Consider the following 288,358-nt stretch of genomic DNA (forward strand, 5'->3'; position numbering starts at 1 on the left):
ATGGTTAGACTCTCAATTCCAGATATTCATTGAATTCAAATTCCACCATCTGCTGTGGTGAGATTTGAACCCATGTCCCCAGAACATTACCTGGGCTTCTGGGTTAACAGTTCAGTGATAACACCACTAATCTATTGCCTCCCCATCTGTATTAACTCAAGGGCAAGTTGTGAAACAGGTTCTGTTGCGGACAATCCAGTTCCTCTTCCAAGCTATTGAGGTCAAAGTCAGTCTCCAAGTAGATTTTCAGGGTATCCACTGGCTGCTTATCAACTGCCTAATGTAGATATTTCCCTCCCACATAGCCCCCTTTCACTTTTTCTTTTCTACCTTTTACCTCATTTTCCTTACAGCCTCTCTAATTACAATTCAAAATGCCAAATATATAGATGAAAATTAAACAAAAAGGATGGACACATTGCCTTAACCTTGAGGAAGTGAACTATTCAGCCAAATGATTAGCAAAGTAATGACACATATTTCAGGAAATTAGTGCTTCATAAAATACCGGTGCCATTTGGTTAAGAATAATTTTAAGGAAAATAACATTTAATTATAGTTTTTTTTTATTTCTTGCTCCGTGACCAACAAGTTCAGTAAACCTTTCAAAAAGCTTTTAAAAATAAAAAGTACAAAGTTGAATGTATAAAATTAAGCTTCTCAATTTAAATAACTACAAATGAACATATTATCTACCAACAGTGTTTATATATTTGCGACTGTTGAATAGACATCTCTGTAGCACATTCTTACACAGTTCAATTTTTCTCAGACTATATACATTTCTGCTTAATAGTAATTCTAGTTCTTCAGATTCTCATCTATGGAGATATATTACCCTATGTGAAGCTTAAGAAAATTCTTTTTGTAAAGCAAGAGTTTAGTAACCAAATTTCACAGAGGAAAATATACCCACAAAACATCTACATTTGTTCTAACTCTTCTGTCCAATGACAAAGAACTTCCATTTGTTCTAAGCCTTTCTTTTCCGTGACAAAGTACTTCCATTTGTGTCCATTCCAGATCCTGAAGGTGGCTGCTGTGATTTTTTCAAAGGTATTGAAACCCACTCTTCGGCACTGTTACAAAGGAAAGATAATAGTTTCATTACTCTATTGCTATTTCATTAGAAAATGAAACTACCAAAGATTTATTCATACCTAAAAGCAATAAATCGTTAGCATTTGTCAGAAAATGGCTTTGATAACATACCTATATGTTTTCTTCGCAATCTCTCTTCTCATTTTTTTGCTTGGAGCCTGTCCATCAGATAAATCTAACGCCAATGCTTTGGGACTGTTGTCAGAAGTTGCTCTTGTTGGAGTCATACCTGTAAACAGGTAAAACATAGCAATTAGTATAATTGTGATTTTTTTTTAAACCTGAAGAATAATACGAACTTTGTATTGGGTAATCTAAACTAGTTACAGAACTACATGTTCTTTTGTACTGTACTGAAAAAACAAACACGACCAGAGGGTCAGATTCATTCTTTTTAAAAAAAATTAATTCACAGAATGTGGGCATCGCTGGCTAGGCTGCCATTTATTGCCCACCTCAATTTGCCCAGATGGAGTTAAGAGTCAATGACGTTTTTGTAGGTCTGGAGTCAGAGAGACAAGGGAAGAATGGCAGTTTCCTTCTTAAAAGGACATTAGTGAATTAGATGTCATTTTTAAAGACAATCAACAATGGTTTAATGATAATTAAACTCTCAATTCCAGATTTCTACTAATTCAACTTCCATCATTTGCAATGGCAGGATTTAAACCCAGGTCCATAGAAGATTACCTGGGCCTTTGAATTAATAGTCTAGTGATAATACTACGAGGCTATCACCTGTATAATGGACTTCCAACATATTATTGCTTGCTAGCACTTAAACATAATCGAAGATATATGGAAATAGTATTTTTAGTTTGCAAAAACATTTCAAACCTAGTTATAACTTATTGTTTGGCAGACTTAGCCAGGGAATAATTAAACAACGATGACATTTCAATAAAATCTCAATCTTCAAGCAACATAATATTGGGTAAAACCATATAGCTGTGGGGCATCTTGCATGTGAATCAAGACATTTTCTTTCAGCTCGAATATACTTTATGTTGTAATGCACTGAAGGTGTAAGGTGTTCTGTACTGCTGGCAAAAATGACAATTGGATGAACAAGGGGATCAACAATCTATCTCTTTAAATAAAATGCATGGATTCAGAAAGGAAGAGGACTGATGCAAGAGGTTGGATGGAAGTGGGCAAATTACAGTCAAAACAGCAACAAAAACTAATAGAAATACTAAACTGAGCCAGAAAAAAAAACTCAAAGGTCAAATCTAAAAGTCTGAAACGTGGCAAACGTCTTACCACATGCAAGAATCATATCCATTAACTTAGAGTTCCTTTCCTCAGGTGCACAAATTGATTGGTTTTGCAATAATCAAGTACATCCTGTTGAAAAGCTTTACTATGAACTCCATATTTCTACAGCACTTTTGCTAGACAATTAATGCACACATCTAGCTCATTCCTGAAAAGTTACTGGAAAGAAAAGGGTTGATGTAGTTTGTTTAAAAAAAGTTTCAGAGTGATGTAAATCAGCCAACAATCTCCAGAAATTTGAAACTCATGGCGGATCATCTTCCTCTGAGCATGCTGATCAATTTGGACACGGTGTGCATTGAGTGTTCACAGTTATTTTTCCATGAAGGTTTGCATTATTGTGTGTTTAAGGCACTGATAACTTGCCTAGCTGTTGCTCTATTTGCTTGAGTTGGTTCTCTTGTTCATTAAGCTCTTTGTGCTTCAGGGTCATTTCTGGAGAACCAAGATATTTCAGCTGCAGATCCAGTTCCTGGTTGACGTTATTAAGCTTGATCAGAGCAGAGCGATATTGCTGGATAAGATCTACAAAAGAAATAAAGCTCCTAAAAATATGCAGTATACAAAGCACCATTTAAAAAGAAAAGATCCAGTACATTTCTGTTAGGTAAATTAACAAAATCAAACTGCAGTGGAAAAAAAGCTTCCAAGTTTGAAGTTTTAGAGTATCTTTCAGCAAAATGTATTTTTGCCTTACTTTTATTTGTACACATGCTGAGTTTCTGATCATGGCTGGATCACCAGGCACCCAAGTATTTACTTATAAAAATTAACAAAGCAGAAGACCAGTAAATACAGACCAGTCTCTCAGTAGGCAAAGTGGCACATGGCCAAAGTGTAAAAACTGGACACATGTTTATCCTGGTTTGAGGGGTTGACTATGGAATAGAACGATTCTCTATCATTGTAACACATCTCTTTTAAGGGAGAGGATAAAATCACCTGTAATATTTGGCAGGATTTATTTTCAAATTTTTAAGTATAGAGAATAATCACCATATTAATGTGTTATCCAAAGTAAAACTTTGAAGTTAAAGTGCCAGCAGTTAATTATTGCATTGCCCCGACTAGTTTTTAAATATTTCAAAGAATCAAGATCCCTGTGTTCAAAGTCTGGAGAAATGTTGAATCAGAATAAAAAGGAAATGAAAATTAATTAGATATTGTTCAAAACAACAAAATGCTCTCAGTAGAAACAGATCAAAAGACAGAGGTATTTTATGTTTACGAAAATGTCCACCATACTACTGGGACGGTCCATGTGGTGAATAGTGGGAGTCGACAAGCATGACGCTGGAAAAGTGCAGGTAAGGCAGCATCCACGGAGGAGAGTTGATATTTTGGGCATAAGCCCTTCATCAGGAATGGCCCTCACTTTCTCCTATGTAGTGAACAGGTGGCAGGTCTGATTGATGAGACTGTTGCTAAATACCGTCCAAACTGCAAACATGAGAACTTGACTTAAGCACCCTTAGGTTTGGATGGTGAAAATTAGACAAGATCACCACTGACCCCTGCTGGTGCATAACATATTCTTTCAGATAAATATACTTTTGCAACAGGAACTAAGTAAATCACATTCTGCATGGTTTATTTGTATAACGTGGCCAATTATTACTTTACCCAATGTAAAGAGTTTATACAGTAAAAGAGAAACTTTACAGGCCAGAAAGGTGATTGGTTTGATTGCTATTATTAATATCACAATCCAGAGTGGTGATGAGATCATTAAAATATCTGAGAAAATATTGATTTTAACAGATTTCCTCCTTGAGCATCTGTAACAATTCTCCAATGACACACCATCAAGTGTCTTTGTAAAATCTATATGTGCACTACATTACATAATAAAAAGTTATTTGTTTGAAAACTCTATTTATCAACTATGAGCTGCCTCTAACATCTTAATCTCCAAACGTTCAATCAAATCTGGTTATTTGGATTTTGGGAATCAGCTCAAAACTGATAAATGAATGAATGTTACTTGTCCAGGAATGTTGTAACCACAAACATCAGCAGCAAAATGCCCTGGCTAATTATTATCTTCACTGCATCCTAGTCCTCACTAAAGCGAGCCAACTTATCCTAAATGAAATTAGGAAGCCAGTATTATCAACTAAACTTCTGAACTTGAGGCAACAGATGCAGCCAAGGAGGGGTTCTAATGCAAGATGCAAATCTCTGGAATGGCATGATAGATACAATAGAAGTAGGAAGCTTAAACTCCTAGAGTCCTTTTCCTGTTGAAATGTCTAGAGTATAACCCTGTCACGGCCAACTTCCTATTCTGCCAGCCAAAGACAACACCTCATGACACCAGCTGTTACGCAAACACAGGCACTAAACAGCATAATTGCTCAAAAAATGAACTGCAGAGATGTATACATCACCCACATTTATCAATAACCGCTGAAACAATCACTGCCTTATTCAGTCTACCATTGCCATCAGCCAGGTCCCCAAACAACAGAGGAAGTAGAAGCAATGTCACAAGGAAAATGAAGACATCACCAAGGTGACCCTTCTCAGTCAGAACTTCAACGCCAACCTCTCACCCTCCAGCCACCAAGAGCTAGTGCACCATTTGCACTTTGTGAACTCATAAGTAGCTGAAGAAAAGGTCTTTGGTTTTTCTACCAGGGAGCATTGTGACAGTTTGGCAAAAATGACAGAGATGCAGGATATAACTGACCACAAGTATAAAGCTTTCACAAACTAGAAGCTTCAAGTCTCAAGAGTAAAGCATAAACCTAGCATAAAAACACAACAAAGATGATATGGTGGGTAGAAAGTGCTTGAGAGATCAACAACGTTTAGAAATGAACAATTGGGCATTGCTTCTTCAATATAGTCAAAATGAGCTATAGTTCAAGCAGCTGAGGGACCTATTCTGCCAAGATCCAAACATGGAAGACAGTTCAAACAAAGGGAGACATCAGGGCTCACTACAGAAAATACTTTGAAATAATCCTCAACTGAAACAATCCTCAGCTTGGATGTCTTCCAATTCCATTCCTTCATATGCCACCAAGCTCAGATTCAGTGTTGTCCCAGTTTGTAATGAAGGTGGTAAAAGCATTAAACCTCTGAAAATCACACTGCCTCTGGAACAGATGAATCCTAGCCCTAATTCTGAAACACAGTAGGAATGTACTCCAGCAATGGCTATACAACCTCATATCTCTCACCTAGGAGAGGAAATACATGCCAGGGGATTGCAGGGATGCTAGTTGTGATTTTATGCAAGAAGGGAGCAATCCATGTGCAGTAGCTACACACCAGTCTTCCTACTGTCTGCCTGGGGAAAACAAACATTGCAATATCCTCTTCAATCCCAAACTCAGAAGGTGAAGTGATCCTTCCAGAGTTGCAGATCGGTTTCATCAAGAGACAGCAGATATGGGTCTTCATTGGCTGGCAAAGTCAAAAGCTCAGGAAAGGCTCAAAGTCTTGTACATGGCCTTTTCAACCTCACAAAAGCCTGTAACAGTCAAACAAAAAGGCTTAAGAAAAATCTTCTTCAAACTCGCCCTCAAATTTGTCACCATTCTGTTTTACACCAGGATGACATGCTAGTCACACATTAATAGAACCACCATTAAACTTGTGAAGAATAGAATCAAACAAGGCTGTGTCATTGCACCAATACACTTCTTCATTTTTCTCACTTCAGCAAATTATCTACATTATCTACATGCTGGTAGAAAATGTACAGTTCGATAAATCACTCAACACAAGCTGCCATCAATCCAAAGCAAAAATCATCCCGACTTTAGTCAGAGCTTCAGTAAGCAGAAGATACTTGTCTGCACTCACCCAAATTGTGCTCCAGGTTACTGTTGTCATTATCATAGAGCTCTCTTTCATGTGAAAAAAGCTGCCTTTAATAGCACCTGGAAAACTAAAGTTCTCTTCCAATTGATTCCCACAACAAACATCACATCCAATGTGACATTGAGATCCAGGAAATATGGATATTTCCCTGTATCTTGACAAGTGTACTCCTGACAAAGGCAGTCAGGGATGAAGAACTTCATCTAAAATGTACTGACCCAACCTTCAGCAGACTAAGGAAGAGAAATTTAGGATAAAGGATCTCAAAACCCAAGACAGAGGGGATAGCTTATTGGGTATCAGTGAGGAGAAAGCATGCCCGAAGTGTCGATTCTCCTGCTCCTTGGGTGCTGCCTGACCTGCTGCGTTTTTCCAGCAACACATTTTCAGCTCTAGGTATCAGTGACCCTTATATTCCAATATGCTATGGAGAAGTGAACAATCTATAGCAGGCAAAGTACCTTTGCAAGATCCTCTAAATTCGGTGGGATGAAAGGCAGTCGAACAGCCACCAATATGCCCAGTATCAAAGCGTTATTCACCCAAAACCACTTCTGTTGGGCTACACATGTTTGTTGGTCTAAAATCCAACCACCCAAAGTAACAGCTCTACCTAGAGCAGTCATCATCACAAAGGACTCCAAAGAGGTCAACAGAACAACTTCAGAATGTCATCAAAGTTTCCAAGAGATCAAACAGCCGCACTCAACTCATGGCACTCCTGGTTTGTGGAACAAAGTGGAGGAGGTTTGTTCAGGTAGGCACTGAATAAATCTGAAGACTTTGTTGGGAACGGTCAGAGATAAAACTGAGATGTCAGAGGGCACACAGCTACCAAGGATCAATTACGTTTCTTGGGGATTTGAAGCACAAGAAAGATGACCGAAGAAAGATTATCTTCAACCAATAGAACAGAATAAGACACCTGTGCCCAGTCAACCAGGATCATAAACTAGTGTCACAAATTAGTTCAAATGAAAAATACTGTTTTTGAACATTATCCTTTTGCACTTGTTCTAAATATAATAAATTCTGTGAAGTACTGAAAACATTTTCTTTTACATAGAATGGCTCTTTTTACTACTTAGGACCAGTAAACTCATAGAATGGTTTTCTCAAACTTGGTCCACAATTGTAACTGAATCAGGTTCTGTATTTAAAGTTGAAGTGAATCCCAATATCTTCCAGGAGAAAATGAGTACTGCAGATGCTGGAGATCAGAGTCAAGAGTGTGGTGTTGGAGAAGTACAGCAGGTCAGGCAGCATCCGAAGAGCAGGAGAATCGATGTTTTGGGCAAAAGCCCTTCATCAGGAACAAGGCTTGAGAGTCAAGGGGGTGGAGAGATAAATGGGAGGGGGTTGGTGGGGAAGGTAGCTGAGAATGCAGTAGGTACCTTCCCCCCCACACCCCCATTTATCTCTCCAGCCCCTTGGCTCACAAGCCTCATTCCTGATGAAGGGCTTTTGCCTAAAATATCGACTCTCCTGCTCCGCGGATGCTGCTTAACCTGCTGTGCTTTTCCTGCACCACACTCTCAAAACATAATATCTTCCACTCATAAAATACAATCTCCAAGAAACGTTAACCTTGTTTCCCTCTCTAGACACTGTCTAGACCTGTTGAGCATCTCCAGCATGTTGTTTTTGTTTTAGATTTCCAGCATCTGCATTATATTGCTTTTGACAGTTACCCATTCATTTCCCATAATTACTCAAGTGAAAATCCTGACTTATTTACGAGAATAATATTCAATGCAATCTGAAACATACCAATTTGAGAATTCAGTGTATGATAAGCTTTTGGTAGAGGAGCTCCAAACACCAGTCCTCGAAGTTTATCAATTTGTGGAGCTTTGTTTTGAAGGCCTCCAAACTTCCCATTGCTTCGAATTCTGTCCCCATCTCTGGTCAGCAAGGTAGGGCAATGGGTGATTTTCACAACCTAAAAATGGTATATTAAAGTGAAATTAAGCAAAATTTCAGAATCACAGCTCACTTAAAAATGTAGAACAGTATTTCTAGCAAACTTCATTGAAAAATATCTACAACTTAATTCTTAAGCAATGATCAATTTTATTACATAGCCTACTGTATTACACAGCACATTTTCACATGCCATGCAAAGGTAATAACTAGGTCTCATGCACATTATGACTAGGTGCTGGAGTTGATCAGCTCCACTCTTTCACTGTCCCTTGGTCGATTACAACAAATATTTTTGATTTTTTTTAAAAGCATGCAACGACAGTAATTCAATTAAAACATGATTAAGTAGATCAAAAATCAAGGAACAAATTCATTACATTTGTTCTTAAGTGAAAGGAAGAGGAGTTCTATTACCTGATACGCTGAAAAGAAACAAAAATGCAACAAACACAATAAATATTTTGAAGGAATAACACACGCTTGGAATAAAAATGAAACAGATGTACTGTATTAGGACTTCTTTTGCAGCTGGTTTGCTAGTGCTGTTGGGAAAGAAGTTTAAACTAGTCCAGCAGTGGGTGGGGAGACTACACATTATATAGTAAAGGAACCAAAAACAGAGTTAGGCAAGCCTTGATTGCTTCTAATCCTCATCGTATTTATAAGTAAAACAGATGAGTTAAGAATGTGGAATAACACATGGAATGTGATATGGTTGTCATCACATATGGTTGTAGTTGAGGGAGAGGCAGGACTGGCAACTCAACATTAAGGTATAGGATCTTCAAGACAATTAAGCATGTGTGTAAAATAGGAGATGGTTTTGCATTATTAATTAAGGAGTCAATTACCGCAGTAAGGAGAGATGATATCTTGGAAGGGTCACCAATGAGACTTTGTGGTTTGGGTTTGAAAATAAGAGGTCAGTCACATTGCTGGGAAAGTATTACAGGTCCCCAAACAATCAACAGGTAAGAGCTGCAGAGATAGGTAATTGGCTGAGGTATGAGATTAGAATATTAGGAATTATGCAATGCTGGACCTAATTTTGGGGAACAAAGGAAACACAAGGTGTTTGAGGTGGTAGTAAGGCAGCATTTTAGTGATAACGACCACACACAGTACAACCAATTTTATTATGGGAAAGGAAAAATGATGCTCTGCAAAAATCAGGGTTTTCAATTGGGAAAAGGCAGGATCTGGCCAAAAACGACTGGGAACAGCTACTTCGAGGTAAATGAACAGCAAAAAAGAGTAGGCAGGGGGGTAGGAGTGTTCAAAAAGAAAATGGGGAAAGCACGTGACCAACATGTTCAATTAGGGTGTCATATAGGAGCAACAAGCTCAGAGAACCCTGGATGTCTAGGAATATTCAGGACTGCATGGGGGGGGTGGCGGCGGGGAGGAGAGTGGGGGGGGGGGGGGGGGGGGAGAAAGAGAGTGGGGGGGGTGGGTGGGGGGGAAACGCGAGAGAGCGCAAGACCGTTAGTAGCTGCAAAGGAAGCAAATCAATAGAGGCTCTACTTGAGTATATAAAGTGCAGGAAGAAACTTAAAGCCATTAGGAGATCGAAAAAGAGGTATGAATAAACACTGGTGACAAAATCAGGGAGAATCCCAAGACATCCTGTTAATACATTAAAGGGAAAGAGTATAACCAGGGAACTAATACAATTCATTACAAAGGGAGCATTGTGTGTGTGGAAGGAGGGGGTAAAGTGTGAACTTCACTTCAGTCTTCACTCAGGAGGAGAATGATGATGATGATGTAGGTACAGAATTTGAAGACTGGGACAGAGGTTCTTGATTACATTGACATAGGGAGTAAGGCAGCATTGGAGGCTTGAACAGGCTTAAAAGTGGAATCCCCAATTCCAGATAAGTTAGATTCCAATCTGCTATGGGGGAGGGCGTCAAGGGAGGAAATTGGGGGTTTTCACCCAAATTTTTAATTCCTCTTTGGGGGAGATACCAGAGGACTGCAGTATAGCTAATATAGTTTTACACTTAAAGAGGGATGACAGGGATAAACAGAGAATTATAGACCAGTGAGCCACACAACAGTGGGAGGGAAACTACTGGAAAAAATTCCAAATCAGCACAGTTTGATCAAGGATAGTCAGCAAGGCTTTGAAGAGGGACTCCTTGCCTAACAAATTTGATAGATTTGATAGATTTTTGATAACAAATTTGATAGATGTTTTTTTGAGGTGTGTGTAGATGAGGGCAGTGCATTTGATAGACTGTGTTTTTCTGACAAGGTCCCACTTTGGAGACTGATCAAGGTAAAAACATACAGAATTCAGAACAACTTGGCAAGATGAATCCAAAACTGACTTAGTGGCAGGAGACAGAGGGTGATGGCGGAAGGCTATTTGAGAGATCAGAAGCCAATGTCCAATGAAGGACTACAGATTCCCATGATTAGATGAGAATGTGGAAGGGGAGAGGGTTGCTTATCCACAGATCCCTGAAACCAGTAAGACACTGGTTAATAAAGGTGGCATAAGGGACACTTGATTTCGACTTTGCAGGACTTTGGATTGGACACAGTTGAAGAACTCTCCGCAGTTCTGGTTGCCACAATATAGGAAGCACGCAGTTTCACTAGAGGGGGCAAAGAGGAAATTAACCAGGCTGCTGCCAAGATTGAAATACTTTAGCTATGAAGAGAGGCTGGATAGTGTCAGCTTATTTTCTTCAGAGCAGAAAAGTCTGAGGCTGAACTGAGGTGCATAAGATTAAGAGGGGCATGGATAGAATGCACAGGAAATAGCCGTTCCCCTTAGCTCAAGGACTAATAAAAAGGCAAGTACAATTCTAAGGTGAAGGGCAGGAGGTTCAGAGGGGATTTGAGAAAACATTTTTCTCCATAGGGTACACTTTTTATGGGGTGGTAGAAATGGGAAACCTCAACTTTTAAAAAAGTACATGGATGAGTACTTAAAATGTCATAACATCCAAGGCTATAGGCAAAGCGCTAGAAAGTGAGAATGAGTGTAGACAGGTTGGTGCAGAGCCGATGGGCCTTTTCTGCATTATATAACTGAGATGTTTGATAACGTGTCACGCTGGGGCGGCACAGGGGCTCAGTGGTTGCCTCACAGACCTGTGTTCAATTCCAGCCTCGGATAACTATCCGTGTGGAGTTTGCAAGTTCTCCCACTGTCTGCATGGATTTCCTCTGGGTGCTCCAGTTTCCTCCCACTGTCCAAAGATGTGCAGTTTAGGTGAATTGGCCATGCTAAATTGCCCATAGTGTTCAGGGATGAGTAGGCTAGGTGCATTAGCCAAGGGAAATGTAGAGCAATAGGGTAGGGGAATGGGTCTGGGTGGGATACTCTTTGGAGAGCTGGAGTGGACTTGTTGGGCCAAATGGCCTGTTTCCACACTGTAGGGATTCTATGAAATTTTGTGAAATAAAAGTTCACTGTGCAAAAAAGGAGACAATAATGCAGGGCTAACATATTAGAAGATAGAAAATTGGCTGGCTGGTAGAAAACAGCATAAACATGATCAGAAATTAAAATAACTAATCACAAATTGGTTTTTCTCCAATTATAAGGATGTGTCAAATGGAGTGCTATAGTGACAAGATTTGGGGCCCTTTTCAATTTATAACAATAACTTCAATGAGGGGAGTGAAGGCATGGTAGCCAATTTTGCAGTTGCTTCAAAGATAGGTAGAAAAATATGGCGTAAACAGGAAATAAGGAGATTGCAGACATATACATAGACTGTTGTAGTTCTGTTCGCCGAGCTGGGAATTTGTGTTGCAGACGTTTCGTCCCCTGTCTAGGTGACATCCTCAGTGCTTGGGAGCCTCCTGTGAAGCGCTTCTATGATCTTTCCTCCAGCATTTGTAGGGGTTTGAATCTTTCGCTTCCGGTTGTCAGTTCCAGCTGTCCGCTGCAGTGGTCGGTATATTGGGTCCAGGTCAATGTGCTTATTGATTGAATCTGTGGATGAGTGCCATGCCTCAAGGGGTTCCCTGGCTGTTCTCTGTTTGGCTTGTCCTATAATAGTAGTGTTATCCCAGTCGAATTCAACTGGGACAACACTACTATTATAGGACAAGCCAAACAGAGAACAGCCAGGGAACCCCTTGAGGCATGGCACTCATCCACAGATTCAATCAATAAGCACATCGACCTGGACCCAATATACCGACCATTGCAGCGGACAGCTGGAACTGACAACCGGAAGCGAAAGATTCAAACCACTACAAATGCCGGAGGAAAGATCACAGAAGCGCTTCACAGGAGGCTCCCAAGCACTGAGGATGTTACCTAGACAGGGAACGAAACGTCTGCAACACAAATTCCCAGCTCGGCAAACAGAACCACAACAACAAGTATCCGAGCTACAAATCTTCTCTCAAACTTTGGGCAAAAAATCTGACATATGAAATACAGTGGAACCTCAATTATCCAGAATTCGATAATCCAAACGTCGAATTATCCAACAAGATTGCAAGGTGCTTGGCTAAACTACATTATCCGGAATTTGATTAACCAAACTAACTACTTCCCGCCTGTGTCTTTTGGATAATCGAGGATCCTCTGTATTATGTGAAGTTGTTCACTTTGGAAGGAGAAATGCAAAAGTGAGTATAATTTCAGACAAGTTGAGAAAACTCCAAGGTGCAGAGGCACCTAGGCATTATACAGTGAATTAAAATTAGTATGCAATTACACCAAGTGATTAAGGTGGTCGAATGAAATGTTATCTGCATTGCAAGACTAATTTAATATAAAAATAAGGATGCTATGCGTCATTTATACAGGGCACTTGGTGAGACCACATCCCATATATTGTGTGTAATTTTGTTCTCCACATTAAAGAAAAGATGCAAATGCACTGAAGGCAATTCATAATATGTATCGAAGAACATCCTGGATTAATCAAGTTGTCTTATAAAAATAGGTTTTGCAGACTGATTTATTTCCACTGGAGTTAAGAGAAAAGAGGGGTCACTTGATTGAATTATATAACATCCTGAACAGTATTAACAAGGCGGCTGTGGAAAGAATATTTCTTTTTTTGGTTAAATCCAGAATTAGGAGAAGCCATTTAAAAACTGGCAGTTGCCTTTCAGGACTTTAGAACTCGATACTTCACAAGCCTTTGAAGCTAGGATCACTGGATATTTTTAGGATGAAGGTAGTTAGGTTTTTGTTAGGCAAGGGGCTCCAAGTAGAGATAGATGGGAATGTGGAGTTCACAACTCAAACAAATCAGTCATTACCCTACTGAATGGCAGAGGGATTTTGAGGGGCTGAATGGCCTACATTCGCTTCCAATTCATATATGTTTGTATGTATACAAAAAAACATAGGAAATAAAGCTAAAAATATGGTGGGGGAGGTCTGTTCAGAACGAACAAGAACGAAAGAATGAAAAGGCAATTGCCGTTTATAGCTCCTAGAGACCTCAAATTGCAGGAATAACTCAAGTCCTAACTGGTCAGCTGCTTTTTCTTGACATGACAATTTTACAGATCTTGCGAGGTCTCAACAAACAGTGGTTGTTCCAAACTGCTTTTGCACCATTCACTAACTTTTAAAAAGAGGGACGCAGAGAAGAACTATCAATATCCTTGCTGTTATCCGCCAGTTTTGCTTTTTGCTGCTCAAAGGCAGCTATTGTTACACAGTTTCTTTGCAGATTCTGATGCCAATATCATTAAGCAATTTGGAATTGAGCAGTTGTAGGCAACCTTTCATCTCTCAATATATGAAGTTATCACACAAGTGTGAATTAATAGGAGACAAGGATCGTAGTTTCCTGATGTGTCAACAAGTTTCAGTGACTCTGGATAAAAACGTTAATTTTGAAACAGCCAGTTGTGTATTCTGTATGGGCTCCCTAGACTTGGCTCGATCTGTGGACAGGTGATCATCGCAAAATTTAATATTTGTCCTTTTTAAAACCATTTATCTTTTCCATGAAAGGTCTCAGGTATAATAATCAGAAGATGGACATTGATAGTCTTTTTCTTTAAACTAGAATTATAAAAATAGAGAATAATCAAAAAACAAGAATGTACCTCTTTTCTATACTGATTGGCAGCCTTTAAGTCATCTAGAATAATTGTATCTCCAAGAAGCATTCCAAACACTGAAATATAAAAATTCCATTCTAAGAAAATACTCTTGCCCACAAATTAAAAAGCTTACATGCTACATAATTCAATATAACAAATTTACAGGTTAAACTGGAAAGGTGGGTTTTCCCATGGTATGATCACTATTAAAAAATGCATTGCAACAACTTTTCAAAACCTGATCCTCTTATAAAATCTCATTATATGTTGACTAACGTCCTCCACAGTAAGAAAGTTGTTAGTAGCTTCTTGTTCAAAAGTAACATTAGAAACATTTGTCTCTTAAATTAAGTCCTTAAGAGTCTACTCAATTTCTCAGTCTGAAAATCAACCTTGGAAAATGCAGTTTATTATAACCAGCTTTGATTATCTTATATACAGGACACAAATTTCTACTTGCAAAATTCCATGTGTCTACATATGGTGACAAAGATCTGTGCACTCTGAGGTTTACCAAATATAACATTCAGATATAATGAAAGGAGGTTGAGAAAAACTATTTCAATGAAAGTGATCTGTCAGAAACAATGTACAATACACTAAAACAGATTACTAATTATCACCTTTATAAACAATATCAAAGGACATTAGAAAGATTGCAACACAGCTCATTTACACTTGCTAAAAGCCACAGATGTTCATATCCAGGGAGCCTGAAGGGTGTAGGGTGAATAGGCAGGGGGAACTGTCGGGCTAAGTCAACAGGGTAGATAGATGATGGTGCTGCAGGATGGATGAATTTAGTTATCATGCATCACGGTACAAGAGGCCATTCAAGTGGAGTTGTGAGAAGGAATACAGTTGTAGAGGTGGACAGCACAGCATGGGGATCGAAATTCGCAGCAAAGAGCACAAGTCCATGTGTCTGAGTTGCGTGTCAGGGTTCAGGACACCTGCTCAGAACTGGACAGTAACTATAGTAGTAGGGAGTGAATTAGCCATTTAGTTTAAGGAATAGGTCAATAGAGATGTAATGGCAGACAGTTAAGGAGGCATTTCAGAAGACAGAGATAGATTCCCACGATCCATATTTAACCAGAAAGGTTAAAGATAACATCAAACTAAAAGAAAAACAGAATTGTGAAAAGACAGTTGTAAGGTTAGAAGACTGGGTAGAAAATAAAAAAAAGCAAAGAAGAATGACCAAATTTGTCTTGCAAACGTTTCGTCCCCTGTCTAGGTGACATCCTCAGTGCTTGGGAGCCTCCTGTGAAGCGCTTCTGTGCTGTTTCCTCCAGCATTTATAGTGGCCTGTCTCTGCCGCTTCCAGTTGTCAGTTCCAGCTGTCCGCTGTAGTGGCCGGTATATTGGGTCCAGGTCGATGTGTTTGTTGATATCAGGGGACGAAACGTTTGCAAGATAAATTCCCAGCTCGGCGAACAGAACCACAACAACGAGCACCCGAGCTACAAATCTTCTCCCAAACTTTGAAAAATGACCAAAAATTAAAGACCTTAAATTTAGAGAGCAAGAAATGGTTAGCCAGAAATATAAAAACAAATAGAGAGTCATAGAGATGTACAGCATGGAAACAGACACTTTGGTCCAACCTGTCCATGCCGACCAGATATCCCAACCCAATCTAGTCCCACCTGCCAGAGTTTCTAGAAATATTTGAAGGAAATCAGGCTAGACAATAACAGAAAATAGGGAAACATCTGATGCACTGACCAGCTTTCATTACAAGAGAGAAAAGTAACATCCTAGAAGCAGGAATAAATCAGGAAATGCAAAGGAGGGAGGTACTTGGGGAAATCAGAATCACCAGAGAAGTGTCACTGAGTAGAATGTTGCAGTAAAATCTTGGAATATTTTTCAGGGGGAGGAAGAATGATTCTTGTTAAACAAGTAGGTGAAAAGGTTATCATGGGCAGGCAGGAACACATGAAGTCCCAGGCAGACCAGCCGTTATCTTATTGAGCAGGCAAAGGAGGTTTGAGTGACTGAATGTCCGAGTACTGCTCCTAATTTACACTTGGAAGTTTGCAGCACCCTTTTTAATATAGTAGGAATTATTGTTTAGAAATTTGACCTGATAAGTTAATAATTAAAAATTCTCTCTATTTTCAAAGTTCGAGCTCTGTATCACCAAGAAACGATTTTAACAAATACATTCTTTATCGTTTTAGACATGGTTATGATCAAGACTTTACCTGTGTGACACTGCTCCACATTTTCAGAAAAAATAAGCAGTTCCCGGACAAATATTGGATTCCCCTCAGGCTTGAAATGACATTTTCCATTTCGCATGTGAGGTAAAGGCCTATAATTTAAAACAGATCATGAGCCCCTTGATCTCTAAACAAAATTTAGAAAACATTCACAAAGGTCATATTCAAAATCAATTTAAAAAACCTTGATGCACACAGTGTTTCTTTTCACATTTCTTCTCATGGTAGGAGCTAATGCTGGCTTATATTGGCTCTGAGAATTTTTAAATACTGTACCTTGTCTTCAAGCATTTATAACTCCTTTAATATTGCCAACCATATTGGAAAGTATGCATATTGAATTACATAGAAAATACATTGTACAAAAACAGATCATTCAGCCTAACCAGTCATAGCTGACATTTGTGTTCCTCTTTTATTCTCCTTCAGTCCTTCGTGTCCTAAATATCAGCACAACCTCTATTCCCTTTCCACAGGCTTGTTTGAGGGGAGGGTAAATATTATTCACCTCAAACTCCTCGTTCATGACAGCAATTTGTACACTTCCACCACTCTCTAGGTCTCTTGTGAACTTTGCATTTAGTTTCTTTTACAATTCGGTTAATTGATCAGAACTGGCTAAGTGGCAGGACGGATGATGGTCGAGGGATGATTGTGAGACTGGAAGCCTGTATCCAATGGAGGTCCATGGGAATCAGTATTGGGAGCTTTATTGCCTATATACGATTTAGACTTCAATGTCAGAAAGTTGGTCAGTAAGTTCATAGATGAGAGAGATTGGTGGGGTGGTAAATAGTGAGGAGGACTGCCTTCGATTACAGTAGGATATAGATGGACTGATCAGTAGCAAATGGAATTAGATTCAGATAAGCACAAGATGATGGATTTAGCAAGTGAAACAAAGTGAAGGAATACATGATGAATGCATTCCCCATCCTTAACCCTATCACTGGACGCTAAGAAACAGGGAGGATCACAGGGACCTTGGTGTGAGTGACTACTAGTTCCTTAGGGTAGTGGGACAGTTGGATAATTGTTTTTATTAGTTGAGGCAGAGTGTTTGTGCTGGAACTGTACATGACATTGGCTAGACCACAGATTGCATGCAGTTCTGGAATTCACACTTTAGGATGTGAATGCTGTTTGACCTTCTATGCTTTTCCAGTGCCACACCTTTTGACGCTGATCTTCAGCAACTACAGTTCTCACTTTGTTTTGATGTTTGTTTCAGTTCTCCTCAGTACAGACTAACTACCCCAAACTTGGGTTAATAAGTGGCAAGTAACATCTGCAGTTTGCCAAGTGCTGCACATAACCATCTCTATTAAGATGAAATCTGAACACTGCCCCGTGGCATTCAATGGTATTACCATTGCTGAATTCCCACCACTGAGAAGAATCATCACTGGGGAGGGCTGGTAAATACCTTTGTTTAGATCAAAGTGGTGATGGAAAAGCACAGCAGGTCAGGCAGCATCCGAGGAGCAGGAAAATCGACGTTTTGGGCAAAAGCCCTTCATCAGGAATGGAAATACCTTGGCTACACAAGGAAGTCAGAAACTCAGAATTCTGTGCCAACTAGCTCACCTTCTGACTCCCAAAAGCCTTCTACTACTTACAAGGTAGAAGTCAGGCTTGTGATGGAACATTCACCATTTGCTTGGATGAATTCAGCTCCACAAAAATAACAAAAATAAACTTGACACCAACCAAACAAGGAAGCCTTCTTGATTAGCATTCCATCCACTACTATTCAATCTTTTCCACCAAAGGAAAACAGCAATGCCCAACAGTCACAAAATACACTGCAACTTGCCAAGTCTTCTGCGGCAGCATTTTCTAAAGCCTCAGAGTCCAGTTCTTAAACAATCAAACACAGCAGATGCATGAGAGTAGAACTATCTTCAAGTTCCCTTCTAAGGAGTACATTCCTGACTTGGAACTGTATTGCTGACTGGCATTGGGCCAAACTCCTGCAGCTCCCTTCTGAGCAGTACCACACTACATCAACTGCACCAGGTCACCGTCACTTCTCAAAAGCAATAAATTAAGTATCGGCAATAATGATTACTTTCCTAGAATGAATAAAGTAAACAACTAGTCTCATATGTAAACTTAAAGGTTGCGCTGTTGTTCAAAGCCTAATCTTGTTAATACATTAACAATGAAATGACCACTGATAATTGTGGGATTCCACTTTCCACTGTTCTTCACCACATTATGGACAAGCTGTACTGTATTCATAAGCAGTTCTACTCGCAGTTCATTAATATTTGCAGCCAACTGACAGGAACTTCAAAATTTTGTAAATGCAAAATGATTTCGGAAAGGTTTAGGAAATATTCAGTAGGACAGACAGACGGTTTGTGGGTTGGAACAGTTAACATTTTAGGTGGATGACCTTTCAATAGATTGGCATGATATTCAGGATACCACGCAATGCTTTAAGCTCCTTATTTTTGTGACTGTTTCTAAAAGGAGTGATAAGAAGCCAAATTTAAAAAAAATTCAGAGACAAAGTGAATATTGCTACAAGTGTCACTCCTTGACATTTGTCCTGATTTTAGTTTGGGTACTTGCAAGTGACTGTCTTTTAAGTTAGGTTTAGTCAGAGTGGAACTTTAAATGGTTTTGTACCTTTTAGCATCTGGAAGATTTTTTCTGTATATGGAATCTAGCGGTAGTACTTGTTGGCGCCCCTGACTTTCATCGAAGATACGGCGAGCAGCATCGGTGGTTAAAGTAACCACGCAGTCCATATCGCTAGCCATATGCCAAGAGATTACCCTGGCCACCTCATCATCCTCTATCATTGCCAAGTGCGCAATCTGTAATCAAGACAAATATTTGTTTTGAGTTGAGAACTTCCTGCATCACAAACTGAAAGAAAACAAATAACGGGAGAAAAATATGGGTGTTATAAACGGAAATATCATATTGAAAAATAAGTTTTTGCGAGAGAAGTATAAATAAGAATGAGAACAGCAAAGAACTGGAATAACAATGAGTAACCAAAATTATACTCTTTAGTTGGATGATTAATACAGCATGCTAATCTGCATTCTGTCATTCTAAACTGGCTTTAACTTTGATGCTGAATGTCATAGATCAATAATCCCTAAATTAAATATTTAATAAACAGGAAATAATCAGAAATTGGAGAAACTTTGCAGGTCTGGTGGCATCTGTGGAAGAAAGCAGAGTTAATGTTTCCAGTCTGGTGACTTTTCAGACGTTCTCAAAAAATATTTCTGCTTTCTCTCCACAGATGTTGCGAGACCAATTGACCTTCTGCAGCATTTCATTTGTTTCAAAATTTGTTTCCAGCATCCAAAAGTTCTTTGTTTTATAAGTTAAAAACAAGAAATATAATTTTGTTTAGCTTTACGTACTACTGGAACAGTCGCAACTTGATTATCAAATGGCTATGAGCAGGGAGACTGTGGAATAAGATGAGAAGTAGTACAAATTAGAACTTATGGCATTTTCACAAGAATACATCAAGCAGATTGAATTAATACTAAAATTGAAATTGAAATGTTTCAGGTCTGGTGATATGGGCAAAGTCTCAATAGTGTAGAGAAAAATGACAGTACAAAATTATTAGTACAGGTTAGCTTCCAATGAACTTATTTACATTAACCATACCTTTCCTAAAACGTCAGCACTGTTTCTGGTGTAATTAGACAGAGAACATGTTCTTCTGGGTAGTTTTAATATCCTGTCTCTTTCGAGTTTCATCTGCTTCAAAACAGTATCAATGCCTTGGATCTATATTATAGAACAAAAAGTGGTAATATTCAAAGAACTTCTGTGGTTGGAGATCAAGTTGCAAGGAAAATTGACATACTTAAAAGCAAATTACTGTCAAATAAGTATGTTTGTAAATAAATATGTACACTAAAGAACATTACACAACCTAAAATGTTCTTAGAACAAATGGAAACAATTCAAATGTAAATAAAATATTTAATTCCAAAAATTCTTGAGAAATACTAACTTCTGAAAAGATTTTAACCAGGATGCTGCTGGGAGTGGAGGGTTTGAGTTATAAGAATAGGCTAGGACCTTTTTCCATTTGAGGGTAGGAGGTTGAGGAGTGACCCGAGAAATTAATAAAATCACGAGGGACATAAAGGTGAGTAGCAAAGGTCTTTTCCCTATGTTGTGTGTTTGGGGGTGGGGAGGGGAGGGAAAAACAAAACAAGGTGGGCATACTTTTAAGGCGAGGGAAATATAGATTTAGAGGGTCTTGAGGGGCAACTTTTTCACTTCAGAGTATGGTTCATATGTGGAATGAACTGCCAGAAGAAGTGGTAGATGCAAGTAGTTATAAACATTTAAAAGATGTTTGGATAGGTACATGAATAGGAAAAGTTGACGAGGATATGGGCCAAATATAGGCAAGTGCGACTAATTTAGTTTGGGAAACTTGGTCAGCATGGGCGAGTTGGACTGGAGGGTTTGTTTCTATGTGTATGACTCCATAAGAGTTATACAAAGTTTATACATCATAATTGTTAACCACCTTTAAAATTAGTATTTTTGCTAATTTAAAATCACAATCCCTGCAGTGCAGAAAGCTGATCAGCCCTGATCCTCCAAAGAACATCCCCCACACACGCAACCCTCTATCACTATAACCCCACATTTACCCTGGTTAATCCACCTGGCCTGCACATCCCGAAACACTACAGACAATTCTGCATTGCCAATACACTATTCTACACATCGTTGGCCTGTGGAAATGAACCAGAGCAGAGTGGTGGAATCTCACGCAAAACATGAGGAGAACCTCCACACAGTCACCCAAAGCTGGAATTGAACCTGGGTCCCCAGCACTGTGCAGCAGTATTGACCACTGAGCCACTGTGATGCCCTTAACGAAAGTGTAGAATGTGAGTATTCTCCAAATGTAAGGCATTGCCAGAATGTTGAGACAATAAATAAATTAGTTGGAAAAAAATCACTTAATTATTTTAAACCTTATTAAAATACAGCAACATAAGATCCAAATGAAGTAAAATCTAACAACTAGCATGTTATAAGCATCATCTATAAGCTCATTAATCAGTAATTTCCATCTGCAAGACAGATTCCCCATACTCTTTAAATTGTAAGTGAAACTTACTTACATTAACTTTTTATTAATGACTTAGATGAGGGAGTCGAAGGGTGGGTCAGTAAATTTGCAGATGATACAAAGATAGGTGGAGTTGTGGACAGTGAGGAGGGCTGTTGTCGGCTGCAGAGGGACTTAGATATGATGCAGAGCTGGGCTGAGGAGTGGCAGATGGAGTTCAACCCTGCCAAGTGTGAAGTTGTCCATTTTGGAAGAACAAATAAGAATGCGGAATACAGGGTTAATGGTAGGGTTCTTGGTCAGGTGGAGGAACAGAGGGATCTTGGGGTCTATGTACATAGATCTTTGAAGGTTGCCACTCAGGTGGATAGAGTTTGTAAGAAGGCCTATGGAGTATTATCGTTCATTAGCAGAGGGATTGAATTCAAGAGTCGTGAGGTGATGTTGCAGCTGTACAGGACTTTGGTTAAGCCACATTTGGAGTACTGTGTGCAGTTCTGGTCGCCTCACTTTAGGAAAGATGTGGAAGCTTTGGAGAGGGTGCAGAGAAGATTTACCAGGATGTTGCCTGGAATGGAGAGTAGGTCGTACGAGGATAGGCTGAGAGTTCTCGGCCTTTTCTCGTTGGAACGGCGAAGGATGAGGGGTGACTTGATAGAGGTTTATAAGATGATCAGAGGAATAGATAGAGTAGACAGTCAGAAACTTTTTCCCCGGGTACAACAGAGTGTTACAAGGGGACATAAATTTAAGGTGAAGGGTGGAAGGTATAGGGGAGATGTCAGGGGTGGGTTCTTCACCCAGAGAGTGGTGGGGGCATGGAATGCGCTGCCCGTGGGAGTGGTAGAGTCAGATTCATTGGCGACCTTTAAGCGGCATTTGGATAGGTACATGGATGGGTGCTTAATCTAGGATAGAAGTTCGGCACAACATCGTGGGCCGAAGGGCCTGTTCTGTGCTGTATTGTTCTATGTTCTATGTTCTATGAAACTGAATAACTATATTTTGTTGCTGTGGCTCTTATGATTACAAAGGTGAGGCAATCAAGTTGTTGAAAAACATGCAAGTGAATGGTTATAAATTTACTTTTCACGGTGAATACTTTTGATTTTATACTTTTTGTCAGTCTTTCACAGAAAAGCCCAGTCTTTGGGAGATAAACACAATTGTTTCTGCACATCATGCTTGCACCAGCTCTTCAAACAAGTATCATTATCTAGTGCCAACCTCTGCTTTTTCTCCATATACGACATGACAATTATTATTTTAGCAATTGGTTTTGCTCTATACTGGACTAACTATAACAGGTAGATATGTGTTTTAATACTAAGAATAGTCTTCAGAGCAATAGCAAGGTGATGCTTTAGATTTGTGTAAAAACACAAACTACACAATTGTCATTTATTTTCTTGCTGAAAATCCAGAGATCTACACACAGTATTTACATCCAGGGTCTATGAAAAGGTAATGCTGTACATCTCCAAACAATTTTCAGAAGTCAAAGATAATTTTTTTGGGTTCACACTTTTCAATTCAGGAGGAAACTCCTTTGTTGAAAAGGCAGTTCAACAACTCAAAAAATTATCTTGGAATTTCAAAAGGAGGTAAAACTGATCTAAGAACATCCACATCATGCTACTGTATTTTCAACTGTGTAGATCAAAAGAGGAAAAATAAACTTTGGCTAGATAAAGTATTTGGAGATTTGCATTTTGCTTGTAGCTCTTCAGACTTCCAATAGCACTCTATATTTGTAACAGCTATGTGTGGATGCTAGTACTTCCTTTAATATTTACAGATCGAGGATTATCAAACCGCTTCGGGATTGGCCATATGTACACAAAACAAATATGCAAGTCAACTTACAGTTGAAACTTCTGCGATATTTATCTTCTGCTTTTGAAGTTCATTTCTTAGGTGAGCTTCTTTTGCTGTAGCTTCATGTGCCTGACCTAAATATTTGAAATTGCAATTTCAGTACTTGATCTGGTAAACCTTTAGTTGTTCCTTCTCCAAATCACATTTGGAAAGATTATTTGCATTGGTAAACCATTTGAATGATGTCAATGAATGTCTGTCTTCTGTCCAGTATAGTCAAATTACATAATGATCTATTGAAGGAGTCAAATTAACACTCAATGGTTCAACTAAATTTATTGTATTCGAAATAGAGAAGGGAATAGCCAGGACTTTGAGTAAACCTCTAGGCTTACTTATCGCATCACATACTAGTTCTCAGTAAGCTCTAGTCATCAAAACCGTAAATTAACATTAATATTTCTTCAAGTTCCTTCAGGTATTCAGCCTGATAGGATATGTAACTGTCAGGTATTCCATGACGTTCAGTGCCAGTCAACATGATTGGAATAAATGCAGATATTTACACAAATTAAATCTCAAAAACTTTACAATTTGCAATATGTGGTCTATAGATTAACAGACTTCATAAATATGCATTATGTTTTCAGAAGCATACTAGTGCCCAGATATATTTTTTAAAAATGTGTCATTGCTATTGCCCATCCTCAATTGCCTTTGAAAATGACACGATCTAAAAGAAGAGACTGGCCAAGAATTAATGTTATTGTTCAGAATTTGTACAAGAGTGAAAAAGAACGGCAACAATAATCAGATGCTAATTTAACAGACTTAAGTTAAAAGGTCTACTTTAATGGTTGGCTCAGTTAGGAGCTCAAGAATTATCCACCTGCAAGTCATACATTCAATTTTTGTTTAGCAGCAAGAATCAGAGGGACCTTAATGTGCATGTTTATAATATCCCTTAAGGTAGGGCAGGTAGATAAAGTGCTTAAGGAAGCACATGGAATATCTGCCTTTTGAGTTTCAGAACAGGGTGGTTACGCTAGAACTGTATTAAAAAAATTGATTTTACTAGAGTATTGCATTCAGTTCTGGAATCCATATAAGAGGGATGTGACTGCATTGCAGAGGGTGCAGAAATTTACCAGGATGTTGCCTGGACTAGAGCGTGTTGATTATGAGGAAAGGTTGGATTGACTGAGGTTGTTTGCCATGGAGCAGAGGGATATGATTGAGATGAATAAAATTATGAGGGGTATAGATGGGTGGAAGGAACCTCCCCTCTTGGTGGTGGGATCAGTGACCAATCATCGTAGATTTAAGGTAAGGGCAGGAGGTTTACAGGTTACATAGGGGAAAACCTTTCTTCCAGAGGATGGTGGGAATCTGGAACTCGATGCCTGTGAGGATGGTAGAGGCAGAAACTTTCATAACATTGAAGAAGTATTTCAACAAATACTTGTGATGCCAAGACAGACAGGCTAAGTGCTGGAAAATAACATTTGAATAGGTAGGTACTTGTTGTAACTAGCACAGACTTGATAGGCAAAAAGGCCTTTTTCTTTGCTGTAGACTATGACTATAATATTGTGCTACACATCAATTGTTGACTTGCTTCTTTTATACTTCAAATAATCAAAACAAAAAGAAAACAAATAGTTTACAGCGTAGTTTTCTTTAGTAATCTATTATACTTGGCTATATAAGTTTTCCCACTGTTAAGTGTTGTCAGTGCCAAATCATTCCAAGTCATGCAAGAACAGAATATGGGCAAAGCTTCCTCCATTCTGATGTACTATATTCCTTTATGCTTATTTCAGAATAGCTGTACAGAAATGGCATTTGACTTTATACACTCATCATAAACTCGGCTCTTTAGCGATTGTGGATTTGGGAAGTTCTATGCTGCAGTTTAGCACCAAAATTGGATGAAACACCTAAATTTATTTTTAGTGCCAATCTATATACAAAGGGGAAAGTTTACAACTATACAAAAAAATTACAAAAAAATCTGAACATGCACATGTTGGGATGGGGTGTGCACGAAACAGTAACTGATAAGACAATTCCAATTTACTGTGGTAATGATAGCAAAACCATTCAATGTTCTTTACTTCTCAAACTACACTTTAATAACAAACCCCATGGAAAGCTTAAATGAGTCCTAATTTCAACCAAGTAGAAATCGTTAATTAAATGCACTTGTATAAATCTCAAAGAATTTCATGAAAGATTTAAACTTGTCATTCCTGTGGAATATCAAATTTTTCATTGATTATTTTGAAAATATGGGATTTCTTTATGTTCATGGGAATCCCATCTGTAGGTTACAAACTTTACATCTTAGTAAGATATTAACAAGTGAAGGAAAATTTTGCCTTGCTGTCTGAGAATACAACAATATGATTGGCTGCTTGCACTGTTTGATGATATCACCTGCTAGATTTCTGGAGATTCCCCTAGGTACCACATTCAAACCAACAATAGGAAAGAGAAAATACAGAACCAGAGATTCATACATCTTAATGGGCAACTTTCTTTGAGATTGGTGGCCAGTACTACAGCTTTTCCAATATCAGTCAAATCCAGGTCAATCTTTCTAATGAAAGGTTAATATTTTAGATATAACCTAGCTTCAGTTAAGAAGTGATAATATTAGTACAAATTGTTCCATAGGAAGCAATATCATTCAGCCAACACATTTAATATTTTATGTTCATTTTGGAGTACTTGCAGGATACAGGCAGTCACTGTTAGGAAAAGATGTTGAGGTCATTTTAATAAAAAAAGTAATGAAACAGTATGTTACATTTATATCATTAAAATTGATCTCATTTACAAGTGGATTAAATTTGATCTGTTGGAAACATTTCTCATTTTAAGTTGTTACATCTCGCTGCTTTGAAGTAATTCAACTGACCTCCAGTAGCTAGTACACTTCTATATACAATGATTGACACTTGCAGTGCTAATCTTTCAAATAAACAGATCAACTTTCTTCATATGCAAATTTATGAATGACAAATATAAATCTATATATAATGTAGCTTACACTTCATTTCACTGATTAGTTGATTGGTGGTGTCAAATAAACTCCTGTATGCAATAATGGATAGGGAGAGTTGATCCTTCTCTTTCGTCAAAGTTGTCATCTGTTGCTGTTTCTTAAAATCTGTGAAGAAAAATATTGCCACCTATTTCAATATGCCAAATTGAATCTCATTTCAAGGGTGGATTGCATTTTTTAAAAAAACAGAATTATGTTTCTCAATTTTGGATCAAGCTTTTGCTGATTCTGTCAACCAATTAGAAGACATGCATTTCAAGAACAGTTAGAAATGCCACTAATACCATTACTTAGCAGTAAACATTGTTACTTGGACCTTAGTAAAGCCTTTGATGAAGTTGTGCTTGGTAGACTAATTAGTAAAGTTAGATCACATGGGATTTCAGGGTGAGCTTGCCAACTGGATACAAAATTGAATTAACCACAGGAGACAGAGCGATGGTGCAGAGTTGTTTTTCCGACTGCAGGCTTGTGACCAGCAGTGTTCCACGGGGATAGGTGCCGGATCCACTTTTGTTTGTCATTTATATAAATGATTTAGAGGAGAATATAGAAGGCATGGTAAATTAGTTTGCAGATGAGCAAGATTGGTGGTAAAATGGACAATGAAGAAGGTTATCTAAGATTATGAAGGGATCTTGATCAGTTGGGTCAATGAGCTCAAGAGTGATAGATGGCGTTTAATTTGGATAAATGCAAGGTATTGTATTTTGGTAAAACAAACAAAACAGGACTTAAAAAATTAAAAGTAGGGCCCTGGGTAGAGTAGAACAGAGAGATCTAATGATTCAAATACATAACTCCTTGACGTTTGCATTATATATAGGTAGGGTTGTTAAGAACGCATTTAGCACACTTGCCTTTATTGCTCAGACCTTTGAGTATAGGAATTGGAAAATTATTTTAAGGTTGTACAGGAAGCGAGTAAGGTCTCTTCTGGAGTACAGTGTGCAGTTCTAGTTGTCCTATTACAGAAAGGGTATCATTACTCTGGAGAGGGCTCAGAAAAGATTTACCAGGATGTTGCCAGGAATGGAGGGTTTTTGTTATAAGGAAAGGCTGGATAAAAAAACAAAACAGAAGAACAGCACAGGAACAGGCTATTTGGCCCTCCAAGCCTGTGCTGATCATGCCCTAACCTAAACTAAAAAAAATTCTACCCTTATTTGGCCTATATTCCCTCCTTATTCATGTAACCATCCAGATACCTCTTAAATATCGCCTGCTTCCACCTCCTCTTCAAGCAGTATGTTTAGGTTCTTATCATCCACTGCTTGCAAAACTTCTTTTGTACATCTCCCTTAAACTTTCTCTTTCTCACTTTGAACCAGTGCCTCCTTGTAATTGAAACTTCAACCCTGGGGTAAAAGCAGCTGACTGTCCATCCTATCCATTCCTCTCAATGTTGCAAACCTCTGTCAGGTCTCCTCACAGTTGCCTTCTTTCCAGTGAAAACAATCCCAGTCGTTTTAGTCTTTCCTCATAGCCAATGCCTTCGAGACAAGGCAACATCCTGGTGAACCTTCTCTGCACTATCTCAGAAGCTTCCAAGTCCTTCTGATCGTGTGGTGACCAAAACTGTACACAACACTCCAAATGTGGCCTAACAAGGTTTTTACATAGATGCAACATGGGATAGGCTGGGAATTTGACTGGACCATAGGGGTTTGAGGGGTAACTTTACAGAGGTTTATAAAATCGTTATGGGTATAGATAAGGCGAATGGCAGGGGGCATTTTTTTTAAGGTAAGGGGAGAAAGATTTTACAAAGACATGAGGGTCTTTTTTTCTTATATACAGTGAATGGTGAGTGGAATGAACTTCCAGAGAAAGTAATGAATGCAAGTACAGTTATAATGTTTAGAAGACATTTAGATAAGTATATGAATAAGAAATGTTTTGGAGGGATATCGACCAAGCACAGGCAGATAAGACTTGTTTAGTTTGTGATTATAGTTGCCATAGACTGGTTGGACCAAAGGGTCTGTTTCTGTGCTGTATGACTCAAAATTAAATTTTGGATAAATTATACTTTTAACCATTTGCATCGGTAATCATAAGCAACAAGTCTTTTTTAAAAAAGATGCTACATTTCAGATGTGTTACATTTTGTTTTTCTTCAGGAGCTGTGCTTAACTATAAGCAAATTAAGTCTTTCCCTAAAAAATTTGCAAACTTAGAATATTGTACTTTTCCATTCTAGGCGCGTTATATGACAAAGGCTATTTGGTTTTTCAAATAATAAAACAAGATTAACACTGACAAAATCATGACCAAAAACAGATTTTTATTGCTTAAAAAAACTGAAGTTTGAATTAAAAGCTTTCCTTATACCTACCACTACTAAAATCAGCTGGCTTGGAATAAATAAGATAAACTAATCCTGGAACCAGATTGATTTGAACCATAGATCACAACCTGGCATAACCTTTTCATTCATGACTCCTTACTGTTTATTTTTCTCACTGATATGACAAAAGGCCTGAGTCAACCTCAAATATTTGTAATGAGGTAAACAATGAGCTAGCTGGAACATTTTCACGTTAACTAAATAAGCCACAACATTTCAAGTTCTTGGTAAATAAGCAAACTATACAGGCTGCTTTATGCTTACCATTATAAAACATAAATGATAAAATGTATGGAGGTAAAGGATTCCGCTTGACGGGTTTTGAAATAGTCGGTTCAAAAATCAGCATATATTCAGTACTATCCCTACCAGGACAGTTTTCTGCCAGCACCAAGTTCTATTAAAGAGGAATAAAAGTAAACAAAAAAAAAATTAAAGTTCAAAGATTAGTAAACAATTTATGTTCACTGAAATCATAGGATTAGGTACAGGAGAGGGTGGAAAATTATTTTATGCGGATGCAGATTTTTTTTTTGACCAAATAAATTTTGATTGTAAAGGAATTAAAGACACAATGTTTAGGACTACTAGTTGGTTTCAAAAATTAGTAATTCAATTTCTATTAATTTCAATGACTACAGACTGAAGTATTCCCTTCAAAGTTACAGTAAGGCACTCTCATCATAAGCTTCCTTGCACGCTTTCTTGTCCATCTCAAGTTTCATGAATTCCAATGTATAATCTGAAGATGGAAAATCAGGATAGTAAATGCAATGTAGACTAAATGAATGAATAACATACAAGTCTATTTTATAGATTCTGAAGCTTTGCTCTTGAACACTGACTGCAAAATCACTCGCCAGCATTTATAACATGACTGAACAGATTTTGTAAAAAGAAAAACCTGTCAGATCAAATTTCATACTTGAGCTGCATTTGAGGAATGCTCCCATGCAGAAAATAACCAAATTCTTATTACAAAGGAACTTTGCACAGTTTCCTACAAATGGCATAAAATTGTAGAATTGTATAATTTCTTTTTCATTTCCACAGATACAGGATGGGACAAATGTAGACATACACACATCCAGTAAAGGGTGCAAGAGTCACTTCAGTGCACACAGACATACAAATTAATTTAGTTGCAGTGGTGGGATACTAATTGCTTCTTGAAATGCCAGGAAGAGACACACAGCTAAAGGAAATCTGTAAGTAACTTAAAAGCTGCAACATTGAAAACCAAGAACAGGAAATAAAATGAGAAACAAACTTATAAAAAAGCATGGGTTGGTGGATGGGGAAGAGGTTATGAAGAGGACAAGAGAGAGAAAAGGTGGCACTTAAATTTTCTTAAAATAGTCAAGAGTCATTGGGACATGGTTCAAATAAATGTTTCATAAGCACAAATACTTCTTGGGTAAAGGTTCAGAAGAAATGGAAAGAAGCCAAAATCAAGAGGAAATCAGAAAAGCTTTTGGCAAATGAAGCTAAAATGGGAATGAGGTAATATAAACTTTGAAAACAAAATTTTAGAAAAATGCTGGAAATGCTCTTCACATCTGGCAGCAGCAAGATAAGGCTAATATTTCAGCCCTGAAATAATCAAATTAACTACCCCAGTCAGCAGTCTTTTAGTAGATTGGTCAAACCAAGTTAAACTTACAGAAATAACAGAAGATCCTTGGTTGAGCTCAAACTCCAAACTGCTGAGTTTTCCCTGAAACTGAGGAACCTCACTCTCATCTTCAGTTGCACTTCTAATCGTAACCACCAACTTGCCACAAATATCCTCTCCAGTTGGATTGTTATATTCATCCTAATTGAACAAAATGAAGAAAATTTCAATGCACTATATTGGTAAATGTATTAATAAACAAATAATCTCTATATATTCAAATGAATGTAGATGTCTGCCCAGCAAAATGATTCTTTTGTTTAAAAATGATGGCAAGGAAAACAAACTTAGTTCAGAAAAAATCTGACTTTAATTAGTCCTGTCAACGAACAGCTCTATTCTTCTTGCTTCTAAATTTATTCTCCTATCCTCACTCCCCACAAGCCTTCTGATTGACAAGTCATATAGCTCCTCCAAACTTCCTACTGCTGTGATTTTGTGTTTCTTTAAACAACAATCTCTCAAATTAGTCAATAGAAGCAAAATATTGTAGGTGCTGGAGATCAGACATAAAACTGGAGGTGGTAAAGAAACTCAGCTGTCTGGTAACATCAGGAATGGACACAAGTTCCATTTATCTGAAGAAATATTACGTGATTGTTGAATGAGGTGGTTTGTTACAGAAGCTCAACTGCACTCCTTCATATTATTTAATGCAATTTGGACAGGCAATGGCTACAAGGCACATGTTCTACACCAGATACTACTTAAAGGGATATCACAATACCAGTTATGATCTTCAGTTTCACGATCTCAGACAATAATAAAACTTTTAACAACTACTGTGCATTGCACACCATTTACAAATCCCTTTCCTTTTCTCCTTTCATCTGTCACTAGAAAAATATCCTAAAAATCAGTCACAGCTCCACTTCCAAACTCCCAACTATCTACCCTTATAATTTGCATAACTATTTCCCCTGCTTCAACTTTAGTCCCCAAGTCTCCACTGTACCCCTGTCCCAAGCATTACCTTTGTATAGCTGTAAAACCAGGCATCAAACTGGCATTACCACACACAGGTGAGATCTGGCTGGAGCACTTCAAAGCGTCATCTCTTGCTTACCTCTGCTAAAACTACCTACTTCATGGAGTGTAAAGGTAATATTGGAATTTACAAATAATCACCTCTTTAAATTGCTGTCTTTGCCCTGCCCTTCTAGCATATGCAAGCTCATGATTTCTGTACATTGGATACAGACAAGGAGCCATTTAGCCTGTGTTGGTGTCAGTTGTTTGCGAGAGTAATTAAGTTACATCCATTTACCTGCCCTTTCCCTGTAATCTGAAAACTCTCTCTCATCAGGCCATTGTCCAATTTCCTTTCAAAAGCCATGATGGGATTTTCCCCTCACCCAGTCTTGAGCAGTGTATTCCAGATCCTAAAAACTCACTTAGATGAAGAATGCTTTTCCTCATGCTGCCTTTGATTCTTCTACCAATTACTTTAAATCATCATTCTAAGCTTCTCAAGTCTTCCATCAACAGGAACAGTTTCTCCCTATCTACTTTGCTGAGCTCCATTATGATATTGAATGCTTTTATAAAAGCTCCTCTCACTCTTTTCATCTCGGAGTACTGCATTAGTTTCTTTAAACCACACAAAAATCGGAGGACCCTTATCTCTGGGTCTATTTTCTAAATCAGTTCTGTATTGCATACCCTCGAATACCTTCACCTTCTTCCTCAAAAGCAGTGCCAAGAATTGGACAAAATCCTCCAAAGACTCATCACTACTTCCTTACTTTTGCACTCTATGTCACTTGCTGCACTCTCCTTCATGCCATACCTTCTAAATATCTGCTAAGCACTCATGTTGTATCCAGTCAGATTTCTCTCACATCCGTTCTAAGATTAGCACTTCTGCTCTCCCAACCCCTCTAAATGCTGGCTGACACAGCAAACTCCAGATACTCTCTATTACTTTTTCAAAGTGATATCGTAGCTAAAGGAAAACTACACAATGATAATATTGTATAGCTACTTATTAACCAGACCAGACTTTCCATGATGTGGAGGTGCTGTTGTTGGACTGGGGTGGGACAAAGTCAGAAGTTGCACGACACCAGGTTATAGTCCAACAGGCTTATTTGAAATCACAAGCTTTCTGAGCACTACCCCTTCATCAGGTGAGATAATTGGCCAGACTTTTGATAGTTAAATACACCACCCCTTGTCAATGCCTTGCTGTTGTCTAATTCCATCTTTCTGCTCTCTGATTATGGCCAGAAAATCTCTCTCCACACTGGATTGCTCTTTCTTCAAATATTCAAACAACATTTTACAGCAAGAACCAACCATTTGCACAGATTCAAACATTCAGACTTTAGAAGTGGTCCACAGTAGTGCATAATTTACCTGGTTTTACCTTCCTGACAGCAATTTAGTGAACCTTGTCAGGAAAATGTGGACACTGTCATAAGGACATTGGATGAAAGCAGAACCCGGCTCAGCTGTGATAGTCTCTGCAATTAATCTATTGAAAATCACTATATAGGCTCACAAGCAATGGGCAAAATTTAAAGAATTGTTGACATACAAAGAACAATGAAATATGATAGAAAAGGAATGACTATTTGCACTTAATACTGGAACAAAATAATTTTATTACCATGACTTTTAGACACAAGCTTTTGACCAAGGTACGATGAGTCACAGCACGGACATTTGAAACAGTAGGAGTGGCTGGCTGCTCTTCTGGCATTAATTTAACTGGTTCACCTGGTACCACATGGAAAGTGATCTAGAATGAAGCAAATGGCACAGAAGGTAGAATTAGAATGGCTGTAGCACTGGATGCACTGATTAGGGCATACTGTGTCAATTGGTTATACACCACTTTTCCCCAGTAGTTTTCTCCTGAGTAGCTTTCAATTTCCTTTTGAAAGTCAGAATTGAGTGTGCTATCACCACACTTTTCGGCAGTGTGTTACAGATTCTACCCATTCTGTCAAAATAGTGCTCATGCCAATTCTTTTGCCACAGTAAATTTCTATCCTTTTGCTCATGATCCAGAAGTAATTGATGGGAAGAATTTGTCTCATAGCTCATGATCTTTAGCATCTCTATCAAAGCTACTCTCAACTTTTTCTTTTGAAGAAAACAGCCCAACTACCCAATTCTAATTTTCTTTCAATCAATCTGAAGATGTCGTAACACATCTCTGGAACAGGTGGGACTTGAACTTGGGCGCCTGGCTCAAAGGTAGGGTCATTGCACCACAACAGTGCCAATTCTATCTATAGTTGACATCTCTCAAACCTTCTCTGCACCCTCTTGAATTCCATCATATCGTTCCTAAAGTGGTACCAAGAATGGGGCACAATATTTAAGTTCAGACCAAGTCAGCATTTTATGAAAGGTATAAACTTTTTACTTTGAATTATAAAGCTCAAGACCTCATATGCCTTGTTAATTGTTTTTGCAACCTGCCATGCAAACGTCAACAATTTGTGATGGATGATGACCCTCCATTCCTCACCCATTTATTTTCTACTGCTGTTCCTCATTCTTCTTACCAAGATATATTACTTCACACTTATCAGCATTCAGTTAGTTCCCACTCTACCAGACTATATTCAGCCATGTATCTATTTCTCCAGTCAATCACTATTGTCCTTACAAGTCAGAAAGTTTTATGTACTTTGTAAATTTTGAAATTGTGCCCTGTACACCAGAGGTCTAATTAATCAGCTCATATCAAGAAAAGCAGTGGTCCTAAATCCAAAACTTGGGGAACTCCACTTTGTGTATCCTTGGATTTGGAGAGGGTCCAGAGGAGATTCACATGAATGATCCCAGGAATGAATAGCTTACCATATATGAGGAGCAGTTGAACACTCTGGGTCTGTACTTGGGAGTTTAGAAGTACGAGGTGGTGATCTCACTGAAATCTACAGAATACTGACAGGCCTTGATACAGCTGTCATGGAGAAAGTTCTCCCATTCGAAAGAGAGATTAGGAAACAAGGCACAGCCTCAGAGTGAAGGAATTAACCTTGAGAACGGAGGAGGAAAAATTAGCAAGAGGGTGGTGTATCGATGGAATTAATTGTCACAGAAGGCTCTGAAGGCCAAGTCATTGAATATATCTAAGACAGAGATAGATAGGTTCTTTAATAAGAAGGAACTCAAGGGTTACAGGTAGAAGAAAGTGAGGACTGCAGATGCTGGAGATCAGAGCTGAAAAATGTGTTGCTGGAAAAGCGCAGCAGGTCAGGCAGCATCCAAGGAGCAGGAGAATCGATGTTTTGGGCATAAGCCCTTCTTCAGGAATGAGAAAGGTGTGCCAAGCAGGCCAAGATAAAAGGTAGGGAGGAGGGACTTGGGGGAGGGGCGTTGGGAATGCGATAGGTGGAAGGAGGTTAAGGTGAGGGTGATAGGCCAGAGAGGGGCTGGGGACGGAGAGATCGGGAAGAAGATTGCAGGTCAAGAAGGCGGTGCTGAGTCCGAGGGTTGGGACTGAGATAAGGTGGGTGGGAGGGGAAATGAGGAAGCTGGAGAAATCTGCATTCATCCCTTGTGGTTGGAGGGTTCCTAGGCCAGACCAGACCATGGCAACACGACGCCTGGAGGAAGAGCGCCTCATCTTCCTTTAAGAGCTCCCGGATTAATGAGTTCAACACGTGGCGAGACATCGAACAATTCTTCCGCCGCCTTCGCCTCCACGCCTACTTCTTCAACCAGGATTCTCGTCCAACCTCTGACGACTCCTTCTCCCGTCTCCAGCACACCCCATCCACCTGGACACCCTGTGCTGGCCTCTTACCCGCCCTCGATCTCTTCATAGCCAACAGCTGCCGCAACATTGACCGCCTCAACCTGTCCACCCCTCTTACCCACTCCAACCTCTCACCCTCGCAACATGCAGCCCTCCACTCCAACCCCAACCTCACTATCAAACCGGCAGACAAGGGAAACACGGTGGTAGCTTGGCACACCGATCTTTACATTGCTGAGGCTAAACGCCAGCTCGCGGACACCTCCTCCTACTACTCCCTTGACCATGACCCCACCTCCCACCACCAAACCATCATCTCCCAGACCATCCATAACCTCATCACCTCAGGGATCTTCCATCCACTGCCTCCAACCTCATAGTCCCACAACCAATCACACCGCCCGTTTCTACCTCCTACCCAAAATACACAAACCTGACTGCCCCAGCCGACCCATTGTCTCACCCTGCTCCTGCCCCACCGAACTCATCTCTGCATACCTTGACAGTCCTGATCCCCTTAGTCCAAGAACTCCCAACCTACGTTCAGGACACCACCCACGCCCTCCACGATTTTCGCATCCCTGGCCCCCAACGCCTTATCTTCACCATGGACATCACAAAGGCCTCAAAGACCTCCGCTTCTTCCTTTCCCGCCGACTCAACCAATACCCTTCCACTGACACCCTCCTTCGACTGACTGAACTGGTCCTCACCCTGAACAAGTTCTCTTTCCAATTCAAAGTTTGGGAGAAGATTTGTAGCTCGGGTGCTCGTTGTTGTGGTTCTGTTCGCCGAGCTGGGAATTTGTCTTGCAAACGTTTCGTCCCCTGTCTAGGTGACATCCTCAGTGCTTGGGAGCCTCCTGTGAAGCGCTTCTGTGCTGTTTCCTCCGGCATTTATAGTGGCCTGTCTCTTCCGCTTCCGGTTGTCAGTTCGAGCTGTTTGCTGTAGTGGCCGGTATATTGGGTCCAGGTCGATGTGTTTGTTGATAGAGTCTGTGGATGAGTGCCATTTTGTGTGCTGTTATGAGTCCTAGTGGTCGCAGTAGTCTGGCTGTCAGTTCAAAAATGCTCCTGATGTATGGTAGTGTGGCTAGTCCTTTGGGTTGCAGCATGTCTTCGTTCCGTTGTCTCTCCCTTAGGCATCTGTTGATGAAATTGTGAGGGTATCCGTTTTTGGCGAATACTTTGTACAGGTGTTCCTCTTTTTGTAGTTCTGGTGTGCTGCAGTGTGTTGTGACCCTTTTGAATAGTGTCCTGATGCAACTTCGTTTGTGCGTGTTGGGGTGGTTGCTTTCATAGTTTAGGACTTGGTCTGTGTGTGGCTTTCCTGTAAACCTTTGTGGTGAATTCTCCGTTCGGTGTTCTATGTACCATCACGTCTAGGAATGGGAGTTAGTTGTCCTTTTCTTCCTCTCTAGTGAATCGGATTCCTGTGAGTGTGGCGTTGATGATCTGGTGTGTGTTCTCTATTTCTATGTTTTTAATTATTACAAAGGTGTCATCCACGTATCTGACCCAGAGTTTGGGTTGAAGTTGTGGTAAGACTGTTTGTTCTAACCTTTGCATTACTGCTTCTGCTATGAGTCCAGAGATCGGTGAGCCCATGGGTGTTCCGTTAATTTGTTCGTATATTTGGTTGTTGAATGTGAAGTGTGTTGTGAGGCACAAGTCCAGTAGTTTAAGTATGTCGTCTTTGTTGATAGGGTCAACGTCCTGTTGTCTGTTATGTCTGTCCAGCAGGTTGGCTGTTGTTTCTTTGGCTAGTGTTTTGTCGATGGAGGTGAACAGTGCCGTTACATCGAATGAGACCATAGTTTCTTCCTTGTCTATGTGTATATTTCTGATGATGTCCAAGAATTCCTGTGTCGATTGTATAGATTGACTGGATCCGCTCATCAGGTGTTTCAGTTTCTGCTGTGGTTCTTTAGCCAGTTTGTGTGATGGTGTCCCTGGTAGTGATACTATGGGTCTGAGTGGGATGTCTGGTTTGTGCACTTTGGGTAGTCCATAGAATCTGGGGGTGTTGTTGCTTTCAGATTTCATTCTTTGTAGGTCAGACCTGGGTTATCTGTCCGTTTTTTTGTAGATTCCTCAATCCTCCCACTTCCTCCAAACCAAAGGAGTAGCCATGGGCACCCACATGGGCCCCAGCTATGCCTGCCTCATCATCGGATATGTGGAACAGTCCATCTTCCACAGCTACACTGGCACCACCCCCCACCTTTTCCTCTGCTACATCGATGACTGTATCGGCACTACCTCGTGCTCCCACGAGGAGGTTGAACAGTTCATCCACTTTACTAACACCTTCCACCCTGACCTCAAATTAACCTGGACCATCTCAGACTCCTCCTTCCCCTTCCTAGACCTCTGCATTTCTATCTCGGGCAACCGACTCAACACGGACATTTACTATAAACCGACCGATACCCACAGCTACCTAGATTACACCTCCTCCCACACTGCCCCCTGTAAAAGCGCCACCCCATATTCCCAATTCCTTCGCCTCCACCACATCTGCTCCCAGGAGGACCAATTCCAATACCGAACAACCCAGATGGCCTCTTCCTTCAAAGACCGCAATTTCCCCTCAGACGTGGTTGACGATGCTCTCCACCGCATTTCCCGCTCTTGAACCCCACCCCTCCAATTGCCACCAGGACAGAACCCCACTGGTCGTCACCTACCACCCCACCAACCTCTAGATACATCGTACCATCCTTCATCATTTCGGCCACCTCCAATCAGACCCCACCACCAAGGATATATTTCCCTCCCCTCCCCTATCAGTGTTCCGGAAAGACCACTCCCTCCGTGACTCCCTCGTCAGGTCCACACCCCCCACCAACCCAACCTCCACTCCTGGCACCTTCCCTTGCAACCGCAAAACTTGTGCCCACACCTCCCCCCCCCACTTCCCTCCAAGGCCCCTAGGAATCCTTCCATATCCGTCACAAATTCACCTGCACCTCCACATACATCATTTACTGCATCCGCTGCACCCGATGTGGCCGACTACTTGCGGAAAGTTTCAGAGAACACCACTGGGACACCCGCACCAACCAACCCAACCGCCCTGTGGCTGAACACTCGCCAAGGACATGCAGGTCCTTGGCCTCCTCCAAGGTAGCCAAATTCTCTTTCATGATATTAGTCTCCATTTCAAATTATTTTTGTCAAGTGGCTTTCAGTTGATAGCCCTCTTGCCTCTGAATCACAAGGTTCTGGGTTCAAGGTCCACTGACATACAAGGAGGGACTGACAGACTGCTGAGCTAGGAAAAGTGCCATCCTTCAATTGAGATGTCAAACAGAAGACCTAACTGCCTACTTGTTTGAATAGGTTAAAATTTGGAAGCGAGCTTCCTGAAGAAGGGCTCATGCCCAAAACGTCGATTCTCCTGCTCCTTGGATGCTGCCTGACCTGCTGCGCTTTTCCAGCAACACATTTTCAGTACTTGTTTGAATACACAAGTCCCCTAACAATATTTGAAAAGGTGCAAAGAGTTAGCTCCTATTTCTTGACCAATATTGACTCAATCAACATCACAAAACAGATTGTCTTGTTATTATCTCTCAAACCTTCTCTGCAGGTTTGAGAGATATGGGAGCAAATTGCTATATATCTAACATTAAAACAGTGACTATCATTCAAAACAATTTCATTAACTGTAATGCCTGGTGGTCATGAATATAATGTTTTAAAAAAAGCTGGGCTTCAAAATTTGTTCACAAACCTGTTACATTGCATTTTATCAAATGCCTTTTAAAAGTTCATACTTATATGTAAGAAAAAACAAAAGCTAGTTAACCACAATTTACATTGACAAATAATGGTGACTTTGCTTAATTAATGTGTTCAAATTTCTATGACGTAGACGTGCCAGTTTTGGACTGGGGTGGACAAAGTCAGATGTCACACGATGCCAGGTTATAATCCAACAAGTTTATTTGAAATCACTTCATGTGACGAAGGAGCATTGCTCCAAGAGCTTGCGATTTCAAATAAACTTGCTAGATTGTAACATGGTGTCACGTAACTTCTGACTTTGCCCAAATTACTAATTGCGTTTAGCATTAATGCTTCTATAAATTAAACTGACTGGTTATATATTCGACGGAATAACATTACACAATTTTTTGAACAAAGGTAAAACATCTGCAATTCTCTAATCCTCTGACCCCACCTTGCTTACTAAGTTCTGGACTCTAAGATCACTATGAGACCATAAAATTTAGGAGCATCTAGTCTGCTTTGCCATCTGATGAGATTATGAATGATCTGATAATCCTAATTAAAAATCACACCACCAGGTTATAGTCTGGAGCGCTGTTCCTTCATCACAACCAGATATCTTGGAATTCTCTGTCAATTTCCTCATCTTTTCAGAATGTTGAATAACTTAGCATTCCGTTCTGACGAAGAGTTCGACCTGCTTTCAGATTGTGAATATCAGGTATTTCTAAAGCCAAGGGCACAGGTGACAATAGCAAAAATGCTGCATTTATAAAGGACACAAGTTGCTTTTATAACGTCAACAAGCCTAAGTGTCAGAAGTCACATGACATTTGTGGGTGCAAACAAAGTCTGAAAAAAACTTGCGTCAAATTTCTTTCTGAAAACTCACTTTTTTTTTAGTGCAAAAAAAACTAAAACACATCATCACTAATGGAGGACTCTTAAAGAGGTCTAAACCCTTAATGCTGTCTCCATAAAGAGTTCAATCAATCATAAATGGTCAAGGAAGAAACCCCAGTGACAACTTGCGTAGAAAATGTCTTTGGCTACAGCCCCACTTTGGGAAAAAAAATCTAGAAATGCCTTAATTTGTCAGAATTCAACTGTGAAGGGGCAAAGTACTTTTAACACGCTACAGAGTTTTCTCTCACCACCCATCCCCATCCCACCAACACCCTTCCCCCTTACCTCAAGGTAATAGTGTATATTGTTTTTCAAGGAGGATAGCTGGGCATATTTGCATGATTTAAAATAACCTCCACTTGGGCAAGTTCACTTTATTCTGCAATTAACTGGCTATTTGTTAACAAACCTGGCTCATTCATTTCTGTTACTGACCTATATATAATTTTATATATAATTGGCAATATCACCTATCTTTTAAATTCAAACTTTGTTGTGGTCAGTGAAAGAGTGGGATAAAGAAAGAGGTCAGTCCACCCTTCCTAACTTGGCTGGAACAATATCACACCTGTTCACCACAGAGCACTGTCTTGTCCTGTGAATACACAAACTGGATGGTATGTACTCCTGTCCGCTCTGGAAGCATTTTATCCCTGAAATGAAAGTATATATTACAAAATTAAAAAAATAAACAATTTAATAACATTACAATGGGCTACAAAATGATGTAAACTTTTGTAAATGACTTTTTTGCTTCCTCTAGCCTTGTTTTCTAAAGAATTCAACTATTCACCTCAAGGGTATTTAATTTTAAGAAGCCTTAATTAAATATAAACAAGAAAATTTCCAGACAAACCCATACCATTCACAGACCCAATCTAAAATGACACAAACTATATCCTTCTTAATCACAATATAGAAATAAAAATTTTAAAAATTTGAATATGGGTCTCTCTACTTTGAACCAAGTTTCAAAATAACACCACCATATCACAAACTATCTCCACACAGAATGTGATAATTTGAACAGGGGTTGATAGGTCCTCATGTGCTCATGGATTTCATCTTCAAGTCTTTAAAAAAAAGGCTGAGATACTTGGTGCATTAGCTCTAACTATACAAAATTCCCCATAGTATAGCAAGGTAATTGGAAAAGTCCAAGATCATCAGGTACAGTCAACAACAAATTGTAAAATGGAAAACTGTCCTTAATCAATTTATTGAAGTCCTTTCAGGAAGTAACATGTAGTGGATAAGAGCGCCAGTGGATATACGGTACTTAGATTTCCACAAGGCCTGTAATAAAGTGCCTTAAAAGTTGTGTAAAGTAATAGCGCATGGTGTAAATATTTTTATGAACCTATTCAAATATGTTATGACATATCTCTGGAATAGGTGGAACTTCAACCCAGTACTTCTGTCTAAGAGGTAGAGACACCATCATTGTACTACAAGAGCCCTTAAAAGCTGAGGTAGGAAGCTCATTATGTAGTGTGCAACATATTGACATTATATTGGCTAGCTAATAGGAAACAGATGGCAAACTGATTGGTAGGATGTAATGAAAGGTGTGCATAGGGATCAGTGCTGAGGCTTCAATCTCAAGGCAGGGGCATCATGGTAATGCCACTGGACTAGTAATCCAGATACCCAGGCTAACATTCTGAGGTCATGGGTTCGAATCCCAACATTACAGATGGCTGACCTTGAATTTAATTAAAATTTAGAATAAAAAAAGATAATTTAAAAATATATATATGTATGGTTCATTAAAGCCCAGAAGGAAATCTGCCATCTTTCACCAGTATAGCCTATATTCAACTCGACGCCCATAGCAATGTGGTTGACTCTTAACTGTCTTCTAGGCAATTAACACTGGCACAGCTGATGTTTACATCCCATGAACAAATTTTAAAAACCTATTTACAATCGATATAAGTAACGTGGATAAAGGAACCAAAGAGATGATCGCTAAATTTGCTGATATAAAGATAGCTGGCGAAAATAAACTGCGAAGGTGAAATGAGGACACTGCGGAGGGGTACAGTTTGGCCAAGTAGGAAAAGATGGAGAAAATAGAGTATAGTATGGGAAAATGTGAAAATGTGAAATTTGTCATTCCATCTTGGCAGAAGAATAAAGAAGTTTATTACCTAAGTGGTGAAAGATTACACAGCTCAGGTACAGGGAATCTGGATGTCTTCTTGCATGAATCACAAAAGATTAGAATGGAAGAACTGCAATGAAGCTAATAAAATGTTACTGTATATCGCAAAGTGAGTGGAATACAAAAGTAGGAGTTCATGTCTCAGTTATACAAGGCATTGGTGAGACAACAAATGGAGCACTGAATTGGATGGTCTGTCATCAGGAAGATTTAGACAGACAAGACTTTCATGCATTGAAATTTAGAAGACTCGAATATCAACCCTAAATTCTAAGTGCCTTTGAAACTGTGCTACTCAAATGACAGTGGAAGCAGAGTATTTGAATATCTTGAAGGCAAACCTATATAGATTCTTGATAAAGCAAAGGGGTGAAAGTGAATATGGGTGGTCATGGGATCTGGGGTTGGAGATAAGATGTGAAGTAATCAACTCAGCCATGATTTTATTGTATGACAGATCAGGCTAGAGGAGATGAGTAGTCTACTCTTACTCCTAACTGGAGTATCAGAAAATCAGAAAATCCAAACAACATTCCTAAGGTAAAATATGGAATAATCAGCTTTAGATTCTAGACACTGAAAAAGAGTACATTTTAAAAGTTCAAGCATATACAACCAACAAACACCCATAACACTTGAGGATTTTTCTAACATTATAATCAGTGTAAACACATTAAATATACAATTAAACCACAAAAGAATGGTATTGTCATTACCTGAAATAAAAATATCCTTCTCTGTCACCATCTCGTGCTTTATTGCAGTTTAGAATTGTCGGCTGCAGAAATAAAATGCAAATTTGGTGAACATTTTTTAGAAAAAAGAACAGGTTTATTAACATAATTAAATTTGAACAGTATACAAAAATAAATTAAAAATTTCATTAAGGCAATTAAGCATAGCTTTCACTTTTTCCGTTCTGAGTAAACAGCAAATTTCTGCTTAAAAAGACATTTCTATGGTCTTACAAAAAACACTTTGGAAACTTGAAATACTTTTTTGAATTCATTTTTTATGGTTTGGAACGCTTAGTGTTTTATTCCTTTGGGGTTGCTATCATTTACTTTCCATTCCAAATTGACCTTAAGGTGGGGTAACAGGCCTTGAACTGTTGCAGTTCATGACTTGCAGGAATACCCACAGCAGTGACAGGAAGGGAGTTCCAGGATCTGGACTCAATGACAATGAAGGAATGGTAATATAATTTCAAATCAGGATGGCATGTCACCTGGAAATAAACTTTCAAGAAGCAGGTGAGTGTAACATGCTTGCCCTATCCTTCTAGCTCGTACAGGTCATGGGACTGGAAGATGTTATCCAAGGAGATTGATGAGTGACTGCAGCGCAACTTTTGAACAGTACACACTGCCACCACTATGCATGGGTAGTAGAGTGTGAAAATTGAAGGTACAATGCCATTCAAGCAGGCTTCATGTTGAGGTGGTCAAGTCAGGGACATCCCGTTTTTTTTTGACTGGACATGTACATCAATTTTTTTTTCCATATTCACAGATGTATGCCAACGTGGTAACTGTAGTAGAATAGCTTGGCTACGGCACACCTGATTTTTCAGCTTAGTTTTAATATTAGTGCCACAATATAGTCAGGGTTCATGACCTGTACAGTATATGCAGTGCTTTCAATTGTTTATTGATATCACATGGAATAAATCAACTGCCTGGTGATATTTGTGACAGTGGGGAACTGAGGAGAAAGCAAAGATGTCCACTCAACACTTCTGGCTGAAAATATTTGCAAACATTCAGCCTCATCTGATGTGCTGGGCTGCCACTCCATTGAGGATGAGGATTTTTGAGCAACCTCCTCCTGCTGAGTTGCTCAATTGTAAAGCACTATTCCTGACTGGATGTGATAACACTTCAGAGTTGACCCACTGGTTGTGGGATTGCTTAAGTCGGTTATCAGATGCTGCCTGGCATACAACTATTCTTCAGCTGTAGCTTCACTAGGTTGTACACCATTTTAAGTTATGGTTGGTGGTGCTACCTGACCAGCCTTTCAGCATTCTTCACTCAAACTGATCTGAAAATCTTTAATGATTTCATCTTCTTCATACTCATACACAATGATTCGATTGCTTCTGAAAGTTAAATTTCGAAACTATGATTTGACAGTGAGCAAGTTACCAGTTGCTTTGTAGTGATTAGAAAAATGCTCTGGCTAAATAAGATTCTCAAGAAATATATGCATAGTTAACCAACTGGGAGAAAAGCATGCAATTTGGCACTCTCAGGAATTTTGAGCTACTAATTCAAGTAATTGTTAAAGTATTGTCCTGAAGAGTGCAGTAGATACTAGAAGAATTCCGATGATAATGCAGCAGTAACTATTTCTACCTGACATCAGGTATTCGCTTCACTTACATTGGATGATGGGCGTTGACCCCTCCACATTCGCATGGTGAGGTCTGCTGGTTTGATATTCTTCATTGCACTGCCATCTTCAGAAACAACACTAACTGCGAATTCTATGTGACATAAAGATGGGAACACTAATTAGAGAATTTTCTTCACATACTGTATTAAATTATTGCAAATGATCATTTCACAGTAGGTTAATTTCAATTCCAACAATAAGATATGCTGTATCAGTAATTTGTACTTGCTTAGTTTATAGAGTTTAGCTGTGTATCATGACTGTTGGATTCTTTTTTCCAATGCCTCTTTTCTTTTTAATCTGACTACATTCACTGTTCCACTCAACATAAAAGCTAGATCTGTATATTTTACTGGAACATTTGGCTTCAGAGGTCAAAATCAAATTATATTACTGCATCACATCTGATAAATTTCTGGGTCAGAATATTCAAAAGATAGCTTGAACATGCATAACATGGTTAGCAGTTTTATCATTTTGTATTAAGTAACAAAATACTGTAACTCAATTTCATAAGTTGTAAAAAAACTTAATGAAAAGACCTTCTAGATACTTGGCACGTCATATACTCAAAACACCTCATAGCAATGTGCAGACAATTTGTTTTTCAGTCATTGCTGTTATATAGTTCAATGATTATACAAGATTAATTGAACACTTTAGATTCAACACTGGAAAGTTCTTGTTGAGAAGTCAATTTCCGATAAAATTACAAAGAAAGAACTGTAGGCAATGAAAACTAACTCTTTAGTTCTCATGCCTTGCTATTTATTCTCATTAACCTTCAAAGCTCCCATCTCCAAACTTGAACAATCTGTTCTCAGAAAAGGGCCACAGCTTCATTTTTTTATGCACTTCACATCAATTTCAATCCCAGTACAGTGCTGAGCATTTCTTCTCTTTCCTTCGCTCTCCCCCTCATCCCTCCCCCATCAATCCCTTTGGCCAGGAGTCCTTTCCTTGCTGACTCTTGCATTCACGTCCAGGATTCACCCTCCCCATGGACAGCTTCCCTTATCCTTTGACTTTTTGCTGATTTATTTTATCGAAAACTACGAAAATCCAGTCACCTTAATTTCTCTGCTCTCTCTTACTCTTGCCTGTCTCCCTGAGCTGTGGTGCTGCAATGCATATGTTGTCCTCAAACCTGCCAACCAGGGCAGTACTGTTATCATCTGGTAAACTGATGACCCAGCAGAGGGTAAACAAAAGTGTTCCAACACTTCCTCCTTACAGCATATGGACCATTACTGCACCACGACTAAACATCAGGCAAATATTTCCAAGATGTCAACTTTTTTCCCAGATCTTCCAACTTCATATCAACCTCAATCATTGACCTAGGACACTGACTGTGTTTCAATCTCTACAGATGGTGATCTAACTGAACACATCCAGTAGTTTTTGTTCTTATTTCAGATTTTCAGCATTTGCATTATTGGGCTTTTGTATGCAAGAGACATCCTGGGCAACGAACTGAATTTTATCTAAAAATTTTACTCCAGTAAAAGAACCCAGTGGCATTACTCATATGTAATAATATGAGCAATTTAGTTCACTGGAAATGCATTTCTGCTCCTTTCCACCCTACCTCATGTGTTGGCAAAAATTGTTGTCTATTGCATGCAGTTTATATACCTATAATTGCAGAAAAATTAAAAAAACTGTTCCAATCAAATTAAAGATGCATGAGTGATTATAATTCCTTAATGAGGGAGAAAGATGTATTTGTTGGGGCAATTACAGCTGCACTACAACAGGGACCATTTAAATTCATTTATACATGAAATTGGATGAGTTTGAAGTACTGCACTTACTCGTGTAAAATGTAAGTATTGAGACCAAATTTTTTAGTCAGAAAGTAAGGGGTTAACTTACACACGAGTAATGTTTTAGTGGTTGAAATCCATGCCAGTTCTTGAAAACTGCCGATGACATTGTCTCAGCGGTTGCTGGCCATGGTACTGAATTCAGCAGGGAACTGCAGTCCCATGCTATTTATGTCTGGCAATTTAAAGGAGAAAAAAGCAATTGTGAAAATGACTCACTGGACTGCTCCCACCAACCCCACTCAAACTAGCATGAGACATAGAAAAAAAGTAAGTATTACTGGGCCAAAGGTCAGGAGGCATTCATGCGATACTTGAAAAATAAAATATTTTTGGCAAAAAGTTAGGAAAGATCAGCTTTACACTTACAGAAGGTTGACTGTTGAATGTGTGTAAACAAAACCACAATTGGCTAGCCTTTGCTGAAACTGCTTCCATATCTTAACCTTTAGAATAAGGTCACCTCCTACTATTGCACACTCTCAAAAGATCATATGGTTTCAGATAATTTATATACTGGAACAGATAAACTATCACATTAATGCAGGACAGAGTGGATGGAGCTGAAGATTGTTCCAGGAACTTGGATTAAGAGCAGAGATGATATTGTTTTTATTGTGAATGATTGAAAAACTTGTGTGTCATAAATTGTCAGCATTAATGCACGTTTATACTCAATTAAAATAGCTGTTTTAGCATCATTATACTGTATACTTTAAGCAAATAGAATATATTGGTAGAGTAAGATACCCAGGTCAAGACAGTTTTCAAGTCAGTAGAGTACAATAAAATATGTCATGCTACACATAGCTGGAAAGTTGATAAATGAACTAAACTATATAGTGCAAAAAATAATTTCAGAGAAAATATTCAAGGTTAGTTGAGATATTCAAGATGCAAGGTCAGTTACATATGAGTATGCTGGAACTGAACCCTCAGCTGGAAAGATAATAGCTTCAAACAAGAAATGTGGATTAAAAACACAGTTAAAAACACTAAGTTGCTATTCTACACCTAAACACTGCTTGATATACAGAGATAAATACTTTGCCTGTGGAAGCTTTGACTGACTGAGCAGCAATTAGATTATTTAGATAAATACTTGGGTATTACTTATGTAAAGTCAATGTATAATAAAGATTAAAAGAAAATTTAATTCTAAATATAACATTGAAAGATTTTCCAAAAGTATTCTAACAAATAACTATGCTCCAATCACCAAACTTGTCTATCAATACCTATTGCAAACAAAAGTCATGCATACCTGTTAAAAATCCACCAGCAACAAAAGCTGCATTTTTGTTGTAGTCTACATGCAAGCTAACTGGTTTGTCAGGGTCTGGTACTACATTTAGTTTGATCACAGGGCCATCAACTGCACTTTTATTAACGACGGCTTTAGCTTGTATTGTATATTCTCCCCTGAAATACAAAACATACAGTGTAGCCTTTTTAACATGTGACAAACATCACTGAGACCTTAAGGTCAACTGAGTACAATCTGAAAAGTCAACTGCAGTTTCAAAAGGCAATAATTATATAAAAATTTAATCAGAATAAGGTCATTCAACAAACTATTTTGAACAACAGCAATGAAAGACTCCTATGCCATTGCTTTCACTTAATGACAGCTAAAACTTTGATTAAAAAGAAATGTGTTACATAATTTACGGTTTAACAAGCATGTTCATTCTATAAATTCTAGCCACAATACCCAGAGAGAATAATCTATATGTTGAATATTGTTGCAAGCCTCAAAGAGTTTACAGTTACAATATCATTGTAGTGGCCCCTTCTAACCAGACCTGCAATTCCACTTTTGAAATGTTCAATTATAAAAAATGAAAAGATTTTTAAACATTTTTTCATAATTTTCCACATTTAAGGGTAAACTCATATACATATGCAACTGACAAAAGTAAGTAAATAGGAAATATCACAAACACACAAGTGTATCCAGAGTAGATTGGAACAGAGAATTCTTAAGAAATCTGTACTAGAAAAAAAACCGTGGGAGCTGTAAAATGATGCAAAACTCAAAACTACCAACATTATTTTCCTTCTACGATGTATTAAACAGAACACGAGTATGAAGAGATTCAAGAAGCATAACGTGTAGATAGAACGTGCAACAGAAATAAGAATTGGGTAGTCATGAAAACGGCTGTATATATGCAAAAGGAGACAGTTGCCAACTGAAAGAACAATTTAAGAATCACTTTATAAATAGCTTGATGTGAAGTCTCAATTTGTGTCGACGTAGGAGTTGTATTAAGAGACCAACTAATCCTGATAATAGCTTGTCATATGGGTTCAGATGAAAATGTAGTGGACCAGGTGCACAAAAAACATAACAAATGAAGTGATCTAGACAGCGAATGAACAAAATTTACTGAATATAATTAGAAAAGGTGTAAGATAACATATCTTAGGAAATCAGTGAGTAAAACAAAATCAAGGAAAAAGAGGAAGAAAGAGGGAAAGAAAGTTGATGCTGAATGGCTTGAAATTGGAACAAAATTAGAAAATTAAGCTTGGAAGGGACAGAGAAATGAAACAAGATCACCCTTTGAGCAGAGCTGACAATGCATACACACACAAAAGAAGATGCATGCTTTCTCCCATCTGTGTTTTATTCCACTTAATATATAGAGCTTAATGTTCTAGTTAAAGAACTATAATTTTGTAAAATGAATTACCCACTTGGCCGTTAACATCATTAACACAATTTTTTAAAATAATTAAAAAACAATTTTTCAGTATACTCTTGTACCTATTACTGGAGACAGATTCATGAAGATTGAATAAGGAAATAGTATAGCAATAGATTCTGCCAGTAGTTTCAGATCAAATTCATAATTATTGCACAGAAAGGATATTTGGCTATGGCACTGTTCAATGAGACTGAGTTTATCAATAACTTTCCAGTAAAAAGGACCTCTAAGGAAGAGTGAACACAAATGACATGGATCTAGCCAAGTCAGAAATTACAGTTTTATCTGCAGGAACCATAACCTTTTGCTGCAGTATTCAGCCACCACCCATCACACGAAGCAACAGAAATCCCCCTAAATGACCAAGAAAATGTTTCGACAGACAAAAATTACGCAATATTGCTGAGGTGAGGACAGCAGAGAGCTGAAGTAGAATTAAAACTGTTTTAAAATGTCACAGTAGATAAGCCTTGTCAAATATTTAACAAATTCTTTAAGGAATGAGAAATCGTGCAGAAAAGTGGTTCAACCAATACCACAGTTAAAGACAGTCTGAATAAACAAAGATGAATACCATGGTGTCAAAAACAGAAGGAAACTTCTGGAGAGTAAGGATAACCAAGATTACAGAATGAGGGCAAAAGATATGTAACAGATTGCAAATCCTTCTACAGATATGAAAAAAGGTTAACAAAAATAAACAGATCGCTTACAGCCAAATTCAAGAAAAATATGGGGAGATAAGGAAATTGTGGAAATAATATAAGTTTGCTTTGGTAACTGTCTTCTTGGAACCAAGATTCCAGTAAGCACATACAGAAATTAAAGTAAAAGTAATGGAGAAATTAATTAAATGAATAGCTGACCAATCCCATGGACCTGGTGGATTACCTCAAGGATTTAACAAGGGCTGGCTACAGACATAATAGACACATCAGTTTTGATTTTTCTACGTACTCTAGTTGCTGCAACTGGCATGCTAACCAAAGGAGGAGGGAAGGAGAAACTAGGGTAAAAGCTTTCTTAACATGACAGATTCTAATGTTTTGCCTATTATTAATAGACAGAGGGTTCCAGGGCAATTAGATTATAATATGGATCCCATTTTCGAAAGGAAAAATCATGCTGGGCAAATGAGACCATAAGTAAAAGGAACAGAAGTAGTGAGGTCATTTGGCCCCTTGAACTTGTTCTGCCATTCAATAACATAATGGCTGATCATAAATCTGTTGAACTTTTTTTTAAAAAAGCACTAAACTAAAAGTGTAATCTGAAGGAAATCAATGGACAGAGTATTATTTAGGTTTTTAAAAAAAAGCACTCCGTGTGGTGTCACACAATATTATATAAAACTAGGGTTCATGAAATTGGGGATAATGATGGACTGATCAATAGAGAAGACAACAGAAAACAGGAACTGACGGATCATTTTCAGATTGGCAATGCATAACTCAGGATCAATATTTGGGCTCCAGCTATTTATAATTTACATCAACGTCATGGATGTGGAAACTGGGAGTAATGTATTCAAGCTTGTCAAAGTTGCAATAACTGAGATTGATAACCAGCTGTGAAGCTGTGGTCAAAAAAATAGGAAAATAGAAAATAGGATAGGAAAATAGAAAAGTAAAATTTAATAAGGTTGCTTGTATTTATATAGCACCTTTCACAGGACACCCAAAAGCTTTATAGCCAATCTCAAACTTTTGAAGTACAGTCAGTGTTAAGACGAGAGACTGGAAAATGTTGACAGATGGACTTAGAGTCATAGAGAGAGAGATGTACAGCATGGAAATAGACCCTTCGGTCCAAAACATCCATGCCGACCAGATATTCCAACCCAATCTAGTCCCACCTGCCAGAACCCGGCCCATATCTCTCCAAACCCCTCCTGTTCATATACCCATCCAAATGCCTCAAATGTTGTAATTGTACCAGGCTCCACCACTTCCTCTGGCAGCTCATTCCATACCCATACCACCCTGTGTGTGAAAAAGTTGCCCCTTAGGTCTTTTTTATATCTTTCCCCTCTCACCCTAAACTATGCCTCTCGCTCTGGACTCCCCAACCCAAGGGAAAAAAACTGTGTCTATTTACCCTATCTATGCCCCTCATAATTTTGTAAACCTCTATAAGGTCACCCCTCAGCCTCCGATGTTCCAGAGAAAACAGCCCCAGCCTGTTCAGCCTCTCCCTATAGCTCAAATCCTCCAACCCTGGCAACATCCATGTAAATCTTTTCTGAACCCTTTCAAGTTTCACAACATCTTTCTGATAGGAAGGAGACCAGAATGGCATGCAATATTCTAACAATGGCCTAATCAATATCCTGTACAGCCGCAACACGTACTCAATACTCTGACCAATAAAGGAAAGCATACCAAAAGCCGTCTTCACTATCCTATCTCCCTACGACTCCACTTTCAAGGAGCTATGAACCTGCACTCCAAGGTCCCTTTGTTCAGCAACACTCCTTAGGACCTTACCATTAAGTGTATACGTCCTGCTAAGATTTGCTTTCCCAAAATGCAGTACCGCGCATTTATCTGAATTAAACTCCATCTGCCACTTCTCAGCCCACTGGCCCATCTAGTCCAGATCCTGTTGTAATCTGTCCCTCTTTGCTGTCCACCACACCTCCAATTTTGGTATCATCTGCAAACTTACTAACTGTACCTCTTATGCTCGCATCCAAATGTGGCACTCCACTGGTCACAGGCCTCCGGTCTGAAAAACTACCCTCCACCACCACCCTCTGTCTTCTACCTTTGAGACTTGGATATCCTTGTGCATCATAGAAAGTCAGCAAGTAAGTACAGCAAGTAATTAATGGAAGTCATTGTTGGGATAGCCTTTGCGAAAAGGACTAGATTATAGGAGTAAATAAAACAGCACTGGGGAGATAATACCTAGAGTACTTTATCAAGTTCTGGTCTGTATACAGGTATACGTTTATTTTTGAGAAGAGCAATTCAGATTTCCTAAATTAACTCCTGGGATGAGGGGTTCAGCCATGAGAACAGAATGATTTCAAGTTTGTGTTCCCTACTATTTAAAAGAATGACAATTAAAAAAAAATGAAGGAAGACATTTGTGGATAATCCCCCTCATTGGGGAATTTAAATATGAACAAGCAAATATTTCAAAATAAGCTATCAACCATTTAGGGCTGACACGAAGAAAAGTACCTTCATTTCTTGAGAATCAAATTAGAATGACTGGATTCATCATTTTAAATGTTTGGAATTTTTTTTCCAAAGATTGATTGCTTACTCACTCGTGCATAGTCAAGACAGATCAGCAGATTTCTTTGAATATTATCTAGATCATAGGCATGGAGAAAGTATTGGTCAATGTAGCTAAGGTAGAAGATCATGATGTGTTGTGATTTAGTCCGAAAGGACTCTTGCTCTTCCTTGCATTTTTATGACAGAAGTGGAGTGTGCAGGGAAAAGCAGTTCTTCCTTGATGTTTCATCTCTATCCAGAAGGCTTAAAAATATATGTAACTGCACTATAAATAATCCAGACAAGAGCATTTAAAAGAAAAATGCTCAATTAGCAATAAAAGGACCTTATATATTGCATGAAGTACTTCAGGATCACTTGTTTTGAATAAAATTTACTGATGAGCAGCAACCACAACAGTACTTTTTAAAATGTTTTTTTAAAAATAACTACTGATCAACTTCAAACATGATTCCTGGTCATTGCAGAGAACTTTGCATTTTGATTAGAAAAAGGATTCGGTAAAGAAATGCACTATTATTTATACGGACTAGGTACAGTAAGTAAGAATTGGAGATGTTAGCTGATTTGGTGATAAAAATGCCACCAGGACAACTACAGAGTAAATAGAGAAGATTGGTGCTAGCAGGTGCAAGTTGACATGCAACAATAAAGTGTAACGGGAAGGCAAAACAAATAACTGGGATTTGCGCATATATGAAACAGTTATATATCATTTTCGGTATATTCGACTTCCACCCCGAACTACTATATAGGTTACATGGCATTGGAACAATACCTTTAAACCAGATAGTCCAATGTTTCTGCTTAATGTGAGCCTCCCCTCACCGCTCTTCATCTAAATCTTGATTCCCTTATTAAAAGGTTTTAACCATAACATGTAACATGTAACATACGAATTTATACAACATGTGACCAGATGGGCCGCTCAAAATATGGATTTATGAAAATGGACAATAGAAGAGGCATGCTGGGAAACTGGCAAAAGCCTTGACCAAAGTGACTGTGCTAATAAACATGCTGCAGAATCCAGACAAGCTGCAGCTACAGACAGAATGTAATTGATTCGGAGCTGCAGACAAAGATTATAATCCACCAGTAAGGAGAAGAAGAAAGACATTTAAGATAATCGTAGTACAAGTCAAGCAGAGTTAACGTGGTTTACGAAAGAAAATTGAATTTAACAAATTAGAGCTCTTTCAAGATGTAATAAAGAGGGCGGGATAGATGTGTATTTCGATTTACAAGAGTAATTCAATAAGGTGTCAATCATGGTTACTTCACAATAAACTCAGATATGCATAGAGTTCATGTGGAACCTAACACACTTTCAGATGATATCAGGTAGTAGAGGAGATCCTTAGGAGACCCCAGAGATTATAGTGCAGGAGTAAGAGAGAAGCCAACAGATGATTCTCTCAGAATGAATGATGCTGGGCAGTTTCACTTAGTTGGGAAGAGATGATGCGTTGGATGATGATGGTGTGGTTAATAGAGAAAGGCAAATAGGTCTAGAAAGATGAGAAGGGATAGGCTATAACGATAAAGGTATTTAGTGGCTTTGATATCGACATGTGCAACACTATAGATGAGCCAGAAACTTGACAAGAGTTTCAAACGTATAATTGTAGGAAAGATCAGCACCAATTTGGCAAGTTGTGAAGGGTGTGGGAGAAAAAGGAGTTTGGAAATGGACTAGCATCTCACAGTGACACAGCAGTCAAAGTTTGGTCATTTGAAGAAAGGACAATGATTTGAAGGAGGTTGAGCAGTATGAGGAGAGGGAATAGTTAGGGCATCAGCTGGGGGTGAGGAACAGAAGCTCAGCAGTCAGCAAATTGGCAGAATGCATTCAAGGGAGCAGGAGGTGTATTTCAAAGACAAATTCTTAGGATCTATTTTTGCCAAGGGCAGAGAGAGATCTGGGAAAAGATAAGGAAGTCAGGATGGAAATAAGAATTCAGAATTTGCCTGATCAATTATGATTATAATGGGAGCAACAGGGTTACTTCGTTATTGAGATCAATAGGAAACAGAGCTGAAAATGTGTGGCTGGAAAAGCGGAGCAGGTCAGGCAGCACCCAAGGAGCAGCAGAATCAATGTTTCAGGCATGAGCCCTTCTTCAGGAATGAGGAAAGTGTATCCAAGTAGGCTAAGATAAAAGGTAGGCCTACCTTTTATCTTAGCCTACTTGGATACACTTTCCTCATTCCTGAAGAAGGGCTCATGCCTGAAACATCGATTCGCCTGCTCCTTGGATGCCGCCTGACCTGCTGCGCTTTTCCAGCAACACATTTTCAGCTCTGATCTCCAGCATCTGCAGTCCTCACTTTCTCATTAATAGGAAACATACAAGCTGTTAAAATGATTTTACTTAGCTCTACCTTGCTGCAAAAATTTGAAACACACCAAAACTTGCCCTTCCATTTTCATCTGTTTTCTGCAGTTGTGGGGTTGGAGATAGCTGAAGGAAAAGAAAATTATTACTCAAATCCAAGTAACTGCTAATATCCATATGCAGCATCATGACTTATGGACAATACACTCTATAATTATAAGACAACTTTGAAAAAACTGAACTAATTTTTCCGATCTCCTCAGAACTGATACTCAGTTTTTGCAGAATTATGTCCAAAAGGATGATGCAAGTACAGTAAGAAACTGTACTCTGCCTCTAAGAAACTTCAGATTATTTTGTATAACTCGACTCTCAACATATATAATTTGTTACTTTCAAATAAACTTTAGCATTTAGCTTAGTTAATTGAAGAAGAAATAATTTCTCAAAAACATCAAGCAGAAAAAGTAATTTGGGAATCCACTTTGATATTAATGTGAAGTTAGCAAGAAGGTCCACCACTCGCTCTTCAACATTACACAATGAATAGACAACTCAAAATTCTGCAAGAATTTAATTATATATTACTTTCTTCATAAATCAGGAGACAAGCTTAAAAATAAATCAAGACGATTGAGGAGCACTTTTATTTATGCTAATTTCCATTTCCATTAGGTTTTGGTGCTCTGATTCTGGACTTATTCACCAAGGCCCTTTGCAAACATCTAGGTTCAGGAAAGAAACCAAAGGTACGCAAGCAAATATTAGGACTACATTTCTTGGACATCACGAGGCCTCACACTTTAGTACTATCCATATGCATTGTGAAACATGCAACAATATTTAATCAGTACTCGCAGAGAAATCTATTACATTTTCGTTCCTGTGAGCATCATAATCATAGTATTATATATTCTAAATGTTCAAGCCAAAGTGCTACTAATAAATTCCTCACCTTTAGGCCACTTTCTTTTAGTAGAACAACTTTAATCATAGGCTCAGGAGAAGGATTTCCCCAAGCATCACAAAGCTGTACAACCAAAGGCTTATCAATGGTCTTACCATTGACAACCGAGAGGGACTGAAAATAATAAAAGTGCACAGTTAAGGTACATATAGTTCAATACACAAGTACAGTACTCTTTCCTAAATATGAACTTTTGATTAAATTCAGCATTAAATTGAGCTGATAGTCATACTAATCACCTACACCACAGTTAATCACAGCTGAATTTCCAAAAACTTTAATGATTCACCATCCAAATATACACACAGAGATCATTCCCAAGTATGGAACTTAAATACACACCTACAAATGCATTATTGGCAAAAGACTAAACAAATATTTTGTATCTATCTTTATAGTAGAAGGCAATAAAAATATCCTATCAGTAGTAGAAAATCAAGAGACAACTAGGAAGGAACCTAAAACAATTATCACTAAAGAAAAAGTATGGAGGAAAACAAATGGTGAAAGGCTGAAGAGTACTCTGTACCTGATAGCTTGCATCCTTGGTCTTAAAACAAGTGGCTGCAGTTACGGTGGATATTTTGATTGGAACCAGCTTTGCTAAGAAGCTAGCAGATTAAAATACCACAAATGCGATGCTGCTTCTCCAGGAAGGAGAGAAACAGAAAATTACAGGCTAAGTAACCTAGCATCAGTCACTGGAAAAAGTCAAAGAATTTTGCAAGGCCACCATCCTGTGTGAAAAAATTTTTCATCTCTGTTCCAAATGGTTTCTTCCTGACTTCATATCACAAACCTGACATCCCAGTCATCAGCTTGGTGAACTTTCGCTGAACTCTGTATAGCAAGTATGCATATCCTTACTCAAGGAGACCAAAACTCCACACAATACTCAAGTGTCACCAAAGCCCAGAACAGCTGCAGCAAGACTCCTTACTCTTGTACTCCAATCCCCTTACGATGAAAGCCAGCATATCGTTTGCCCTGCTCACTGCCTGTTGCACCTGCATACTTGATTTCAATGACACTTGTTACAAGGATACCCAGGTCCCTCTGTACATCAACATTTCTCAATCTATCACTATTTAAAAGACGTTCTACCATTCTGTTTTTTTCCTTCACACTTATCAATGTCATCTGCATCTGTCTTGTATTTGGCCACTTACTCTGAATCACCTTCAAGCCTCTGTACTTCCTCATCATTCTCAATTCCTCCTAACTGTATCACAGAGAGTTTTATTATATTTGATTTTCTCATCTAAACCATGGATGCATGTATATACATACTGTATTTATACAGGAAATAGCTAGGGCCCAAGCACTAATCCCAGGTACTCATCTAGTTACACTACTCTAAGAAAGCCCCACTTATTCTTATACTCTGTACGCTAACCAAATCTCAGTCCATGCCAGCACATTAAGCATCCATGGAGCAGGAACGTCTATTCTCCTGCTCCTTGGATGGTGCCTGACCTGCTGCGCTTTTCCAGCAACACATTTTCAGCTCTGATCTCCAGCATCTGCATTCCTCACTTTCTCCCAGCACATTAAGCCCCAACCTTGCACACTAACCTCTCATATGGTTTTTAAATGTTCTCTGGGTATCCAAATACATCACACTGATGAATGGATAAAGAAAAGTCCAGTGGAATTCCAAATATCGAGAGATCACCCTATCAAAAATTTTTTTTAAGATAACTTAGCAAAATAGTAGATAGCTCCCCTTGTTGGAAAAATCTGGAACTGGGTGCGGGTGGGGAGAAAGAGAGAGAGAGGGAGAGAGAGAGGGAGGGGGAGGAGACATTCTTAGGAGATAGGTGTGACCCAGGTAAAATTGAGATCAGGAGAAATTTCTTTGCTGAGGTTGTTGTATATTCAAAGCTAACACTAAAATATATAGGAGAATAAGTCAAGAAAAATCAGCCATTATATGACCAAACTTTGGGGTCTTTTGGCCTAATATTTCTATTTCTTGTGCCGATAAATCATATTTCTGAAGGTCTAACATTGGAGGGTCACACTGAGGAAGAAAAACAAGAATGGAATCCTTTACTCAATTCTATAATAAAGATTTGTTGACAAACTCTAAAAGCAAGAGAACATAAAACTGGCCAAGAGACAGAAAGCAGACAGTTATGACGTTTTATGACTGGAGAGGAGCACAATGGCAATGTTTCCCAGGTGGTCAGTATTAGAATCATAGAATCCCTACATTGTGAGAAGAGGCCATTTGGCCATCAAGTCCACACCGACACTCTGAAAAGTATCCCACCCAGAACCATTCCCCTACACTATTACTCTACATTTACCCTGACTAATGCATCTAGCCAACACACCTCTGGACACAATGGGCAATTTAGCATGGCCAATTCACCTAACCTGCACATCTTTGGATTTAGGGAGGAAACTGGAGCACCTGAAGTAAAGCCACACAGACACGGGGAGAATGTGCAATATCCACACAGACAGTCGCCCAAGGCTGGGATCGAACCCAGGTCCCTGGTGCTGTGAGGCAGCAGTGCTAACCACTGAGCTACCATGTTATTATAAAAGATTATTATAAAAGCTCATATCCTCCACTTATTTTTAAATGATAAAATGCATTTTGAAAGATTTGTTTTGACTAGATTTTCAATTACTATTGAATATTGCACAAGGTACATTCTCCTCAGATATTACATATTTAGTGAAATAGGTATCACACTTGCTTAACTCGAAGAAACTCAAGTAAAGGCTAGGAACAGCAAGCTGTTATCAACCACTATGTCTTTTGCCCTGCTAAAACCATGATGCCTTCCAACACAGGCACCAAAATTGTCCAATCAAACATGCCAGGTCAGGGTATTTATTGAATGGTTATTTACAGGCAAGTGAAGGGACAAATTTTCAACAAGTCAATTTTCATCAGTACTTCAGATTAAACAAAATTTAGGTTACAGGGTAAATAAAATAATCCAACACTGGCTAGAAAATTGCCCTACAGTTCACAGTATTTCAGAGTAACTTCAAAAGTAGCAATTTCCTAAAAAGGATTTAAAAGACTTAAAGTATCCTAAGTCATTTAACTATTCAATCTTACCTCTTCTGAATTTCCCCATTCAAGGATGCTAATTTGGGTTGGGGGTCCTGCAGTTAGATGAATTCTTACATAATCCACAAAATCACGCCAAGCAAAACAAAGTTCTTTCTGACCAGTGGCTCCAGGTACAAACTTTATTCCCCGAACAACCATATTCTGAGTATTTTCCTGCAAAGACATGAAAAAAAACTTATTCATATAGCATCTTTAATTTCCATAGTCTCGCATTTTAAAGATTATTTTTCTAGTTTTGCTACTCTCAATTTATGATTTATAACTAGTTTTATGCACACCCATCAGAACCAAACTTTGTCAGGGTATGAGAGCTTTCTCAAAAGCTTGTCAAGAAACCTAGCACACAATCAGTTCACATCATTGATGAGTTGTTAATTATGGATAATGATAAACATGTGCGTTGATTTAAATATTAAAATTATACTATTATTCTTTATTACCCTGACTAATGCATCTAACCAACACATCTCTGGATTATGATCAGCTGTACAAACCTTAAATCAAAACTAAAACTAGCATGCTTTATTTGAATCAAATGTAGTTGTTGGATAAAGTGCCCCAGAAGGGTAATAATACATGGTGATAATGTCACAGGTCTTGTAATCCAGTTAATGCTTGGGGATATGGCAGCTGGAAAACTTTAAATCTAATTAAGTTAGGCAAGTTTCAGCAATGTTACCTTCAACATCAATTGTTGTAAAACCCATCTAGTTCACTCATATCTTTTAGGAAAGGAAATTTGGTTTGGTAATCTAATCTAGGTAAATTCAGACCACAGCTCACATTGGCAGTGGGCATCTCCCTTACAACTCCCCTACCCATGAAATAATTTTAACAACATAGATTTGTTGACAAAATTGAAGAATAATCTGAAATAAAACAGCAGTGCCCGTGCAAACCAGGGCCAAGAGACAGAAAGCAGAGAGTGTGATGGTGACATGTTTTTAAGAATGGAGGGAGGGAGTCAGCAGTACAACTGCTGTTCTTGATACACATTATTGTCCTGGATTTAGGTATAAAGAGAATAATTTCAAAGATTTCAACTAACAGAAAACTTAAAAATGTACTAAACCGTGAGGAGGATAATGACGGATATGAGGAGGACAGCCACTGGAGAAATGGAAGGCAAATGTCAGATGAATTATAATGCGGATAAAAGTGTGAAATTTGCAACAAGAAGCATTTTTAATGAGTTAGAATGTAATGTCTGATAGAGGTAGCAGATAAATTCAATATTAACTTAGAAAAGAAAATTTAATAGGACAGAAATGGATTACCACTTATTGTGGTTTACTTTCAATTATTTTTTACAAAGACTTTGCTGCATACCGTCACAAGAAACATGGCTAACCCAAAAATGGGAAAAAATAACGATCAATCTTTTAAAAAAATTACTCCTAGAACATGGGCATTGCTGGCTAGGCCAGCATTTATCGCCTTTGTTAGTTGCCCTTCAGCTGGTGATGGTGAGCTGTCTTCATTACTTTGTCATCTCAGAGAGCACAGTATTCCAGACAGACTCGAGAAGCAAACTATACTTATATTGCATCTTTAATGTAATAAAATATCTAAGGTGCATAACAGAAGCATCATAAAGCACAGAACTGTCCATAATGGAGATTTTACACCACCTACCAAAATTCTTGATGATTCTAAATAGAGTCTCAAAGGAGGCAATTGAGATGGAGGGACAGAAAAGTGAAGGGAAAGAATGCCACAACAGTGGGCATTGGCAACTGTCAGCATGGCTACCTGCATCACAGCAATCAGGATTAGAAATACATCAGAATTAAAAATTATAGCAGAGTCTCAGCTGAGAATTTTGAAGCAATTAGAAATAACAGATTACAGATGCTACAAGATCAGGTCAGAAGCTAGGAATCTTGCACCAAGAAACTCACTACCGGATTCCCCAAAGCCTGATCACCAGCTACAAGGCCCAAGTTGAAATGTTCGTCACTTGCATGCATGGGTACAACTCTAACAGTGAAGAAGCAATTAGTTTGATCACTTGTGGATGTGGTGCCATTCTGTGTCTCTATCACTGATGTAGCAGTGCATACTATCTACAAAATGCACTGTGAAAATTCATGAAAGATTCTTAGTCAGCATCTTACAAGCCTACAACCACTTCCATTTGGAGATACAATGATACTTGGGAACATCACCATCTGCAAGTTACCCTCCATGCCACTCATCCCTCTGACTCGGAAATACACATCACTGCCCCTTCAGTGTCGCTGAGTCAAAATCCTGGAAGTGCTTCCCACAGCAGATGAACTGCAGCCATTCAAGGAGAAGTTCACTATTACCTCAATAGCAACTAGACACGGGCAATAAATACTGGTTGGCCAATCAGCAACACCCTTACCCCACAAATGAACAATAATTTTTTAAAAACTGTACTAAGCTGAAATAAGAGCAAGTACAAAGGAATGAGGGCAGACCTGAGTGGAGTGAACTGGAAAAGGATTTAACAGCAAAGATGGTGGGAAACACTGGCAGACATTTGAGAAAATAGTTCTTGGATCACAAAGATATATTCCAGTGATGAAGAAGAATTCTAGATAGGGTATTCTAGACATGGTTAACCAGGGAACTTAAGAATAACATAAAATTGAAATTAAAACCACAATGTGGCAAAGCCAGAGGATTACAAAAGTTTTAAAAGCAAAAAGAAAACCAAAATAATAAAAAAAAGCTTTGGGTGTAAACCTGAGTAATATCAAGACTCACAAGAACTTATTTAAGTGAATGAAAAGAGGGAAGGACCAAAGTTAACATGAGTCCCTTAGAGAGAGGCTGAAGGAATAAAAATGGGAAACAAAGAAATGGCATAGCAACTGAATAAATACTTTGTGTGCCTTCACAGTAGAAGATACTATTGACAATCCAAAAATATTAACTTATCATGGGTCAAAAGGAGGAAAGGAAATAAGCAAAACCTATCACTAGAGAAAAGGTACAGGGGCAATGAACGAGGCCAAAGACCAGCAAGTCCCCTGGTGCTGATGGGATATATCCAAGAATATTAAATAGTAGTAGCTACAGATATAATGGATGCACTGGTAGTAATCGTCTAAGAAACTGAAAAGGTCCCAGCAGGATTGCAAAATTGCCAGTGTGATACCTTTATTTAAAAAGAGAGGACAACAAAAACAGGTAGCTATAGCTTAACATCTGTTATTGAGAGAATATTATTATAAAGAATGTAATAGCAGATCAGAAATATGTAATCAAGCAGTCAGTGTGGCTTCACAAAGGAAAATCATGCCTGACAAATGTGTTAGAATTCTTTGAAGTGGTAACAAGCAGGATACATAAAGGGGAAGCAGTGAACATAATATATGGATTTCTAGAAGGCATTTGGTAAAGTACCACACACAATGCTACTTAATTAAAGCCCACGGTGTTGGAAATAGTAGATTGGCTAACTAACAAAAGACAGAGTTTTGATTAAGGGTGGCATTTTCAGTGATCTCATCCTGCAAGTGGTGGAATGCTACAAGGGTCAGTATTGGCTTGAAGGTACAATCACCAGGTTTGCAAAAATATATGGGAAGGCTTGTGCTGGGGATGACAGAGTCTGCAGAGTGATATGAACAGGTTAAATGAATGGGCAAAAACTTAAATGAGAGTTGGAAAACGTGAAAACTTTTGTGCCCTGGATGTCTCTGATAACAAGATGGTGTATGTTAGACTTTATTGATTATCAGTATGCAGGTGCACTATTGGACTTAGAAGACTCAAACTCCATCACAACAAGATACAAAGAGAATCTCACAATATTATCTCTGAAGTTGAATACTCACAGGTTAGGGATACATAATGATGTTGCATTGCGTAGACACATACATCAGGATATATTCAAGACAAACAACTTTAATTCTAATACTCACTGAATAAAACACTAAATAAAACTTTACTGGAATAAAGTGTGGTCCAGATTTACCCCAAGAATTTGATTCAGAAAATAAATTGCTCCACAGTGAAATTCCACTTCAAATTTTAAAGGCCAGGCCAAAATATTGGATATGAAACATATACAAGTACTTGCTCAGAAATTATAGATAAAGTCAAACCGCTAGAGCTTAATGCAAGGATTCTAAATAGACAAGTGAGAAATAACATTTTACGCAAGGACAGTACTGTGAAAATTACTGCCATGTTAACAACAAAGCTAGATCAAACTTAATTACATGTAACAGGAGGTCATATTACAATGATGGCAAACAGTTCTTGTAAAATGTGCACACTCACCACTCCCTCAACCTCTGGTTGAATAACCTTGCCTTTCTTCCTTTGGACTGAACGATGGATGGCTATGGTTTGTGAAAATAATGGCGTATCAACTATACCGTAGAAGAAATTTTACAACGTTCGAAGTGCCAACCTCAATTCAAATGAATAGCAACACCTTCTTGCAAAAGAAAATGCTAAGTTTCTTGAAATTTGACTATTTAATGTACCTGCCAAGTCACTTTCAGTTTACTTTTGTCCAGTCCTTCTCCAGCTACTCCCAATAAGTCTACACAAGATGATGTCAGGGTTTGAATCTGATTGCCATGTCGGTCAGAAAGTGTTGCATCTAAGTAGTGAAAATATTTTACATTAAAGAGGAACTTTAACAAATCATTCTCAATTAGCCACTAAAAAAGATTCATAGTTATAATACAAACACTGAGTAAGGCATTATGCTACAATTAAAATTTGCAAGTTTTCTCTTGCACAGCATCTTTTCCAAAATTGAACAAATATCCACCTGTGTTCCTTCGTTCCAAGAACAGTGATAGAATTCAATTTATTTTATGTTGCGACAATTAAGTAATGGGAAGACATTAAAAATGACAATTTTAATTTAATTTTCATTTTAATTAACTTTAAGTTGTCCATATGCTGAGAATTTCAATAAGGAAATCCAACAATCGCCCTTAAAAATCAGGCAATGTAACATTTCCCAGGATGCTATGAAAGTATACTGTGACCTAAATCATGCAGTGACCTAACTGTAAGAAACAGTACTGAAGCTCGAAGCAACAAATAAAAAAGCACTGAAATTTCATTTTTTAAAAAAATGTAATAACGCAACTTAAAAGAAGAAGTCTAAGGAAGAGCTATTAACAAATAAAAAATATGAAGTGAATTTTACCCTCTTACAGATATGAGGAAGTTTGCAAAAAAGAAAAACAAGCTACAAACAGGTACAGTTCACACCAAAATAAAGAGAGATCATGCTTTGGTCATGGGCAGTAGTAGTTAAAATAAATAAAACTGACAGCCTTCATAGCAAGGACACAAATTGCAAGTTGAAGATGCTTGCGTGCAACCACTATTATAACAAATGAACAAACAAACTACGATGTATGATTTTGAACAAATCTTCACAAACATCAATGGGATGAAATCGCCAAACCAAAGTAAGTTATTTTTGAAAAGGACCAATGCCTTTATTGATTTTGCTTAGTCATTATTTCCTCCCCATATGAGGATGAGTTATAATTTTGCATGCAAAACATGTGTTAAAAGCATAGAAATTCCATCATCTTCAACAATAACTGAACTCTACATCTTGAACACAGATAAATTAAACAGATGACAAGATCCAGCAGATCTCAATACTGATCAGGAAGTCAAAAGTTTGTGTTTAGGCCTGTACACTTGCTATCTTCAATTATGACAATCTGTTATAGTTTTAACTAATAGTTAGTTCCATGGTGCAATCAGAAAAAGTTGAATATTACACTATCTTCGAGGAGAAAGTGAGGACTGCAGATGCTGGAGATCAACCCAACCACCCCGTAGCTCAACACTTCAACTCCCCCTCCCACTCCACCAAGGACATGCAGGTCCTTGGACTCCTCTATCGCCAGACCATAGCAACACGACGGTTGGATGAAGAGCGCCTCATCTTCCGCCTAGGAACCCTCCAACCACAAGGGATGAACTCAGATTTCTCCAGTTTCCTCATTTCCCCTCCCCCCACCTTGTCTAAGTCAAATCCCTCGAACTCAGCACCGCTTTCCTAACCTGCAAACTTCTTCCTGACCTCTCCGCCCCCACCCCACTCTGGCCTATCACCCTCACCTTCACCTCCTTCCACTATCGCATTTCCAACACCCCTCCCCCAAGTCCCTCCTCCTTGCCTTTTATCTTGGCCTCCTGGGCACACTTTCCTCATTCCTGAAGAAGGGCTTATGCCCGAAACATCGATTCTCCTGTTCCTTGGATGCTGCCTGACCTTCTACGCTTTTCCAGCAACACATTTTCAGCTATTACACTGTCTTGTCTAATTTATCATATTAGGAGTCGGGCTTGAAATCATGCTGCTTTTAACCCCAAGGTTTCAGAAGTAGAAATTTTAAAAATTAAATAGCAAACAAAATACTTTGTATAATTATGAAAAATAAAATTAAAAATACAGAACTTACGTATTTCTCCTTGTAGCTCTTCACCCATCTGAACAGTACTTAATCCTTTCAATGAACATTTCAAAAGTCTAGGTTCGTCTGGCTGTGGCCTAAACAAAGTTATAAATTACACTATTAGTTGAAAAGTTAACTTTTCCTTAACTGCATTTCTGCCAAGATTCAGGTTTTTAACCTGCTACGACAAATATTAGGTCACAATGTAACAAATCAACAGTATTCTTCCACTGAAGATTATTTTAAGCACAAGTTTCATAATTCCCGTAAAGATGGTCCAACTAAATCAGTTTGATACCAAATACATTATTCAAAATAAAAATGTCAGTAGAGCTTGGCCGGAAAGTATTTGAAGAATGCCAGTGCTTCCATTTCCATGTTAGTTGTACTATCACTAATTTCTCTTCCTTATTTCTAGTTTTTAAGAATTTGATCTGCTCGTTAATACCTTTCAAACTTTCCTTTTACATTGCTATATCATACTGCAGCAAACTTTGTTTTAAAGAGCATCCTCAGAACCAGTACTCTCAGTAAGCCGGCAAAAAATTATATATCTAAAATACCAAAAGTTTACTGTAATATCACTATCTCTACGATATCCAAGCAGTCAGTTGAGGGTAAGAGTGAAAAAGTTCTCTGCCAATAAGTTTTATTTAAAGCAAAGTTGCATTATCATTTAAGTGATTTATGCTATAAATAAGTGATATGTATACCTTCTGCGTTACATTTTATTATTTCATGTGTGTTTTTACATTTATTACGTGGATCTCTTGATCAACCGGAATATTTAATCAACTGGCACACTCCTGGTTCCAAAGGTGCCGGTTAATTAAAAACTTTGCTATACTTCTGAAAATAAACAATATTCAGAAATCAACTCCAGTATGTGTCATAAAACAAAGGTGACAGTTTTATAAGAAACACCACACAATAGGGTTCATAAGCCAACTTTCCTTAGCACAAAAGAACACCCGCCATGACCTCAAGTTGGAAGTTTTGCTACTATATTATTTTTTTTACAAGCTCTGGATAGCCAAAGTACAACTAAAAATCCTAGTTCAACAGTAGTTTAAACAAGATTTGAGTTTTTGACCTCGAAAATCAGTTTCTCAAGTTTGGTTCAATAATGTTGTCTCAGAGGTTTGAAGGTTCCAGCTGACTCCATGAATGAAGCACAGAAATGCAATGTCAGAGAGAGCTGCCCTGCTGTCCTTCGGACAATGGATTACATCAGGATAAGCCTTTACCTAGTTTATGGATGTAAAATTGATAAAGACTTCATAGCAATAAATAGAAGCCTTCTTAGTGCCCTTGTTGACACTTCTCCCTCCTCAGTCTCAAAAATAAATTGACCTGTGATTCATTTCATTGCACACTATCTCAAAAACATCAAAGTAGCTGTGTTTGGCTGCATAACCACTGCAGTTCATAATAAAATTTCTTTGAAGTTCATGTTTGAGATATGATAGGATGTCATACAAATACAAATTTTTACCTATTATATAATCTATGCTATGCACTGTACAAGGAAATCCATAGTGCACATTGTATAGCTTATTAACTGGTTAAATACAAATTACAGCATGGGAACAGAAAGAAAGTAATTGTTTGTGAAAAATAACTGTTCCATTCATTCTTGCAACTGCTTACAACTGAACTGTACATTCCACTGTTAAACTGTCACTAAGTAGAAATGCCAACTCATGCCACCAAGCCTGCTGAGTATTTGCATTGTTTTAATTATACATTTAAGTGACCTGATGTTTTAAAAATTGAACACAGATACAAAATAAAGAGTTTTTCAGCTTACTTGACCGTAAATGCACTTTCCAATGAAATGTGATCATCTTGATATGAGACCTGACAGTAACGTATATCCTTAATGGAGCATGGTACTTTAACATCAGGCAACAATCCTTGAATTAAGTGCTCTCTATTTACCCGAGGGGTCCAGTTGACCTACAATTAAGATGTTTAAATAAATTATTGAGATCATTTGAGCAAAGAAACAACATGTAGATTGCTGTGATTTTCTGCAATATATTGGAGCTTCAGCTTAGCCATGTTTCTCTGGTTGAAAATACATTAATTTGAAATCTTCACTTTTTTTTCCAACCAGCAAAAGGAAAAAAATTACAAAAGAAGAAATTGAATTAAGTTTTTGAGCAGGAACAATATTAGAAAAAATACAGGAATGAGTTGGAAGACAGCACTTACAGAAAATATACAATGTGTTTCTGACTCTGATTTTGCAAAGGTAATAACGAAACAGGTCTGATACTATAATAGAATGGGCTTAAATCTGCTTGATCAAACAAATAGGTAGAAAACAGTTCTAAATAACTAAGTTTCAGAAGCAAAGGCTATATATTTGAGTGTACATGACAACGTTGCAACTGTGATAGAACAATTTGGTTGGTTCTCCAGGTTACGTCTTTAGCACTAAATGCTAGGATGTTGCCAGGCCAGACAGCCTGTGCAGTATCCAGTAATTTGCCTATTTTAAATCTAAGTATTACTTTCTGAGAAAGTGCTACACTGAGATACAGGCTACTGGACTAGATGGGATTGAGGTGCATAAGGAGGAGGTGTTAGCAATTCTGGAAAGTGTAAAAATAGATAAGCCACCTGGGCCGGATGGGATTTATTTTAGGATTCTCTGGGAAGTTGGGGGGTGGAGTGGGGGATTGCAGAGCCTTTGGCTTTGATCTTTATGTTGTCATTGTCTCCAGGAATAGTGCCAGAAGACTGGAGCATCGCAAACGTTGTTCGTTTGTTCAAGAGGAGGAGTAGAGACAACCCTGGAAATTACAGACCTGTGAGCCTTACTTCAGTTGTCGGTAAAGTGTTGGAAAGGGTTATAAGAAACAGGATTTATAACCATCTAGAAAGGAATAACTTGATTAGGGATAGTCAACACTGTTTTGGAAAGGATAGGTCATGTCTCATAAACCTTGTTGAATTCTTTGAGAAGGTAACCAAACAGGTGGATGAGGGAAAAGCAGTTGATGTGGGGTATTTGGATTTCAGTAAGGCACTTGATAAATTTCCCCACTGTTGGCTATGTCACAAAATACGAAGGCATGGGAATGAGGGTGATTTAGGGGTTTGGATCAGAAATTGGCTAGCTGAAAGACGACAGGGGGTAGTGGTTGATGGGAAATGTTCATCCTGGAGTTCAGTTACTCGTGGGTACCTCAAGGACCTGTTTTGGGGCCATTGTTGTTTGTCATTTTTAGAAATGACCTGGATAGGGCATAGAAGGATGGGTTAGTAAATTTGCGGATGACACTAAGGTTGGTAGAGTTGTGGATAGTGACAAAGGATTTTGTAGGTTACAGAGAATTAGATAAGCTGCAGAGCTGGGCTGAGACGTGGCAAATGGAGCTTAATGTAAAAGGTGTGAGGTGATTCACTTTGGAAGGAGCAACAGGATTGAGGAGTACCGGGCTAATGGTAAGATCCTTGGTAGTGTTGATGAACAGAGATCTCGGTGTCCAAGTACATAAATCCTTGAAAGTTGTTACCCAGGTTGATAGGGTTGTTAAGAAGGCATACGACATACTAGCTTTTATTGGTAGAGGAACTGAGCTTTGGAACCCTGAGATCATGCTGCAGCTGTAGTCACATTTGGAGTATTGCGTACAGTTCTGGCCACCAGATTATAGGAAGGATATGGAAGTTTTGGAAAGGGTTCACAGGAGATTTACTGGGATGTTGCCTGGTATGGAGGGAAAGTCTTACAAGAAAAGGCTGAGGGACTTGAGACTGTTTTTGTTAGAGAGAAGGTGGTTGAGAGGTGACAAATAAGATAGGGTGGATAGTGAGAGCCTTTTTCCTCAGATGGTGATGGCTAGCACGAAGGGACATAGCTTTAAATTGAGGGGTGACAGATATAGGTCAGATGTCAGAGGTAGTTTTGTTACTCAGTAGTAGGGGCGTGGAACGCACTGCCTGCAACAGTACTAGAAATGCCAACTTTAAGGGCACTTAAATCGTCATTGGATAGGCATAGGAACAAGAATGGAATAGTGTAAGTTAGATGGGCTTCAGATTAGTCCCACAGATCGTTGCAACATTAAGGGCCAAAGTACCGGTACTGCGCTGTAATGTTCTATACTGTTAATTTGCTGATATAACACAGATTATCATAACCAAACGTTCCCTGCACAATTTGACAACCCACTTCTGGCCACATACTACCAACGAGTCTATCATTCAGCCACCTACTCTTAAAAACTTACATGAATAGGGTAGCTGATGGGTGAGAAAAATGGTATCCAAGCCCCAAATCTTCACTAATTTTCTAGTGGATTGCTGCCCTCAGTCTGGGATCTGAAGCCCCAGCCGGACGGGCGAAGGATGGTATGCATGCAATGATCACCATAATCAGCAGCAGCATGTACAACAATATTTCTGATCAGTAGCTATGGCCCATTAATTTGCTGGAATTACACAAATGAATTGTCAAGTCCTTTAGATGTCTATGTTCAACTTTAAGAGCTCCCAATGCCATAGGCATAACCACCAAATAGGAGAAAGTGAGAACTGCAGATGCTGGAGATCAGAGTCAAAAAGTGAGGTGCTAGAAATACACAGCCGGTCAAGCAACATCCGAGGAGCAGGAGTGTCAATATTTCGAGCCTAAGCTCATCATCAGGAATGATTCCCAATGAAGAGCTTATGCTCGAAACATTAACTTTCCTGCTCTTTGGACACTGCCTGACCGGCTGTGCTTTTCCAGCGCCACACTTTTTTGACTATGATGACCAAATCGTTTTCTGCAGTGATATTTGTGCAGTTGTATTTTGAATGTAGCATTTTAAACTAAAAATATAAGACAAATATTTGAAAGAGATTTCTAGTAAAGATTAGTACGAATCCTACGTCTACCTTAATTTTCTCAGCGAGAGATGAATTAACAACAATCTGCCGATCGCCTTCATCATACATCCGAAAGATAAGATGGTGAATTACGTCTCCAGCAATCCAGTCAATTTCATCCTGATGTTTAATAGGAATTGCTTTTTGTCCATCTATGCTGAAGATCTGAAGCTTTGTAACTTGAGTGCTAGGTAGCAATTTAATTATCTTCTCCACTGCTGGCACATCTTTACAGCTCTGTACATTGAGAACCAAACATCTTTTATTGAATAAAAATTAGACAAAGTAGTAGTAAACTTAAAGGCAAACTGCTATAAAACATCCTGATATAATTAAATATTTTTCTTGGAGTGTTATAGTATTTAAGGATTTCAGAATGTAAAACGCTAAATAATGGAAACAATGTCAATAAACGTATCCTCAACAATTGCCTATTGGATCATGGAAGTATATGCATTCACAAACTTTCATGCGTGGAATAAAACTGTTAATTAGGACAACGTATGCAACTTCAAATTTCATACAAAATACTTTAACAATTAGTGACGTTAGCCTGATTTCCTAGTTCATCCTTCGCTCCTTTCTTGAGCAGAATCCACATCCATCATTATGAATATCCAAAGGCTAAGTTTTGGGCAATCTTGTGTGTCTTCGTTCAATTGGTAGAACGTATTCTATAAGTGCCCAATTACCATCCAAACGAGGATTATATTGTTATATTTTTCTATGAGATTCAATTCCTTTACTGCTCTCAACATTTACAACAACTATCTTAAATTGCCACACTCTGCTCTAAAAAAAAAGCAATGACTGTTAAACTCAGTGACAGACATTCCAACAGGAACAATGGGGAATTTTGAGAGAAAATCCAAGGCAAAATTGTCACCTCATAAAATAACAATTAATAATAGCAGATTTTTAAACTGCAATGTGTACAGCTAGTATATTCATGGAAGTAATGAAGCAGAGTTAAACGTACTGTATTTCACAATATGCATATGATATCCAAAAAAATCTGAAAAATCTTAATATATTGTAGATATGCTGGCAAAACCAAAACACGTAGGTTTAAAGAGACAGTGGTAGTTCTGATACACAAGGAGTGTATTGATGAGTGATTGGTGAGAGAATGCAAATATATAGTGGTATCATTCAGAATTTCAAATTGGGGCAAGAGGCAATATTATTTCGTTATTCTGACTTTTTTCAGAAATATCAGAAGATCTGCATTTCATTAGACACAGTAGAAAATCATGCTAATATATGGCTTATTCAACTCCAGCTGCTTCTGTGAGCTTCTCTTTATGAGGAAGTTAAACGTGGGAATGTGCGCAGAGTACTTTGCATCATTCAGAAGTGGGAATGTTCGCCAATGTCTGCAAAATGTTCAGCACCAATGATGAGATCTCAGATACTGCAACAGTTCATACCGATATGTAGCAAGACCTGAACAATATCTAGGTTTTGGCCAATAAGTGACAAGTAACATTCATGCAACAGAAGTACCAAACAATGACTGTTAAACAAAATCAAACATACCCATCACTCATGGAGTCAGAGTCATAGAGGTGGACAGCATGGAAACAGATCCTTCAGTCCACTTCATCCATGCTGACCAGATATCCTAACCTAATCTAGTCTCATTTACCAGCACTTGGTCCATATCCCTCTATACCCTTCCTATTCATATACCCATCCAGATGCCTTTTAAATGCTATAATTGTACCAGCCTCCTCCACTTCCTCTGGCAGGTCATTCCATACACGTACCACCCTCTGTGTGAAAAGGTTGCCCCTTAGGTCTCTTTTATGTTTCCCCTCTCACCCTAAAATTATGCCCTCTAGTTCTGGACTTCCCTATGCTAGGGCAAAGACCTTGTCTATTTATCCTATCCATGTCCCTCATGATTTTATTGACCTCTATAAGGTCATCCCTCAACCTCCAACCCTCCAGGGAAAAGAGCTGCAGCCTATTCAGCCTCTTCCTATAGCTCCAATCCTGGCAAATCCTTCCAATAGGAAGGGGACCAGGACTACACGCAATATTCCAAAAGTGGCCGAACCAATGTCCTGTACAGCCTCAATGTAACCTCCCAACTCCTATACTCAATGCTCTGACCAATAAAGGAAAGCATACCAAATGCCTTGTTCATTATCCTATCTACCTCCAACTCTACTTTCAAGGAACTATGAATCTGAACTCCAAGGTCTCTTTATACAGCAACATTCCCTAGGACCTTACCATTAAGTGCGTAATCCCTGCTCCGATCTGTTTTTCTAAAATACAGCACATCACATTTATCTAAATTAAACCCCACCTGTCACTCTTCAGCCCATCTGATCAAGATCCCATTGTTCTCTCAGGTAACCTCCTTCGCTGACCACTACACCTCCAATTTTGGTGTCATCTGAAAACATACTAACTTTACCTCCTATATTCACATCCAAATCATTTATATAAATGACAAAAGGTAGTGGATACAGCATGGATCCTTGTGGCACACCACTGGTCAGAGGCCTCCAGTCTGAAAAGCAACTCTCCACCACCATCCTCGACCTTCGAGTCAGTTCTGTATTCAAACGGCTACAGAATTCCATGAGATCTAACCTTGCTAACCAGTCTCCCATGAGGAAGCATATCTGGCACTTGACAGGCATGAATGTTACTTACCACTTATCAGCCCATGCTTTGATGCTTTCCAAGTCTTGTTGCATATGAATATGAGCTGTTTTAATACCAGAGACATGAGTGGTGCTAAACATTTTGTTGGATTGCATAGATCCAGACTTTTAACCTTATGATGGAGGGAAGGTCATTGATGAAGTAGCTGAAGATAGTTTTGGACATCACACACTGCCTGAGGAACTCCTTCAGCGATGTCCTTTTCGCAAGTCAGAAGGACCAAGTGGAGTGTTGGTCTTCCAGGATTGTGAATTCATGGACATACCATGTGCAAGCCTACGTGAAGTATCACCAACTGCAGGTGACTGAGCTGCAGCTGGAGTAAGCTTTACATGGTAAGGAAGGAGAGATCACATCCAGATTGACACATGGACCACGAGAACATACAGTTCAAAAATTATGGAAGCAACATGGGAATTTGGTACAGAAATTTGGTACAGCTTTTTGCTTGCTTTTTTGGCTCTTCGGCTGTAAGGTATTTTTACAGGCTAAATTGAAGTCCATAATCAGACATCCAGCACAAAACAGTGACATCACAGGAAAACCGTGAAGTTCACTGGTTGGTATTGGCTGCTAACTTGACTATTAGTTATAGATTGTTTTCAGGTGGAAAGTGAACAGGAGAAATATTTGCAGATTCGAAACTAAAGGATCAGTAGGAAGTTTTAAAAAATATATATTAAAGGCCTGCAAGACGTGGAAACTGGTGGACCCCTATGTAATTTATAGTGACCATATCTATTGCATGGTTGCTTAAGAAACTCCAGCTCAATTGAAGAACCAAGAATCTGAGCTTCCAACACTGTAACATGGGGAGGTCATGCCTGACAAATCTGTTAAAATTCTTTGAGGAAGTACCAAGGAAGTTTGAAGGGGGAGAACAAATGGGCATAATCTATTTTGACTTCCTGGAAACCTTCGACAAGTTGCCGTTCTGGAGATTGCTAACTAGGATAAGAGCCAATGGTGTTAGGGACAGGATACTGACGTGAATGGAGGATTGACTGACTAGCAGAAGGCAGAGTGATCATAGAGATGTTTTGGGATGGCATTTGATGACTAGACAGTGTTGGGACCACAATTATTTATGTTATGCATTAACAACCTGGATGAAGAAACAGAGTATTGTTGCTATGTGTGCAGATGTCACAAAGACAGATGGAGAAACAGGTTATGTCAAGGTGGTGGGAAGGCTGCAGAAGGACTTGAATAAGCTAGGAGAGTGAGCAAAGTGCCAGACAGAATGCAACATGGGAACATGTAAGTGATGCACTTTGGTGGGAAGAAGAGGCATAGCCCATTTTCTAAACAAGAAAAGGCTTCAGAAATCTGAAGCACAAGGGTCATAGTTCAGGATTTCCTTAAGGTTGACATGCTGGTTCAGTTGGCATTAAGGAAAATAAATGCAACATCAAATTCAAGAGCGCAAGAATAAAACAGCAGGGACGTACCACTGAGGTTGCAAAAGGCTCTGGTCAGATATTTTGTGGAATATTATGTGCAGTTTGGAAAGTGCTTGCATTAGAAAGTATCCAGTGGAGGTTCCAAGAATGATCCCAGGAATGAAGGGCTTGTCATATGAGAAGTGGAGAAGGACTCTGGATCTGTACTCAATGGATGAGGAGGGATCTCACTGAAACTTACAAAATACTGAGACACCTGGATAGAAAGGATATGTAGATGGTGGCTCCACTGGTATGAGACTCTAGGACCAGAAGTCACAGCCTCAGAGTGAAGGGACATCCCTTACAACTGAGATGAGGGGGGATTTCTTCAATCAGAGAGTGGTGAAACGGTAGAACTCATTGCAACTGAAGGATGTGGAGACCAAGCGAAGTATTTAAGACAGAGATAAGTTCTTGATAGTAAGATGATCAAACGTTACAGGAAGGTGACAAGAGAATGGGGTTGAGAAGCATATCAGCCATCATTAAACAGAAGAGCAGACTCAATGGACCTTATAGCCTAACTGTACCAGAACAGCTTTTTTAGTTCACAGATAATCCTGGAGCACAAACCTACCACTATTGCTGGAATATTGTTAGGGTACACAGTCTGTGCAGTATCCAGTGCCTTCAGCTATTACTTTGCATGAGTGAGTAGAATTGACTATTGTGCAAACATGAAATGAAATTTTCAATACTATCTAAATAATCCACATCATATACATAACCTATTTCATTTCACATATTTAACTATTTTCCAATACAGGCTTAATTAAAATCAAAGACAAACTTGTGAAGAAACTCAGTTCTATTTAGGTCAAACTTTGCTTCAGTACAGACCACAAACAAAGTTTAACTCAAAACTTCCCTGGTTTTCACATTAGTTTCTCTGCAAAACCTCGCTCTCCAGTAAGTCCAAACTAATAATCCAAATGTAACATGATAGCAACAGGTGGATGTAATAATTCAAAGTAGCTCCAAGAAGATACCAAACTTTTAAATAGCTCTTTGTTGACTTATTAATAATTAGAAAATTAAATCAAGAATAAATTCTTACTGATATCTCAATTCTTGCTTTCAGCGTTTGGTCTTTCTTAATATTCTGTACATGTATCACAGGGCCAGTTAAAATTCCAGTACCAGTGTTACTACAATCCACTGTATACACAGGCAAATTTGGGGCACCAAGAAACTGAAAAGAAAGTATACAAATAATTAAAGCACTTAGTAATATAGGCAAATAATGATGAGATATCAAAATAATTGGTAAAATAGTATGTATAGTCCGTAAACTCAAAGAACTGAAGAGACAGTAATTATAACCATCTCTCTTTTTGCTTTAGTTCCAAAAAAGTCCAGAATGATGGAATCTTTTGTTGTGTACTAAAGTAAAATGACTCAAATCAGTATCTGAAACAAAAGGCTTTTGTCAGCTTTTCACGCACGGGACGAGGGTATCAGGGGCTGGATCTGATAAAGAACAGCACTGTCCCCATGACTTGTCCGGACTTGTCCTACCTGCCTATCTCCTTTTTCACCTATCCACTCCACCCTCTCCTCCCTGACCTATCACCTTCATCCCCTCCCCCCCTCACCCATTGTACTCTATGCTACTTTCTCCCCACCCCCACCCTCCTCTAGCTTATCTCTCCACGCTTCAGGCTCACTGCCTTTATTCCTGATGAAGGGCTTTTGCCTGAAACGTCGATTTCGAAGCTCCTTGGATGCTGCCTGAACTGCTGTGCTCGTCCAGCACCACTAATCCATTAATCAACAACAGTCAGCCTAGTTTTATGGGGAGTTTACATCTATCCAACTTGACTGAATTTTTCAAGGAGGAAACTGGGTGTGCACATGAGGGTAAGGCATTTGATGTAGTCTACTTGGACTTCAGCAAGGCTTTTGATAAGGTCCCACATGGGAGACTGATGACAAAGGTAAGAGCCTAAGGTTAACATGTATAAAATTATGAGGACAATAGACAGGACTAAATTTTCCCTTTGACGGAGGGACGAAAAGCTAAGGGCATAATTTAAAGGGAAGGGGCAAAAGGTTTAGATGAGATGAGGAACAGTTTTTCACTCAGAATCCGGAACACACTGCTTATAAAAATGGTAGAAGCAGAAACTCTCAATACATTTTAGTAGTATTTAGATGTGCACTTGCAATGCCAAGATAAAGAAGTGCTGGAAAATGGGTTTAGAAAAGTTAGGTGGTTGTTTTTGACCAACACAGCCTCAATGGGCTGAAGGGCATTTTTCTGTGATGTCGATTTCTTATTATACTAATTACTTGATACAGTTGCATTACAAAATACTGGACAGGAAGACAGATTAGGCGAATAGGTAATGGTGACATTAAAAACAAAAAGAAATCAAGATCACGAGTTCAACCGAAGATTTCACTAACCTTGCAATGTACCACCAATTTGGGCTGCGCTGTAATATTTCCTGCTTCATCCAGCACTTCAGCTTGGAAAGGGAAGGTGGTTCCATTTTCAATAACCACTTTATTAGAATCTGGCTTAATTCTAAGCTCACGAGGTGGACCTACAATAAAAACAGTATTAGAGGTTCTGCATTGCAAGAATTTTCATTTTTTTCATCCCCTTAAATGTTCTTCCATCCTGTTCTCCAGTGTTGAGCTGTAAACCACAGGCAACAAAACCTCTCCAGGATCTTCACACCTGAATAGGAACAGAATCTTGACAGTTCATTGTTTTGCTAAATTCAATCACTTAAGCCGCATTTTGTTGCGGACATTACTTGAATGTATTTTTAGCAAAGCTCATCAAATAGCAAGTTGTGATAAATTTCACTGTTTATCTTATCTTGCCAAAGGCACTGTGGTTCAATGCAACATATTGTTGCGTTTTGCAGAACTAATTTACAAGATGAATAACCAAAATAGTTGCTCCGACTCATCATTACATTGGGTCACTCACTCACCCACAGATCAACAAAAAAAAAAGTACTTTCAGCATGAAATATCAAACAGAAAATTCAAACATAGGAGGGAGCTATCTGACCAGAATTTTCAGGTTTGTAAATAAATTACATACTTCTACATTTAATACTGTTCCAAAATGTTTTAGAATATTTCTTAAATTAAGTATTGCTGAAAAATAAAGTTTGCTGGAGTTTTTCTCCTGCATTCATCATTATATTGCGTAGTACAAATTCAATAGGAAACCAACATTTGTACTGCATGATAGGACAATGCTGATTGATTGGCAAGTGGACTCTGATTGACACACGAGTCAACATGGAGAATGGACCCACTAATGCCAAAAGTTAGGAGCTGGGCTTTGTAAACTTTTAAGCCAGGTAGATTTACTCTGATTGGTCACAGCAATACCCTGAGATGTGAACTAGTGAATAGTTGTTACCTATTTTGTTGTATTAAGACAATCACACTGCATATACATGTTACTGTCTGCAAAGAATAGAGCCATGCATATTAACATGTCACTTCCAGTTCACTCAAATCTGCCACCTTGTGAGCCAGAGTTAATCTTAAATTGGATGTCAGCACAATTCTTATACATAATTCAGGATTATCGAGCAAACACCATCCAATTGCAGAATCATATCTGATTTTAGACATAGTGTTGTGAGTTTTGCAAGCATAGGTTGATTGGGTATTGCCAGTACCTTAATTGCTGAGAGCAGCTGAAGGAGCACACTGTTTGATATGACCGGTTAATTTTTTTGGTATGCAGGGTAGACATTGGGCATCACACTAGCACTGAAATTCAGATACTCATATCTAGGTTTGGCTTGATAGCAGCATCCTGCTCAGAGCAAACATCACTTGTATTACTAATACAGAGTAGCAGTGTGAAACAGTTGACTTCACCTATTTCTCAAACCTTTAAGGTAAATTATGCATTTTTGAGCATCAAGAGTGACCACCTTAAGGTTTTCCATGAGTTTGTATTATATACAGAGAGAAAGGTCAATCTTATGGCATTTGGAACTGTAGGAATACCAACAACTATACTGATCAGGAAAGGTAAATTGCAGCAGACAGTAGTACAGAATTGAGAGAATTTGTGGCCCTTGCTAAAGAGGAGTGTCCCATTGACTGCTTCAGCGACATCCTAAAATATGGCAGGTAGGCTATGCAATCAGCTTCTTGACTACACCATATATGGCAACCAACCAATCCAGAATAATTAAATTACAAATGTATATAAATGCCATCACTTGTAAATGCACAAACGAAATTTCATAGACATGAAAGATTCATATACCTTGATCAATCTGAGAAATTTAGAAACTTACCAGGCAACAGTCTAATTTTTAATGTTTGCGAATCTTCCTTCAATCCAGGGAGGATTACTTTCAGAGTGAAGTTCTACAGAGAAATAATACAATGATAAAGAAAAACACGCAATCAGCTATTTGGTCCCGATAGCCTGGAGGGCTATTCAGTCTCATGGCTGATCTGACTATGGCCTTAACTGTATTATCTTGCCTGGCTCATACTTCTGTCACTTCTAGATCAAAAATCTATCTAACCTAGTCTCCAATGCACTCTCAAGTAGATAATGCCAAAGATGAAGAATCTCATTATCACATCCAATTTAAATCAAATAATTTTACTTTAAAATGCCATCCCTTACGTCTACATTCTAGCCACCACTTCCCTTAAGAAGACCATCCCCTCAACATCGATCCTGTTAAAACCCGTCAGAATCAAAAGACTATTCCAAATTAAAAAAGCAATACAAAAGTTTATTCACTTGCAGAGAATTCTAATCATGGTGCCAAAATTACTACGCGATAATCAGAAATAAAAAGTAAAATCAGGAATAAATCTAGATATTGGCATCATACAATTAGTATTACATGTTAAGACAATTATGTACAACAGTACACAACATGAAAAGGATTAAAATTTAGAATGAAGATTTAGAGATGTTATTCTAATTAAACATACCTTGCCTTGGCAAGTGGTCACAGAGCCCCGAGCTGTTACACCCTTAATGATGAAACTTGTTCCTTTTGCCACAAAGGCTTCATAATGTAGGTCCAACCCACTGCAAGGCACACTTAAATTAGAAAGAGTTATATGCCATACGATATCATTAACATAAATTAGTTTATAGTTATTGAATGAACATTAACATTTTCATAGGCAGTATCAACAGCAATGATGCATGGGTCCGATTAAAATCAATAAGTTGGAAAGGTTTCACCATTTTTCTATTCCTCAGCCAATTGTGACAGAAGGGTCCCCTTGCACTCAATCAAATCATGGCTGGATCTGTGACCTAGTCCCATTAACTGTTTTTGTCTCATAGCTCTTCATTCCTTGATTAATAAAAATTTACTCACCTTAGATTTTAAAAGTAATAAATTTAGATACTTAGGAGCAGGAATAGGCCATTCAGCCCTTTGAACAAGTTCTGCCATTCTACATCATGGCTGATCAAAATAAACTTTCCTAGCCTCTTAAAGCTTGCTTTAAACATTTACAACATTAATTTTATTTCTGTGTTGACAAAGATCACTAACTTGAAATGTTAACACTTTTTCTCCCGGCAGATTATACCTGAATTACTGAGCATTTCCAACATTTTCTACTCCATTTCAGATTTTCTGTATTTGCAATCTTTTGCAAAAAGGTTTTAACTTTTAGACTAGGTCTCTAATTCCTAGCCTACCTAATTCACTGGTTCCCCTAATATTTTGTAAACTTCCATCAAATAACGCCATAACCTTCTAAATTTCAACAAAGTGCGCTATTTTCATTATGTAACATCTGAAGGTTATTTTGGTAAATGCAAAGAATGGAAGTTACAGCTGTACCTGTACTGATTCTGGTTTGACTCTATTTGGAGTTCAACACTGAGCCTGCGTATCATGTGTCTGAAATTGACATGATCTTAGAAGGGATTTAGTGGAGCACAGGTTCACCAGAATGATACTAAGTTTAATCTTTTCAGCTCTAAAGGACTGGTTGAAAACCCTAAGTTTGCATTCCCTGAATACAGAAAACAAAATAGTGATAATGATGGTGAATGGATTTGTTGTGGGGAGAAAGAGAGGGAGATGAACCTCTCTCATTTGATGCAAGAATTCAAGCTGAGAGGTCGGAGTTTCAAAATAAAAGTTTACTATTTAGGGGAGGTGTCAAAACTTTTTTTTCCACATAAATGGGAATAGGACTCTGGAACTCTTCTTCAAGCTGCTGTTGTGGCTAGAAAAACAAATTTTAAACTGGAGAATGGCGATAGATTTTGTTTGCTAAATGTTATGGAAGCAAGGCAAGCAGATGGTATTCACAAACAGCTCAGCCATGATCCAACTAAATGGCAGAACTGCTTAAGGGGCTATATGGCTTATGCCTGTCCCTATGTTCTTGCTTTTCCATACAAATGTTTTAATTTTGTGCAAACCTGTTTGGTTCACACACAACTATGTAAAGTTATTCACTAAACAGAATTTTTTTTTGAGATTCCAGTGACGTGGCTATCAGTTTTAAGCTCAGAGCTTTCTTTATCAAGTTACTTAGTCATTTTCAATAGGCCCCAATCAAGCAGGTTTTTCAGAGTTGTTTTCTAATTGAACTACTTAGGCAGTGCTTCATTACTGATCATCTTAGTTTTATGATTGTTTCTTATCCTGAGGATATAGGTTTTCCAAGGAGTTAGATTATACACTATACAGGGCACCGCTGAGGTCACCCCTGGAGTACTGTGTAGTTTTAGTCTCCGCGTTTCAGGATGCTTAGTGACCTTTCTCTGGAAGTAGTGCCTAGAAGGTTCACTAGAAAGATTACTAGGATGAAGAGGTTTTCTCAGTAGGAAAGATTCAGTGGGTTGGTTCTTTTTCATTGAATTTAGAAGAAAGAGAGGTGAATTTACTGAAGCATGCAAAACTCCCGAGGGAGTCTGACAGTGCAGATGCTGAGATTTTGTTTCCACTTGCAGAAGAATCTAGAACTAGGGAATACAGTTTTAAAATAAAGAAACACCTATGTAAGACAGATGTAAGAAGCAATTGCTTCTTTTTGAGGGTGCCTAATACTCGTAATTATTTTTCCCAGACAGTAGTGGAGGCCAAACATGTTCAAGGCTGAATTAGAATTTTGCAGAAAAATGTGTTGCTGGAAAAGGAGAATCGACGTTGCGGGCATAAGCCCTTCTTCAGGAAGAAGGGCTTATGCCCGAAACGTCGATTCTCCTGCTCCTTAGATGCTGCCTGACCTGCTGCGCTTTTCCAGCAACACATTTTTCAGCTCTGATCTCCAGCATCTGCAGTCCTCACTTTCTCCTGAATTAGAATTTTGATCTATAAGGGAATCAAGGGTTATGGGACTACAGAGGAAAGTGAAGCCTAAGTCACAATCAGATCAGCAATGGTCTTACTAAATGGTGGAACAGGCTTGAAGGATCAAACAGTCTAATGTTACTATGCTTTAATGTTCAACATATCTACTTTCTCCACCCCACCAGAGTTCTATAACAGCAAAGTTCAGGAACGTCATATCTCAGCACAATTTGCTTTTCAGTTCTCAGTTCCTTTAATCTGTACGAAACGACAACTTTTGAAATTTAACTTGCATCGTTCTTCTCAAATATACATGAACAAAGTTCAATTTATCAGCGAAATTAATCAGATTGCAAGGTGAAAACCTCACCCAAAAATGGCAAATCTCATTGGCTCATACAATTAAAGCACTAGAGAGCATAATCTGATCAATCATATTCATGCTGGCTCTCCCCGACAGCAATTCATCTAGTGCCACTCAACCAGCCTTTTTCTATAACCCTGCAAATTCTCCTTAAGACAAACATCTAATTTCTTTTGAAAACCACAACTGAATCTGCCTTAACTGACACACAGTAATTCAGGTCTCAACTGTGCAAGCGACTTAACATTGAAACAAATTAACTGGAGAAGTTTTTTTTTAAATTGTGCAGGTATATTAGTGACCATAATTTTAATTTATTTCAACATCGTATTTTAAATTGTTCCACAGATGCTCTAAGACTAGCGATGTGATCAAATTTCTTCAATACTTGTCTTAAATCATGAAAGTTGATCATCACAATGAGGATCAACCATTTAATCAAGACTATGTTTATACTGTTTAGATATGAGGGGGGAAGCAGGAAAGGAGAAATGGGAGAGAGAATTTAAAGAAGAACAGCAAATATTGAGTTATAATACATTACAAAGTTATATACATGATACCTTGCCTCCACAATTGGCTTGATAACAGAGGTTGGTTGTGTAGAATGCCCAAATTCATCTTGCAAATCTAGAGGAATGTTGAAAGGCACAGCAATGCGAAATGGAGGATCCAACAATCCAACTGTAAATTTATACGGTTTTCCCTCTGAACAGAAAAAACAGATTAATCTCAAATTTAATATCTTAGTTGAAGGCTATATGAGCCTTGAAAAACTGTAGTAGAAAACAGAAAATTTCCAAGTAAGCAAGTCTCCAAATTTCAACTCAAGCGATTAGGATTTGAATAATTAAAATTAATGTTGAAATTCCTGAAGAGCACAAGCATGCAAGTGCAAGAGTACAGTGATGTAACAGTTATGTAGCAATTGTGTTACTAAACCAATAATCCATTGGACTGAACCAGTAATTCACAGAAGTTCAACCCCATGCAATTATGATTAATGGCAACTAACAATAAAATCTGGAATTAAGGATCTTGAAACTAGTGAATTCAGTAAAAACCCAACTAATTCATGAGGAAGCAAAACTATGGGCGTTCCATGGTGAGACTTGGGAGAGACTCCAGCCCATCCTAATATGACTGGTAACTGCTCTCATGCCAAGATCCTGGGCAAGAGGAGTTGCTTCACTAATTATATAATGCTGTCTTGAAACATTTTTGCATAATAACGTTACAAACTGAATGTAAAAATATTTCAAACTATTCAATATATCTTTATGCAATAGATTCACAAATGGATTATTAAAACAGGATGCAAACAATGCTTCATAAATTCTTTAATATATCATTTAGGCATGCGCCAAGTTCAACCATTAATAAAAAAACTGAGTGGATCATAGACCCTTGCATTACCCAACTTACCTTTGCATTCTCGGATAGAATTATCAGCTGATTGACATTAAATATGAACTAAGAATTCATAAAGTAACATTAAAATTCCATCAAATTCAGATGATCAAGTACCACACTGAGCTACCAGAAAAGATTTTCCCCAGAAACAGGAAAGCTAAACTAGGAAGCTGATCACCAAATCCTCCAAACAGTATCTAAAGCAAACATTGCAACCAGACAGTCATAAATTTTCCCCAATAATCTAATGGTTTCAGAATAAGTAATACTAGCTCTTTACTTCCGGTATAATTAAATTCAAATGCCTCAGCTTTGGCAGGATACCTCTCATTCATACATTGATGCCTCAGAATTTCTGGTCCTGTTACATTAAGCAAGGTAGTACAATATACCTCACTTCTACAGCTTTGTACATATCCCTATATGGAATATCCTCAGTGGAATGCAAAGCACAAACAGAGCATGGCCAAACAAAGAGACTAACATTCTACTGCAGGAATTGCTTTGCTTTGGTAACATTCCCAAATCTCCTTAGATTCAGGAAAGGTCCTAATAGATTAAAAAATATTTAAGTGTACTCCCTTTATTCAAAAGGGGAAGGCAAAAAGCCAGAAAGTTAGCCTGACATAGGGAAAACATTAGAAGTTATTATTAAAGTAGTTATAAAGGGGCACTAGCTCTATGTTCCAGATAATCAAGCAAAGTCATCATGTTTACTGAAAACAAAATTCTTGTTTAACCAATCTACTGGAACTCTTTGAGAAAGTAACATTTGCGGTGGATAAAGGTGAAACAATTGGCATACTGTGCTTAGATTTCCCAAAGACATTTGATACAGTGCCAAAACGGTTTTTACAGAAAATAAAAGTTTTTGTGGCTAACATGTTGGTTATCAACAAGAAACAGACAGAAGGCACAATGTGTCCTTGACAAGTTGGCAAAACCATTAGTGGCATGCGCCAGATATCACAGCTGCAACCTCAACTGTCTAGCATGTTATCTAAATGGTGAGGGACTGCAGAGCTGAGATTCAAAGGAATCTGGGTGTCCTACAGAATGAATTACAAAGTATTTTAGGTATAGCAAGTAATTAAGAAAGCTAATAAAATGTTACCATTAGTTGGGTAATGCATCAGTCATATAGGGCACAGGTGAGACAAATTTTGGAGAACCGTATACAATATGGATCCCTTTATATAAGGAAGGATGTGTGTGTGTGTGTTGAGGCAACCTCCTCAGATGATGCCAAACCAGAGTTTCAGCCAGCATTTTGTTTTTTCAAATTTCCAGTATCAGAGAATTTTGCCTTTATTCACCAAATTACAACCTGGAATGGGAGGACTGTCCTGAGGGAAGGTTAGACAGGCTTGATCACAAGTACTATATTCTTCCACGTGAAGGATGTTCCTTCATGTGGGAGAATATAGAACTAGTGATCAACTGATTAAAAATCAAGGTGCACCCATTTAAAATACAGATGAGTCAAAAAGTTTCTTCATAGAAGGTCAAGTGTAGTTGAAACACTCTTTCAAAAGGCAGTGTAAGTTCAGTCTTGAATAGAGGTGAATAGACACTTGGTAAGCAAAGGAAAATGTTTTCAGGAGTACAGAAGGAGACAGATTTTGGGTCACAATCAGATCAGATATGATCCTATTAGAAGAAGAAGGTACGAGGGACTGATGAAGTTCTGCCATACCTGGTTCACATTTAGAAAACTGGTGAATAAGTATTTCAGAGCAATCAAAGGTTTATGCAATAAAATATTTCACCAACAATTGCACAAATCATAAGGATTATAGAAAATTAAAAGTAAATGTTATGAAGTGCATTTGAAGCTAATGGTGAATGCTTCAAATGGCCATATTGTAATTTCATTGCTAACATTTTGCTTATTTAAAACAAAAATATTCCCACAACTACAAAGAAAATGACAAAGTACAAAAAGAAGAAAATACAAGTTACTGAACACTCGCCCGGTACAATTAGTTCTGCTATAATGTGGTAACTCCGTTCTCGTACAATCCCATGTTATGAAAAATTCGTGTAATGGCAGCACCATTTAAACCAATTGGGTCAGAATCGCATTATAACCAATACATGCTTAAAACTTCGTACTTTAGAAACAGTGTCCCCAATTTGCCAATCATGTTTTAGCGAATTTGAGTTAATGAAACATGCATTATAGCAGAATGACCTGTATGCGCATACGTTAAAAATATGGAAAATAAGACAATAATCGTATTATTGATTCTTTACCTGTAACAGTGAATTTGAAGATTCTGCTCGGAAGAGACCTCCCTGCATATGTGTCCGCATTACTTTCATTCAATACCACTTGTAATTTTAATGTGTAGTTTCCAAGTTTATTAATATTTTCTAGATTAAAGTGAAATTCAAATATATCAAATTGATACTGTGGATCCATGAAATTCTGGACTGTGCCAGGCTCTTTTTACTTTCAAATACTGACTTCAGTTTCTCTAACAGCAAACGAAGCACATACTGAGGCACAGGAAGCTATTAAACTGAGTAGTTTTGTTTCACAGAAAGGTGAACATATAGAATACATTTTCTAAGTAAAATCTCAGACAAATCCATAATTATACCAGTAACAATTTTAAATAAATCACATTTACCATCCATCAACAGCTTCTCTGGTTAACCATAACAGAAGTCCTTGTAATGTTCTTCCTAACAAACCTAACTATCCACTAGGTATTTTAAAAACATTATATGCTCAGAGACAGATGGGGATCAAAGAACTTCCCATTATTTTTTCATTATTTTTAATATGTCTAGGTAATAAAGTGGTAATTAGGAAGAATTAAATGACTAAGGGGATGAGGCAAGGTAAAGGAGATTCAGACTGATTATTTAAATTTCATTTGCATGCCATTGCCTTTTAACATCATTCCTTTTGTTTTTAAAATCCCCTGCCAACCGTCATCAGAAAATCTTTTGATTTTTGTGCCACCCCATCTAAGTTTCCTACCTTCACACAAAAAACATGTTACATTGTCAACTTTTCTGTTCTGACACCTGAAACACAACTGCTTCTCATTCCATAAAAGTTGCCTACCCTGCTAAGCATTTCCAACATTTTCTGTTTTTTTTATTTGAGATTGCTAGCATCCAAAGTATTTAGCTTTAGCCATAAATATTTATGGTATTGCCATTGAAAAAAAAATTCTGTTGCATATTTTAAGCATCTTGTGCAAATGCATTTTAAAGAAAATATTATTGCTTTTATCCCACGTCCTTTGTGAAAAGGCAACATTTCAAGACAGATTATTTCCTTTTTGAAAGACTCACCCATCTTTTTGAACCAATAGGGCCACTTGCCACCATGTTGACTGATATGAGAAACTATTTCTTTGTCACCACCAGAAGCTGTAATAAAACAAACATATCTCAACTTGTCATGACCAATGCAACCACTACCATTTAAAATTTAGTAACAACTTCAGGCAATAAAGATAAATCTTCTTTTAATATAATCGTGCTCATGGTTAAATGCTTATGTGCACAAAATGTAATTTATTCACACATTTGAGGTAAGGCCCAATTCAATTATTTGGATGTTGGGAACAAAAAAGGAAGAAATCTGAATTTTTAAAAATCTAGTTTCAGCCGATAGCATTAACAGACAAGTCAGATTGCAGATTGAAAACTGACTGCATCGGATCTTTGACTTAGTTTATATCATGGTTGTCATCCACTGAAAGACAGATAAATTCTATTACCTCATGTCAACATGCTACTGAAGTTCATTACACAAAGAGTAAAACAAAGATATACCAAGCTATTTGGATATAGAACGCAGTTCAAAAATCTTAAAACATCCAGATCTATTACCCAGCACTGTACAGCAATTCAAATCTACAGAAATTATAATACCATTTTAAATTAAGTTTACTTAACTGATTCACACAGTTTCTGACCTGTAAACTGTGGAATCATCTTGCATGAGTACTTGCAGAACTGAGAACTTCAGTTTTATCAGCTTCTAATAACCTGCAAATTTCTTACCAAACACTTGTCTGGAAGTTGTGCAATCTAAACTTTTCTACTGTTACAACCTATGCCCTTAACAGCTCTCTCCAGGAGAAAGACATGCTTCTGACTTCAAGCGGCTGCCTCTGTTTAGCCTAGAAGAATGTACAAAGTTAACTCAAAAGTTGAGGTTCTCAAGCTTCCATTGACCTTCATTAGGCTAGGGAATGGAAAGTCAGAATCGATGCAAAATCGAAAATTGGAATGAAATATTTCAAATCTCAAAGTTATATTAGCAGACTGAATGAAGTGATCAGACAGCCTGCACTTGGTATCCCCCAAGATAGAGACCCCATCATAAATAGGAAGCATGGCATACTCAATTTTTGTAAAAAAAAGTACATATTAAATCACCTGTTTCATTTGGATAGATGTGGTGTGCCCCGAACTTAAATAAGATGCCACAGAAAAGGAGGGGGACTTCAGTGACTGGAAATCTCTCTTGGCCGTTTTATTGCTGAAACAACTTTCTATGTTTCCTCAGTTCTAATGAAGTTTCAGCAAGCCTGAAATATGCCTGATGTGATCATTTCCAACATTCTCTGTTTACATTCCCCCACTCCTGGTGGTGTTTTGCTTTTGTCATGTGAGAATGCCCACTGGTGGAAATGAAGATTTCCAATAACCATCCAATCACTCCTAGCAGGTCTGTAACTTTTGAAGGTAGGATGGGTAGGAGGAATTGCAAGAATTGTACCGATCACTAATTGCTGGAGCTGTGTACGGTCAGGCTCAGGTTATGTTGGACAGGCATTCTCCACCAGGCTTCCCAAATTGTGATTCAAATTCAGGACCTCAGGGAAATTGCTAACAGCTTTCAGGTTGCTTTAAATTTTTGCATTAGTGATGGATATTGCCTATTCGGTTGAACATTGAGGCCTGAATAACTGCATTCTTGGAACAGAAATATGTAGGTCATTTTTACTGAAAATCACCGGTCTCTAACACTCCTCTTCCTTCCCCAAAAGTCCTTCAAACCCTTTCCCACTAAGCTTGCCATCCTGGCCTGTAAATTTTCCAGCTCCTCTTCCACAATTCAATGAAACTAGCAATTTCAAACCTCAGAATGGAAACAAAATGGAAAAATGCTGGAAAGCACTGATGACAACAGAAAACAACACTTTGCTATCAATAAGATTAAAATTGGAGACCATTTGCAACTTGCCATAAGATAGAAGTCCATGAAAACATTCAATTTACCACCATTAATATGAAAGTCAAATCTACATATTCATTATTTTAATGTTACATAAACTCAAGCCTCAATAGTAATAGGTAAACTGTCCAGCACTAGGACCAAATCTCTCAGCATTCTTTAATCGGGTTCAAATGATTTTCATAAGTATAATTAATACTGTCACCAACAGCAAGTAAGCAACTGCCCGATAATGTGGTTACCTTAGTTAGATAACTAATTTTAAGATAGACAAACCACCATAAGTTTTGTAAGCTTGCACAATGCGAAGCTTCCAAAGTGCAGTTCTTTCCTCTTCACAAGCTAGTTATCTCAAATATCATGCCATTTATTTAAAGCTCCATGTTGTGGTTCTGTTCGCCGAGCTGGGAATTTGTCTTGCAAACATTTCGTCCCCTGTCTAGGTGACATCCTCAGTGCTTGGGAGCCTCCTGTGAAACGCTTCTGTGCTGTTTCCTCCGGCATTTATAGTGCCACTATAAATGCCGGAGGAAACAGCACAGAAGCGTTTCACAGGAGGCTCCCAAGCACTGAGGATGTCACCTAGACAGGGGACGAAATGTTTGCAAGACAAATTCCCAGCTCGGCGAACAGAACCACAACAACGAGCACCCGAGCTACAAATCTTCTCCCAAACTTTGAATTTAAAGGTCCAAATCACATCGTCAGAGCTGGTTTGTATAGCATAACATCACAAAAGAGCAAGTGATAAGTCTGTGGTGAAATCCACTTCTGAACAAACAGGACACTTTCTCCCTTAGCCCTTATGGATGATCTTGACTACAAATAAACTGAAATTTTGGGATTTGTATATAGATGAAAGCTGTCTTACTTTCTGGATATGGTAAATATACAAAGTCTCTTCCCTGGGATGCGGGAGTCCAGAACTAGAGGGCATAGGTTTAGGGTGAGAGGGGAAAGATATAAAAGAGACCTATAGGGCAACTTTTTCATGCAAAGGGTGGAATGTGTATGGAGCAAACTGCCAGAGGAAGTGGTGGAGGCTAATACAATTGCAGCATTTAAAAGGAATCTAGATGGGTATATGAATAGGAAGTATTTGGAGGGATATGGGCCAGGTGCTGGCAGGTGGGACTAGATTGGGTTGGGGATATTTGGTCGGCATGGGTGAGTTGGACCAAAAGGGTCTGTTTCCGTGCTGTACATCTCTATGATAACATTTGGGCAACTCTTTTGGATAAATGGCATGAGATCTAATGCTATGTTGTTCCATTTCTCAAATTAAAGCTATTTTGGCATGAAAGTTTACACAGAATTATCAGTAGCCTGTTGTTGTGTAAGGTATAATTTGCAGATCTTATGGGAGAATTACATTTTAGTGAAGCCCACAATTCAATGGAAACCTGATGGAAGTAAAATTATCAATCTTTAGATTTGTCTGTACTGCTGCATTCAGATATAAGTCACTGGTTTGAAAACTGTTGAAGTAATCCATAGAATATTTTTAGTACCAAGAAATGAAAGACTTCAACACAGTTATTTTACAGTTAATTTAGTATTTTTGAGTAGTGTTACAATCTAGTGATCACAGTAATTCATGCAAAGCCTTTCAAATAGATGCCATTAAGTATACACCTTAGTACTATATTTGTGTAATATTGTGAAACACTTTCAAGAGGTAGTTCCTCAGCTTTTCTGAGCTAACAGCAAACAGATTCTTAAATTAAAAATGAGTGTAAACACTAAATGGAAAAGGCAAATAAGTTACAGAAATCTGACTCACATCTCAATCGAACACTGCAATAACAACAGCACTCATTTCCATACATTCCTCTGCAGAACATTCATCTCAACAAGCAACGAGCTCAGAAAATAAATTACCTAGATTTCCAGAACTTCTGTGGGCAGAGTTGGGCCTGCACCAACAGCAGACAGTAGTCTAATGCAAACAAGACATGAGGAACTGTACCCAACCTCTTGCTATTTTCATGAAGGCACACTGGCTGTGCAACTCATCAAAAGAGCATGCGGTGAAATAGACATTATAGTTCGGCTACAAAACTGCTGAGTGCATGCTATTCTTAACCAGTGTTAATATAGACAGGAAAATTTACTTCAACCATACATTCTAATGTGTCATTTAATATAATTGTAATAAATTAAAAATGGGCAATAGTAATACATTTTAAACATAAATTATTAATGCTCACAACCATGTTTAACCGCTAGCCAACTGGTAGAAATTTTGGCTGATTTCAAGATTGAAAGTTAAAAATCTACGTAAATATTTCAACACAAAAATCAAGGCTGACACTCCAATGTCTCACCAAGTGGTATTACAACGTAAGAACTAGAGAAGATGCTGGAGATTAGAGTCAAAAAGTGTGGTGCTAGCAAAGCACAGCAGGTCAGGTAGCATCCAAAGAGCAGGAGGGTCAATGTTTAAGTATAAGCACTTCACCAGGAATGGGAGGAGTGGGGGGGTTCCACAAGTTGTGCACATCCAAACACTTCATCTACTGTGTCCAATGCCTTCAATCTCTTCTAACTGGGGAGACAGGACACCAACTCATGGAACATTTCAGGGAACATCTTGGGGTCACATGCACCAAACAATTCCACAGCCTTGTGGACAGCCACTTAATTGCCCCTCCCACCAAGGATATGCAAGTCCTGGGCTTCCTCGACTGCCAAATCCAAGCCACTCTTCCGCTTTGGGACTCTTCAAGCATAGCATCAACATCAACTTCACCAGTTTCCTCATCGCCTCTTCCCCCACCTCATCCCAGACCCAAGCCTCCAACTTGGCACCGCCCTCTTGAACTGCCCAATCTATCTACTCCACCCTCCCCTCCGACCTAACACTATCACCCCCAACCTGCAGCGACCTACTGCCTTCCCAGCTACCTTACCTCCATCCTCCTACTTATTTCACATCCACACCCACACCCAACCCCCCACCCCACACATTCCTGATGAAGGGCTTACTCCCAAAATGCCGACTCTCCTGCTTCTCATACTACTTCACGCTGTCAAGGGTGCTATTATTTGGATGAGAGGTTAAAACAAGGAGAATGTAAAAAAATCCTAGTATTTCAATCAAGGTCAGGGCACCATCTCCAATATCTTGGTCAATGACTATCCCTCAATCAACATTATAAAAACAGATTTTCTGGGCATTACTGCTTGTTTGCACACAAACTGGCTACATTATTTCTACATGACAGTAGTGACAATTTTGGAAAGTACTCAAGTGGCTGTAAAGCACCTTGGAACATCTAATGATTGTGAAAAGCAATGTATAAATGCAAGTATTTTCTTACTGTAAAGCAGTTGAAAAGCTTAACTAATTACATAATATGCTTCATAATTATTTTAGAAATTGAAAAAGGCAAGCCATCATTAACCTTATGGTGCACTTACAATGCCAAATAACTTTCAGCTCAACCAACAGTTTTTTTGATCCACCATGGCTTGTTCCTGGAAGTTTCTGCATAGTTTCGCCTTTTTTATTGAGAATTTCTATTCTTAAAGCACCTGGAAACAGAACCAATACCTTACTTGACAGGAAGATATATTTATTCAAGCTCTTCAAGAAGTTACAAACATTCAATTACAAAATAAAATTTGATATAACCCTCCTGCTCTGCTCTGTGTTGCCAGCTGTTAAAATGAACTATGCATTGAATCACCTTGCTTCACAGAATGCAGGGCACCATGAGAAGGGGGAGAAACAGCTTATATTTTGGAGAAGTTTAAATCATACAATAGACAGTAAATTGAGAGATCAATGCTACAGCTTGGTTTTCTTGTTAATTTTTTTCAGAAAATTAAATGCTTGCTCCATTGTATTAATGGCTCTAAATGTAAAATTTCAATTTTAATAGTGAATTACATATATTCAAATTTTAAATTCTACAAACTTTATGGTACATGAACTATGATAGTTTTTCATTTAAATATAACTTATTTTGTGCCAGCTCAGTGTATCAAAATCCTCCTTCAGTGTATTTACTTTATTTCAACCTTCATTCTCAAAATTGACTTTTCTCCAATAAATAATTTTGGTATTTGAACTACAGTGCATTGATCCTTCCCAAAAGTCTTAACCAAACATCAGCTTTCAACTGGCAAAATTACCTCCTGTAATTTGAGAGACAGAGACACAAAGGAAGTCTTTTCAACTGCTGCTAGCACAAAAGCATATTTTAAAAAATAAATCAGTGTCAAGTTTAGGATTTAAGAACATGTATATAAATCTCCCAGGTCACTGGTGAGGTAACCAGATTCAGTCACTGATGTGGGTACTGAACAGCAGACTTAAAAACTGTATACAAAAATAAGCTATTACGATGCTACAATAATGATGATCTCCCTTCTGTTGATCTGGCTGCAGGTAAATTGTTGGGCCAAAATAATAAAAGAAAATTGGGAAGGAAGAATAAATTAAATAATATGGAATCTGGACACTGAAATTCTGCATTGTTCACAAATTGTGATACAGGCATCAGATACATGTTCAAGCCTGATGCGCTATAACAATGCCCCAAAATCAACCTGTGCAATGGCCAGTGGTTATATTATGGAACTTAAATGGAAATAAAATAAATAAATGGAATAGATTTTCATCTCACCTATAGGCATTCCTGCTTGTCTGCTTTCATTTGCAGTAAGTGCATCTCCTTCTGGCCAGGTTACAGATAGTTTATCAGGGAGTCTGTTTCAAACAAATGGTATATACATAAATACATTTAAAAGCATTTGTTTTAAATAAGTGATTGAGAATTGGTATTATCTGAACTTCTACTACCTTGCCATTTCATCTTCTATATACTTCTTGATGACAGAAACAGCTACAGTTCTATCCAATTTAGAGATTGGAATGGTCTTCACCTCATCATACAAAGCTTGGGGCTCCTTAGCATCCAGGAAGTGAAGAAAAGAAAAAGAATACAATGTATTACTGAGCTATAGCGACTTATTTTCCATCAACTCATGGATAATGTCAGCCAAAACAGCTAATAGAAATGGCTTGGGATGGCCACCAGTTTAATACCCTACTTTATTTGACATGTGGATGCAGAGGGCAGCCAACCTGAAACCATCAATTTAGTGTAGATTAGCTTATTTCCCAATGTCTTCAAACCTTGCAGTAGCAAGTCAATGTAACTTTGCATTTACATCTTATTTTGACAAAACATTTAAAATAATCATAAAAAATGTATTTCATCAGTGCTTTAACCCATGGAGTTTTAAGTTTTGACTTACCTAATAATTACAGAACCACACAACTGTATTTTTTTGTAGATGCCTTTATTTTCAAGATGCACATAATATATATTGACAACTGCTGCAGGGAATATTCAAATACTACATACTGTCAGGGATGAAAATGAAGCCAATCTTCAAACTCAAAAGAGAACATACTTCAAGTATTTTAATATTTTAACTGTATGAAGCCTAATTACCAGGTTTAAGGAAACTGATAGATATCACCTCATTCAATGTAGCTTCTTCTCAAACAATTCTGTCAATTCAAGTAGCAGGAATTCATCTTTCACCACAGTTGTTGACAGTACTCCAGCTGGGGTCTAGCTAGTGCCTTGTACAGTTTTAACAAAACCTCTCCAATTTCATACTCCATTTCCTTTGAAACAAATCCCAACATGCCACTTCTACTTCTCTATTACCGACTGAGCTCAGATGCTAGCTTTTTGTCATGCACATGCAAGGACCCACAAACCCTTCTGTATGTAGCTTTCAGCAGTCTTTCTCCATTCAAATAATATTGAGATACATAGAACCAATTTGAAAATCTAGTTTCTGACATGTCCAGTTTATTTTCCTCAACGGATGCTATCATAGCCAGAATCAGAATGCAGATATTTTTAGCCCTGAACTTCAAAATGTGCTTTTTCAAAGACAACTGTCCAGAGACAATAACTAAGCGTAAAATAAAGCTTGCATGTGACAGATGGGAAGTAACACCTACATGTATCAAGAAAATTTCAAACAGATTGGACTGTGATCCTTTGTGACTACAAAGATAATGAGGGGGTGATGACCCCTTGTTCAACAAACAGCATTCTTTGTGAATTATGTCCCAAACTTCAGAAAGACTGTGCTTTGCGCTTTGAAGAATACGTAGGGTAAGTTTCAATTCTATTGGAATGCACCAAGTAAACTGAACATTCTTATGTAGTCTAGCCTTGGTTTGAGAATTAGCCCGATGTGACACTCACTACTGAAAATTCATCCCTACGTACCCATGTTGCAGGTAGCCAATCTTGCCTAATTTTGAGTGCTGCCAGTCAACTAAAAAAACAAAGGAAACTCTCCTCTTAAAAGCTAGAACTTAATCACAGTTGAAAAGTCAAGCTATGCAATCTGAAACAGTCTGCAAACCTAATATCACGAGGCCAACTACTCACTTAGGAACATCAGTGCTACTTATATCCTTTACAAATGTGTTGTGTTACAAATGCATCTCACAGTTAGTAATTAACACACTCATTCTATTACGCAATATTCCAACAGTGGCCTATCCAATGTCCTGGAGAGCCACAAATTGACCTCCCAACTCCTGTACTCAATATTCTGACCAATAAAGGAAAGCATACCAAAACCCACCTTCACTATCCTATCCATCGGCGACTCTACTTTCAAGGCGCTATGAACCTGCACTCCAAGGTCTTTTTGTTCAGCAACACTCCCTTGGACCTTCCCATTAAGTGAATAAAAGTCCTGCTAAGATTTGCTTTGACAAAATGCAGCACCTCGCATTTATCTGAATTAAACTCCATCTGCCACTTCTCAGCCCAGTGGCCCATCTGGTCAAGATCCTGTTGTAATCTGATGTAACCCATCTTCGCTGTCCACTATACCTCCAATTTTGGTGTCATCTGCAAACTTACTAACTGTACCTCTTAGGCTCGCATCCAAATCATTTATGTAAATGACAAAACGTAGAGGACCCAGCACTGATCCTTGTGGCACTCCACTGGTCACAGGCCTCCAGTCTGAAAAACAACCCTCCACCACCACCCTCTGTCTTCTACCTTTGAGACAGTTCTGTATCCAAATGGCTAGTTCTCCCTGTATTCCATGAGATCTAATCTTGCTAATCAGTCTCCTATGGGGAACCTTGACAAACGCCTTACTGAAGTCCATATAGATCACATCTACTGCTCTGCCCTCATCAATCCTCTTTGTTACTTCTTCAAAAAAACTCAGTCAAGTTTGTGAGACATGATTCTCCACACACAAATCCATCATAATCAGTCCTTGCCTTGCCAAAATACATGTACATTCTGTCCCTCAGGATTCCCTCCAACAACTTGGCCATCACCAAAATCAGGCTCACTTCTGGTCTCCTTCATATCTGAAAAATGTTGTGAAACTTGAAAGGGTTCAGAAAAAATTTACAAGGATGCTGCCATGGTTGGAGAATTTGAGCTATAGGGAGAGGCTGAACAGGCTGGGGCTGTTTTCACTGAAGCATCGGAGGCTGAGGGGTGACCTTATAGAGGTCTACAAAATTATGAGGGGCATGGATAGGGTAAATAGACAAAGTCTTTTCCCTGGGGCCAGGGAGTCCAGAATTAGAGGGCATAGGTTAAGGGTGAGAGGGGAAAGATATAAAAGAGACCTAAGGGACAACTTTTTCACACAGGGGGTGGTACATGTATGAAATGAGCTGCCAGAGTAAGTGGTGGAGGCTGGTACAATTGCAACATTTAAGAGGCATTAGGATGGGTATATGAATAGGAAGGGTTTGGAGGGATATGGGCCAGGTGCTGGCAGGTGGGTCTAGTTTGGGTTGGGATATCTGGTCGGCATGGACGGGTTGAACCGAAGGGTCTGTTTCCATGCTGTACATCTCTATGACTCTAATTCAGGACAGCCTGGTAAAACTGCCTCCTTTTAAAACAAGAGACAGAATAAGAGAAAGTATCCACAAGCAAAGGGTTCCTTTATAAATTAAATTTCATGATGTCAACTAAGTCGGTGAGTGAATAAAGTAGAGGGTGTCAATTTATCCCTCATCACCCAGGAAAGTTCCACTGATTAGAGGCAGAAAATAAGTCTATCTTAAGGGAGGTTTGTTAGTATTAGAAGGGTACCATCAAAAATCCTATAGTCTCATGAAATGGCCTGACTAGACATACCTAGAATCCGAAAGACTTAAATAGGTTGCATTTAACCAAGTGCACTTAAGTCTGAAGCCGCATATGAAAAATTGAAATAATTCTCCATGAAAAAAGGTTAAAAATTCAATTCCCCTCCCAATTAGAATAAGCTTCAAGGAGCAGTCTGTGATGGAATCAAAGCTGCAAATCACACTGGCTCATGTGTATGAACATGAACACACCCATGGGAAAGACAGAAATGCCAGGAGCCCTCTTTAGGGCAAAAAGTATAGTCGTACTGAGCTGAAAAATGAGACAAAGTAGCCTGCCTGGGCCAACTGCAGGAGACGCAGAGAGAGAAAAAAAGTAGGATTTAATTAGGGCTTATCAACACTGAACCATAGCCAGAGCACAGCAGACAGGACTCTGGATCTGACTGCAGCTGACAATCCAGTAAAGGTTCTGCTGAGGAGCACAGATAATGTGCACATCTGAGATTTACTAGGACTTTACATCTTAAGGAGTGGTAGCACATTTCCCCAAGGATAAGGTGAGCACAACTGGAGTGATACATAGGAACACTGGGGTCAGCTAAACTCTACAGCTAGGAATAGCATAATCTCCCCACCAGAGAATGCAGAATGCACCAAGATTCTCGTAAAAGGTATTGAAGGAGAGTTTCAAATGCACCAACCTTATTTCAGGACCACTGACTATAGAAGACATACCTTTGCGAGTGGTAATAACATGCTCTATAACAGTGACTTAGCACTGGATTGAAGTGGCAGCGAGGTCAGTGAGAATGATTAGCTGCAGGTGAAAGTGCCAGCAATTTTCCCTGACGATGGTCACATGGTCTATGGCTATACAAGCTCAGTTAATACAGACTGAAGTGACACTGCACACAGGAGACCCTCCAATTAGATTAGATTAGATTCCCGACAGCATGGAAACAGGCTCTTCAGCGCAACAAGATCACATCGACCCTCCGAACAGTAACCCACCCAGACCCATTCCCCTACCCTATATTTACCCGTGACTAATGCACCTAACACTGTAGGCAATTTAGCATGGCCAATTCAGCTAACCTGCACATCTTTGGACTGTCGGAGGAAACCGACGAAGACATGGGGAGAACATGCAAACTCCACACAGACAGCTGCCCAAGGCTGGAATCAAACCTGGGTCCCTGATGCTGTGAGGCAGCGGTGCTAACCACTGAGCCATTGTGCCGGCCAATCCGTCTCTCTGAAACCTCCTGAGAGTCTGGAAACCCTCATGGGGTAATATGCAGAACTTTTCTGGTAGCAGCCTATCAAGCTGACTCATTTTTTTTTTAAAGAAACACAAACTCAGGCTGCACTGCTGAAGCTGAGACAGAAGTTGCCCCTGAATGCTACAATGTTAAAAATATGATCCTGATGAAGAACCCCCTCACCGCACAAGACTGAAAAAAAGGAGTGGACTGTGATCCACCAGGCACGGGTTTGTCATAATTCTGTGGACAAATGTTACTGCACAAAATGGCTATGCCCATATGCAAAAAGCAAGCCCACATCAACTAGATTTTAACTGGTCACAATTCCACAAGGTTGCAGTAAGGTTTTGTAGAACACCACCAGGTTGTCCAAAATACCCATTACGTAAGAGGTTTGCACCGTAACAATTTTTGGGGAATCATTCAGCGAAGTATTACTATGGGATCCCAACAAAACAAACAAAAGGTTGGGGGGGGGGGGGGCTATCTGTATATCCTTGCAATCATGGATGTTACTACCAGTTTGCCAGAGACTTCCGTTGAGAATCATATATGATAAGACAGTGGTGAGTGAACTGACTCAATTCTACACCGAGTACAGTCTGTCCATTTAGTTCCTGTCAGACCAGGGTTTAAGTTTTAATAGTATTCCAGCCAATCATGGTACATGGGCACAACTCAGTGGAAGTCTTCACCCAGTCATAGGGATGTTAGAATGGCATCACCACACCCTAAAAACAAAGGCCACGTTATACTAGTATCTCCCATGATTAGGATTAAGGTTACATTTTCTCCTATTCATCAATAAGGTGTCACCCAATAGGTCCACTGGCTTACATTTCTTTGATTTTGTTTACAAGCATCAAGAACAAGAGCCTCAAACTAATCAAGGAGAGGTTTAAGAAGATAGAAGACAACCTTACGGTATTATCGTTCAACTATTAATCCAGTAACTCAGTGAATGTTCTGGGAACCTGGGTGTGAATTCTGCCATGGCAGCATTCAATATAAAAACCCAGATCTAAGAGTTTAATGATGACCATAAATCCATTGTCAATTGTCAGAAAAACCCAACTGGTTCAGTAATGTCCTTTACGGAAGGAAAAGACCATCCTGACCTGACCTACATGTGACTGTCAGCAATCTGGTTGACTCTTAACTGCCCTCTGGGCAATAAATGGTGGCTGAGCCAGCAAGGCCATCATTCTGTGAAAAAAAACATGAGGAGCAAGTCTCTATGTTAGACCACGTAAGAGTGGCCCTGTGATTTAGCCTTAAAACAATTGCAAATCTCCTAAACTGTGATGAAAGATAAAGCAGACAAACGTGCCAGGAGCCTAACTTTTCAGCCAAGAGGGTGTTAATATAGCCAGCAATAATAGGTGAACCCTTACATACAGTAGTAAAACAGCACAGGGAAATGAGTAATCTGGTTGAGACTCTGGAATGGGGTAAAAAGCAAAGGGTCAGCCATGTCAACATAATAAAGAAATACAATAGCCGAGAAGGAAACAACAGGCAGCAGTCAGTCCCACTGCCACCAATCTAGTGGATGAGGTTAACAACTGGAATTAATTGGAGAAAAATATTGGTGAAGCCTACACTGAATCAGACTTAACAAGGCTGCTCACAGCATGTAAACATGGGTGCAGAGATAAGCCAAGTTGCACCATTCTAACTACATAGTGTGGATGTAGAAAAGTCTTCTTGCTTATGGCAACATTCCTATCAACAAAGCTCAGAAAAGATGGCTCAGGTTCAAGAGGAGATTAACTAAGCACTGCAGCACCAACTAATAGAGCCTGACAGCAGGAGCTGGAGCTCTCAGGCTGCATTCCTGCCCAAGTCAAACAACTGCATAAGGCTCTGCATTCATTACTTAAAACTTAATGCAGTTACCACATCTGTATTTGAGTCGCTCATCCAAATTGTTGATATATATTGTGATAAGCTGGTGCCAAAGCATTGATTTATGCTGAACTTTTGCTGTCATCCAAGTACATGTTAGAAAACAACACATTTATTCCAACTGCTTTTTGTCTGCTAGTTTATTCCCAATCCATACCAACATATTACCATAACTAAGAGTCATAGAGATGTACAGCATGGAAATAGACTCTTCTGTCCAGCTCATCCATGCTGACAAGATATCCTAAATTAATCTAAACCCATTTGCCAGCACTTGGCCCATATCCCTCTAAACCTTTGCTATTCATATACCCATCCAGGTGCCTTTTAAATGTTCTAATTGTACTAGCCTTCACTACTTCCGCTGGCAGCTCATTCCATTCACGCACCACCCTTTGCGTGAAAAAATCTCACCCACTTTGATTTTGCACAATAACTCTCGCATTGCTCTCCAAAAATCTAAAAACACAACAGCCACTGGTTCTCCCTCATCTATTCTAGTAATTCTGTGCCTTCATAAAACTCCAGTGGGTTTTTCAAACATGATTTCCCCTTTCATAAATGTGTATAGAATTAGAATCCCTACAATGTGGAAACAGGCCCTTCCAACCAGTTTCTGTAGAACTCCTGTTGCTTCTAAAACACTTCCTGTTATCATATACTATACAAGCAACTCCAGCATTTTCCTCACTGTTGATGACAGGCAAACCCGTCATTTCTTTTAGACTCCCAGAATGTAGATTACCATTCACTGGGATTTATCAGCTTTCAGTCCCATTAATTTCTCAAGCACTTTGTTTATTTACCAGTTTTCTTCAATTCCTCCTGCCCAAAGGACGCATTTCCCTAGCAATTATGGGAAGTTGTGTGTGTCTTCTGAAGAAAGACAAGTTGTTATTTAATTGCTCTGCCATTGTTTGTTCTCTGTTAACAATTCCACTGGTTTAGACTTCAAAGGGTTAAATACTGTTTTTTTTAAAAACAACCCTTTAGTTAGTTAGTATCCTCCTGAATTTGTGCCATCTTTTCTGGGCTTTGCTGAAGCTCTAATACTCCGCTTTCATGTTCCTTTCATACTCTGGTTTGTCCTTCTCAGTCAACCTTTTGGTAGTCTGCTGCTTAATTCTAAACTGCTCCCACTCCTCACACTTGCTAATTTTTCTAGCTACTTTACATATCTCCTCTTTGGTTCTAATACTATCCATGAGTTCTTATTAGCCGTGGTTGTGCCATTTTTCCCATTGTGCCCATTCACCCAAAGGAATGTATCATTATTTCTATTCATATATTTGTTCCTTAAATATCAGCTACTGTATATCCACAGTCATGCCCTTTTGTGTTATTCAGTCTGCCAGATTCAACTCACCCCTCCTAGGTAATAAGTTTCCTTTTGTTCAGATTAAAATTTAATTTGCAAAGAGTGAGAATCCAAAAGTACTATGTTTTATTTCAATTGCAATTTTTAAAAGACAACTGTGTACAGCAAATAATTAGGTTTAAAAAACACTTGTATGTGACTTGATGGAACATAGCATTTAAAGTTGTCAGGGAAACTCCAAAAATCGACTGGACTGCAATCTCTTGCAATGACAAAGATAACGAGAGGCTGTCCTCCGAACAGTCCTCTTAACATTCACAGCTGAATTACCCATGTTGCTGGCAAAAGTTCTGAGTGCTGCAAGTCAGTAAACAAAGGCCTCCCACACCCACTTTTAATACTGGAATTGAATAATTATCAAAATCTGATTGCGAAGTCACTGTTATCCTTCCAAAGTCAGTGCTACCTCTAACACCCAGAGTGTTGTAGAAGTGCATGACTAAAGTTGACAGGATAGCCGCCTGCAGCTTTTTTTAGCTAACACAAGATGGCCAAAAGGAACTGGTAGCTATTTTTGGAGATGTTTATAGCCAGATTTGTGCTCTTGATACAGAGATACTAGATAAGGGCTGTCCATAGAGATGTGTGCCATTGATCCTGTGTTTATTGGATTGGATATATAGTTTGGGGGACGTAGCTAGCAACAACATGGGTGGCACGGTGGCACAGTGGTTAGCACTGCTGCCTCACAGCGCCAGAGACCCGGGTTCAATTCCCGCCTCAGGCGACTCTCTGTGTGGAGTTTGCACATTCTCCCCGTGTCTGCGTGGGTTTCCTCTGGGTGCTCCGGTTTCCTCCCACACTCCAAAGATGTGCAGGTCAGGTTAATTGGCCATGCTAAATTGCCCGTAGTGTTAGGTAAGGGGTAGATGTAGGGGTATGGGTGGGTTGCGCTTCGGCGGGGCGGTGTGGACTTGTTGGGCCGAAGGGCCTATTTCCACACTGTAAGTAATCTAATCTAATCTAAACATCAATGTTGCATTGTAACACGAAAGGTATAAAAATGTTGCATTCAGCTGGGAAAGTTAGTGTCATTGACCTCTCCTCCAATCTAAGCTGTGTTTAAGATGGCAACTGATCAACATATGAAAGCCAGATGGAAAGTGTTCTCTGGCCTCTCCCATTTAGAGCTCTTAATAGGAGTCGCTTCTACTGCCTCTTTGATAGTTCTTCCTCTAACAGCAATGGCCATGTTGGTCAAATATCAACTCTTTGCTGACAATTCAGAAACTGACTCGTATATATTTTAAAATTCTTTTATCTTTTTGGACTTGGCTCATTTCTAGTCAGTGTGTGTTGCATTACTAATTGTTATGCTTCGTAATTAATAAACTCACTTCTTAAGAAACCCTGGTGAAATTAGCTCCCTTCAAAACATAAGCTCATTTGAGTGTGGGAAATAGATATCGCCAAGGGAAGGAATCATTTAAGAAAACCTTATTGTAACTACTGAGGGCATAAGTAAATACAGATGCAGAGCCAGCTAATTCCTCCTCACCTGGGGACTTAACCATTTTGTGTACCTTATCTGGAGCCACAAATTGCAGAACCTTGCACCTGGTCTGATTATAACAATGCTGACTGACCTTTTGAGTGCTCCTAATATCCTTATGTTGATTTAGAGTAATGCAACTTCAGAACAAACTCTGTTTTTCAATGAAGAACACTGCTCAGACAAATCCAATTTGGAGATTAATGCATAATAAATGCTGGCCCAGCCATGACACTCACAGTACATGGAAGAGTTTACTAGGACTATGTCAGAACTACCATTATCATAGCAAATGCAATGGCAGCACAAGAGACTGAAGTCTTCACAAAATAAAATCTTCTCAGGTCTTATAACAATGACTGATTACCACTCAAACATAACAAACCTAAATATTTCTGTATATTGCAAATATATTCCAGATTTTCAATAATTAAGCAAGGTAATAAAAGGTTAAATACAAATATAAATGGATATGATTAACATAACATTTGACTATGGGGCTTTATTAATAGCATTACTTACCACAGCTACTTGTACTTCTCCTCCAGTAGAATACACATCACCTTCATGGTCACCATAAAGGAGGAAACGAACTATGCGTCCATAAATTATTGGCATCGTTTTGATAGTTTTAACCTGGAAATACAGATATCCTTTAAGTTTGTGCCTTACAAATTAATTCTACAGACAGAACTGTAAACTCAAAATATTTTCAGCATTTGATTGCATATAATATGAATTTCATTTAACAGCAAAATAAATGTATTCATATTGAAGTGGACTAGAAACATCTTGCTATATTTGTGCCATAACTTTCCTCTTCTACAGTGCCAGCTTGAACCTGACATCAAGTTAAATGGATCTTCACACACCTAACAATGATGTCATCAAGCAGGGTGAGCCGGCAGTTTATTGAAGAACAAAAATAAATGGTTGGACGTACACAAGATTAAGCATACAAAACATATATTTTTACCTTAATGAGGAAATCTGACTTACCACAAATATAAAATGAGTTCTTCAGGAGGATTTTTCAGTAGCAATAAAACTCAGAACACCAGAGAAAACTGATCTGATTCAATAAGGATTACCTTCAAGGGATTTTACTTAGGAACACAGGAACAACCCTGGCTATTCAGCCACTGGAGCTTGTTCCAATAAGGTAGAGTCATAGAGATATCCAACACAGAAGCAGACCCTTTTGCCCAACTTTTCCATGCCAATCAGATATCCTAAAGTAATGTAGCCCCATTTGCCAGCATTTGGCCCATATCCCTCTAAACTCTTCCTCATACCCATGCAAGATGTCTTTTAAATGTTGTAATTGTACCAGTCTCCACTACTTCCAATGGCAGTACATTCCATACATACAACACCCTCTGCATGAAAATGTGGCCTCTTAGGTGCCTTTTAAAATTTTCCACTCTCACCTTAAACCTAGAACCTCTAACTCTGGACTCCCCTACCCTGGAGAAAAGACCTTGACTATTCATCCTAGTCATGCCCCTCATATTTTATAAACCTCCATAAGGTTAATAAAACCTCCTCAGCCTCCGATGCTCCAGAGAAAATAGCCCTAGTCTCTCCCTATAGATCAAAATCTCCAACCCTGGTGACATCCTTGTAAATCTTTTCTGAACCCTTTCAAATTTAACAACATCCCTTCTATATCAAAGAAACCAGATATTCCATACCTTCTAACTACTCAATGCACTGACAAGTGAAGGCGAGTATACCAAATGCCTTCTTCACTACCCTGTCTACCTGTGACTCTATTTTCAAGGAAATCATGAGATCTGCAGCCTAACTTCATGTATCTGCCTTTGGCTCTTATCTCTTCACTAAACAAAAATTTCTCAATTTTAAAATGAACAACTGATCTAGCATCCACAGCTGTTTGCAGGCAGTGTTCCAAACATATGTGTAGAAATGCCTCCAATATCCTCACCTGAACAGTCTAGTTCTAGTTCTCCAATTAGGCTCCCTATTTCTGGAATCCGCAACCAGTGCAAATAGTACGCCTTTATCTACCCTGTCTTTTCCTGTTAATAGCTTGAACCCTTCAATCAGATTAGCACCTTAAGCTTTTCAATTCCAGAGAAAACAGGCCTAATTTGTATAAGTTCTTAACTCCTTAAAGTTAGATATCATTTTTGTAAAATTATGTGGCATTCCTTCTAACACCAATATATTCTTAATGCATGATGCCCTGAATTGTTCACACTACTCCAAGTAGATCTAATCAGGGATTTGTGTAACTGCAGAATACCTTCAGCATCCTTGTACTCTGGTTCTCTCGATATCAAGGACAGCATTTCATTAGTTTACATGATTGTTTTCTGCACCTGTTCATGACATTTTAAAGATCCATGCACCTGAACACCCAAGACCCTTTGAACATGCACTGTATTTAAATTTCATACAATCTAGAAAGGTCCTTGAACCATCCTTACTCATCCAAAAATCAACAACCATATTCTTGTTTACGTGGTACTCCATCTACCAGTTTTATTCTTTCACTTAGCATAAAATTACAAAAGGATATTGATAGGCTATCTACACTGTCTACAATGGCACCTAACTTTGTGTCATCGGCAGATGTGGATATATGACTTTCTATTCCATTATCCAAGTCATTAACAAATAACTTGAATATTCAGGCTGTAGCAAAGATCAGGGATTCAGGAATAGCAATGCCATTGGACGTCAAGGAGAAACAGTCTATTAATCTAGCTTTACCGATTACTGCTGGAATTTGACAAATATCAGCCATTACATGCTCTTGGTTTATTAGGTTATTTAGAAATTTTAGAAATAAAAGCTCAAAAGTGAGTCGCTAACCTTTTTTAAGTTCAATTTTCTTCAAGCCTCAACTTTCCTTTTACCTAATTCCTCCTCCATCCCAAAGCAGTTGCTCTTTTTAAATTATTGAGATTACAGTTCCAAGTACAGGTTCCGACCGGACATTGCACTTTTTATGTTCAACCAGAGTAAGCAGAATATTAAATATAAATTTCCTTTAAGTCCACATCCTTCACTCACTAGCATACACACCCAAACAGGGCTCCATTAGATTATAGTAAGCATCAACTCCAACTCAATTTCTGCTTCATCACTGATATTTAGCTGACACAAGCACAGTGACTACAATCGAAGTTTGGGATGAAAGTGTACACAATTCAACTTCTTGCTGTGTAAATTATCAATCAAAACAGGACTGGAACTGGTCAACTGCTGGATCCCCTGAATAGAAATATATGGAGTCAATCACAAGGGTCAGCATAATACAAGTTGTCTAAGCAGCCTACCTGCCACACGTTATTGAGCATTTTTTTGTGCTGAGGATTATGCAAACATCCATTATCAAAGTCACTTTTGGGTTCAGCAATCCAGAGGCAAAAGGAAGATAATTTAGCTGGCTAATTTCCAACTATTGTATCAATATTATGTGCAGAAACTTACCAAGTCTCCTGCTTTGAAGGTCTTGCCATCCCATTCAATACCAGCATATAAAGCCCAAGGACTCTGCATTCTTTTAGATGGTAGATCACTCCTTGTGATTGTGCCTTTATAACAGCTGAACTTTATTTGCTTGTCATATTTCTCATGGCATTCTTTAAGCCACATTGCAAATTCTCTGTCTATCTTCATTCTTTGCTCCTGAAGGAGAATTTTATGTCACAAATGTTACTCATATCAGAATCAAAATGTTCAAAGACTATCTGTAAATTAGAAATTACCACCAGTACAGACAGGATAATACAACCTTAGGGAAAAAAAAAATCACTAACTTTTAATGTTATTAGGACAAAGTGGTTGAAAAACTGGCCTTTTATTTTGAATAAAAATTAAGGTGCTCCACAACACACTTCACAAGTATAAAAGCTACTAGAACAATAAATATTGAACTTTTGACACTACTGATTAGTGAAATCAAAATATGAGACAAACCCAGGATTGTATGTTCAAGAATAATGGAGAAATGAGATGAAGTACTTCTGCAGTGTTCTTATTCCTGTACAGAAGTAGAGATCTCCATTGGAGAACAAAAGACAGAATTTAGGAGCAAAGACACACCTTAAATATCATTTCTAAAATACCATTATAGTGGAACTAGGTGCTGGAAAAATATCAGCCTCCAAAGTAGAGGTTGGAAAAACAATGTAATAAGTTGAAATGGTAACAAATTACAATAAACATCTGTTAAAAGGTTGAATATTTAGAGTTCTCTGAAGTGTCTTCTTATATTTCATCACTGTACAAAAGTGTTCATTAACCCTGGAACATTTTTTCAAATGTTTAGCGTGAATAAATAAATAGCCTTTCTTGACATCGGGTATGTCATTATTCAACGTTCTAAATTTCTCCAGAAATTGTCTTTTACTAAGATTACACCTCCTATTATGGTAAACTTTTGCACAAAGCAATCTATTTTAACTTGTACACATTCAATTATCCTTCAAACTAAACTGCCTGTAGATAAATTTCACTTCTTACACCATATGACTGGTCACCTTGTACAGGGATTGCATTCCAAAGCCCGAGAGGAGAGGACTCTCAGTTTCATCTCCAATACGAAACTGATTTCTGTCAGTTGGTGCAAATATTTGGCAGACCTGTTGACTTCGCCAGAAGTGCAGTAGAAACCCCATTTAGCCCCATAATAGTTGCCAAAATATCCAGAAAAGGAATATCAGAAAAGCAAAACCAGATGAGAGGAATTCTGTGATCAATAAGTTTTGAAAACCTTTTTCTAAAGGAACATTATTCCATTGCCAGGTGTGGAATTTGGATAAAATGAATTGCACATGGTCTTTGGAAAAAGGGCACTTGATGTGTTGAAAAACATATTGCTTATCAATTGACCTTAACACAATTATTAATCAACAGACAGCCTGTTCTTTGCATAAAGAGTTAAAACAATTCAACTGTTCATAATTTTGTTTTCCCATTGAATTATACACAAATTACATTTCCATACCTGGCCATTCACAACACGTGTGAAAAGTGTGTTCTTATCCTTCAACTTCAGTTCTAAATCCATAAATGTCAACTTGTTGGTGCTGACCTGAAACTTATCATTGGTAAAAAGCACCCCCGAGATCCTGTTGTAACATTCCAGAGCCACAAGTCCTCTTTTCTTGGGGGGTGCACAAAACTCAAAACTGGAAAAATAAACATGATTAGCATTTCTCCAACCGTAACATGCAGAATGTTTTTCATAACATTATACTAACTTGTTATTTCACGAGAAAGTTTATTGAAGGTATTTTGATGCTGAGGGTACTTGAACCCTAATTAGCAAATTGAAACTTCCGTTAGTGAGTATGCAGATAAACTGTAGATTTTGAAACAGAAGACATACAGATCCTATCGTAAACACCAACATAAAAACAAAGATGTTGTCAAAGAAATAACGTATTAGTAAGGATGTGCGTATCCTAAGGCATAATAGGACTGGCTGTGATAACTTTACATCACTCAAGTCTCTCCTGGAACTAGGGAGCAAATTATCAAAAAAGGGCTGCACAATCACACTTCAGCAAAATCATTAAAAACTCAGAAAAGGAAAGAACAGGCATAATATAAATCTGCAAAACAAGATAAAAATTTCATTTAATCTTACTCTTCCACTGTGGTGTAAGGAATCAGTCTTCCATTCCAAAAGCATTCAAATATTGGTCTTTTGCCTCTGGCTCCTTTATCAACAGAATAACAGTCTTCCTCATCATCCTCAACAGTATCTTAAAACAGACAAAAATGAAAAATATTTAAAAGATTCAGAAGACTTGTTACAGAACTCCAATTCTTCCTTCTGTCATACTCCAGCTGCTACTAATATTCTAATGTAAATAACCTTTGTAACAAGTACAAGTTGAATAAATCCAAAGTACATTTGTAGTCGGAAAATACACAATTCAATTATGAATCCAAGATTTCATAATTAGGTTCAACACTCAAATGACAGATAAGCATTTTTGCAATTCACGAAATAAAATGAACAAGTCCCAATATTATGACATGGCAAAAGACAGAATGGGTTCTGACCACTAATTTGAATTTCTCTACTCTCAAAATCTGTGGTTGATCAGTCGTTTCAGTATACTCAAGAACTGTCAACAGATTTTTGATATCAAAGGAATCAAGTGTGTGGAGATAAACAGGGATAGGATCATTGTGAATGGTTAAGTGGGCTCCACGGAACAATCTGGGGTCAGTTAGCTCAGCTGACTAGACAGCTGGTTTGCAATGAAGCGTGACACCAACAGTGAAGCTCTATTTCTCAACATCAACCCTTGCCTGAGGCTGGGTGACCCTCAGCTTAAACTCAATACCATTCATCTCCTACTAATGAAAAAGTGGCCTTATGTTCCCCTGGAACTTTCTCTTTCCCTACTTCTATTTATACTCTTATAAAACTTAAGTTACAGTCTAAGTTCAGTATGCATTACTTTGAGTGTGTAAGTGAACTTCAGTAATGGTAAAAGAAGTGTTCACTATGGTCAGCATGGATGGGTTGGACCGATGGGTCTGTTTCCACGCTGTACATCTCTATGTTCTGGTGGTCTCAGATTCTGGATATTAATATCACAAAAATCAAATTAGCATTGCGTACTTGTACCTTAAATGCTCAGACCAGAACTCAGATGAGTTATGGTGGGAGTTGGTAAAAGAAAATAAGAAAATGCTAAATGTTAGAATTATGCTTACTGAATGTACAGCTAACGTCTTCAGGATAGGTTTCTTTGTCATAGAGGAATGGATGATAACGTATTACTCCTTCAACAACACCTTCTCCTTCTACGTGTGCTTTAAATTCAAAGCAGTCTGCAGCTGTGTTGATGAAGAGAGTCTGCATGTCATCTTTTATTTCCCTTAAATTCACGATCTTTGGGACTTTTCCCTTCTCAAACATTGAGATCTAACACAAAGACATGAAAAAAATATTAAAATGAAGCCATACTAATAATGGAGCAAGTCACATAAACCAATCTGCATATAACAAAACAAGCCCATTAAATAGACACATTTCTTTTCCATAACTTTCTTAATTTTAAAATATTTAATTACAAGTAAGAGGATAAATCAGGAGAACAAGGGGAAGTCCTTTAAAATCTATGAGGCTGCAACTGACCAAATGACCCATTGGTTAATTTCACTCCCTTAATGCCAGTAACCAACAGAGAGGACTGTGTTGAAATAAAATGAGGTTGTTAGTGTGGATGCAACTTATTGGTCTTCCTATAATAAATACAATTCTAATCACAATTATGGTGCAGGGCTACTTACAAACCAAAGTACAAAGTTTTAATATCTTGAAAGGAAAAATTGATTGGTATTCCCCATTTGCTTAAAGAGGCAAGACAAACCCAACTGAGATATTGTAAAAGTTGCTCATTTTGCAAATAGATTTCCTTAATTGTTTAAATAAACTAACATTCAGACTAAAGCGGGTTCTAAAAATTATAGTGATGAAGGTGCATTATCAGGATTTATTTTAGTAATACTAACTGATTATAAAGAATCGCACCAAATTCTGAGAGGAGGCACAACAGTCAGAATCTGTGTTCCCGATCACTACCAAAGAGATAAACAGCAATGAGTTCCTGCAGAAAACTTTCAGAGAATTTGGAAAAAGATTGGCAAGATCTCAAAAACAGACATTCCTAGATCAGCCTTGGTGCCATCTGCTCCTGAGTACTGGCATTGGTGGATAAAACAGATTAATGCATGTGTGTGCACGCACATGGGGACAGGTAGGAGGAGGAGGATGAGACAGAAAGAAGGCTGGAAAATTTGAGAGAAGATCACGTTTGGCAAATTTGATTTAACATGCTGGGCAGGTAACCAGGAGTGATGGGAGCTATGCTTCTGATGTGGACTACCTAGACTTAGCATGGCTTAGATAAGGTCCCTCATGATTAAGAAAGGAAGAACCCATGTGATCCAAGGCAAAGTGGCACAGTGGATCCAAAATTGGCAGAGAAGCAAAAGGTAGATAGTGACAGTAGAGGAATGCTTCTGTGATTGGAATTCTACTTTCAATCAGATCCTGCAAGATTCAATTGAGGCCCATTTTAATTGAGATGCATATTAATGATTTGGACTTAAATGTAGAGGAAATAACAAAGAAGTTTACAGATGAAACAAAAATAGTTGCACTGGTAAACAGAGTACAACAGTTATAATTGCAATGGAATCGTCGGCTGGGCACAGCAATGGGAAATGAAATTCAATGTAGAAAACAGAGATAATGCACTTTAGAAGTAACAAACAAACAAGGCAAGGGACTACAATGTGAATAGGAGGAGCCTGGCAAGTACGGCACGGTGGGCGGCACGGTGGCACAGTGGTTAGCACTGCTGCCTCACAGCACCAGAGACCCGGGTTCAATTCCCGCCTCAGGCGACTCTGTGAAGTTTGCACATTCTCCCCGTGTCTGCGTGGGTTTCCTCCGGGTGCTCCGGTTTCCTCCCACATTCCAAAGATGTGCAGGTCAGGTTAATTGGCTATGCTAAATTGCCCATAGTGTTAGGTAAGGGGTAGATGTAGGGGTATGGGTGGGTTGCGCTTCGGCGGGGCGGTGTGGACTTGTTGGGCCAAAGGGCCTGTTTCCACACTAAGTAATCTAATCTAATTAAGATCAAAGAGACTTCTGTGTGCATGCCCTGAGAATTCCGAATGAAGGTCAGATAGTTAAGGTAATTAAGGCGGCATAAGCTCACCAGGAATGAAGAAGAGCTTATGCTTGAAACGTCAACTTTCTGCTCCTTGGAAGCTACTTGACCAGCTGTGCTTTTCCAGCACTACACCTTTTGACTCTGAACTCCAACATCTGCAGTCCCCACTTTCTCCTAGTAACCTAGGAGGCCCAAGTTAATGCTCTGAAGACAATGTTCAAATCCCACCATGGAATTTCATTTGAATTAATAAATCCAGAATTGAAAGCTCATTTCAGCAATGTAGAATGCAAAACTATATTTGAATGTCATAAAAGTTCATCCTGTTCATTAAGGAAACCTGCTGTCATTACCTGGTCTGGTAAATGTGACTCCAGACCCACAGCAATGCGCTGAAAAAATAATTTCTTGATCACAACGGGTTCCACCCCAGCAAGGAAGGATGCATTGTTGGATCTGGTACTGGAGATTGAAGTGGGACAAGTGAATCAGAATCAGTTGAGGACCATTTCAGGAACAGCAATTAAGAGGTTCAGTTTCACCATGGAAAAAAAGCATTCCAAAATAAAATATACCTATGCGGTGAGAATGGATTTGTACTAGGTAAACAGGAATTACAGACTGGTAGGGAAAATTCCAACACAACATGCCTTTAAACATTGCTCAGGTAAAAGTGAAGTACATTGCGACAAGTAGAAAAGTTACAATTAGTCAGGGGTAAATACTGGGCAGGGGAGTGGGTCTGGGTGGGTTACTCTTTGAAGGGTCGGTGTGGACTTGTTGGGCCTGTTTCCTGTAGGGAATCTAATCTAATCTAATCTAAAAACCATACCAAGTTCCAAGAATGTCAAAAGGGAAAGCTGAAGCAGAAAAATGTGCATGCCACAGATATCAAGTTACAACAATAATGAGAGCAAGCCTGAATATACAATGTTCAGAGTGGAATAAGAAAAATAAATAAATAAGAGAAACAAAGAAAGAGACCTAAACTGACAATAGAAAGAAAGAATTCCATAAGATCTCTCTATCATATAAACAGTATAAGCATGATGTGATCAGTGTTGAAACTGATGAAGTAGCAAAAAGAGGAAGGTAAATACATCATTGAGGTACTAAATTACGGTTTTATTTACTTTACCAAAGAAGGAAATGTTACAAAAGTCACAGTCAGAAGTGGCAGCAGAGCTAACCCAACAAAACAATAGTTGGGACATTATGTTCTAGTTGAACAGGACATCGGTGAGGACTCTTCTGGAATACTGTGTGCAGTTCTGTTCACCCAGTTATAGGAAGGATATTATTAAGTTGGAGAAGATTCAGAATAGATTTACCAGTATGTTGTCAGGTATGGAAGTTTTGAGTTCTAAAGAAAGGCTGGATAGGCTGGGACTTTTTTCACTGGAGCATATGAGGTTGAGAGTGACCTGACAAATGTTTATAAAATAATGAGAGGTATAGACAGTTGTATTTTCCCCAAGATGGGAAATTTCAAGAGTAGGGGGCCATACTTTTTAAGGTGAGAGGAGAGAGGTTTAGAAAAGACATGCAAAAATGTTTTACAGAGGGTGACTCACGTGTGGAATGAACTGCCTGAAAAAGTGGTGGATGTGTATAATTACAATGTTTAAAAGACATTTGGGTAGAGACATGAATAGGAAAAGTTTGGAGGGAAATGGGCCAGAAGCAGACAGGTGGGTCTAGTTTAGTTTAGTTGGACTGAATGATCTGTTTCTGTGCTCTATGACTATGACCACTGAAGTTGATCACCTGAGCTAACACGTTGCCCCAGCACCCTTGGATACAATCAAGGGTGGAAACTGCAAAGATATTGGTCATAATCTTCTAGTCCTCCTTGGATACAGTAGTGATGCTACAAAATTGGAGTACTATAAAAATTACAGCCTTAAACTCTTACAAACAAGGACATGCTCATCAATAGATGTTATTGATGGGAAAGTTTTTAGAAACAATCATCTTGGGGGGAAAAAAAGTCACTTGTTCAATTGTGGAGTAATTATGGAAAGCCAGTACAGTTTTGCTGAAGGTAAATTGCGCTTAACTAATTTGTTTGAATTTTTTGATGATTCAACAAATGTAGCTAATTTGGAGTAAATGAACATCAAAGGTTTTGCTAAAAGGTTACATAATAGACTTGCAACAAATTAATAGCTAGAGAATGGACTAGTTGAATTACTTGTGCAGACAGCCTAACATATATGGTTTCCTTCTGTGCTGTAGCCATTCTATGATTTTATTTTACTTAATGTCCTTCACATTCTAGGTTCAGAAGTTCTCCCATGACAGAAACTGACTTAATAGAGGTTCTTAATATGAAGTAATTGGCTAATTAAAAAAAAAAGTCCATCTACTGGTTTGAAATAAAAATAACACTGAAGCAAAATACTGTCAAGAATGCGGCCATTCAAGAATGTGACTGGAAGAAACTAAGAATAATAGGTCTTAAATGTGTTATTCCACTATAAAACGTGAAGTCACAGAAATTTTTGCAATGAAATTATAAAATACTTTTCTCTTGAGTAACCATTCAAACATCTCACCCGATTCCAGACCTTTTTGTTAACTCTCCTTCACTTTAAATAACAATGCTCAACATATTTGAACTTTTGTTCAGTTCTGAAGAATCTTTTTAAACTAGACGTTAATTTTGCTTCACTCCATTCAAAGGCTGCCAAATTTGCTTAGTTTTTTTTAAAAGTTAGGATATTGGCACCACTGACAAGGTCATCATTTAGAGTCCATCCCTAATTCCTCTGAAGAATATGGTGATGAGATGTTTCTTAAACAGCTGTAGCCCTTGGCTGTAAGGACATCCAGTGCTTTCTATTTGTATTTCAGATTTCCCAGATCTATTACCTTTTGTTTTAATTTAAGCATTTAAGGAGATAGCATGGAAATTAATGTTATAAACTTACTTCTATATCAATGTTGTTAAAGGGTCCTACTTCTTTAGTAGCTGTCATATCATTTCCTTTAGGTCCATGAATGTAGTAGTGGTATATGTGGCTAAAGATAAAGCAAACATGTTGAAATGTTTCATAAAATTGAAACTAACAATAATTTTAAAATTGGAAAGGTAAAATACATAATTCAGACAGAATAAATAGGTCAACAAACTGTCCGTCAACCTACCATGCCATGAATTCAGTTTGCTCAAGAATTCAGCCCCTTGGCTATTCTTTTACCAAAGAATTAGGTGATGCAAACTTTGACTTTAAAAAATAATACTTTGTGAAGTAATTGTCACCAATTAAAAACTGATACAGATGGTGGATGCAGGCAATCTTTTCTTCACCTATATTTCCACGAGGTAGAAAATTTGCATCGGGCAATGCACAGTATGTTGACCACTGACTCAGAATATTTCTCAAAGTATGTGATAGATAACACGTCAAACTTTACACAAACTTAGACATACAGTTGTGGAGATATACAGCACGGAAACTTGTCCATGCCGACCAGATATCCCAACCCAATCTAGTACCACCTCCACCACCTGGCCCATGTCCCTCCAAACCCTTCCTATTCATATACCCATCCAGATGCCTTTTAAATGTTGCAATTTTACTAGCTTCCACCACTTCATCTGGCAGCTTATTCCACACTCGTACCACCCTCTTTATGAAAACACTGGCCCTTAGGTCTCTTCCATATATCTTTCCCCTCTCACCTTAAACCTATGCCCTCTAGTTCTGGACTCCCCCACCCCAAGGAAGAGACTTTGTCTATTTATTCTATCCATGCCCCTCATGTTTTTTTTTAAGCCTCTATCAGGTCAGCCCTCAACCTCAGACTCTCCAGACTGTTCAGCCTCTTCCTATAGCTCAAATCCTCCAACCCTGGCAACATTCTTGTAAATCTTTTCTGAACCCTTCCAAGTTTCACAACATCCTTCCGCTAGGAAGACGATCAGAACTGCATGCAATATACGAAAAGTGGCCTAACCAATGTCCTGTACAGCCGCAACATGACCTCCCAACTCCTGTACTCAATATTCTGACCAATAAAGGAAAGCATACCAAACGCCTTCTTCACTATCCTATCTACCTGTGACTCCACTTTCAAGGAGCTATGAACCTGCAGTCCAAGGTCTCTTTGTTCAGTAACACCCCCTAGGACCTTACCATTAAGTGTATAAGTCCTGCTGAGATTTGCTTTCCCAAAATGCAACACCTCACATTTATCTAAATTAAACTCCATCGGCCACTTCTCAGCCCACTGGCCCATCTGGTCAAGATCCTGTTGTAATCGGAGATAACCACCTTTGCTGTCCAGTATACCTTCAATTTTGGTGTCATCTGCAAACTTACTAACTATACCTCCTATATTCACATCAAAATCATTTATATAAACGATGAATAGTGGTGGACTCAGCACCAGTCCTTGTGGCACTCCACTGGTCACAGGCCTCCAGTCTGAAAAACAACCCACCTCCATCACCACCCTCGGTCTTCGATCTTTGAGCCAGTTCTGTACCCAAATGGCTAGTTCTCCTTGTATTCCATGAGATCTAACTTGCTAACCAGTCTCCCATGGGGAACCTTGTCGAATGCATTACTGAAGTCCATTTAGATCACATCCACTGCTCTGCCCTCATCAATCCCCTTTGTTACTTGTTCAAAAAAAAACTCAATCAAGTTTGAGAGACATGATTTCCCACACTCAAAGCCATGCTGACTATCCCTGATCAGTTCTTGCCTTTCCAAATACATCTATCCCTCAGGATTCCCTCCAATAACTTGCCCACCACAAATGTCTGGCTCACCATCTATAGTTCCCTGGCTTGTCCTTACCACCTTTCTCAAATAATGGCACGTTTGCCAACCTCCAGTCTTCTGGCACCTCACCTGTGACTATTGATGATACAAATATCTCAGCAAGGGGTCCAGCAATCACTTCCCCAGTTTCTCACAGAGTTCTAGGGTACACCTGATCAAGTCCTAGGGATTTATCCACTTTTGTGTTTCAAGACTTCCAGCACTTACTCCCCTGTAATATGGACATTTTTCAAGATGTCACCATCTAATTCCCCACATCCTTTGTTTTCCATGTTTTTTTCCACAGTAAACACTGATGCAAAATACTCATGATACATTCACTTCCTCCCTCCAACTCATGAATTCATCATGGTCAGACATTTTTACAAGATCCTTAAACCTTTCCCAATCCATCAACTTAAACTATAACAAAACACTTCAATCTCAGAGATAAGAGCAACAATCGATCTAATATCAACTGCCACTTGGAGAACAAAGATACCATCCTCGTGTGTGTAACCTTTCTCGAAAGGCTTGACATCAATTTTTAGGATATATGGCCCCTACACCACCCCTATTTCTAGACTCTTTTCTCTCCATCTACATTGTTTTCATATGTTGAAATGTTTTAAGCCAATCATCCCAATCTAAGTATCAACTTGTTTTGTAGAGCCTTTCCTTGTAATTTAATCCTAAATCCAAGTATTATTTAGTAAACAAATTCCATTCTCCCAAAGGCCAACATCTCTCTCCCTGAGGTTTAGTGGCCAGAACTGATCAGTGACTCCAACTGCAGGTGTAATCCTCCTGTCTTATCCAAGGCCCCCACTTTCCAGGTGAAGCAGTGATTTACTTTAATAAATAATTTCCTCAATCTAGTCCACTGTATTCGTTGCTCACAATGTGGGCACACTGGGGAGGTGAAATTGAGACAAGGCAACCACTTTACAGATATATTCTGGCTCCAAAAATGATGAACTTCCAGTTGCTGGCCACCACCTTCTTCCTTGGCCAATATTTCTGTCTCAGGCTTCCTGTAGTGCTTCACTAAAGCTCAACGTAAACTAGAAGAACAGCATCTCATTTTCTGCTCAGCATCTATGCAACCTTCAGAACTGAGGATTGAGTTCAATAACTCTGGGCCTGAGCGTCTCTCGCATGTGCTCACCGCAGTCCCTTTCACCAACATCAGGCCTTTCACCTGGGCTACAAGCACAACTAACCCGTAGTCAGCTACTGATGGTTTCCATTAACAACTGTTGATTCTCCCAGGCTGACTTTTACCTATTCCTTCATCAACCCAACTGTTGCTCTCTCTCCTTGGGTTTAATTTCCACTTACCGTTTACTCCTCTCCCCACTTCATCTTCAGTATATATGCCAGTATTTCCTAGCTACAATCATTTCGGAAGAAATGTCACAGGACCCGAAACCTAAACTCCGCTTTCTCCCCACAGATACTGTCAGCCCTGCTAAGTTTTCTTTTAAGAAATTGCTTTTTGTGTTTCTGACTTCCTGCATCCTGAGTTCATTGTTTTCTTTTCTGTCAAGCTGTAAAATATTTGCTCACATAGAAATGAACTATCTAATTAGAAAAGACAGGAAAATTAGTGTCCAACGCACAATAATCCAGAAAATATGTTGGTACATCCTATTACTCAAATAACTAAATTTCAAACTCGTAAGTTTGAGTTTCATTCTACAGCTATTCCAACCTAGAGTCCTTTTTGGAATTTACTTCACAATGACTGGTTTCAAATATTTCAGTCTATTTAACATTGCCCAACAAAAAAGGATTCATAGATTGCAACTATAGGCAACCTTTATTTATAGTGCAATCAGAAAGTCCTATTAAGACCTACGGTTTGCATCAATGCAGGTATGGAGTGAAATACTAATAAATTTTTTTTTCTCCCAGATGAACAATTGTCACTTACGCCAACTGTCTAGTCCAGAGGTGGAAGTAGTTTTTCAGATACTGCACATGGGCCTGCTGAACTCCTGTGATAATTACTGCAGTAAAACTTTCCTTGTCCTTTTCTTCCACAATGAGACTATGCAAGAATCGTTCATCTTCACTGGTGATGTGCATTGAATCGGTTGCCTATTTTAAAAATTGCACAATATTTTGTTAAAAATGTTTCATAAATTTGAAATACTTTACAACTATAATCTCAAAACACAGCCAGTACTTCTGCCTAAGTCAAATGTACATATGCTGGACTTGGAAACAATGTTTCATGTACAAAAACTCCTTATTATCTCCATTCTAGTGTTATTAAAATTCAACCTTCCGGGTTGTCTTTGTAGAGCTCCTCCAAGTTCTTTTAACTTAAACAGTTACACAGAGTTAGCCAAATTATGCAATTGCATTAGAAATTGAATTCTTTCATTCCTCAAAAATCTTTGGTTTCATGTTACATACATTTATCAATGGGAAAACTTCAAACTATTCACTTTAAACAGATTTCAAATGTAAATTGGAAGTTGTTGAGTGACAAACACAAAACAGAATTTACCTCATTAATTCTACACTGACAACCTCAAAAATGACCCTAAGTATAATATTACCTTTCTGTTTCGGATGAATCCACTATATATTGCTTCTTTATTTTTCTCCTTCTTTTCAAAATCATCTTTAGAAAGCATTAATTCATGTACATCTTGAGATTCAGCCGGTTTGGTTATCATCTGCAAAAGAAAAAACACAAATTACTCTGTTAAGACATGCAGACAGAAGCAAAAGGAATACTACACCAATTAATGTACCAAATAAATAATTATTTCCTTAAACTAATAGACGCCCCAAATTTTAATTCAGAAATGCTCAGAAATGGCTTGTGATAACAGCAGGAGTGATTTTAAAACAAAACTTAACTAAACTGCAAAAACTAAAAGATGCACTGATTTACTGATCAAAACCAAATTATACAGACTGTTATTTATAGTCAAGACCTTCTTCAATTACTGTACATTAACTTAAGAATCAATAGAAAGGAAAGCAAAAATAATCAGAAATTGAATAAACCTTTATTGAATTGAAATATTTATGTTAAGGGCTTTAAATTTTGAAACTTACTCTAGTTGATTGGCCAATGAAGAAAACCGCTTGTTTCCCACCAACACCAAAATAAGAAATGTCACTATTGAGACTGCGAGGCACCATGGGTGGACGGACATATCCTGAATGATCGCTGAGGAAACAATAAGGACAAGCTCAATTAATAATTTAAATTTCACCATTTTCCACTAACATGCTACTTCACTAAGTTCGATACAAGTGAGTGGCCTTCTGTGCCATTTTAAACGGCACTTAAGAGTTAGCTCTATTGCAGTGGCTCTGGAGTCATGCGTAGGATAGGTCAGGTAAGGATAGCAATGACCCATGTGAGTTTTTAAAACATCCTAAAGTTTCACATTTATTATTACTAGTATCACACCAACTAATTGAATTTAAATTTGTCCAGGCAAGCTTGAATGCATGACACTAATTAATGTCTGTAATGGACATTTAACATGGTCAATCCACATAAACTACGCAAGACGAGGTTACAGGAAGACTCTACTTCTCAACGTTGTCCCTCGCCTCAGGCATGGTGACCCTCAGATTAAACCACCACCAGTCAATCTCTCTCTACTGAGAGTACCGTTGTCTGGTAAAGACAATGGCAACCTTACCTTTACCTAATGATTCACTGTTTTAGGTAAGACATATACAATTGAAGTTTTGATAGCCTGTCCTAAATTTTTAAAATAGTTATTATTTTTCATAATAAAACAAACATTCTTGTTTAATAAAGCTAAAAATCTTCTCAAAACTCTCTAACAAACATTGTTTAATTATGAAGTCGTCTTTAATTTTTAAACAAAAATATATTTGTCAAAAGTATCCAGTATGAATAAACCAGAAATAAGCTTGCAAGAACCACTATGTGAGAAGGAAGACAGAGTAGCAAGAATAAGCATGTGCCCCTTAGAAGCAAAGAAAACTATTAGTGGGAAATGAAGGAATGGTCAAGATATTAAACTAGTGCTTCATATTTACTGTCATTAAACATTCCCATAGCAGGAAACTAAGGACCTAGTAAAAAAACTTCATTTTAAAATAAACTCTGGAGAAATTAATAACACTAAGTTTACAAATCCCCTGGACCGAAGTACTTATTTTAGGGATTGAGAGAAAGTGGCTACAAGGATAATCGACAAATTGATTTTGATCTTCCAGAATTCCAAAGATTTTATAACAGTTTCTATAATTGCAAGATAACTTATTACTTACGAAAGGAGCAAGGCTGAATAACAGAGCTATATTCAGTTAGCACGTAATCAGTTTTTGAGATTGTAACTAGCAGAGCTTATTAGGAGGAAACTGAAAATATCTGGATTTGCAAAAAAATTCAAGAAAATGTCAGACAAGAGGTTATTACCAATAATTTGGGCTCATAGGATTGGAGGATTTAGATGAGCATGTTTGTATCCAGGAAACAAACCTTTCAATGTCATCATCTGTTCTGGTGAACTTGGAAAGTCGATAGACAGCCCAGTTATTAAGCTGCTTAGATGTCATTCCCCTCCCGTTGTCAATTACAGCAACTGCTGATTTACCTTGTGATTCATCAAACAACTAAAAAGGAAAAATAGACCATTAGTATTAGATTCTGTGAAAAATCTGCAAAGCATTAGAAATAGACAAGTAGTATTAGTCAGTTTCTGATGCAATTGTGTCCAAGAGTATAAGACCAAAAGTAAACTACAGGTGAGAGAGGACTGGATATTGAATTATTGCAAACTAGAGTTCAATCCCTGCAAGATTTGTCATCAAATGTTACAATACACGAAGTGTACTCGTTCTTTTGAAGAGCGATAAGTCTCCAGATGTTGCCATGTAATCCTGAAAGTTTTTCCACAATACTCTCCACTTTTATTTTTATATTTCCATTATAAATGCCTATATCCATTTTTATGGGAAGTTGCCTGTACTAACTCATCATTCAGTTATTGGGCCACTCTCCTATTTCTATAGTCAGGAGTGTTCAATTCCAGTAAGAAAGGTAATTACAGGCAGTTTCCATCACATTGTCGTCCTACAAAATTATAATTAAAGAGGTTGACAGGAAGTACACAACTGTGTTACGTTACTCACCAGTCGGACCTGTATATTGCGAATTCCTTTGTTATTGGCTGTTGCAGATAAGGAATTATCTATCAATTCAGCGAAGGCAAATGCTGTTTATTAAAAATAAATGGTTAATTGTGTTTGGCCTCTTTATAGTAAAGCTACATTCCAATCAGAGTAATTCAAGTTCTAATCAAGATAAAACACTCTCAATTTGGAATTATTACTTTAATTTTATGATGCAAGGTATATACTTACGTAATGGAGTCTGTCCTTCACTGGCATAGTATTCATACATTCCACTTTTAACCAACGTATCATAGTGAGGAAGAAAGTCAATTCGCTCCCTTGTAGCTGAGGGCAGTATTTGGTCGACTGAGTTAAGTATATATAAGGTGATGCCATCTTTGACACTTTTCTCTAAGTTTGAAAAGAACACAAAACAATTTGATACAGTCAGTTCTGATATAATAACATGATAGGCCACGTGAAAATTCACAGTCTACAAACAACGGTCTAAATTCTTCAACCACGTTATAGCTCAAATGACTGTACATTCCCAATAAATATACAGCAACTTAAAATTATATGCACAGCAAAAAAAACAAAAAATTCACTGCTCCAGTGAATCCAAATATTTTCTTATTCAAATATTATTAGGCAAATCAACACTATAAGGCAGAAATTGTAAACAGTAACATGAAGCAAAACAAATTCTGTGAAAAACATCTTGTTCAAGTATTATCTTAAATGCAATATGCTGTTAAATTGGTATTTTGCAAAAGATAACGTAAAACTACTCGAAGAGGTTAATCACAGTATGTTTGGTCTGCATCTGATGCACTTTGAAGTTGACAGCTTTCAGAAAGATGACATTTAAAAACAAAACTATATTGGAGAACTTGATTTAAAATAAATCATTTAAAATAAATACAGTTGGTTACTTTTTTATCTTTATGACAATAGGTCTTGCTACCACTGAGGCTGGAGAAGTACACTGTTATTATCGTCCAGCAACTCCATGAATTGCAACATAAAAAGGAAAATACTTTTCCCATTACCAAAATAGTCAATTAAACACCAAACCTAAACAGCTTTTAAATATAAAGATCCATCAACCATTTTTTAAAAAATAAATTAATATAATTACTTTTATTAAGAAACTTAATCAATGAAAATGCAATAAGTAGTTAACGCTCACGGCCAGTATTACAAAAGGATAAATGCCTATTCCTTTAAATAACCCAAAACAGACACACTTCAAAAAACGTGTTTCCTAGCCAACACTTAAAAAAACGTATTTCTAGCCATTAGAACTATTCTTAAAGGCAGAAATGATAAGGCAAAGGACAGACAAGTCCAACATCTGTCAAGTGATCAAGGCAAACTGAGCTTGCTTAGAAAATACAATTTGAAATATCCATTCAACCACTATTTCAGAAGATTAAACAGATTTTATGCTGAATTCAGCAAAAGTGCAAACCCCCAAGTACTTCAGAACCAGAAGTCAATGCCACAATTTATGTAGGTAGGCTGATTGCCATGCGAAAACTCTCAGAGTAGCCAAGTACACACACAGACGAGGGAGATCATTGGCCCAACATCATGATAAATATGATGGCTTAACAAAGCCACCAAAAATCTTAATTAGTCTTTGAATGACTGCTTTCCAGGGTAGAGAAAGCTCACGTTAAGATCCCTCAGTAAGAAGTGAAAGCTATTTGTTGTGACACTTAAGTTTAACAAAATGGTAAAAGATTTCTAATTTATGTAACTTAAATCCAACCTATTTAAAACTTCCACCAGACAAAAAGAAATATAAATATAAATGAATGGAAGAAAAAACAATAGTCAGAAGAGTTGTATCACCAACCAAAAATCACAGAACTAGATGGAGTTGATTTCACAATTATCAAAACTTCAGAGATGCCTTAATGCTATCTGCATAGCAATGATCAGTCTGTAGCCCACAGGTTTCTTGATCGGACACATGATCTTTTTTGTCCCTTTTGGTCTTTCTGCACTTTCAGCACAAAATCAGAGATAGTCACTTTACAAAAAGGGGATGGGGAAAAATGTGGCTTCCTCGCTTCACTTTATCTTATTCATTCCATTCAGAGCCTATGTTAAACGGCAACTTGATTAATCAGTAGCTTGTTGCCATGCTGAGTTCTCCTGGACCCATAATAAATGTTATCCTGACTGGGCTCAATGTCCCTAAAAAACAGTATCTTCCATACTCTTATTAGCTTCACACATTTTCCCAAAGTTTCAAACATTTCCTTGTAATTTTCCTAATTTTCAGGCAATAGTCCAAAAACTGTTTTACAGTACAAAACTTGAAATTGACCCTTTTACTAAAATCCTTCCCCGTAATCTTTCAAAATCTAAGTCCTCTAAAAAATATTAACTATGAAGGTTCATCAATCTTTAGATATTTACTTGAGAAAGCTACATTAGTTTTGAATCAAGTATTATATAGTTTATGTGCAAGTATAGCACAAGATATCATTTCAGGATCTGTATAGTTGCTACATTCTCTCACTGTGGTCAGTTATATCAGACTTTAAAGCATTCAATACAGCAAGGTCATCACACATGATAATGCGTTGTACTCAGCCAGGCAACGAGATGAAAGATGCTATATTACGTAAAGTCCGATCAGAGCATCCAACCAAAACATAAATGATATTGGAACAAACTTACCAAAGTTTTGACTTTTAATTTCTTTCCTATTTGTCGTTGTAATTACAAAATTATTTCCTGCAGTAATATCAAAAGCCTGAAAAAAAGGACAAAAGCTGCATTCAGCACACAAATAGCCAGTTTACTTCCAAGTTCCTTCAGTTGTCAAATGAAAATTTGTGGGAAACCTCACAACCTTTAAAGAGTAGCCGGATAAGCCTTGAATGTTGATATTTCAGTTGCTGTGGACCAAGTGCAGATGCAGAGTAGACTTAGTTGGTGCAGAGTCAATGGGCCTCTTCTTTACTATTCAATACACCTTCCAAACACCAAAGACGTAACCTTGCTTAATGGGTCAATGAAAGCTGTATGTTGACCATGCGTATGCATGGTCACACTCATCCCACAATTTTTTTTTAAGAAAGCATAGTGGCATAGGTAAATGTGCGGCTCAAAGACTGGTGTGACAGCAATGGGTCCCGATTCACAGCACACCGGCACCAGTCCTGAGAAAAGACAGAGCTGCTCCACAGGCATGGGTTTCATAGGGTAGGCAACAGCCTCGTGTTATTATTGCTGGACTGTAAACCCAGAGACCCAGGTAATGCTCTGGGGATCTAAATTTGAATGTCCCATGGGAGCCGGTGGCATCTGAAGTTAAGCGTTTGGTGAATCCATTGTTGACTGCGGGAAAAGCTCACCTGGTTTACTAATATACTTTAAGAAAAGAAACTGCCATCCTTATCTGGTCTAGCCTGTGTGACTTCAGACCCATAGCAATGTGATTGACTCTTTAGAGATGGGCAATAAATGCTGGCCTAGCCTGCAATGATCTCATTCCATGAACGAATATTTTAAAAACATTGAACCACATAACTAGGATTGTATTAATTTTAACTAATTTTAGTGAGGAGAGAGGGTTACATTGAAAGGAAGTCTCAAACAAGTCAGACAGCAGAGGTACAGGATAGTGAACAGGATAAATTGAAGCAATGGAATGAAAGGGTAGAAAATCTACACAAAGAAAGATCATTTAAATATAGAGAAACTCATAAAAATGCACCACAGAGCAATCAGTATGTTCTTGTGCATTAAACACGAAACATTACCATGTGGTTAATGCAAGTGACTAAGGAGGAAAATTAAATTTTAGATTATATTGTTATGGTATTGGAATTTAAATATAGGGAAGTCTACTTACAACTATTTAGGGTGTTGGTGAGACTGTATCTGGAGAATGTTGTGTATAGTTTTGGTCCCAATATTCAAGGAAGGAGAAATTCACATGAGGGCAGTTCAAAAGAGGTTAACTATGTTAATTCCTGGGATTTAGGATTGACATATGAACAGCTAAACAGGTCTGGCCTTTATTCATTAAAGTTTTGAGGAATGAGGGTTGATTTTATTGAAGCACACAGGACTTGAGGGGACTTGTCAGGGTAGCTGTTGAGATGACATCTCTGCTAGTGTGAAAGTCTCAAAGTAGAGGGTTACAGTTACAGAATTAGGGGACATTCACTTAAAATTGAGGTGCGAAGAAACTTCTTTCCCAGAGCATGAAGAATGACTGAAATTTTCTAACCCAGAAGTATTTAAAGGAGGTGGATAGATCTTTAAAGTATCATGGAGTAAATGGTACAAATGAAGAGTTGAGGTGTGGGACAGAGCAACCACGATCTTGTCAGGCTTGAGGGGCCAAATGACCTACTCCTGCTTCTATTTCTTGTGTTCTAATGGAAAGTTTACAGAATGCTGGATTCAAGCAATGCCTGCTAGGATATTCCACTTCCACACGATGCTCAGAGCTACACCGTATTACCTGTCCATTGAGGCATCTATTAAACCACTTTATGTACCTGTCTCACTCGCTTAAGGATATGCATGCCAAGATCCTTCTGATCTCAATGCTTCCCGAGGTCCTACCATTCATCATGTATTTCCTTGCCTTGTTTGTCCTGCCCAAGTGCATCACCTCACACATACCCGAATTGAATTCCATCTGCCGCTGATCAGCCCATCTCAACAGCCATTTACATTACCTTGTAATCTCAGACCATCTTCCACATGAAATATTATCCTACCAATTTCATCATCAGCAAACTGATTGATCAACCCTCCTACATTCAAGTCTAAAGCATTATATATACCACAAACAAGTGCCCCAACACTTATCCCTGCAGAACCACACTGGACAGAGAGTTACAAAAACACCCCTTGACCATTAGCCTCTACTTTCTTCCATTCAGCCAATTCCAGATCCAATTAGCCAAGTTTCCTTGAATACATGGGCTCTTACACTTAGTGTTCCTGCAAGATCTTATTAAAAGCCTTGAAGTCCAACAGATTAGTCAAGTGCATTGCTTTCATTTGCATAATGGGTTACCTCTACAAAAAATTCAATGAAGTTGATCAGACATGACCTTCCACTTCGAGTCATAGAGGTATAGAGATGTACAGCATGGAAACAGACCCTTCAGTCCAACCCGTCCATGCTGACCAGAGATCTCAACCCAATCTAGTCCCACCTGCCAACACCCGGCCTATATCCCTACAAACCCTTCCTATTCATATACCCATCCAAATGCCTCTTAAATGTTGCAATTGTACTAGCCTCCACCACATCCTCTGGCAACTCATTCCATACACGTATCACCCTCTCTTTTATATCTTTCCCCTCTCACCCTAAACCTATGCCTTCTACTTCTGGACTCCCCGACCCCCGGGAAAAGACTTTGTTTATTTATCCTGTCCACGTCCTTCAATTTTGTAAAGCTCTATAAGGTCACCCCTCAGCCTCTGACGCTCCAGGGAAAACAGCCCCAGCCTGTTCAGCCTCTCCCTGTAGCTCAGATCCTCCAACCCTGGCAACATCCTTGTAAACCTTTTCTGAACACTTTCAAGTTTCACAACATCTTTCCGATAGGAAGGAGACCAGAATCGCACACAATATTTCAACAGTGGCCTAACCAATGTCCTGTACAGCCGCAACATGATCTCCCAACTCCAGTACTCAATACTCTGAACAATAAAGGAAAGCATACCAAACGCCTTCTTCACTATCCTATCTACCTGCGACTCCACTTTCAAGGAGCTATGAACCTGCACTCCAAGATCTCCTTGTTCAGCAACACTCCCTAGGACCTTACCATTAAGTGTGTAAGTCCTGCTAAAATTTGCTTTCCCAAAACGCAGCACCTCACATTTATCTGAATTAAACTCCATCTGCCACTTCTCAGCCCAGTGGCTCATCTGGTCCAGATCCTGTTTTAAGCTGAGGTAACCCTTTTTGCTGTCCACCACACCTCCAATTTTGGTGTCATCTGCAAACTTACTAACTGTATCTCTTATGCTCACATCCAAATCATTTATGTAAATGACAAAAGGTAGAGGGCCCAGCACCGATCCTTGTGGCACTCCACTGGTCACAGGCCTCCAGTCTGAAAAACAACCCTCCACCAACACCTTCTGTCTTCTACCTTTGAGCCAGTTCTGTATCCAAATGGCTAGTTCTCCCTGTATTCCATGAGATCTAACCTTGCTAATTAGTCTCCCATGGGGAACCTGTCGAACGCCTTACTGAAGTCCATATAGATCACATCTACTGCTCTGCCCTCATCAATCTTCTTTGTTACTTCTTCAAAAAACTCAATCAAGTTTGTAAGACATGATTTCCCATGTACAAAGTCATGTTGACTATCCCGAATCAGTCCTTGCCTTTCCAAATACACGTACTTCCTGTCCTTCAGGATTTCCTCCAAGAACTTGCCCACCACCGAGGTCAGGCTCACCAGTCTATAGTCCCCTGGCTTGTCTTTACCACCCTTCTTAAACAGTGGCACCACGTTTGCCAATCTCCAGTCTTCCAGTACCTCACCTGTGACTATTGATGATACAAATATCTCAGCAAGAGGCCCAGCAATCACTTCTCTAGCTTTCCACAGAGTTCTCAGGTTATTAAATCATGCTGACTTGATTAATACCTACTTCCCCAACTGCACATTCTGTCTCTCAATTTTCAACAACCTCTCCACCACTGAAATTGTATTGACTGCCCAGTAGTTTAATGGTTCATTACTTGCTCTCTTATTGGACAATAGCACCACTTCACTGGGGGTACTGCCAGGATCAGTGCTCAGCGTGCCACTCCAGTCCCTGACGGTTTGATCCATTTTTAGCACCCCCAACCCCATAACCACCGTTCTGCAATGGAGTCCTCTCCTTCAGTCCCAACCCGCCAACATCTGTCTACTGAAGCCACCACCCCCTGTCCCCACGCACCTTCTCTTACCCTCACATCTCCCATTGCATCTGCTGTCTTGCCCCAGTCCTCCTCTCCCCATCCACCTCCTGCGCCCCTTCTCCTTTCCTCTCCCCTCCACCAGCCCCTCAACCTCTTCTCCCCAACCGCCACCAAGCTCTCTGCTCCTTCCCCTTTCTCCTGCCGCACCAAACGCTCTGCCCCTTGATTCTTCGCCATCACCAGACGTTGTTTTCCCCCATCTCTCCTCCGCTCCCTGGGCCACGGCTCCGGAGTGCCCCTCCCCTCCCCTCCCCTCCCCTCGCTCCTCACCCGACACACGGCGCTCTTGAACTCGGCAAACGTGTTCCAGCTGCTGAGGTCCAGACATTTCTCCAGAGAGTCTCCGAGGCGGCGGTCGAAGACAAAAACCACCTTTTTGTTGCTGTCCTTCTCGGCGCTGGCGCCGGCGCCGGCGCCGGCTGTGGAGTCGGGGGTGACGGCCGGCGGGAGCCGCTTCTGCTCGGCTGCCATTTTGGGGCAGGTCGCGCGGACAAACCAGGACCGGATGTGACTGCAGGCAGTGTCGCGTCACTTCCGCCTTGTCCCTGGCGACTCCCCCCCTCCCCTCCTCGCTGTGATGGAACGCTGATGTTCCCTCAGTCCCTTCAGCTCGACTCTCGAGGCTGCTATCTCACCTGAGCGGTACAACTGTCTCCCAGGGAGAAACCCATCAGTCTCTTTCTGACAGTTCAGGCGGAGGAATCTATTGGCGCTAAACCCCCTCACAGTCCCCAGATGGTTTTACAGTTACCCCTGTGCGAAATTATTCACGTGTCCATCAGCTCGGCCCTTGGGCAAAGTGAACACAACACTCCGTGAAAAGGTTCCTGAGGACAATGTGGCATTGCGAGTCGCTGCGTTTATTTGTCTATTTTCCACAATATAACTGTTCAACGTGAAGGACGCGTTATATGCACACACAGTGGGAAAAATGATCTCCCCACTCCTCCCCCAGCCTGCAGGGAGTGCTGGCATCCACTTGTTCAGCGGTAGACCTAAGCTCGTGAAATGTTGAGTGCGTTTCATCTAAACTTCTAGCCCACCCCCCCCACAGCATTAGGTGTTTTGTTCTCATTAGAGATCCAAAATGGTGGCTCAGTGGTTAGCACTGTTGCAAAACCATGCCGGGGACCCAGGTTCAATTCCAGCCTTGGGTGACTGTGTGGAGTTTGCACATTCTACCAGTGTCTGCGGGTTTCTTCCCGCAGTCCAAAGATGTGCAGGTCAGGTGAATTGGCCATTTTAAAGTGCCCATAGTGTTAGGTGCGTTAGTCAGAGGGAAATGGGTCCGGTTGGTTACTCTTCAGAGGGTCAGCATGAACTTGTTGGGCTGAAGGGCCTGTTTGCACACTGTAAGGTAATCTAATCTAAAAAAACAATGAGGACAAATAAGAAAAATTCAAAAGAGTTTCACCTTGTCTGTATGGTATCTGCAAAGCTGCTGTTTGTATCTATTCCTGACATGATGCATGCCATGCTTTTCTGTTTTGGACAATCTTTACATGTTTACTGTAATTCACATGTGAATACTTGGTGACATCCATCAACTAACTATGCCAAGGTCAACTTCTCTTTCTGCTGCCCTCCACTTTTCTTTCTTGAGATGACCTCTGTCACCTTTCAGCTCCAATCAAATGACCCAAATGTTTTCTTTTAACAGTTTATTTTGCTCTTGCAGTTTCAAGTGACTCCCCATTTATTTTATGGTCCCTATGTGGATTTTTAGGAGACATCTTAGAATCTACAATGTTGTGGCCTTCTACTTTCTTTCATAAATATTCACTTATTGCCCATATGTTTGAGGCATGCATGAAAGTAAACAGAATGTAGCCTCTTTTGAGTTTTTTTTCCCCTTGTTACAGGCATGACTTTTCTAGTTGTTAACACATTCTTCATCTTCACAAAATTAATTTTGGTTGTCTCCATCTGCATTTTATCTGCCATCTTATAGAGTCACAGAGATGTACAGCACGGAAACAGACCCTTCAGTCCAAGTTGTCCATGCTGACCAGATATCCTAAACAAATCTAATCCCATTTGCCAGCACTTGGCCCATATCGCTAAAAGCCTTCCTATTCACGTACCCATCCAGATGCCTTTTAAATGATGTAATTGACCAGCCTCCACCACTTCCTCTAGCAGCTCATTCCATAAACACATCACCCTTTGTGTAAAATAGTTGCCCCTTAGGTCCTTTTTAAATCCTTCCCCTCCCACCCTCAACGTATGCCCTCTATTTCTGGAATCACTCAACCCAGGGAAAAGACCTTATTTATTTATCCTATCCATGCCCCTCATGATTTTATAAATCTCTATAAGGTTATCCCTCAACCTCCAACACTCCTGGGAAAACAGCCCCAGACTGTTCAGCCATTCCCTATAGCTCAATGTCTCCAACCCTGGCAACATCCTTGTAAATCTTTTCTGAACCCTTTCAAGTTTCACAACATGCTTCCGATAAGAGGGAGACCAGAATTGCACACAATATTCCAAAAGTGCCCTAACCAATGTCCTGTACGGTACAACATGACCTCCCAACGCTGAACCTCCCAACCGCCCATACTCAATGCTCTGACCAATAAAGGAAAGTATACTAAATGCCTTCTTCACTATTTATCTGTCTGTGACTCCACTTTCAAGGAACTATGAACCTGCACCCCAATCTTCTGTTTATCTTTTATCATAATTAGAACTGACAGCTTTCAATTTCCAGCAGTGCCGCATAGGCAGTGGCTGCTGCTGATAGTTCATTTGGACTTTCACCAGGGTTCATGTTGAAATCCTCAGAAAAAGGTAAGATGGTGTGATAGAGGAGCAGTTTCAAAGGAAAGGAAAAGGGATGGTTTTCAGTGCACCCCTTCCCTCACCTCTGACAAGATTTCCTTGATAATCTCTCTGTGTTAATTGCCTACTCACGTGCCCGAAATTGGGGTCCAAACCAGCCTTTCCAACTCTGACTCATGGCTGGGGGAGAAACCCTTACCCTTCTGCCTAATCAGAATTCATTTCCAATGAAGTCTGAAGTCATGATGCCCATGCAAAAGGTTGTTTTTCTCTTTTTCTTTCCCTTCCAACATAGTTTTGCAGATACACAAAGAAAATCAAGACAAGTATCTGGCAAAAGTTAATGAATGGCATCAAGCATGAGATAACCTGCAAGATGACCCAGAGACAAAATGAGAGACAGGAGGAAGTCTTACCTTCGCTACCTGTGTCTTGATGATTGGACAATGATATCAACAGGTAATTGACATGGAGCTCCCTCCAGCTTCTTGAAATAAGGTATACAAAGAGGCTCTTGAGAAAAAAACAAATACTTTAAAGTGACCTATGCTGGCTTCAGCCTAACACTAACACTAGTTAGTTCCTGAAGACTGAGGACGTAAATGAACATCATCACAAATGGAGATAAGCTTCATCCATCGTCTGTTTGTTTGATCTTAGATCAGTAAATATCCCTTTCCCAGGAGAGTGCTGCTGCCATATATCAGCACACAACTCTTACTGTAAGCATCAGTTCTCTCATAGTAATTTCACAAAACTCACCATACTTTGAACAGGAGACAATCTTTTGAAATTTCCTTGAGTGGAGTTTAAGGACCTTGCCTTTTATGTAATGCTAGCCTTTTAATTGTATATTAGTAGTTGTTTTTTTCAGAGGTTTTTCAGCGTTCCTGTCTTCCTATGTCCCTACCTAGCATCATACTGGGATAAAATTCATATACCACAATATTTTGAACAACAGATGAAGCTAGCTGTTCTATGTTGTTGTTATGCAGTAACAATATGCTGCTAAGTCAATAACATATTCTGCCTATCACACAATTGAGTAATGCAGTATATGTATTTCAATGTTAATGTGGTGCTATGTATACAGGCCATATATTCTAAGATTGGTGGATCGTAACAAACTGCATATGCTTTTCACAAAAAGCATGATATTGACCAAAACAATCAGCACGTGTTTGCAAAATTCAAACATATAATCATATATGTGATTGGTCAGCATTTGATAAATAATCACAAGCGTGCTAAGAATTACACTGACAACAATTTAAACATTTATCTAATCATATTGAATTGTGTGCTGATGTTGACCGTTAACTGAGAATTTACTTGGGCTCCAATAACAAAAAACTGACTCAAACCAGCATTTGTTTGCACTGATACATGTTTGTAATGTGTCTCTTTATGAATAACTTCTGCGAATGTGTATGAGGTTATCTCTGGTGCTTTTCTTTCCCAAGTAGTCTCCCAGCACCACAGATGCCAGTTTTCAGCCAATTCAATTCACTCCACATGATATCAAAAATAACCTGGAAGCATTGGATGCCAGAAAAGCTATGACTCTAACAAAATCCCAGCAATAGTTCTGAAGATGTAAATTCCATAACTTGCCTGATATCTAGCAAATCTTTTCCTCTACAGCTACAACACTCACATCTCCCTGATAATGTGAAAAATTGCCTAGGTATGTCCTGTACACAAAAATTAGGGACAAATCAACTCTAACCCATTACCACCCCATCAGTCTAACTCTTAATCATCAGTGAAAGTGATAGAAGGTGTTATTCACAATGTTATCAGGCAGCACCTGCTCGGTAGTAACCTGTTCACTGATGCTCAGTTTGGATTCTGCCTGGACCTCATTATAGCCTGAGTTCAAATATGGATAAAAGAGCTGAATTCCAGAGAAGAAGTGAGAGTGACTGCCTTTGACATCAAGGCCACATTTGACCAAGTGTGATATCAGGGAATGCTCACAAAACTAGAGTAAATGGGATTAAGGAAAGATGGCAAATGGGACTAGATTAATTTAAGATATCTGGTCAGCGTGGATGAGTTGGACCGAAGGGCCTGTTTCCGGGTTGTATTTTTCTATGACTCTCACTGGTTGGTATCATATCTTGAACAAAGTAAGATGATTGTAGTTGTTGGAGGTCAGTTATCTCAGCTCCAGGATACCTCTGCAGAAGTTCCTCAGGGAAGTATCCTTGGTCCAACCATCTTGAGCTGTTTTGTCAATGACCTTCCTTCCATCATAAGAACAGAAATGGGATGTTTGCTGATGATTGCACAATGTTGAGCACCATTGGTGATTTGTCAGATACTGAAGCAGTCATGTCCAAATACAGCAAGTCCTGGACAATATCCAGGTTTTGGCTGACAAGTAGCAATTAACATTCAACAGGAAAGTTTCAGGCAATAACGATCTACAACAAAATATAATTAAATCATCGTTCCCCCTTGACATTGAATGAAATAACCATCATTCTTCCACTGTCAACATCATTGGGGTTACAATTGACCAGAAACTAAACTAGCCACATAAATATTGTAGCTACAAGATCAAGTCAGATGTTATGAATCCTGCAATAACTCATCTCTTGACTCACCAGAGCCTGTCCACCATCTACAAGACAGGAGACAGGAATATAGTGGAATACTCTCCACTCATATCATTGAGTACAACTCCAGCAACACACAAGAAGTTTGGCACCATTCAGGAGAAAGTGTCCTGCTTTATTGGTACCACATCACAGACATTCACTCCCAATACCACCAATGCTCGTTGTCAGCAGTGCATCCCATCTAAAATATGCATTAGACGTTATTTTCAAATCCACAGCTTTATCATCTAGAAGGACAAGGGCAGCAAATACATGGGAACATCATCACACTCAAGTTCCCCTCAAAACCACTAACTGTGCTGACCTGGAAATAAATTGTCTTTCCTTCATTATCGCTGGGTCAAAGTCATGGAGCTTCCTCCCTAATGGTATCATGGATCTACCTACACCGAACCGATTTCAATGGTTTAATTAGGCAGTTCTCCATCTCAAAGACAATTGGACAAATTCTGGCCAGCCAGTGACATGCATACGTAAACTTTGAAAAAACTGAGATGGATGCCCGTCAGTTTGATAGGAGTGTAAGCCTGGACCTTGTTAAAAAATAAGGAATCCTTAATAAATAATATGTTTTAGGATAATATATATCTCTTGTGGAATTGGCTGGTGCAGCATTGATTTTATCTCACTGGAAAAGTAGAAGCAAATAACATAGTATGAACCAAGACAAGGTGGAGATACAGGTCACAAAGACTGTGTTCCCAATATTGATGTCACTACATTTTAGGACTGAAATCAGGGAGTAATTTATGTTCTGTGAATCCTCTTATCTATGGATGTGTGTAGAAAAGGCTAGGAAATGTCCATCAGCTTGAAGTAAATTAAGAAGTTGACCTCAAGCTGAGTGATGAACAAGGAGAGAGGTGAACATCCTGACTTGCCTACCAATTCACTATTCATTCCTTAGGAAGGTTCAAACAAATAATTGATTGAGTAAGCTACCAGCCCCTAAATTAAAATGTATTAAGTGCAAAAATACGATTTGCTGGGAAAATTCAGCAGGTCTGGTAGCATCTGTAGAGAGAAAGCAGAGTTAACATTTTGGACTCTGACCATTCTTAGGAAATGGTGGGTGAAGACAAGTGGGGCCCTATTGCTATTGTGAGAGGAAAGAGAGGGAGTAAGGGATGAAGTATGGGAAAAGAGTCAGATCTAGCTAATACACATCTTTAGTTGAAGAAGATGGTGAACGTTTTGGAGGTCCCTTTGTTGAAGTTAGCAACATCAGAACAGATGCAATGAGACAGAAGAACTGGGAGAATGGAATAAAGACTTCACAGGCAGTAGAGTGTGAGGATGTATAGTTGAAAGGGCCCTTAGCTGGGTCCAACTCATTGTTAGTCCCCATTCGCAGCAATTCAATCTCCTAAGCTGACTGTTATCACTCCTTTGTCCAACTTTATTCTCTCTTTTTGTGCTGCATCTATCACTTACTCCTTACCCTCTCCCCCTACCATATCTTTTGCATAGTAGCGTTGAAAAGGTTGGTTTCTATCAGCTCTGAAGGGTCACTGGAATTTTCTCCACAGATGCTGCCAAACCTGCTGAGCTTTTCCAGCAATTTCTGTTTTTGCTTCTTCGGAATAGCAGTTCCTTTTGTAAAACAGCCTGATAATTAGTGAACTGCATTGACCCTTTTTAGTTTAGAAAATGCTTTTCTTTCCAATACTTCTCACTAGTAAGGTAAATCCTCAACCTTTTCACTGTGACACCTTTGTTGAATGAACATTGTCCCACAGAGAATGTTTATCTGTGTAACGTTCTATGGACAAAGTTTTCTCAGATTGTCCTATGTCCTTTGCTTCATCATATTAGGTGAGTACACCCTGTATCCAATGCTTCTACTTTTGCTCGTGTTTCAGCAACTTTTAACTACCACTTTATTTTCTTGGCATCTCAGGCTGATGAGAATCTGGGTCTATTTGCTTGGATGAAATTGATATGTTCTACATAAGATTATCGATTCAGAGTCAGTCTGACGTGTTCCACAGAATACACTTAACCATACATATTTAAAGGCCCCAGCCGCTTGACTGCCAATCTTAAACTTTTCATCAAAGATTCTCATGGAAAATAATCCTGCATCCAAGATTCAAATAGATCAGTTAAGAAGTCTAATTGTTCAGTTGAACTGTTTGCACACAGACGAGACTTATTTTATTTATCACACATTGTTGGAATTCTGCAGAACCTCCCTACAGATAACCGTTGATCTGCACAAAAAAGAATTCTGCGAGTTTCTACCCAAAGTTACTGGATCTGTTTTAAACTGAAAGCAATCTACTTTCAGCAAGGTGGCCCTAACTCAGATACACCATAACCTTCCTGTTAGCTTTCATCTAAGCCAAAAACAAATTTGAATAATTTTCATGGCTTCCCTCATATGTATATGTGCGTAGGTTTATAAGGGGATTAGAGTTTTAGCCAGTAGAGTTGTAGATCAACAGTATGTAGTTGTTTACCTGTAGTTAGAATCTATTTATTTGTTATCAATAATACTTCTTTTTAAGCATAGAAACCTGGTCTGTGCTTTCTGTCAACCTGGTTCTGAAGAGACAGATTAATTATGGAATTTTGCAGACTTTGATAACATCTTTAACTTTTGTGATAATTCTGGGAAAAGCAGCACTGGATTTCCAGGGTGATCCTGCAACAAGATATGACACTATGACCTTACCCAGATGTTTCCTCTCATTCTTGGATGTTAATGAGACTGGAGATTTTTGAGTTTTAAGGAGAGGCTGGATAGGCTGGGACTTCTTTCCCTAGAGCGTAAGAGGCTGTGGTGGTGACCTTATAGAGGTTTATAAAATCATAGGGAGCATGGATAGGGTGGATAATGGATAATCAAGGTCCTTTTCTCAGGGTAGCGGAGTCGAAAACTAGAGGCCATAGGTTTAAGGTTAGAGGGAAAAGGTTTAAAAGGACCCAAAGGGCAACATTTTCACACAGAGGGTGGTGTGTGTATGAAATGGTGTGTGCCAGATGAAGTGGTCAAGGCAGGTACAATTACAGCATTTAAAAAGCAACTGGATGGGAATATGAATAGGAAACGTTCAGAGGATAAATGCCAAATGTTGGCAAATGGGACTAGTTCTGTTTAAAAAAGACAGGTCGGTATGGATGAGTTGGACCGAAGGGTTTGTTTCCATGCTGTATGACTCTATGACTCTATTCTGCCTTTAACTTTTGTAATATACTACGTCCCTAGATTAAATTTTTATGACATTACATAACGTCATCAGACACAACAAACTTTCTGTAAAACCTTGTGCTTAATGAATGTTATTCTTTCTGCCTATGGGGCAATTACATGGCCAAAACAAAAGGTCTAATTGTAGTCCTTTCCCAATCTATTATAGCCCCAGCATTGGCAAGGTATTCAGTATATAGATTGTTTATATAAGGGTAAAACTTAATTTGCTATTTAATTAGTCTGCTGGAATTTTATGAATCATCTCCTCCATTACTATGTGGTTTCTTCCACATTATTCATTACCTAGGAACTCTAACTCACTATTGAATTTGATGGTGTCCTCCTATATTTGTTAAATATATCACATCTATTACTAATGTCTTCTATAGTTTTGGTGTACACAATGGCCTATATTATTACCTCCTGTAGGAGGATTTTAACCAATGAGAAGATGGATGACAAACTGCTGTGTAATGTTAAGATAATTAGTTTTCTTTCCTCCCTTTGCTTCCTGATGCCAATAACTGGAACTTTATATTTTGATTGGAGGAACTGATAAGTAAGCTTGCAGATGACATAATGTTTAGCCAGATGGTTGACAGTGAAGTGGAAGGTCTTAGGTTACAGGAGGAAATAGAAGGAATGGTCAGGTCAGTAAATCAGTGGCAGATGGAATTTAACCCTCATAAGTATAAGGTCATGCACTTTGGAAGAAGTAACAAGGCAAGGGAGTACTCAATGTATGGCAGGCTACTGGGAAGCTAGGATATGATTACACTGAAGGGAGTGAAGAGGAAATTCACTAGGATTATGCTTGGGATGGAGCATCTTGACTACAAAGAGAAGCTGGATAGCTCAGATTATTTTCTTTGGAGCAGAGAAGGTTAAGGATGGACCTGATAGTGATGTTTAAGATTATGTGGGGCATGGTCAGGATGGATAGAAAGCAGTTGTTCCCCTTAGTTGAAGAGTCAGTAACAAGGGCGTGTAATCTTAAGGTGAAAGGCAGGAGGTTTAGATGGGACTTGAGGAAAACTGTTTTCAACCAGATAGTGGTAGGGACCTGAAATACACTGCCTGGAAGGCTATTTGAGGCAGGTAAACATAACAACCTTTAAAAAGGACTTGGATGAATACTTGAAGTGCCATAACAATCAATACTATGTGCCTAGTGCTGAATGGCATCTTCTGCACTGTGTGATTCTATGATTGAGAAGTTAAGTATTGTTAAGGGAACATAATGTCCAGATTGTGTGAATTATAAATTCATTGCGTTTCCAAAAGCAATTGCAAAGCTCTGTTCAAATTTCATTTAAACCTTTGTCATAGACAGCTTGCTCAACAGTAAGAGCATGTCACATGACACTACATATGTACTGACAAAGTGGTTTACCCTGACCATTCTACAGGAAATCATTCCTCTTCTCAATGATTTTAGCATGTTATCCCCAAATCTGAAGTGTTTAGAACTGTCTAATTCCTTAATCTTACTTTGTTCCTTCGATTTCAAAATTTCATTTCAGGATTGAGCCCACCACCATCACCTGATGAAGGAGCGACGCTCCAAAAGCTAGTGTGCTTCCAATTAAAGCTGTTGGACTATAACCTGGTGTTGTGTGATTTTTAACTTTGTACACCCCAGTCCAACACTGGCATCTCCAAATCATAAAAAGGTTACAGTGTAGAAAGAGGCCATTCAACTCAAATTGTTTTCCAACATTTGAATATATTAGCTGCCCATTCCAATCCCACATTCCAACACCTGGTCAATGTCATGCAGGTTTAGGTTTCATTTAAGTGAGCTAAGGGTTTCTGCCTCAACTATTAAACTAGGCAGCGAATTCCAGATATTCACCAGCCTCTTTTTTAAAAAATTAATTCAAAGGCATTATTTTATTGACTGAGCTAGCATTTATTGCCTATTCCCGGTCACCATTAAGAAGATAGTTAAGTGCTGACAGTTTGCTACAGGTTGACTGACAAAGCTGTTAGAGCGGAGTTCCAGGTTTTTGACCTAGCAACACTGAAGGAAAGGCAACATGTTTCCAAATGAGGATAGTGAGTGGCTTGGAAGGAATCTGATGTTCTCATAAATCTGTTGCTAATGTCGTGGAAGATGCTGTCTAAGGAATCTTGCTGAATTTCTGCAGTGCAGAGTACCAATGTGGATGGTACTCACTGCTGCCATTGAGCATTGGTGGTGAAGGAAGCAAATGTTTGTGGAGGTATGGTACCAATTAAGCAGACTCCTGTGATTTGAATAATGCCAAGCATCTTGAGTGTTGTTGAAGTTGTATACATCCAGGCAAGTGGGAATATTTCCATGATACTCCTGCCTGGTGTCTCAAAGATGGTGGATAGGCTTTGTGCAGTCAGGTGTTAAGTTACTTGCAGAATTCCTTTGATAAGACCTTTGAAAAGCTCTTGAAGCCACAGCATTTGTGTGATGTTAAGCTCAGTTCATTTTGTGGTCAGTGGTGACCTCTAGTCTTCTCCAGCCCTTCTACTAAACTCCTTAAATCTGTTGCCTTAGTAGTGGGATGGTTTTTCCTGTCCAACTTCCATTAAGTCACCCGTCAGCCTCCTGTGCACCACATTTAAAAAATGCCCTAACTTCTCCAATCTTTCCCCATATCTGCAATTTTCAAGTTCTGGCAACATTCATGTAAATCTCCTCTGTACTCTCTCTCTAGAGCAACTATGTCATTCCTGTAATGTGGTGACTAGAATTAAGCTAAAATTTCCAACAGTTTCCTAACCATTTTAATCAATCCACTTCCCATACTGAATGTGCATCCACTGTCCAACACAGCACAATGGAATGAATCTGCAATGAAAACATTTATTAATAGATTGTAGCTTCTTGGAACAAGTTTAATTCCCTCTGCCTGATCAGTATCTTTATCTTCTCCTTCTAGTTCTTCCAAGTTGTGTGGAGAAATTTCATTTAGAACTATTAATTACAGATTACTAGTTAATTTGGAATATCATCAAAAATACCTGTTAACCATTCTCTGGGAATTCTAGAGTTCATTGTACTGTTATTGTTGCCTAACTCATCTACTACAATAGGCAGAGGTATCTCTCTCCTCACTCCTTTATGTTATGATTCTCATTTTTCATTGATGCTTTCAGCCTGCATATATGGTATGGTCTCATTTCTGTTACCACTGAATCCACCATTCTTTGTGTTCCTGCTGAATACCGCATTTGAGTCTGAAGACTGCTGGAATAAATGTTTTTTTAGGAAAACATTTTAAGTATTCTGACATCTGTTCAAAGTGTGTTTCTTTCTGATAGTTTTAACTGCAGGTTATACAAATGGTCTATCCATGTTTAGCTCAGTTCAACAGTTTAAAGGCATCTCCAAGTTGAATCTTTGCAATATTTTGTACATGGACTGTTAATTTTCTAGATTGTTAGAATCTTTTAAAGAGTATCTATCTTTTTTTCTAAAAATATTAAGTTTTCACCACCATGTTTAATCATTTTAAAAAATATATATTTGAATAGATTATTCAAATCTTTCTCAGTATTCAACTCTTGAGTCTCTGGCTCTGAGAATATTTTACTGATTCTGCTTCTAGTCAGAAGCAACAGTGCCAAGACCATATTTTTTTTGGCATGTATGTACATTCTGTCTATATACCTGCTTTATTTTTCTAATGATCATATCATTCAACATCACACAACATCAACGGGGAAAATACATCCTGACACTTGTTACTTGACTTAAGCCATACTTTATAAAATTAACTCAAATTGTTTGAAAAGAGCACATAGTTTCCAACATTCACCTTCATGCAACCATTCTTTGGTACCCATTGTCAATTTGGATTCATGTCAGTCGGGATAGCAGCATTCAGGCTCCTCCTCCTCCCTGCTTTCTTACATCCATTTCTCTTTTCTATGTTTTCTTCTTTTCTTTCTACTTTTCTTTCCTATCTTACCTTTTCCCCTTGATGAGCTCAGCAACAGCAGGATCTGTGGCATCGTTGAAGGCAACAAGTGTGGGCCCAGTGCTAAACGATGGCTTTGGAACATGGCAACTTGGACGGTGAGCCCAGTGCAGGATTCAAGGTGGTGGTGGGAGCAGGGGATTCTGATGTCAGAGCTCTGAGGAAGGGTCATTTGACCTGAAACATTAACTCTGATTTCTCTCCAGAGATGCTGACAGATCTGCTGAGCTTTTCCAGCAATTTCTGCTTTGGTTTCTGATTTACAACATCTGCAATTCTTTCAGTTTTTATTGAGGAAAATTCAACCAGATTTCCACTCCTAAATTTCTCTATTACCTTTTGTGGTATGTGACCACTGAATAGCTGCGAGTAATATTATTATTGATAGAGATGCCTGGACATTTAAACAAAATGTCTATACTCACTCCATAGGTTCCCAGATTAAGAATGGGTACATGAATAAGCTCTCAGTGTATGGTCAGCACCATTGGAATCTAGAATAAGACATATTATAAATCACCACCTGCAGAAAAGAAAACATTAAAAATAGGGGAAATTAAACTGCAGATATTTGGAGTACACTATAAGAAATCTAGGTCTTAATGTTAAATACACTGTGTTTAGTTTGGATATGTTTAAATGATAAACTGACTTTATTGTATTGTGCCTCCTGCAGATGTTCAAATTTTGGACCACTGCTTGTTCACAGTGAAGCACTGGTGTTCAATTTTTTTTCAACTTTTTAAAAAAAGTTTGTTCAAAACTGAACTATTAAATTTAATGGCATTTTTCTGTTCTTAAAAATTCAGATGAATCTAATTTATATTATTTCAGTACATTTAGCAGTGTTTTCATAGTAGTAATTATGTCAAGCTGACACAGACAAGAAAAGTACATTTGGTAGAATGAATTGTACTCACACATTTAGTCACCTGTTGCTGGTGATAAGATTTTATAAAGAATGCATTACTTTCATCTGGCTTCTGTAGTTGACCAGGAGACTGACGGACTGATTGATTTGGGTTTGAAACTTAATTCCAAAAATGTATGGGTTGAAGGTCACCTCAAAAGTTGAAGTGTAACAAATATGATACAGGAATCCATCACACTCTCTTCTCATTTGAAGAGAGGAAGGATGAAGAGACAACAACAGTCTGCTCGGGAAAGTGAACATGGTCATTTAAAAATTGCAAGGCTACCTGCTTTAATTTCAGCAATCATTCTATTTTTAACTCTTTTTGGCTGGATTTGTAGCTGTTGGAGAGACCTGAGAGCTGAAATGTGAGAAGAACTGATTTCAAAAGGTAGGTGTCTTTACAGCTTTACTTATGGAACAGAAGATGCAGAAGTGCCTTCTCCGTGTACAACAAGCAATGCAGGAAAAACTGTCTTTGCTTACTGTATTGTTAAGCTGAAAGAAACTTTTTTTTTCCCTGTTATGCTACTGTACAGAATAAAAGTGCAAAAGTGATAATGTATATATGCAAAGAGATTTTATGTGAATAAAGTAAAAGTTTTGAAATTAAAAAAACTTATCGGTTTCTTTAAGGTCTGATGAAAATGGTTCCAAAACACATGCTCTTCAATATATAGCTCGTCTATTGGTTTAAAAAAACTGAACACTATACATATATGAATTAATAATTGTTAGTTTATACTACTTAGATACCTATATTATAAAGTTACATAATTAAGTTTAATAAGTGACTTGAACAAGTGAGTCTCACAGTGCCTTTCTATTCTCTTTTAGCAATGGCAGCATTCGGAGCTCTATCTCAGATTCCAAGGCACTGGTTGCACAAACCCAACCAAATGGTGTGAAGTCCAATGAGCAGGGCAAAATCTCTGATATTCATACTACTCTGAATCTAAATTTACATGCTAAGGTTATGGTCAGGTTACATTCTGTAATAAGTTCACTTTTTTCCAGCCCTCAAAAAATAAATGGAAAAACAAGTCCGGGTGGACCCAAGTAGACTGCAGAAGAGGGCAGTTCCCACTGCCCCTCAAAGTCAGGTATTTTTCCCAATCCCTCTGTTTTTTCCATTAGGCCTGTTTATCATATACTTTTCCAATTTAATTCAATTGCTCACTCTCATGTCCAATTAACCCTTAATGATTAAGCCTTAATTATTTGATTTGAAGATATTTTTAAGCCCAACACTACCCCTTCCCCAAAGCACCTTCTAAGCAGACATCCTCTAAGGCCTACCAATCTGCAACATTGTTTGCAACACTGGTTCGTAAATTTCTTAAAGTCTCAAATTAGCACCAACCCTACAATCACTGCTTCACCGAAACTGCACAGAAACTGCCTCCAGTCTAAAATCCAGGTCTGGTGTAATAGTACCCTCTTGTGTCCATTTATAGAAAACTGGAATAAACCAGTATTGGAATTTCATGGGTGGAATCTTCCCAGTTCCTGAACTATATAAGCTGTTGCAAAAAAGTTGGGAAAAATGGGTGAGATGTCCAGTATAGACCATCTAAATGTCAAGAACAAAAAAAATCATATTTTCCAACCAAGTGTTCAATAGTGAGATGTGATTCTTACTAGGGAGTAGTGAGAGGGCTTTGCATGTATTAGCGCTCATTAACATTTCATCATTACTTAAGTACACCTTATTAATATGCATTTTTCCGTTCTCCCACCAACTGGGTAGAAACTGGACATCAAGAATTCCAACATGAAAGAATCATTGCCTGTTGACTCCAGCTTACTGTTGTTCTTCCAGACTTGCATCAACATCTCAGAGGTCCCTCCTCCTGCTGGGTGCCTAACAGTCCCACCGTCTCTCCTTGGTGGAGTACAATTCAGAGCACAGACCCAGCAGATTCTGAGAGAACAGTACTGGCTCTCCATGGCAGTCACTAGCCTTTCCGTGAACACTGCTAGATGCTTGCATGCCAGAAGCAGCAGGGTCCCAAAGATATTGCTGCAAAATTTGTGCCAGGTTGCCCAGTGCTCTCTGTAGATAAACCCGCCTGCTCTTCCTGTGCCTACTTCAGCATGTCAATAAAGCAAAGAATTGTCAATTAAGGGGTCCTCTCCTGTCCGGGCTAACCAAGTGCTTGATCTCTGTCAGGCCTCTGAGTGCCATCAAACTGGAGCATTTCTTCCTTACCCAACTGCAGAGATGTGGCACTGATGCACATCTATAGGCTCCTGACCAATCTAGTTAACATAGAGACTGAGGTGTCAGTATCTGATCTGGTGGGAATGCAGGAGACAACCTTGCTTGTGCATTGGAGGAGGCAGTGGCAGGCGGTAATGTCAATGGACTAGTAATCTAGAATCCCAGGTTAATATTCTGGGGACATAGCTCCATTCGACCATGGCAGCTGCTGAAATTTGAATTTAATGAGAAACCTAGAATAAAATACCAGCTCAATGGCAACCGTTCAATGATTGCCATAAAAATCCATCTGGTTCATTAATGTCCTTTAGGGAAAGAAATCTCTTGGCTTCACCCATTCTGGTCAACATGTGACTCCAAATCCATAGAATGTGGTTGACTTCTAACTGCTCTCTGGATTATTAGGAATGGACAATAAATGCTGGCATTGCCAGCGATGTTCACATCCATTGAACAAATGAAAAAAGTCCACTGAGGCATCCATATTCTCTTTCTTGGTGAAGTAGTATGTTGATTACCGTAGTGAGAGGGTTGACTGTGAGGAGAGAGTGGGGACTGCAGATGCTGGAGATCAGAGTCGAGAAGGTGGTGCTGGAAAAGCATAGCAGGTCAGGCAGCATCTAAGGAGCAGGAGAATTGACATTTCGGGCATAAACCTTTCATCAGGAATGAGGCTTGTGTGCCAGGGGGCTGAGACTTAAATGGGAGGGAGATGGGGCTTGGGGGAAGGTAGCCTTGTTCCTGGTGAAGGGCTTATGACTGAAATGTCGATTTTCCTGCTCCTCAGATGCTGCCTAACCTGTTGTTGTTTTCCAGCACCACACTCTCGAGGGTTGACTGTGAGCCTTGGTGCAGTAGCAGAAATAGACTGAGTGTGAGGTAGTGGCGAAAAGTGTCTTCTTCTTACCCTGCTGGGTATTACTGTAACAGCTGGGTCCCCATTGATCTGGGAGGCAACATCAGACCAGCCTGGCAGAGTCTGATGTTATAGTCCCCTCTGCTGGTGGTGGGGAAAGAGGGCAGCCCTCTCATATGCCATCCCATCTATCAGGACCTTCATGTTACTGTACATAAGATGGGGCACAAATTTCCCTTTAGCAGTCATGTCTGAGGCAATGATATTCACAAATTCTATACTGATCCAGACTGCCAGCACTTGACTGGGCGCACACTAGTCTTTTAAATAAGGCACTGATGCCAGGATTGGCAGAAGGTCTCAACATCCACCTCTGGAAAATCAGACACATGTGGTGCTTAGGGGCATTGTGCAGGGTTAATGAGACCAGTTTGGGATGATTGCGTGAGAAAACACACTGTGTCTTGCAGAGAGTAAAATGAAAATAATCTTGATGAAAATAACACTAAGCTGATTTCTGGTAGGATTATGCTACACGTGTGACCAGCAGATATCACAATCTGGCAACGAGGAGTGGATTACAGATACTCTAGCCAAACAAATTTGATCAGGAAAAATTCCTGTAAACCAGCAGAGAACTTGTGAGGCTTTCCTTCTGCTAAGAGGCTTAAAATCTGGTACAGTGGATAAAGCTATTTATACATCCTGGTGTTGTTCAAATATGGCTGCATAAACAGGTACTATTATGTGAATAGGAGGGAACATCAATTACTGAGCGTCTTTGAGTGCACAAGTAGAGTGGCACAAGATGTTTTTGTCTGCTAATGAATAATGAGAGTCCAGCTTTAAAACCAGACTTTGTGTGAGGGGAAAGAAGCAAATCCCAAGATGTATGAAATGCTCAAGAATTAGCTTGTATCTGCTCAGCCAAACAACAGGCTGTTGTCAGACAACTTGTGTATCTGTGAACAACACTATGGTGAAAGTCACTGGGGATTGCTGGAAATTATGAGTAACAAAGAAAAATGATTAGAAACAAAAAGAACAATTGTGCAGTGAGGACATGTAGAAATTATTGTGGCTTTGAAAACATTGCCCATTTATTATAATTTTGGAAAATTTTATGTAAGAGCATTGCAGGACAGATTTTTGTTTAATTTAAAAATTGAGTGCATTCTCAATAGCTTGTTGACATTTCCAAAGTTAACTTTTGACATAGCCTGCCAAATAAGTAGCTGTTAGTTTGGGTGTATGGTGTGTGGTAATGGAACCAATAAAAATGTATATGCCTTACACTATTTTTTATCTTTGTTAGAACCAAGTTTGGAGGGTGCACTGATTCCTCATTCAGTGAGAAATGCAGGAGGGCAAGCCTGGAACAGGACCAATCATACTTAAGATGAGGTGTCAACCTGGTAAAGTTACAACACTTGACCACTCCCGTGTCAAACAGTGAACAATACACAAAATTGCTGAGTTTTTCCAGCTATTTTTGTTTTTGTTTTGGAACTATATTGCGGTTCTCTACTGTGTTGAGTCAAAGTCCTGGAAGTCCTTTCCGAGCAGCATTGCCTGTGTACCTACACCAAACGGACTACAGTGGTTCAAGAAGGAAGCTCACCATCACCTCTTGAACAAGTAAGGATAGGTAGTAAACATTTGGCCAGCCAGCAAGTCTGCATCCCTTCAATGAATAAAGACAAACTCAGTCTTAGACAGTCCCAACCATTCAATATTCTATAAACTTCTCACAATTAATCCTGAACAAACATTATATATCATTGTAACCTCTATGTATGGTGAGGCAAGCCCTTCACCTTGCCTTGCCAGTTGTCTTGCTGTCACTGGGTGCTAATAACTTTATGATTGTCATGACACTTCTATGTGGTATAATTTGAAGTTATCACATCTTTTTAATGAAATGAACGCTATCTTTTATTTCCTCATTTTACTAACTTTTTTCTGTCATTTTAATTTGAGGGAGGCTGATGATGGTGAGAAAGAATATGTTTATTACAGTATTTAATGGTTGCAAGTCGGTTAAGCTCCATGCAGGTGTTAAAGAGGCTGTGGCAAGATAAGTGGTGAAGAAAAATGAGAAGTTGGTGATACATGTCGAAGTGGCAGCTGAAGTGGTTTTAAACTGATTTTTGTCATGTTACTGTCAAATGGTGCAGAATTGAATAATAATACCACATTGATCCAGTCATAGCTGCAACTTCCTCTGGTCAGACATTTCCTGTGTGAAGTCTACTTTTATGTTAGTAGTTAATTCTGCTAATTGTGCAATGAACACTTATCTAGATTTTAACAGAAATTGAAATGGAGGTGTTGTTAATACAAGATGAATGAAGCTGAAAAAAGCTACATTATTTTAGACAATTCAGTCTGTCTGCTTTTAAAATTGTTATAGTTGAAATGTAGTCATAAATTGCTGTTTGTTTTACAATAAACTGGATACATGTGATACTGACATTGATATTGTTACTGGGTTCAACAGTCACTTGAGTTTTGTTCCAAAGTGTGGCAGAGTTGGCATCAACTTTGGTTTCACTGAAAGAACTGTGGGGGAGTGCAGCATGCTTCAGAAGCCTGATATATGGAGTTATGTGGCAGAGTATTGTTGAAGGGTCACTGATATTAGACTAATGGTAGTCCTAATTCTGCATGAAACTGCTTTTTGCTGAAAACACAGCAAACTTGCACCAGGGCAGAGAGAAAGACAAAGTATCTCCTTTGATCTATCAATATAAATTAAGTTATTTGTGGGTGTCAACTGGGTGCCCCATGCATATTGAGGGTCAGGTTCTCACCAAATATGACTGTAATCAAGTGGGAGAAGTGAGGATGCTTTGCTTAGAGAGGAGAAGTCCCAAAGGAGATCTGATTGAAGTGTTCTGTGAGAGATCTAGATAGCAGAAACAGGAAGCAAATGTTTTCACTTGTGAAATAATTGAGAAAGAGCAGGCACAGAGTTAAAGTAAATAGTAAAAGAAGCAAAAATGTTATGAGAAGAAACGTTTTTTTGTTTGTTGAGTGGTAGAGATCTGGAATGCATTGCCCAAGAGTGTTGTGGTGATAGGTTCTGTCCAGTATGATACAGATGTATGCAAAATAGTGACAGCTGATCAGTGTCGCCCAGTGGCAGAATGACTGCGATTAGAATGTACCATTTAAGAAATAATATGTACGCTTTTTTTCCCACAATTTCAGATGGAGGCAATGGAGTTTTGAGTTGTACCAGGATGCCTGTGACCTTTCTCCACTCCCTAAACATCAATATATTATTTTTCAATTTGCTTGGAAATCCTGACCATTGGATTTATTACAAATGTAATATAATACTGGAAGTTGTTACGTTAACATAGAGATTATGTGATTCAGATTTAATATTATCTAAAATAAAATATATTTACTTAGAAATAAAATTATCACACTGGTGTATTGGGAAATTTGAATGAAATAAGGTCTGGATTAAAGCCTTCCATTCTTATTTAATACACCATCTTTAACATTTCTATATGACAGTATTTACCAGTTTTAACTTTGAATGGAACATCAGTATCAAATTCAGAACATCTATTGTTAGATGTGATTCCACAATTGTTAGTACCTGCTGAACATACCTGTTCACTAATGAGTTGAGAGTGTGGTGCTGATAAAGCACAGCAGGTCACGGAGCATCTGAGGAGCAGGAGAATCGGTGTTTCTGGCAAAAGCCCTTCATTAGGAATGAGGGTGTGAGCCGAAGGGGTGGTGAGATAAATGGGAGGGGAGTGGGGCCGGGGGAGGTAGCTGAGAATGTGATAGGTGGATGGATGTGGGGGTAATGGTGATAGGTCAGAGAGGAGGGTGGAGCGGATAGTGGGAAGGAAGATGGACAGGTCATGAGGGCAGTGCCAAGTGGAAGGTTGGAACTGGGATAAGGTGGAGGGAGGGGAAATGAGGAAACTAGTGAAATCCACATTGATGTTGTGGGATTAGAGGGTCACAAGGCGGAAGATGAGGCATTCTTCCTCCAGACGTTGGGTGGTTAGGGAATGCAATGGAGGAGGTCCAGGACATGCATGTCCTTGGCGAAGAGGGAGGGGAGTTGAAGTGTTCAACCACAGGGTGTTGGGGTTGGTTGATGCGGGTGTCCTGGAATGTTCTCTGAAGCGCTCTGCGAGTAGGCATCCTGTCTCCCCAATGTAGAAGAGTTAAAAATCACACAACACCAGGTTATAGTCCAACAGGTTTAATTGGAAGCACACTAGCTTTCGGAGCGACGCTCCTTCATCAGGTGATTATGGAGGGCTCAATCGTAACACAGAATTTATAGCAAAAATTTGCAGTGTGATGTAACCGAAATTATACATTGAAGAATTGATTTTCTGTTAAGCCTTTCATCTGTTAGAATACAGTAACAGTTTCACTTCTTTCATGTGTAAGTCACAAAACCCTTTATTTAAAGTTGCATTCTCGGGTTAGCTGTTAACAATGGTGATAGCTAGACAATATGTTGAAGGTGTTAGCCCCTGTGTTCTCTGTCTATGACCTGATGTTTAGATTGATTCCAATCTAAAAAGTGAGATAACAAGAGTTTTACATAAATCCATGCAGTTTTTGAGCTCAGAGTTCTACATGAATGTATGTAGTTTTTGAGCAAAGTGCAATGTAACTCTGCAAGTACAAGAAAATTCACCACATAAAATATATGTGTGGATGTGGGTCTTTGTCTGTCTGTGTGTTTGTCTGTCTGGGGTGGGGGTTGTGAGTGTGAGAAAGTGTGTGTGTGTGTGTGTAGTGAGTGAGTGAGTGCAGAGTGTCTTAAGTCTGTGAGGGGGTGCATGTGTGGGAGTGTGTGTGTCTATAAGGGTGTGTGTGGGTGTCTGTGTGCGTGTCTGTGTGTACCTGTGTCCGTATGTATGTGAGAGTGTGTGTGTGTAGGAATATCTGTGTGTGTGTATGTGTAGTGCAATGGTGATCACCTGTAATGTGACATGAACCCAAGGTCCCGGTTGAGGCCCTCCCTATGGGTACCGAACTTAGTTATCAGCCTCTGCTCGGCCACTTTCCTCTACTGCCTGTCCCGAAGTCCACCTTGGAGGATGGTCACCCGAAGGTCCGAGGCTGAATGTCCTGGACCACTGAAGTGTTCCCCAACTGGGAGGGAACACTCCTGTCTGTTGATTGTTGCGCGGTGCCCATTCATCCGTTGTCGTAACCTTTGCTTGGTTTCCCCAATGTACCATGCCTCCAGGCAACCTTGCCTGTAACGTATAAGATAGACAACGTTGGCTGAGTCACATGAGTACTTGCCATGTACAAGGTGGGAGGTGTTCCCACGCGTAATGGTGGTATCTATGTCCACAATCTGACATGTCTTGCAGCATCCACCGTGACAGGGTTGTATGGAGTTGTCCTGAGAGCCGGGCAGTTTGCTATGAACAATGATCTGTTTAAGGTTTGGCGGTTGTTTAAAGGCAAGTAGTGGAGGTGTGGGGAAGGTCTTGGTGAGGTGCTCATCCTCATTGATAATGTGTTGCAGGTCACAAAGAACATGGCGTAATTTTTCAGCCCCTGGGAAGTACTGAACAACGAAGGGTACCCTGTCAGTTGCAGCCCGTGTCTGTCTCCTGAGGAGGTCATTACGGTTCCTTGCTGTGGCAAGTCGGAACTGGCGGTCGATGAGTTGAGCATCGTACCCAGTTCTTGTGAGGGCATCCTTGAGTACTTCCAGGTACTTAAAGAAGGAAGCCATCTGCTGTGTTCTGTGGTGGATTTTGTCCTCTTGGGAGCAGATGTGGCAGAGGCAGAGGAATTGGATCTAAGGGGTGGCGTTTTTACAGGAGGCAGGGCGGGAGGAGATGTAGTCCAGGTAGCTGTGGGAGTTGGGTGGGCTTGTAGAAAATGTCAGTGTTGAGTCGGTCACTGTTGATGGAGATGGAGGGTCCAGGACGGGAGGGGAGGTGTCTGAGATGGTCCAGGCGAACCTAAGGTCAAGGGAGAATGTGTTGGTGAAGTTGATGAACTATTCAATCTTCTCGTGGGAGCACGAGGTGGCACCGATACAGTCATCAGTGTAGCGGAGGAAAAGGTGAGGATTGTTGCCACTTTGTGCTCCCATGAGTAGGTTAACAGTTAATCAACTTCACCAACACATTCCACCATGACCTTAAGTTCACCTGGACCATCTCAGACATCTCCCTCCCTTCCTGGACCTCTCCACCTCTATCAGCAGTGACCGAAACAACACTGACATCTTGGATAAACCCACCGGCTCCCACAGCTACCTGGATTACACCTCCTCCCACCCTGTCTCCTGTAAAAATGCCATCCCTTATTCCCAATTCCTCTGCCTCCACTGCATCTGCTCCCAGGAGGATCAGTTCCACCACAAAACACACCAAATGACCTCCTTCTTTAAAGACCACAATTTCTCCTCCCATCTGGTTGATGATGCCCTCCAGAGCATCTCATCCACCTCCAGCACCTCCGCCCTTGAACCCTATCCCTTCAACCATAAAAATGACAGAACCCGATCCCCCGGTCCTCACCTTCCACCCCACCAACCCCTGTCATCCTTCACCATTTCCATCACTTACGAACAGACCCCACTGCTATAAATATATTTCCCTCCCCTCCCCTCCCCTACCAGCTAAGACCATTCCCTCTGTGACTCCCTTGTCAGGTCCATGGCCCCCACCACCCACCAACCCCCACCCCCACCCCATTTCCGACACCTTCCCCTGCCACTGCAGAAATTGTGAAACCTGCGCCCACACCTCCCACCTCACCTCCGTCTAAGGCCCCAAAGGAGTCTTCCACATCTATCAGAGTTTTACCTGCAGTTCCACACATGTCATTTACTGGATCTGTTGCTCCCAATGTGATTTCCTCTACATTAGGGAGACAGGACACCTACTTGCAGAGTGCTTCAGAGAACATCTCCGGGACACCCACGCCAACTAACCCCACTGCCCAGTGGCCGAACACTTCAACTCCCCCTCTGACTCCACTAAGGACATGCAGGTCCTGGGCCTTCTCCATCACCATTCCCTAACCAGCTGACGCCTGGAGGAAGAACGCCTCATCCTTCTGCCACAGGACCTTACAACCCCACAGCATCAATGTGGATTTCACCAGTTTCCTCATTTCTTCTCCCCCCCCACCTTATCCCAGTTCCAACCTTCCGCTTGACACTGCCCTCATGACCCGTCCTATCTCTCCATTTTCCTCTCATCTACCCGCACCACCCTCCTCTTCAACCTATCACTATTACCCCCACCTCCATCCATCTAACGCACTCTCAGCTACCTTTCCCATAGCCCACCCCCCCCATTTATCTCACCACCCCCTTGGCTCACAGCCTCATTCCTGATGAAGGGTTTTTGCTGGAAACATCGATTCTTCTGCTCCTCGGATGCTGCCTGACCTGCTGTGCTTTTCCAGCACCATACTCTCAACTCTAATCTCCAGCATCTGCAGTCCTCACTTGCACCCTGTCCACTAATGAGTATTTAAAATAATCAGTCCAGCTTGCAATCTGGATCATTTGCATGGACCTGTTTTCTACATGTAGCATACCCAAGAATAATAATTGTATTAGAAACTTGTTTTCAAGGTTGGATCTTAATTACATCAGTGACTTCACGTGCACAAAGTCAGATGATTAATGTTGTTGAAAAGGAATGTGGTTGCAAAGTAAGCATCCTTTAATTTTACTTACCATTGCTTTCTCCATAGCAATCTCTCAATCAATCAGAATTGACTCACCAAACAAATAGAAGTCTTTTCTCCAGTTATGTAAATAGTTCTGATAATTTGCACAGTGACTCAGTGGTTAGCACTGCTGCCTCACAGCGTCAAAGACCTGGGTTCAATTCCATCCTTGGACGACTGTCTGTGTAGAGTTTGCACATTCTCCCTGTGTTTGCGTGGGTTTCCTCTGGGTGCTCTGGTTTCCTCCCACAGTTCAAAGATGTGCAGGTTGGATTGGCCATGTTAAATTGCCCTTAGTGTCCAGGGATGCGTATGTTAGGGAAATGCAGGATTATGGGGGTAGGGTAGGGGAGTTGGATTATGTTTGGAGGATCAACGTGGACTTGATGGGCCAAATGGCCTGCTTTCACACTGTAGGGATTCTATGATTTGAAATTTAGCATTTTACTGTTTTTATCCAGATGAGTGCAAGACAAAAAGCTTTGGAACATTTTTTTCACAATATTCATAGGACCTATAAATGTACATGGGAAAGCTTCTAGGAATCATACATTACCAAAAGATGGCATGAACCATAAAGTACTTTCCTTTCAATATGTATTGCATTATTTACCTGGGAGTACTTCTTGACTTGAATCTCTGCATTTTGCATTCTGAAAAGAAAAAAGACATGCACTTTTTTGCAGTTTGCCAGTAAAATCAAAAGATGCTTACTTCGCCACTACATACCTTTTCAACAGCATTAATTATTTGGTTTTGTGCATATGAAGTCTCTGGTTTAATTAAGGTCCAATCTTGAAAACACGTTTCTAATACACTTGTTACTCTTGGGTATACTCAATATTGACACCAATGTAAAAGTAGCAAGTATTGCAATCTCCAACAATGACATTTCTGGCTCTGACGAACAAAACATTGTCCACCTACTCACCCCCACAAATTAAAGCAATTTTTCATAGTGATTCTATTCTGAATAATTTTAATCAACTATAAAGTTCATTGCATTGAAGTATTTGAGAAACAAAAGCAAAACTCTATGTTTCAAGATAGAATTCAATACAGAGGAACCTTGATTATCCGAACATTTGATTATCTGAACAAAAGACTCTCCGCCCAAGTCATTCGGATAGTTGAGGGTCCTGTAGTTACATTTAAAATAAAGTGGTGACTTTGAAAGATGGTTTTCTGCTTCAATAATCTGTGAGTGTGATGTATTTTCACCCTTTGAGCTGAATTACTGTCATGTCTAAAGTTTGGGAATAAGAAAGAGAAGTTCTTTTGTCATCAAGTATGATTGACTTGTCTCCCGAAATGACTAATTTAAATGAAAAATATTTATGCTTTAAAGAAGTTAAGGTGTTACTACAGGGAATTGACAAATCACAGGCTGACAGCCTCTTTTATTGGACTGACATTGACCCTGGTTAAGCTGTGAGGCATATTGCAATACTCTCCTGGCAGTGATAATGAAATTTTAAAAAAAAACAAATGCTAGAACACTTATAGAAACAGAAACTGATTAAACTACACAGTCAATCCATCAATACTGTAATAATATCTTTGGTTGGTAGGTGGGAAGTAGGGATGGTGGGACATTATCTGGCGAACAGTTTTGTCGTGTTGATTTTTGGAGGACCAGCTGTTGCCTTGTATTTGCCTATCATTTCCCTTATTTTCTGCACTTACACTTGTGTTCATTATGTATGCCTATCTTACCAATACCATCCCCATAATTTGTTTGAATATTTTAAGCATTTTCGCTACGTCGTAAAAATGATTTTACATATTATCAACCAAAATTCATTACTTCCAACTTTTAGATTAGATTCCCTATAGTATGGAAACAGGCCCTTCAGCCTAACAAGTCCACACCAACCCTCTGAAGGGTAACCCAGCCAGACCCATATCTCTACATTATATATACCCCTGACTGATGTACCTGACACTATGCGTAATTTAGCATGGCCAATTCACCTGGCCTGCACATCTTTGGATTGTGGGAGGAAACCGGAGCACCCGGAGGAAACCCATGCAGACACGAGGAGAATCTGCAAACTCCACACAGACAGTCACCTGAGGCAGGAATTAAACCTGGGTCCCTGGCATTGTGACTCAGCAGTGAGCCATCATGCCACCCCTTAAAAAATGAAATCACTGGTTAGTGAACCTATTAATCTTTCTCTGTGATAACAACTCATTTAGAGAAACACATGTTCACAACTTGGAATTTGTGTTCAGAGGGAATGTGAGTTGGAGGTAGATCTTGCAATGCTGCAATTCCACTTATTTTTCATTATTCCTGGGATTTGTATGTAGCTTGCTGGGCCAGCACTTATTGCTCACCCCTAGTTGCTTACCAGACAATGGTGGTGAGCTTCAACATAAACTCTTCATGATGTTAGCTTCTTACAAAAACCACAAGTCCCTGAAGTTTTAATACTCATTTGCTGTTGTCTCCCCTTCTACTTCTAGGCCTAGTAAGGAGCTCTCTTATAATCATGAGTTCAGCTCAAATGAGAGATATGTTCTTCTGAAATAATATTTTTGTTAAACATTTGATGGCTTTCATAGTGGCAGTTTAATGTTGAGAGTAAGCCTTATCCGATAGGACTAGGTGCAGAGCTGTCCTACACATAGTTCAGGCATCTCCAGAACTTGGCTGTCTACTTTTTGTTTTCAAGAATTGAAATATACTTAAGCTGTGATCCCATTAAAAATGATAAAACATCAAAATGACTACAGTAATTGGAATGAGGGCCAGGTGGATTTTGTTGACCATGAGTTGCCTGATTTGAGTTGTTAACTTTGGCTGACAGATATAAACAGGAGATTCAGCGAGTCTCCTCAATTTAGGGACTGGTTCTGAGCTGGCTGGTAAGCCCATGTACTGAGCATATGTAAATAAAGAGTGACCTTTATTGGCCTCTGTGTGGTTATTTCAGTGGCAACAAGACTGGGATCAGCGTGTGAAAAATAATGCATTATTTTTCCTGGATAAATTACATTGGGACAGATGAAAAGCAATAAGTAACTTTTCTGACTGCTTGCGGACTTGCAGTATTTTAGGTTATTAGGAGCCTAACTTTCCCTGAGGCACCATATACTAAAGCCTTTCAAGAGGTGACAGATTTAGCTAAGGAATATTACGACCCCAAGCATCCCCTAATTCTAGGACACTATCAAATTTATTCAGCAGTTCAAAAACCAGTGGAATCCGAATCAGGATTTTTGATGAGATTATGTGACTGGCAGAAGCATGTGATTTGGGGTTATGTCTGAATGGCACTTGGCCCTCATTCCAATCACTACATGTCCCCCATTCCTGCCCCCCTTAAATCTGGAGATGTAGGCCTGTTCTTTAACTTGTAGCTTTTCTTGGGATGTTTTCACCCCAGTTCCGGTCCTTCCAACTCTGACTTAGACAATGATGGTGTGTAACCAGACTGTAGCCTGTCTCTTGTACTTGGAGCATCTTGGGAGAGTTTCCTCCTCTTCTTCAGGCGTTAACGGTATTGAGGCTGCATCCATCCCAGACTCTGAACGGAGGGGGAGAACTCATAGTTTCTGACAGTTTTCTGGCTGTTATGAGGGACCAGATGGGTTTTGCTCCTGTCCCATTTGCAAGGTAGCAGCTTTGCGGTGATCCAAATGTTTGCTCAGGACTGTCTCGCCTACACAAACTTTGTATGTCACAGGACTTGACCTCGCGTCGACCTCGCTTCCCAATGCAGGACCATTTCCGTGGCTTTGACACCAAAATTTGGCCCCCGAAGTAAACTGACTCTCTCACTTATGGGAGATTTGTGGCCAGCATTCATATTCCTGCTGCTGTATCAATGACAATTACACCAAATGATTTTTTAAAAACTCAACTGATTTGGGATAATATTGATCCATAATGAGAAATAGCTTGTATCATGATTTTTTTTCAGCTTTCTCAACACTTGTGTTCATGGAAGAATTATGAACTGGATTAGAAGACCATGTACCCTGTGTACCAAAATGTACTCCTTGCATAGGAACTCTGAGCAGAAAGCTAACCAGACAGCATATGGAATACCCACAGTATTCTTCTGTCCAGTGTGATGGACAAATGCCACAATATCATAGAATTACATTGAATTTTGTGGCATGGAAACAGTCCTTTAGGTCTTTGCTGGTAGTTATGATCCACATGAGTGACTTCCCAAATTACTCCCTCACCCCATCACCATATTCTTCCAAACCATGCCATCTGCATGAATCACATCAAGAGATTGTTGTGATTGGAGTGTCATCATCTATTTGTCACCCTGGTTAATAATTCTCTAGGCTTGAGTTAATAATGATGTGCATGAAACAAATGGATTACATAATGGCTGAAGGTCCTCTCTCCAAACAGTAAAATTCTAAAGCCCATCTGTTTCTAGAGTGCTCCTATCCATACGTAGTTTGGCCTGTATTTTATTTCTGACTCTCAGTTGATTCTTAATCATCCTCTGAAATGACCTAGAAAGCCACTCAGTTGAACCAAACACTACAACAAAGCATAATAGGCATTAGATGAATTGCAATAATTCAAGACAGCAGCTCAATGCCTTGTCATCAAAGACAACTAGAGATTAACAATTAATACTGGTCTTACCAGGAACACCCACAGTCTGAAAGAATACAAGTTCTATCTTTCAACCTCTCTGAGCAGAGATTTCTGAAGGACTCCTGTTGGATTTTGGCTGTCTTTTATTTATGTCCACAAGTTGGAGACTCCCTCACAAGCAAAAACATTACAGTCAAGCTTAATTTAATGGTAGCAGAGGGAGCAGAGTCCTTGTGTATACTAAAGGTTGAGATAGATAAATCCTTGATCCATAGGAGAATCAAGATTACAGGGCAAATGCAGAAAGGTGGATGTGAGGAATGTTGGATCAATCAGGATCTGACTGAATGGCAGAGTAAGCTCAAGAGGATGAATGGCCTACTCTTGTTCTTATTTCTCATGATCTTATGGTGCAGAAAAAACTGCAGTGTAGCAGTTATACTGCATACAGCTAGAAAGTAAAAAATGATAAAATCAATCTATAACTTGCTAAAATATACTTACAGAGATTTTCATTTGGCTTCATCTGGAGGCTCACGGATGAGGTTGCCTAGTATGGTGATGAAATGTCTGAAAACAAACCTTCCAGCTCAGCGAGCAAACCTACATCCAGAGATTTTCTTACCCAATCCAGTAGCCAACAAGACTTTCGGAGGAGAGATTTTCATAAACTTTTTGATGCAAAGCTTGCTTCAGCTTTTTGTTAATGATATTGGTTGATGGAATGATAAAAACCAGATAATCTGTTACTGTGATGTTGATTGATGGGTAGATATTGGTCAAGATATCGAGGATAACTCCCTGTTCCCTGAAATAGTGACATGAGATCTTTTCTATCAACCCAGAAAGCAGATAAGTCTTTGGTTTAATTGTTTGTATTGAAGATGCACCATTGATGGTGCAGAACCTCTTCAGTAATGCATTGGAGTGTCAACCTTATTTTTCTTTATGATCTCAAGCCCTGGAATGGAACTTGAGCTTATAATGCAAATACTATGCCGTTCTATTCAATCTGTTATTCTAGAAAGGGATACAAATAATAAACTATGATCCTGAACATTGAGATTACAACATTGAGAAAAATCTGCATTTGTTCTCTTTGGTGAACTTCTTTCTGTAAAATATTGTCAATTTAGTCACGTGTAAAAAAAAATTCTATGTCCTTTGGATGGAATTACTTGTTGGCCTTGGTTAGGCTAAAAATGTTGAGTTAATATTTGTTTATATAGAAACCAATTAGCCCTAGGATAGACATACACATTTCTCCAATCTGCATATTGAAAGGTTGAGAGTGTGGTGCTGGAAAAGCACAGCAGGTCAGGCAGCATCCAAGGAGCAGGAATATCGATGTTTCGGGCAAAAGACTGTCATCAGGAATGAGACTGGGAGCTTCGGCGGTGGAGAGGTAAGTGGGAGGGGGTTGTGACTGGGGGGAAGGTAGCTGAGAGTGCAATAGGTGGATGGAGGTGGGGGTAAAGGTGATAGGTCGGAGGAGAAGGTGAAGCGGACAGGTGGGAAGGAGGATGGACAGGTGTGACAATCATGAGGGCGGTGCTGAGCTGGAAGTTTGGAACTGGAATAAGGTGGGGGAAGGGAAATGAGGAAACTGGTGAAATCCACATTGATGCCATGGGGTTGGAGTGTCCCGAGGCAGATGAGGTGTTCTTCCTCCAGGCATCGGGTGGTAAGGGATTGGTGATAGAAGAGGCTCAGGACCTGCATGTTCTCAGTGGAGTGAGAGGGGAGTTGAAGTGTTTGGCTACGGGACGGTGGGGTTGATTGGTGCAAATCTGTCAGAGATGTTCCCTAGAACACTCTGCGAGTAGGCATCCTGTCTCCCCAATGCGGAGGAGACTGCATCGAAGCAACAGCTACAGTAAATGACATGTGTGGAAGTGCAGGTGAAACTTTGATGGATGTGGAAGGCTCCTTTGGGGCCTTGGATGGAGGTGAGGGGGGAGTGTGGGCGCAGGTTTTGCAATTCCTGCAGTGCCAGGGGAAGGTGCCAGGAGGGGAGGTTGGGTTGTTGGGGGTGAGGGTGCATGTGTGGATTTTGAAACGTTGTCCAAATAAACAGTTTAGAGTAGACAATTAAGCTTAAACTGTCTTACAGAAATGTATTAGTGGACATATTTCAAACAGAAGTGTATCATGTACAAACCTTTCTAGCCAGACGTGGGAGGAAGACTCCTTGGGAAGGAACTTTATCCTGAAGTGAGTGTTGAATTTGTTGTATATTTCCATAAGATGATAAATTATGAAAGCTTTTTACAATTACACTTAAAACAAATTAAATACAGGAAGGGGTATTTTAGTATCAACATTCATGCTAATTCAAGTAGACTTTCTATCGGAAATCTGGTTTTGCCATTATGCGGCTACATGCAGTTGTACAGAAGAGGGCAGCATAACCACACTATACAATAATGAATTTTCAACAACATTGCAGGGAATTAAAATTTACTTCTACGTCATAAGAACTGCAGCAAGTGTGAAAGTTTTTTTTAGGTTTTCTATTTTAAAGAAGATTGTTAAATACATGGTAAGAATATCAAAAGGATCCACTATGACCAGAATCTTTGAAGGATATTTAGTTCAAGTGCCAAGAATCGATATGTAGTACTGTTAACTACAATAATCCACATTTATATAGCACTTTTAAAGTCGGTAAACCTCCCAAAGGCATCATAATGATGAAAAAGGTTTTCAAATCAAAGAAGGACATATTAAGAAAACTGACCAAACCATGGCCAAGGAACTGGGCTTTAACGTGAGTCTGAACAACAATAACTTTTAAATATATAGCACCTCTAATTAAATATCCTGTGGCCAGCAAGAGCACTATAAAAGAAAGTATAACACAGAGTTATTAAAGGAACTATTAGCTCAGATAATCAAGATTTTAAGGATTGCTTTTAAGGAGTGTCTCTTTAAGAAACAAAGTAAGGTAGAGAGGTGGCGCAAGAAGCCAGAGAAAATTTAATTGAAACCTGCATTGAGGATGAATGAGCTGGTTCTGGGCTTTCTTTCATTATGAAATTTTCTGTTGGTTGTTCGGCAATCAGCCTCTACTGTCAAAATTACAGGTTGACCTGGTTATTTTTGCAGACCTTGAACTTTTCTGTTGCTGAGTAACTGTTCATTTGATTGTACACTTGATATCTTCATGGGGTCCTATATTTCAAGTATCTTTGCTTTACGGGTCCTCCTGACCTTTAAGAAAAAGCAGTCACAGAGACAGGTCACTCAGATGGCATGGCACAAAGGCTAGGTTGCTTTCAAGGCTTCAGTCAGCATTTGATTTCAAAGTGTTGTGCAGTGAAATCTCTCAGGATAGCCAGCAGTTTGGGAGCTTTTATCATTTGTGGGGAGGTGATGGCCTAGTGGCATTATCACTGGACTCCTAATCCAGAGATATCAGTTATGACCTGGAGACCTGGATCAGGTGGCACTGTGGCTCAGGGGCAGCATAGTGGTTAGCACTGCTACCTCACAGCACCAGGAACCTATGTTCGATTCCACCCTCAGGGAACTGTCTATATGGAGGTTGCACTTAATCCCTGTGTCTGCGTGCGTTGCCTCTGGGTTTTCTGGTTACCTCCCAGAGTCCAAAGAAGTGCAGATTAAGTGGATTGGTTGTACTAAATTGTCCATGATATGCAAGTCAGGTGGATTAGTCATGGGAAATGTAAGGTTATAGGAATAGGGTGGGATGTTGTTTGGCGGTGGGGGGCAGTGTGGACCTGAATGGCCTGCTTCCACACTGTAGGGATTCTGTAATTCAATGAATCCTTCTCCCCCCCACCCCCCACCTCATGGCAGTAATTTAACTTCAATAAAAATCTGGAATTAAAAGTCTAATGATGACCATGAATCCATTGTTGATTGTTGGAAAACCCCATCTAGTTCACTAATGTCCTTTAGGGATGGAAAGCTCCATCCTCTCCATGGCGAAAGTGAGGGCTGGAGATCAGAGTCGAGAGCGTGGTGCTGGAAAAGCACAGCAGGTCAGGCACATCCGAGGAGCAGGAGGCAACGTTTCAGGCAAAAGCCCTTCATCAGGAATGAGGCCTGGCCTACAATTGACAGCAATGTGGTTGCCTCTTCAGCCACCCACTGGGCAATTAGGGATGGGAAATAAATGTTGGCCTAGCCTTTGTTATAAACCAGGCCAGAACTCTTCAAAATATTTTAACAAGGTAGCCCGGACCCTAACTTTTATTTTTTAAATGCAGATGTGAAGTGGATATTGTAGGAATTATGCAGCTGGTCAAACCACATGGCTTTAAACAAAATAGAATTTATTTAAACATTACGGATGAAACATGAATAAAAGGAAACAGAATTTAAAATAACAACTTATTGAAAGCCCAACCAATATGATATTGCAACTTACGAAGGAGCTGTTTCAATCCCTGCAACATCCCATAACCACACCCCTTGGCAAAAGGTGAATTCAAACACAGGTTCTTACAGGCAGAGAGTTTCCAGAGAGAAAGTTCAGACTAGACTTCTGTTGAAGCTTTTCACTGTAGCTGCTTCTCTAGGTCCCCAGCTGTTTTCGACTGCTTGTAAAACAAAACCAAACTAGAAAAAACACCTGAACTAGGAGAACTGGCCACGCCCCTGCCATTGTTCAAAGTAACCAATTCCAGACAAAATCAAGGACAACATAACCTTGTTAAAGGGACAGCATCATTACACCTTCAACACCTCAGTTTGTGAACGAATAAATAAAAAACAATTGGGCATTAAAATTTGTGTAGATTGCTAAGCTGCCCTGAATGTTTTAACATTCTGTAGAACAGTATTTAACTTGAGGAAGATTGTGCTTTGTGCAGTTTTATTCCCTGTGCTGGACCTGGTGACATTATACCTATTTGAGAAATGAGCAGCCTGATGTGAATTGTAGCCTCGAATAAATTCTCTTCAAAAGCTGGTAGTTAGATCGAACCTCTGCCTCCAGAGAAATGTGGAACCAACACTGATTCCATACTCTCACTCCCATGGTGGGTGTAAGGGTGAACAAGTTGTGCAGGACAAACCCAAACACAATTCCTGCAAATTGCTTGGAGCCTCAGTGTTGTATATATTAAAATGCAGTACCTTGGCTGCAGTCAACAATTCTCCTTTTGAAGGATCTCTGACATCTGAAGCTGTATGCAGTCAATGAATTGGTGGCATTTGAGAGTTGAGCAACATTTGTCCATTACAAGTTCTTTCATCCTTCTGTTGTCTGAAGAGATTGCTCATCTGTCAAATGGACTTCATCAGCTCTAACCCAGACACGAGAGCAAACATCATAAGAATATTGATGAACACATATTTAAAGAAGTACAGGATTATTTACAATGAAGTGGCGTCACTTGTGCCACCTACGTTCCTACATGAGGTTTCTTTTATTCCTTTCTTTCCCTCCTGCAATATCTAGACACAGTCCCAATGTCCGTAGATAGGGTGGAGGACACCTGCTCTATAATTGGTGCTGTTGGCCTGAAAGACATAGCTGATTAGACACAGAGGGCCCAGACCTGCTGTGATTGTGCTGCCCAAATGCAAACACACCCATATCATCTTGGATTTCTGCAAGATTTAATATCACAGACATTGGAGTGGGATGGAAGGGCCAACACCTCTGGAGTATCCTGAGCGGAAGCCTCTGGGGGTCCCATTTGTGTCTCCATCACCCTTTGAGTTCCAACTGACAGCACCCTGTCTCCTCGATAGGAATGAACAACTAAAGAGAGGACAGGGTCTCTCGCCCATGCCCCCTCCTCTCTTGCCTCGCCATTGATGCTGAGCACCTATGGCTATGGAGTGGAGGTCTGTGCGTGTATCCAACAAACAGTGAGTGTCCTGGATCTGGGTCTCTATTTCGGTAGCCAGTCTGTTCATGGAGGCTATCAGAAGCATGTATGCTGGAACTAGAATCATACTAATAATGTTGGTGAGCTGCTCCATCCAGTATACTGCCTGCAAATCTGCCTGCTGTTCTTGTGCCTGTCTGTGCATTTTCACAAAATTATTAATGGCTGAGACCAAGGGATCAACCTTTGCCTGGAGTTGAGTCGGTGTCTGGACTCCGGCAGTCCTCGGAGTGTCAGAAACCTTGGCCTTTCTTGATTGGCCAACTGCGAGAGGCGCATCAGTGATATCCGCTTTAGACTTTGCTCCCAGATCTAATCTCATAGAGAAGCCACTGAGGTGAAAGTCTCTGAGCTGGTGGAGATAGAGGTGAAAGCCTTGCAGCTGCATTTCCTGAGGTTTGAGAGCTTCCTCCTCAGAGGTGGATATGAAGCTGAATGCCTCTGCTGCTGGCCTCTATTTTATTGAATGCTGCTAGTGCCTGCAGAGGAGAGGAGAGGGAATTAATTGCGTAAGAAAGACGAAAGCTTGTGCAGTTTCAGAATGAGCTAATGCTGGTTTAATGGAAAGCAGCGTAGTTCAATGAAGCTCACTGGATTGGTTGCCCTTGGAGATCTCCATGTCCCCAGATGTCGAGTTGCACTATTCTCCAGCCAACTCCACTGCCTTTTTCTCATATCAGATTGTTGTCCTCTTGGCCCTGTTCTGACGCTTGTTTCCTGCAATGAGAGAAAAGGAAGGGTGGTTGTGATAGACAAGATTGAAGAACAGTGGTGATGATTAGGAGGATGCAGAAGCAGGAGAGGTGGTGAGATGTCCTCAATTAATGTGTAGAAAGTGCAGGGAGAGGGCAGGGAGAGTTAGTAGTTTGGGAGGATGAGGCTGGTGAAAGCCATTACATGGAAGTGCTGGATGCAATAAAGAAAGTTGGATTCCATGAGTCTTTGGAGAAGCATACACAGTAGCAGAGGTAGAGGGAAAACTAGCTATGTGAATGTGAAGTAGCAGAGAGAAGATAGTAGGGCAGCACAGTGGCTCAGTGGTTAGCATTGCTGCCTCACAGCACCAAGGCCTAGGGTTTGATTCCAGCCTCGGGTGACTGTCTGTGTGGAGCTTGTCCCATAGTGTTCAGGGATGTGTAGGTTAGGTACATTAGTTGGGGGTAAATGAAGGGATATGGGTCTGGGTGGTTTACTGGTCAGTGTGGGCCTATTGGGCCAAAGGGCCTGTTTCCATATTGTAGTGATTCTAACTCTAATAGTGGCACTTACACTCACAAGAGGCAGAAGATCATTGACCATCCTGCATGGCTAGGCATTTCTTTTAATCTGGGCCTCTACACTAACCTGGACCACTATCTCAATCCAGGCTGGCTGAGTCTAGTGGCAAGGTCTCCTTTGATGGTCAACAAAAAAAAGGGAATGGTCTTCCTCTCTACCACCATGTCCACCAGTAAACAACTGAAGGTCAGGGTTGGTGAAGCAAGGAGCTAACTTCACTTCCAGAACTATTTACATCTTGCTAAAAAAACAGAGAAAAATCAGCTCATAATTTCTAATGTGTTTCAATAAGATACACATCTAATTTTGGACTATTATCACATTAATTATACTGGCCCGTATAAAATGTGCATTCAACAGTCCAGATAGTAATGTCAAGGCAAAGATAGATTTAAAGGGCCCTGCACTTAGAATTATACCACATGTAAAATACTAATCTCTGAGCTCAGTTGGATCTTTCACAGATCACAACTGTTTGGCATTTATTGTTATGTGGCTTTAATTCTTACTTTATGCGATCAACCATGGTTTTTAAAAGACCACAATGGGTTTAATAAATCCATCTGGTAGCTCTTGCCTTTGGCTTTGTGTTGTTATGACTTTTAATCTATTGTCATTTGAAGGAGAATTTGACAAAGGCACACAATAAGTTGTAAGATGAAAATAATATAAAAGGGTTTTTTAAAAATTCAAACCTTGGGCTTATTAGACATTTTTTTAGCACTGCACAAGTAAACATAGATTTGGAATTTGAGGGCTTGTCTATGAATTCAAATACTGAATGTGAGAAAAATATGAAGTAGAAGTCAAACAGCATAACAATACATCGACCCAAACGCTAGATTATAAATTAGAGAAGTAATTTTGAAAAGCAGATAAATCGGTTTGGCTACTAGAAGGAACCTTTAACATGAATAGTTAAGATTTTTATGATGGTTGATATCATTTTTCTCAATCTCTTAAAGCTCTAAAATGAAGAGTGCTATGTGATAAAAAAAAGCACTGTATTTGTTCCTCATGATGTGCATCTGCTGAACTGATGGTGAAGCCAGTGTGTGAAGCTTTCTGTCATTTGAACCTGTTCTGTCATTCAATATGATCACAGGAGATCTCAATTCCACCTCAACTCCTGCCACTCCCCATAAACTTTCAACCATTATTAATAAAGAATCTATATCATCCTTAAATGTCCTGGCATCCATTGCACTTGATTAACGAAATCCACAGATTCATGGTGCTTTGAGAAAAGTAATTCTTCCTTACCTCTGCTTTTAAATCTGCTACCCCCTTATCCTAAAACTATGGCTTCTTGTTCTAGATTGCCCCACGTGAGGAAACATCCCCTCCCTGTCTACTTTGCCAATCCCCGTTAGCATCTTCTATACCTGGATTGGATCTCCTCTTATTCTTCTAAACTCCTGAGAGTATAGACTATTCAATCTCTCTTCATAAGAAAACCTCTCAACTCTGGAGTCAATCTGGTGAACCTTCTGCAACTACAAGTAAGGAGACCAAAACTGAAGCAATACTCTAGGCGCGGTCTTACTAATATCTTGCACAGTTGTTAAAACACTTCCCTATTTTTATACTCTATGCCTTAAGCAATAAGTACCAGAGTTCAATTTGTCTTCCTTATAACTTTTACCTGAATACTAGTTTTCTGTGATTCATACATGAGGAAAGCAAAATCCTTTTTATCAGGTTTTTGTCCAAAGTCATGAGTGTGATGAACTCCTTTGCTGGTGACAATTTTCAACATGATGTTTTCAAGTCATCACACTCTATTTGCTGCAAGCAATGAAGCATCTTGACCAGGGAGGTTTGGAGCCCTGTCCACCTTGCTGCCAAACAGAGTAACTAGCTGAAAAATGTGTTGCTGGAAAAGCGCAGCAGGTCAGGCAGCATCCAAGGAGCAGGAGAATTGACGTTTTGGGCATAAGCCCTTCTTCAGGAATGAGGAGGGTGTGCAAAGCAAGCTAAGATAAAAGGTAGGGAGGAGGGACTTGGGGGACGGGCGTGGGAATGCGATAGGTGGAAGGAGGTTAAGGTGAGGGTGATAGGCTGGAGAGGGAGTGGGGTGGAGAGGTTGGGAAGAAGATTGCAGGTCAAGAAGGCACTGCTGAGTCCGAGGGTTTGGACTGAGATAAGGGGGGAGGGGAAATGAGGAAGCTGGAGAAATCTGCATTCATCCCTTGTGGTTGGAGGGTTCCTAGGTGGAAGATGAGGCGCTCTTCCTCCAGGCATCGTGTTGCCATGGTCTGGCGATGGAGGAGGCCAAGGACCTGCATGTCCTTGGTGGAGTCGGGGGGGGAGATAAGGTGTTCAGCCACAGGGCGGTTGGGTTGGTTGGTGCCGGTGTCCCAGAGGTGTTCTCTGAAATTTTCCACAAGTAGGTGGCCTGTCTCCCCAATGTAGAGGAGGCCACATCAGGTGCAGCGGATGCAGTAAATGATGTGTGTGGAGGTGCAGGTAAATTTGTGATGGAGATGGAAGGATCCCTTGGGGCCTTGGAGGGAAGTGAGGGAGGAGGTGTGGGCGCAAGTTTTGCATTTCTTGCGTTTGCAGGGGAAGGTGCCGGGAGCGGAGGTTGGGTTGGTGGTGAAGGAATTGGTCCTCTGCCGCATCTGCTCCCAGGAGGACCAATTCCAATACCGAACAACCCAGATGGCCTCCTTCTTCAAAGACCGCAATTTCCTCTCATACGTGGTTGATGATGCTCTCCACTGCATTTCCTCCACTTCCCGCTCCTCCGCCCTTGAACCCCGCCCCTCCAATCGCCACCAGGACAGAACCCCACTGGTCCTCACCTACCACCCCACCAACATCCAGATACATCATATCATCCTTCGTCATTTCTGCCACCTCCAAACAGACCCCACCACCAAGGATATATTTCCCTTCCCTCCCCTATCAGCATTCTGGAAAGATCACTCCCTCCCTGACTCCCTCGTCAGGTCCACACCCCCCACCAACCCAACCTCCACTCCTGGCACCTTTCACTGCAATCGCAAGAAATGTAAAACTTGCGCCCACACCTCCTCCCTCACTTCCCTCCAAGGCCCCAAGGGATCCTTCCATATCAGTCACAAATTCGCCTGCACCTCCACACTAATCATTTACTGCATCCGCTGCACCTGATGTGGCCTCCTCTATATTGGGGAGACAGGCGGCCTACTTGCAGAACGTTTCAGAGAACACCTCTGGGACACCCGGACCAACCAACCCAACCGCCCTGTGGCTGAACACTTTAACTCCCCCTCCTACTCCGCCAAGGACATGCAGGTCCTTGGCCTCCTCCATCGCCAGACCCCAGCAACACGACACCTGGAGGAAGAGCGCCTCATCTTCCACCTAGGAACCCTCCAACCACAAGAGATGAATGCAGCTTTCTCCAGCTTCCTCATTTCCCCTCCCCCCACCTTATCTCAGTCCCAACCCTCGGACTCAGCACCGCCTTCTTGACCTGCAATCTTCTTCCCAACCTCTCCGCCCCCACCCCCTCTCCGGCCTATCACCCTCACCTTAACCTCCTTCCACCTATCACATTCACAACGCCCCTCCCCCAAGTCCCTCCTCCCTACCTTTTATCTTAGCCTGCTTGGCACACCCTCCTCATTCCTGAAGAAGGGCTTATGCCCGAAATGTCGATTCTCCTGCTCCTTGGATGCTGCCTGATCTGCTGGGCTTTTGCAGCAACAAATTTTTCAGCTCTGATCTCCAGCATCTGCAGTCCTCACTTTCTCCAAACAGAGTAACTAGCCACACATACCATCCCCAGTGACTGATTACTCTAGCTCCATTCAGATTGACCAATGCATGTTAACAACAGCCAACCTCTTTAAAAGTGTCATTTAATACAATAGTTTAAATTATTTACCTTGAAAATAAAATGTTTTCCTTTCACAATTGCCAGGGAGACATTATTTTGTCTTTTTAAAAGCCGTAAAGACGTGAAAGAAGAAAGCAGTAGAAGCATTTTGTTTAAAAAAAACAAAGTGAGAACTCAAAGAGTGGGAGGGAAATGAAAAAATAAATCTGAAATGTCAGGAGTGTGGGTGATGAAATCCTTTTTCTCTGTCCCTTAATGAAAATCCCTCCAACAAACTACTCCAATTGTATATTTCTTTCTAAGAAATCTCAAGGGCACTGACTGTCAATGATTTCTGACTGTAGAGAAACTTGAGAGGTAATGCTTAAAATTAGCTTTCTACTTTTAATGAAAAAAACATTTATTTGACATTCAAATGATAAGTGATGATTGATCAACTGTATGCTGAAACTGTGCTTTTATGCTAAGGTTTCGGAAAAAAAGATCACATTTAATGGTGACAGCTTGTTTGATTGCACCTTGCAGCCTTATTAAATATAGCTGAGATAGAATATATAGTCCAAAGACCCTTATTACTCTTAGATCTGCAGGTGAAGGAGACCGTTTTATTCTATACTGAAAGGATAATTAAAAGTTCTGTTCAGAAAATTACAATTCAGATACCTCTATAAAATTTAGCACAAGAACATAATGGGCCAAATTATAATGGGCTTCAATAACATTGACAGAAAAATGTTCACATCTTTACGGACCTATGTACCATGTTATAAAATATTGGGTACACTCAAGGAGGCCAAGTGTAATGATTTGACCAACTGCACTTGTGACTGTTCATCCTTTTCATCTTTACACAATCTTTACTAACCTTTTATTTTCTTATTGTTTACAATTTAAAAGGTACTTTGATGCATTTAATTTGTTCTGGAATCAATTTAATATCAAAATATAACTAAACATTTATGGTATTGAATTGGATAATCCTGATTTTAGGTCTGGGGATTGTGATATGTGAGTACCCTGTATCTGATTAAAATGATGGAGGCTGTACACAAACCTGGTGCTGTGTGCTCATTTTCCCTGATTCTAGCCTAGTACTGAATGTGCTGCTGAGTGACTCCTTGCCTCAGCAGAGGACACTACGTTATGAGATGCTATTGCCAATTATAGCAAGCTTGCTGCACCTCCTTAAGATGTTGTGAATTCTGGTTGAAATAAGGGCTGACATTATTTGGACAGCTTTGGAAAATCTTCAGGAAGGACCCGAAAATGCACAAATGGGACAGGCAGAGAGTGTATCTTCCACTTTTCCAACGTTATACTGAAGTCATTGTTGTTCGAAGGATTGGAGGAGAGGAAGTCTCTTCTTTCAGAGACCAAGAATCTATGTCATCCTTAAATTTACTCAATATCCTGAGTGTTCAAAAGGCAGTGAGATCAGTTGACTGTGGTGACCAATATCAACAGTCTGTTGCCAAGGACGTGGGCACAGTGCGACAAGAAGCTTAATGACCTCATATAGATTGTTAATGTCAGTGAATGCATTCTTATATACCAATTCCTATCAACTTCACCACTGCTTGCACACTGCTTCAATAACTGTCCTTCTTCACTTGCCTACCAAGGAAAAGTCATATCTCTATTTTCAGTTTTTTAAGTTTCTTCACACCCTCACATATTTAGCACTGATGGAAGCTGCATATTTACATTTTATTGCTTCTATATATTGTCAACTGTTCAGCAGTGAATGGTTTATCACCCATACACTATGCAGCATACTTACTAACACACTTCCCTGAAGTTTGGATAGAGCAGCAGCAAACTAGTGAGGGATAGGCATAGACATCAAGCACAGATGCCCATGAGACAAATAGTGCTGTGGTGAAGTGGATTTGCTGTCACTGATGCTGTGACCAGTGACCATCACAGAAGACATTAAGGATGGTAGTACTTTCCTGCATAATGATTGTTGCAAAATCTTGCTTCATCTGCATCCACACAATTTGACATTATTTACAAGTTGAAGATATTGTAACCATGCCCCTACATTTTACATCTACTATCACCCACTTTCCCTTACCCATCTCCCCTCTTGTGCTTTTATGCTTTCAGGTAGTCAACAAGCCACTTGGTCATCCAATGGCAACTGAGACTAAGGGTTGGAAAGAGACAGCAGACCCCTTGATGAAGAAATGAAGCCATTTGATCTGACAGATCAGACACTGCACGAACTTTAAAGGGTAGGACAGTGGTGTCACTGGACCCCAGTTAGCTGCAGATATGTTTGCACAAAAGGGTAGCATTTGCTCAATGGATGGCGAAGTTGCAGATAGGTTGTAATTCTTTGATGAGGCAAAGACAGAAAGAAAGCTGATGGGATTATTCACAGAAGTATTTGGTGCATCACTCCTGGCCAAGAACCTCTTGTCACTGTCAGGGCCTCCAGCTTGACACAGAGTTTCATGTAGAGTTTGGACCTCAACTTGTGTAGATGTCATAGACTATTCCATGAGAACATCTGCAGACCCAATAATGATGTAGTGTTTAATGGCCAATGCCTCTGTCTCTGTTATTGCAGAGATAGAAGCCACCAACATTTGACTGCTGCACTAGAAACTATGCAGTATTTGGTTATTAGCATTTCTGCTGCATTAGAGGGGATAGTGCACCTTACTATGGCTATGGAACATGTCTCTGATCATCACCAAGCTGGTCTGCAACAAACTGATAGGACTGGTGTGGTGAGTATCTATGGCCAAAGGTAACACAGAAGTGTAAACTTCCCACCTATTGTCCTACTCTCACCAAATTCTATATACTGCCTTAGCTCTTACTTAATGTCAGGTGAAACAACTTTACAGGATTCTCAGGTTTTCCAAACCACAGGTGCACAGGACAAAAAACATCCCAGCATGTCAGAATAGGAATGTGGGTAGTTTGCTTCTACCTTTTATGAAGTCACAAGGGATGCAATGACATGAAAGCTGGAGAGAAAGCTTTTGCAAAGCACCCAGTGTGTTCAAATGATCCTCTGATGAAATGATCTGCTGTGGCAGCATAATGAAAATGTCACTGGACTTATACTTCTGAAGTCTAGGTGGATGCTGTGGGGATAAGAGTTCCAATCCCAGAATGAGAGCCAATGAAATTTAAATTTAATCAATAAAATCTAAATTAGAAGCTCATTCCAGGAACAGTAATGATTAAAATATTGTCAATTGTAGTAAAAACTAAGCTGGTTCACTAATGTCCAAAAGGGAAGGTAATCTGCCATCCTTACCTGCTGTGGCCTACATTGGGTGGCAATAGTATTTCAGTGCTGCCTCACAGTGTCAGGGACTCAGGTTTAATTCCAGCCTTGGGTGACTGGCAGTGTGGAATTTGCACATTCTTCCAATATCTACATGGGTTTCCTCTGGGTGTTCCGGTTTCCTCCCATAATCCAGATATGGACCAGTTGGGTGGATTGACCATGCTAAATTGGCCATAGCATCCAGGGATGTGTGGGTTAGGTGGATTAGCTAAGGGATATGCAGGGTTACATGGATAGGGTAAGGGGTGGGTCTAGGTGGAGGGTTGGTGTGGACTTGATGGGCTGAATTGCCTGCTTCCACAGGGAATCTATGATTTTATGTGAATCCAGATCCACAGCAATGTGGTTGCCTTTTAACTGGCCTACCAAGCCATTGGAATCAATCCATTACAAAATGAAGATGGAATGAAACTGGACTGACACAACATTGACAACAAAGACAAGAGCAAACTTGGCCATTTTGATCCTTATTAACATTGGGGGGCTTGGGACAAAGAGGAGAGCGGTTCCAATTACCAGCCGAGCAATAGTCTAAAATATATTCAATTAGTCTTTACAAACAATGTCCTAGAAATCACTTTCATCATTCTTGAGTGGATTCTGCCCCACCAACAGGAGAGAGCCACTAAAAGTGGGAACACAGTAGTATACTGTCAGGGAGGAGTTTCAGGCCACAACATGGACGTTGGATACCATGAAGTCTCATGGCCTCAGGTTAAATGTGGGCAAAAAAACCTTCTGTTGATGACCACCTACTTCACACACACTGGTCAGTCCCCAACCCCTATGGCACGAGCAGCATGGTGGCTCAGTAGTTAGACTAGACTAGATTAGATTATCTAGCATTGCTGATTAGCGCTGCTGCCTCACAGCACCAGGGACCTGGGTTTGATTCCACCCTCAGGTGACTGTCAGTGTGGAGTTTGCACGTTCTCCCCGTGTCTGCGAGGGTTACCTTCAAGTGCTCCAGTTTCCTCCCATAGTCCAAAGATGTGCAGGCTGGATTGGCCATGCTAAATTGTCCCATGGTGTCCAGTGGTGTGCAGGCTGTGTGGATGACCCATGGTATATGTCAGGTAACAGGGATAGGATAGGGGGCTAGGTTTGGGTGGAATTCCCTTCGAAAGATCGGAATCAACTCGATGGGCTGAATGGCCTCCTTACACACTGTAGGGATTCTAAAACAAAAGTTGTTGAATCAGTCCAAAAAAAAGCAAAATATTGAGAATGTTGGAAACATATAACAATCTCAGAGAATGCTGGAGAAACTTCGTTGGTCTGATGGCATCCAGAATCGGGGATTACAGTCTAAGGATAGGTATGAGTGGAGGAGAAATTTCTTCACTTAGAAAGTGATGAACCTGTGGAATTCTTTGCCACAGAAACAGATTGAAACCAAACACTGAATGTTTTCAAGAAGGAGTTATCAATAGTTTTTAGAATTAAAGGAATCAAAGAGCATGGGGGCAAAGTGGGAATAGGGCATTGAATTGGATGATCAGCCATTATTATATTGAATGGTGAAGCAGGCTTGAAGGGCTGAATGACTACCCTACTACTGTTTCTTATATTTTTATTGTGGAGAGAGAAAAACAGAATTAACGTTTTGAATGTGGTATGACTCTCTTCAAAATTTCAAAGAAATTTCAGATTCAAACCTCTCTCCACAAATACACTCCAACATTTTCTGTGTTTGTTTGAGCTGATGAATCTGCACTCTTTCATTTTGAACATAAATTGTAAGAAGCATGGAGGGTGCCAAGGGCACAGAATGTACTCTGGATAAGGAACATCAATGGCTTTCACACTGCTTTAGTGGCACCATAACTAACTGAATTGGCCAAATCTTAACAAATACAGCAGCTAGACTTGGCCTGCAGTTTGTGCTGAGGGAACCAATAAGACAGAAAAACTTCCACATCAACACCACCACCAACCTACCTGTTGCCGATATATCTGTCCATGAGAGTATTGGAAGGACTGACCACCACACGATCCTTGTGGAGATGAAATTCTCTGCAGGAGTGCAGCAGAACATGCCAGGAAAAACTAAAATGAGATGTCATGCTTGTGACGCTGCAGCATAGGATTGATTGCATATCAATCAAGGTAAGCAACGTGTGACAGATAAAAGTTATGCTAGCTGTGGATTTAGTCAAAGGACTGTAGTCTGATCATGTCCAGCAGTGAGTGATGGTGGTCAGTTAATCAATGAATTGGAGGAGGAGAAGATTCCACAAATATCCCCATCTTCGACAATGGGGAAACCCAGCATATCATTACAAAAAACAAGGCTTTAACTTACCTTTATATTATTCATTCCTCTGCTATTCAATGTTCTCTTTATACAAAATTTAGTGATGAGTTTCCTCATCCAACTGCAAATGCATTTCTTCCTGCTGTAGGGTCTCATGTAGATCTAATGTTCTATATCTTGGCTGAGGAAGGACAATATCCTACATATTTCTTTAAATAACATATCCACCTCTTACCTTCAGGAATCTGTGGACAAATCTCCAAAATCATCAGTATTGCATCATTAATTGTGCATTCCATTTCCTTGCCTGCTCTTCTAACCTCCCACCCAAACTGTCTTCAACATCCAATTAGTTTGTTCCATCTATTACACCTGGTGGTAATGTTGCCCTCATTGCAGTTCTCCTATTCTTCACTGAGGACGTTATTTACAGATTTCATGTTTCAAGTTGAAGGGGATACTCCTTTTGTTGTTTGAGTGATTCTTAAGTCTGCTTTTGGAACCAATGGATCTGCAATGTTGTATTGCCATAAAGTAGACTCACCTTGATCCTGTTTTGACATTTAATGAGACTATGGCTAATCTATAACCTAACTCCATATTTTACGAAAACCCTTCATACTTTTGTATTAATTAACTGTTGTCTGGAACAGGATGACTCTATAACTCTACAGACACCTGGACATAGTATTAATTTACTCAGGCACCTTAACATGTATCAGGACAGCACGAGTCTGTCAGTGAACCAGGTTGCAACTTTATTTGAAGGCAACAAAGGTTAAAAGTTAAATTTTACACTTTCAACAACTCTGTTGCTAACTATCTAATTCTTTAAAAACTTGAAATACTTCCCAGATATTTGGAGCTTTTGCTGGTCTTTTGAATTGTTTGGTCTTTTCCTCTCTTCATGGGTTGATTCTGCCTCTGGTCAGAAGGTTACTGCTGTATCCTAATGTGTCTCCAGGTAGGCTGTAGAGTGGAGGGGTACCCTGAGTCCTGCTAGCTGGGTTCTTATATCCTCCTGGTTACCTTTCGGAACTTTCCAAGGACTTGACCAATCAGAGGTATTGAATTAATTGACATTATCACTTTGAAATGCTGCTAATGGCTTTTGATGGCTTGTTTAACAGCAACATCTTTGATATGTCTGCTCTTGGGGCCTGGAAGTTTGGTTTTATCCCAGAATATATACCTGGTCCTTTGTCTTACTGAGGCATGTCTGCCCCATGCATTCAGTGTTGGTTTGTTTGTCAGGAATGGTTGAATTTCCTCTTCACACTTCCTGATGTCTTCTGGTGCCTCTCTGGTTTCAGTTGTCTGGGCTTGGATCTTGCAAAGACTTGCCTCGAAGCAGAATTATCTCTTGTGTCTGTCTTGGCTTAGGCGTATTTTGCTTTTTGGCCAATTTTGATGTCCTGTTTATTTCAATTGTTGTGCCTGCTGGCCTCCCTTAATGATTTTTATTTCACTTGAGCAGTCACAGGCTATACATAACTCCATTTTCCATGTTCTATCCTACATTTTAGCTCCGAGGAACAATTGAATTGGATACAGCACCACACCACAGCAACAAGGTTTATTATCATTAGCGAGAATGTGCCTCAGTCACTGTACAGCTAGTATGCAACATAAGAAGATGTTCATGCAGGTGTGACTCTGGAAGTTGTCATTAAGCATTCAAACTTGACAGAACGTGACTGGTAATGCCCTGAAAAGATTTGTGTTCCAGTTGTTCCTCACAAATAAACTGAGGGATGAAACATGACGAATTGAATTTGTTTCAGAAAAATGTGAGGTAATGCATTTGTTGAGGTGTTGGGGGAATGTTGGGAATTGAGAGTACTGTGAAGAGGAAGGGCAACAGAAGCAATACCGAGAACTATGATGGGACAGAAAGATCGTTACCACAGATCGTCAAAGGTATCAGAATGGGTAGATAAGATCTATAAGGGGATGTGTGGGGATGTTGTCAGGAATGAAGCATTTTAACTAGCAGGCAAGATTGGATATACTGGAATATGCAAAATAGTGAATTGTACAAGGCTATGGACCAAAAGCTGGAAAGTGGGGTTAGTCTGGATAGATTTTTTTGGACAATTTAACTTTGTGCTGTAAATGTTCCAATTCTAGACTTTTGTGTGCAACAGTGCAAAACAAATCAAACACAGATTCATGAATGTGTTTTTTTAGCTAATTTTCCATCTTTAGTTTTGAATCCATTTATTGATTCATGTTTATTACTGATTCAGATAAAGGAGTAGAGACTTTCATATTTAAGTTTGCAGATGACATAAAGTTAGGAGGCAAAGTAAGTTGTGTCGATGCAAGCAGGAATTTACAAAGTGAGATAAACAGATTAAATGAGTGGGTGAAACAGTGGCAGATGGAGTTCAGTGTGGGCGATTGTGAGATCACTCACATTGGTTCCAAGAAAGACAAATCAGAACATTTGATGAGTAATTAAGAATGGTGGATGATCAAAGGGTCTCAGTTGTCCTTCAACATAAATCACTCAATGTTAGTACAAAAGCTCAAAAAGTAATCAAGACGACTAATGGGATGTTGGTGTTTATTGCAAGGAGGCCGGAATACAAAAAAGTTCTTGCTGCACAGGTTTTCAACTGAATAATACCAAGATTCCTATGCTAAAGTATTCCAAATACTTGATTTTGTATTTCCTTAAATTCAAGTGGTCGATATAATCGATGCTTTTACAGAAAAGATTTGATATGGTAAACACAGAGAAGCAAATTTTAATCCCAAAGAACAGATAGGTGGGTGGGTAATTAAAATAATTGATTTAACAAGAATAACTGCAACTCTGTTCCAAAGCACCCACTTCTACATTTAACCAGGCAATGTTTGGATGCTTGTGTGTATACAATTCACCAGATTTGGGATGTTAGTTACTGCAGATGGGGAGGTCATTATCACAGCAATTAATATCCTCATTAGATATTGTGATTTTTTTTTAAAAATGAGCTGAACTCAATCCTAAATCTAAGTGTTGATATTCATTGAACTGTTAAAACTAACAAAATAAAAAGGAGGTAAGTTGATTGCACACTTTTTGACAAAATATTTTTATTTATTCACTCATATAATGTGCGTATTATCGATAAGGTTAGCATTTATTATCCACCTTTGGTTGCCCCGAAAATAGTTGCGCTGAGCTGCTTTCATGATGTCTGTCTGGTGGAAATACTCCTGCAATATGATTAGATAGGAAGTTCCAAAATTAGTACTAGCTACAGGGAAAGGGCAATATATTTCGAAGTCAGGATAATGGTGGCTTAGGGAAGAACTCAGAGGCAGTAGTGTTCCCATAGGCATTCTGTTTTTACCCTTCAAAGTGACAGAGGTTATAAATTTCAATGTGCTGTCAAAGAAGCTTTGATGATTTAGATGTGGGTGCTGCAGCCATCTTGGTGGATGGATTGAATATTTAACGTGATGGACAGTGGAGAAGGAAGGCTTTCCATACAAAAGTTCAACTCACTAGAGTCATAGAGTCATAGAGATGTACAGCAGGGAAACAGACCCTTTGGTCCAACCCATCCATGCCGAGCAGATATTCCAACCCAATCTAGTCCCACCTGCCAGCATCCGGCCCATATCCCTCCAAACCCTTCCTATTCATATACCCACCCAAATGCCTCTTAAATGTTGCAATTGTACCAGCCTTCACCACTTCCTCTGGCAGCTCATTCAATACACGTACCACCCTCTGAGTGAAAAAGTTGCCCTGTAGGTCTCTTTTATATCTTTCCCGTCTCACCCTAAACCTATGCCCTCTAGTTCTGGACTCCCCCACCCCAGGAAAAAGACTTCGCCTATTTATTCTATCCATGCCCCTCATAATTTTGTAAACCTCTATAAGGTCACCCCTCAGCCTCCGATGCTCCAGGGAAAACAGCCCCAGCCTGTCCAGCCTCTCCTGATAGCTCAAATCCTCCAACCCTGGCAACATCCTTGTAAATCTTTTCTGAACCCTTTCAAGTTTCACAACATCTTTCCGATATGAAGGAGACCAGAATTGCATGCAATATTCCAACAGTGGCCTAACCGATGTCCTGAGCAGCAGCAACATGATCTTCCAATTCCTGTACTCAGTACTCTGACCAATAAAAGAAAGCATACCAAACGCCTTCTTGACTATCCTACCTACCTGTGACTCCACATTCAAGGAGCTATGAACCTGCACTCCAAGGTCTCTTTGTTCAGCAACACTCCCTAGGACCTTACCTTTAAGTGTAAAAGTCCTGCTAAGATTTGCTTTCCCAAAATGCAGCACCTCGCATTTATCTGAATTAAACTCCATCTGCCACTTCTCAGCCCATTGGCCCATCTGGCCAAGATCCTGTTCTAATCTGAGGTAACCCTCTTCGCTGTCCACTACACCTTCAATTTTGGTGTTATCTGCAAACTTACTAACTGTACCTCTTGGGCTCGGATCCAAATCATTTATGTAAATGACAAAAAATAGAGGACCCAGCACCGAGCCTTGTGGCACTCCACTGGTCACAGGCCTCCAGTCTGAAAAACAACCCTCCACCACCACCCTCTGTCTTCTACCTTTGAGACAGTTCTGTATCCAAATGACTAGTTCTCCCTGTATTCCATGAGATCTAACCTTGCTAAATAGTCTCCCATGGGGAACCTTGTCAAACACCTTACTGAAGTCCATATAGATCACATCTACCACTCTGTCTTCATCAATCCTCTTTGTTACTTCCTCAAAAAACTCAATCAAGTTTGTTAGACATGATTTCTCATGCACAAAACCATGTTTACTATCCCTAATCAGTCCTTGCCTTTCCAAAAACATGTACATCCTGTCCTTCAGGATTCCCTCCAGCAACTTGCCCGCCACCGACGTCAGGCTCACTGGTATATAGTTCCCTGGCTTGTCCTTACCACCCTTCTTAAACAGTGGCACAACATTAGCCAACCTCCAGTCTTCCGGCACCTCACCTATGACTATCGATGATACAAGTATCTCAGCAAGATCCCCAGCAATCACCTCTCTAGCTTCCCTACTATGAGTTTTACTTGTTTTCTGGGTGCTTTTTCCTTTTCTGGTGATTAGTGTCAGCAGTATGGCTAATGGAAAGCTGTTGACTTTCATATATGCAGGAGACTGCATATTTCCTTGTAGGATGACTTCTTTTCAGACAGAAGTTATTCTATATTCACTTTATTTAGGTGAAATACCTCAGTTGACTCAGTTTCAAAACAGAGAGGGTCATTGAACTGTGCCACCTCTTACAACCTGGAGCGTCACACCAAGACCAAGAGAACCCTGTCAACCGTCAACTGCTGGCTTCGTCCAGGTGGTGATTGGAATCATAGACAAGATTAGAGTGGTGCTGGAAAAGCACAGCAGGTCAGGCAGCATCTGAGGAGCAGGAGGAGGGGGAGTCATAGAGTCATAGAGATGTACAGCATGGAAACAGACCCTTCAATCCAACTCATCCATGCTGACCCGATCTCCTAAGTAAATCTAGTCAAATTGCCAGCATTTGGCTCCTATCCCTTTAAACCCTTGCTATTCATATTCAAGAGTGTGGTGCTGGAAAAGTACAGCAGGTCAAGCAGCATCTGAGGAGCAGGAGAATCGATATTTTTGGCATAAGCCCTTCATCAGGAATGAGGCTTGTGAGCCAAGGGGGTAGAGAGATAAATTTATCTCTGTTGTCTTGACTCTGATCTCCAGCATCTATAGTCCTCACAATCTCCTTCCTATTCACATACCCATTCAGATGTCTTTTAAATGTTGTATTTGTACCAGCCTCCACCACGTTCTTTGGCAATTCATGCCATACACGCATCACCCTCTGCATGAAAAAGTCACCCTTAAGCCTCTTTTAAATATTTCCCCTCTAAGCTTAAACCTCTGCCCGCTAGTTCTGGACTCCACTACACCAGGGAAAAGATCTCGTCTATTTACCCTATTCAGGCCCCTTGTGATTTTGTAAATCTCTATAAGGTTACCCCTCAGCCTCCGACACTCCAGGGAAAATAGCTCCAGCCTATTCAGTCTCTCCCAATAGCTCAAACTCTCTAACCCTGGCAACATCCTTGTAAATCTTTCCCGAATCCTTTCAAGTTTCACAACATGCTTCTGATAGGAGGGAGACCAGGATTGCATGCAGTATTCCAAAAGTGGCCGAACTAATGTCCTGTATAGCTGCAACATGACCTCCCAACTCCTATACTCAGTGCACTGGCCAATAGAGTCATACCACACTCAAAACATTAACTTTGTTTCTTTCTCCACATATGCTGCTTAACCTGCTGAGTTTCACCAGCATTCCCTGTGCCTGTTTCAGATTTCCAGTATCCACAATATTTTGCTTTTATTTCACCATTTTTACTTGTTTTGTGGGTACCTTCACCTTTTCTGGTGATTAGTGTCTGCAGTATGGCTGATGGAAAGCTGTTGACTTTCAGTTGAGGAGATTGAATGTTACCTTGTTGGATGACTTCAAGCAGCTCTGGGCCTTCGGTCAGAAGTGCTTTCCGTCTCCCGTGACTCCCTTGTGCTATGTTTTAAATATGATTTCCTGCATGGGGAATTGCTGATTGGTCAACTTAAAAAAGACAACTTCATAGCAATGGTGTATTGCAATGTTACTGAATGTTAATTTTACAAAGCTCTGAGTGAACATAATTTGAAAGAAATTGAGGATGAAAAATTGACATGAAATGGTACGGATTACTTCATTGTTTAGTCAATAAGAGCCTCAGGTGAGTAGACCAACAAATTCCTTGGTTTGACCTCTAATCTCCAATTAATTTAATTTATTTATTCATAGGACATGATTAATGTGTTTGTTCTTATCCCACAGTGGCTCCAAAAATGTTGTGTGCATTGTAACATTTAAACAGCTGTTGTTCTTGAGCTAATGCTGCTTAATTATTGTGTGATGTAAGAAATTCCAGGATTTTGACCTAGTATAAAGGAATAAAGTTTTATGCTTCTGTCAATGTGGTCTCTGATTTGGAGTCAATCGGTATTTATGCCCTGGTATTCACTTTGGCTCTCTTATCAGTCTTGTCTATAAGATGCCATGAGATCAGGCTTACATTCAGATAAATAAACATTAATAGGCTTTATTGAACATAATTAGACACAAGGCAAGTTCAGGGAGGACCGTCTTTTGGAATTCTAGTCAAGTTGTAATTTCATCTGAATAAAAACAAAATAATGTGGATGAGGGATATCTGAAACAAGCAAAGTCCATCTTGTGAAACTCAGCAGATCTGGCAGTATCTGTGGATAGAGAAATAGGGCTACTGTTTCAGGATTGGCATGACATTTTCAGAACAGACAAACAGTCACATTGGACTCGAAACATAAACTGTTTCTGTCTCCCTGAATGTTGCCAGAGCTGCTGAGGTTCTCTGGCATTCTCTCTGTGTTTATTTCTAATTCCATGAGGTCTGACATCACAATGACATAGTTCCTTATGTGCATGCTCAGGAGCTATTCTTAGAACAAAGGTATATTTAACCCTTTAGTCCATCTCAGGGAGATGGTAATGAATTTGATTACAAAATCTGAGACATGAACTCAAAACTTATTTTAAAGTGCAGTGCTGTACAAAGGGAGAGCTGCATTATCTTTTGCCTGAAACTTTCCTCTCAATGCATGTAAATTTAAACTCAGTGACTATTTTAAAGAGCAGTGGATTCATTCCCAGTGATCTAACTAATCATTATCCTTCAACCAACATGACTAAAACCAGATTGGCTGGCTTATATTACATTGATGCTTATGTGGCCTTGCTGTTAGCAAATTGCTGCTTCTGTGGCCTACACTTCAAAATTACTTAATTGTCTCCAAATTTCATTGGAATATCCAGAGGTTGTGAAGGGTGTTGCAGTAATGCAAGTATTGCCTTCTCTTGTCTTTTTCATTCATGAGTATTATGGGACTCTGAGGTGCAAACAGGACAGTTGATGTGTTGTTGCAATATAGTCTAGAGGTGATACATATTGTAGCTCTGATTACCTGTGGTAAATGGGGAGGAAATTTAGTTCAATAGTTGAGCCACTGACCAGGATTTTCCATTTTGCAGGCCATTTGTAGGGGCAGGTAACTTTAGGAATGAGTCCCCTGCCCGCAACAGTGGGAAATCTCCCTGGATAAAATGCCAGTCGGGCAATTAAGAGTATACTGCTGAGTATCTTGACCAAATAGACTCTTTTGCCAATCAAAGGCTGGCAGCCATTGTGTTCAGCAGCAACTCATTGTAGGCCTAAGCTGTTAGCTGCACAACAACACTGAAGACCAGAACCAGCAAAAAGGTAAGTGATTATTTTGGGAGTAATATGATGTGTAACTCACAGGAAAAGGGGAGTTGGAGGGGTCGGAGGCAGGGGCAGGGGTGTGTGATTTTCAGCTGCCCTTCCTTCCATTCATAAATGCTCCAGATTTGGGGCAAATGGAAGACCTCTCCTAATGCAGCCACTCTGTTTATTTAATCAGGGGAGCAGTCATTTTTTCTGTTGCTGGCAAGGTAGATAATAAGGCTGTTGATAGATTGAGGTTGTTAGTTGACTAGATCACGAAGATCAGTCAAAGACATTTCACCCCAAACTTAATTGCTGAGTTGGCTAGAAGGGGACATCTATTTCTGTAGTGCCAACCCAACAAAGTATTTGCCTTTTTTAACCAACTTCCACTCTCCATCTGCAGATGGGAAAATGCCACCCACTGCTTCAGTAGAATACCTTGTGTTTGGTGGTGTCATTGCTACTTGAATGCTATTGTAACTGTGCTTGCCCAGCTAAATACTGATTATTCTAACATGATTTTGATTTGAGGATTCAACATGGAGAAGAAACTTTGAAGAATCATTCTTCAAACAGCATCTAGCTTTTGGTCTGACCTTCTGTCTATTTAGTTGATGTCGTTCTCTCAATTAAGCTGCTGGTCTGTAGTCACCCTCAAAATATTGATGGTATGATTTGCGGCAAAATGTATGGTGAAGGTGAGAGGGAGGTGATGGACCTTTTCTAGGAGGAGACAGTCACAGCTTATCATTTATGCAACAGACTCATCCTGGCACAATGGAGGCCCTTTCGGTCACTGAGTCCATGCCACCTCCCTGTACATCAATCCAGTCAGAATCATTTGCAAATTGTCAGTCCAAATATGGATGTTGTCCAAGTCTTGCTGCACCCTGACAAGGACTGGTTCATTATGTACAGAGTTGTTAATTGAACTGAACATTATTCAATTGTTAATCAACAACTTGCTTCCACATCTTTGGATGCAAGAAAGCCATTGTGATGCAGAGAATATATTAAGCTTTTGCTACAACATTTCACTGAATCGATATGTAAAACATTTTTCCGATTTACTGCTTTGAAGTTGCACTGACATATGGTGGAAAAAAAATTGCGAGGACTAATTTTCTGAGCATTCATTCTGAGTGGGGGTAGCTTTGCCTGCTTTTTGAGAAAAGTGTTGCAATCAAATACTCAGAAGTTAGGCCCCCTTTGGCAAAAATGCTCCTCTGTGCCAGACAATAATTTATTTTGATCTTGTTGAGTATTTTTCTGCTTAATGTGAAAATTCTGAAATTATTATGATTGATTATTTGGTTGCCTGTATCGAATGGGAAGTTTTATCCTTACAGACGGCTATGGATTTTCTGATTTACCGTCATTGCCAAATATACGATATTCATCATCTCTTTAATGTTTTTAATGTTCCCCATGGTGGAACACAGTGAACCTATGGTAGAATATTTTGTGAGTGCTACATTTTGCATCCTGAAAAATACATATAATAGTCTCTATGAGTGTCAGTTGCATTTTGTTTCTATGATTACTCATTGATAAATCCAAACTTCTTATTTCTAAGATTTTCACTCACACTCTGGGCTACATTTGAATGGCTTACATATTATGATTCTTCTTGAAAGTTTAGTCACACACAGTTCTAAACTTGCATCACTGCTATAAGGTTTAAGAGCCACAGGCCATAAAATCAGAAAAGACCTCAATGTGAGTGCAGGGAGTATGATGTCAACATGGCAAAGATTGGCTTTCAAGATTTTTCAGTACTGTGCTGGAATCCTTGGTCAAGGAGGTGCAGAGAAGGAGATATCCTATCTAACCATTTGCTCTGCAGGTAAACTCACAGAAGGCAATGCAGTCAGTTAGGTGTTGAGCCAATGCTGGAAATCCACTCAAAAGGATCCTGATATAGTGCCACAAGAAGGTCAATGCTCTCCCAGGAGTCATCAGTGTCAGCAAACACATTAACAAATGTTATTTTCTGTCCTTTGCCACATTAGCTTAACAAACTGCTCAATGCACGGTACCCCCTTAGTTACCTACCAAGAACTATATTAGTCACATTTTATAGGGATGAGTTGTTAGGTCAGATAGAAATAATCTTGAAATTTATAAGTCATTTCAGAGACAAAGACTCAATTTTCAAGACATTTCACAAGGACAGGAAACTCGGATAAGATGTTGAGGTAGCTCTGTTAATGAAGGATGACATTAGTGCAGTTGTGAGAAATAACCTTACTTCTAAAGGCCAAGATGTAACCAATTTCAGTTGAGATAAGGATTAGGAAAGATAAAAAGTCACTTGTGAATAGTTTCTAGGCCCCATAACAGAACTATACAGTAGATGGCATCTAAAGAAGAAATAATGGGACTTGTGAGATAGGTATGGTTATAATGGTGAGTGTTGGTCTGAGGATAGAGTTTTAAACTTAATTGTGAAGTTGGAGCTGACTAATGTGAAATCGTAGAGAAGGATGCATTATGTGTGGCTGACTAAAAAGTAAAATTGAAAGTAAAAACAAAATTTTCCATGAAAACTAATAACAAATCAGAAGATTTGCATTCTGGGAGTGGACTTCGCAGTCAGCATGGGTATGAAGGGAATTGTGAAAGAACCTGCTGTTAGGCAAGGTAGATGAACTTAGAGGGTGGGTTAGTACTTGGAATGATGACATGATTGTGATTACGGAGACTTGGCTGAAAGAAGGACAGGACTGGAAGCTGAATGTCCCAGGATTTAGATATTTCAGGTGAGATAGAAAAGGAGTGGGGGAGTTGCATTACTGGTGAAGGAGTATCTCACAGTTGTACTTAGGGAGGATACAACAGAGGACTCATTCAGCGAGGCAACATCGGTAGAATTCAAGAATAGGAAAGGTGAAATCTCAATGCTGGGGGTATACTACATGCCTCCCAAAAGCCAGTGGGAGATAGAGGAGAGAATATGGAGACAGATTTTGGAAAGATGTAAAAACAGGGTTATTGTGGTGAATGATTTTAACTTCCCCTATATTGACTGGGACTCACTACATGCCAGAAGCTTAGATGAGGCAGAATTTATAAGAACCATTCAAAAGGGTTTATTGTCACAATATGTAAACAGTTCAACTAGGGACGGGATTCTACTGGACCTGGTTTTGTGAAATAAGCCTGGCTAGATGGGTGAAGTTTCAGTGGGAGAGCGTTTTGACCATTAATACTATGAGTTTTAAGATGCTCCTGGATAAAGGTAATAGCAGTCCTCAAGTGAAGGTGTTAAACTGGGGGAAGGTGAGGAATAGTTTGGCAGGAACTGGAGAATGTTATTTGGAGGCAGCTGTTTGATGGTAAATCTACATCGGACATGCGGGAGTTTTTCAAACGGCAGCTGACAGGAGTTCAGGAGCAATAAGTATGGCAAGTTACGTGAACCTTGGATGACCAGGGATTTTATGACCTTGGTCAAAAAGAGAAAGGAAGCATACTTAAGGCCTAAGCAGATGGGAACTGATGAAGCCCTTGAAGTATCTAAGTAGGTAAAAACTTAAACAAGCAATTAGAAAGGCTAAAAAGGGTCATGAAAAGTAGTGAGCAAACAGAATTAAGGAGAATCCCAAGGTGTTTTATGCATACATAAAAAGCAAGAGGGTAGCCAGGGAAAGGGTTGGCCCACTCAAGGACAAAGGAGGAAATGTATATGTGGAGCCAGAAGAGATAGATGAGGTCCTCAATGAATACTTTGTGTTGATATTCACCAAAGAGAATGAATTGGTGGAGGTTGATCTCAGGGAAGGGAATGTTGAGTTTCTAAGCGAAGCGTGTTGTGCATCTTAAAAAGCATTAAGGTAGATAAGACCTCGCGCCCTGATGGGACCTATCCCAGAATATTGGGGGAGGTAAGAGAACAAATTGCCGGCACATTGATAGACACCTTTATGTTCTCTTTGGCCACAGGTGAGATCCCCAGAGGACTGAAGAATAGCCAATATTGTCCCAATTTTTAAGAAGGATAATAGGGATAATCTAGAAATTACAGGCCTGTGAGTTTCATGTCGGTGGTAGGGACATTGCTGGCAAGATGGATACAGAACTGGCTTAGTCAGAGGAGACAGAGGGTAGTGGTGGAAGGATGCTTCTTAGAATGGAGGGTTGTGAGTAATGGTGTTCCACAGCAATCAGTGCTAGGACTTCTGTTGTTCTTGATCTACGTAAATGATTTGGAGGAAAATGTAGCTGGTCTAATTATTAAGTTTATGGACAATACAAAGATTGGTGGAATTGTAGATCTTGAGGATGATTGTCAGAGGATACAGCAGGATACACATCAGTAGGAGGCATGGGGAGAAAAATGGCATTAGGGTTTAATCTGGACAAATGTGAGGTGATGCATTTTGGAAGGTCATGGACAGGTAGAAATTATACAGTGAATGGCAGTACCTTTGGAATTTTTGATATACAGAGAGATCTGGGTGTGCAGGTCCACAGATCACTGAAATGGCAGCGCAGATAGATAAGGTAGTAAAAAAAGCCTATGCCATATTTACCTTCACTGGAAGTGGCATTGAGTATAAAGATAGGGAAATTATGCCGTAGCTTTCTAGAACTTTAGTTAAGCCAATCTTGGAATACAGTTCTGGTTACTACACTACCGAAAGCAAATGGATGCTTTGGAGAGATTACAGAAAAGGTTTACAGGGATGTTGCCTGATTTGGAGGACTTTAGGTTGAGGAAATGTTGGACAGACTGGGTTTGTTTTGACTGGAATGCAGGAGATTAAGGGGTGACCTGGTAGAAGTTTATAAGATGGTGAATGGAATGGAAATTATGAGGCTTTTTCCCATGGTAGAGGGGTCAATTACTAGGGGACACAGGTTCAAAGTGTGAGGGGGGTAACTTTTAAAAGAGGATACTGGTCTAGCCTACTTACAGATTAGATTCTTTACAGTGTGGAAACAGGCCCTTCGGCTCAACAAGTCCACACTGGCCCGCCGAAGCGCAACCCACCCAGACCCATTCTCCTAACGCTATGGCTAATTTAGCATGGCCAGTTCACCTAACCTGTATATTTTTGGACTGTGGGAGGAAACTGGAGCAAACCTATCAGACGTGGAGAGAATGTGCAAACTTCAGACAGTCAGTTGCCTGAGGTGGGAATTGAACCCAGGTCTCTGGCGCTGTGAGGCAGCAGTGCTAACCACTGTGCCACCATGCCGCCCACAAGCTTGTGTGGCCCTCACTAATAAGGCAATCTACTCATTCCAGGTATTAGGTAAAAACAATGACTGCAGATGCTGAAAATCAAATACTGGATTAGTGGTGCTGGAAGAGCACAGCAGTTCAGGCAGCATCCAATGCTGCCTGAACTGCTGTGCTCTTCCAGCACCACTAATCCAGTATCATTCCAGGTATTAGCCTAGTAAACCCTCTCTGAACTGATTTGAATGCATTAACATTTTTCTGTAAGCACAGGACTGGTACTCCAGATCTGGTCTCACAAATGCCCTGTAAAACTGAAGCATAACATCCCTGTCATTGCATTCACTTTGCCTCACAATAAACCATCACATTAACAGATATCCCAAGATAAACACTGCCCTTCATTGTATTAAGGACTGTACTTAGGAGGAACCAGCCAGCTCTCTATTTGTTACCAAAGCTGTGTGAGAGTGTTTCAGCTGTACTTATTTAAATTGCACTTAGATTGAGCCTGATGAGACAATCATGTATCTCAGAAGTAATATAACGGGCGATTAAGTAACATGTAATAAGCCCGTATACAGTTCATAAGAATTGAGTCTATATCTGCTTAAAACTTTGTGTGAGCATCCTTCTTCACATGTCATCAATAAACACAGAAAATGCTGGAGAAACTCAACAGGTCTGACAGCATCTGTGGAGAGAAAAACAAATCTCTTAATCCTTATTCTAACCATTTTCTAGCCCCATTAAATCACAGTGTAAATCAACACCTTAACTCCTTTTAGAGCCCCATTGTTCTGGCATTAAATTGTGTGTCACTGATCACTTGTTAATCCCATGTTTAATTAAAAAATTAGAAATCCAAGGCTGTGAATGAATATTTTACCCTTGTGTGTTCTTGCCATTGGAAAGCATTGCAAAATTTATATATTTATAGGAGAGGTTTGTGCTATTTTATTTGAACAATTATCCAAAATACCAACACCCTGTGCAAATTCGCTTAGTAAATGCAAGGCTTCACTTGAGTTGTTTTCATGCAAATTAACACTAGCTTCCAACAAATTTAAATGTAAGTTAACATGGTCATAAAATAAGTGTCTGGGTGGGATCAATTAACTATGATTTGAAAGTCATAAACATTTACAACACTGTAGGCCCAATTCACCAATCTGCAGTTCTGTCAGCAAGGCAGCTTGATGGAAGCAAGAATTTGTTAAATTTACTGACAGAAGATCTTATCATATTGTTGCAGCTGCCCTTGACTAAAATTGACAAGATGGCCACCTGGGGCTTTTTAGCTAACACAAGATGGCCGAAAGAGGTTGACACTTATATATAGTAGATGCTCAAAGCTAGACTTATGGCCTCCATACAGGGCCACTGGATAAGATAATGAAAGGTCTCAGTGAGGCAAGACAGGTGAGTGTATTCAGTGAGGCATCCCTGATAAGGGAGGCACAGTTGAAAAGGTTTTTGGCAAACTAATCTAAAAGTTCCAAGAATAGAAGGAGAAACTGGAGCCACTTAGTTAAAACATTTCAGATAGTTGTAAAATGTATAAACAAGTGTACACACACACACACACACGTCTATATACACGTTATTATGTAATTGTACAATGATAGTGGTGGTTTTAGTACATAAGACATTGAAGAATTTAGATTTCTGTAGATAGGCGACTTTAAACACACAAGCATTTCAGATAAGAAAGCATCCCTGATAAGAAAGCATCCCTGAAAAACCGAGATAAGAGATGTTGAGTAACAATCTGTCGAAAGTTTGCAGTTTAGCAAGAACGAAAAGACAATTATGATCCCACAATAATCTAGTCTATTTGGATAATTGTTGTTACATTAAAAATATAAACCTATAAGCTTCCATGCAGGCACTTAGTGGAGTTCTTACGAGTAGCCAACAGTGGACAATAAAAAGAGGCCCCATCATTAGCACGGAAGATGAAGCAATAAATGGTGTTATCAGACAACCTCTAAAGAGCAAACAAGATTGTAAAACACGGAAAATAAACAATTGTAGCTTCACAGCTCAGCATGCAGAAAGCTGTGAAAGTGATTGAATTTCATCCTTATCAATGGAGTTTGAGTATGCGCTATCTGGTCGGAAAACTACACTGAAAGGAACTTGAAGTAAAGACATTGGGTTGTGGGGTGGGGGACGGGGATGGGGGGTGGATGTGGGGGGAACTGGGGTGGGTAGCCCACCTGAGAATCAAACTTTTGTCTTGAAACAACTCACAGATGCAAAATGGAAAGACTGTTTATTTGATCTCCTCAGTTTGGTAAAGAACTGTGACATTAGGTGTAACTATGTAACTTTACACATTGAACAAACTTTGTATTAGAACTGATAATTCATATTTCAGAATAATTGGCAGAAATTAGCATCCTTTTGTGCGTTATAATGAGAGCAGTAAGACAAATAAATTGCATAACAGAATTTTTTAAAAATCTCAAATGATAACTTATCATTAGTTAATGTGATGCAGCTGGCAAGTGTCTGAGAAGGAGTGTGTTTATCAGTATTTTGGAATGTGGATAAATACAGCATCCATTGTAAAACCCAAAGATGTATGGTAAGATCATAAGATCATGGGAACACCTAGGGCTGCCCATAGAGATGTCCATCATTGATTGTGTGTTTATAGGATTGGATGTATTGATTGTGGGGACCTAAGAACAATAAAATCCATGTTGCAAGTAATTATCATGACAGAAAATGTATAAAAGTGCTGCACTTGACTGGCAGGGGAGTGTTCAGTGGGCACTGTCCCAGGAATCTCTCCCATATTGCATGGTAAAGAGCTCTGAATAAAGATCGATTTGTGCATGTTGAGCTCGGCACAGGACTGGAGACTCCTCTTTGACATCTATCTCCCTCCAACAATATCAAATGTTAATTTACTATATTACAATAAAGACAATTGTTTAAAGTTGTGTTTTTGATATCTGTCAGAATATTTCACTTAAATGGGTTGCTCATAATTCATGATGAATGCATGTGTATCATGTGGTAATATTGAAACTTGTTATACAAGTGTCATTTCTAACAAAATGGTAATTTCTCCATGTAAGTGTTGTGGTTGCACGAAAATATGTACAATAATCATTTCACATTATTTTGAATATACACTTTGTAGGTAGATATAAATGCAAATGCAATATAGGCATCAGACTATTTTCTAATAATTTTAACTACTACAAATGCAAATACTTGACTTTAAAACATGGTGAGAAAGATTGGGGAAAAGAAATGTCCTTGAGGGACTAAGGTGATAAAGGAGTGGTGCAGAAAGGCAATCCATTCTCGAGATGTTTTGGTTATGATTGAGAATAAGCTAAACAGGAGCAGATCCACTAAGCTTCATTATGGAAAAAAAAATGATGACTGTTATAAAGTCGAAAGAGTATTTGGTCACTTTAAGAAAGAGGTGCCTTTTCTGAGCTGAGAGGTTTTGACAGCATTTATGTCTGTGACTGGCTAACAGGTGCAGAGAATACTAAAAATTGATAATATGTAACAATCAGCTTGCGGTTGTGTTTTGATGTTAAGGCAACCAGATTTGAATTTAACCAATTAATTTAAAAAAGATTTAATGAGGATTTAAAAAGGAAGGGCATTTTGAAAATTAATCAGAGCAACTGCCATCAAAGATGAGAGCACATGTCATCTGAAAGGGTTCTCAAAGAAATCTCTCAGAAGACCTTATCTATCAAAGGTACTTTTTCCAGTAAAACACTAAAAGGTTTAAGAAGAAGGCCCAGGAATTCAGAAGTATAGAAGGAAATAGCAGATTCAGAAGACTGGAAGGAAGATAGCATAAGAGACTATGGACTTTTAGACATTAAGTTAATTTAAAGTTTAATAATTGTGTTGTTGGAGCAGCATTTTTATAGAGTTGGAGTCAAATCGTGATTAGTTAAGAAAAAAGAGGGCTCAGGTTAATTAATAATTTTTGTTTAGTGTTCACTGTCAGAAAAATAATTTTGTTTTTTTTCTGCAAACAGTGGAATCAGGGGTTTTCTTTCACTCACATGTTAATATTACAAGGCAAGGCGAGCTTTTCTGGGTGTTTTAATTTTAATTAGCAGAGGAGTTTAATCTCCGTATTGTAACAATGACAAAGAGTCATATAGTGGACTGTGTTAAAGGTTGCAATCAGTTTTGAAGAAAGCACCAATGCACCATTGTAACTCTTCTGTAGGGAGTAACTTGCAATATTATTTTTGTCAGGACTACTTCAGTATTGCAGCAATGCGGAAACCTAATTGAGAACTACAAACATTTGTGCAAAAGATAAGTATGGATTTGGGAGGCATTATCATAGACAAGGACTCTGAAGAGAAAAGGAAGATTGGAGATGAGACAATGATGATTTACAAAGATGGAAGGTAGGTAAAACCTTTCAAATGGGATTGATGTTAGCAGTTTTGAACAAGTTGAGTGGAGTATCCAATGTAAGCTAATGTAGGGATCAGGAAGAGCAGTTGAGTGGTTGGGGGAATGCAGTGAATTAAGTAGAAAATGAGTTTCACAGATGAGATGTCCTTGGACTGAACACGAAATGAGATATTAATGAGAAATGAAAAAGAGATAAAATGATTTTGTACGAGGATGAGGGAAACCTAGAAAATGATGGTATTATTTTGAATGGAAAGGTGGAGCAGAAGCATATCAACGGAACAATTTTAGTAAGAAAGAGGTGCATGAGCTAAACTGATCTTGGGGAAGAATTAGTTTAGAGAGTTTTGAAGAGACAGTCTGCTATGCAGAATGAAACACAGGATCAACCTGGTATAAGCAGATAGCCAGCCAGATCTGATGGTGGACAGATAAATTAATAATACACCAGATCCACGCAATATTTGGCCTTGAGGTAGTGTAATCTGGATCTAAAGAATTTTAAAGTCTTTACAAGTTATTGACTAAATTAATTAACCTTTCTTTTAAGAAGTTAAACAAGTAACGACAGGTATCTATTATGCAAATAGTTAGCAGTGATTAATTAACATTTGACTTCCCTTTCCCAGAATTTAATCTGACCACTGAATTCAAGTTGAGAAGATACTAAAGACAAATCTTAGGGTATTTCTCAAACATCACTGCCATGATGGGTTTGGGCAGGACAAGTGGTGTAAAGTATAACCTGATGAAAAGGCTGCAATAAGGTGCAAAGACATTATCTACAAACTAAGCTTCAATAAAATCCAAGATGATAAAAAAAACCTGGAATAATTCATGAACAGTGAAGATATTACCTCAACTGAACACGGTGTGTATGATATATAACAAACTTTATTTGAACTGGCACCTTAATCAACCAGCACTCTTGATAAACTGACAAAAAATTATATATCTTACACTCTGCGACTTAAGCTATAGGGAGAGGTTGAACAGGCTGGGGCTCTTTTACCTGGGGCATCGGAGGCTGAGGGGTGACCTCATAGAGACTTATAAAATCATGAAGGGCATGGATAGGATAAACAGACGATGTCTATCTCTGGGGTGGGGGAGTTCAGAACTAGACAGCATAGGTTTAGAGTGAGAGGGGAAAGATATAAAAGAGACCTAAGGGGCAACTTTTTCACACAGAGGGTGGTACATGTATGGAATGAGCTGCCAGAGAAACTGGAGGAGGATAGCACAATTGCAACATTTAAAAGGCATCTAGATGGGTAAATGAATAGGAAGGGTTTGGAGGGATATGGGCTGGGTGCTGATAGGTGGGACTAGATTAGGTTGGGATATCTGGTCAGCATGGACATGATGAGCTGAAGGGTCTGTTTCCATGCTGTGCATCTCTATGACTCTATGACTATGACCTAACAAATATTTATGTTGTAAGTGCAACAGTGATGTGTATACCCCTGCATTAGGTTTCTATAACCTACTGTATGTTTTTACATTGATTAACATAGATTTCATATTGATTTTTGAGGGTTGTTGATGTCTTGAGGCTTTGCTTGATCAGGGTTTACTGTGGTTATGCATATCTCTTGATTATCCAGAATATTTGATCAACCAGCACATTTCTAGTCCCATAGGTACTGTCTAACAACAAGCTTACTGTATTTATGTGGGATTTCATTGCTTGGTATTTTAAAAAAAATTGAACCTGTTTATTTTAAATGCTGATGATTACTATATCTGATCTTGTAGGCTATCATAGCTAAAATTGATCGCCACTTTAATCAATGACAGCATAGAGACATTTTCTAGCAGAGTTCACTGAATGGTGCTCAGAAAACTGACTCTTATTTCCTCTTCCTCCCTTGGAACATCAAGAATAATTGAGTTAATGTAGCAAAGGTAGCACAGACCTTGGACATTCTCATTTGTTTAAAGTAGTTGTAAAGTATTTTGCTAGAGTTGACATTAATAAAGATTCTTTTGACATTTGATGAAATCTCTTGGAATATATCCAACCATATTCACAGTGGATTGTTTATCCAGAAAATATGCTCTTGGCTTTCCATTTTCTGCCCACAATGAACTGAGGACTAAGGCAGATTATTTTTGAAGGTCATTTTCTTTTCATTTCTAATTGTTTGATAGGTAGATTTGAATAATTTCAATTAACATTCTCTTCCATGATTTAATTTGCTATCAGTTGTTTTAAATGTTGTATTTTAATCATTTCGGATTAACTCTGCACAATCATTGACAAGATCTGTTCCCATTAGTTTGAATATGAAGCACCATAACACTCCACCCCCCTTATTCCGTGTTGTGTAATCCTTTTTTTCAGAAGGAAAAGCAGGCAGAGATCCATTATGTTGAGTTTCTGCCCAATTGGGCTACACCTCAGCAATCTTTAAGTTTTGGTCAGGCTTGCTGAAAGGATAACTCAGCTGTGCTCCAGCACAAATAGCTGCAATCAACTCCCTTTAGTCATCAAAGGGCATAGATCAGTGGCAAATTTACCTATTTAAACTCAAGGTTCCTGCAATTGTCCCATTGAAAGGAACAGATTGAAAAACTTTGAGGAAGCTTTGATTTGGTATTTGTGTATATTTACTGATTTTGTTGAACTGGGACTACATTCAACCTTCAAAATGCCTAAAGAATGTGTTATTGCCACCTTTACATTGTGTACCCTGGGGGGCTGTTTGACTCCTCTGATCTATTTGGAGGAAAGGAGCAGGATGAACAGGAGGTTATTTTAATCGCCAAGGCAATGATTTATCATCAAGGAAGAGGGAATCTACTTTACATTGCCAAGACTGATGAAATTATTGGCTCAAGAGGCATTTTCCAGACCTGGCAGTGAAGCTGTGACTGTGAAGAGTTTGATTTTCCCAGGAAATGATTCAAAGAGTTTGCAGCCATGCTCCAGGGCAAGTAAGGTGCTGCCATTACCAGTCAAGATGATTGCCTTAATTTCTTTTTCTGCAGGGCCTGCTTTCCTCTAAAATGGGGTGTGTGGATTTTAACAGAAGCAGTCAACAATCACAGTTTTTAAAGAAAATTAGTGCCTTAATCAGAAAAGTCAACTTTTATGGTAGCACTTGGGCTTGGAAGGTATTTTAAACGTAATTTGGTGAGTGTGCAATACTGATGATCATTTGATGAATAGTTCTCAAACTGAAATGCAGCTGAAGTAAATTGGAATTTTTACCTACAATTCCAAAAAAAAACTAGTTTAACCCTTCACACTGTTTTCCATCCAGATTTGGAAATATATCGCTGTTCCTTCATGTTGCTGGGTCAAAACCTTGGAGTTCCATCCCTAATTCTACTATGGGTCTACCTGAACCAAATGGACTGCAGTTCACGACAGCAGCTCACTACCACCTTCCCAAGGGTATCTAGGGATGGGCAATAAATTTTTACTCACCAGTGATATTGTATCCCGTAAGTGAACTAAATAAAAAGGTAGAGTTGGAGATGCACTGACACAGGAGGAAGTGAGACACAGTGGTACAGTGGTTAGCACAAATGCCTCACAGCACCAGGGACCTAGGTCTAATTCCAACCTTGGGCGACTGGCTGTGTGGAGTTTGCACATTCTCCCTGTGTCTGCGTGGAGTTTACTGCAGGTGCTCCGGTTTCCTCCAACAGACCAAAGATGTGCAGGTTAGGTGGATTGGCCATGCTAAAAGAAAATTACACCATTGCATGCAGGTTAGAGGGTATGGTAAAAATCCTATGTGGAGATGGGTGTGATGCCCTTCAGAAGGCTGTTGCAGACTCTCTGTACTCATGCACTGTAGGAATTCTATGGATCTAACAACGTGGGCAGTTTGTTCTAGACCTCAGTCACATGTAGTTGGAGCGTATGAACCAGAGTAGGCCACTTGGGCCTTTGAGTCTGTTCTGCTATTCAATTAGATTATTATTGTTCTGCTTTTAATATCACTCTACATTCTTGCATATCCCCATTAATCTTTCATCCTCTTGGTGGTCAAGAATCTATCAATCTCTGCTGAAATATTCTGCATCTACTGCCTTCTGAGGAAGGGACAAGTGGGAAAGTGGGCAAGTAGGAGGCTTTCAAAAGTGAGATAATAAATGTTCAGGCCAGTATGTTCCTCTTAAGTGGGAAGGGCAAGGCTGAAAGGAACAGGGAACACCGGATGACGAGAGATATTGGGGCTCGATTCAAGAGAAAGAAGGAGGGTGTAGGGGGAGTTGGAGTAGATTTAGAGAGAAATCAGGAGGGCAGAAAGGGAACGTGTGATAGCTTTGGCAGATAAGATTAAGGAGAATCCAAAGAGATTCTACAAATATATTAAGAGCAAAAGAGTAACTAGGTAGAGAATAAGACCTCTTAAAGATCAACGAGGCTGTCTATATGTGGAACCACAGGAGATGGGTGAGATCCCAAATAAATATTTACCTGATGATGTTCCTGGTGTGACCTCTTGTATTCTTCATTGAATGATGGTCGATCCTCTGGATTGATGATATTAGCAGTGGGGGAATATGCTGGGCCATGAGGTTGCAGATGCTGCTGTTCAAGTGGTGTTTAACATGGAGGGGCACTGGTTCATCAGATGAGGGTGATGCAGTCGTGAAAAACACGGAGGTTTCCTTGGCCATGTTCAACATAATGCTATGAGACTTCATGGTGTCCGGAGTCCATGTTGAGAGGTCCCAGGACAACTCCTTCCTAACCATATACCATTGTTCTGCCACTGCTGCTGGGTCTGTCCTACCAGGACATATCCAATAGTGATGGTATTGTCTGGTACATTGTCTGTAAGGTATGATTCTGCGAATATGATTATAACAAGCTATTTCTTGACTAGTTTGTTAGATAGCAGTCCCAATTTTGGCACTAACCTCCAATTGTACTGCAGCACAATCTGTAACGCCAGAGCTTGACATATCCCCCACTCAACCATTATCATCAAGACAGGGGATCAACCCTAGTACAATGGAGAGTGCAGGAAAGCATGCCAGGAGCAGTACCAAGCAGATCTGAAGGTGAAGCCATCAAACAGGACCACTTGCATGCCAAACAGCATAAGCAGTAAGATGATTGACAGGGCTAAGCGAATCCACAACCAACGGCAAGATCTAAGCTCTGCAGTCCTGCTACAAACAGTTCCGAATGGTGGTGAATGATTAAACAAGTCACTGGAGGAGGAGGCTCCACAAATATCCCCAAGATCAATGATGGAAGAGCCTAGTACATCAATGTAAAAGATAAGGCTGAAGCTTTTCCAGGAATCTTCAGCCAGAAGTGCTGACCACCTCAGCCTCCTGCAGTGGTCCACAGCATTACAGATACCAGTCTTCAGCCAATTCAATTCATTCCACGTGATATTAAGAAAAGGTAGGAGGCATTGGGTACTGCAAATGCTATGGGCCCTGACAACATTCTGGCAATAGTACTGAAGACTTGTGCTCCAGAACTTGCTGCTCTCCTAGCCAAGCTGTTCCAGTACAGTTACAACACTGGCATCTACCCGACAATGTAGAAAATTGCCCAAGTATGTCCAGTACACAAAAAGCAGGGCAAAGCCAATCCAACCAATCACCACCCCTTCAGTCTCCTGTCAATCATCAGTAAAGTGATGGAAGGTGTCATCAACAGTGCTATCAAGCAGCACCTGCTCAACAATAACCTGCTCAGTGGTGCCAAGTGTGGATTCCGCTAAGGCTACTCAGCTCCTCATTACAGCCTTGGTTCAAACTTGGACAAAAAAGCTGAATTCCAGAGGGGAGGTGAGAGTGACAGTCCTTGACATCAAAGCTGCAGTGTGGCATCAAGGCGTTCTTGCAAAACTGGAATCAATGGGTACCAGGGGGCAAATTCTCCGGCAGTTAGAGTCATACCTGACACATAGGAAGATGGTTGAGGTTGTTTGAGGTCAGTCATCTCAGCTCCAGGATGTCTCTGCAGGAGTTCCTCAGGATAGTGCCCTAGGCCCAACCATCTTCAGCTGCTTCATCAATGACCTTCCCTCTATCATAATGTTGAAGTGGGGATGTTCACCGATAATTGCACATTGTTTGCACCATTCGCAACTCCTCAGACACTGAAGCAGTCCGTGTCCAAATGCAACAAGATATGGGCTGACAATTAGCAATAACATTTGCCACACACAAATGCCAGGCTATGACCATCATCAATGAGAGACAATCTAACCACTGCCCCTTGACATTTAATGGCATTGCCATCACTGAATACCGCACTATCAACATTCTAGGCATTACCATTGACCAGAAACTCAACTGTCCTCACCACATAAATACAGTGGCTACAAGACCAGGTCATAGGCTAACAAGTGTACAAGTAACTCATTCCTGACTATCCTAAGGCTGTCCACCATCAAGTCAGGAGTGTGATGGAATACGCCCCACTTGCCTGGATGAGTGCAGCCCCAACAACACTCAAGAGGCTGGACACCATCCAGGTCAAATCAGCCCACTTGATTGGGACTGCATCCATGAGCATCCACTCCCTTCATCACTGATGCTCAGTGGCAGCAATGTGTGCACTATCTACAAGGTGCACAGCAAAAAAAAAATCAGCAAAGATCCTCAGACAGCACCATCCAAATCTATGATCACTTCCATCTGGAAGGACAAGGGCAGCAGATGCATGGGAATACCACCACCTACAAGTTGCCCTCCAAGCTACGCACCATCCTGACTTGGAAATATATAGCCGTTCCTTTACTGTGGCTGGGTCAAAACCCTGAAATTCCCTCCCCAATGGTATTGTGGGTCAACAGACAGCAGGTGGACTGCAGCAGTTCAAGAAGGCAGCTCACCACCACCTTCTCAAGGGTACCTAGGGACAGGCAATAAATGCTGGCCTGTCAGTGATGCCCATATCCCACAAAATGACTCAACAAAAAGAAGTGTTGGTAATGAATAATTAGCAGGGTTGACAGGGCTGTGATTGTCATTGTTATTTCTGGTGATCTATCCAGGAAGTGGGGAACTCCCTTCTGGGGATTAGAGGTAGCATGCAGGATGAAGAGGAGACAATAATTGTGAAGGGGGAAACTCAACGTATGAGGTGGAAAGACAATAGTGCAATGGAAGACATAGGTTACTAATAGGTTCAACATGGAGTGCCAGCTAGAAAGGAACATGGAGACTCAGGTGGGGTGGGGGCATTTTGATTACCAGGCTGACTTTGTGACTCACTGTGCCAAGCGCAGTGTTACCTTCCATACTTCTGCGAATCATAAATGCACAATGAAAATGGATAATGACTGCAACTACACTCTTGGATTGGGTGGGCAATGTATTTTTTTTCAGCCTGAGCATATGGACTATAATTGTGAGCAATGTGAGGCACATTTGCATTAATCAGACACACTCACAGTTCAGGCTGAAACTATCTGTAATCATAGCACCCTACTCTTGAACTGCATGCAGTGCTAACTGGATGGGCTACAAACTGTGTTCATGTGCAATTTGACCATATCATTGATCATTGCAGATTAAAGATAGTCATCCCTCTAAAGCCAAAGACCACAGAGCTGATTTCCTCTCACTCTAAAGCGTAATCATTCAGCAAAATGTTTGCATTGCAATGCTGCTTTCTTGAGTGATATGGGGGTTTGAGTGGTGGGTATACAGCACTAACAATCTCCTACTGCATTTTCATAACATGGCTTTTGCTGCACTTATTGGAATGAGGTCCTTGTTTGTTCCCGTCAGGTGAGGATACTAGGAACCGTGGGCACAGCCTTGGAATTAGAGGGGGTCAATTTAAGACAGAAATGAGGAGACATTTCTTCAGCCAGAGAGTGGTGGGCTTGTGGAATTCATTGCCACGAGCGCAGTGGAGGCCGGAACGTTAAATGTTTTTAAGGCAGAGATTAATAAATTCTTAATCTCTCAAGGAATTAAGGGATATGGGGTGAGTGCGGGTAAATGGGGCTGAAATACCCATCAGGCATGATTGAATGGTGGAGTGGACTCGATGGGCTGAATGGCCTTACTTCCACTCCTATGTCTTATGGTCTTATGTCAAAAGTCCATGTAAAAGCATTCTAAGTTCCTCCTTGTCAGAATGGTCCATGTTCCACTGCATCAAAGATTACGCTAAACTGCCATTTGTGTTTGATGTATATGCCAACTGCTCATAAGAACATAGGAGCACAAGCAATAGGAACAGGAGTAGGCTGTCTGACCTCTCAATTCTGGATTAGTGGTGCTGGAAGAGCAAAGCAGTTCAGGCAGCAGTTCTGACCTCTCAAGCCTACTCCACCATTTAATGAGACCATGATCTTTTCATGGACTTATCTCCATTTATGTGCCCCCTCACCATAACCATAGTAATTCCTGTACTGCTCACATTACTGAGGATCTGTTCTGATTCTTGTATTCCCCTTACAGTTTAAGTTGCTGTCGCTATAGTGCAATGAAGGCGCACAGAATCAACGAGGAACAGACGTGTCAGCAAACCTAGAACCAGCAGAAACTTCTAGTGGCAGCTGAACCTTGTCCATTGCAGCTGAAGGTCCCCTCAGGATGCAGAGATGGTCCTGAGTTTATTGTCCTCAATGTCATTCCCTCCAGATGAGAGAGATGTAGTGTCATCACAGACTGAGAATGTCCTGGGACACTCAGCATTGATACAGTGCAGAGGAGGCTCTATGGCCCATCGTGCCTGCAGCTGGTTCTATTATTTAGTGCCATCTCATGTTTTTCTCCATGCCCCTGCATAACATTTCTATCCACATAACCATCCAATCCCTCTTGAATGCTTCAGTTGAATTTTTCTCCATCATATTTTCAGGCAGGGCATTCCATATCCTAACTACTCGCTGCGTGAATTTTTCCTTCACATTACCCATACTTTGTTTGCACATCATTTTAAACTTACATCCTCATTTCTTTTTCTTTTACTGTCAGCAATAGCTTCATTGCTCATGATTTTGAAAACCTCCATCAAATTTCCTATCAGCTTTCTTCTCTCCAAGGAGAACAGTCCCACCTTCATCAATCTATCCTTAGACCTGAAGTTTCTCATCTTTGTAAATTGCTTCTATTCTCTCTCCATTGCAGTCCCACTTTTGCTCTCATGTGGCACCCACAACTGTACACAATACTCCAGCTGAATTCTAACTAGCGTATGAACATCAAGGTCAAGGTAATTAATACATATTAGGAAAAGCAAGAGTCCAGGGGTCCCTGGGAATTCCACGATAAATCTTCCTCCAGCCTTGAAAATATTTACTCTCTGTTTCCTATCACTCAGGCAATTGACTATTCACTATGTCATCTGCATGGGACTTGCACAACCCTTTCTCAAGAGTTGGATGGAGTGGACATAGAGAAGATGTTTCCCCTATAGGAGATACTAAGACCCATGGCCTCAGAGTGAACGGACAACCCTTTAGAACTGAGGTGAGGAGAAATTTCTTCAGTCAGAGGATGGTGAACCTGTGGAATTCATTACCACAGAAGGCTGTAAAAGCCAAGTCTTAAATATATTTACGGTAGAGATGGATAGGTTCTTGATTGATAAGGGAATCCATGGTTACAGGGAGAAGCTGGGAGAATCGATTTGAGAAGCATATCAGCCATACTTCAGACTTCTGGACCCTCAAATATATTGAGTCTGTTATCGATGGAATTTATGTCAGATCACACCACTTTGTCTCGTCCTGTGATGAGGCCAATTCCATAGCCCCTGGCAGTGGAGTTTGCCAACACAGCTGGCTTCCCCCAGGTGCACAGCACCATAGACTATATACATGTTGCATTAAGAGTGACACTCACAACCCAGCTGGGTTATTCAATAAAACATGGTTGCAGTCCATCAATGTACTAGCAATCTGTAATAGTCATTACCACACCAGGTACCCTGAGAACTGTCATGACCCCTATAATCCTCAAAGAACTCTCATGCTCCTACTTTGTTTCAAGAGCATAATGCCTTACAAAGATAGTTACTGAGAGTGAAAGGCTATTCTCCGTGACTGGTTTATGACTCCAGTATGAAAACCCTGATTGAGGCAGATTGTCAATACAATGCAGCTCATTCTTCCACGAGGGTCATCATGGGGCAGACGTTAGACTGCTTAAGCTAAGGTTCCAATACTTACATCTATATATTCCACACAGAGTGTGTAGATCATCCGAGTGCGCTGTGATCTAAAACTGGAGCAGGCAACATGGGATGTGATAGATTCTGAAGAAATGGAAGAGTAATGGCAGTCTTCTGAGGAGGAAAATGAGGACATTGAGCAGGAGAAACATCATCTTCTGCATGATAGAGTGCTGCAGTGTCAAACCAGACAGGACTTAATTGACACCTAGTTCCACAATTGTGAGCTGGGTGTAGTAATCACTCTTTGACTAACTATTTTGCTGCTGCGAAGGCAAATAGTCCTTATTTGTTTCCAAAGACAAATGCATCTTCTGTTTGCTCATTTATTGCTTTATTTTGCTGTTGCTGAGTTAAAGTGAATGTTTTTAAACGTCAATGATCCCACATGTTTGCTATAATGGGCATTGGGGAAAGAATAACACTCCCTTGGACAATATTCTAAGATGCAGAGGGAAGGTAAGCTGTATGGCATGGTTCTTTAATACTGATAGATTTATGAATGTGTACTTGTATTTGCAATGAAAATGTCAGCTGTGCCACATATATGTCCTGAGAAGCGTTTGTTTTCGGTTCCTCTCCCACTATGTGCATCAGGAAAGTAACTCCTGACTCTAAATATGGCACTAGCAATAGGGATCCTGGAAGGTTCTGGTAGTAGTGAGCAGTTCCAACTGTGGCTAATGGTGAAATGGACAATCAGGTGCCATAAAGACATGGTGTATAGATAATAAGACAGGTTTTGGAGAAAAATCTCACCAGAGTTCACAGAAAGAAAATCTAACACGAAGCTTGCCAAAATTGACTCAATAAGTAAAACAATGCACTGAAATTTCAGTGCATTGTTTTACTTTAGATTAGATTCCCTACAGTGTGGAAACAGGCCCTTCAGCTCAACCAGTCCACACCAACCATCCAAAGAGTAACCCACCCAGACCCATTTCCCTCTGACTAATTAACCTAACACTATGGGACATTTTGGCATGGCTAACTCACCTGACCTGCATGTATTTGGACTGTGGGAGGAAACCGGAGCACCCAGAGGAAACCCACACAGACTCAGGGAGAACGTGCAAACTCCACATAGACAGTCACCCGAGGCTGGAATCGAACCTGGGTACCCTGGTGCTGTGAGGCAGCAGTGTTAACCACTGAGTCACTTATTTATTGAGTTGCTCACACAATTTCTTTTATAATAGCTCAGTATTGTGATGATGGCTGAGGGAACAAATTAAAGGAAATTGTTTGGTTCCACTTCTGATGTTGCTTTTAACTTGCAGGGTGAGTGGAGATGATGAATGGCAATAGGCATTTAATTGGTGGGAGTGTGTTGCTAAGAGACACCATCCTATTTTTGTCTCTTATTGTCTAAAGATATGGACAAATAGGCATTTGGGACCAGGAAAATCCAAGCTGCTATATCTCGTTGGTTTGTTATCCTGGTATAATTTTCACTACCACCATGATTCCTTTGGACTTCTCACGTTGTGTTTGAAATATTCTGTGTCTCTTTTCTCTGATAAAGTTTACATTTGCATATGATGAGTATGATGATATATTTCCCACATCTTTACTAAGTTAAAAAACACATTCATAGTCAAACAGTTTTACTTAGATTTTACAGAAACTGACTGTGATAGTGTTATACTCTACAGTAATACTGAAAATGTATTCAGATTCCTTAATATGTTGCGTTTGGCACATCTTCCACTAGCCATTACAGAGCCTAAGAAGTCGACTTCTGATAGATTACCTTCAAGTTTATAGGCTTTATTTTGTTCCTTTCTCTTTATAAATAAATGTTTCAGTACAATAAATTTACATCAAACATAAATAATGGTTTGAAGCAAGCACTAAATATAAATCATACAATAAATATTCTCATATCTATCTCTTCGGTGCCTTATGTTCCTTCATCTTAGAGCCAATCTGTGCAGAACTTTCAAAAACGATTTGCAAGTGAAGTGATATTAATGCTTCTGACCATCAAGTGATGAGCGAGAGGATGATTTTTTGATTGTGAGCTTGCGATTCTAAATTAATGAAATGCTAGAGCTGACAGTAGCCAAAAGATAATGATGAGCCTAAGTAAGGCATGAATAATACTCAGGTAGAATGTAGTACTGGACCACAGCCTATATAAAGTGTATTGAGATTTAATACAGATTACAGTGTGGATTCATTGGATTGCTGTCTGGGTGTGAGTAAATACAAATATGAAGGAAGATTTGAAAAATTGGAGTTTGTTTACTCAGGATTCATATCATCGATAGTCACAGGTGAGGTGCTGGAAGACTGGAGGTTGGCTAACGTGGTACCATTATTTAAGAAAGGTGGTAAGGACAAGCCAGGGAACTATAAACCAGTGAGCCTGATGTTGGTGATGGGCAAGTTGTTGGAGGGAATCCTGAGGGACAGGATGTACATGTATTTTGAAAGGCAAGGATCGATTAGGGATAGTCAACATGGCTTTATGCGTGGGAAATCAAATCTCACAAACTTGATTGAGTTTTTTTAAGAAGTAACAAAGAGGATTGATGAGGGCAAAGCGGTAGATGTGATCTATATGGACTTCAGTAAGGTATTTGACAAGGCTCCCCATGCGAGACTAGTGAGCAAGATTAGATCTCACGGAATACAGAGAGAACTTGCCATTTGGATACAGAATTGGCTCAAAGGTAGAAGACAGAGGGTGGTGGTGGAGGGTTATTTTTCAGACTGGAGGCCTGTAACCAGTGGAGTGCCACAAGGATCGATGCTTGGTCCACTACTTTTCATCATTTATATAAATGATTTGAATGTGAGCATGAGGTATAGTTAGTAAGTTTGCTGATGACACCAAAATTGGAGGTGCAGTGGACAAGAAGAAGGATACCTCAGATTACAATGGGATCTTCATCAGATGGGTCAATGGGCTGAGAAGTGGCAGATGGATTTTAATTCAGATAAATGTGAGATGCTGCATTTTGGGAAAGCAAATCTTAGCAGGACTTTTACACTTAATGGTAAGGTCCTATGGAGTGTTGCTGAACAAAGAGACCTCGGAGTGCAGGTTCATAGCTCCTTGAAAGTGGAGTCGCAGATAGATAGGATAGTGAAGAAGATGTTTGGTATGCTTTCCTTTACTGGTCAGAGTATTGAATACAGGAGTTGGGACGTCATGTTGCGGCTGTACAGGACATTGGTTAGGTCACTTGGAATATTGCAATTCTGGTCTCCTTCGTATCGGAAAGATGTTGTGAAACTTTAAAGGGTTTAGAAAAGATTTACAAGGATGTTGGCAGGGTTGGAGGATTTGAGCTACAGGGAGAGGTTGAATAGGCTAGGGTTGTTTTCCCTGGAGCATCGGAGTCTGAGGGGTGACCTTATAGAGGTTTATAAAATCATGAGGGGCATGGATAGGATAAATAGACAAAATCTTTTCCCTGGGTTGGGGGAGTCCAGAACTAGAGTGCATAGGTTTAAGGTGAGAGGGGAAAGATATAAAAGTGACCCAAGAGGCAACGTTTTCACTTGAGGGTGGTACATGTATGGAATGAGCTGGCTGAGGAAGTGGTGGAGGCTAGTACAATTATAACATTTAAAAGGCATCCGGATGGGTATATGAATAGGAAGGGTTTGGAGGGATATGGGCCAGGTGCTGGCAGGTGGGACTAGATTGGGTTGGGATATCTGGTCGGCATGGATGGGTTGGACCAAAGGGTCTGTTTCCATGCTGCACATCTCTATGACTCTATGAGTACATAGATTGTTGGACAATATGACAGAGTGCTTCAAATTCTTAAAGGATGGGATGGGTTAATGGCAAGTGTACGGTTTCCAATAGCAAGAGGTTAAGGTACAAGAGGTGGCATGGTGGCTCGGTTCCTCACCGCACCAGGGACCCGGATTTGATTCCAGCCTTGGGCTGTGTGGAGTTTGCACATTCTCCATGTTCTGTGTCGGTTTCCTCCAGGTGCTCCAGTTTCCTCCCACAATCCAAAGATGTGCAGGTTAGGTGAATTGGCCGTGCTAAATTGCCCATAGTCAATATTGGGAAGGGGTAATGGATCTGGGTGGGTTACTTTTCGGCGGGTCGATGTGGACTTATTGCGCTAAAGGGCCTGTTTCCACACTGTAGGGATTCTTTAAAACAAAAGTTCAGTACAGTGTATTTTGACAAATATCACCAGTGACACCCACACCCAAGATATTTTTAATCAACCTGTCAGGGAGGGATTTCATGCCCCTGGAGCACGTTGGGCTTGAAGCAAGGCCTCCTGGAGACAGGGACTCCAATATTGTATCAGAACCACCCCTAAACATACCCATGCGCCAAAGAACAAAAAAAAAATTAGTTGCTTATTGACTAAGCAACTGTTTACTAGATGGGAGAATGAATATCATTAAACCCCACTTAAATGTGATTAACATCAATTAAATGAGAAGTGCACTGTGGTTTCAGCTTGGAGGAAAGGTTTAATCTTAGTGACACAGAGTTATAGAGTCATAGAGATGGTACAGCATGCAAACAGACCCATCGGTCCAACTCATCTATGCTGACTAGATATCCTAAATTAATCTAGTCCCATTTGCCAGCACTTGGCCCATATCCCCTAAACTCTTCCTATTCATACACCCATCCAGATGCCTTTTAAGTGGTGTAATTGTACCAGCCTTCAGCAGTTCCTCTGGCAGCTCATTCTATATGCACACCACCCTGTGCATAAAAAAGTTGTCCCTTGGGTCCCTTTTAAATTTTTCCTCTCTCACCCTAAACCTATGCCCTCTAGTTCTGGACTCCCCTCACTCCAGGGAAAAGACCTTGTCTATTTGTCCTATCCACGCTCCTCAGGATTTTATAAACCTCTGTAAGGTTGCCCGTCAGCTTCTGATGCTCCAGGGAAAATAGCTCCAACCCATTCAGCCTCTCCCTATTGCTCAAATATGTAGGGAGACCCCTCCAATTCTCAAATATGGGAAGCACAACCTTAAAACAGCTCTCAAAAGTTACGACTAATGCATTCCTTCCTTTCTTATAGAAGGTAACATTTGCATTACACAGGTACCAGGGAATGACCACCTTCAATAAGAGAATATCTAATCATCACCCCTTGATATTCAATGACCTTACCATTACTGAATGCCCCACTGTCAATATCCTGGGGGTTGGCTTTGAGCAGAAGCTGAACTAGTCTCACCATATAAATAGAGGCTACAAGATCAAGTCAGAAACTATGAATTGTGCAGTAACTCACTTCCTGTGTCCTGAAAGTCAGTTCATTAACAACAAGGCGCAAATAAGGAATGTGATGGAATACTTTCCACTTGCCCAGATGACTGCAGTTCCAACAATAATCAAGAAGCTTTGACATCATCAGGGACAAACATTCTAATTGATATGCATCCCATCCACCACCACAATCAACATTCACTTCCTTCACCACTGAAGCATACTGGTAGCAGTATGTACCATCTACAAGTTCCACTGCAGTAACTCAATAAAGTACTTCTAAAAACACATACCAAACCTTGAAGAACAAAGGAGGCAGGTGGAAGAACATTGCAACCTGCAAGTTCCCTCCAAAGCACACACCAGCCTGACTTGAATTATAGTCCTTCAGTGTTGCTGGGTCAAAATCTTGGAATTTCCTTTCTAACTACACTGTGGGAGCCCCTACATCCAAAGACTGCAGCAATGAAGTGCAGGATGTCAACTCACCATCACTTTCACCATGACAAGTACGGATTGGCAGAAAATGCCTACAACTCATGAATGAATGAATGAAAAGAAACATGACACCCAATTAAAAGGTCCATCATGTCTTGCTGCAGGTTATGTAGGGCCTTGGTGAGAACTCATCTGGTGTGTTGTGTGCAGTTTTGGTCTCCTTATTCGAGAAAGGAGTCTCTTGCTAAAAAGGGAGAGTAGCAAAGGTTTGCCATGGGACTGATCCATGAGGAGAGTTTGAATCAGTTGGGATTATATTGACTGGAGTTCAGAAGAATGAACGGGAATCCCACAGGAACCTATCAAATTCAAATAGGACTCGACAGGTTAGATGAAAGAAGGAAGTTCCCAATGTAAAGAAAGTTCACAACCAGTGGTCACAGTCTAAAGATACAGGGTAAAACTGTGGGACTGAAATGGGGAGAAATTCATTTACCCAGAGAGTCATGAGCATGTGGAATTCATTATCACAGAAGTAGTCCAAGCCAAAACATTATATGATTTCAAGAAGGAGTTGGATATAACACTTGGGGTTAAAGGGATCAGAGGAAATGGGGGAAAAACAGGAAAAAGGTATTGAGATGTAAAATCAGCCATGATCATAATGATTGGCTGAGCAGGCTTGAGTATGTTAGTAGAATGGCCTACTCTTGCTCCTATTTATTATGCTTCTGTTTCTTTGCATCAGAACACCCCTGGAAAGGGATGTCCTGCGGATGATGGGCAGAGATGAGTCATGGCCATAGCAAGTGGCAACACTGGTGGACAGAGGTCCTGGATGGTTTCTTCATACCTTTTCTCTTTTCCTTTTTTCCCATTTTTCTTCTTTGCATTCAAGTCAATTTTCCTTTTCAAGTGGTAGTTCAAATCTCTTTTGAATGGCTTCATTCAAACTGCCTCTACCACAGTTTCAGGGAATGTATTCCAGAGATTAACCACTCATTGCCTGATTTTTTTCCCTCCTGTTACTTTTGCTTCTTTTATGAATTATTTGAATCTGCGCCCTCTAATTTTTCATCCTTTCACATGTGGGAAATCTTTCCACATCTATGTTATTTAGACCCTTCATAATTTTGAATACTTCAATCAATTGGTATTATTATCTGACCACAGCAAACACCAGTGCAGTGACTGGCACCAATTTTTTTTAAAGGGTAAGTTATTGAGGGATCACTGACTCAATCTATATTATAGCAATGGTGGCTTCCCTGCAGTTAACAAATTTGTTCCTCACCCATGATATAATAGCGATGCTGAACAAGAATTATAGGAAGTTCTGAGGATACTTAAGAAAGACTTAGTAGATTGAACTGTTCAAATGGAGAGTTCCATTATATACCATCAAAGGTAACCAAGCTAAATCTCCTTGCTACTAAATTACACAATACGAAGCAAAACAAGATGATGAGCATGCCAATAGTGTTTTCACAGGAGAAAGAAACGTAAGATGTAGTGACACTGTCTGGAGATTAATATGACAAGCAGTTCAACAATGACATTGATACATTATCCCATTTATAACACTGTCATTAAGTAATCTCTTGAATTGGTGGGTGGCAAATGAGTAAGTTGGTGAATGAGACTGATCCAAGTAATCATCCATACCCCCTCCACCTCATGAATCCATTTACAAAGCAGAATGTGAGAAGGCGAAACCCCAGACTGAAAGGCAACCTGCTTTTGACCCTGATATTCACATGAATTCTGCAGGCTCTACCTCAAATACACCCCATCTCAGCAGAACCGAGGTCAGTGTTAAACAAACTTCTTAGCTTATCTCAAATCCTCATCATCTTTCCCACTGATCAGGACTTGGGGGCTCATCTTTTATCTCTCTTGCTGTATCTCTTAACTGAAAAGAGAAAAGCAGTTTTTATTAGCCTCTACTAATGGCAATTTTAATGGTTATTTTTATTATTTATTAATCTGAATGATTTATTTATTCCTTTATTCCTATTTTTTAAAATAAAATTTACGACTATTGTTGTCAAAAACCTTATCGTTCAAACATTTACTCACTGGCCCACTTGAGTGAGGGAAAAATTGAAAAATTCTTCACTCCATTTCCATTGGCTCTGGCAGAAAGGTTGGACAAGCTGGCATTAGAATGTGCTGATCATCACCACCTGAGAAGCTCTAATAAACGCTCTTGAACTGCAGTTGTTTCTCTACATGTGGAAACCCAAAGAGGTCTTTATCCCTTGACCTGTTGAAAAGGAGCACCTGTGCATGCAGTTGCTACTTGTTCATTCTGTGTTGAATTCATTGTATTCAAATTTGTTACTCTTTGCCTGGTCAATCAGAGTTGCTGAGCTGGAGACTGAGCTTTGGGACACTGCGATCCATCAGGGACAGGGTGGGTGAAGTTGCGTTTCAGCTGAAAGTCACATCTTTAGATTAACTACTTCAAATTCGGTTGGTGGTCACAGACAGAAGGGTGTGATTATGAACTAGGCAGGTAGTAGGATCCAAAAGGTAGCAGTGAAGGAGCCTCAGTTCTTGAGTTTGTCCAACAGGTTTGAGATTCTTGCTTCCTATGTGGATTACAACAAGCACTATAAGGAGGATAAGCAAACCGGTACATGAAGCCATTCAAATGAGGGGGGAATAGTTAAATTCAGTCATAATCAGGAGTAGTATAGTTAGAGGCATAGACCACTATTCTCTGTGGCCAGGATCGACAGTCCCAAAGGCTATGCTGCCTCCTGGTGCCAAGGGTCAACATATATGTCTGGGCTGCAGAGGAACTTGGAGTGGAAGGGAAAAGATCCAGTTGGGTACCAAAGATATAGGCAGAATGAGGAAAGCGACTCCGCTGAGGGAATCGGAACAGCTAAGGACTAAATTAAAAAGCAGAACCAAAAGTCATAATCTCCAGATGACTAACTGAGCCATGAGCTAATTGGCGCAGGGTCAATAAAAGTAAATCAGTAATCACATGGTTCAAAGTTTGATGTGGGAGAAATGGGTTTGAATTCATGGGACATTGGCAGCAGTATTTGGGAAAGAGGGAGCTGTTCCAATGGGAAAAATTTCACCTAAATCATGCTGAGACCAGAACCTTGGTGAATCTATTTACAGGGGCTACAGATATGGCTTTAAATTAAATAATGGGGTGGGTTCAGTTGCATGGAAAATTTGAACCTCATAATTAAAGAGGTAGGATTGCAGCTTCATGATGGTGTTGATTGTGACCAGAAAATAGAAGGAAGAGACTGAACATTTGAATGTCATATTATACCAAGGAACCATAAAAATGGAAATCTGATAATAGAACGAACAGAAAAGCTTTGTATCTTGATGCACAAAACATTCAGAATATTGTATATGAACTGATGGTGCAAATTGAGATTAAATAAATACTATCTCATAGCAATTATGGAGGTATGGTTTTAAGTAGATCAAAACTGGGAACTTAACATTCAAGGATATCTGATCTTTCAGAAGTTGGGAAGACAGGAAAAGGTGTTCGGGTAGCATAAGCCTGTTAGTAAGAGATGAAATGAGGACAGTTGTGAGAGATTATCTAGGCTTGGATGAAGTAGAGTCCATTTGGATGGAAGTAAATAACTGCAAGGGCAAGTAGACACAGATAGCATTAGTGTACAGACCCTCAAACAGTAGTCACTCTGGAGGAAAGGTTATAAATAAACAAATAATGGGAGCATGTTAAAAAAAAAGAGGCAATACTTATGGGTGACTTTAATCTTCATGTTGATTGGGTCAATCAAATTGGAAGCAATAGCCATGAAAGGTTGATTGCATTAGGAATAATTTCCTTGAGCAATAAGTCATGGAACCAACCAGGGAACAAGCTACCCTGGACCTGATAATGGGTATGGAGGCAGATTTGATAAATGACCTCAGAGTAAAAAATTCCCCATAAAGTGGTGATCATATCATGATAGAGTTTAATATTTAGTTTGAGAATGATCCTCGGTCTTAATATATATTTTCCAATTGTTCCCTAATATCCCTTGATTCCCCGAGAGGCCAAGAATCTGTCTAACTCAACTTTAAAAATATTCAATGATGGAGCATCCGCAAAAAGTCTTGTCTTCACACTGAGAATACCACCAGTTACGTTGTGTAGCACAATCACTGTGCTAAATGGGATAACTTTACAGCAGATCTAGCAACTTAAAACTGGGTAACCATTAAGGTACAAGCCCTTCTTCAGGCTAAGATAAAAGGTAGGGAGGAGGGACTTGGGGGAGGGGCGTTGGGAATGCAATAGGTGGAAGGAGGGTAAGGTGAGGGTGATAGGCCGGAGAGGGGGTGGGCGGAGAGATCGGGAGAGGTCGGGCCCGAAACGTCGATTCTCCTGCTCCTTGGATGCTGCCTGACCTGCTGCGCTTTTCCAGCAACACATTTTTCAGTTCTGATCTCCAGCACCTGCAATCCTCACTTTCTCCTAACCATTAAGGTACTGTGGGCCATCAGCAGCAGCCAAATCATAGAGCGACATCATCTTCAACTCTGGCAAACATGTATTACAATCATAGAGTCATACATCATGGAAACAGACCCGTCAGTCCATTTCATCCATGCCATCCATGTTTTCCGAGCTAAATGAGTCCCATTTGCCAACATTTGGCTTATATCCCTCCATACCCTTCCTATTCATGTACCTGTCCAAATGTCTTTTAAATATTGTAACTTTACCTGTATCCACTACTTATTCTGGCAGTTCATTCCTTAAATGATCCACTCTCTGCATGCAAAAGTTGCCCTTTAGGTTCCTTTTAGATCTTTCTCCTCTCACCATAAAATTATGCCCTCTAGTTTTGAACCCCCTACCCTTCTTATTTATGACCCTCATGATTTTATAAACATCTATAAGGTCACCGCTCCACCTTCTATGTTCCAATACATTGGATACTGCAAAGGTTATGGACCCTGACAACATTCCAGCAATAGCACTGAAAATTTGTACTCCCCAACTTGCTGCACTCCTCGCCAAACTGTTCCAGAACAGTTACATCAATGGCATTCACCCAATAATGTGGAGAATTGCCCAGGGATGTCCTGTACACAAACAGCAAGACAAATCCAGCCCAGTCAATTACTGCCCCATCAATCTACTTCCAATCATCAGTAAAGTGATGGAAGGGATCATCAACAATGCGATCAAGCAGGATTTAGCAATCACCTGTTTACTGATGATCAGTTTGGGTTCCACAACGGCCAATCAGCTCCTGACCTCATTACAGCCTTGGTTCAACATAGTTATGTTAAAGTCCCTTTTCGAGACGGCTCAGGGAATCTCTCTTGGTTCGTCCTGGAGATTGTACTCTGTGGTAGTCTGGAATATAAAACTCTTACAGACAGTTTGGTTTAAATTATTACCTTTACTTACCAATGGCATCAATGTTATACTATAACAGGGATACCTACAAGCCAGGCTTGAGCTCAGGTTCTAGAATCGTTGGCAGAGTAGCGGCACCAGCTCTCACCCCGAAGAGCTCTTTCAGCCTACTCCCCTTATTGCTACAAACAAGCTGTCTTTATACAGAACTTGATATTAAAATTACAAGAACGCCACATGTCCATAGTCAGATAAGCACCAATAAAATGACAAAAGTTTGCAGAGGAAGAGAAACTCATTGACAGGTCTGAGTGCGCTTGACCAATTAAGCTACATGCACATCAAAGTGGGAAATGTTGATTAAACCAGGCAAATGGCCAATTTCTTTGGCTCAATAACCTTCCCTTTTAAGAGTACATCATAAAGAGGGACTAGTCTAAACTATGTGGGAAAGATCATGAGGTAACCTCACTCAGCTAATATGCCCAGTATCATTGTCCTACAAAATGGCTTTTCCTTTTAAAATCATCTTAGATTCCCAGAATGCAAATTAAATTCATGACGTTCCCGGATCTCGAACTCCAGGAACAACACACAAACATCCAATCCATGTCAAGCCAGTGTTCACTCAGATCAGACCACAAAGACTTAATCTTTCCACCAGCTTCCGTCCTATCTGTCTGTCTTTCTCTCTCTCTCTCTCTGTGTTCTTTAATTCTTCAGTCAGTGAATGTAATTTACAGAAGAATGTTTTCTCTCTTTCACTCACACATGAACACCTTCCAACTTTCTTACAATGTCAGTTTTCAGCCTTTGTGTTTCCTAGCTTGTACAGGTAATGAGACACTCACATTCCAGAACAGTCAAGGTGAGGGAGCTGTTCAGTGTGGTATACATGAATAATTATTCTATTACTTGCATATTCCACTCAGCTTATTAAATTAAAAATTCTTTTCCTATTGAGTATGAGTTTTGTTAAGCGTTTCCAATATAACCAGAACTTATAGTTATCCAACGTCCCACTGTGAAATGTGCACGCCTCCAGACCCTGGTGTGAGAAGGAAGTACTGCCACACATTCCACAAATGAACAAATGTTATCATCTTATTTACACCGATCCACTGACACTAAGAACAGATGCCTCTAATTCTTCTGAACAAATGGGCCCCAGCTGTGGACAAGCACTTTCCTGCATTTCCTTAGCTGATGTGTCAATTGTAAGTTTCTCAGTTAAAGGAGCTGAATTCCAGATCAGAGATGAGAGTAACTTCCCTTGATATCATGGCTACGTTTAATCAATACAGGCATAATGAAGCCCGAACAAATTTGAAATTAGTGGGAATTTGGGGGGAGTAGGGGGAAGCTGTCTGTTGGTTGGGGTCATAGTTTGCACAAAGGAAAGTGGCTATGATTGTTAGGAGTCAATGAACTCAGCTCTGGGACATATCTACAGGAGTTGCTCAAGGTTCTATCTTTGGTCCAACCAACCTCTGCTGCTCCATCAATGATTTTCCCTTCACCATATGATCAGAAGTGGGGATGTTTTCTGATGACTACACAGTTTTCAGCATCAATTGTCACTTTTCAGATACTGAAGTAGTCAATGTTCAAGTCAAGCAGGACCTGGGCAGCATCCAGCTGCAGGTATCAGTCATGTCACATAATTGCCAGACAATGACCATGTCCACCAAGAGTGTATCAAACCATTGTTCCTTAACAATGGCATTACCATTGCTGAATCCTCCATTATCGACATTTTGGATGTTGCTGTTAACCAGAAACTGAACTGGACTAACTAGCTACAAGAGGAGGAGAGAAGCTAGGGATTTTACAGTGAGTAACTTATCCCCAGACCTCATAAAACCGGTCCACCATCTACATGGCGCAAGTTAAGAATGAGCTATAATACTCCCCACTTCCTTGGATGAGTGCAGCCCCAATAACATTCAAGAGACTTGTTTGGAACTATATCCACAAATACCCACTCCCTCCACCACCATAGCAACAGTGCATACTATCTGTAAGCTGAACTGCAGAAATTCACCAAATCTCCTCAAACAGCACCTTCCAATCCATTTAGAAAGATAAGAGCAGTAGATACAGAAGAATACCATCACTTGCACATTCTTCTCCAAATACTCCCCATCCTGACTTGGAAATATATCACTGTTTATTCAGTGTTGTTGCGTCAATTTCCTGGAACTAAAAATTCCCCCTTCCCTGCCTCCAATGACATAGTGCTCTACCAACACCAAATGGACTGCAGCAGCTCAAGGGGACAACTCATTCAGGTTCACTGCTATTGTGCTTTGCTGGTAAAATGTTATGTACAATCATGAGTGTGAAATACAAATCCTCCACATTATTTAGAAATAGTATTAGTGACTAAAAGGCCATGTTTAAACTGTCATATAATTAATATAATTTACTTGAGCAGAATGATTTTTCTAGTGGGGAATTGTAAGAGCTTGCAACAAATGTAGAATTTATTCGTTTTTAAGTTCTCTATCATTTAAGGGTCAAGAGAAATCAGCTTTCAAACACTTTCAGCAATGATATCTGAAATAATAGAACAAATTGTCCCTGTGCTAGTATAATTCATGATAATTATTTAATGAATCTCTTAAGGTGACAAAGTTGGTCAATGATTACTGATCGAACTGTATAGGGAAATTATTATAGTTCTCTGTGTTATACTTAATCTTGTAAAATTATCCTGGTCTTTTAAATAAATCAGTAATGTGAAAATATAACTAATTTATTTATCTTAGTGCTTACTATGCCATTCCCAGAGAGGCACCCTTATTTTATCATTCAATATCAGAACGATAATATTGGGAATGTGCTTAATCTACCTTAGAAGATGTGAGCTGCAGTTTGTACATTTCAAACGGTACATGAAGACTACAAAACCTTAATAATGTCATTCTGGCTCACAATTTGGAAGAGATTTTAATTAGTTAATCAGTATGATGCAAATCCATTTTGTGCCAAAATATATCCCAGCTCTTCTTTTAATGGTAAACTTGTGTGGAATTTTTGACATAACCAATTCAGAAAAGAAAATCAATGTAGTTGGTGTCAAGGGAGGTGAGCAGCGTTCACTCTGTATAGAACTGCAAAGAAAGTTTTGAAACAAATGATTGAAGTCAAACAAACATCTGGTAATGTTTTCAGTTGACAGAATCGAGCATTTGTATTTAAGAAAATTTGGAAAATTTTCCATGGTAGAGAGCAATGCTGCTTTTATATGTTATAGAAACAGCACAGAAATGCTCCATTCAGTCCAAATAGCCTGTGCCAGTATTATACTTCACTTAAACTTCCTCTCACTCTACTTCATCTGAACCTATCAATTGTTGGATTTTGCAGGCTTCATGCTCGCAGTTACCTAATGTAAGCAGTCGACAGTTTGAAGCAATTTTCTGAAGTTTGTTCAGTTTAAGAAGCAGCAGTTTCGACATAATACATAAGTCAGTTAGACAATGAAAGTAAACAACGGTGAGAATTGAGGATAATTTGCCAATAGCAAAGGTCTGACAGGCTACGTTGGTGCAGAATGTGTTGATCTTGTTAAACGTTTAAAAGGAGCATCCTCTCAGCTCTCTAGCTCTGACACCAGTAAGTGCATCTCACAAGATGGGAGGGTGCAGAGTAGCAGCGCAATGTACGTGTTCCTCAGCTCAGGAGATGGGAGCTTGTCTACTTGACATTTTCTTTCTTTCTGATTTTTTTGTTAATGTTTCCATTCACTATGGTACCTCATCTTCTTTTAACGACTTCGACAGAAAGCATCTTCTCTTAGCCCAGTAGGCTTGGTGGGCCGGTCTCCCATTGTGGCGGTCTTGTCCTGGAGGAGTGGTCTCATCTTGGAGTGACATTCTTGTCCTGGAGTGGAAGTCTTATCCAGTTGTGGAGGTCTGCTTCAGGGGCTTCTACACATTCCAGCAGCCCAATGTGAAAGTCTAGTCCCCGCATGGAGGTCTCGTATTGGCGTGGACATTTTGTCCGTGCTTCACAGCTGGCTTCCAGCTCTTCAATGGCTCAGCATAGAGGTCCGGTTCCAGCGTGGAGCTCTTGTCTTGGTGTGGCGGGGCAGTCTCAGTCCGACCTTGCATAATGGTTTAGGTCTGGTTTTGCAGCATACCCCGAACCCAGGAGCCGTTAATTGAGCTATGATGGACTTTCGTTTTTTCTTCTTTATATTTATGACTTGTGTTATTAATTTAGACTCGGTGGCAACTTATAGCGTTTTTCACTTTTGTTTGTAAAACTACACGTGGCCATAAATTGCTTTTCTATTTGATTCACAATGTGCTTCATTTGAAAATTTTAAAACTGTAATTCTGAGTGTAATATTGTGAATAACAGTAGTCCCAGCACCAAAACCTGGAGAACATCACTTCACAACTTTCACCATATTGAATAAATGCCCTTAGTCCTTACACTATTTTCTGTTTTGTAACGAGCTCAATTATCATTCTGCCAACTGTGACATGAATCCACATGCTCTGGCTTTGAGCAAGTTTACCATTTGGTAATTTGTTGAAGATGTTTTGAAAACTGATCCACTGAAAATTACAATTACTTTTACTGTTAATTTCTCAAAGAATATGATATCATTTGTCAAACATGCTGGGTACTCTCTGGTATTTATTTATTGTTAAAAATCACACAACACCAGGTTGTAGTCCAACCAGTTTATTTGGAAGTACAAGCTTTCGGAGGACAGCTCCTTCATCAGGTAGCTAGTGTTATTTATTGATATTTGTTAGATTCTGTAATTTTTTTTACCACCAATATTAAGTTATAGTTCTATGGAATTATTTTGTTTAGCTAGAGTCATACTCATAGAGATGTACAGCACGGAAACAGACCCTTCGGTCCGACATGTCCATGCCGAGCAGATATCCCAACCCAATCTAGTCCCACCTGCCAGCACTCGGACCATATCCCTCCAAACCCTTCCTATTCATATACCCATCCAAATGCCTCTTAAATATTGCAATTGTACCAGCCTCCACCACATCCTCTGGAAGCTCATTCTATACACGTACCACCCTCTGTGAAAAGGTTGCCCCTGTAGGTCTCTTTTATATCTTTCCCCTCTCACTGACTCCCAGGCAAAAGACTTTGTCTATTTATCCTATCCATACCCCTCATAATTTTGTAAACCTCTATAAGGTCACCCCTTAGCCTCCGACACTCCAGGGAAAACAGCCCCAGCCTGTTCAGCCTCTCCCTACAGCTGAAATCCTCCAACCCTGGCAAAATCCTTGTAAATCTTTTCTGAACCCTTTCAAGTTTCACAACATCTTTCTGATAGGAAGGAGACCAGAATTGCACACAATATTCCAACAGTGGCCGAACCAATGTCCTGTACAGCCGTAACATGACCTCCCAACTCCAGTACTCAATACTCTGACCAATAAAGGAAAGCATACCAAACGCCTTCTTCACTATCCTATCTACATGCGACTCCACTTTCAAGGAGCTACGAACTTGCACTCCAAGGTCTCTTTGTTCAGCAACACTCCCTCGGACCTTACCATTTAGTGTATACGTCCTACTAAGATTGCTTTCCCACAATGCAGCAACTCACACTTATCTGAATTAAACTTCTTCTGCTACTTTTCAGCCTATTGGCCCATCTGGTCAAGATTCTATTGTTATCTGAGGTAACCATCTTTGCTGTCCATTACACCTCCAATTTTGGTGTCAAATGCAAACTTACTAACTATACCTCTTCTGCTCGCATCCAAATCATTTATGTAAATGACAAAAAGTAGGGGACCCAGCACCGATTCTTGTGGCACTCCACTGGTCACAGGCCTCCAGTTTGTAAAACAACCCTCCACCACCACCCTCTGTCTTCTACCTTTGAGCCAGTTCTGTATCCAAATGGCTTGTTCTCCCTGTATTCCATGAAATCTAACTTTGCTAACTAGTTTCCCATGGGGAACCTTGTCGAACACCTTACTGAAGTCCATATAGATCACAGCTCCTGCTCTGCCCTCATCAATCCTCATTGTTACTTCTTAAAAAAACTTAATCAAGTTTGTGAGACATGATTTCCCACACACAAAACCATGTTGACTATCCCTAATCAGTCCTTGCCTTTCCAAAATACATGTACATCCTGTCCCTCAGGATTCCCTCCAACAACTTGCCCACCACTGAGGTCAGGCTCACTGGTCTATAGTTCCCTGGCTTGTCCTTACCACCCTTCTTAAACAGTGGCACCAAGTTTGCCAACTTCCAGTCTTCCAGCACCTCACCTGTGACTATCGATGATACAAATATCTCAGCAAGAGGCCCTGCAATCACTTCTCGAGCTTCCCACAGAGTTCTGGGGTACACCTGATCAGGTCCTGGGGATTTATCCACCTTAATGCATTTCAAGACATCCAGCACTTCGTTCTCTGTAATCTGGACAGTTTGCAAGATGTCACCATCTATTTCCCTACAGTCTATATCTTCCATATCCTTTTCTACAGTAAATACTGAAGCAAAATACTCATTTAGTATCTCCCCCATTTTCTGTGACTCCACACAAAGGCCGCCTTGCTGATCTTTGAGGGGCCCTATTCTCTCCCTAGTTACCCTTTTGTCCTTAAAGTATTTGTAAAAACCCTTTGGATTCTCCTTAATTATATTTGCCAAAGCTATCTCTTGTCCCCTTTTTCCCCTCCTGATTTCCCTCTTAAGTATATTCCTACTGCCTTTATACTCTTCTAAGGATTCACTATCCTGTCTACACCTGACATATGCTTCCTTCTTTTTCTTAACCAGACCCTCAATTTCTTTAGTCATCCAGCATTCCCTATACCTACCAGCCTTTCCTTTCACCCTGACAGAAATATACTTTCTCTGGATTCTCGCTATCTTATTTCTGAAGACTTCCCATTTTTCAGTCGTCTGTTTACCTGCGAACATCTGCTCCCAATCAGCTTTCGAAAGTTCTTGCCTAATCCTGTCAAAATTGGCCTTTCTCCAATTTAGAACTTCAACTTTTAGATCTGATCTCTCCTGTTCCATCACTATTTTAAAACAAATTATGGTCGCTGGCCCCAAAGTGGTCCCCCACTGACCCCTCAGTCACCTGCCCTGCCTTATTTCCTAAGAGTAGGTCAAGTTTTGCACCTTCTCTCGTAGGTGCATCCACATACTGGATCAGGAAATTGTCTTGTACACATTTAACAAATTCCTCTCCATCTTAACCTTTAACCCTATGACAGTCCCAGTCTATGTTTGGAAAGTTAAAATACCCGACCATAACCACCTTATTATACTTACAGATAGCTGAGATCTCCTTACAAGTTTGTTTCTCAATTTCCGTCTTTTTATTAGGGGGTCTGTAATACAATCCCAATAAGGTGATCATCCCTTTCGTATTTCTCAGTTCCACCCAAGTAACTTCTCTGGATGTATTTCTGGGAATGTCCTCCCTCAGCACAGCTGTAATGCTATGCCTTATCAAAAATGCCACTCCCCCTCCTCTCTTGCCTCCCTTTCTATCTTTCCTGTAGCATTTGTATCCTGCAACATTAAGCTGCCAGTCCTGCCCATCCCTGAGCCATGTTTCTGTAATTGCAATGATATCCCAGTCCCATGTTCCTAACCATGCCCTGAGTTAATTTGCTTTCCCTGTGAGGCCCCTTGCATTGAAATAAATGCAGTTTAATTCATTAGTCCTACCTTGTCCCTGCCTGCCCTGACTTTGATTCACTTCTGATCTCAACTGTCCCAGTCTCAGATTGATCTCTTTCTTCACTATCTCCCTGGGTCCCACCTCCCCACCTTACTAGTTTAAATCCTCCTGAGCAGCTCTAGCAAATTTCCCTGACAGTATATTAGTCTCATTCCAATTTAGGTGCAATCCATCCTTGTTGTACAGGTCACTTCTACCCCAAAAGAGATTCCAATGATCCAAAAATACGAATCCTTCTCCCATACACCAGCTCCTCAGCCATGCATTCATCTGCTCTATCCTCCTATTCCTGCCCTCACTAGCTCGTAGCACCAGGAGTAATCCAGATATTACTACACTCAGGACCTCCTTTTTAAATTTCTGCCTAACCCTCTATAATTTCCCTTCAAAATCTCAACCTTTCCCCTTCCTATGTCGTTGGTTTCAATGTGGACAATGACCTCTTGCTGGCCTCTCTCCCCAGTGAGAACATTCTGCACCCTCTCTGAGACATCCTTGATCCTGGCACCAAGGAAGCAACACACCATTCTGCTTTTTCGCTGCTGGCCACAGAAACCTCTGTCTGTACCTCGGACTAGAGAATCCCCTAACACAATTGATCTCTTGGAAGCCGACGTACCCCTTGTTGCTTTAGAACCAGTCCTAATACCAGAAACCTGGCTGTTCATGCGATGTTCCCCTGAGAATCCATTGTCCCCTACATTTTCCAAAACAGCATACCTGTTTGAAATGGGTATATCCACAAAAGACTCCTGCACTAGGTGCCTACCTGTCTTACCTTTCCTGGAGTTAACCCATCTATGTGACTGTATCTGAGACTTGCCCTCCTTCCTATAACTGCCATCCAGCACATAATGTTGCTGTTGCAAATTCCTCATTGCCTCTAACTGTCTCTCCAGCTGATCCATTCGATCTGATAAGATTCTCATCCAACAGCATTTATGACAGATATAATCCACAGTAACCCTTAAACTCTATTTAAATTCCTACATCTGACAAGAAGTATATATCACTGTGCTAAAGGCCATTTTTGCTTCTTCACAATCTACAGATGGAGAAAATAACACCATCTTATTCCTCTACAAATCACTGCCCCAGTTAAATGAATAGTTATTGCTTATATTTTAAATTTTATCAAGAGACATATCTCCAAAAACATATAATCAAGAAAGAACCCACTCTACTCACTACTGCAACCTTTCTGTTGGACACATTTAAAACAACAATTATGCTTCGTGCTGTGAACTTCGCCCAAACAGTTATCTCCAAGATTAGTTGTGAATTTCACTGTTTGTTAATTTTCCCAGATGCATTAGTCTCCCTTTTTAAAAAATAATTCATGAAATAGTAATATTACTGGCTGGAGAATTGTACCATTATGCCAAAGCAATGTTAGAAAGTTTATGCTGTTATTTGCTTGGAGGCAACCTGACTATGGAACTATACATTAGTTTGCTTTCAGTACCCACGCAATGTGCACTGCAATGATATATATGTCACATTATCTGCAAGGAGTGTCCTTTGAAGCCACACAGAATGCACCTCCCCATGGTATGATGGTTGGGGAACCAGTCAAGTGGGAAACATAGCAAGGTGACAGGCTCCTTTCGGTATAACAGGGCAGGCTGGCAGTTTGAAAATATAAGAAAATCATGACATTTCTGTCTTTACAGATCTACTGAAAGCAATATCATGAGTGGAAAGGTGATGCTAAGTGCACTGAGATCGGCCAGGTTCGTCCTCACAAGTGTCAAGATGGCAGGGCTTTGGTCTGATGAGCTACAGAGACAGAGGTCAACCTTATAGCCACTCACTTCTTTGGGCACTCAGCTACCTAAATTAGACAGGTTTTGTTTACTGTTTGGTTTGTTATGGTCCTGAGAAGCTCTGCATCTGCTATTCCATATATCTCATTTATAGTATTATTTGGAATAAAAACAAAATTATTTGTCTATCTGCTTGTAATGTGATAACATTGGGTATGGAAACCTAGCTGAGAGACCTGTAGACTCTGTGCTAACTATGTGCGCATAGTGCTGTAATACACAGGGCCCTTACCTGTATAGGGGCTAGCAGAGGGCAGCGGAATTTTGTGCCACCCTCCATTAAATGCTGACCAGGGAGTACTCCAACAAAGATGGTTCCCCAGCTCTGCCATTTGTCCTGTTCTGTCCTGCTCCTACAGTCCTAGGAAATATTAGGTTCCTATACTTTACCATTGCAATGGTGACAATGTCTTGCTAATTAAGCTTTCAGTGTCATGAGCAGCATAACTGTGAACAATTCTTCACTAATCCCTCCTAGAGAATGATAAGAGTCACTTCTCAGGTGGGCTTATTGAAGTTGCCCAGCTTCGCAATGGAGATGCCGGTCTGAATGAAGATCTTCCCTGTAGATTCTATTCACTTTTTGCATGACTTTCATGAATTGCCTGTGTGGGACCTGTTATGTGGCTGTCCAAGACCAATACTGAATTGATGGGACAAATGTCAGTCCTTGAATGGTATCTCTTCTGTTTTGACTGCACTGCCCAAATACTTGGTCCATGGTATTGGGTTATGAAGGGAGGATAAACACAGATATTGCTGATGCAGTAAGTCATTGAAAGATGTCCTAAGAGAATGACAACATCCTTTTCTAATGGGGAAGAAAGGATATGTACTGCTTTCACTCAGGCAACCACACAGTGAGGCTACAAAAATCATTACAACAGTGAAAGTGCCTTTATATTCACATATGTAATCTTTGTACACCTTAATGAAACAGCCGTGCTATCATGGTGTCCCAAAAGCATTTCTTCTTCCTTTTGTTACCACTATGCATCAGTGGAAACTTGCTACTCACAGCTGGGGTGGAGGGAACCTGCTGACTGCTATACTCTGATGCCTGTGAAGATTTTGGTAGGTGTCCTCTGGGAATCTGGGCCAAAATGCATTGGGCTGGCGGTGTGAGACTTGTCTACAGATGGAGATGTACTCTCCTTGGCCTGCACTAGGCTAATGGCAAAGGGGAGGCAGAGTGCTATGGCATCTCTGCAGCATCCAGGGAAGATGCGCTCAGGGTGCCGGTCTGTCTCGTCTCATATTTGTGGGTGCTTTCTGGCACTATCCTCTCTCTTTGAGAAGATGAAACACTGGGAGTGCCCTGAGTCTGTCTAGATTTATGGAAGACTGGTCCAAGTAAATATCTGGCAGCCACTGGGTGTTCAGTGGAATAAAAGCTCAATATTGTGGATGCTGGAAATCTAAAACAAGCATAGAAAAATTTTTAAAAACTGGTGAGTCTAAGCATATCTGGCAATATCTGCAGGGAGAGAGAGAGAGAGAGAGAGAGATGACTGTGATTCTGCGATTTTTCTGTGAGTATTCTACTAACGAGGGTCTCCAAAATGGCCACTGGTCTATCAGTGGAAGCAGGCAGATACTTGAATGTCAGATCTGCCACAGATAATGGAAGATAGATAGACTTCTCAATCTTTCCCTCCAGTCTAATGCAGGCTTCTGGACTCCCTGTGTGATGACCCCCTACCTGTATCTACAGGTTGACCATGAAGCTTTGGGCCAAATACAGAAGTATGTCCTCTGCATGATGTGTAGTGGGTACTTGGTCTCAGGCAGTCCTCTGAGGGTCTGAGATTTTGTATGTTGCTTCCTCCATTGGTTGTGGAGAAGTGTCAGTGCTGTGCTCACCAAATTGTGTCCTCAGGGCTAATCTCATTTGAGTTCCACACTGAGTAACAGTCTCTGTGCTGGTGGAGGGTTCAGGTTGAGTACCTTGTTGAGAGGTCACAGGCTTCATTCTTAAAGGTACTAGGTTGGATGGCCTCTGTGGCCTCTTGCAGTTTGCTCTCTGTTGACCCCTCATACCTCTGAAAGCGAAGAGAGAGAAAAGTACCCTAAACTTTTGTGTGACCGAGTAAAGGAGTGGCTGCTCTTCTAAGAATGCCAATGAGCTTACTAGCATTCATGAAAAGCAGCAATATGTGGTGGCAGTGGTGTCCATTATGATGTGACCATTGAAAAATATTTCCCATTAGTGATAATGTCATGCAGCCACCAATCATCCATGTTAGGTGGATAGGCCAAGTTAAATTGCCCAAAGTGTCCAGGGCTGTCTAGGTTAAGTGGGCGGCATGGTGACTCACAGTGCCAGGCACCTGGTTCGAATTGCACCTCGGGCAGCTGCCTGTGTGGAGTTTGCACATTCTCCCTGTGTCTGTGTGGGTTTCCTCTGGGTGTTCCGGTTTCCTTCCACAGTCCAAAGATGTGGAGGTCAGGTGAATTGCCCATAGTGTTCAGGGATGTGTAGGTTAGGTGCATTCGTCAAGGGTTAATGTAGAATAGTGGGGAATGAGTTTGGGTGGAATACTCTGTGGAGGGTCAGTGTGGACTTGTTGGGCCGAAGGACCTGTTTCCACACGATAGGGATTCTAAGATTCCTCTAAGAAGTGGATTAACCATGAGATATACAGGGTTACAGGGATAGGGTAGTCAGGGAGTTAGTCTGGTGGGATGCTCTTTGAGTGTTGGTGTGGACTTGATAGACCTAATGGCCTGCTTCAACACTACAGGGTTCTATGTATGTGTGGAATATTAATCCTGCACAACACTACCAGATTATAAGAAAAAAGAAGTGTACATTGCAAAATAAATTTGTGAGATTGTCTCAGTTACTGAGCTCCCCTGTGACAAAGGAAGTAATGTAAAGGGCAAATAAAGTAGGAGAAAGAGCTGAAGCTCAGGATTAGAAAGTTCAGAACAAAATAAAGAGTGAAATGTCAATATACATTAGATCTGGATTTACTGCATTAAGGCCTTTCCAAAATTTCTACTTCTGTTATTATGGATTCATTATGATTGACAAGATGGCCCATATGTGATAAAGACTGATTTTCCTCTTCAGCTCCTAGTCAGAAGAGGCTGGTCATGTGGAAGCACAGACCATAAGTTAGTACACAAGCAATTTATGATTTTCGGAGCACTCATTTTGCTAGATGGAATATCATGGGCAATATTACTTGAATTTATAATAAGTGTATCTGTCATTTGACTTCTTGTGCCAGGATGATTATGAAGAAATAAAACTAAAACAAAGAGCTGTAGATCTTGGAGCTCTCAAACAGCAAAACCAGAGATTGTTGGAGGAAGTCAGTAGGTTTAGCCTATTTATGCAGAAAGCACAGTTAATGTTTTGAGTCCAGTTCTTGTTCTTGATGCTACCAGACCTGTTAATTTCCTCAACAATTTCTGATTTTGTTTGATTTAGGAGGAATGCTGCTTTTTGACACCATGAATCAGTCATGACAGATTTTACAAGTATTTTATTGCATCCAACTTACTTTGTTCACATCTGTCACAACATATATTTCAACATTTTTGGAAAGCAAGGTATCAGTTGAAACTGTTTTATTACGTTACTTTATCATTGTCTTTTCATACCTGTGAATATATTACACATGTAAAATATTACTGGTGCAGATAATGGCAGAGAAATGCATGACACTCTGAGAAATAATTTCTCTCCATGTTGTCTTAGCAGCAATGTTAATCCATCTAAAACAATTAGGATATACTTGCAAAATAAAGGATGGTAGAATTTCATACAATGTTAAAGGTTGCTCAATAATTTTGGCAAATTACTTTCTCTTTTGTGTGCTGCAGTTGTAGAGTTCTGAAAACCTGACTAACAGTCTGTGAGCAACATTTCTATTTTTAAGTACAGCTTCTATATATATAATATATACATAAAACTGAAAGGAAGATTTTTTAAAAAACAACAAGAAGCATGTGAAGAAATCAATGCTGTGCAAGTAGATACAAAAAAGGAAATGAAAGGAAACAAATTGCAAGGACAGGTTGTATGAATGATCGAAAGGACTTAGGAGCTGATTGATTTTCTTTTCATCAAAAGGTTGCAATCCCTGAATCCATGTGAGAATCACATTTCTTCCTCAGCTGGACTCTTTTGTGGCTATATCCACTTTCTACTTTCAACTTTAGGAGTTGTGGGACTAGAAGAGACCTGCAAACTTTGTACAGTTGAAGTCAAATTAATTAACTTGAACTCCATTATAGTTACCAGTTTGCAGAATGCATGCATAGCAGCTGCCTGCAGTGAGTGTTGGTTGATTATTGTGTTGTTTGCTTCATTTCTCCTCTTTCCGTTGATCTTTCACACCCTTCTGTTCTTCCTGTATAGAACCCAAGTGGTGGGGCATTGTTTAGAACATTAAAATATTAGTCATTTAGGCAGAAAAACTTTTAACAAAAGTTTCAGATGTAAATTATTTGCTGACTGCTTCAGTGTAATTTCTAGAAGTAATGAGTGTTTTATTTAATTTAAACCCTGCTGATAGGAATAGCATTGCCCCTTGTACTCTAGAGCTTCTGTCTTTGAAATTTGAAGCCTTCACCACAGTAGCTGATGCAGTTTCCCTTAGATTTTCCTATCCATCTGTGTTACGTACAAATAGAACAGTCGGATTAGACATTTGAAAGAGTGAAGACAAGCTGATCACATGTCGCAAACGACTTTGACTACCCACTTCCCCTTTTAAAATGTATCAGCTTCTGAACCTGGAGAGTGAGAAATGTACAAGGGTTGATTGTTTCATGGGGAATCGACATTTTGGGCATAAGCCCTTCTTCATGATTGTTTCATGAGCCTGTCCAGGAGATTTGCTAAATGCTTACCCCAGATTTGGAACCTGTGTCTACCAGAAGGTTGCTAGGGTCAGAGAAGTAACTTCAACTTCTTTGCTGTTAGAATCTAAAAGGCTAGATCAGAGAGCATATTTGACAAAAGCCAAATGACTGTCCCACTATACATTAAATAAGTAATTCAAATGGTGCTCACTTAACCTAGCAAATTCATAACCTTCCATATGTTGCTTATCCGGTTGCTGAATTTAACAGAGTGAGAGAGTTTCCCCAATCATCAACTTCACAGACCATGACATATATGTGCCTCTCCAAATTGGTACTGACTTTCTCAACAAGAATGTTTATCACTATGTGACTTTTCAACCTGTTTGTATTCATAACCATTTATAATGTATGCGAATGCTTGCTATTCAGACAGCTACCAACATTCATTTATTGTTGAACAGTACACCATGGCATCATAATTTACAACTGAAACACAGATGGCTGAATCGGTGTTTAAAAGACATGACTATGTTCTTGAGCAAGGCCTATGAAATAGTCAAACAACAAGTGAACAGTAATACTCACAGAATGATATCAAACTGCCAGTATCCAAGACTCCTCAATCCATCCTTAGTTCTGTGATTTCCTACTGGCAGGACAGACACAGAGGTAGTGACACCGTGCTATGCAGTCAGGAATGAGGGGCCCTGGGATCCCAGAATATTCACTCTGGACTATGTATGAAGTCTCATGATACAAGGCAAATACAGACAGAGAAACTTCTTGCTGATTATCATGTTCCATGCTTCCTCAGCAGGTGAATTAGCATTTCTCCATATTGAGCACCACTTGGACTAATCATTGGGGGTATTAAGGGCCAAGAATGTAATCTGGTGGAGAACGTCAATATCTATGCCTAAAACTGGCTTGGTAATGTTGCCACTGATTGAGCTGATCATGTTCTGAGGGATACTACTGCCATACAGGACTTGCAGCAGGTGATGAGAGAAGCAACCAAATGGAAAAGGCTTACTTAATCACCCAATGGTTCCTGATGTACCTAAAAATGGGATGCCAAGTTGGTGAAGTTACAAACATGGATTTAACGTTGTTTTTTGCTGTGGACAGAGCTAAGTGAACAAAATCTAATGGACTAAATCAAACTTCTGCAGTTATGCCATTTCTAGTAAGGAATAATGAACAATGAAGCAATTTAATGAGAGGAGGAGGAGGCTTTATAACTATTCTAGTCCTCGACGATGATACAACTAACCATGTTAGTGCAAAAGACAAGGCTAAAGCATTTTCCAATATCTTCAGCAAAATGTTCCATTTAATAATACATCTTGGTATCTTCCTGAGGTCACACCATCATAAAGGTAAGCCTTTAGCCAATTGAATTCACTCCATGGAGTAATAAGAAATAATGAATACACTGGATACAGCAAAGGCTATGAACCCTCACAGCATAACAGCTGTAGAGCTGAAGATCTATGAATCAGAATTAGCTGTGTCACTGCCCAAACTTCCAATTAAGATACACCATTGATGTTTACTTGATAAAGCAGAGTTTCCCTGGTATGTATTATTCACAAAACTCAGGAGAATTCCCATTAGACCAATTACGGTGCAACAATCCACTTTCAACCATCAGTCAAGTGATGAGAGATGTCAGTGACCGTACGATCATTCACTAATAACGTGCTCACTGATGATTGATTTAAAATCTATGAAGTTCCAGACCTCATTATAGCCTTGGTCCAAACATGGATACAACAGCAGAATTCCAAAAGTGAGGTGAGAGTGATTGACCTTGACATCAAGGCAACACTTAACCGACTGTAGCAAGAAGGATCTTGAGTAAAACTGAAGTCAGGGAAAATCAGGGAAACACTTTTCACTGGCTGATGTCAGACTAAGCACAAAGGAATATGATTATTGTAGGGAGTGAGCAATCATCTCAGCGCAGGATATTGCTGCATGAGTTCCTTAGCTCTGTATCTTAGGCCCAATCACCTTCATCTGCTTCAGCAATGAACCGCTACCTATCATAAGACCAGAAATGACGATGCTCACTGATGATTGCACAGCATTTAGTATCATTCATAACGCCTAAGGTAATGAAGACATCAAAGAACTGTGGATGCCACAAATCAGATACAAAAGCAGAAATTGCTGGGAAAACTCAGCATGTCTGGCAGCACTTGTGGAGAGAAAGCAGAATTACTGTTTCGGTTTCAACAACCCTTCTTTAGAACTGTTTGTAGGTTGGAAAAGGTTGAAGAGGGTGCGAGACAGGGGGAAGGAGTAAATGATAAGTGTAAGCTTGTAATATTGTGCCCTATGCATTGACTTTATCAATGAGCTGCCCTGCACGATCAGCAAAATTCTATAGTCTTCCATATATACTTCATTCACCTCTTGCTGCTGATCAGTGAGTTGATGCCCCTGCAAGAACTCATTCCAGAGAAATCAAGATGAGACAGAACTATGCCAGAATAACTGGCCACCAGCATTTTCTTCAAATATTCCCATCTTCTTGTTTAGCTCCAGTCCTGTCTTTAATATTTTGGGAAAATTATCCCATAAACACCAGATATATGAATCACTGATGAACTAATCTGGTTATAGATTTCTCTCCTCAGATTAATCAAATTTTATTAATTACTATCCTTAAGATCATCTTTTCCTTCGGATTCCAATGGACAAAAACAGCAGAATAAATTTGCATTCAACAGTTTGCTTGATTGTGGGAAAGATCACGATGTTTCACAAAATAGTGGCTGCATCAACGTTGAGCAAGAAATATCCAATGGTATGACTGAAGAAATATATTTTGAGGAGGTTTTTATGAAGAGAAGAAATGGAGCCAATTGCTGGAAGAAAATTCATAAATCCTGAAATAGTTGTAGGTTACGATGTTGGAGAGGAGGCAAAAGAATGGGCAGTAAACTAAAGATGGAAGACTGCATCTAGGCAGGAAAATTCCATTAGGTCAGGGAAACGAACTTTGAATTTTTGGATAGTCTATTTAATTAAATCTCGTGATTGAGTTTCTTATGAGTTGAATGAGCTTATTGTACAAAATTGGGTACTGTCACCTCAGTGTTTTGTGGCTTTTCTTGTGTCAAGCAGCTAGCTAATATTGCTGGTGTCAATATTGGGTGGCACGATGGCACAGTGGTTAGCACTGCTGCCTCACAGCGCCAGAGACCCGGGTTCAATTCCAGACTCAGGCGACTGACTGTGTGGAGTTTGCACATTCTCCCCATGTCTGCGTGGGTTTCCTCCGGGTGCTCTGGTTTCCTCCCACAGTTCAAAGATGTGCAGGTCAGGTGATTTGGCCATGCTAAATTGCCCGTGGTGTTAGGTAAAAAGGGGTATGGGTGGGTTGCGGGTCGGTGTGGACTTGTTGGGCCAAAGGGCCTGTTTCCACACTGTAAGTAATGTAATCTAAAAAAACAATTAATGATTTTCTTTCAACCCTGACCAGAATATTTAATACTGCTCAGGCAGCAATACAAAAGGCAAGATTCCTTCTCTTTAGAAGGATAGTTTAGCAGGTATATATTTAGAGCAATTTCCAGTATCTTGTCCTACATAGGGTGCAACTGGCTCCACTTTTCCAACAGCTTCATTGGACAGTATCTCTTGATAAAAAGGATGTGCAAAATGCAACAATGATAATCTTGTAAATCCTGTACTGAAATATACCAGTGCATCTGTTCAAACATCAGAAGTATGGTTTCAAGATGCAAAGAGTATCATAAATAGTAATCCTAGTGGTTTCCTTGGTCTCCTTATTCAATTCATTTTCACCTGTGATGTAGCTGTGGAAATTGTGTCCTGGCTCAAGACTAAGACCGTTACCCTTGGTTGCCTAGTAGTCATACCTTTGGTTTTCTTTAATCTAACATACGGGATTGTTCCAAAATAACTGAACAATAACTACAAACTATGTTTAGGAAATCAAAATTAACTGTACCCTCTCATTTTGCTGCTAGTTTTCCTTGTGAAACTAATGAGTGAGTCTGCCCTCATAAACAATGCATCAGTAACTTGCTTCACACATCAGTACACAGCATATTGATTTATACTACAGATTTCCCCAGACACATCTTGGATAGATTCACTGATGCCATTCACTGCCACACACCACCATCCTTGTAAATGATAGTTGCTGCAGGGTAGATGCTAGAAAGTAGCATAAATTAGTAAATCTTTTAGAATTAGAATTCCTGCAGAATGGAAGCAGGCCCTTCATCCCAGCAAGTACACAACAATCCTCCAAAGAGTAACCCACCCAGACCCATTCCCCTATCACTCTATATTTATCCCAGACTAATGCACCGAACCTACACATCCCTGAACACTATGGGCAATTCAACTAACCTGCATATCTTTGGACGACGGGATGAAACCAGAACACCTGGAGGAAATCCAAGCAGACACAGGGAGAATGTGCAAGCTCCACACAGACAGTCGCCTGAGGCAGGAATCAAACCTGGGATTGTGAAGCAGCAGTGCTAACCACAGTGCTACTGTGCCACGCTAAAACTCTCCTAGTAAAATGGAGCTTGTGAATACAAATGCATTCATTCATAATAAGTCTGCTTGAATCTATGTGTATAAGTGTATGGATAAGCACAAGTGTGAGCAATCTGTGTTCGGAGCAAAGGAATCTGCTAAGCACCCCATCTTGTGATCTGCAAAGAACAGATTTCCACATTGGCTATGCACCTAGTGTTCTGCTGTAACATTTCGTATTACGGACAAATGATCTGAGTCTTCTGGAATTTTCCATTATCTCTCAGAGATGAATGGGACAGGTTCTTAGAATAGATTGAGTCAAGTCCCAGGACTGAGGAGGTCAAAAGGGCCATTAAGTCAGGGACAGGTGGATAAAAATGAATGTCCCTCAAAGATGCAGCGCAGGTTTTGTGAGAAAATGTTTAGCTTACATTTTACTATTACTTGCTGCAGATAAGGCAAGAGAGTAGAAAGTTCAGAAAACAAGATCCTAAAAGAGAGGGCTGCATCTTACCATTTGACCAAAGGGTCATTTTCATCAACTTTTCATCAAGTTTCATTGAGGTTTTCTCTTCGTGAGGCCCACTAGGTTTGCTTGCAGTATTGTCAAAAACTAACCTCATTAATTACTTACCACGCCCTTGTGTCCAATTCTTCTCTTATTTTCTCACCCATGCTGGAAGTACCCATGACTGCCTGGATTCTTCGAGTTCCATGGCACCAGTGTGATCTTTAAAATCTCCATTCTAGACCTGATTAAGCACAGTTAGCCCAGAGCTGCCCTGCACAGCTCATAACATTTGTCCCAGTCATGGCAGACAAGGAGGAATTGATGTTCCACTTTGTGGACAAGGACTGGAGGCTCTGGTGAACAAGATGGTGCAGAGGTGAGTTGCCTTCTTTCCCCTACATGAGCAGAGGAGCTCACTACATCAGGTCCTGCCAGCCTGATCTGAGTCTGCTACCTGGTTAAGGGTGGTATCAGTCATCCGGAGGAATATCGCGCATTGTAGGAAGAAAGTCAATAACCTCTTCCAGTCTGTCAGGTGAAGTGCCACCACCTCCTCTGCTGCACCCATCTGCATTGTTGGGCTGAAAGTACCTAATGGGTTCTTTAAGGTCAGATCAACTAGATTGGGTTGGGATATCTGGTCGGCATGGATGGGTTGGACCGAAGGGTCTGTTTCCATGCTGTACGTCTCTACGACTATGACTCTATGACTATGTGGTGGCTCAGTGGTTAGCACTGCTACTTCACAGTGCCGGGGACCTCGGTTCAATTCTAGCCTTGGGTGACTGTCTGTGTGGAGTTTGCACATTTTCCCCATGTCTGTGTGTGTTTCCTCTGGATGCTCTGGTTTCCTCCCACAGTCCAAAGATGGTCAGGTGAATTGGCCATGTTAAATTGCCCATAGTGTTAGGTGCATCATTCAGAGGGAAATGGGTCTGGGTGGGTTACTCTTCAGAGGGTCAGTGTGGACTTGTTGGGCCGAAGGGCCTGTTTCCACGCTGTAGGGAATCTAATCTAAAAACATATGCATTTTAATTTGAAGCTTCATGTATTTAATATATATTAGTCATATGCAAAATAATGAGTGAATCTATTTGCTTAAACTACATTTCATACACACACACAAATCAGCCTCACACTGCTTTCTATCGGTGACTTTGGTGATAGTGGCACTCAGAGTTCTACCTCAGATTCTGGTCTCACAAACTCTCGCCTAATGGTGAAAAGTCTGATGGCAGGGGAAATGTCCCCAATATTAATACTCTTCTGAATCTCAGATTATGTGCTGAATCTCCATTTTGTATTACTTTCAATACTTTTCCAGATGTTCAATTGTGCAGAAGACAAATTGAAAAACACCTTCAGTGACTCCACCTTCACTATCTAAAAGAATGGTTCCCACAATCAAGTTTATGCAGTTACGTCCAGTCAAAATAGGCTTTTTTTTTACACCAGATGTATTTTCTTGTATTTTTCCACTTGGTTTCAATTGATCTTTGCCATGATTAACTGTTAATGGTCTAGTTTAGAGACATTTTTAAGGTCAACACTACACTATTTTCCACCAAGGCTCATGGTGTACCACTCTCAATATATATCTACCCTCATTCACACTTAATCCACTCAATAATATTCATCCTGCTTGATGCAGCACAAAGGTGACATGGTGGCTCAGTGGTTAACACTGCTGCCTCACAGTGCCAGGGACCCGGGTTTGATTCCTGCCTTGGGTGACTGTCTATGTGGAGTTTGCACATTCTCCCTGTGTCTATGCAGGTTTCTTCCCACAACCCAAAAGCTGTGCAGGCCAGGTGAATTGGCCATACTAAATTGCCCATAGTGTTTGGTGCATTAGACAGGGGGAAATGAGTCTGGGTGGGTTACTCTTTGGAGCGTCGGTGTGGACGTGTTGGGCTGAAGCGCCTGTTTCCACGCAGTCCAGAATCTAATCTCTGTATCTCCCACCTACTCACACAGGATACTTTGTGATGTTTCCCCCATCTACACTAGAAATAACAGCTATGTTAGTCACTTTCATCTCACTGAACCCCTCTCTTTCACTAGTACAAGGAGAAAACAGTTCACAATAGGGCAGAAAGAGCCAAGACAGTGATGGGGTGCCTAATGTTTGGCTGCTGAACCAAATGAGGTGACAATTTTGATTCTGACCACCCTTAGCAGAAGACTGACTGTATCCAAGTCCCTGAACTGATACCAGAGGCTGCTCATGACATACTGTGTTGGGACCCCGTGATCGACAGGTGTCTCTCTCTGAAATCCACTGAGGACCATTCCCTTAGACATGCAACATGTTTGCCAAGTACACCAGCACCTCCACGTCATGACTACTGAACAAGGCTGACAAGCAACCTGACTTTGTATCTGCGCTAGCCTGCAAAGCAATGCAATAATACTGTGAGACGTTAATCTCTGGCTGAAGGGGCAAAGTACAAAAGGGCAAGGCAAAGCAATGTAGGATGCTTTGAGCAACCAGGTAGGCACTAAGTGAGTGAATGCTAGAAATCCAAGTTAGCAACCCAGAGACACAGCCTGGTCCAGTCCATGAGCTAGATGTCTGTTCCTAGAGGCAAGTGTTCTTGCAGCAGCGTTCCAATGAGAAGAGCTGGAGTACTCCAAATTGCTGTACTACGTCAAGTGGGTCAGAGATGTGTCATGATAGCCAGGAAAGGTCAGTATGTGTTGGCTGCCAGCATTTATATTGATGCTGTCTGTTGGGATGGAGATCCGGAGGAGAAATTGGCAAGAAAGTTGGAATCACCAGGTACTTTTGTATTCGTGACATCTAGATTCTATATAGCAGATGGTAGAAGAGGAAACTGCCTATTAATGAGGAGAGATTTGAAATGAAGGTGATAATGAGCAATAATCCCCAATAATAGGCCTCTCATTACTCACTAGTGAGAATCACATGTTGATGTCAGGAGCACAACTGGAATATGTGCTCCTGACACTGTGAGAGATCTTACTTGACTTCTGACATGATTCTCTTGAATTTTATACAATGACCTGTGCTGGTCAGTGTCTGCTGATTGTGACTGAAGTTGTTATCAGAAGTTTTTTCTGTGAGGGAAACACTCCTAAAATCAATGGCAAGAGGTGAAAGAGCGGAAACTGAAATGTTTTTGCAGTACAATGACGTAAAGGTTACTTGGCTCGAAATGTTAACTCTGATTTCTCTCCACAGATGCTGCCAGACCTGCTGACTTTTCTAGCAATTTCTGTTTTTGTTTCTGATTTACAGCATCCACAGTTCTTTCAGTTTTTTTGAAATGAAATGTCTGCTGTTCAGAAGTCACAGCTCCCTTGCCTTGAAAAAGTTAATCAAAGTAGGTTTCTGCTGGTGTTAGCCTTTCTTATGGTTACATCCTCCCATGGAAGAACATCCCCTCTTTTGTTATGAAAGAAAGCGAAAAATTGCATTTAATCGATCATCACTCAAATCCTCTGGACACTTCGCAGTTAATTGTGAAGTTGTGTTTGTGTTGTAATCCAGACAAAGAAATGCAGGTAATTTGTGCACAGCAAACCTCACAAACTGCAGATGTGCCAGAAATTGTACATGTTGCCAAAGTTTGAGGTGTTAGGGAAAGAGTCACTGGGTGTAGACCCCCAGATGCTGTGAGAGGTGCCTCTGAGATGCTTTTTGTTATCCTGCTGATGCCAATAAAAAAATGGCCAGAGTAAGTTTTCAAGCATCTGCCTTTCAGGAAGGAAGGTGATTCGAGAGGTGAGCTACCAGCAGAGGGGCGAGCTGGAAAAGTTCTGTTTAGCTATGTATGTGGGATGTTTCGTAATTTGGAGGGAAGCTGGTCGTGGAATCGCAAAGCTCTTGAGGAAGACTGTAAAGCCAGGAGGAGAAACTATACTCTCTCGGGTTAGATGAATTGGCTATGCTAAATTACCCATAGTGCTCAGGGATGTGTAAGTTAGTAAGTATAGTAAAGGGAAATTTAGAGAAATAGAGGTAGGGGAATGGGTCTGGGTGAAATACTCTTTGGAGGGTGGGTGTGGTCTTGTTAGGCCAAATGACGTGTTTCCACACCGTAGGAATTCTATGATTCTCACCTCCATGTCAAATCAGACAAGCATTTTAAATTTCTTTAAGGATTACGATTTAAGCCGTGTTTAGGTCTCATTTCTCTGCTTTCCGGGCAACTCCATTTTGCATGCTGGCCTCAAGCAGACATTAGGCCCTGATTTGTTTCAGCAAATATCCTAACACTGGTGTCAGACACTTATCTGTTTTTTTTTCCTGTACTAATATTTGGATCAGTGAGCTTTCACTGCGTTAAACAAAATTCTATTAAATAACTGAAAAGCTTTGAATTTCTGGGCAATGCTATTTTATTGTAGTTAATGGAGGTAAAAATTCTAGTTAGAATACGAGGCAAACTGCTGCTTTTTGAATAATGGAATCTTTACACTTCCCTTAGAGGTCTGATGGATTTTCAGTTTAACATTTAATTGTAAAGATGACTTTTCTGCTACTCCCTGAGTACTGCCCTGAAGTATCAGCCAAGAAAATGGATTCTCTTAGGATTCACAAGTCTTATCACAAATAAGCCAAAGTTAAAACTTAGAAGATTTTGACCCTTCAGGTCTATCCATCACAATTGTGAAAAAAATCCCAATTCATCACATTCCCAGGAAATGTTTTATTGCCGATGTTGAGGACCAAGAAAGAATTCATCGATGCCCACTTTTCCTACTGCATGTCCTCACGTTGTTGTTTTGGGAGGCCTTGTTGGTAACTGCATCACACTGTCTGTACTTCCCCAATCTCTTCGTGATTACAGGGTTCAAAGTGATGATCAGATGAGAGATGTTGGAAATACAAAGACACAATCAATTTCAAAGCCCTAAATTGCTGAGTGGAACTCACTCTATATATCATGAACAACCCCTCCCATGAGTCCACTATAGAGCTGCGTGGTACTGGGCAATCTGCATTTGTAAACTGTGTCCCCTTTTTTTGCTGTTTTTATTCTATTAAGGAAGTAGTCATACATTCCAGCAACTCGTCAGACAGCACAGCATCACATTAATGTGATATGAGGGCAATTTAAGAATTGTGATATAGTCTGTGGGAGTACAATCGTGGCTAATGTGTCAGAAATTGTGCTCACTGTAGAAACTTGCTAGCATCTCTGCTAAAATTTGAAGTTTCAAGGAAAGGGGTCTTCAGGAATAGAACCTTTTTTCTTCCCATGAAAACCTTACAAGAAGCTGATGGAGCATACTTTGGGCCTTAACCCCTAACTTCACCTGAGATACCAAATTACAGTATGCTCCTTTGAGGCTAAAATAGTTGTAACTCCCACTGTTCAGAATGTTTGCTTCTGCTCCCATTAGTTTTTCATCAGTAGTATTTTTTCAATTGGCAGAATGGCTAAGGCTGTTCAAAATTCCAGAATGAGTTTGGACAGGCACGGGGATCTGTTTCTTGGAGTTGATGTATAGACATATCAACTCATTAGACTGTGTGAGCTGGTGTTCATGATGAAAGTTACTGTCACCAGATTATTTAATTACAGGAAATTATACAACCTGCACAATCTTATGTTTTAAAGGAAAACTACTTCATGATCTGTATAGAAAAGTCTCTTATTATTCATAAGAAATAGTTATTTTTGCATGTTAGCAACTAGTTACATGCTAAGTTGCTATGTTAGACACTGTTACAGAGTGTTTGACAAGGATTAGTTGTTAGATTCACTCCTTTGAGATGGCCAGATGTTCTGACCACATGTCCGTATGACATGGAGTGACTGGTTACTCATCACAAATAAACCTTCAGATCCATATACAAAAGCTCCCTCAAGCTTTTACTCCATTATTCATGTTGTATATTAATTTTTATAATTGCCTTTAACATTACACTTCTCTGCCGAACTCTTACTTTAAAAATTCAAGTGATTTGGTGGCTTCATTATTCTCCTGAAATGTGTCCTCTTTGACTTTGAAAAACTGGGCATTGCTGGGTGGTGACCATTGTCTTAACTACTTCCTGACAGTTTAAGATTGTCAGTCCCTTTAATCTCTTGAATTTCTTTAGTAGAGGATCTCTCTCCTGCTGAAAGAGGTGATTGCTTCCTTGTGGCATCTCGAATTCTTAGACATCAGCTGTCCATTCTCAATGATGGCATTAATAAAGTTGCATACACCATGTCTTTAATTTGTGTCAACAGATCTTTATTCTTAATCAACTCCTAGATTAGTGCCGAAACATGGAAATGCTTACATCAACATTGATTTGGACTCTGTTATTCACCCTTAGTGATTGTATTATTAGTGATCCCAACATTTTAATTTGCTCAGTTCTGCTACTGAGGGTTTCTTCTTGTTTAACATGATTTGTATCAGTTATTGAGGATACTTCCTGGGAAGAGGCAGAAGTCAAACATTCTGGTTGAACTTGATTCTTCTGAATCACCTCAGCGTCCAGCACCAGTCTTAAATTTGTAATTGCTGTTAGTTCACCAACGATATTACAATCTTAGCCTCCGACCTTGTAGATTCATCAATTGGCTCAAGTAGGATATATTGTTCACTGGCCTTCTCATTACTAGCTTTCCTTTACAAAAATTGACTCTTACAGTCCAAGTACTCTTCAATGTTGATCGCAGTGGAAAACATTTGTGCCAATCTAACATAGTCACAAGTGCCTATCTCACTGACAATATGAAAAACAATTTTATGTCAACATCACTAAGCTCAAAGGATTCTGACTTTTTTTTGTTTTAAGTTCTGCCATGAGTCTAGAGGGTCCTGTTAAATCTTCTACCAGCTGTTCTTTGACTAGTTGATCCATAACTTGACTGAGTTTAACTTCCTCCACCATTTGAAGATGGTTGAAATCAAGCCTTCCTCATCCAGAATGAGAATTCTAAATTGTCAAACATATAAATGTTTTCGAATAGTTGGTATCCCCCTATGTTGTAGCGTTGTTCTGTGGCATACAAATTTAATTTTTTTTACTCGTTCACTGAATAAGGGCATCACTGGCTTGACCAGCATTTATTGCCCATTTCTAATTGTCCAGATAGCAGTTAAAAGTCAACCACATTGCTGTGGGTCTGGAGTCATATGAAAGCCAGACCAGGTAAGGATGGTAATTTCTTTCCCTAAGGGACATTAAAAAAAGATGGGTTTTTCTACAATTGACAATTGATTCATGGTCAGCATTACAGTCTTAATTCCAGATTTTTATTGAATTCACATTCCACCATCTGGAGTTCAAAGCTGGGTCCCCAGAACAGTCTCCAAATTAACAGTCCAGTGATAATACTGCCAGGCCATCGCCATCTTAAATGTTGTGGTTCCTGGACCATGTAATTGCACTGTGGTCAGCTGTTGACAGTGTCAACAATTTAACCATGGCTCATTATCTGAAAATATAGTGAGACTCATCCTATGCTCAATTTGAAATTCTTGAGATGACATAAATATCAGTTAGCCAAAATGTAAGATCTCCTACCTCCCGGTATAATCTTGTTTTTCTACTGTTGTAGATTGTTATGCCTCATTAATCTCTTTGTGCGGTCACTGCTTGTTACTGGCTTTTCTGAAACTGTCCTCATTTTGCATATTTTGTGGACGTGTCCAACTGTGTGATAAACAGGGCACTATCTGCACCTCTGGGTTTTCTTTGTTCCATAGTGCTAACAAGAACTTTCAGGTGCCTCTCCTACTCTTTGCAGTGTTTTCTTACAAAGATTGTTTGTAGTTTTGTACTTCAAGAATTGGTCTCCTGTCCAATTCTCCCCTAGGGACTGATCTATTTTGCTTCTGGGTTTCTGCTTCACTCTCCACAAAATAGCTTTCTCTAGAGTCCGGTCTTCTCTGGACTGTAATGAATCTAACAAAAACTCATAACCAGTTCCTACAACAATCCTGTCGCTAATGAATTCTGACTTGGAGTCATCACAGTCACACTTCTTCACTAGTATATTGTAATCATTAAATAAATTATCTATGGATTCCCCAGAATAATGAACTCTTTTAATAAATCTTACTCTTTTTTTAAAAAGAATTTTATTAGTTCTGAAGTGGAAATAATTGACAAATGTTTTTGATTCTTCTCAAAAGCATCTATTGTTTCTTTAATCCTGTCATGTGCTGTAACATTATCAACCATACTCCTCACTGTATATGGAAGTGCAGTAACTTGTTCAGCTTTTGACTTAGCATCTATTTTAGAAGCTATTCTACATCTAAGAAATTGTCTTCATTTAAAATGATTGGTTCTGTATTATTAATCTGAGCATCTGAACATTAATCTGTGGTCACAGATCTATGGACTTTGCAATGCCAGCAATTAAAGCAATAGATTTGGATAAATTGAAAATCTAAGCAGATCTGATTGAATTGGGACAGAAAGTTTGGGAGATTTTGTTCAGGTTGCAGACAGGAATCATTGAGGAATGGGAATTATTCAGTAAGACTGTAATTAAAGTGAACAATGGGATCAATAAAGCAAAGTTACAGCAAAGACAAAAATCCTCAATTTTACCCACATAGGGTGGAAATCTTCCATTTTAATTGTGAGAAGGCAGAAGTCTTCCACAGTTGCAAACACTTAAGGAGGACAACAAAGAAAGCAGATAGTGTTGTGGACAGACATATCTGTGATAAGTAGACTGGTGAAGACAAGGTCGAATTGAAAGGACTCAGAAAAGATTTATAAGAAGTTTGCCAGGGTTAGATGGTTTGAACTACAAGGTGGGGCTGTTTTCCCTAGATGAGGCTGGTGGTGGTAGTAGTGGGGGGAGGTGGGTGAGTGGAGGGGGTGGAGGAGAATCAGAACTGTTGGGGGGTTGGTGACCTTATAGAAGCTTATAAAATCATGAGGGGCATGGATAGGGTGAATAGTTAAAGTCTTTCCCCCAGGGTATGGGAACCCAAAACTCGAGGGTGAGAAGGAAAAGATTTGAAAGGGATCTAAAGGGCAACTTTTTCACACAGAGGGTGGTGCATGCATGGAATGAGCTGCCAGAGGGAGTGGGGGAGGCTGATATGATCACAAGATTTAAAAGGGTATATGAATAGGAAGGGTTTAGAGAGATATGGGACCAAATGCTGTCAAATGGGACTAGATTAATTTAGGATATTTGGTTGGCAAGGACGAGTTGGACTGAAGAGTCTGTTTCTTTGCTGTACATTTCTATGTATCTAAGTAGTTTTTCCCTTCTGTTAGTTCCCACCAGTAATCTACCACCTTGTTGGAATTATAAGGCAGACTAAGTAAGGTCAGCACATTTCTTTCCTCAAATGACCTCAGTAAACCAGATGGATTGTAACAACAATTGAGAATGGTTTCACATAGCAATATTCTGAGACTTGCTTTTAATTCCATATTTAATAGAGTTCAAAGTCTACCAGCTCCCATAATGGGTTTTGAAAGCATGTACCCAGAATATTAACTTGGGTCTCTGGATTGTTAATCATGTTAATAGTGATGGTATTCTTTGTGTATGGATGACATTTGGGGTTCAGCTGAAGAAGCAATCATTAAATGTAATGCACATAGCTTAATGCATTTTTTGTTAGATCCTATTTCAATGCTGCTTTACAGTTTGTTGAGGTTAATTACGAATGTAAAGAAATACAATCATTAGCAACTGACTTAAAGAGCTTCAGTTTATATCATTAGTTTTCAGTTGGCAAAACTTCATATGGGTGTCAATTTGAAATGTGTGCCTTTTGTTTTTTTTATATATAGTTCAAATGAAAATGCATTGATCTGCTGTGCTAAACAAACCATTAATACGAAAGGTTTCACAAGATACGGATGAATCTTGATTAACATTTTAGATCGGTGGCACTCATTAGAAAAATAGAGAGGGCCAGTTAGGATACAGGAAAATTTTAATCAGGCTGCAAGTAGAATTTAAAAATAGTTACAGGTTCATTTGTGTCAGAAAAGTGTATTGGTACATAGGCACAGAAAATGACAATAAAAGATAAACAGATTCATAAAACTGGACATACATTTCCAAACACATAGCTGTTGATATGTTTGATAACTTGCTAACTTTTAATAATTTAAGAGCTCTTGTACTTACCACTCCATTTGTTAATCCTACTGTTCCCTGACCTTTGTACTCACTACCATCTCTCTCCCATTTGTCATCTTCCCTCCACTTGCTGCTTCCTTCTTCTGCTTCCTCTATCTTGTGGCTTCTCTCTCCAATGGAGATATGGTGAGAGGTAGCAAATAGGTGGGGTGGGGGTGGGGTGGTGCAAGGAGGGTGCTGGTATGAAGGTTAGGTAGGAAAACAGCATGCAGTTGCCACAGTGAGCAGGAGGGCTGGTGAGTTGGAGGGAAGTGCTGTGTGTTAAAGAGGTGGTGAGCAGGAGAGTTGGGGAACAGGAAAGAGGTGGAGAGTGGGAGAGGAGTGAAAGGGGGAGAGAGAGGCAATGAGTGGGAGTGTTGGGAGGTCTGCATACGGGTAAGTGAATATTAACATGCTTTACTAAACATAGTATTGCTTTGAGAGAGGGTAGGAGAGAGCCTTCCTGAGAGATGCACACTTGGGTCCTAGTTCCATCTTGTTCTGGCATCATCATGACTTATTCTCCTTATGCACTTGCTAGGTAGCTATTATTAAACAAGCGGACCTGTCAGCTCATTATACCACATGTCCCCACCATGTTTGGTCTTTTCACAAACTGTTAACTTCATGAACTATACACAGTTTCCATCCAACATTTCCCCTCTTCAAAATATCTTCTGGCACAAGCATCAATCTCCAACAATATTTTCAACTCTTTTTGAGGATGGATTGGGTGGATGAACTTGATGTGGTTCTTCTCGGAAGGAAAAAGCTTCAGCAGATTAGAGTTGCAAACTCTGATAATAAACAAAGCATAAAGGCAATAGTCCTGATTCCCCGTCCTCGTGAGCCTGTAAATGGAGCTTTGTAAATGACAACATCTACGGATCCATGGTAAGAATTGCTCATTCCTTATGTAATGAGACTGTCACACACATTTTAACCAGAGGCTGATCCTCTGTGCACAAATCTTGCAGAAAAGTTTGGTAAGCTTTTCTTTATCCATTGTGAGTTGCTGTTTTTCCTCTAATCGCCATTCCTTTTCATTCACATTCTGTTATGTTATAGTTTACCTTTTTTTTTCTAACTAATCTGTTCAGAAAAATTATTGCACACTTCTGGAGCAGGTGGGACTTGAACCCAGGTCTTCTGGTCTAGAGGTAGAGGCACAACCACTGTACCACAAGATGGCCCTTTACAGTTTATCCAAACTTCTGCTAAGAGCTCACTCATGTTGGTGTGCGAAATTTGGAAGTCTTTGTTACTTTATCGAATAGCTGCTGAATATATTACAGACTCTATTTTCCGTCTTGGAGGCTTTGTTTTCCAAATCTTGTTCTTGCTATGTGCATTCACAATCAAAACTTTTCATTCAAAAATACTGTTTGTTCGAATTGGAGTTCCTCATTCATTTCTCCTGTAACAGCTCTCTTGGCAACAGAAAGAACCTTTAATCTTGGTACTTCTGCAGATAGTTGCTGGATGACTACTACATTTAGCACTCTGTTTTGCGTCATTAGACTTCAACTCAAAATTAATTTAAAATGTTCAGTCTGCATTTGATGCTCAGCTTTAAGATTTTCTTAAGTATTTCTCTAAAGATAGCTTGAGAAATTGCATGGTTCATCAAAGAGACTCAAATGTCAGTTGAAGTCTGCATCTATCAGTTTAACAATCTCTGAATTTTCAATACTCTCTTGAACCAATTTGGATTTAAGCATTTACTTCTCTCTGGATTAATTCTCATGGTTGTTGAACTACCACCTGATGAGCTGTGTTAAGGATTAAATGTTTCCTCTGAGGGTATCAAGTCATCTTAATGTTCCTTGCTCATTGTTGTAAGCTGATGTCACATACAGTTTCATCCTTCAGTGAACGTCTCTGAACCTTGAATGCTCACATGTTTGTATGGAAGTTTTGAGACCTTCTTCATATAATTTTATGCCTGTTCATTTGTAATTAGCTTGAAACATTGGCAGGTCATATATATTCAGTTGAGTCTCCTATATCTTTGTCAAAGTGCCACTCAGCTCGAGCAGATATTGAAATGTGGCTGAAAGCAGCTGAGATATCAGGATGTTAGTGTCGTCCACTTTCCTTGTACTCTTCAGCCTTCATCACAGGAAGGAATGTCTATATCTCATTGTGATTGTGGATAGTGTGAATTTGTTGTGTCATTGGTGGGTTCAGTTGACTGAGGAGATAAACTTACCTCTTTGCTACCTTTTGTATCAGAACTGATAACAGGGAGAAAAATCTGGTACTCAAAAGAGACAACAGAGTTGTTGGCCGTAGAGCCAAAGATTATAGAAAGATCCCAGACATTCAACAAATCATCAGTGACAACTTCATTCTCTTTCATAGTTTCCTGAAAGAACAATGTAAAGTAGAATGCCATCTTATCCTTTGTGCACTTTGTTCCATTGCATTCAAATTCTCCTCTGAAGGAAATGGAGGATCCCCATAATCCATCTGTGGTCCTTGAATGGAATTTCATTACAGCCGGTTCATAGCAGAATGCAACAACATCAGCTCCCTCTGAGGCCCCAGTTAGACCTTTTTCTGAGTGATCTACTCAGACCGTGAAAACAAATTCAAAAATTGCCTTGATTGATCCATTGGACAGAAAGAAAAACAGAAATTGCCTGTGTAACTCACCTCCCTGCTCACCTCTCCCATCGCTACCACCTCCACTACCACTCCATATCCACACCTCCCACCAGACCTCTCCCCCCAAATTTATCTTCAGCATGAGTACCAGATTTTTCTCCCTGTTATCAGTTCTGATCAAGTCACCAGGCTCAAAACGTTAACTCTGCTTTCTCCCCACAGGTGGTGCCAGACTTGCTGAGTTTTGCCAACAATTTCTGTTTTCATTTCAGATCTCCAGCATCTCCAGTTCTTTGTTTTATTTTACACTAGACAGAAAATTTTGTTGGAAAATGTGTTGTTTGCCCGATTCGCATGTAGCTTGTCTTGCGGAGCAATGAGAACTCTAGTCTTACATATGATCCAATGTGCAAACTCCCTTCTAATAGAGTCTCTCAGCTCTTTGATTTGATCAAACCAGTGGCTGTGATTTTCAACCAAGTTTACTTGGAGCTAGCAGGTGTTTTTAGTTTAGTATTTGAAAAGCTTTATCCCATCTGGTCTTGGGATCAACAAACTTTGTTTTAAACAGTATCCTATTTCCCAAAACTGGGAGATTCCCTGGCAGATTCAATGGGCTGAGTTGCCTGTATCTGCACTGTTAGGTTTCTATGAGGAAACTTGATTTAAAACAATAGCCCCTTCAATGGGCATTTTGTGTGTGCTCTTTTATTTCCTATCTTCGTAAATGTCAATAATTGAGTGTCATTTAGCAGTTACTTTTCAGCTAAGTGATTATTCCACAGCTTGCAGTAGAGTTCTCTGTGGACTGCCTTGGATGCTTGCCATTTTGCTGTGGGCCTTTCCCACGCATCCCTCGTCAGTCAAACCAATCCTTGTGCTGTGCAATGCTGCAGACCTTTCTGCACATTCATCGTGGGAAGACTGAGTTTGGCACTTCTCTCCCCAAGTCCACTGCAAGATTTCTGTTTGTATCTTTCCGAACTCTCCAAGCCTGCCATGAACCCATTCCTGGAGAATACAGTTTCCTTCCCTTTACTGCTGTCTGTGGATTCTTGGACTACCAACTGCTGCCACCATGATCGGAGAAATGAACAGTAATAGCCTTTATTAACCAAAACACAGCACATCAGAAAGGGTACAATATGGTGTGATTGGGATTTAAATATTGGTTCCGGGTCCATCTTGTTCTGTCAGCATCCTGACATAACTCCTTATTCACATACTCAGTGGTTAAGTTTGGTATAAAGCTTCAGCTAACCTGTGCACAAGAAGCAACAAAGCTAGCAAATTAAATTTTGTGCTGGCAATAAGAGACTGAGCTGTCATCTTAAGAGCAAGTGGAGACTGTCATTGTAGTGACTGTAGGAAGGTCAGCCAGGTAGACCTAATAGAGTATGAGTTCCCCGATTGGGGCTGTTAGCCTGGTCTAAACAGGGAGCCCTGGCTGACAGATATAAACAGCAATATCAGAGGTTCTGTTCACTCTGAGTTGTCTCTGAGGAAGCTAGGTCAGTGTCAACGACACTCCACGTGTAAATAAAGGGTGACTAGGTAATGGGATACTGGGCACTATGGAGTTATTTCAGTCATGTTGCCTTTTTTCGAGAAGGGACACTGCAGCTTGTGGCACTCAGGAACTTGACGGGCCTTTCTGTGGGAACAGGGGTCCTAGGGCACAATTCCCAGCTGTCAAGATATACCGCTCAATCACTTGCTGTCAGCTCTTCTGGACTCCTCAGCACCATTGAGGAAGTAGTGGCTGCTGTCAGTACTATACACACCTGAAACCACTGGGCAGAAAGGGAGTGTAGGGTGGGGTGGGGGAAGGGGGAAGGGGGAATGGGGAATGGGGAAGAGGGGTTGGTCAAGAGTGGTGAGACATAGAGTCATAGAAATGTACAGCATGGAAACAGACCCTTTGGTCCAACTTGTCCATGCTGATTAGTTATTCTAAATTAAGCCAATCCCATTTGCCAGCATTTTGCTATCTTTAAGTACCCTCCTGAACTGTTATTCTCGTTTATTGATGGTTCACCACCCAACTACTTAATGTAGGCAGTCAAGCATTTGTAAGGTTTTTTTCAGATAGTTTGCTACATTTCTTATGAAGCAGAAGTTTAGGTATGACACATTCATTAATTAGATTGAGAAAAGTATATAACTGTGACAATTGAGGATGGTTTACTGATACTAAGGGGATGAACAATCTGTGCCAATAATCTCATCTAACTCTAGTTGAAATGTTAGGAAATCCTTCCTGGAGTCTTCCCTCAATTTCCTCTTGTCCATCTTCCCTCCGAAGAGGTCAATCATGTGGTGAGGATTGCCCTCTGACTGTGAGCATTTGTTGATCCACCCTGTCTTTGGGGCTATGTCAACCATTTCTCTCAATCTTTTTTAACTGATGAGCATGGGACAGCTACTCGTGATATCAGAATAACTGTTGACACATCTTTCCCAACTCTATCATAAGGTCAGTTTTCATTTTCCCTGAGAACAAATTGTTGTTTTTTTCCCCCCAGTTAGCAGCCCAATAACCTTCATTACCACTTGTTGAAATTCATTCATGGGATGTGGGCATCTCTGGCTCGGCCAGCATTTGTTACTCCTCCCATCTTGCCTTTGAGAAGATTTTGGTGATCTATCTTGAAGTTGACATTTGTTCTTGTTTAAGAATTTCTTCTTGTGTTTGGAAAGAGGCGTGAATGCTTTAGCTGCCATTACATGAGTTCTCATACTGCAAAGAAGACGTGACGAATGTTGATTTTTATAGGGACCCTAATTTCCAAACACAACTTTCTCAATCAGGTATAAGGTGCTTTGAATATCTTGCCTCACAGCTTTCTAGCAAACACACCAGGTTTGTTTTACTCTGGATCTAACCTTATTCTGCCCTTGTCATGGAAGTGTTTAATGGGAATGGTATCTACCTGCAGCTGAGATGAATACCAGAGTTAATTGGTCACTAACAGTCTCAATTGGCTCAAGGGCAGAAAAGCCATTGTGGGCCTTCACTTCACAGACTTAATAGGGTGGGAAAGAAGGTTTGCAGATTTCCCATTTGTCACTCTCCCACCTTATTAAATAAACCCTCTCCTTCTGAAATCTTTCATGAAGGAAAACACAAGCTCCTACATAATAAATGTGAGACAGCTGGTGAGCAGAAAAGATGGTAAACAGGAGGGATCAGGATAGGCTGTGAATGAGAGAGAACAGGTGAGCGAAAGGATGGGAGCAAAGGGTGTATTTGAGGAGGAGAATTAGTGAGTGGGGGATGGGCAGGGCAGTGTCATGCAGGGGTTTCAGTGAACTGGTGGGGGTTCACTGAGCAGGAGGGCTAGTGAGTGGGGAGGATTCAGTGAACAAGGGAGGGGTGGTAGTGAGCAGGGGGCGAGTCAGTGAGGGTTGATGAACAGTAAGGAGTGAGGGATGAGGAGATCAGTGAGTGGTAGTGTTGGTGAGTGGTAATGAGAGAGTAGCAAAGAGTGGGAGGATCAATGAGCCAGTTGTAGGAATGACCAGTGAAGGCCACAAGGGATTTTGAGGCTGCCTGGTGAATCCATTGTTTAAGGTGCTCAGGCCCAGGATTTACTGATTAAGACTTGGCACTTGCTGATTTGTATTTGGATCACATTTGTATTATTCATGATTAATTTAGAAGATTCTACATTTTTTTTGTTCAGACGAATGAATCAATTATTGACTGTTGTTGTGAATTTTTAAAACCGATTAATTAGGGACACAACTTCAAATTAATCTTGGCAAAAGATGAGTGAATACTGACTACTTTCTTGAAATCTTAATGAAGTGTTGTCGACACCATCATCTGTTTAAAATGTGAACCTAACATTTGTGGAACTGGTGGCAAATCTGATTATGATAAGAACTGTAGTTATATAAATGAAAGTCCATCAAGCATGTTATATGGTCTCCTACCTAGAACCTGATCGATCACTCACTCCAATGCTTGATCTTTATATGCCAGTGTTTGTTACCAGAACTTAGGTGTGGGGAGCAATAGACCCACTAACCTCAGCACCGAATATCTTGAGGCAGTGTTGTTGCTTTTGATGCAATGATCTAGAGGAAACCTGTGTCCAAACGTTTGCACAGTTTGCCAAAAAACTTTTCTCCAGTTTCCATCAAACTCATTTGTGTAGTGCTGAACCTAAATTTGGAACAGTGTAATTAGGCAAAACTTTGTAATGTCTTGTTTTAAAAAAAGCTTCAAAAATATTCCTTATTAGAATAAAGAGGGGTAACATGGAGAATTTTGAAAATAAATATAACAGAACCCCTAAATGGTTAAACCGTCCCTGGGGGAGAGAAAAATGAAGGTTTGGAGGTAGTGAGCAGATAGACAAAGGACTCCTCAGCCATAAGCCTCATTCCATTTAAATATTTCATTATTTAACCTTTATTTCCCTTCATGTTTGTAATGACCTGAAACCAGTGGGAAAAATCCATGCTTCGTGATCTTTGGGTCTTCTGTATGTACAAATCTCACGTCATCGTGTCAATTTCATTGAGAAAATAAATTTTAAATAACTGAGAATGACTTCGAAAAGGTATACAGAATTACTCACTAGTTAATTTGATGCACGGCGATCACCTTAGAAGAGTCTATGGACTGGATTTGTTGACGAGTGGAAATCTCATTCAGATTGCTACTCTGCTCCTTTTTTCCTTTTATGAAAGGAGAGAGCTCTGCATTTCTGACAGGAGGTTCAGATCAGGGGTCCTTCAAAAACACAGAGCTGTAGATTTATTCTGACAGTTCTCTTGTAGCAATCTCATGAAAATATCAGGGAAGGCAAACCTCATCCTCTTTTACAGCAGTTAGCTGCTCTATTTTGAAGTATAAAGGTCCCGATTCACAGCCAGTTTGACAGCTACTGTCAAACAATAAGTATATAGAGTAATTGGAGGTTAGGATCCCAGGATGGTGTGCATGGGATGTAGAGTGCTCGATAAATAGGGCACTAGCTGGGTTAGGTACCAGAAAGTAATATGCCTGCTGAATAGGTTGCCTGCAGGGGAGGGGAAAGTAAATCAGAGGTACATAGAAAAGTACAGCACAGAACAGGTCCTTTAGCCCACGATGTTGTGCCAAGATTTAATCCTAATGTAAAATATAGTAATTTAATCTACGCACCCCTCAACTCACTGCTATCCATGTGCCAATTATATGGGTAGAGTAGCCAAGTGGACTGGGTACCAAGGTGTGCATTGGCAAAGGACCAATAAGTGATGCAGTGTTTCAGGGAGGTCAGCATAGGTGGGGAAATCTGGAGGTAGGGTGGGTTGGCTAGTGGGAACTTAGGTCGGCTCCTTTTGAGGTGAAGGGAAGGATGTTGTGAATGAGGGGAAGGTGTAGGGTCCATACTGGAGGAAAGGAGGGGTCAAGTACAGAGCAGTTGAAGTGGTGAGGGAGTGTTAGGGTTAGCTGCAGAGCAGGTGAAGGGAGTTCAGATCCAAAGGAGGTTAAGAGGGTGTCAGGATCAGAGTAAGGAGGAAGCTCCCGTCTCAGGAAGTAAAGGCATTTGGTATAGAGCATGTGAAGGAGGGCATTTTGTTGGGTCCAGAAGATGAAGGCCAGTCAGGGTCATTTCTAAAATGGTTGAAAGGGGTTTGGGCCCAGAGTAGGAAAATGAGATCAGCTTCTATGGGTGTCAGGGCAGCATATGGGGGGAGGTGTAGTTTGGATATGTTGAATAGTAGGGCAATGTATTTAATTATTTTAATTAATTTCATTTCAAATTCTCTGATTTTTAATTGAGACTTTGAGAAGGTTCCAAATGTAGGGGAATTATCCAGCAGAAAATTCAATTTCCTAGGCAATTCTTTCGTGGTTGACCATGTTGCAGTCCACGTGAGCAACTCCAATCTCCACTGGAATGCTGACTGTCTGACCAGTGGGAAATCCAGGTCATGGTCTTAAAATAAATGAAGAAAACTGTCATTGAAACTTTAAAATTGCCATTTAGTGCACTTGTGCCCATAAGAACCAAATTACACTTAAGAGCCTTTTTAAAGCTTTGTCCCCAGACAGAAATAGCAGAAATTTAATCAAATAAACACAGAACTGCAGATGTTGGAAATATGAAACAAAAGCAGAGAATGTGGATAAAGCACGATAAGGCCGTCTGCATCTGTAGAGGGAACACAAGTTATAAAGTTCTGATGAGGATCACATGACACGAAATGTTAAGTGTTTTTCTTTCCACCGATGCAGCCAGACCTGCTGAGTTTCTCCAGCACTCTCTCTAGTTTTGAAGCAGAAACTTATGTTGATTATCTATTTGATGTTGGAGGTCAGTTTTTTGTGGGTGAGTCCTACTTCCATTCCAATGCTTTTCAAATTTACCCCAAGATCTTGGAAACTTGACTTTTTTTCTGGAACTAATTTGATTTGAAAATCCATAATCTTTTGTGTTCACTTAATCCGTTTGGGTGAATTGTGTGGGAGAATATATACCTATTAGACGCAACTCCATTTTGGGAGTCAATTTGTAAAATCAACCATTATGGTCCCTGTACATCCGGAGCATAGGCTTGTTTAACAGAAGATTCATGCTTCTTGTGAGTTAAAGACAGCAAATTAACCAATTCAATGTGGATGGATCTAGAAAGGAAGGAACATGCTGCAACCCTGACCTTACCCCTCCCTCCACTAGAAAAATTCATGTTGGGGAGGATTGAGATATTTTTTGAAAAAACTGGAACTAAACACAATGTCAATTAGCATATCTAAAGTTTTTAAAAAATGCACCCTTAGCAGAATTCAGAAATAGCTTGCTCCCAGCATAAAGTCCGCCCACAGCATCGACATACAATATTGCCTGGCCAAATCATCTTATATGATTAAGATAACTATCATAGCTTTGGCCTTACTTTGCTGTCTAATCCAACAGCTCAAGCAAAATCTGACCATGGGTTCAAGTGTTTAAGGATGAAACCGCTTCAAGATAGGAGATAAGTGCAGTATCTTAGAGAGGTGGGTTGTGTGTAGCAGTATTCTGAAGATACTTACACTGCGATCAATTCTTTTCACTTTATACTCATCCAAGCAACACAAAGTTAGGGATTCTGAAGAACAGTTATACTGGACAGGAAATATTACCTCGGTGAAAGTGAGGACTGCAGATGCTGGAGATCAGAGTCAAGACTAGAGCGGTGCTGGAAAAGCACAGCAGGTCAGGCAGCATCTGAGAAGTAGGAAAATTGACATTTCAGGCAAAAGCCCTTCACCAGGAATGAGTTTGGGAGCTTCCAGGGTGGAGACATAAATGGGAGAGTGGTGGGGCTGATGAGAAGGTAGCTAAGAGTGCAATAGGTGGATGGAGGTGGAGATGAAGGTGGTAGGTCAGACAGGAGGGTGGAGCGGATAGGTGGAAAGGAAGATCGGCAGGTAGGACAGGTCATGGGGACGGTGCTGAGCTGGCAGGTTGGAACTAGGGTGAGGTGGGGGGAGGGGAAATAATGAAACTGATGAAGTCCACATTGATGCCCTGGAGTTGAAGTGTTCCAAGGTGGAAGATGAGGTGTTCCTCTTCCAGGTGTCAGGCGGTGGAGGCAGCCCAGGACCTGCATGTCCTCAGAATGGGAGGGGGAGTTGAAATGTTCAGCCACGGGGAGGTAGGGTTGATTGGTGTGGGTGTCCCAGAGATGTTCCTTAAAGCGGTCTGCGAGAAGCCGTCCAACCTGTCAACTCAGCACCATCCTCATGACCTGTCCTACCTGCCAATCTTCCTTTCCACCTATCCGCTCCACCCTCCCCTCTGTGACCTATCACCTTCATCCCCACCTCCATCCACCTATGAAATATTATCTGTTTTTCTCTTCACATAACATACCAGATCTGCTGAGTTCTCTAGTATTTGCTGTTTTCATTTCAGAAAATTAGGATGCAGGTACGTCAAGTAATTAGTCAGAGAGATGTACAGCACAGAAACAGACCTTTCTGTCCAACTTGTCCATGCTGACCAAATATCCCAACCTAATCTAGTCCCATTTGTCACACGTTAGAAAGAGTTCTTGCAAGGGATGTACGGTAAAGGAATAAATTAATCTTGATACAATTATAGAAGGCTTTGTGGGTAACAAATCTTGAATACAGTGTGCAGTTTTAGTCTCCATCCTTAAGGAGAGATATACTTGTATTAGAGGTGGTACAGCGAAGATTTACTAAATAAAATCATGTAATAGAAAGATTTTCCTATGCAGAGAGACTGACTAAATTGGGTCTTTATTCTCTGAAATTTAGAATATACAGGCTGATCGCATTCAAGTATACAAGATTCTGAAAGGGATTGACAAGGTAGAGTTTGAGAGATTGTTTTCACGTCAGGGAATCTAAAGCAAAGGGCATCATTTCTGAAGAAACAACAGGTACTGAGTTAAAGAAAAATTTCTTCACTTAAAAATGGTTATGAATCTTTGGAATCCTTTGTCTTAACAATCTGAGGCTGGGTTAGATGTATTTTCGATCTGTCAATGAATCAAGCAATTTGCGAAATTTAGCCAGGGCTGTAGAGAGCTGAAGGTCAACATCAAGAATGATTATATTGAATAGTAGAGCATGCTCAACAGACCCTATGGTCTACCTTGTTCCTGTTTCATGTGTTCCTAGTAGGTAGTTCACAAATCCAACATATCTTCGAATCACCTTTACATCTATTGGTTTCAGCTCAACTGCCATAGCTTACACCTCATTTATTTTCAACTCGCTCATGGAATGTGAGTGTTGCTGGCTGGGCTAGCATTTATTACTTATCCTTAGTTAGCCTTGAGAAGATGGCGGTGAGCTGCCTTCTTGAATGGCTGCAATCCATGTGATGTTGGTAGGACCCACAATGCCATAAGGGAATCCAGGATTTTGGATATACTTCCAAGTCAGGATGGTGAGTGGCTTGGAGGGGAACTTACATTTGGGTATTCCCATACAATCTGCTGCCCTTGTCCTCTGAGATACTAGTGGTTGTGGGTTTGGAAAGTGATGATCATAGTCAGTGAGAAACCTTCCTTTGGCAGCATGTAAAACTGAGCGTCTTGACTTCAATCATCATTGCTATATTTTTCTTCAGTGATATCAGCTTCAGTTACATCTGGTGAGCTTTCTCTGGCAGTCACATGTGATTCCAATCTCATTGTGGGTGGCAAGGTGGCACAGTAGTTAGCACTGCTGCCTCACAGTGCTAGAGACCCGGGTTCAACTCCCAACTCGGGCAACTGTCTGTGTGGAGTTTGCACATTCTCCCCGTGTCAGTGTGGGTTTCCTCCGGGTGCTCCGGTTTCCTCCCACAGTCCAAAGATGTGCAGGTTAGGTGAATTGGCCATGCTAAATTGCCCCTAGTGTTAGGTGAAGGGGTAAATGTAGGGGAAAGCATCTGGGTGGGTTGGTCTTCAGAGGGTCGGTGTGGACTTGTTGGGCTGAAGGGCCTGTTTTCACACTGTAAGTAAGTAATCCAATGTTGTCCAGTGATGGTATCTTCATCATGTTTCACATCTAGATACAGCAGATCATCCACCACCACCTGAAGCAGTGGAAATTCAATACTGTATGTTTACCCATCTGTACTTGTCCAGTGGCATCCATAGTGCAGTCAAAAAACTGTTCATTGCAGCAAACATTCTTTGCCCATATGCATTCTTAAGATCTACGCTAGTAAAGGTCCTTGATTTTGCACTTTGAGGCAGAATTTCTTCAATGTTTAGCATAGAATAGTGAAATTGCTGAGTGAATTCTTTTGGATCCATACACATTGTTAAATAAAAACAAAACAATAAATCAAACATAAACAATGCTGGAGAAACTCTGTAGGTCTAGCAGCATTTGTGGAGAGAAGAAAACAGAGCTAATGTTTCAAGTCCAGTATAACTCTTCCTCAGAACTGAAGAAGAGTTCTGAAGCACAATCATACTAGACTCAAAGTGTTAACTTTGTTTCTTTCTCTACAGCTGCTGCCAGACCTGCTGAGTTCCTCCAGCATTCTGTGTTAAGATCTATTAGCTAGTCAATAGTGTGCTGTTGTCCAACACATTAAAAATCTCTTCAGATACTTGGAGGTTCCCAGCTCAAACTTTAACTTGTTCACCTCAGATAACTTGAGTGTTGCTTTGTTTCCATTCTCTGGAATTGAAGAGCTTCCACCCCAATGTGTTGGACTTTCCTCTTAGTTTATCACCTTGATGAAAACATTCTGATTTCTTAGAGCTGCCAGTTTACATTTAACAGCACAATTTTCATGTTACCAACTTGGGCAATTTTACACAAGTCTGCAAAGGACATAATTTCCACGTAGCATCAGTATCTAACTGGCATTTCACATTAAGTTGATGTTCTCCTGCAGACAGCATTTCAATATTCACAGAGCAATTTCTACTTTATGACTTGACCATATTAATACCAAGTTGTTCTTGAGTGTGGAGTATTTCTTCCGAATAATTGTCTGCTTTCTTTTTGTAAACAGTCACTATCAGTTGGATTTTCTTCTTTCCAGTAAAACGTTTGCAGTTTGTTGCATTAGTTAGATTGTATTCAATCTTTTAATAAAGCTTTCCATAATTTCAAATACCTCTGTCAGGTCACCCCTCCACCTTTTTTTCAAGAGGAACATACCCAACCTGCCAATCCTTTCCTGATTTGTACACCCACATATTTTAGGTAATGTCTTTCTCAAGTTTCTCTGCATTTTCTTCAATATCTCTATGATTTTTAATATGCTGACCGGATCTGCTCTATGTGCAGGCTAATCAAAGGTCAATATCCAGGCTTTGTGTAACTTCCTAACTTTTCAATTTAACCAGTTAGAAATAAAGTCTACTGCTTGGTTTGCTTTTTATTAATCGCTTTGCCAACATGTATTACAATCTTCAGTCGTTGCTGTCATTAGGAATTTGTGTAGACTGTTGAAAGGACAGCAATAATTTTATATTATTATAGTTTCCATGAAATTTGTTTGTGGTTCCTATAGAAGTGCTCGTTACTTTGACAAAGCGTGTAAGCATAATGACTTCTAATCTCCAGATACAGAAATACAAAATTATCTTAATGTTTGGAAAATGATCAATCACATTTTAATCCCTGTTCAGTGTTGTTTGTCTATTTTATTTGCAGACAGCAACAGATTTATAGCTAATTCTGGGCATGTTCTCACTTTTTAAAATAATAGCACTTGATCCCAGTCAACCACCCATGAAGATTAACTTGTGCCACCAGCACAAAATGCAGTTTAGTGCTGAGCAATAATTTGGTTTATTAAACTGTAATTCAACTGCTTTCATTGCACAGGGAATGCCTTATATTGTGAGTCAACTAAAGTGATTGCATAATTTTACAATTAAGAACAACAGATTCAGGAGCTTATAACATGGGAGTAACATGCCTTAGTGATATGATGCTGTAAACCATGAAACCGATGCCCAAGTGAATCATTTAATGTTCAATGATAGCATCTGAGTGCTTCAGAGCATATATGTTCCACAATAAATGTTGCCTAGGATGATAACGCTTCACATTTTCTAATGCGCAAGGAGCCTACTCTTCAGATAGGACACTGATAACTGTGTCCACCTCCACCAACCACGATAACAATCTGTGAGGAGAGCAAAGATCATGTTGCCTGTGGCAGTGAACATTTATTCAACTAGTTCCTTCTTGGCTGTAGCTGGAAATACTTGCCACATCTAGCCTTTAGCATGGAAAGTTGTAAAATGGACAAATAATTGAGGTCCATTGAGGCATGATTGTATCTCAAGTTCACTTGCCAGAGAGAAGCAAGAGGAATGATATTGGGGCTTCTCTAGGATAGCAGTCTTTCCCAGGCTACAGGAATCTGTTGATTGGATGCATGGTGCTTTACAGATCTCAGGGTGAGTGAAAGGGATTTCACTGGAGCTCTGGAAAAATGAGAGGAGACCTTAGTGAAACATAAAATATTCTTAGAGGCTTGAGAGGTAGTGGATCCCGAAAGGTTGTATTCATTCTGGGAGAGTCTAGAGCAAGAAGGCATAATCTCATAGTAAGGAGTTTAAGACCGAAGTTAGGAGGTTTGTTTTTGTCTTAGTGGGTGGTGTATCTGTGAAGTTCTTTACCAAGGTGGGCTGTCAAGGCTGGGTTTTGAAATTTCTTTCCGTATCCCTATCTTCAAAGCTGAGATACAGATTTTTCATTCAGTGTATAATCAAAGGTTATGGGCAAAGATAGGAAAGTAGAGTTGAGGATTATCAGATCAACCATGATCTCATTGAATGGTAGAGTGCACTTAATGTACTCAGCAGCTTACTGCTGCTCCTATAATGGTGGTATCTCCTTAATATCTAGCTAGTATTTGACCTAATACAGAAAGTCAGGCAAGCAAGGACCTGGTATCCAGGCAGCAGTCATGCCTTTAATATATAACTGGCCATTCTGCTAGCTGTGTAAACCTTAATTTAGGATATCTCTGCACGGGCACTTGCTTTCTAATCTGTCAACAACTTGCCAGGCTCCATGAGGCAAATGAACAGTGGGAAAAGCTTCTTAAATAAAACTATCAATCTGGTATGCTTTGAGGAAGGACTTGATAGGTCATGCATCTTGCAAGAAATTGGTAAGCACATGGCGAGCAATGCACAGGGTGTCTGAGAGAAAAAGTGCTTTGACAGGCAACTTCTTACTTGACCTTGGCTAGAGCTCTTCAGTTACACTGTTCAATTGCTTCTTGAACCAGAGTGGTACATATGGTGCAGGTATGCTCACAGTGCTGTTAGTGCAGGATCTCCAGGATTTTGACTTCCTGACAGTGTGATAATTAGTGGCAATGTAGCTCCAAGTCAGGATAGTGTGGGGCTTGGAGAGAAACTTGCAAGTAATGATATTCCCATGCATCTGCTGTTCTTGATTCTCAAGAAGGTAGAGGTTGCAAGATGGAAGGCGAGTTCTTTTCGATGACATACACAATGCTGCCACTGTGTGTCAATGGTGGAGGGAGCAAAATTTGCAGGTGGATTGGGAATCAAGTGGGCTGCTTTGACCTGGATGATGTTGATCTTCTTTGCTGTTGGAGCTACACTGGCTCCTGACCTGTGCCTTGTGGACAGGCTTTGAGGAATTAGGGGGTGAGTTATTCTCCACAAAATTCCTAACCTCTGACCTGCTCTTGTCGCCATATGTGGCTACTTCATTTCAGTTTCTGGTCATTAGTAACTCCTAAACTGTTGACAGGATGTGGATTCAATTATGATAATGCAATTGGATATCAAGGGGAGATGGTTCGATACCTCCTTGTTGGAAATGGTCAATACCTGGCATTTATATAGTGCAAATTTTTCACTCCAAACTTAACAGCATCCTGGTTTTGCTGCATTTAGACATGAACTGCTTAAGTGGCTATGGAGGGAGGATCATTGAAGCAGCTGAAGAAGGCTGGATCTTGGATGGCACACTAAGAAACTGAATTTTTAGATTTTGGGGAAGAAATCCAGGGGGAGTAACTCTAAGGTTGAAGCATGGTTTCTGCCTCCTGTGTTTTACTGATTTTTGAAAAGAAAAATGCTTCTGTTAGAAGCTGTTGTAATAGCACATAATTGGATAATATTCTATCAATGTATTTCAGAAAGGCATATTCCATCATCATTAGTATGTTCCAAGATGCTCTTTTTACAAACTGGGGATCTGTTTCAATATTTACTTTACTTCATGGCAATACTCCTTTGACTGTGGTACGTGCAAGTCTTCCTTCCAGATTGCATGTCAGGTAATGTAAATATAGTGCTTGGAAAGAGAGGCAGGTGCCAATCATTTTAACGAAGACAAACTCAAACCAATCTTAAAGGGACAATTCAATACCCTGTCAGTCTCACTGTGCAAATAAAATGCACAAACCTTCACCTTTTATGTGTGCTTGGTAAGACTCATTTCCTAACATTTAAAACCTAAGAAAAGGTCACAGCACAAATATAAATCACAGACTAATAAAAATATTAGCAATACAAGAATGATTTAGTTCTCTCTATTAGATCCAAATCTCAAACCACTTTCTAAATAGGGTTCCAGCACTGACCTTTTCAATTTAAACCTTTTCAGGTTTGTGAAGAAAGTCATCAACACCAGAGGTGTTCTTATTTTATTGCTGCAGCCAAAATAAAATCTAAACTGCAGTGTGTATTAGCTTCTCACTGGATTTAACTATTACTCTTTCGAAATGCAAAACTTGTATTTTTGTATCAGTGGAAGCTAATTTTTTTTTTTCTGTTATTATTTTTCTGTTTACAATCCTAGGCAATATAATCTTTGTCATTTCTGTGTTCATAGAGTCACAGATTTGTTATAGTGCAGAAGGAAGCCATTCAGCTCATTGTCTGCACCAACTCTCTGAGCATTATGACTGAGATCTATTCTCAAGTCTCTTCTCCACAACTTGGACTATTGACCTGATTTAAATAATTATATATGGTCCTTTTTAAATTGCTTGCATCACTCTTCCAGGCAGCGTGTTTCAGACCCTATTTACTCGCTGTGTTGTGACGGTACTGTGTCTTTGAGACGTGATATATCCTGTTTCTCTTTCAGAACGGTGTTGTCACAGTGGTTCTGGCAGGCAGTTGGTTAACTGCTTTTGTCTCACTGGATTTTTTTTTGAAAATGAGACTTGAAAGGGTTTAACTTCAAGAGACGGTGGGGGTCAGGGCTCACACAGACCCTGGAAGGCTTTTACTTGGAGATCTCTGCTAGCTGCTGGAGCTGAAAACTTGAGTTTGCTCCTGCGAGAGTGATGTCTTAAACAGTGAGGCTTCCTCTTAAAAATCAAAAAGGGCAGATGTTTCCTTTTGTGTTTCTTTCTTTTGGACTGGAAAGAGGCTGCACATGAGAATAATCTGATTGGCTGAACTGCATTTTTGCCAATGGATCCTGCCTATATTGGAACAGTTGGTGATGAATCGTTTAAATAATATATTTTCTTAGGTATTTCAATAAAGTTATGCCAATTCTTCATTTTGTTGTATTTTAGTTGAGCTCATAGAGTCATAGAGATGTACAGCATGGAAATAGACCCTTCGGTCCAACCCGTCTATGCCGACTAGACATCCCAACCCAATCTAGTCCCACCTGCCAGCATCCAGCTCATATCCCTCCAAACCCTTCCTATTCATATACCCATCCAAATGCCTCTTAAACATTGCAATTGTACCAGCCTCCACCACATCCTCTGGCAGCTCATTCCATATACATACCACCCTCTGCGAGAAAATGTTGCCCCTTAGGTCTCTTTTATATTTTTCCTCTCTCACCCTAAACCTATGCCCTCTAGTTCTGGACTCCCCAACCCTAGGGAAAAGAGTTTGTCTATTTATCCTATCTATGCCCCTTGTAATTTTGTAAACCTCTATAAGGTTACCCCACAGCCTCCGATGCTCCAGGGAAAACAGACCCAGCCTGTTCACCGTCTCCCTGTAGCTCAGATCCTCCAACCTTGGCAACATCCATGTAAGTCTTTTCTGAACCCTTTTCAAGTTTCACAACATCTTTCCGCTATGAAGGAGACCAGAATTGCATGCAATATTCCAACAGTGGCCTACCAATGTCCTGTACAGCCGCAATATGACTTCCCAACTCCTGTACTCAATACTCTGACCAATAAAGGAAAGCATACCAAACGCCGCCTTCACTATCCTATCTACCTGCAACTCCACTTTCAAGGAGCTATGAACATGCACTCCAAGGTCTCTTTGTTCAGCAACGCTCCCTAGGACCTTACCATTAAGTGTATAAGTCCTGCTAAGATTTCCTTTCCCAAAATGCAGCACCTCGCATTTATCTGAATTAAACTCCATCTGCCACTTCTCTGCCCATTGGCCCATCTGATCAAGATCCCGTTGTAATCGGAGGTAACCCTCTTCGCTGTCCACTACACCTCCAATTTTGGTGTCATCTGCAAACTTACTAACTGTACCTCTTATACTCGCATTCAAATCATTTATGTAAATGACAAAAGGTAGAGGGCCCAGCACCGACCCTTGTGGCACTCCACTGGTCACAGGCCTCCAGTCTGAAAAACAACCCTCCACCACCACCCTCTGTCTTCTACCTTTGAGCCAGTTCTGTATCCAAATGGCTAGTTCTCCCTGTATTCCATGAGATCTAACCTTGCTAATCAGTCTCCCATGGGGAACCTTGTCGAACACCTTACTCAAGTCCATATAGATCATATCTACTGCTCTGCCCTCATCAATCTTCTTTGTTACTTCAAAAAATTCAATCAAGTTTGAGACATGATTTCCCACGCACAAAGCCATGTTGACTATCCTGAATCAGTCCTTGCCTTTCCAAAACACATGTACATCCTGTCCCTCAGGATACCCTCCAACAACTTACCCACCACCGAGGTCAGGCTCACCGGTCTATAGTTCCCTGTAGTTCCCTGGCTTGTCTTTACCGCCCTTCTTAAACAGTGGCACCACGTTTGCCAACCTCCAGTCTTCTGGCACCTCACGTGTGACTATCGATGATACAAATATCTCAGCAAGAGACCCAGCAATCACTTCTCTAGCTTCCCATAGAGTTCTCAGGTACACCTGAACAGGTCCTGTGGATTTATCCACCTTTACCCATTTAAAGACATCCAGCACTTCCTCCTCTGTAATCTGGACGTTTTGCAAGATGTCACCATCTATATCTCTACAGTCTATATCTTCCATATCCTTTTCCACAGTAAGTACTGATGCAAAATATTTGTTTAGTATCTCACCCATTTTCTGTGGCTCCACACAAAGGCCGCCTTGCTGATCTTTGAGGGGCCCTATTCTCTCCCTAGTTACCCCTTTGTCCTTAATATAGTTGTAAAAACTTTTTGGATTCTCCTTAATTCTAGTTGCCAAAGCTATCTCATGTCCCCTTTTTGCCCTCCTGATTTCCCTCTTAAGTATACTCCTACTTTCTTTATACTCTTCTAAGGATTCACTCGATCTATCCTGTCTATACCTGACATATGCTTCCTTCTTTTTCTTAAACAAGCCCTCAATTTCTTGAGTAATGCAGCAAATCCCAAACATACCAGCCTTCCCTTTCACCCTGAGCGGAATATACTTTCTCTGGATTCGTGTTATCTTACTTCTGAAGGCTTCCCATTTTCCAGCCGTCGCTTTACCTGCAAACATCTGCCTCCAATCAACTTTCGAAAGTTCTTGCCTAATACTGTCAAACGGGCAGGGCAAGCCTTTCTCCTATTTAGAACTTCAACTTTTAGATCTGGTTATACTTTTCCATCAATATTTTAAAACAAATAGAATTATGGTCGCTGGCCCCAAAGTGCTCCCCAACTGACACCTCAGTCACCTGCCCTGCCTCATTTCCCAAGAGTAGGTCAAGTTTTGCACCTTCTCTAGTAGGTACATTCATATACTGAATCAGAAAATTGTCTTGTACACACTTAACAAATTCCTCTCCATCTAAATCTTTAACACTATGGCAGTCCCAGTCGATGTTTGTTTGGAAAATTAAAATCCCCTGCCATAACTACCCTATTATTCTTTAGAGATAACTGAGATCTTCTTACAAGTTTGTTTCTCAATTACCCTCTGACTATTAGGGGGTCTTTAATACAATCCCAATAAGGTGATCATCCCTTTCTTATTTCTCAGTTCCATCCAAATAGCTTCCTGGATGTATTTCCAGGAATATCCTCCCTGACCACAGCTGTAATGCTATCCCTTATCAAAAATGCCACTTCCCCACCTCCCTTGCCTCCTGTTCTATCCTACCTGTAGCATTTCTATCCTGGAACATGAAGCTGCCAGTCCTGCCCATCCCTGAGCCATGTTTCTGTAATTGCTATGATATCCCAGTCCCATGTTCCTAACCATGCCCTGAGTTCATCTGCCTTCCCTTTTGGGCCTCTTGCATTGAAATAAATGCAGTTTAATTTATTAGTCCTACCTTGTCCCTGCTTGCCCTGCCTGTTTGACTCACTTCTGTTCTCAGCTGTATCCGTCTCAGATTGATCTCTTTCCTCACTATCACCTTGGGTTCCCCCCCCCCCCCCCCCCCACCTTACTAGTTTAAATTATCACAAGCAATTCTAGCAAATTTCCCTGCCAGTATATTGGTCCCCTTCCAATTTAGGTGCAATCTGTCCTTCTTGTACAGATCGCGTCTACCCCAAATGAGATTCCAATGATCCAAAAATGTGAATCTCCCATATACCAGCTCCTCAGCCATGCATTCATCTGCTCTATCCTCCTATTCCTGCCCTCACTAGCTCGTAGCACTGGGAGTAATTCAGATATTACTTCTCTGGAGGACCTCCTTTTAAAATTTCTGCCTAACACTCTCTAATCTCCGTTGAGAGTATCACCATTTTCCCTTCCAATGTCGTTGGATCCAATGTGGACAATGACCTCCTGCTGGCCCCTTTCCCCCGTGAGAACATTCTGCACCCTCTCTGAGACATTCTTGATCCTGGCACGAGGGAAACAACACACCATTCTGCTTTTTCTCTGCTGGCCACAGAAACATCTGTCTGTACCTCTGACTACAGAATCCCCTAACACAATTGATCTCTTGGAAGCGGACGTACCTCTCGTTGCATTTGAGCCAGTCTCAATACCAGAAACGTGGCTGTTTGTACTACGTTCCCCTGAGAATCCATCACCCCCTACATTTTCCAGAAAAGCATACCTGTTTGAAATGGGTATATCCACAAAACATCTTTCCAATAGGAAGGAGACCAGAATTGCATGCAATATTCCAACAGTGGCCTAACCAATGACCTGGACATCCGCAAAATGACATCACATCTCCTGTACTCAATACTCTGACCAATAAAGGAAAGCATACCAAACGCCTTCTTCACTATCCTATCTACCTGCAACTCCACTTTCAAGGAGCTATGAACATGCACTCCAAGGTCTCTTTGTTCAGCAACACCCCTTGGACCTTACCATTAAGTATATAAGTCCTGCTAAGACTTCCTTTCCCAAAATGCAGCACCTCGCATTTATCTGAATTAAACTCCATATGCCACTTCTCAGCCCATTGGCCCATCTGATCAAAATCCCATTGTAATCTGAGGCAACCCTCTTTGCTGTCCACTACACCTCCAATTTCATAGCAAACTTACTAACTGTACCTCTTATGCTCACATCCAAATTATTTATGTAAATGACAAAAAGTAGAGGGCCCAGCACCGATCCTTGTGGCACTCCACTGGTCACAGGCCTCCAGCCTGAAAAACAACCCTCCACCACCACCCTCTATCTTCTACCTTTGAGCCAAATGGCTAGTTCTCCCTGTATTTCATGAGATCCACCCTTGCTAATCAGTCTCCCATGGGGAAGCTTGTCGAATGCCTTACTCAAGTCCATATAGATCACATCTACTGCTCTGCCCTCATCAATCTTCTTTGTTACTTCTTCAAAAAACTCAATCAAGTTTATGAGACATGATTTCCCATGCACAAAGCCATGTTGACTATCCCGAATCGGTCCTTGCCTTTCCAAATACATGTACATCCTGTCCCTCAGGATCTCCTCCTGCAACTTGCCCACCACCGAGGTCATGCTCACCGGTCTATAGTTGCCTGGCTTGTCCTTACCACCTTTCTTAAACAGTGGCACCACGTTTGCCAACCTCCAGTCTTCTGGCACCTCACCTGTGGCTATCGATAATACAAATATCTCAGCAAGAGGCCCAGCAATCACTTCTCTAGCTTCCCACAGAGTTCTAGGGTACACCTGATCAGGTCCTGGGGATTTATCCACCTTTACCCATTTCAAGACATCCAGCACTTCCTCCTCTGCAATATGGACAGTTTGCAAGATGTCACCATCTATTTCCCTGCAGTCTATATCTTCCATATTCTTTTCCACAGTAAATGCTGATGCAAAATACTCATTTAGTATCTCCCCCATTTTCTGCGGCTCCACACAAAGGCCGCCTTGCTGATCTTTGAGGGGCCCTGTTCTCTCCCTAGTTACCCTTTTGTCCGTAATATATTTGTAAAAACCCTTTGGATTCTTCTTAATTCTATTTGCCAAAGCTATCTCATGTCCCTGTTATGTCCTCCTGATTTCCCTCTTAAGTATACTCCTACTTTCTTTATACTCTAAGGATTCACACGATCTATCCTGTCTATACCTGACATATGCTTCCTTCTTTTTCTTAACCAAACCTAATAGCCTTTCCTTTCACCCTGACAGGAATATACTTTCTCTGGATTCTTGTTATCTCATTTCTGAAGGCTTCCCATTTTTCAGCCTTCCCTTTACCTGTGAACATCTGCCCCCAATCAGCTTTTGAAAATTCTTGCCTTATACCGTCAAAATTGGCCTTTCTCTAGTTTAGAACTTCAACTTTTAGATCTAGTCTATCCTTTTCCTTCACTATTTTAAAACGAATAGAATTATGGTTGCTGGCCCCAAAGTGCTCCCCCACTGACACCTCAGTCACCTGCGCTGCCTTATTTCCCAAGAGTAGGTCAAGTTTTGCACCTTCTCTAGTAGGTACATTCACATACTGAATCAGAAAATTGTTTTGTACACACTTCACAAATTCCTGTCCATCTAAACCCGTAACACTATGACAGTTCCAGTCTATGTTTGGAAAGTTAAAATCCCCTGCCATAACACCCTATTATTCTTAGTGATAGCTGAGATCTCCTTACAAATTTGTTTCTCAATTTCCGTCTGACTATTAGGGGGTCTGTAATACAATCCAAATAAGGTGATCATCCCTTTCTTATTTCTCAGTTCCGTCCAACTAACTTCCTGAATGTATTTCCAGGAATATCCTCCCTCAGCACAGCTGTAATACTATCCCTTATCAAAAATGCCACCCCCCTCTTCTCTTGCCTCCCTTTCTATCCTTCCTGTAGCATTTGCATCCTGGAACAGTAAGCTGCCAGTCCTGCCCATCCTAAGCCATGTTTCTGTAATTGCTGTGATATCCCAGTCCCATTAGATTAGATTAGATTACTTACAGTGTGGAAACAGGCCCTTCGGCCCAACAAGTTCACACCGCCCCGCTGAAGCGTAACCCTCCCATACCCCTACATCTACATCTCCATCTACATCTACATCTACCCCTTACCTAACACTACGGGCAATTTAGCATGGCCAATTCACCTGACCTGCACATCTTTGGAGTGTGGGAGGAAACCGGAGCACCTGGAGGAAACCCACGCAGACACGGGGAGAACGTGCAAACTCCACACAGTCAGTCGCCTGAGGCGGGAATTGAACCCGGGTCTCTGGCGGTGTGAGGCAGAAGTGCTAACCACTGTGCCACCGTGCCGCCCACCGTCCCATGTTCCTAACCATGCCCTGAGTTCATCTGCCTTCCTTTTTGGGCCCCTTGCATTAAAATAAATACAGTTTAATTTATTAATCCTACCTTTCTGTGCCTGCCCTGACTGTTTGACTCACTTCTGATCTCAACTGTCCCAGTCTCAGATTGATTTCTTTACTCACTGTCTCCCTGGGTCCCACCCCCCCACCTTACTAGTTTAAATCTCCCTGAGCCGCTGTAGCAAATTTCCCTGCCAGTATATTAGTCCCCTTCCAATTTAGGTGCGATCCATCCTTCTTGTACAGGTCACTTCTACCCCAAAAGAGATTCTAATGATCCAAAAATGTGAATCCTTCTCCCATACACCAGCTCCTCAGCCATGCATTCATCTGCTCTATCCTTCTATTCCTGCCCTCACTAGCTCGTAGCACTGGGAGTAATCCAGATATTACTACACTCGATGACCTCCTTTTTAAATTCCTGCCTAACTCCCTGTAATCTCCGTTCAGAATCCCAACCTTTTCCCTTCCTATGCCATTGGTTCCAATGTGGGCAATGACCTCTTGCTGGCCCCTCTCTCCTTGAGAACATTCTGCACCCTCTCTGAGACATCCTTGATCCTGGCACCAGGGAAACAACACACCATTCTGCTTTATCGCCACTGGCCACAGAAATGTCTGTCTGTACCTCTGACTACAGAACCCTCTAACACAATTGATTTCTTGGAAGCCGAAGTACCCCTTGTTGCATTAAAGCCAGCGTCAATACCAGAAACTTGGCTGTTTGTGCCACGTTCCCCTAAGAATCCATCACCCCCTACATTTTCCAAAACAGCATACCTGCTTGAAATGGGCATATCCACAAAAGACTCCTGCACTAGCTGCCTACCTCTCTTACCTTTCTTGGAGTTACCCCATCTGTGTGACTGCACCTGAGACTTTTCCCCCCTTTCTATAACTGCCATCCATCACATACTGTTGCAAATTCCTAATTGCTTCTGACTGTCTCTCCAATCGATCCAATCAATCTGATAAGATTCGCAGCCAACAGCATTTATGGCAGATATAATCCGCAGTAACCTTTAAACTCTCTTTAAACTCCCACATCTGACAAGAAGTACATATCACCCTACCAAAGGCAATTTTTGCTCCTTCACAATCTACAGACCTAGAAAATAACACTGTGTTATTCCTCTACAAAATACTTCTCCAGGTTAAATTATTAGTTATGGCTTATATTTTAAGTTAAACAAGAGACATATCTCCAAAAACATATAATCAAGAAAGAACCCACTCTACTCACTGTTGGATGCACTTAAAACAATTGACTTATCTGATTCTGTGTTGTGAACTTTGCCCAAACAGGTTCCTCCAAGATTAGTTGTGAGTTTCACTGTTTGTGAATTTTCCCAGACGCACTCCGATGTCCAGCGATACATGAATTCAAACAGCAAAGGCGGTAACTGTGCAGGTTCTCGGTCTCTCTCTCTCTCTCGCTCTCTCCTACAATGACCTCACCATGTGCTTCCTTTGTCTGTTCTTCTCCCTTTTAAAACTGCTGTTGTTTTGACTTTTTTTTTCCAAAGTTCCAAAACGATGCAACAGTATATGAAACAGTAATTGCTGCTCCTGGAAATCGAGGAAATCATCTCCAGCATCTAAAATACCTCAAAAAAGGAGCAGCTGTTACAGCCAGAAAATTTTTCCGTCCTCTGTAAGAGTAAAATCTGTTTTGATTAAAGCTTAATCATGGCCCAATCAAGTCATATTTGGAACACAGTGCCTAACACTTATCTTTAAGAACTGAAGTTAGGCTCTAGGCTGTCTCCATTATATACTTTGTTGGGGGTTGGGGGGAGATGGGGGTGTTTGGTTTGGTCCATAACAGTGTGAAAATCCTTTATTTCACATCACATAGGTTTCTTGTATAAATTACCTTCTATTTGTGCTCTCTCATACACAATCTTTTTATGAGCAGGAACAGTTTCTCCCTAACCTCTCTGATTTTGAAAACTCTTAACTCTCCTCTTAGCTTTCTCCTTTCCAGAAAACATTTCCAACTTATCCATTCTATGTTCATAACTGAAGGTGGCCATGTGTGGAATCAACTTCTGTATTGTTTCCAATGTGGTCACATCCTTCCAAAAGTGTGACTATCAGAACTGTGCAAAAAGACTCGAGCAGAACATCTTTGCTCTTATACTCCATGCCCCTATTGGTAAAGCCTCCAGTTTTTATTAACTGTTCTATTTCCCAGTCCTGCTATGTTGTCCTTCCCCATTTTATAATGCAAGCTTGGAATTTGTCCTCTGTACGCCAAAATCAAGGTCATTAATCTAAATAAGGAACGGGTGGCATTTTGGCTCAGTGGTTCGCACTGTTGCTTTGCAGCACCAGGGATCCAAGTTTAATACCAGCCTCAGGTGACTATCTGTGTGGAGTTTGCATGGTCTCCTTGTGTCTGTGTGGTGTCATCTGGATGCTCTGGTTTCCTCCCACAGTCCAAAGATGTGCAGGTTAGGTGGATTGGCCATGCTAAGTCGCCCATAGGCTAGGTGGGTTACAGGGGAAATGAAGGGTTACAGGGATGGGGTAGGCTGCTGTTTGGTGGCTTGTTGTAAACTCTATGGGCCAAGTGGCCTGCTTCCATACTATAGGGATTCTATGATAAAATGTAAATGGCCCAAAATCCTTGCAGAACTCCACTACATGGAGATAGTGAGGATTGCAGATGCTGGAAAGTCAGACTTGATTAAGTATGGAGCTGAAAAAAGCACAGCAGGTCAAGCAGCATCTGAGAAGCAGGGGAGTTGATATTTAAGGTCGGATCCTTTCATCAGGACTTCTGAACCTCTGTGCTTGAGCTGCTGTGCTTTTCCAGCTCCATATTTTATGGATTCCACCGCATGCCTTCTTCCAGACCAAAAGATATGCATTAATCACTGACTTTTTAAAAAATTCTTATCCCTTAGCCAATTTTGTATTCATGTAACTACTGTCCACTTTAGTCCATGTCCTGCAACTTTTGTCACAACCTTGTTCTATGGTGTTTTATCAAATTCCCTTTGGAAGCAATGTGCACCACACAACATGCAGTGTAACCATGATTTGAGCTGTCTTTCTTTCTTGCTTGCTTCCTTTCTGCAATTGAACCTATCAATTTATAGGATTTTGACCCAGTGAAGGAGAGATGATATATTTCCAAGTCAGGATATTGAATAGGTTCAAGAGAAATCTGTAGGTGGGGTGTTCCCATGTATCTGCTAGACATTTCCTTCTCTATGCTCACTGTAGTGGGTTTTCAAGGTTCTACTGAAGGAGCTTTGGTTAATTTCTGCAAAGCATCTTGTAGATGATACACACCACTGCTACTGAACATTGGTAGTGGATAGTGAATGCTTGTGGACATGGTGACAATCCAATTGGTCTGTTTTGTCCTGGAGGTGTCAAACCTCTCTGGTATTATTGGAGCTGCACTCATTCAGGCAAGTGGCGAGTATGTGATCACATGCCTCACTGTACCTTAGAGATGATGGACATGTTCTGGGGAGTCAGGAGGTGACGTACTTGCTATAGGATTCCTAGCCTCTCACCTGCTATTATAGCTTCATTTATACAGCTGGTGTATTTCAAGTTCTGGTCAATGGTCAAACAAATCATGTGAGACATGGTTCCAACCAATTTTTCTCGGGCTTCTTTATGCCAAAATCAATCAATTCTGCCCTTAGTGTCAGGAGTAATTACCTCACCTATGGAGTTCAGCTCTTTCATTTATAACTTATGTCAATTGCTTAAAAGAAACAAGTTCAAGTTTACAGACAATATAGACCTAATATATTGTGGCCAGCATTAAAAGATTGAAGGTGGTGTTTATGTACCTCATATGCACGTTGGCCAGTCTGATTGACTGACTGGCAGCACCAGAGCTCAGTGGTCAGAGCTGATAATACTGCAAACAGGCCAGTGATGATAGCTATGGATCTTGGAGTGAGCCAAATTGAAGGTATTCAGGGAGGAGTGTTTGCCCACTTTAAGCAGGAGGGGAAGAGACTTGTTGGTTTTGAGGTATAGGCAGGTCAGAAGGAAGGGAAAGACTACCTTCCCCAGTGGGCAAAATGCACCCTTCCAAAATAGTACATTGCCTTCATTCTGCTGCCAGCTCCTGCCCAGCTGTCCATGCGATCTATTGTAAAGCTTAGGCAGGGTAATATTGGAATCAATTAATCTTTTAACAAATTCAGTAGGCCCTCAATTATTTATTTTCATTTAATGGGTGAACTGCCAAATTTGGTGCTGGCACCAAGTTCTCTGAATTATGGGAAGATGTCAAGGGTGTGTGGGTAAGTGATCTGCTAGTCACCTGACCTATTTCATAGGCCCCCAATCTGCAATACATGCCAGCAAGGACAGGGGTGCTAAAATAAAAGGTCTAGCGAACAAAAATGTTTGCCTAGATAATGAAGCAACTGCCCCGTGTCAGTATTTAAAGGCCTTTCCTTCATAAAGCCATCAATCTCTGTTGTGCTCTCATCACATTAACCCTGCTGAGTTTCACATAGCTCAAGAAACTTCTGCTCTGTTCTGCTAAAGTTAAAATTGAGGGTTAACATTTCACTTACTTTCCTCCTGAAGACAGTTACCTGTTCACAGATTCATTTTGAGGATCAGCTAGCTCAATTGGCTAGATGGCTAAAGTAATTCAAAGTAACGCTGAAGACTTAGGCTGAGTCTCTATACTGGCTTGTGGTAATTCCTGAAGACTTGGCTCCTAATATCAATGAACACTGTAGTCCCTCAAGCTATACATCAGTTGTCTCTCTCTCCAATGGAGGCTATGGGCTAATTACTTACTTGAATGATGAGGAAACATTGAAATGCAGGATGAGAACTATGTAATACCTGAGGGCTAAAATAAAACAATATAGTTATGAGTCTGGAGTGCGCAGTGTTTTGATTGTTCAAAGACAAACATGTTAGTGAAGCTGCAGACCTGCAAGAAATGAAATGTCAATCTAATCGTGTATAATGTGTCCCATGATTCATCTGCAGAGTGATGAAAATGACATTTTATGTAAACTATGTTGCTTATCATTCCACTTGTGATAGTTTTCTGGCATCTATTGCCTATTTAGAAATGACTCAAATATCAAAATTTTGAATTGCAAAGAGGTTGCTGTTTTCATGATGTCCTGCATGATGTCCTCAACATTGAGCTGACACATATTGAGTGATGGGAGATTGGAAATAAGAATACTTTGTGGTACTTTGGTAATCAATACCTCTATCAGGCTGATTCACAGTGCTCCGGGGAAGTGTTGATAATTGGTCAGCCTTCAAGGGTGGCCCAATTATCAAGGACTGAGATTCTTCTCATTTGGCATCAGACATCCCATGCAAGTCACTGTTGTCAGATTTAACTGGTTGCCACAAGCAGCAGGAAGCACTGTTGCTTTTTTCTTTCTAATTATCAAGAGAAAAGTCATGATCACAGATGCTACCCAAAACGGCTTTGCTAATCACAGATATTGCCTGACTGTGAACAATTCATAATAAAACAGTACCGAATCAATTCTGGTGTTGAGTATTTATTGGGAGGTTGGTGGAAAGGGCAGCTACTCTACCCCTCCATGACAGGACAAATCGATTTTGATGAACAAGCCTCATTTCTATGCAGGAGGTGAGATGTAACTAGTAACTGCTCCTTACAGGAACAATGATGGTCAGGACTATGATCTGCAAATAATCTCTAGCAGTGCCTTAAAGTGGATGGCCATAAGATCAAAAAGTATGTGAAATAGCCTATTTTCAGATCCGGAAAGTTTAATTAGTGCATTCTGCAGCAAGGAGATAAACTTAAGAAAGATATAAATCTCAGAACTTTCAAAACTATGAAGAACGTATGAGTGTCAGACTTACTTCTGACCTAATATTCTGCAGCTTCAAATAGTGCTGTAAATGGCTGTGTACCAACTTTTAATTTATAGGTGGGCTGAAGACTTAGTGATGGTAGCAATAAACTTTACAAAAATTGTGTGCAGGTCTGAACAACATTAGTTAGGCAGTGTTTAAATACATTAATTGGGTCTCCATATGTTTCAAATAGGAGTGTTGTATGAATATTTTTAAAGTTAACCCCGTATTAGGAATAAATGGGCCTGTATTGTAGAGACTTTTTTTGTTTCATTTAAGTTTATGTCCCACTTTCACCCCAAGCTGCAATTTAACACTTCCTCACCCTTTCCATGCCTAAATATAAAGTGGTAATGAGACAAAAGTGACCCTCACAATTTGCTTTTAAAAAAGACTGAGCTGCCTGAAACAAAACTTTTTGAGATATTGATCACAGATTTGTTTCTCCGGTCGCTTGGTAAAAAGGAAGTCTCATTTTCTTGCAGACACTTCACATATCATTCAACGGTTAAAGCTATGCTGATGCATGCACTGAATGTCACAAAATTTTCCAAGACAACACGTATTCATAAATTATACAATAGTGAATATCGGCTCCAGGCAAATTTTCTGAGGTAAGTTGTTCTAATTGAAGTGCAAACAGTTGGTGGATAACCATGACCCTCTTGTTTACCACCTCACCCTTTCTCTCCCATCAACCTTCTGCCTTCTGATTTTCTGCTTTCACACTCTTCTGCTGAGTTATATATGTGATTTATATATATATTTTTTTTTAATATTTGTTTTGGATTTTTGAATTTTTAACTAGCAGCGCATGGGTTTTCCATGTGCCTGAATGGGTTTATTGATCAATTTGGAAGTATTTCTGTAGCTATGGTGATTTCTTTTGCAATACAGTATTAGGAAAAAGCTTTATGGAGAATAATTCTGGAGTTTTGTTTATATTGCACAATTTTTATAAGTGAACAAAGTAAATTCTGTAGCATATTAGATTTTCAAGTAAAGGTTCTAGATTAGGGAAAACACCCATCACTTGGAAGAAAGAGTTTTAGTTTCAGTCTGGGTAATTTTACACAAGTATTAGCTGAAGCTGGATGGGTGGGATAGTGGCTCTTGAAAAAGTGAGCTGTTTATAGTGTTCAGAAAGAGGTTATCTCAGTGTAAGGAGTTTAGTTTAAAAGTCCCAGACTGGAAGTATTGCTTCAAACACTGAAGGAGTTATGCGAAACTGAGAGTTTAAGCTCAGTTTATATAATGAATCAAGGAAGTGGCTATCAGATTCTCAAGATGGGTATTAGAAACCACAGTGAAATTGAACCATATTGATGTGAAACAGGAAAGAATTATCTCTAGTGTGAGTACTGTAAAGAAGTTGTTTGGGAATTCATAGGGTTGTATTTTTATCATGTTTTTAATCTTTAGAAGTGTTATATGTAAGTAGTTTGGTTTGTTTTATTTTATCTTCAATTGTCTTCACTCGAGTGATGTTCCCCATCTCAGTCAGACTGATGAGGGTGTCCACTCCATCAGAATACCCTGTAAATCATTGCCTCCACTTGCGCTATTTTCCAATGATATACCCAATTATAGTGCCTGTTTGAAGTCCAGTTGAACTTCAGCGAGTAGATGCTTTTGCATGTTTACCTCATTAATCCCATGTACCAACTGGTCTCTCAGCATCTCATGAATGGTTAAAGCAATGTCAATTGCCAGTTGTCTTGACCTAGTCAAAAAATCCTGATATAGTTTCCCTCAGTCCTCGAATTGCTGAGTTAAAAACAAAGTATCTCAGAATAAGAGGAGGTTTGAGGTTGGTTTTTTTATTAAGTCCATCAACTCTTGAAATGTTTTTGTATCTGGTGCCTTAGGGAAAGTTAAGCTCCTAATAACTGATGAAGCTGCAGCTCCACAAGCTGTCAGGAGAATTATTCATTGATTTTCATTTGCTCCAATGCATTCTTTCCACATACTGGGCCCAGTCTTTGATGGCAGTGTCAAATGGGTTAAATTTACCAAATAATAGTGCTTCCCCTATTTCCTCAAACTCCATGCACAACTTCCCACTGCTATTCTTGATTGGCCCTAATCTTACTCTAGTCATTCTTTTATTCCTGATATACAGATAGAAAACTTTAGGATTTTCCTTAATCCTACTTGCCAAGGACATCTCATGTCCTCTCCAGGCTCCTCTTAACTCTCTCTTTAGGTCTTTCTTGGCTAGTTTGTAACTCTCAAGCACCCGAACTGAGCCTTCATGTCTCATCCTAACATACGACTACATTTTCCCCTTGACAAGAGATCCAACTTCTTTAGTAAACTACGGCTCCTTTGCTCAACAACTTCCTCCCTGCCTGACAGGGCACGCAGTTGCTGTTCCTTGAACACACTCCACATTTCAATTGTGCCCATCTCCTGCAGTTTCTTTCCCCTTTGCATCCTAAAACCTGCCTAATCGCATCATCATTGTCTTTTCCCCATCAATAACTCTTGCCCTGCGGTATATACCTAACCCTTTCCATGGCTAAAGTAAACATAACAGAATTGTGGTCACTATCACCAAAGTGCTCACCTACCTCCTAATCTATTACCTGGCCGGGTTCATTATCCAGTACCAAATCCAATGTGGCCTCGCCCCCTGTTGGCTTGTCTACATACTGTGTCAGGAAACCCTCCTGCATGCATTAGATACAAACTGACCCATCTAAAGTACTCAAACCACAGTATTCCTAGCCAATACTTGGAAAGTTAAAGCCCCCATAGCAATTACCCTGTCACTCTCGCTCCTTTCAAAACTTATCTTTGCTATCCTTTCCTCTACATCTCTGGAACTATTTGGAGGCCTATAGAAAACTCCCAATAGGGTGATCTCTCCTTTCCTGTTTCTAATCTCGGCCTATACTACCTCAGTAGGTGAGTCCTCAAATACCCTTTCTGCCAGCATAATAGTGTCCTTGACTAACAATGCCACACCTCCCCCATTTTTACTATCTTTTCAGTTCTTACTGAAACATCTAAATCCCGGAACCTGCAACAACTATTCCTGCCCCTGCTATATCCATGTCCCCAAACTGGCCACAATATCGAAATCCCAGGTACCAACCCATGCTGCAAGTTCACCCACTTTGTTCCAGATGCTCTTGGTGTTGAATTAGACAACTTCAAACCACCTTCCTGCTTACTGGTGAATTCTTGCGACCTTGAAACCTCACTTCTGACCTCACTAATCTCAACCTCCTGGACATTGGAACTACAATTTAGATTCCCACCCCCCCTGCTGAATTAATTTAAACCCTTCCAAATAGTATTAGCAAATTCACCCCATCTCTTCCCCTCCCCCAGGATATCGGTACCCCTCTGATTCAGGTGTAGACCAGTCTGCTTGTAAAGGTCCCAAATATGCCAGAATAAGCCCCAATTATCCAGGTATGCAAAATCCTCTCTCCTACACCATCCCTGCAGCCACGTGTTCGACTCCTCTCTCTCCCTATTCCTTGCCTTGCGAGCACATGGCATGGGCAACAAACCAGAGATAACAACTCTTTGTTCTAGCACTAAGCTTTCACCCTAGCTCCCTGAATTTCTGTCTTAGATCCCCATTCCTTTTCCTACCTAAGTCATTAGTGCCGATGTGGACCACGAGTTGGGGATGATCCCCCTCCCCCTCAAGGATCCTGAAAACGCAATCAGAGACACCACAAACTCTGGCACCTGGGAGGCAACACACCAACTGTGAGTCTGTCTTGTTCCCACAGAACCTCCTAATGGTTGCCTAATTATGGAGTCCCCAGTGACTAATACTCTGCTCATCTCTCCCCTTCCCTTCTGAGCAACAAGGACAGACTCTGTGCCAGACACCTGTAACCCATGGCTTACCTCTGGTAAGTCATCCCTGCCACAACAGTATCCAAAATGGTATACTTGTTATTGAGGGGAACGGCCACGGGGGATCCCTGCACTGCCTGCCGGTTCCCGTTCCGTACCCTGACAGGAACCCATCTGCTTCCTTCTTGTACCTGAGGTGTGACTACCTCCCTGTAACTCCTCTCAATAACCTCCTCTGCCTCCCAAATGATCCAAAGTTGCTCCAGCTCCAGTTGCCTAACAAGGTTTTCCAAGAGCTGGAGCTGGGTGCACTTCCCAGGGATAAAGTCAGCAGGGACACTAGTGATGACACTTACCTCCCACATTCTGCAGGAGGAACATTCAACTGCCCTAACCACTATTCCCACTATTGTAACTTCCAGAAGAGACTGTAGAAAAATAAGGAATAAAATGAAAACTAGTTACCTTAACAATCTGGCGCACAGAACCTTTTTTTGGTTAGAGGAGGAGGACGGATGGGAGACACTACATGAATAGTGTTTCGGCTAACACAACCATTCAAATATATTATTTCACTTACTCAGCAGTCCTGTTTCCGCTCCTGCTCAGCGTGAGCTCCACCTATTCACGAGGTCAGTGATTTATCTTCCCGCCAACCCCCTGGTCGACGCTTCTGCTCTTCCTGCTGCTGCAACAAAGGAAGGAGAGCCCTTGAAACTGGTCCAGCTCCTTCAGAGCTAGCTCTGAGTGAACAGAACCTCTGACACTCCTGTTCTTATCTGTGAGCGTGAGCTCCCTGATTTGACCAGACCAACAGCCTCAATCAAGGAATTCATATTCTTGCTGACCTTGTTACAATCACTACAATCAGTAATTAGACCAGGAGATCATAGGCTTGGTCTTCTGTGAAGGATTAAATTGAGAACACTGATGTGGCGATTTAGAAGAAAGTGCGGATGTGCAAATCGACTGAAATTCTGAGCGCAGTGATTAGCCTCCTTGACATCCTCTTGTTACTGTCAACAAGCATGGAGGAGTCCAGCTCCAACTTAGCAGAGTGCACAGTACAGAGTTATTCCATTTTGCAGCCTCTTCGCTATCTCCCTGTCAGCCCACAGGCATTCCAATTGCTGTTTATGTATCGTTGCTGCCTTTGTGTGCACTCCTAACCAAAGCCTCTGCCTTCCTGTGAGGATGTTGCATTACCTGCTTTGCAAAGACAAATGGAACGTGAAGAGATATCTAAAACGTAAAATTACGTGGAATTAAGGATTGTATATAATTCAATTTCTGTATTCAATAGATTTTATTTCTTTCAGACTAAAGCACAAATGTATAATGTTCAACCTGGTAATGATGACGTAAATCAAGATATATATGTCTAATAAAAAAAAATGGAATATAGAGCCTCAGCCTCAGGATACGATATCATTAATAGAGTTGAAAAGTCAAAAATTATATAGATAATCGCTGAGTAGCCTCATAATACTGTCTAGAATTCATCATCTCCTTATGATGTAGCCGAGTGCCATTGTTAAGTATCTGAGTTACATTTTGAAGCTCCTTAATCCTCTCTATGCAGCAAAGGTTTAATCTCAGTTCTGTTGTAAAATCTAACCTGCATTAACATTTTCCATCTTTGTTTGCAAAGTTCTCCTTTTGCTGTGATATGTTGGAATATTTAAATTTAAATGTAATTTAAAGCACTGACAAAGTTATAAAGGTCCTGACACTTATTCCTCAGTACTAGGAACGTGAACATTATTTCTTATTGTCAGATGTGTATGTATTGGAAAATGTTTCACTATGATTTAAAGGTTGGACTTCTAGTTTATCTCTCAGAGTATAAAGTGAATTTGTCGGGAAGGTGATCTTCAACCAAGTGCCACATATGCTCCTCTAAGCCTGTAACAATGAAAGTGTAAGTGAGTTAAAAATCACACAACACCAGGTTATAGTCCAACAGGTTTAATTGGAAGCACACTAGCTTTCGGAGCGTTGCTCCTTCATCAGGTGGTAGTGGAGGGCTCAATCCTAACACACAGAATTTATAGCAAATATTTACAGTGTGTTGTAACTGAAATTATACATTGAAAAATTGATTGTCTGTTAAGCCTTTCATCTGTTAGAATACCATGATCGTTTCACTTCTTTCATGTGTAAATCACAAAACCTTTTTATATAAAAAGTTGCATTCCTAGGTTAGCTGTTAACAATGGTGATAGCTAGACAGTATGCTGAAGGTGTTGGCCCCCTGTGTTCTCTCTCTATGCCATGATGTTTAGATTGATTCTAATCTAAAAAGTGAGATAACGGAGTTTTACATGAATTCATGCAGTTTTTGAGCTCAGAGTTCTATACTGGGATTCCTCAAAACGGTATTGGAGAATTTCAGAAATGAAAATGGAGAAGACTGCAAATATATATGGTTGTAATTTAGGAACGCGTGTTGTTGTACCATTACACAGGTTTGTCAAGGTTTTCTTCTGTTAACACTGCACTTAGTCATAAAGTCGTAGAGATGTACAGCATGGAAACGGACCCTTCAGTCCAACCCGTCTATGCTGACCAGATATCCCCACCTGATCTAGTCCGACCTGCCAGAACCCGGCCCATATCCCTCCAAACCCCTCCTATTCATATACCCATGCAAATGCCTTTTAAATGTTGCAATTGTTGCAATTGTACCAGCCTCCATCACTTCCTCTGGCAGCTCATTCCATACATGTTCCACCCTCTGCGTGAAAAAGTTGCCCCTTAGGTCCCTTTCATATCTTTCCCCTCTCACCTTAGACCTATACCCTCGAACTCAGGACTCCCCGACCCCAGGGAAAAGACTTTGTCTATTTATCCTATCAATGCCCCTCATAGTCTTATAAACCTCTATAAGGTTACCCCTCAGCCTCTGACATTCCAGGGAAAACAGCCCCAGCCTGTTCAGCCTCTCCCTATAGCTCAAATCCTCCAACCCTGGCAACATGCTTGTACATCTTTTCGGAACCCTTTCAAGTTTCACAACATCTTTCCAATAGGACGGAGACCAGAATTACATGCAATATTCCAACAGTGGCCTAACCAATGTCCTGTACAGCTGCAACATGACCTCCCAACTCCTGTACTCAATACTCTGACCAATAAAGGAAAGCATACCAAACACTGCCTTCACGATCCTATCTACCTGCGACTCCACTTTCAAGGACCTCACTTAATTTTGTAATTTATTATAAAAATAACATTAATTATAAACTTGCCATTTCAGAGAAATAAAAATGCATTGTAAGACCATAAGGAATAGGAACAGGGGTAGGGCATTAAGTTCCACAAGCCTGCTCCACCATTCAACAGAATTCAGTATTCCTTACGTTCACTTTGATCCCCTTTCCCTGTCACCCTTGATCTTCCTACTGATCAAGGATTTATCAATCTCTGCCTTAAATATACACAAGGATTCTGCTCCCACAGCTCTGTGACAGGAACTGCCAAAGACTCCCAAACCAGAGGAAATTCTTCCTCATCTCAGTCTTAAATTGACTCCCCTTCATTCTGAGACGATGCTTTCTGGATATTTCCTCTCGTCAGAGAGTCTCCCACGAGGGGAAATATCATCCCAGCATTTGCTCCATTAAACCCCTTAAGAATCTTGTATATTTCAATGAGATCACCTCTCATTCTTGTTAAATCCAGTGAGTACAGTCCCAACCTGTTTATATTTTGCTCAGAAGACATTCCGTCCCATACCAGGGATCATCTTTGTGAACCTCCTACGAACTACCTCCAATGAAATATCTTTCTTTAAGTAAGGGGACTAAAACTGCTGGCAGCACTCTGGATGTGATCTCACCAGCACCTTGTACATTTGCTTCCCTACTCGTATATCGCAAACCCCTTGAAATAAGGGCTAACATTCCGTTCGCCTTCGTGTTACAAACTTCTGCAGTTGTTAAAAAAACACACAAAGCCAGGTTATAGTCCAACAGGTTTAATTGGAAGCACTACTCCTTCATCAGATGGTTGTGGAGTTGTCGCGGAAAATAAATGGATTCGACTCAACTATTAGCAAGAGCAACCAAATAGCTTTATTCATTTTTTTAACCTCTGCATTGCAGAGAGACCACATGCACTTGACAAAAATGCCTTGTGCAAGAGCCCTGAGCATAATTCAGATACTCGTCTTATATTGTTTCTTATCACGCTCTCAAGGACAAAGACTGTGAAGATTTAAGTTGTTATTCTTTTCATTCCCTTGTTGTGGACATACTGTTCTTATATTTTTCTCTTGTTGAATGTTTACAAAGTTCCGCAGAGACAAGTTGTCCCTCGACTGCAGACTTCAGCAAAGTTGCAAAGTGTCAGAAAGTTTTAAATATAGTAAAGCGTTGTCTTTCAGATTTCAGAGTAAATGGATTTCAGAGTAAATGTTAATTTTGTTAATTTTCCATTACATTTTCCCCCTTTGTGTCTTTTTATGACAACCAGGACAACAAAAAATAGAGCCAGATTTAAAAAAATCTACTGAGCCAGATAGCTAAAACTCAGCGATCTTAACAGCTGTCTGTGTTGGAAGGCCCACTTTAAATGGTCACAGCCAACTCTTCGCTTTCCAGTTTTTCCACCTGAAGTCTTTCACCGCTATCCACTCTCCAGGTTTTAGATCATGCAGCTTCCCTTCTGCTGGTTGGGGTAGTGCTGCTTTCACTTGATTCTGTATTTCAGACAAAAGTGTAGAGAGTTTCATACAGTAACATAACATCTCATCCTCACAGTGGTCTGTCATTTGTCTTTCCTTATGTCTTGGGTCAATTCCTGTATGGGGCAGCCTACCAAGTGAAATCTCAAACGGGCAAAGATTAGCTCTTCCTCTCCTTCTAGATCTCATATACATCAGCACCATTGGAAGTCCCTTTGTCCATGCCACCCCTAGTTCCTCACAACATTTTGTCAATTTATTTTTTAAGATAGCATTTTCTCTTTCCACTGCCCCATAGCTCACTGGGTGGTAGGCACAGTGTTGTCTCATGTTTATTCCCAAATAATCACTGATCTTGCTGTAAGGCATTATTGACAAATAGTGTCCCATTGTCATTACTAAGCCTTTCAGGGATGCCCCTGTATCTACCCAAAAAAGGTAACTGGGGTACCTTCCACATATAACATAGAGGTAGGCATTGACTTATACACATCATCATTGTACTGAACATATGGTCCATGCTCTGCAATCTCAGCACTCAATTTGGGGGTGGGACTTGTATCAGTGCCCGTAGAAGAGATTAGCATAAGCGAGTCTTCGTTGCCAAGCATAAAGGAAAGAGGCTTGCCTGTCCCTTGTGGGCTGCCACCTCCACCTTAGCCTTCCCCTGTCAGTCACCCTGCTGTCCAGCCTCCAGTTGAGGCTGTCTGTACAGGCACTGTCTCGCCCAGTGGTCCATTGCTCTGCAAACAAAGCACCTGCCAGATGTACCTCTACCAGCACCTCTTCCCCTCTCTTTTTCTGCAGCACCTCTCTCCTATGGCTGGGTGACCATTTGCATCAGAGTAAGCTGAGCTTTATGTGCTTGCTGTTCCATCTTTAGTTTCCGCTTATCCTTCTCTTGGGTCAGCAATTTTTCAGCATGTATCACATGTTTTTCTATCAAATTCAGTTTTCCCGTGTCCCAAGTAATATCTGTGTCCTTTACCTTCTTCGCTATTTCGTCTTTCATTCCATTGATGAAGCTGTTCCTCAGGTGTGCTTCATATGGAGTGATCTCTGCCACTGTTATGTTGTTGGGTGGTCTCAGTCCACCATGAGTGTTATGGACTATAGTGAGGTGCGTAAGGGACTGGGACACTGTCTCACCTTCCCGTTGTTTACACATTGCAAATTTGGTCATGTCCATTCACACTGGGAATGCCTCCCAGGTGGTCTCCAGCACTGCAACAAAAGCATTAAAGTCTTTGTTTTGCTCTGCTTGTGGGTTGGCTGCTCTGGCATGGACGTTTGCGGCTGGCCATTTATACTTCTCTTGGGCTTCTTACTTCAATCTGTTGCAGGTAAGAGATGCTACCAGTGATTCAGCAGACCCTGAGGCGGTGGCCACTGACGTGGAACCTTCGCCAGGCGGATCTTGTAGGGAGGCTGTAGGTCTTGGATGGCAGTCATCAAGGTCAGGAACTGAAACAGACTTAAGACACTGTACAGCTTCATTAGGTTGTTTTCTGCATGCGTCTGCATGTGCGCTGGTGTTTGTATGTGTAGTTGATCTATCTTTTACTTTAGATTTCCTTTCTCTGATATCAACCTCAGCCTTCCACATGTTATAAGCACTCCAATGCACAGGTTCTATTTTGCCCTTCCTTTTCTCCTTCTCTCTCTCCTCCAACCTCTACCTCAATATTTCCAACTGCATTTTACTAAAACATCCCCCCTCCGGAAAAACATATTCTTTGATCCACAATTCTAACTGCTTTACAGAACCTCCACCATAATTATTTAGCATGTATTGTATTTTTGGTTGGCCATTCCAAGTCTTCTGAGGACCCACTTTTTGTTCTGTCTTGCGATACCATTATCTTTTTCCCTTTGACTTGATTTTTACCTCCGGAGGTCTCCTCTCTCATTGGGTGCATCTGCCTCAATGCCTTGGTTTTTGTAAACCAAGAAACCATGTACCTCATACGTCTTTGGTGAGTCCAACTCAGCCAGTGGTGGCTCCAAGTCTAAAACCACCCTTAAACTTGCTGTCTCTCAAACACTCTAGAGGCGGCAATCCTTTCCCTTGAGTTTTGCTCAAATACCGCAAGAGAGTTCACTGAACCCTCTTCCTGATTCACTTATTCTCTTAGAATGAGTCTTTGTGTAGGAATACTTAAGCCACGACTCTTACCCTGACCCTATTCGATTTGAACCCTGGCGCTGAGGTGATCCACAGATTCCCAGTCCTCTCACGCAAATGGACCAATTCAGTGCTCGCGATGAAGTGAAAGACCTTCAAGGCACTGGTGCCTGCACCTCCTGGGAATCCTCAGAACCCTACCCAGTCACGGGGTCCCGGGCGAGCCCCCAAGTTTACTGTCGTGGAAATTAAATGGACTCGACTCAACTATTAGCAAGAGCAGCCAAAAAGCTTTATTAACTTCTTTTAATCTTTGAATTGCAGAGGGACCACATGCACTTGACAAAAATGCCTTCTGCAAGGGCCCTGAGCATAATTCAGATACTCGTCTTATATTGTTTCTTATCACGCTCTCAAGGACAAACACTGTGAAGATTTAAGTTGTTATTCTTTTCATTCCCTTGTTGTGGACATACTGTTCTTATATTTTTCTCTTGTTGAATGTTTACAAAGTTCCGCAGAGACAAGCTGTCCCTCGACTGCAAACTTCAGCAAAGTTGCAAAGTGCCAGAAAGTTTTAAATATATTAAAGCATTGTCTTTCAGATTTCAGAGTAAATCGATTTCAGAGTAAATGTTAATTTTGTTAATTTTCCATTACAGGAGTATAAGGTTGTAAGACACAATTTATAGCAAAAGTTTACAGTGTGGTGTAACTGAAATTATACATTGAAAAAGACCTTGCTTGCTTGTTAAGTCTCTCATCTGTTAGAATGAACAGGTTGGTTTCAGTTCTTTCATATGTCAATCACAAAACTTTTTTAAAAAATTAAATTTTAACATTTGGTGTCTGTCAACCCAAATAATGTATTGAAGGTATGAATTCCCCTGAGTGATACTATCTTTTTCACAATGTTTAGACTAATTCTAATCTAAAAAAATGAATTTACAGAGTCTTACATGGATTCATGCAGTTTTTGAGTGAAGTAAAATATAATTCTGCAATTACAAATTCACTCCACAAACTTATGTGTGTATGTGTGCATGTGGGTGTGTGGTTGTGGGGGTGGGGGAGTGGGGGGTGGGGGGGGTGGGGGGGGGGGTGGGGTAGGTTAGGGGGATTGTGAGTGTCTGTGAGAGAGTGGGTGCATGTGTGTGAGTGTGAGTATAAATGGGTATAAGTCTGTGAGTGGGTGCATGTGTGTCTGTAGGTATGTGTGATTGTGTGTGTGTGTGTGTGTGTGTGTAGGAGTGTTTGTAGAGTGCAATGGGGTCACCTGTAGTGTGACATGAACGCAAGGTCCCGGTTGAGGACATCCCCATGGGTACTGAACTTGGCTGTCAGCCTCTGCTCGGTCACCTTTCATTGCTGCTTGTCCTGATGTCCACCTTGGAGAATGGTCACCCAAAGGTCCGATGTTGAATGTCCCGGACCGCTGAAGTGTTCTCCGACTGGGAGGGAACACTACTGTCTATTGATTGTTGTGTGGTGCCCATTCATCCGTTGCTGTAGCCTCTGCTCAGTCTCACCAATTTACTATGCCTCAGGGCAACCTTGCCTTCAGCGTATGAGTTGACAATGTTGGCTGAGTTGCATAAGTACCTGCCATGTACATGGTGGGAGGTGTCCCCACACGTAATGGTGGTATCCACGTCCATACTCTGACACGTCTTGCAGTGTCTACCGTGACAGGGTTGTACTGAAAGCCAGGCAGTTTGCTATGAACAGTGATTTGTTGAGGTTTGGTGGTTGTTTAAAGGCAAGCCATGGAGGTGTGGGGAGGTGCTCAGCCTCATTGATAACATGCTGCAGGCTGCGAAGAACATGGTGTAGATTTTCAGCTTCTGGGAAGTACTGGACAACGAAGGGTTCCTTGTTGGTTGTAGCTTGTGTCTGTCTCCTGAGGAGGTCATTACGGTTCTATGCTGTGGCACATCGGGACTGGCAATAGATGAGTTGAGCATCGTACCCTGTTCTTATGAAGGCACCCTTGAATATTTCCAGGTGCCCGTCTTGATCCTCCTCACCTAATCAGATCCTGTGTATGCGTAAGGCTTGTCCATGAGGGATGGATGTTTTAGTATGTTTTGGGTGGAAGCTGGAGAAGTGTAGCATCATGAAGTTATCAGTGAGTTTGCGGTAGAGTGAGGTGCTGAGGTGCCCATCCTTGATGGACATTCATGTATCCAAGAATGGGACAGATAGAGAGTAGTCCATGGTGAGTTCGATGGTGAGATGAAACTCATTGATATCACTGTGTGTAGTTTTATCAGTGACTCCTCACTATGGGTCCAGAGGAAGAAAATGTATAGTGTTGATTGGAGGTCCTGCATAGAGAAGAAGTCTTGTTGAAGCCTATGCATGAAAATGTTGGCATATTGGGGTGTAAGTTTGGTCCCCATGGCTGCTCTGTGTGTCTGGATGAAGAACTGGTTGTCAAAAGTAAAGAAGTTGTGATCGAGGATAAAGCAGATGAGTTGTAGGACAGTGCTCGGAGATTAGCAGTTGTTGGTGTTGAGTACTGAGGCTGTTGCCGCGATGCTGTCATTGTGGGGGATGCTGATGTAGAGTGCGCAAACATCCATTGCGATGAGGAATGTTCTGTGGGTGTTGAGTATCTGTAAGAAATCTATAGTGTCGCGACAGACGCTAAGGATCCCCTGTACAATAGGTTTCAAGATGCCTTCGACATAGCCAGAGAGGATCTCTTCTGCAGTTGTGGTCTATTTAAATAATATTCTATTCTTTTGTTCTTACTTCCAAAATCAATATCTTCACATTTTACCACATTATACTCCATTTATCAACTTTTTGCATACTTACTTAATGTATCTATATCTCTCTCTAACCCATTTGTATTCTTCTCGCAATCTGCCTTGTCAGCTATTTTAGTGTTATCTTCAAATTTGGCTACAATGCATTAACTTCCTGGCTCCAAGTCATGAATATATATTGTACACAGTTGTGGTCTCAGTACTGATCCCTGTGGAACCACACTGGTCATGGGTCGTCAATTTGAAAAAGAACCTCTTATCGCCACTTGCTATTTCCTGCTCATGAGCCAATTCTCTGTCCATGCCAGTATACTCTATCCAAAACCATGGGCTCTTATGAATTAATGTTTTGCGAGGTACTTTGACGAATGCCTTCTGGAAGTCCAAATAAAACACATCTACTGGTTCACTTTTATCCATTTGGTTGAGACTTTCTCAAGAAACTTTAATAAATTAGTTTGACACACTTTCTGTTTCCTAAAACCATGCTGTTTCTAAATTGATTAGATTATGGCTTTTCCAAAAGTACTGCTGTTATTTCCTTGCTGATTGATTCCAAAACTTCTCCATCAATAGATGTTAGGCTAATTGGCCAATAGGTACCTACTTTTTGCCTACCTCCCTTTTTGAATAGAGGTGTCACATTGGCAATTTTCCAATGCTCTGGTACTTTTCCTGAATCTAATATTTTTAGGTTAGTTATAACCAATAGAACATGGAACATAGAACATAGAACAGTACAGCACAGAACAGGCCCTTCAGCCCACGATGTTGTGCCAACCACTGATCGTCATGTACGCACCGTCAAATTTCTGTGACCATATGCATGTCCAGTAGTCTCTTAAATGTCCTCAATGACCTTGCTTCCACAACTGCCGCTGGCAACGCATTTCATGCTCTCACAACTCTCTGTGTAAAGAACCCGCCTCTGACATCCCCTCTATACTTTCCTCCAAACAGCTTATGACCCCTCATGTTAACCATTTCTACCCTGGGAAATAGTCTCTGGCTATCGACTCTACCTATGCCTCTCGTTATCTTGTATACCTCAATTAGGTCCCCTCTCCTCCTCCTTTTCTCCAATGAAAAAAGTCCGAGCTCAGTCAACCTCTCTTCATAAGATAAGTCCTCCAGTCCAGGCAGCACCCTGGTAAACCTCCTCTGAACCCTCTCCAAAGCATCCACATCTCTCCTATAATAGGGCGACCAGAACTGGCAGTATTCCAAGTGTGGTCTAACCAAAGTTTTATAAAGCTGCAACAAGATCTCACGACTCTTAAACTCAATCCCCCGTTAATGAAAGCCAAAACACCATATGCTTTCTTAACAACCCTGTCCACTTGGATGGCCATTTTAAGGGATCTATGTCCTTCACACCAAGATCCCTCTGTTCCTCCACACTGCCAAGAATCCTATCCTTAATCCTGTACTCAGCTTTAAAATTCGACCTTCCAAAATGCATCACCTCACATTTATCCAGGTGGAACTCCATCTGCCACCTCTCATTCCATCTCTGCATCCTGTCAATGTCCCTCTGCAGCCAACAACATCCCTCTATACTGTCAACGACACCTCCAACCTTTGTGTCTTCTGCAAACTTGCTGACCCATTCTTCAATCCCCTCATCCAAGTCATTAATAAAAATTACAAATAGTAGAGGCCCAAGGACAGAGCCCTGTGGAACACCACTCACCACAGACTTCCAGGCAGAATATTTTCCTTCTACTACCACTTGCTGTCTCCTGTTGGCCAGCCAATTCTGTATCCAGATAGCTAAGTTCCCCTGGATCCCATTCCTCCTGACCTTCTGAATGAGCCTACCATGGGGAACCTTATCAAATGCTTTGCTGAAGTCCACATACACCACATCCACAGCTTGACCCTCATCAACTTTTCTAGTCACGTCCTCAAAGAACTCGATAAGGTTTGTGAGGCATGACCTGCCCCTCACAAAGCTGTGTTGACTGCATTTAATCAAGCCATGCTCTTCCAGATGGTCATAAATCCTATTCCTCATAATCCTTTCTAACACCTTGCAGAAGACAGACGTGAGACTTACTGGTCTGTAATTGCCGGGGATTTCCCTATTTCCTTTCTTGAAGAGAGGAATTACATTTGCCTCTCTCCAGTCCTCAGGTACGACTCCAGTGGAGAGCGAGGATGCAAAGATCTTCGCAAGTGGCAAAGCAATTGCATTTCTCATTTCCTAAAGCAGCCGAGGACAAAACTGGTCCAGGCCTGGCAACTTGTCAATCTTAATGATTGACAAAAGTTTCAGCACATCAGCTTCCTCTATCTCTATCCATTCCAGCATGCACACCTGCTCTTCAAAGGCTTCGTTCACTACAAAGTTCATTTCTTTCATAAAGTCAGAAGCAAAAAACTCATTTAGGGCTTCCCCTACCTCCTCAGACTCCACACACAAATTCTCCATGCTATCCCTGATCGGTCCTACTCTTTCTTTGACCATCCTCTTATTCCTCACGATTTGGAGATGCCGGTGTTGGACTGGGGTGTACAAAGTTAAAAGTCACACAGTCGTTCCAAAAGCTAGTGTGCTTTCAATTAAACCTGTTGGACTATAACCTGGTGTTGTGTGATTTTTAACTTATTCCTCACGTAAGTGTAAAATGCCTTTGTGTTCTCCCTTATCCATTCTGACAAGCCTTTCTCGTGCCCCCTCCTGGCTCTCCTCAGACCATTTTTGAGCTCCTTCCTCGCCCGCCTGTAATCCTCTAGAGGAGAAAGTGTGGACTGCAGATGCTGGAGATCAGAACTGAAAATGTGTTGCTGGAAAAGCGCAGCAGGTCAGGCAGCATCCAAGGAACAGGAGAATCTACGTATCGGGGATAAGCCCTTCTTCAGGAAGCTGTTCCTGAAGAAGCGCTTATGCCTGAAACGTCGATTCTCCTGTTCCTTGGATGCTGCCTGACCTGCTGCACTTTTCCAGCAACCCATTTTCAGTTGTAATCCTCTAGACCTGAGCTTGACCCTAGCTTCCTCCACCTTATGTAAGCTACCTTTTTCCTTTTGACAAGAAGCTCCACCGCTCTCGTCATCCAAGGTTCCTTTATCTTATCACTTCTTGTCTGTCTCAGAGGGACATATTTTCATCACTTGCAACAACTGTTCCTTAAACAGTCTCCACATGTCTATAGTGCCTTTACCATGGAACAATTGCTCCCAATCCATGCTTTCTAACTCATGTCTAATCGCATCATAGTTTCCTCTTCCCCAATTAGATATCCTCCCATTTTGCCTAATCCTCTCCTTCTCCGTAGCTATGTAGAATGTGAGGCAGTTGTGG

The 288,358-nt window shown here is 40.2% G+C and overlaps 1 protein-coding gene across 4 annotated transcripts; it reads right to left on the reverse strand.

Moving 5' to 3' along the window:
* Window positions 1-544: 544 nt before the first annotated feature.
* Window positions 545-128,443, reverse strand: smchd1 (structural maintenance of chromosomes flexible hinge domain containing 1). Of its 4 annotated transcripts, none has more exons than XM_072570385.1 (48): window positions 128,223-128,443; window positions 123,674-123,749; window positions 121,226-121,387; window positions 120,995-121,077; window positions 120,342-120,475; window positions 118,931-119,045; window positions 118,423-118,542; window positions 117,789-117,955; window positions 114,011-114,101; window positions 109,108-109,318; window positions 108,023-108,140; window positions 107,378-107,561; window positions 105,859-106,056; window positions 102,919-103,032; window positions 93,042-93,148; window positions 92,866-92,948; window positions 91,655-91,768; window positions 86,335-86,412; window positions 85,279-85,398; window positions 82,173-82,317; window positions 78,910-79,009; window positions 78,252-78,324; window positions 76,375-76,514; window positions 75,023-75,157; window positions 69,848-70,075; window positions 66,765-66,913; window positions 64,961-65,049; window positions 63,002-63,120; window positions 58,518-58,685; window positions 55,424-55,549; window positions 54,515-54,594; window positions 47,432-47,589; window positions 44,326-44,429; window positions 42,658-42,719; window positions 40,343-40,427; window positions 33,023-33,154; window positions 30,400-30,552; window positions 29,001-29,133; window positions 26,372-26,491; window positions 23,365-23,450; window positions 20,064-20,186; window positions 19,053-19,243; window positions 16,398-16,507; window positions 14,188-14,258; window positions 7,984-8,155; window positions 2,746-2,904; window positions 1,213-1,330; window positions 545-1,079 (listed from the first exon to the last, which is right to left on the reverse strand). In XM_072570385.1, the coding sequence occupies exons 1-48, from the start codon at window positions 128,421-128,423 to the stop codon at window positions 974-976; spliced, it is 6,111 nt and encodes a 2,036-aa protein (XP_072426486.1). In that variant the 5' UTR covers window positions 128,424-128,443; the 3' UTR covers window positions 545-973. The 4 variants fall into 4 exon arrangements, with proteins under 4 accessions (XP_072426486.1, XP_072426485.1, XP_072426484.1 ...); XM_072570384.1 differs by having other exon boundaries at window positions 78,910-79,021; XM_072570383.1 differs by having other exon boundaries at window positions 120,279-120,475.
* Between the last annotated feature and the right edge of the window lie 159,915 nt (window positions 128,444-288,358).

This window comes from Chiloscyllium punctatum, chromosome 5 (genome assembly GCF_047496795.1).
Source record: "Chiloscyllium punctatum isolate Juve2018m chromosome 5, sChiPun1.3, whole genome shotgun sequence".
Classification (NCBI taxonomy): domain Eukaryota; kingdom Metazoa; phylum Chordata; class Chondrichthyes; order Orectolobiformes; family Hemiscylliidae; genus Chiloscyllium; species Chiloscyllium punctatum.

Excerpts from the sequence above, each read along its gene's own strand:
- smchd1 (XM_072570382.1), bottom strand. The coding sequence starts at position 128,423 with ATGGCAGCCGAGCAGAAGCGGCTCCCGCCGGCCGTCACCCCCGACTCC. Across the intron at positions 108,141-109,107 it reads AGACGTTAGCTGTACATTCA|ATACTGTTGAGGATGATGAG; the intron begins GTAAGCATAATT and ends GTCTGTTTTAAG. Across the intron at positions 47,590-54,514 it reads TTTCAAATTTTTGCAGCAAG|GGGAGAATATACAATACAAG; the intron begins GTAGAGCTAAGT and ends TTTGTATTTCAG.